This window comes from Netta rufina (assembly GCF_964035555.1).
Source record: "Netta rufina genome assembly, chromosome: 1".
NCBI classification, from domain to species: domain Eukaryota; kingdom Metazoa; phylum Chordata; class Aves; order Anseriformes; family Anatidae; genus Netta; species Netta rufina.
Window position 1 is genome coordinate 171295087 of NC_140123.1, and position 266435 is coordinate 171561521.

The following is a 266435-nucleotide window of genomic DNA, read 5'->3' on the forward strand; positions in this document are numbered from 1 at the left end:
TAAAGTCTAGAAAAATGTGCTTCTAATTACGCTAGAGTTAAGCAAGCTGTTTACTATGCAAATAAGTTCTTGAACAAAGTATTAAAACCTGTGCATAGCAAGAATCCTAACCTACCTCCCTCCGTACCTTTAAAATAGCTATGAATGATCTTATGTCATAGGAAAGAAAGAAATAAAAAAAAAAAAACAGAAATGCATAGATTGACCAACAAATTGAAAGAGAAATATCAGCACACTCTGCTAAAAACTCTGTATAGGCTCTGTATGACCCTGCTGAAGTATTTTTATGAATGCAATTCTTTCTTTCTGCCACGATCTTCCACGTCTAAGACTGCAATCCAACTTGTTATCCAAGCGTCCATCAAAATGATTGAAAGAGACTTAACATTTCATTGGATAAAATTTTTTTTATTAAAAAAAAGATAGAACCAGAGGCTACTTTTAAATGAAATCATTTATTAAACCAATCTGTTTTATAGGAGGTATATATATATATATTTTATCATTAAGACAACTTCAATGAAATGACTATCTACAAAAATGACTTTGATTGTTTTATTTTCATGTCACCATACATGAACAGATGGATTTTTATGTCTTATGAAAACATTTTACTCAGTATCAAAAATGTACACATTTTAATAACCATTTCTATGGTCTGAAGGGATTTTTACATTTAATTTCAAAAATAAGTGTCATTTTATTGCCGTACATGTTACAGCTTAAGCTTAAATCATCCTATACATAATAAAAGTGTTGTGTAGATATACGGGCAATTTTTCATGTTGTCACATACCTTCATTTTCAAGACACGGAAGTAGGGCATCTGCATTTTTCCTTTCTTTTTTAAGCAAAGGCTAAAATATGTACTGATGTGAGCACAAAGCAACAGTTTTTAAGAACAAAACCAGTTTTAATGGCACAAGAGTTAGCATTTTTATAAATTAACAGCCAGAGTTCTTGATTATGGAAACAGATACATGAGATTCCAGTCCTTTCCTCAGGGCTTTGCTCTCTGGAAGAATACCTGTCAAAATATATTAAAAAAAAAAAAAGAAGAAAAGGAATACAAATTTAAGACATGGCATGTTTGACACGTAAAATAATTAGATAGAGCTCATTTTCTACTTTAACATAGTGAACCATGAGTTACAAGGATGTGACTTGTGCTATTTGATTACATTTACACCCTCAGAAATGACACATTATCTATAATTACAGGATAACTTTTTTTTTTGTTGTTGTTATTTCAATATTGAGTAACACAAGCCACAAGAATACCAAACTATTGAGGAAATGGCAAGGTGCAAAGCATAAGTGCAATTTTACAGATGTAGTTTGTTGTTACTGCTCCTTCTTTCATGCAACTGCTTAAAGATTATACAACTGCTTCTGCTGCTCAAAGGTTCACTGTAACTAAAAGCTTATATACAATTTTAGTGTCATGTTAGGACATTCTATATTTCCATTTTACTTCAGGTCCGTGCCATGAATGAATTATGTGTCAATGTTCAAATGGAATTAAAAATGATCTAATGAAAAAAAAAACTTTTACCTTTAAGTAGTTTTTAAAAACTTTAGCATCAGGCTGCTGAAGTGCTTGACAGAATTCCTGTAAGAGAGAAGAATGAAATACTAAAGAAAAAAATGAAGCACAAGACAACCTGACATATCAGGAGCATATAAAATATCTTGTATGTATAGCCATTGATCTTAGTTTGTATTTTTCTTAATGTGTAACCAAAGAAAAGCATGTTATGGATAAAAAGAAAGTTGTAAAAGAACTGCATTCTGGGATGAGGAAAAACTGTATAGTCAAATATAGAATATGAAGTTCACTTCTAGAGGAATAGACAGAAGCAAGGACTGCAGTCAAGAAGATTCTGAACGTTTAACTTTTCTAGTAACTTTTGGTGGCTTTGAAATGAGTACTTCAGGCAAACATATGCACTTCAGTGATATTTCTCACGCACACCACGAAGTGACTCTAGATTACAGCAGAACATGTCTGCCACTTCTGAAAGTTGCAGTCTTAGACTAGAAAACAATACTGGTGCAAGCAATATGTAATACTTGATCCTTATGTATATTTAACACCATTTGAAAATTCTACAGTTTAGGAGACATTCGTACTTATTAAAAAACTTCAAGCAAGCTTGATTACTACAGCACCCAAATTAATTGCAATTTTAAATTCTTAGGCTACAGCTAACACTTTCTTCACAGCAATGCTTACCATATGGCTAACAATGCTTAATGTTGAGACAATGGACAAGTGTAAAGTCTCACTTTTGAGAATCCTCTTATACTATCTACTACTTCAAAATAAACACAAAAAATCCACACCTGCTTTGGTGTAGTATGATATTTTGGCAGTAAATCCAGTGCTGTGGCTTAGCATTGAATACAGCCTTTATTACCACACTTGGTGTACATTCAACATTCTTCGTCATTTTACTTTTGAGTTATTATAAGTTTCCTGATATTCAAGTACGAATTTATTTGTATTGAAGTAGGAAGATGACTTTTTTGCAAGGTACTCTTGCAGTAATTTCACTCCTTACACTAAATGAATCCTATTCCAATAGGCAGTATCAGAATAATTTTTACTGAGGGATAGTAGGAGGTTAGCTTTGTCAGTATACATTTTATTCCCATAAAAAATTTCTGCACGTTAACAGTTTTCCAAATGTTCTTTTGGGAATTCCTACCTGAATTATCTCGGGAGCTACTTGCAAAGAAGGCAAATACTCTTGCTGAAGATATTGAATGCATTCAGGACCCTAAAGAAAAGCAGCACACAATTTGTTCAAGTATATTTTTCTATATACTTATGGAAGGCACAGCCCTATACTGCACGGTACAGAAGAGTTTTAAAATAGATGGTCTATGTGTCTATTTTACAGAGAAGCTATGTGTATCAAACACCAAGCGTTCACAGATGTCTCAGATGTTAGGAAATAAAAAGAACTATCCTAATGTTGGCATTAAGAATTCAACTGCATTTTGGTATCTTTTGTTACACAATAGAATGCACTGAAAATTGTACTGAAATAAATTTACAATAGAGTCAATTTGCAACATGTCAATTGTAAAAGTCAGTTCAATAAGAAGGTCCTAGCTGGAGAAAAAGGAACACAGACCCTAAGTTCTTCTCAACACAATCTCCTCTCTGAAAGTTTGTTAATAACTCCTCATAATTTTAGTGTAGTAGTGATCTTAACTTACATTAGACAGAGAGAAGGTAGCCAGCAAGTTAAAGGGCGTAGCAGTAACATGGACACAGAAACTGCTTGGTTTCCCATCTCTAGTTGCTCTTTCATGTTAGCTGAAGTACTACATCGAAAAGTATAAGACCTATTGATCACCTGAACACAGCAACAATTGAGTGATTCGATTTTTCTCCCTTAATTAAGGGGTCAATATTTTGCAGTATATAATCAAGATGTAGAAGTACTGGATTCTCTATTCCTATGCAGCATTATATTCACCCTATTAATGTATATAAAAGTAGAATAGAAATTAATCTAAATAAGTATCTGATTTCTAGAAATTAATGAAAACATTCAAAAGAAACCTGCAAGAGTTACTCCTTGTAAAGTATTCTGTAGCTTACCCTTTTGAGATGAATTGTCTTTAATGTCACTGCACATTCTGATAAAGCCTGTAACGTAATGCATAACATTAGAATGTTCAATTAGTCTGTTGGGTAAGTATTTACATCCAAAGATCCTAAAATCAGTCCCAAAACAAGGGCTAGTTTATGCCATTGTTGCCTTCTTTTCCCTCACCCAAGACTAACAGCCTCAAACTTTACTTCCAGTTTTTGTTCCTCTCTAACCAAAAAGTTGTCTGTCACAGCTGAACCCTAAACAACCTAAGGAAGAGCTACCTGTTCGTTCACTTTCACTGAGTGTTAGTTTGCATGTAATACAGATCAATGTTAAATTCTCAAACCTGCAATTCTCTAGCTTGATTTTGAGCATAGGTGAACTACAGAATACAGTGCCACAACATGTAAAAAGTAACCATACGAGTACCCCATTAAGAAAAAATAAGGTATTTTCTTTGTAAGACAAGTCAACCATTAATACAACGTGGCCATTATTCTTTTTCCCTTCAGTCTGCCTCATCGCAATGAGAGTAAAAGAAAAAAACAAACTGTGATACATACCAATACTGTCTGGGCATCTGCTAAGTCAAACGTTTGCTTCAAAGGTGCTAAGAAACATGCAGGTACAATGTGCTTGTAGACAAAGTCTGCAAAACCTACTGGTCCATCTTTACCTCCTGAAAAGAGAGATAACATTTCATGTCCTACTGGTGCTTCGCAGACGGAAGCAGCTTCAAAGGAATTATGGAAAGAATCTTACCCCAAAGCTCCACCAACTTCGAAAGAATAATAAAACAAGTCTTCTGTGCAATAGGATCTGGGTAATCCACTGCTCCTTGAATGACAGTGAACAACACACGCTCCACATTCTCTGCACCTTAAACACATTAAAGGGAGCTTGTCATTTAAACCTGCAACCTAGGAGTTTCTGTACTACTGCACAATTTTTTGTTTTTATTTTTTTAAAGAATACTGACCTGGAAGATATGTTTCAACTTCAAAATAGCCTTTTTTTGCACAAATTTCAAATATTTTTGGAAAGTTTCCCCTACGATGCAAGACAACTCTTATTTAGGTTATTTACTTATTTATTTTCAAAGTTTGGAGATGCTTTTCCCCCCCTGTTCTGGCCTTTAACACACATAAAGATGAGGGGGGGGACCTTGATCTGCTTAGAAATCAGTTTTCTCCTCTTGACCCAAACATGACAGTTAATTAAAACTAGGCAGCACCCAAATAATTCACTTATCTTCCAATACAGGGAAAGGTGATTTTTTAAATCATACTTCAAACTTCTGTGATGCTTTTATGCTTATTTCTATTTGATTCCTGTAAAATATATTGGCCTATTACAACTACCAAAATGCCTCTTTCAAGAAAGCTTTTACTACTTCTTAACACCATCCTTTCCTTTTCCATTGGTATTACAAGCAGTTTAGGATGGGGGGAGGAAGTTGGAGCTCCAACTATCAGATGAGTTTCTTTAAAGCTTTTTAAATCCCTTCCCTTTTTGATGGAATCCAGACCAAGAGAATTACTTAATAAAGAATCAAGACACTGGACACTTGGCTTTGTATTCCTGTTACGAAAAAAGAATTAATTTGCATTTCAGAAAGCTCATTAAGTACGTATTTAATAAGTCACAATACATTTAACATAGTTGTTAAGATCAGGTGATAGTAATAAAAATTACAGAAGTCACTGATGTGTATTTTTGAAAATGAGCAACACAGAATTACAACTGGGAGTTGTGAATGTCCTTCCCAAGCAGCTTCAACAGTGCAATCTGTTTTTAAATTATTTTCTAGGGGAAAATATTGTTTAATCTCTGATTCACCAATCAAATACAATAATGCATGATGATGCACAAAGCATTCTTCTTATAAACACAGTCATCATACTCAAAATGAAAAAAATGAATAGGAAGAATATGCCTACTATAGCTGGATTTTACAGACCCGAATTCTTGCTAAAACAGGTAAGTGTGTAATACCATATTTGCATCAGTCCATTCTATCTAACATAGTTCATAGTACTTGGCAGGAACTAGGCTTGCGATTTTAGCAGACAAAACTTAGAGGACAACCACTGTAGTGCCATCGTCAAGAAACTGAGCTACTTACCTTGATTAGCTATGACTTCACTCATTCCACTGCCAGTTACTGTCTGCAGAAAAGCAAAGTAACTCCTCCGTAACATTTGTTTTTCTAAAGCAGCAGACTGGTCATTTTCTTCCGCTGGAAGGAGCAACACTTCAAAAATAGCATGAAGTAGTGGCATAAACATCTGTTGCAGAAAAGGTGAAACCTGTGTCTGGGGAGATTGGAAGAAAATATGAGCTCAAGCAGTTATAGAAACTGACACTTGGAAATTAAAACTTCAGGGCTTGTTACAATTCTCAGCTTTGATTCACTTTCAAAGTCAATATTTTCATGTACCAAGTACATACAGCAAAGAAAGTCACATCAGGGTCACCATGAACATTATTGCATCTTGACTTATGTGCCACCTACTTCAAGTCTTTTGTACAAAAATATCTAGTCTCAGCTAGTCTCATTCAGAGTTGGAACAGAAGCTTTTGCCACATTTCTCATCCTTCTGTTCAGGCAAACTATTTCTAAGTCCCCAAAATATAAAGGTGGGCTATTATAAAGTCACTGCAGTTACAGAAAAGTGTACCTCTAAGATGTTAAAACCAACAGCAGGTCACCTTTTTCAATACTTAAAGAAAATTCACCTGATCTGAAAAACTACTGCCATTACAGAACAAGCTTGTCATTTATGTCCTACCTGCAGTCAGAAATACACATGGGCACTACAGCAGTTGAACACTAACGACTTGAAAAACTGAAGAATTCCTTGGGGTTGCTATTAAGCCATACCTCAGAGTTCCCTAAAGGCACAACTCCAATGTTTATTTCCTAGTATTTGAATGAATTACAGTAGAGGAGGGTGAAGACCTTAAAACCAAGGTGGACCTAAGTGAAGCTAGAATCTTTATTTTAACATAATGTGATAAAAAAATGGTACAGTACCATAAAAAGTTAAGCGTTACACCTGAACTTGGTATTCATCCAGTCTTGCTCCTGCAAATTTTTTATACCTTCTTCACCATAGACTACCATTAAATATCTTGATATGATTTCAGCACAATTTGTTGAAATGACTAGAGCAATTGAAGTCTTCTTCTCTAATCTCCCAAATACTTTATTTTTCAAAAATTCCTTCTCTCTGTAGATGTATACTCCAAAGAAAGGCCCACATACCAGATTTACACAGGTGTATTATGGCTTTGTTTACTCCTCACAAAACACATTTCTTCTTCTGTTTATGAGTTTAAATTTTGCGTTCTGCTGAAAGACTTATTTAAACCTATTTAAGTAACGGGTTAGTTAGTTAATGTGTTTTATTAGCTTTGCATTTGAACTGTTGAAATTAGGACTAGGTAATCCCCAAAAGGCTGCAACCTGAACTGTTGCTAGATAAGTTGATGGTCCCAGTCTCAATGCACATCTCATGCCTCAACCTCCATATGTATTTGTTGATCAGTTTCAAATAATGCATTAAGCCTCAGTGTACATTTTGGGCAACAGCACTGCACTGAGATCTTGTAAATCATAAAAAGTTAATTATGTCTATAAAAAATTGTGCTGCAAGTAATACTTTATTTTTAAATATTAAACACAAAAGTTCAGAAACAACATAAAATATTGAGATTAATCAAAGAAAAACAATTAATTACTGTGAGTCTAGCAATGCATGCCAGTAGTTGAAGTAGTTGAAGACTGTTCACTACGAAGAGTCATAGAAATATACATTATTATTAAATGTGAGGCAAGGTTCTGACACACATCACCTCTTCGCTGGTTCCAGAAAAATACCTATTCATCAGTAATTTGACTCCAGAAAGCTTATACAACATCATACCTTAAATTTCGCTGTTATTTGGTTTATAAGAGGAATGAATTCCTGAAGATCTTTTGCTTCACAATCTTTAAGCATGTGTTCAGAGGCAGAAGGAATGAATGGAAGAACTTCTTCCTCTAGGCAAATAATCATGCGGTGGAGGAAAGTGCGGACACCGCTTCTCAGAACTTCCTTTTGTAACGGACAACTGAGAGCCGGCAAAAACGTTTGTAAGCAGTCCAGATATACCTCAGAGCAGCCACATTGTTTTACAGTTTGCTTATTGCTGAAAGCCTTGCTGGTTCGGCTGTAAAAGCAACACACCAAGTTTTATATAAGCTCATGTTCTATATAACAGAGAAGTAGTAACACTGAAAACAACGTATGCTTTAAAATCCATAGACTGGACTAAAATATTACATCTTGTGAAATGGGAGCCAAACACCAGAAGAAAAATACTTGATATGAAATGGCTATGCTTTGGAAACTTTTGGAGAATTAAATTCTAACAAGTCACAATCAACATATGATTAGAACAGCTCCAGACAATTACTTGAGGAAAGTATTTCATAAGGAAGGGAATAGATGCTGCTGGTTCATTATCAAGTTGCTCAATATTCTTGATATACATCCTTAACAGCCTTTTTTAAGGGGACTTAACTCATTTTCTGGGCTACTATAAGAAATTCTACAGCCACTAAGGATTTTCTAGATTGATACAACACAGGTAGAAACTCAGACCCTCCTTCCAATGAATTTTTTTCATTTAAATTACTTAAAAATAAATTAACTTTTACTCAAATCAGAAACACATGCGGATATTGTGCAGTACCTACCTAGCAAACCCAACAGCATGATTGAGGCAGTCAGCCAGTGCCATCTGTCTGTCCTCATCTTGTGCCATCATCAGCTTTTCTAACAATACTTTGAACTTCTCCATCAGTGGAGTCAACAAATTCCTCATTAGAGCCTGCTTTCTTTCTGCAGAGTATTCACTGTTAACTATTAATACTCCAGCTGTTTCATAAATGAAAAGTTGATCATCGCTGCTTAACAGAGCTTGGTAACCATTTTCCTAAAATGGAAGACAACAGACATAATTCACTAAGTGTCCTCTATCAAAGTCACTTTCTCTTTCATCACACTTTTCTTTAATCTCTACAGTACAGTTACAATACTTTATTTATTTCTTTTTTCTTGTTTATACAATTCAAACAACCTTCTATCTACTTTTCTTTTGCCTATACACCCAGAAATCCAAAAAAGTAAGATTCTTAAAGTTAGGTTCAAATGTAAACATGCAAGTCATCCCCCTCTCCCCCCAGCATCCAAGACAATTATTTGTGCTTAAATGTTTGTGTACTAAGTTCACAATTCAGTATGTATTTGGGCACACTGATGAATAACCACAAGCCCTATTTATTACAACAAATGCTGTAAATACTCACAGGAGGAGAAAGTTCCAGAAGGTCTTGTATTCTATTCAGAACATCTTCAATAAAGGGATTCATTTGTTTACTGAAGTAAAACAAAAGTACATGACACTATTTAGAAGTGTGTGCATTTTTACAAAATTGCTGCCATTTTCCATAAAGTGTAAAGCTTGACATTAAACTACCTTCCTAATACAGAACATCCCTTTAAGTATTAGAGCACAGTTTTAGAAAAACCTGGGTTATGGATATGGTGCTTGTGGTGGGCCAAATAATACGTGGTACAGCTGAAAAATAAGCATTCATTTATTTCCCTCATTCTTTAAAAATACGCATCACTCAGAGTAATTATTTTCATTAACAGTTAAAAAAAAAAAAAAAAAAAAAAAAAAAAAAGAATCCTTCTGAAGTCTGTTCCATCTTGGAGCTTCTCCTGCCTCTACATTCAAACACGTTTGTGAAGTAAGATCAACAGGACAGGGCTGTCTGAAGGGCTCTAATAGCCTGAGTCAACTCCAAGTATAAATTTTGTAAATATTCAAATCTTTCTCATCTGTGCTTACAGAGAGGAAAAAAAGGCAGACATCTATATCATTGATTAGTTTCAACATCTAATCAAAATCGGCTAAATATATGTATTCAAATTCTTCATTCTATGATGACAAATTTGTCCCCTGCTACGTTGGTATTACATAGTAGGACTACTCTGTTAGAGCACTGTTTTGTCATACTACTTCACAGCAGTCCATTTAAAGCCCTGCCTGTTTCCGTGACAGCTGTGATGCACCTATTTTACCACACATAAGTCTTCTGCAGGACTTGAATACATCTATAGCAGCTTTACTCACTTAAGAGACTTGACAAATCTGGAAAAAAGGTAAGCTGTTCGACTTCGTACTTTTGGACTTGTATGGCGAAGACCACGGTGATCTAAAAATGCCATCTGCAATCAAGAAAAGTACTTCAGCTTACAATCCCTGAACAAGGTGGGGAAAACTAGGCATTCAAACATTTAAGAAAGCCAGCATCTTTAGTGATGTCCAGAAAAGAAGAAAAGTTCTTAAATATAAGAAAACTTATCTACACTTACTAGTTGAATATGTAAATTAGGAGGAACTTACTAGAACAGTTGGAATGTGCTGAGGTTCAACAGCAAAGAATTTTTCATATCTAACCACAGTTTCAAAGAATTCCAGAGTCACTGATGTATGCTGATAGGCACTAACGCCAGAAGTCACTAGCTACAAATAGAAGCATTAGCAAGTTAGTACTTTACCCATTTATAGCATTAAAATAGTACAATGTAGTTGAAATGCTGGTAATTAATATAAGTCATTTGAACTGAAACGTTTCAGTCTTTATCATCGTTTTTAAATAGCTCCCACATCACACATGCTTACCGTTCTCATCATATCTTGCAAAGCCGTAGCTTTTGTAACATCACCAGAGAAGTGAGCACCATGAGATACAGGAAGAGCCTCAGCCAACATATACAACAGCCTTATCGCTACCTCTACTTCCATAAATCGCGTAGTCTGCCAATTTCTAGAGAAACAACAATAAAATCACATTAGTCAACAAAGATTATGAAATAATCACAGTTCCACCACACTAAAATATTCTTTTGAATATTCAGACACATAGCATAAAAAGAGTAGGTTTCAGCTAAGAAAATAAATACTGTACGACCTAATGCAGTATTTCAGGATGCTTCTGAAGACCTTATCCACAGATGTAACACCTCTCCATCTGGATGTTAACAGTTTTCTTTGACCAGTTTCTGCTTAAAAGCTACAGATTTTTCCAAGTGTTTCTTTAGGCACAAAAGCCTACTTTGATGTGTCAACAAGGCATTCACCTTCACTTAAAGAGAGTGCTCACTGAAAAGCAAGGCACAAGAAAGGCACTGGTGACACTACATTTTGACTTGTATACAGACAGCCATCCACCTAGCCAGGCACCTAGCTTATTTACATGCATAGGTCTCAGGATTGGTTCTGTTCTTTTTGTAAGAATTTTAAAAAAAACTTCACTGTTGTTTCTCTTCTGTATCCAACTTTATTTTTGAATACTATTGCTAGCAGAAAAACAATTTTCCATATCTCACAAGCATTTCCTGGCAGTGTAAAGTGAACACTTGTCCAAATGGATGTCGTGTGGGTCTAAATGACAAAAATGAACAGACACCCCGAGAAGAACAAAATACAGATACCATTTAAGGCTTCCAAGGAAAGCTTCTTCTTTCTAAGAAGCTGAGTAAAAGATTTTTTATCATGAAGTTACACAAAGTCACACTTAGAGAGTTGCAACTAGCTTATTCTGCCAATAGGCTTTGCCTTGCTACACCATGCTTATGTTTAGTGCAAACCCTGAGAGTAAGAAAGGCAAAAAAGCTAACAGAATTGTATTCATGTAAAGAAGTTAAAAACCAAAAATCTTACTGAAGTGTAGTGTTAAAGACTCTGCGGACAGATGCCAACAGTAACTCTGGTGAGACCTGAGCAAGTCTGTCCAGCAATAGTTTCAACTGCTTTCTGTACTCCACAAACATTGCTTCATCTTCACCCTACAAAACATTCACATCAGTTAAGTACATATTTGCACATTTAAATACATCCAGAACTGTTTTAGACAATTGCACTTAAAACAAAAATGTGTACATATATGCGAACACCACATCATGCTCTGAAAATTCAATAATGCTCTTGCAACATAACAGCTGGCTCCTTTATTGTCTGGTTGCAATATGTTGAGATCCATTGCATTCAGTCCAGAAACACGCTAAAAAGGCTTTCCAAACTGAAAACTAGCCAAAAAGTGTAAGAAAGAAAATGCTCCTGGCAAAGCATTATTGACCTGTTTCTTGAAAATTGACTCATTCCTCATGAAGATGTTCTTCCTCAGCATCTTAGTTTTAAAATGAATCTGACAGGAACAGTGAACCTGGACTACACGTAGTCCATGTTAATCTCTAAAACCATTGCTCTCAACAGCCCAGAGCAAAACGCCTAACACATTCAATCATTACTGCTGGCTGGCATGGGCAGAAAGTGAAATCAAAAGAAATTCCTCCTCTTTTAGGCTATTTTTGCAGGGGTTTGGCCTCCTCCACTCAAAGTAGGTCAAGTAGTATCTCTGAAGTGTTTCATTACACAATGCTTCTCAAATCTTTTTGCGTGACAGCAGAAACGTGCAAACTCTGAAAAACACGCCAGCAGTGAACAAGCCAGCTCAACAGCTATGTTTAGCTAACAGCACAGTCATATTTACTTAGGAATAGTTCTGTACAAATGCAGCCAGAATTACTCTGTTAACTAAACTGGCTTGGATATCCTTTTACTATGTTGTTTTATCTTATGCAGATCTCAGGTTAAAAAATAAGCTTTCTACACAGGAAAAAAAATCAGTCTACAGACCTTAGCTTTCTACTTTTATAGCCTTTAGCATACAAAAAATATGCTTTTTAAAACATGAGAAAGTTTTACTACATGTAATTTAAGTTGCATTAGCCTGTTTATTCACACAATACCTCATTTTCAAAGTTATATTCTTCATCATATGTCAACTTCTTCATAACAGCCAACATGATTGCCTAAGATAAAGAAGAAGACAGAACTAAGGGTAGAAGCAGAAAAGTGGTAAGAAGCAACAGTTAAAATCCTACAGCAAAGAAAAACATTAAGGCAAACGTTAAAATATTTGTAAGCGTTTAAACCCCATTTGAATTATTATTTTCTGAGGTTTAACAGTATTAACAGCCCATATTAGAACAGACTCTATCCAGAAAATACACAGATGCCATTCCAGATGAACGGTATGCATGACTTTGAGCTCTGTCTAACAGTATTATCTGGCTGTATTTCCTGCTTGTAATCCGTGCTGTTCAGTTCACACTGAAAACAACAATTAGAGATGAGTGAACTAGGCAGAGGAAGCTAAACAGGATGTCTGAGATCATATTTTAAAGAGGTAGGTCAGCTCAGCCATCACATCACATTCTCTAATACCTCACCACCTCCGAAAGGTGGTTGTTAATCTGGCAATAAATAATTAATTAAATAAATAAATAATCTGAATTGGTTCAGCAAAGGGTTCAAGAACAACAGCCATGACCAGCAAACAAGAATAAGAACAGCAAAACCTTCCCTTTTCCACAGCAGCAAGTTGTTAGATCTGTCCAAGCACTAATGTGTAATTTCACTTTATCAGGGACTGTCTGTAAGTCCTAAAACAGGAATAAAGACTAGATCTAGTCTCTACTGAAATCTCAAATGCTAAATGTATCACTTTGGTGTTACAAAGCATTTATCATTTTTATGTTTTAGAACTTTGATATAATGTTTAAAATTTATAGAGTACTCAACTCCATTCACATTTTCCAGGATGGAGAAAAACTGGACAACAGACCGACACAGCTAGCTAAAACAGATGTTTAAAAATCTGTTACACTTTAATTTTCACTTTAGTTTAAGAGTTTGTTCTGGGGAGCCTACAAAAATATGTACTCGATCTAAACATTCCAAACGAACAGAAAGCTATCCCAGATAACTAAAACTGAGTCAGAGGCAGCCTTTTCCTTATGTTTATTACAACAACAAAGTGTTAGAAATCTGAGAGGATATTCAGTAGCACCAGGTAACTGGGCAGGACATTTCCATGTTCCTTACACGTGGAGTGGACTCACTAAATGGTAGAGAAGACTCAGCAGAATTATAACAGCTATTTGATCGGTGTTACAGAGTACCTGATCCCTATTCCTAATAACAGATTAGAAGAACTTGCCCCACCATTTGTTAAGTTCTGTAGCTGACAGATTTTTGTTTTTATTTCAACTACAGAAAATGAGATCTGTGATCATACCTGCAACAACTTAATTAGTATTTTGCTATCCTCTTCCACTACTGGAGGTTCTAAATGTAGGTACCCATTAAAGTCAGGTAAGCAATCAAGAAGAAAAAGGGGTAAATAAAATAATAATAAACTTCTGATGAATTCATCGTGATGTTTTTCTTTTTAAGTGCAAAAACCGTATGTTCTTTAACACCAAAACAGGCTGGTAAATTAAACTTGAGTCAGTGAAATGAAATTCTTGGTGATCTTGCATAAGCAGGCATTTGCAATAGTTCGAGGAAGAACGTGGTCATATGGCAAGAATGTGGTCAGGCTTTCTATTGACACCAAGTGTCTGCATCGTATGTAAGCATTCTCTGCTTCTCTGCAGGAAGTAAAATTAAAGAATTAAAAGAATTACAAAACGTCGATGTGATATGCTTGTAGCCAGAAATGCCTAGAAACAGCTGTCATTTTAAGAATTAAAGATGTAATCCTGCAGATGAGAAAAACCTTTGCAACTTCAAAAGGCACAATAAACAGGATTCCCTTTCCTCCCATTCAAATAATGCACAAGTTAAAAGTGATAACTTCTTAGGTGCAAAATTTTAAAGGAATGTTGTTAAGCTTATGATTTAAAGCTTGGTAAGAAAGTCAGCCAAAAGACTTAGACTGTTTCAAAATTTTTCTATTATGAATTGGATGAAAGAAGAAAGATTGGTACAATTGCTTCTCAATTAAGCACAAACCCTCAAGAAACTTACGAAATAATTATAACAGGAAGTTCTTCAGTACAAAAGCAACTTCAACATAATCAGAGTTCTGGACAGCAACACCTTCAAATTTTAAGTGCCTTAACGTGTGCTGCAGTAGTAATTTGGTTTGAACAGGAGAGAGAAAGTATCAAAAATAAAAGACTCAGTAACACTATCAAACTTCGGTTACCTCATCCACTTTAAACAAACATTAAACAAAACCAGATCCACATAATCTGGACATTATCCAAACTCAAATGTTAATGTTAGAACAGCTCAGTTTTCTTTTCAGTAAAGGAAAAGGAATCACAGCAGTCAGCTACATGAGCTTGCAGAGCCTGCACCAACCAAGCCAATAATATTTAAATTGGTACATCCGCATTGGTGCAGAAATGTCATAGGGAAGAAAAAATGTAAAAACTGCTGAAAAAACAAACAGGTAAGTTTACGACTTCCAAAACTGGACACACAGTTATTTATTGATTTTAGTGACTAATGTATAAACTGAAGCTTAATGCAATGCTTAGCATGTAGCTGCTCATCATAAGGACAAGCGTTATATTCGAACAGCAGCTTTTCATAAGTTTAACATCTGATACCATCAAGGGTTGAATTTAATGACAACTCTTCCCATATTTCTTCCATTTCTTTGGGATTATGGCAGGTTTTAATAAAAAATACAAAGCTTCAGGAGAAAATGTCTTCTATCTTGGTCTTCTATCTACGCCTACCAAGATAGGCTTAAGGTACTGAGGGCCCTCGGGAAGACCAGCACTTAAATAGCTTTCATCTTTATGTACAACTCAACAGAGGCTTACTAATTAAAGAAACAACTGCAGGTATTGAGTGGAAGATGGAATATATCGTCCTTACTTTTAATTATTGTCATATGAATCACAGAATGGACAGGGTTGGAAGGTACCTCTGGAATTCATCTAGTCCAACCCCCCGACAGGCAGGAACACATTGCACAGGATGGCATCCAGGCGGGTTTTGAATATGTCCAGAGAAGGAGATTCCACAACCCCCGTGGGCAACCTGTGCCCGTGCTGTCACCCTCACACTAAAGAAGTGCCCCCTCATATTCAGCCAGAACCTGCTGTGCTTCAGTTTGTGCCCGCTGCCTCTCATTCTGTTGCTGGGCACGACTGAAGAGAGACCAGCTGCCTCCTCTTGACAGCCTCCCCTCAGATATTTATACACATTGATGAGGTCTCCCCTCAGTCTCCTCTTTTCCTGCTGGCAACACTCTTCCGAATGCAGCCCAGGATACCGTTGGCCTTCTTGGCCACAAAGGCACATTGCTGACTCACGGTCAGCCTGGACATTTTAAGGCATACAAATAATACATCATTTGTTTCAACAAAAATAAAAGTTCTGACACAAAACGTGTTTTTGCAATAAGAAGCCTTTGTAAAAAGAAAGTCAACACTTACCTCTACATTAGCTTTTTGTTGGTCTGAAAGTGCAGAAAGCTGTAAAAGAAATTTCAAGTGTTACTTTTTGTATTGTAACTCCTTTGCTACTTTCCAGTAGAAAAAAACAGGTTTGCTTTTTGCATTTTTTTAAACAGCCATATGATCTACAACCCTGCTGTCCATTATTGCAAGATTTAACACAGTTCCTACAGATTTCTAAATAAAACTGAATGTACTGAACACTAGTTACTCAAAAGGTTGTAAGTCTGCTTAAAAAAATATTAGCTTCATATATTCCCACAAAATCAAAAGTAAATAATACATCAAAAATGATGTTAAATTGAAGCCAGACATATTTACTTGTTTCAAGATGTGAAGGTAGTCGTAACAAAAGCCGATGATATTAGATGAGATGTCATCATCCTCATGAATGAGCAGCTGCAACATTAGGGACACTTTTGCTTCAATAGCTTGCAGAGTGTCTTGAGCACTCTTCATATCACCATTTTTTATCAGTTTAGTCCAACTAGCTATTAAAGCTTGCCCCATTCCATTGACCAGCTTTGAAAATCTGGCCAGAAAATCCACATCATCTTCCTGTAAGAAAAGATATCCGACTAAAAATACTGGCAGAGATCAGGTTTAAATGGCATGAGCTTACCAATGGTACTACCCACATTTAGCATGTAGTAGAAGTAAAACCAACATTTGACTCCCAGATGGAAAGTATAATTATCTGGTTTGTGTTCTCCGGAGATTAGAGAGAAAAGGAAAAGCAATGCTAGGGAGCTGCCTGCCCTCCATTATGCAAAAATAGTTTGCTCATCTCTTCAAATTAGCTTGTTTCACTTTTTGCTTTACAGCAAGAAGCTGGCTAGCAGGTTCAAAATAAAAGAGGAAGCACATAGCTACCATAAATTTTAGTCTGTATAAGAGGAAAAACTTTATGGGAAAACTTCAAAGAATCAACAGCTGTGCCTTACTTAGAAATACTGATAACAAGCAACAGACAGTACTGGCTGTAAAAGCGAGTGATTAGTTAATATTTATGGCTTTCCTTTGCAGAAATACATTAATCAGAATTGAGAAACACTGCTAGATCAGTCATCCCAAACGGATGCTTTAATCCCTGTCAGAGCCGTACAAAAGCAGAGCAATACCAAGTCTCTCTGAAAGACTGAGATCTTCAGAGGTTTTTAGAGAAATGACTCCTGAATGGATGAATGCACATTTTTTGCTTTCTAGAAGGAACACATATTGGATGCAGACTTCTCAATAAAGAGAAAACTGCCTTGCAATCCAAGAACTAAGGAGTGGTTCCTCTATCTCCATAGCACATAGCAAACAGTTATTGCTGAAGTACTACAACCTCATGGGGAATATGTGTTTGGTTGGTGGATGTATTTTTCCAGCTCCCAGATAAGAATTTCAAGCCTCATGTCTGATGGTGCAGCCATGCATAACAGCACGCATGACCTGAAAAAGTTAGACTAACGTCTCACACTAAGAACTTCTGCCTTGGCTATATTCTTAAAACACCTTGGCTAAAATATCCATTACAGAGTCAATCACAATGGAGGATACAAGGCAACAAGTCATAGAAGTGATATAAACAGTATGCACGCCACGCTTCAGGAGAGGAATAGGAGTTACAGAACACCTTCTAGAACAAAAAAAAAACAAACAAACACCTCATGCTGAAGACAAACAAAATGCAGTGACTGTACTTTAAATGAGTAAGGTACATTAATAAAGAGCTGTTAATTTAAGTATGAGAAAAGTGCAAAAAGCGTTTAACATTGACAGAGAAGCACAGCTAATTCTCTCGATATTTGTGGACTTAGTTTGACAGTTTTCTGTTAAGCTGCTTATTTAAGAACCGTCTGAAACCTCATTCCTATTGTAAAAGCAATTTACAAACCTGATCAATACTGAAGAGGCCAGCAGACTGTAATACTTGACATAAAGATTCAACCAATTTTGTTTTATCAATTGGGTCCATTCCCTTATTTACAATTTCAAACAAACAATCACAAGCTTCTTCCCGGAGAACTTCCACAGACATGTGACCTAGCAGCATATTTATAAACCTTTGGGAAAAAAAAAAAGAGTTTATATTTAAAAGTACACAGTAGCATCATATAGAAGCTTTGTATTATTTGTGTGAATATTTAAAATGTCTTATTAAAAAGAAACCATTATAAAGTCTTTTGTACTGATTAAACCCAGCACGTTACACATTTTAAGGACAACTCAGCAAACTCTACAGTGTCTATTTTTACCGTTATATCAGTTTGGCTTGCCAAGTCAATTGCTCTTCAGAAACAGAAGACCCAAACATTTATATGCAATTAAAATCTCTATTCAAAGACAAGTTTTAATGTAGTTCCATAGAAATACAGACAACATACTAGCAAGTCCTGTGCTATCTCCTCTCCCCCCAAAGATATCGCATCAAAAAATCCTTACCTTTCATTAGCTATCAGGCTCAAATCTATCCAGGATACATAAGCTCCAACTACTTCAAGGCACTGGCATGTCAACTCCGAGTTATTATACTGATAGTTTTGTAAGATTTGGTACCACGATTCCACCAAACTTGGAATGCACTGTTCCCTCATAGTATCTTTTAATAAAGTGTTCCTACGAGCCTCCTATCAACACAGGAAACAGGATAAATCAATCCTGTCACAGATCAGCAGCATTTTTTCAAACTAGTACCATTTTTGCACCCAATACCAGAAACTCCATGTCATAACTAGATAAACAACTCAAACCAAAAGCCCAAAAAGAGCATTTTTTTTTCTTGTAAGAAAAGAAAAATGCCCTAGTTTTCTCCCCCCCTCCCCCTTTTTTCCCCCCCTTTTTTTTCCTACCACAATGCCCAAACACTGAAGAAAGGCAAAGGAGAAAGAAGTCTTCCAGATGATTAAATGGACTTTTGATGTTAGGACTCCTTCAAAAACTCAGTAGTAGAAATTAACATTATAAAATGAGTCAGTCTAACATTATGTTGGCTAACTCAGCTCCTTACTTTTTGTTTGCTTGCTCTTCAAGCAAAAAATGCATTAACTGAGAAGTATGGAATCAAAAAAAGCATTAAACAACATATGGCTTTGGATCTAAACCACCTCATGTCTCCAAGGCAGAGTTGTCATAGAAAAAAAAAAAAAAAAAAAGAAAACTTCTGTCTTCTGCTGCAATTAGCGAATTTTTTTGAACTTCAAAACAAATATTAACGTGAAGTAATAACTTGCCTCTGATGTATGAACAACATCCCGGTCTACCAGCTCAGCGTCAACAGCCATCAGGATTCTGAGGTACATATCCACGCCTCGTGGATTAAGATCAACTACTGATAGAATATCAAAAAAAAACTTGGGCCATTTTGTGAGATATTCAGTAACAAAAAGCAATGCAAAGACTTGTGCAGCTTTGTTGCGAATAAAAGTCTTCTCAGGCTGGGGATTCAGCATCTGGTAGAAAAAACATACTTTATTTGTAAATTTTTACTAAATTCGAGAAAAATCAGATATGCTTGTTGATCTCTGTACAGTGATTAAGGTACTGCTTTCCTCCTTTTATCAGCTGAGATTTATAAAAAGCCTTACTTTCTAATGATTTTGAAAAAAAAAATTAGCTAAGTTATAATGAAGCAGGGAAAACATTCTTGGTGACACAGTCCTAAGGTTTTCATTCAGTACAGAAATATTAAGCATACTATTCAAAAAATAAATGTCAATTTGGAATTGGAATGATATTGGAAGGAGAGCCAGAGAATGGCAGGTGTAGGCAAAGACTTGCATCAGCTCACTGCACAGTTCTGCAGATTCCAAACTCTTGGATCCAACTGATATTATAACTTCAGCTGCAGTAACTCAGTCCATAAAAAGATTAGCCAATACACTACTACAGCAGTACCAGAGCAGGTAATGCGAGCAGTCTCATCCTTTCATTTACAAACACCTGCCAGCTTTCTAAACAGACAGGACACAGGCCAGGAGTGTTGTGAAAACACAATTACCACTCCTGTTCTAGACACTCAAGGACATCGGGAATCTAGATTATACCTCTCTAAAGGGAAACTTTAAATGCTCCTTACTTTGCACACAGTAGTTAAACCGCAATCATTATCTGACATAAGAATTTTATATTTAGTGTTAAGTTCAAGCACAGACTTCCTTACAACATATAATTAAAAAAAAAACACTAAAAAATATAAGCATCTTAATAGTTTTTTTACTGTCTCATACTGCATATCTTCAGGAATATATTTTTAAACTCAAATGACAGATTAGCCATTTAGCCTGCACTGAATGCACTATGTTAGCCTACTGTGCAAAACTGGTGTAAAGTAACACACCTACCTGGGCTTGCAGCCATGTTATAAGCGTTTCCCTAATTAGCTGCTGCTGGACTTCAGTAAGTTCAGAGTATCTGAAACAAAGCATGAGATCAAACTATGACTGCTTCATGGAAAGTGCAACATTCAGTAAAACAAAAAAAAAGTTTAGTAACTATGCTACACATTAGTGTAAATTAAAGATTCCTAGAAAAAGGAATTTACACAGCTATTAACATATTAAAATTCTGAATAAAAGATGTATTAAAATAAGGAAAAACATTTTGCCTGTATTCATGCTTGGAGATATAATTCTTTAATACCTCCTTTATCAGAGTAGGAGCTTGAAATTTTGCAGGAAGTCTGCCCTTCTACAAGGGACAGGACTTATGACCCTAACATAAACACACCTTTGACTGTAAGCCATGGGGAGAACGAATAACATTTGTATATGCCCAAATTTGATTACTACGCTATTTGAAGACTCTGACAATAGTGATCACAAGGAAGTCCTTCACTGATCTGACCCTACAAGGCATTTATTACCACATGTATGTCAAAACAAGAAAAGCAAAGCAAGCAAGGAATTCTGCTTTGCATCACGCACAAGTCTTGGCAGAATTCTATGTTATAACCAGCCCAACTCAAATACTACCCACACATACTCCTTCTGAGGACTAGGCAAGTTGAGAAGACTCTTTCTGCCATTCCTTCTCCAGTGTGCTATAGCTCTGGAACACCCCCTGACAGAAATGTCTGCTGAATGTGATCTCAGTGTTCCTGTCAAAGTATCTAGTCATTGAGGAGAAGAAAAAAGCAACCCCACTGAAAACAAGACGCAGGAAAATGAGAGAAAACACTGTAAGAAGCAGATGACAGAAGTGACACATGCAGACGAAGGCGGACAATGAGGTAAGACCAAGTTAATAAAATCTCAAAAAGATAAGGCTTTAATTCTTGCTCTGATACGTGATTGTGAGCCTCAGTTGCACTGTACATCTTATTTCTATCTGAAGCCTGGCCCACATGTTCAGTGTATTGCAACCAGCCACACTGATATCCCAGAGGCAGACACCTCTGCCGTGATGCTGAAGCCCAGACACCAAAGGAGCCCAAAGTATGAAATAAATATAGCTCCATGCAACTAAACTTTTGCTATTTCAAATTATTTTGTTCTAAAATCATGAAGCTACAGAAACACTACACAGTGAAAGCACTACTTCCTCACATCTCTGCCATGCTTACTGCATGAATAAGGCTTTGTCTGGAGTCCAGGATTCTGTACTGAGTAAGGCTGCTGTTTGCAGGACTTAAACTTTTTATTTATTTATTTTTTTGCAAAAATCAACGGGAGTGTGGAGTAAGGCTTAAAGGGCAATGCTAAGTAAGTTTCATTCCACACTTGGTGATCGGGTCGGTGTTGGGCAGTCATGAGGCAAGCATTAGACTAGCTAGGCAGAGCATGCTGCTAAGACACCAGCTACTCCTCTCCCAGGAAAAGCTGAAGGAATACAAGAAGTAGTCCTGGGCGATGAATTAAGCTCATCAACCACACTGAGGTAATGGTTTGCAGAATAAAGGTTCTGAAAGCTTTTATTCAGGAACGACATCCCATTTTAAGTCTATTTGCAAGCAGAATAAAAAGAAAATCAAAAGAGCGTTATATGGTTGCTATCAAGAAAGATTACTAACTTGAACTTAATTTGATGTTCCAGAACTTGAAAGCAAAAGAACTTGATGTGATCATCACTAGAAAAGAAGACAAAATTCTGTTAGATGTGGCAGTATGGTACACTTCTCTGTGAAGAACAAAATGCCTCATATATTACAACCAGGTGGTGCCTTTGGCAATTCAAGAACTACTGTGCACTAAAGATAAAGTCTATGCAAAACCAGCAAATATTCCAGCAATTTGTTTGATAAAAAAAATGTGCAATATTGATATTCCCTCTTATATTTTTTTTCTATATTCACCAGTTTATCATGCTATGAGTTTGGCATTGAACATCAACTACAATATGTATTGCATCCTGCCTTTAAAAAAACTAACAATTGTATGAATCACTGTATTTTGGTAAACAGAGACTACAATTTTTTTTTTTTTTTTACAAATGTTGCATGGTTTTATTAGTCACTGCATAACCTGCTGGAGTCTGAGAAGCTTTAAAGAATCTTTTGAAAAAGAAGTGTTCGCTATAAATCACTGATATTATTTGGGAGAGATACATCCCTGAGTTTCCTTCCAGCTTGCATTACTGTATGACACAGCAACACCCTATTATTTGAGATCCAAATACACAACTTTGTACAAAAATAGGGATGACGACACTTTGCATTTTGAAAAGGGCTGAGGCACTGTTCCTTAGCTTAGTGCATATAAAGCCTATATTCTCACAACAGCTTCAGTACTCCTCCCCTCCCCAGAACTGAATGGGGATGCATTCAGTGAGCTTGAATGCATTTTTTTTTGTCCTGGATTTCGTAACGCAGCAATCTTTAAGCTACCAAATTAATATTGAGTTTTATTTATACATTATTCTTCCTTGAAAGACATTATATGGAAATCACAGATTAACAGTGATACTAAGAATGGCATGAAGACCGTATTAACTTTCAGCAATTTACAGTTTGCTAATTATGCTTTAAAGATTAAAAAAAAAAAAAACACCCCAAAGACCCAAACATATTACTAGTGAAAATAAGCAACGATTCTTATCCACGTTACCTGTATATACTCTGAGCTAATGCTTCTGCGCAGACTTGCCAAGCATCCTGAGATATCTTGAGCTGCTCAAAGTAGGCTAGCGCCTGCAAATATTCAAGTAAGAACCAATGAGAAAGCCAAAAAAATACAAAAACAAACAAACAAAAAACCCACAGCAAGACATCTTATTCACACTTGGACACACATTTAAACACCTCTCCTTCAAAAAAAACACAAACGGTATTTGGAAAGAGGCTTTTATGTGGCTTCCTCATTACCACAACACAAGTGTTTCTCCAAATGTTAACCCTACAGGTACCCACCCCCACTGTACATTCAATACAAAGGTTTCTGTTACTTCTATTTAAAAAGGTCAGATTCACAGAACTGGTGAGGTTAAAGGGGATTTCTGGTGATAGTCCAGTCCAAACTGCCTGCTGAAAGCAGGGTCAGCTAGGAGAAGCTGCTCAGGGCCTTGTCCACTTGGGTTTTAAATACAACTTCCAAGGGTGGAAGTTCAAGTCCAAGTTAAAAATTCAGGTTTTTCGCTGAAAAATTTCACTGAAAAATCTCACTATTTTTGTTGCACAGTTTTGGTTGCCTTCTGCATCTCAAGCAGCATTCAAACACAGTCATTCACTGACCACCTGACAAACATCAGTGTGTGAACCTATTAAAGAGACTGGAAAGAACTGTCTACTTCAGTCAAGTTGTAGACACCCAAATTGTTAATCAGATCTTCTAAGAACCTCCTGAAAACAGTTAACTCAATCCAATTGCTTTAAGAGTTAGTGTGCCTTGCTATACAAAACAGTAAAATCATTTCTGAAACAGAGATTTGATTGACACGTTATTTTAAGCCTATGAAGGCTTGTCTTTCAAGCTTACTTTTTCACTAACATAACTGTTTACATTCAACAAAGTGATTATTCAGGGAGTTGAAGATCTTAAAACAAGAGTTCATTGTAGACAGCACTGGCAATATCCTTCTACTGAACAGTTTTAATAGCTGATGTTTGAGATGCACTTTACGTAAAGTCCCTTTTTGCATGAATAGCAAAAAAAAAAATGTCATCTTTTAGTATAAAATATTTCAGAACTATGCAGATTGCATGGTTAAAATGTCAAGGAATTTGTAAGCTTCAAATTCGATAGCGACATTCTGTTAACAAAACTTTAAAGTTTGGCTACATCCCTCTTTTCAGGAAGGACAAACACCCACAATAAACATATTTACTGAGCTGCTTAGCAATACCGGGATGCAGCAAACTATGTTTGTGACTGCCTCACACATTTTGGGATTTGTTTCATGAACACCAAAAGATATTGAGTATCCACATTTCTGAAGGATTTTACTGAATGTCATCCTGTATGCAGCAATGAGTAAGCAGAACCCTTTACTCATTAAATAGTTACAGTAATGCCTTGCCACATCAGCATCTCTCATATCACGTAACTGTTACCACTTACCATGATTATTTTCTTAAGTTACTCTAAGCTTCACCACAGTTCAAAAACTGATGTTTCATTACAAGACTCTGAAGGTAGGCAATCCATTCAAACAACAACAATAATAATAATAAAACCACACAAAAAAAACAATCCCCACCTAAGAATTAAAGGGCAATTTTAAGCAACTCTGTTTCCAGTGGCTGCTTTTCATTCTGTGGGAACCTGCATAAGGCACTGAGCAACAAGTACAGGTAATTGAAAGGACTGGAAAAGCCAGAGCCCAGAGAAATAAATTCTGTGCACGTTAACTATAACTTCACAGAGTTGGAAACAAACTCCTTCAGCTTACATGCATGCCTGCAACATGACAGTTTGCACATGCCACCACAAACCCTTTGTGCTGGTAAACCAGATAACAATCAAGAAAGTATTAGACTTTTCAGTGAAGCAACATCCCAAATTATTAGAGAGATACGCGAGTTAATTACATACTCTTTGTCTGAAGTCTGCATCAGCATTTGGGTTTAGCCCCAAAAGGGCTTGTTCATCCATCTCTACTGCTATACGATGTGTTTCCTACTCCTACTAACAGGTTTGCCCGCTTCTTCTAGAGGAGAGCCTACGATCATCTGAAAACAGAGAAAGAGATTTTATTTGCTCAGCACGGCAATAAAAATTAAACGCAGGACAGCAGCAACTGCAGACGTTTGCACACAAGTCGCAGACACCCAGCACAGACTCCCCCACAGCATGAGCATGCATTTTTCTGATACGGAAAACAAAATTCAAACTCCTTCAACCACCCTTGGATAACAGAGAAGGGCCATGAGGTGAAGCACTTAACTGAAAGGCTGGAACTTAAATTTCAAGCACGTGAAGACTCAGCATGGTATGACATAAGCATAAATCATCTACTTCAATGATACACAACAGTATTTTTTTACCCCACAAGCTTAGCAACTGCAAAACTAAGCTTCTCTACTCATCTCTAAAATATTGTTAAGATGCTTCATAAAACCATTTGTAAAGTATTTCCCCTGGGGAACAAACCCATTAGGAGGTCTTTCTTCTAAAGCAAGGGCATGCTGCAGAAGTGTCATAGATGTTAACCACAAAATACATCATTCTGAGCTGTTAACAAAGCTGCCTGCTCCTGCTAATGGGTGCTGATTTACTAGTGATGATTTTTATTTAGAAATTTTGGTGTAAAACTAACAAGCAAGCTGGACAAATATTCCAGAGATTGTGTCTCTATATAAGCTGTTCTGTAATGCTCTGGATAAAACACAGTGGATTAAAAAAAAGTCTCTGTCAAATACGCAGATGCTGTCAGTCAGCAAGAGGGGACAAAAATCCACCTAGCCATCAAAAAAAATTCCCACGTGGTAACATCATTAATCAGGCCTGAAGCAAGGCCTCGTTATGTAAGCACGTAGGAGGCAGGGGAAAGGAAGACAGACAAGAGGAAGAGAGGAAACACAAAGTAACTGTGGTCTGAAACTGCCTCCATGCCTATAGGTAGGATTTCCGATTTCTTAGCGTGACGTGCCCGGTGCGTGCTCTCTGCGCCCTCCCCCCTGAAGAAAGTGGCACGGTGACAGTGAGCTCGCCTGGGAGGGAAAGCCCAGCATTTGCTGTGACATCGGACAGACATTCCTATGAAAGCCATTGCAGAACCTATGATAAGTAAATGCATCACGAAAGGCAATTTAATACCCCAAATTAAGCGGGCGCGCACACAAAAATGCAGGTTGTGGCAGCACAGAAACCAGAAAGTCTGGAACAAAGCAGTGACTCGTGGCAAAACGAGCTCTGCACGCTGCCTTACGACACACAGCAATCCCGCGCGGGGTCAAAACCTTTAGGGATTAGCGCTGCTCTGCTGAGGCTTCTCCCTCTGCGTCCCCAGCTTGTTTTCCCCATAACCAACCACCAGAACAGCCAGACGAGGGGGGAAAAAAAAAAGTAAAACGCTGTAGGAAAAAATGCTTTTTTGGACAGCATCTTTTAGATGGGGCCTGGTCCACACACGGTTACACAAGTAGAGCTGTTTCAACTTACAGCAGCATATTTCTGGCATATTTTCCCACTGATATCACTGGATCCTTGGCCTGAAAGACAGGAATCTTCCACACACAGGTGACAGGCTCTGCTGTTACAAACAACCTGGCTCAAAACGCGTTCTCCTCACGTGTCCAGCTACCAGCGAGGCCAGGCGGTTCTGCTAGCCTCGCATATGCTCCGTGAGCACGTTTAAAATGTGATCCTGTACCAAATACCCTTTCCTGAAGGTTTTGGATGGACTAGCCCACTCCTGAGGACGATTAATGGGCCAGCTTTCTGAAAAGGCCCGGCCAGCCAGCCTAACAGCACAGCTTCTCCTGGCACCTGGGTTTAGCTCAGCGAGCCGCTTCTCCTGCACAGACGCATTTTACTGAGAAATTACGCTTGGGAAGCAGGGCCTGGCTGCAATTTTGAGATAATTTACCAACTCAATTGAAATATAAACTCTGCCGTAACACCAGGCACGCTGTTAGAGGCAGTTTTGTCTGCAAACAGCGCTCGCCGCTACCCTGGGAAGTTACCGCAGGGCTGCGCGGCAGGCGCTGCCACAACACGGCGGAGTTTCGCCTCGCTGCTGTTGGCTGACAGCGCCTCGCAGGCGGCCCCGCGGGGCCCAGCAGGCGCCGTGCCCGCTGCTTCGTGTCCCCCGGGCCCCCCCCGGTCCCCTCCGGGTCCCCCCCGACCCCGACGGCCCCTGACGGGGAGCGGCGAGGCCCCGCTCCTGCCCCTCCCCCCCCCCCCCCCCCCCCCCCCCCGCCGTTACCTTCCCGGTCACTGCGCCATGGCCGCGGCCGCTCCCGCCCCGCAGCTCCGGGGCCGCCACGAGCATAGGGAGCGGGCAGGGCCGGGCCGGGCCGCGCCGCCTCGGCTGGCGGCGGCTGCAGGAGGAGGAGGAGGAGGAGGAGGAAGACGCCCAAGGGGAGGCGCCGCGGCCCTCACGCGTCCGGGAAGAGGTGCCCCCGCCCCTCAGCGGTGCGGCGGGACTACAACTCCCAGCGTGCCCCGCGGCGCGCCGGCCGGCAGACACAGCCTGCCGCGCCGCGGGGCACGCTGGGAGCTGTAGTCCCGCTGCCAAGCACCCTGGGAGAGGTAGTCCCGCCGCGCGGTGGGGTACGTGTTACATGGCAGGTTACCGGCCGTGAGGCGGGGAGCAGGGCACGGCACGGCCGCACGGCGCCGGGCAGCCACCGGCATCAAGCCCGGACACCCGCACCCCCCCGAGGCCAAGGACGGGGCCCGCAACCCCCTCCCTCCCCCGGCGGTCAGGCGGTTGCCGCGGTTACCGCCGGCGTAACGCGTTCTGTGAATAGCGTAAGGAAGGCCCCGGGCGGCCACGCGGGCCCCCGGCGCACGGCGGTGATTGACGGCTGCCTGGGCCAATCGCGCGGCGCGGCGCGGCGGGGGGCGGGGCCGGTGGCTGAGGTGAGGAGGCGCCCCGCGCGGCCCCTTCCTTTCCGGCGGGCGGCGGCACCATGAAGGCGTCGGGCACCGTGAGTGCGGCCGCGGCGGGATTAGGATTAGGATCGGGGTCGGGATTAGGACTGGGATTGGAATTGGGATCAAGATCTGGGGTCGAGGCGGCCTTTGGCAGCGCGGTGCCGCGGGTTGGGGCGCTCCGCGCGCGGCCCTGCAGGGAGCCGAGCGGCCAAGATGGCGGCGGCGCCTGAGGAGGCCGCGGCGGGGACGGGCCCGGGGCCGGGGCGGGCGGGCAGCGGGCCGCTCACGGCTCGCCCTGCGTCTGCCCCCAGCTGCGAGAGTACAAGGTGGTCGGGCGGTGCCTGCCGACGCCGAAATGCGCCACTCCTCCGCTGTACCGCATGCGGATCTTCGCCCCCAACCACGTGGTTGCCAAGTCCCGGTTCTGGTACTTCGTGTCCCAGCTGAAGAAGATGAAGAAGTCTTCGGGAGAGATCGTGTACTGCGGACAGGTGCGCGCTGGAAGACCTGATAGTCTGGGAGGCTTCTGGGGGGTGCCAGCTGGTATACATAGAAGGAATTTATATGAAGCGCTGGGGGGGAGGGGGCAAAGTTAAAATTCATCTTCAATTTGTTGTGAAGATGAGCAACAAATTCACTTTTTCAAAGTGGTAATTCATATCCAGGGAGCTTAAAACAAAATCCCATTAGCTTAATATTTTAAACATATGATGAATTATATCATTCACTGCTGTTCCCTGGGTTTCACACTTTTTCATTGTGGCATGTGCCTCTTAAGAGTTACATGGACTTTCACAATCCTTGCAAAAATCGATATCTGGGTGTATCTATCTTGCTGTTTAAAGGGTGTTCTTTTTTACTTATTTTTGCTGCGATGTAGAGCTGAAGTCTAGTAATTTCACACTGAGTCGTTAAGGTTTGACTGCCGCCACATTGGTGTGGGAAAAGAGACCAAATGTTGTTTGACAGAAGAACTTTCTACAGTGCTCTCATAAGAGCTTTAATATAATTAAGTGGTGAAACACAAACGATGTTGTTTTTTTTTTAACTTCTTTTATGCTCTTGTCTAATTCCAGGTGTATGAGAAGTCCCCCCTGCGAGTAAAGAACTTTGGCATTTGGTTGCGCTATGACTCCCGCAGTGGAACTCACAACATGTACAGGGAGTACAGGGACCTGACCACTGCGGGTGCTGTCACTCAGTGCTGTAAGTATGTGTAGCTGCTGGAGGTACAGAATGGTAGGACCTGTACATAACACAAGCTCAGATCTTAAATTGGGTGTGAAGGCTAGGTGAGAGCGCTGTCTTCATCCACAGTAACCGAAACACTCGGAATCCAGATTGTGAAGTGGCTGGAGAAGTCTGCAGATGTTTGTGCTCCCTTACTAATGATACGTTTTCTCTAACTTGAAAATATTTCCCCTTAGTGTGACTTTCTGTAATTCCAGTAAAAAAATTTGCTGCACAGGGCAACAGTTTCATAACCTTTAAGGTGCTATATAAATTTATTTTACTATATATAGTGTTTTGAAATGGTTGAGTTTATCTTCCTAGTTCATGTGGGGAGATTATTTCTGTCAGGTTCTCCGGGTTCCTGCTATATGAAGTATTTGAGGGACAGACCATTTGTATAGCCGATGCTATTGACAGTTGAATCTGGAAGAATTCAAAATGCCACAAACTGCACACAAAAACCCAAAGAGCGTTGTTCTTGGTAATGATGTTCTTGCAATGTGTGCAGATATTAAATGTATCTTGTCGCCTTTCAAGTGCTGAGGTGCTCTTGGAAGTGAAACTTAAGGTCCTACATTACCTTGCAAGTTAACGAACATCCCAAAAGCTTGCTTAAGCAGTCTGAGAGCTTGATTTGTCATAGCACAATGATTTTGAAAGCTGCATGCTCGAGAATATTGTAGCAGATGAAGGTTTAGTAGGTTAGGTCTTCATGGGGGACACTGTGAGCACGGTACTGCAATAGGCCTGTCTTGTAAAATGAGCTATGGACATCGCGATCTTAAGGCAGTGTGACTGCCACAGGGAGGAGTTTTCAGGCAGCTTATGTACAGACCCTCCTGTTCCATAAGGTAAACTGTGGGCTAAGTAACAATCCCTGACTGTATCACTTGAGAATTTTTAGAAAAACCCATTTTCCCAATAATTGTGTTTCATTGTTGATTCTGAATTATATTTTTCTTTTGTGTGGGGGGAAGTCCCATATAGATTTTTCTGTAAGTTCGTAACTCCTTGAAATCAGGCAAGAGCAGTAAGATGGCATTCTCTTGGAGAGGTTCTGTTACGACTTCCAGGTGGAATTGGCTGCTGCACTTTGGTTCTCTGATGAACAGTTCTGCCATCGCTCTAGCTGGTGGAAATAAAGTGATGAAGCAGAGTTAACCAGGCATTTTAGAGGTTGTGGGTGACATTCATATTTCTTGGAAGGATGCTGGTAAGATTCTGAATTGAGAATGTGTGAAGATTTATTTTAAGGGGTTCTCTCGTTACAGACCGTGATATGGGAGCCCGTCACCGTGCCCGTGCTCACTCTATTCAGATCATGAAGGTGGAGGAAATCGCTGCGAGCAAGTGCCGTAGGCCGGCAGTCAAGCAGTTCCATGTGAGTGAAGTGAAACTGTGGCACCTGCTGGGTCCCAATTCAATATCGGGCTGGGGGGGGCTTTGTTGTCTGGTACGGGTTTGTTTTGTGGGGAAATGTGGGGAGGGGACCGAACTGGCAGGCATAGCTTTGCAGTTACAGTATGCTGTGATCAGGCCTTACAGAGTACTCCAAATAAATGCATATTATGTTACAGGGAATTTGCCTTAAAAGGGCTTTTTGTTCAGAAAGAACCATAAAACAGTTGCATCCATTACCTCCTATGCAGTGTATCTAACCAACGGATGCATTACATAAATGACCTGCTGAATTATAACCCAGTGATTTGTTGCAAACTGTTTTTGGTGTTCATCTAACTTCTCAACTAACGCAAATATTTCTCTTGCAGGATTCGAAGATCAAGTTCCCTCTGCCGCACAGAGTTCTGCGTCAGCAGCACAAGCCCCGTTTCACCACCAAGAGACCAAACACATTTTTCTAAATGCAAAAACGTGCTGTTGGCTCTGTGTTGTAATAAAGACAGATTTGAACCTCTGACTCCCGCTTTTCTTTGGAAAAACTCCCCAGTGTTTTTTTTTTTTTCCCCTTCCTTCCCCGGAGCCCCTTTCCTTCTGTTTCCTACAAGCTGCCAGCAGAGCACGAGGGGAAGAGGGGCTAGGGGAAAGGGAGGGCGGTGCTGTTGTGGGGGTGGCGGAGGGGTGCGGCTGGAGGTGGGGAAGAGCTGCCTGCTACCTCCACGTGGGGTTAATGCGGTGGAAGGGGGTGGGCATCAGAGAATCGTCGGGGTTGGAAGAGTCCACCCAGCGCCTGCTCGGGGAGCTGCAGTGCCCGACAGGCCGGGCGCTGGGCGGAGCGGGGGATGCGGAAGGGGCGGGCGGGAGGAAGCGGCTGGGGCCGGGGCCGGGGCCGGGAGCACCGGGCGGGGGTGCGGGTGCGGGATGGGGGAGGCGATCGCGCTGGGCGCGCCGGTGCCGGTGGAGCAGGCGGTGCTGGAGACGTTCTTCTCGCACCTCGGCATCTTCTCGTACGACAAGGCCAAGGACAACGTGGAGAAGGAGCGCGAGGGCAACAGGAGCGCGGGCGGCAGCTGGCTGGCCCTGCTGGCGGCGCTGGGGCACCTGGCGGCGGCCGAGAAGGCGTACCACAGCATGGCCTTCCTCGGGCAGAAGCTAGGTACCGCCCGCGGGGGGTGGCAGGCGGGGGGCTCCCCAGAGCTCCGGTGCTGGGGAGGGGGCTGCAAAGCTGCTGGGCGATTCGGCAGCGGACTCGGGTCTGTGCGCGGGCACTGAAAGCCGGGGGTCCCGCAGCGCTGGCCGGGGGAGGGGAGCCTGCCCGGCCATAAAGTTCAGCCTCGGTGTTGGTAGCGAAGGGGTGGCCAGCGTGAACCTGCACTAAGAGAACCTCACAGGCAAGGAAAATCCGCACAGCTGGCTTTAAAAAGCGAATTTGGTGCTAGCAGGAAGGAAAAAAAATGATAAAACGGCAAGAGCTACTCGTTTATGTTATAAATGAAGTCTCGTCGCAATCTGAATTTAGTAATATTTATAAAAGTGTTATAAAGTCTCAACTCAGTCTGAATTTTGTAATATTTATACTTATAAAAGGCATAAAAGGCAAGTAAACAGTGCTGGGTGTGTGGGGAGTCTATGCTCCACCAACAAGCACACACGAACATCAAACATCCTAAATATACAGAACATCGCTTTACATACTAAACGCAAATATGCCTATACAATCAGGAAAGGTAACAAACAATCCTTTAAGTTCCATGACTTAACAGTCTCCATTTTCCATTCCCTTTGAACAATATGTCTCGCTTTAAGTTGTCAAGCAACTGGGCCTTCAGGCCTTATGTATCCCGTTCTTCCCGGATCAAAGAAAAGCATATCCAGCTCCTTTTCAAGGCCAATAGGCCTGGGTCCAAAGGCACGTCCAGGTCAGCAGGGGGCAGAACAGCAAAGGCCTTCGATGGCTGTGGCAGCAGAGGGGCCCATGGCGTAGCAGTCGGATCAGTAAAGGAGCCCGCAGCTCCCTCACTGTCTGGCAAGCCACACGTTTGTGACTGCGGTCCCACAGGGCTCTTTAAGGCCTCAGAGACTGCTCGCCAGGTGCCGAGCAATCCCCCCGCAACCTTGTCGTTTCTAGTTGCAGAGTCCCACAACTTGACCTCAATTTGGTCCCATATTTCAGGACCATAAACTGTCCGATTGTTAATAAGGAGAATAAGCTGTAAGGTTACCAGGACAGTCTTTGTTCCTAAGGACGTATGATTCCCCATAACGCATAGCTGCTTACCATCGAGGGGCAGCTGTGTGCACGGGTCCGCTTCTCTCAGCTCGAGCTGAGATCTCAGCTCTGGTGCCGCCTGTTTCCAGCGACTTTCTGTACGAGCTTCTCTGAGCAGTTTGCTGAGTTTGGCCAAACCTATCTTCATGAGGCAATCAATGTGCCTGTTCCTGTCCTGGCCTCCATTCTGCCAGCCTGCTCCTCTTCACTCCTTTTTCCTGCTTCTTTATTGATGTAACTTCATCGTGTTGCCTTTTTTTTTATCTTGAGGGCAGGCTCCCCTCTTATACCCTTCTCCCCACAGCAGTTCTTTTCAAAACAACTTTCCATTGGTCAAACAACTTGGACTGTAACAACAACAGCAAACACCCAGAAACATCCATGCCTTAACGGCTGGAGAACAAGAAAGCTGAGACTGCATGGAGTCTCCTGAATCACCCTTCTTTGTTCCATCTAAACTCTTTTATATTCCTGATGGCCTCATTGTTAAGAGTTTGATGTTACCATCAACCCCTGGACTTTCTGACCCCCATGGCCACACTCCCAAATCTCCCCCTTCTTTATTAATATCAACCATTTTCTCGACACGAATTACCACTCCATGTATAACACTTACAAACTTCCTAGACTACAGCAATGGGTGATTGCTGCTCTGCCGATACCTGGGGGCAGTTCTTGCCTTGGAAAGCCAGCTGTTTATCCACCAGAACCAATCCTGTGCTTTTCTGCCTCAAATTGCTAAGGTTACTTTTGAATAGTATATGTGAAAAAAATTGCAGACAGTTATAAAAACCATGAGCGTGATGGCCACTTTTAATTTTTTTTTAAATTCCTCATAGCATTGAGCAGGTAGAAAGAAGCCCTGACCTTTTTTTCTCAGTTTTAGTTATGCATTAACCTGTGCTGTGGTCCTGCTGAGATAAGCTACGATTGTTTTGCCTGTGAATTCTGGCTTATATTAGATGGTGTAGGGGCTGGAAACGTCTGGTTTTGTAAGTCTGAGTGTTTGACGTTTCAAGTGGTATTGTTGGGGGAATTCTCTTCAAGAGATCTAGAGCTATTAACAGCAGTGGAGCCTATTAACATTCCTCAATGACTTGATTCTTCTGACTTGCACAGGTAACACCATTTCCAGGTTATGTAGCATAATAGCAAAATTACCGAACCCCTTGGTATCAAAAAGGTCACACCTTAGTTACGGCCAATGTGAAGGGGTTAAAGAAATCTTGCAGCAGTCGCTGGCTGCTGAAATAAGGAATAAGGACAAGCGTGACTTGCATCAAATCAGGTAGAGTGCTTCTGACTTTCTGCTACATGCAGCTCAGGCACTCACAAAACAACACGCTGAAATTTATTTCTTGATGAAAAATGGTGTGATCAAATAAGGCTTGGGAACACCTGGGGAAAAACAAGCACGGTTTTATTTTTTCCAGTACTGCTGTCTATCTCTGCTGTCCCTGGATTTTGGTAATACCTCCCTATTTATCTGAACAGGTGGTCAGTCATTCTTCAGCCGAAAGGACTCCATCCGAACCATCTACACATCCCTGCACAATGAGCTGAAGAAGGTGGTGGCGACGGGTCGCAATGCACTAGGAGGAACAGCTCCTCACTTGGAAGAGCTGCTTTCTCACCTGTCTGAACAGCTCTGTTTTTTTGTTCAGGCTCGGATGGAAATTGCTGACTTCTATGAAAAAATGTACACGCTCAGCACCCAAAAGTTCATTAACTCTGAGGAACTGGTAAACATTTTGGAATCCATCTTAAAGAAATACAGCTCAAGGTCAGTGCTTGTTTGCTGACAGTAAGTACTCAGCCATGTTTTGTAATAAATGGTGTTGAGGTTCAAAGCAAGCCTGAAGGTTTTGCTCTCCTTTGATTGCTGAGCAGTGTGGCCCCCTGCGTGAATTCACACACGATGTGAGCGTTGGGGAGCGGTGTGCAAACATGAGCTGAGGGCTTAAAATAAGACAATTAGATGCCCCAACCCCTAATCTATGCAGCATGTTATAGAAATGATCTTACCAATTCCTAATTCACGCTCAGCAGAAAGGGAGAATCATTTTCCTCATGGAAAAAGTACAAGAATTCTTTTTTTTATTAGGAGTGTGTGGAGGGGAAACAAGACTTAATTTCATATGGGCTTCAGTAAAATTAGTGTAGAAATATAACAGATATTTCTGTGCCAGTTTTAATCAAGAATACGTCTGTTTTATTCTAAAAGCCATGTATTAGACTCCATATGCCTGTCTCTAGGAAATTTTCAAATTAATTCTACAGATTGTTTTTTTTTTGGCCTAGATGGAGGGGTTTGATGGCATTGTTATCCCTTCTCTTGAGCTATTGGAGCCAGCAGAAAGACCACTTTTGAGTCTTTGGTCCCTGCATTTGTGGTTTCTTGAAGTTAAGATTTAATACTTCCTTTTACAAGAACCCCAGGATGTCTTTAAATCACTGGGATGAGTAAATGAGTAGATCTAAATGTGATCTAAACTCTGATGAGCAGATCTAAATTGTGATCCTTGCAAGTGATTCAGTGTAAAAACAAGAGAAGTCTTGAATGACCCAACAACAGACTAAGAGGCCAATTCTTGATTTTAAAAGTAAAACAAGGTGTCTGTGGTTGGAAAATAGTTTCCAAATGGAGCTGGATTGTTTTAAATCTCTGTTAGTGAAATAATATCAAAGAGGACGTTTCAGGGGAATGTTCTGAGGTTTTATTTATACAGCTAGGATTTTTAAAGTAAGTGTAAAAAAATAAAGATAACTTGGTGCTGTTTTCTGACATTCAAAATCTAAGCACTGCAGCTGGCTCCCTTAATTTTAGGAATAATTTAAGGGAATTGTAGTGTAGTTTTGCTATGTGAAAGTCAGAGCCAGTCTGTCATCTTACTAGTCCTTTTCGGTGATTCTCAGCTTGTAAGCATTCACAATATCAGAGCAGTCCGTCCAAGGAAGAATGAAACTGCTTTTTTTTTTCCTTGGTAAGACAGACAGTAGAAGAGTAAAGGAAGGTATGCTTGTTGCAAAGTTGCTTTACGATGTACGCTGGTTATTATCACTTGTTCTGAGTGTGTGCTTAGTCAACAGCACTGTTTAAAAATCTGGAAATCAAAACTGAGTCTCAGAGATGCATTTGTGCTTCTAATGCACTATTAATAATAAGAAATAAGGAAGAAATAATAGGAAATGAGAAATGTCTCCTTGGGAAAATAGTGATGATCTTGCTTGGGGATAAGGAGCAATCTTTATGATAAAGACACCCTAAGAGGCTGCTAGAGCTATTTCAGTCGTTTGGCTCTCCCCAATAATGTACAGAGTATTTCTGAAAGAAAGGGATAATTTAACTGCACTAATTAAAACAGCATCAGAAGCAGGAGCCTTTAAACACCTAGTGAGGAGTGAATAAGTAAATAGTAAACTATCTTGATGTAATTGTTCTGAAGTGTTAAACGCTCTTCATCTAGTCAGCTTTTTGCAGATCTGTATGTATCTGTGTTCTCTAGAAGGAAATGAAGAATGATGTGACTTGTTTATGGTCTGCAAAACAAATCTATCATCCCTCTGCTTTCAAGAACCATTGGGGGAAGAATCAAATTTCCAATGTGCAGTTAAGTTCTTAACACTCTGGCTTACCGAAATAGCGCAAAAGCCCATCTGTTTAAGTGATACCGAGCTCAGTCAGGTGCTTCTGTATTAGGTTATGTACTCAGACTATCTGCTGTAGTTAACTTTCCTGTTTCCTCTGCAACCATATCAGGCTTCTCAGCTGTGGCTGAGAAGCATATTTTTGGATTAAAACAGTTTAGCAACTCCTGCCGTGCAGCGAAACATGGAAATAGCAATGAGCCATGAAGGAAAGTGGAAGTGGGAAGCCGTACGTCAAAACATTAATCCAGGAGACACGGCAGCGAGTTTTTTAATTGGTTTTAAGGTTGAAAAATAAGCTTAGTCTGACTGTGGGAATATCTGGAATAAATAATGTTGCATAGTGCTTCTCCTCCCTTCTAATACATGACGACAAAACTTTTCTTTTTCTTTTCTGCTGAATACCTAAACCATTGAAAAAAATGTAGTGTTGGCTATTATGGGAATATTATTTCTAGTTGACCCTTATTTGTTTAAAGAAATTCAAACATGCTCTGGACTTTTCAACCCACCAGAGTAGTTGGTAAACACTGGATCACTGCTACAGCAGAAGGACGTGTTGGCTGCTGGCATACATTGTGTACAGAAGCTGGCAGGTCCCCCAACTGAGCCTTTTTGCAGAAAATGCTGCGTCAGTTGTTCCACCACATCCAGCATTTCACTTCCTTCCAATAAACCTGGACTTGCATCTTAAAAGCAAATCCTTTCAACATATGTGTTGTGTCTGTTGAGAAAAAAAGGGACACTTGAAAATATTTTTAAGATCACACAATTTTTGGATAAGATGTGAAGAAAACGAGGTGGGAAAGAAACCCATAGAATGGATCTATTCAAATTCCACTGAGACTTGTTTGAATGGTAGGGTCACTCCAGTGAACAAGATGTACAGTGACACTTCTACCTTGTAGATGAGATTTTTTTCTGTGAATTTCAGAGCTGATCTTGTCCTGGATTTTTAGAGAGGAAAAAAATGATTCTTAGAGCATCTTTGTTGTGATATTACGAAGTCCTGCCAAATGTTTTTTCTCCTTTATTGCTCTAAGCACACTAACATTCAAAATTTGGGACCGGGTTCATTGGTAAATACAGTCAATTGTGATTCTATTGACTAATTTCCCATCACATTTTTATTGTGAATTAAAAAGAAAAGAATAAAAGTCAGTTTGGTTTCCTCATAGCTTCTCTACATACACATTGAATTTATAACGTAAGATAGCTTTTTGTTTTAACTTAATATCTTAGCACTATTCTATGACTATCAAGACATACTGCCACTAGAAGGGATTTCAAATTGGAAGAAAAAATTAAAGAAAAAAAATCTGAATTCTTTCTTAAAAAATTCTTAGATCTGATTTTAAAGAGGAGTGGCACTATGGTAGCTTGTGGATCAAGATAACTGTTGCCTTTTCTTGGGCTGGTCAAAGAGTATTCCCTTGCGTTGATAAAGGCCTGATGGTTGCTTTTGTTAAATATGAAGTGCTGTATGTTTATTAAAATGTTTGTCCTAGTTGCGTTAAAAGAGGAGTTTTTAAACTTACCAGGTGATTTTTTTGTGTGTGTTACACTGTAGCCTCCGTTGTGTGGTGTTCTGTATGTGAATTGACAAACATTAGCTGGTAATTTCACTGCTGTGTACAGCAGTTCTCATGTCTCGAATACCGTTGTGTTTTCTAGATTTCATCATCCAATCCTCAGTCCTCTTGAAAGCAGTTTCCAGCTGGAAGTAGATGTGCTTGCACATCTCTTAAAGGCTCAGGCTCAGATCTCAGAGTGGAAGTTCCTGCCATCCCTGGTCAACTTGCACAGCGCTCACACAAAACTACAGACGTGGGGCCAAATTTTTGAGAAACAGCGAGAGACCAAGAAGCATCTGTTTGGAGGGCAGTCTCAAAAAGCAGTACAACCTCCACACCTCTTCCTCTGGCTGATGAAACTCAAAAACATTCTCCTTGCCAAGTTTAGCTTTTACTTTCACGAGGCCCTTAGTCGACAAACAACAGCATCTGAAATGAAAACGTTGACTGCAAAGACAAATCCTGATTACTTTGGGAAAATTTCCAGTTTCATTCGGAAATATGATGCTGTCAACGTTTCCTTGATTTTTGACAATCGTGGATCGGAGAGTTTTCAGGGGCACGGTTATCATCACCCCCATTCTTACAGGGAAGCCCCCAAAGGAGTGGATCAGTACCCCGCAGTGGTGTCTCTGCCCAGCGACAGGCCTGTGATGCACTGGCCCAACGTAATCATGATTATGACTGACAGAACCTCTGACCTCAACAGCTTGGAGAAGGTTGTTCACTTCTACGACGACAAAGTCCAAAGCACATACTTTCTGACTCGCCCCGAACCTCATTTTACCATCGTAGTCATTTTTGAGTCTAAGAAGTCAGAAAGGGACTCTCATTTTATTTCTTTTCTCAATGAAATTTCGCATTCCCTGAAGAACTCCAAAGCTTTTGCAAGCTTGAAGCCTGGATCCAAAGGGTAAAATACGTAATACAAGTTGTCAAGGCAGACTGCCAGCCTTGGGGAAAGCTGTAGGCTTCAAGACTTATATGAATTAATGATTTTTATTTTTTTTTCAGAGTCTAATTAAAAATGAAACATTATTTTTAAATATGAGTTTTTTTTTGTTGTTTTGTTTTGTTTTGTTTTTTTAAGATATCAGACATTTAAAAATATATATATTTCTGGTTGTACTTAGTGGGACAACTTAATTGTGGGGTGCTAAATGGCCACAGCAAGTTTTATTTTGTGTGTGTGTGTGTGGTTTTGAACTTGCAATATGACTTATTTTTTCAGTCCACAGCTTTGTTGCCTGTATCACAGAGGAATATGTGCACTTTATTGTAATCTGATCTATAGAATTTATTGAAAATGCTATGAAGGTGGAAAATACTATCTTCAGAAAACCGTGTTGCCTGACAGGAATTATTTCTGGGAACTGCGCTGATAGAAGGGAATATTAAAATGTGTGAACCTGCAAGAACACATTCTAAATAAAAATATGTGCATCATAAAAATACTCTGAATTCTGAGTTTTCAAAGGGCTTAAAATTGAGGTCTTTGACATAAACCATTAAAGAGCTGTCTGTTCTGAACGGACGTTGTTTCAGAATGCACACTTGTGCAAATAAAGCTGAAGTCTGGGTTGGAAGTAGAGTCCACTGGAGTGTTGTGACATTATGTGTACAGTATCAGTCTTAATTCAGATTTAAACTCAAGGAGATAAGCTGAGGTTGAGCAGGTATTTTAGAAGGAACCATGAAGAAGTGCCATGGGAATAGCAGTGAAGCTATTTCAAGTTGTGCTTTGGTCTGGTCTGTCTAACACAGTAGGAAATACTCTTTGTGAATGAGTTAAATTTACAATTTGCTGTTAGGGTCAACCTAGATTTATTTTTAGATTTTTGTAAGCATATTTTTCTTTCTGTTTAATTTGAAATAATTTCATAATATGGCTGAATCACTGTTAGAATTTTTATTTCAGTATACAGCTTGTGTAGCGTGTTTACCTCATTCTGAAACGTCTCTTATACCACTTCTAGCCTCCACATTTGGAAAAAAGTATGACATCTGGTTACCCTGTAAGTGCTGTGTTTATTTGGGGAATCAATAACCCTCATATTCTATTTGGAAAGAATTCGGCTGTACCTGTAGCCCTACGTTATGTGATTCTCCTGATGATGTGTGGTGATTTTACCTTGCTGTGCAGCTGAGAGCATAGCTCTCACTCTCCGTCTGAGGAAGGGAAGAAAACATCATGGAAAGGGCTCAAGGGCCGAGTTAAGGACAGGGAGACAGCTCAGTTATTGTCACAAGCAAAATAGACTCAACATAGGGAGATTAATATAATTTATTACATACGTTATAAATGAAGTCTCAATCTGAATTTTGTAATATTTATAAAACAAATATTTATAAAAGGTATAAAAGCTATAAAGGTATAAAAGGTATAAAATGTATAAAAGGCAAGTAAACAGTGCTGGGTGTGTGGGGAGTCTATGCTCCACCAACAAGCACACACGAACATCAAACATCCTAAATATACAGAACATCGCTTTACATACTAAACGCAAATATGCCTATACAATCAGGAAAGGTAACAAACAATCCTTTAAGTTCCATGACTTAACAGTCTCCATTTTCCATTCCCTTTGAACAATATGTCTCGCTTTAAGTTGTCAAGCAACTGGGCCTTCAGGCCTTATGTATCCCGTTCTTCCCGGATCAAAGAAAAGCATATCCAGCTCCTTTTCAAGGCCAATAGGCCTGGGTCCAAAGGCACGTCCAGGTCAGCAGGGGGCAGAACAGCAAAGGCCTTCGATGGCTGTGGCAGCAGAGGGGCCCATGGCGTAGCAGTCGGATCAGTAAAGGAGCCCGCAGCTCCCTCACTGTCTGGCAAGCCACACGTTTGTGACTGCGGTCCCACAGGGCTCTTTAAGGCCTCAGAGACTGCTCGCCAGGTGCCGAGCAATCCCCCCGCAACCTTGTCGTTTCTAGTTGCAGAGTCCCACAACTTGACCTCAATTTGGTCCCATATTTCAGGACCATAAACTGTCCGATTGTTAATAAGGAGAATAAGCTGTAAGGTTACCAGGACAGTCTTTGTTCCTAAGGACGTATGATTCCCCATAACGCATAGCTGCTTACCATCGAGGGGCAGCTGTGTGCACGGGTCCGCTTCTCTCAGCTCGAGCTGAGATCCCAGCTCTGGTGCCGCCTGTTTCCAGCGACTTTCTGTACGAGCTTCTCCGAGCAGTTTGCTGAGTTTGGCCAAACCTGTCTTCATGAGGCAATCAATGTGCCTGTTCCTGTCCTGGCCTCCATTCTGCCAGCCTGCTCCTCTTCACTCCTTTTTCCTGCTTCTTTATTGATGTAACTTCATCGTGTTGCCTTTTTTTTTATCTTGAGGGCAGGCTCCCCTCTTATACCCTTCTCCCCACAGCAGTTCTTTTCAAAACAACTTTCCATTGGTCAAACAACTTGGACTGTAACAACAACAGCAAACACCCAGAAACATCCATGCCTTAACGGCTGGAGAACAAGAAAGCTGAGACTGCATGGAGTCTCCTGAATCACCCTTCTTTGTTCCCTCTAAACTCTTTTATATTCCTGATGGCCTCATCTTTAAGAGTCTAACCTTATCTGTCCTGGTTCCGCTGGAGTGGGCAGTCGAGTTCCACCACAGTGGCAAGTTCAGCAGCAATGGCAAGGCTGGGGGATAAGGCAATGGCCCAGCTGAAGTGCATCTACACCAATGCACATGGGTAACAAACAGGAGGAGCTGGAAGCCATTGTGCAGCAGGCAGGCTACGAGTTGGTTGCCATCACGGAGAAGTGGTGGGACCACTCTCATGACTGCAGTACTGCAATGACTGGCTATAGGCTCTTCAGAAGGGACAGGCAGCACAGAAGGGGTGGTGGTGTGGCTCTCTATATTAGAGAATCTATCAGTGTTGTTGAACTCGAGGCTGGGAATGACAAGGTTGAGTCCCTTTGGGTTAGGATCGGCGGGAAGGTCAACAAGGGAAGCATCCTGGCTGGGGTCTGTTATAGACTGCCGAACCAGGATGAGGAGACGGATGAGGAGTTTTACAGGCAGCTGACAGAAGTTGCGAAATTGTTGGCGCTTGTTCTCGTGGGGGACTTCAACTTCCCTGACATACCCTGGAAGCACAACACAGCCCAGAGAAAGCCATCTAGGAGGTTTGTGGAGAGCATGGAAGATAGCTTCCTGGCGCAGCTGGTTAGTGAGCCTACCAGGGGAGGTGCCCCGCTAGACCTTCTCTTCACAAACAGAGAAGGACTGGTGGGAGATGTGGTGGTCAGAAGCTGTCTTGGGCAGAGTGACCACGAAATGGTGGAGTTCTCTATTCTTGGCGAGGCCAGGAAGGGGACCAGCAAAACCGCTGTATTGGACTTCTGGAGGGCTGACTTTGAGCTGCTCAGGACACTGGTTGGCAGAGTCCCCTGGGAGGTGGTTCTGAAGGGCAGAGGGGTCCAGGAAGGCTGGGCGCTCTTCAAGAGGGAAATCCTAATGGCGCAGGAGCGGTCTGTCCCCACGTGCCCAAAGACGAGCCGGCGGGGAAGAAGAGCAGCCTGGCTCAACAGAGAATTGTGGCTTGAGCTTAGGAGAAAAATGAGGGTTTATAACCTTTGGAAAAAAGGGCGGGCCACTGAGGAGGACTATAAGGATGTTACGAGGCTGTGCAGGGACAAAATTAGAAAGGCCAAAGCTCATCTGGAGCTCAACCTGGCTACTGCCGTTAAAGACAACAAAAAATCTTTTTACAAAGACATCAACGCAAAATGGAGGACTAAGGAGAATCTCCATCCTTTACTGGACGCGGGGGGAAACTTTGTTATGAAAGATGAGGAAAAGGCGGAGGTGCTTAATGCCTTCTTTGCCTCAGTCTTTAGCGGCAAAAGCGGTTGTTCTCTGGATACCCAGTACCCTGAGCTGGCGGAAGGGGATGGGGAGCAGGATGTGGCCCTCACTATCCACGAAGAAATGGTTGGCGACCTGCTACGGCACTTGGATGTGCGCAAGTCGATGGGGCCGGATGGGATCCACCCGAGGGTACTGAGAGAACTGGCCGAGGAGCTGGCCAAGCCACTTTCCATCATTTATCAGCAGTCCTGGCTATCGGGGGAGGTCCCAGCTGACTGGCGGCTGGCAAACGTGACGCCCATCTACAAGAAGGGCCGGAGGGCAGACCCGGGGAACTACAGCCCAGTCATTTGACCTCAGTGTCAGGAAAGCTCATGGAGCAGATTATCTTGAGAGTCTTCACGCGGCACTTGCAGGGCAAGCAGGCGATCAGGCCCAGTCAGCATGGGTTTATGAAAGGCAGGTCCTGCTTGACAGACCTGATCTCCCTCTATGACAATGTGAAGCGCTTGTTGGTGATTCAAAGATCGAAGCCGAAATTTCCTTAAGTGGTATATTCTTTATTGCAGCGCTGGATGCACAGGGGATCTCTCCACCTATCGTGCATGTTCAAAGTAACAAACTATCTCATATTTATACAGCAAAACAATGACTATTCTATTAATGCCTGTACGTATTCATTACCTAAACCCGCCTACTCTCGCTTCATATGCTAATTAGCTTATCAGTCCTTGCACAAAGCCTTCCAAGAATTGTGGGCCGGGGTCTTCGGGATGTGGGCAGTGGTCTTTGGGAGGAAGACCGTAGGTCTTCCTCGTGATGCACTTTTCACCTTTTGCTTAAAAATGCCAGGTTGGATGAATCAGTTGTTGAAGCTGCAGAAATGCTGAGTTGGCTTTCGGCCTAACTGAGAGTCGGCAGATAGCGGGATGTCTCAGTTAACAAGACATAACAGAAGGTTGACTCAAGTTATCTCAAGTCTCAGCCTGACTGAGGGTCGACAGATAACGGGATGTTTCAATTAACAAGATGCTTCAACATAACAGAAGGTCGACAGATAACAAGATATCTATTTTGTTCTCATTAATTTTTAACCACCAGATTTATTCTATCCTAAAGTGAGTTTATACAATGTCAGTGGATGAGGGAAAGGCTGTGGATGTGGTCTACCTTGACTTCAGCAAGGCTTTTGACACCGTTTCCCACAGCATTCTCCTCAAGAAACTGGCTGCTCTTGGCTTGGACTGGTGTACGATTCGTTGGGTTAGAAACTGGCTGGATACCGGGCCCAAAGAGTCGTGGTGAATGGAGTCAAATCCAGTTGGAGGCCGGTCACTAGTGGCATTCCCCAGGGCTCGGTGCTGGGGCCGGTCCTCTTTAATATCTGCATCGATGATCTGGATGAGGGCATTGAGTGCACCCTCAATAAGTTTGCAGATGACACCAAGTTAGGTGCGTGTGTCGATCTGCTCGAGGGTAGGAAGGTTCTGCAGGAGGATCTGGACAGGCTGGACCGATGGGCTGAGGCCAACTGCATGAAGTTTAACAAGGCCAAGTGCCGGGTCCTGCACCTGGGGCGCAATAACCCCAAGCAGAGCTACAGGCTGGGAGATGAGTGGTTGGAAAGCTGCCTGGCGGAGAAGGACCTGGGAGTATTGGTTGATAGTCGGCTGAATATGAGCCAGCAGTGTGCTCAGGTGGCTGAGAAGGCCAACGGCATCCTGGCTTGTATAAGAAGCAGTGTGGCCAGCAGGGCTAGGGAAGTGATTGTCCCCCTGTACTCGGCTCTGGTGAGGCCGCACCTCGAGTACTGTGTTCAGTTTTGGGCCCCTCGCTACAAGAAGGACATCGAGGTGCTCAAAAGAGTCCAGAGAAGGGCGACAAAGCTGGTGAGGGGCCTGGAGAACAAGTCCTACGAGGAGCGGCTGAGGGAGCTGGGCTTGTTCAGCCTGGAGAAAAGGAGGCTCAGGGGTGACCTTATTGCTCTCTACGGGTACCTTAAAGGAGGCTGTAGCGAGGTGGGGGTTGGTCTGTTCTCCCACATGCCTGGTGACAGGACGAGGGAGAAGGGGCTAAAGTTGCACCAGGGGTGGTTTAGGTTGGATGTTAGGAGGAACTTCTTTACCGAAAGGGTTGTTAGACATTGGAACGGGCTGCCCAGGGAAGTGGTGGAGTCACCATCCCTGGAGGTCTTTAAGACGTTTAGGTGTAGAGCTTAGGGATATGGTTTAGTGGAGGACTGTTAGTGTTAGGTCAGAGGTTGGACTCGATGATCCCGAGGTCTCTTCCAACCTAGAAATTCTGTGATTCTGTGATTTCCCCACGTGATAAAGTATTAGGCTCAAGAGCTCACGAAGAGGGAAGTCTATGGCTAGTTTAATGAGGAAGAGGCTCGCAGCTCTTTCTCGAGGTCCTCGATGATCATGGCTTGTTGCTGGGCCATGGCTTCCAGTCTGGCTTGTCGAGCTTCGAGCCTAAGAAAGACATACAAGCAATTATAGTCGCGTGGATACAGCAGGCCTCAAGAGTATTAAGCCGGGAAGAAGAGCATGAAGTAGCAGAGCCCCAAGCAAAAGCATCTTTCAGAAGCCTGCACGAACTTGCTGTGCGGCAAGAAGGCAACCCTCTGGCTTTCACACAGTCCCCGAAAGTGAAGCCTTGCTCCCCCTCTCGTACTCCCTTACCATTGCACGCACTCCTCCAGATGTTTCATAACCGCAGCTGCAGCAGATGCTACCTGAACGCTTTGCTGTTTCACACGAGAAGCTGTTACTTCCCTCTCCATCTTCTCTATAGCAATCTGCTGGAGGCCAACTATGTAATTCAAGCGCTGAATATACTGTTGTTGCAATCGCAGCAGCTGTCAAATCGCAACAGGGATTCACACAAGTGAGCTTAGGCTTCACAAAAAGGAGTCGACAGATTCGACTCTCCAGGCACCTCTCAAAAGCCACGTTACATGTACTTCAGCATCTTTTGTACTGGCCCCTCTCCGACGTCTACCTTCGTTCCCTACCAGCCGGGCTTACACAAAGCCCCCCGACAGGAGCAGATCCCCACTTGGGTTTGCCACGAAAAACACCTGGGCCCCTGCAGAGGCGGCAGCAGACTGCCTTGCCATACCTTGTCTTTATTCTTGTCCAACTCCGTCTGCAAACGCCTCTTCTCTTCCTTCAGGTGCACGTGGCGGTGCATCGCGTCTTCAAGAGGAGCTTGGGATTTGGGCTGCTCTTCGGGAGCACGGGGAAGCTCCTGCGGCAGCTGTCTGACCACACCCTGAAGAAACGGCATTACACGAGAATGCAGAAGTCAGTAAGGACGCGACAAGACGAGAGACGCGTTTACTCATTCGATCCTGTCAGTAGATCGGTCTGCAGCTGCAATTTGAACCTAAGAAATCGTGCCCGCCACCAGCAGGCGTCTGCACAACTGATCTGCGTCACTCTTCAGCACAGTCACCTGTGTATTGTCCCGAAAATGCGGCTGAGATTCAGCATCCTGTTTTTCTGGAAGGTTTTCTTTCTCCTTCGCAGACCCCTGAGTGAGCAAGAACACAGACAGTCAGGCAGCGTGGAAGGGTTGCCCAGAAAAAACGCACCACTGCCCTGTCTTTCAGCACTTGGGATGCAGAAGCACAACGTCTGCCACAGCTTCGTCATCCTCAGAATCATACCTCAGCATTGGAACCTCCATCTTCGCCTTCATCTCCAAATTCATCGTCCTCTATTGACAGCAGCAGCAAGGAATCTGCGAAGGAAGTCAGAAACGAGGCGCTCTGAGTGTCCGTTGCTCTCTGCTTTTCCCCATCCCTCAAGCCCTGCATCAAGTGACGCAGAGCGGTTCAACTCCGCAGTACAAATGCAGATAGGAAGTGTTTTCCCAGGGTGCCTTCGCACCCAGCCGCAGCACGGCATTCTCTTGGCTTCACCACCTCTTGCTGCCTCCTTTTCAGCAGGAGGTGCCTAAGCATGACAGCGCACGTGGCTCTAAGCAGCACCCCACAAGTGGCTGGGGGCATCCAGGAAGAGACTCTGGCGAGCAGGAGTCCTGGGGCATGGACAGTTTGGGCCATCTGGTCTCTGGACGACACCTCCAGACCCTGGTGTTTCGGGGCGCGTTGCACTGGCCAGGAGGCATTATAGAAGCACTGTGCAAAGCATCCTCGTGCTGACGGGAAGTCAACAGGAAAGAGTGCTCTTTCCGTAGCGCTAACAGAAAAGATCGCCCCATGACAACCATTTCCCTCTGAGGGGTTCAACCTTCAGATCGCTTCCTGGGCAACGGAGTGTCCATCTCCGTCTCTCCAGGCTCCTCGTCAAATTTCAGGATCTGAATCTCTCCATCTCCCACTTTCCCACTTGCAGACAAGGATTCACAAGGGTCATTATCTTGGTCTTGCTTCGCTTCTGCTGCTGCTAGGACAGCACCTGCAAAGGAGGCGAGAAACCAGTCACTGTGTTTCCTTCACTCTCTTTCTCCCCATCACTCCAGCCCTGCGTCCCAGAAGTGGGTTATTACTCTGCTACAGGCCAGAGTGGGCTTTCCGCATCATCTCGTCCACTTTTAAGGATCCCGCCTACTCCGCTCAGCGCGAGTGTGCCTAATCGGTACCCACCAGTTGTCACTGGGCAGGAGCCTTCGGGCACTGCTGTGCCTTTTGCAGCATCTGCAGGAGACTGTCCCGGGACTTCCGAGCTCGCGGCTTCCTCCAGTATCTCATTCAAACTACAGACAGAAAGAAAGGGAATCCATTTGGGGAACAGTAACCACAGCCTCGCCTACAGTCCTCGCTAGAAAAGCAGCAGCCGTTCATTGTCCAGCCCGTACAGCTTCAGAGCCAGCCGATAAAGGGTTACACACACACTGCTGCTTGCGCTCCTCTCGCAGATTTCCTATTCATTCCAGGCACCTTCAGTCAGTCCGTAGATGCCTCTTCCCCTCTACAGGGTAACTCCCCGCTGCTGGACAGCTGTCACATCCTCTGTCCAGCCTGGCAGAGGGGAACCTGGGGCTCTGGAAGAGACCACTTGCACGTTTGCTTCTTAGCTAAACCTTGGAAGATAAATAAACACAAATTTGCTGCAGACCCGGGCTACTACTGAAAAAGGATGCGGGAAGGAGATGCATCCGCAGATGCCACTGAGCCCAGCCGACACAAAGGTCTCAACGCCTCCTTAAACTCCGGTGCCTCTGCAAGCGGCCCATAAGACAGCACGGACATTTGGACAACCCCCTGCAATGAGCGACGCACAACACTTACTCTGTGTTATGGAGCGCTGCGAAGTAATTCTCGGCTGACCTGCCGGTGACGTCTTTCTTAAAAGGATCGGCACCATGCCGAAGAAGTCGTCGAATGATGTCCGTATCCCCCGCAACAGCAGCAATCACGCAAATATTCCTAGAGCATCCAAAACCAGGTGGAAAAGACATCAGCTTCGCCTTGCTGTTGTTTTAGTCCCCTCTCCGTTTGCCTCCCAGGCAACCGATTCCCCCCTTTCCTACAGGGACTGCGAAAGCAAAGGCAAAGCGCGAGCGACCTGCTGTTGGCCGGGACCTCAGGAGGTCTCCAGGCAGGTCTCCAGCTATCAGGTCAGACTGGGCTGCTCGGGGCTTCACCCATTCTGCCCTTCAAAGCCTCCTTCAGAGGCTGGAGGCTGCACAAACTTGTGTGCTGGGAGCACCGCAGACAATGCTTTCCTGCAGCCCTCAGCGTGGAAAACAGCCCCTGCAGGAAGACCGCAGCCACCGCAGATCTGCTTTCACAAGGCATGCAGAAGGAACTCCCCCTGTGTGGCTCCAGCTTCTTTTGCAAAGCTTGGTCCTGTGCCTCTGATCAATTTCACTTGAGCAATGCTAAGGAAACCCAGGCGAACTTTTGAAAAACCCTTCACCTTCCAGAGCAATCTCTCGCGTTCACGTTCGCTCCTTTTTCCAGAAGGAACTCTACCATCTCTTTGCAACTGCAGGAGACGGCGAGAGCAAGCGGCGTGCATCCCATCTGCAAGGAGAGAGAATCTGCCTTAGCATAGGAGAGAAAAGTGGCTTCACTTTTTTTTTTTGGAAGGACAGCCTTGCCCGAGCTACCAGGTTACCTTATTCTGAGCGTCAATCTGGGCATTGTGCTGGAGTAAGATCCCCGCCACAGACACGCTAGCAGTGTGGACAGCGAGGTGAAGGGCGGTGCCACCGCCACGATCTGCGACGTTTGGGTCAGCGCCGTGCTCTAGCAGAACAGCCACGCAGCCTTCTTGCTTGCACGCTACCGCCTGGAGAGCAGAGACAGGAAGGGAATGACTCGCAAGGCCTACGCTGCTCTGTGCCAGAGAGAGCTCCCCAACACGCGAGGGTCTCCAACGGGCAGGGAACACGTGCCCGTCCTGCGCTGACCGCAGCGCCCCTGTGTCTGCGTGGGCCTACGTCAAGAATGCCACCGGGAAGCCGTCGTCCCTCCGAGCGGAGCTGACAAGCCCCATCTACAGCAACGGCGTTGTGTTTTCACGTACCCTCATCAGGGGCGTGTTCTTCAGGTTGTCCCGTGGGTTCAGCTTGCACTTCTTCCTCAGCAGAAACCGAACGACATCCACGTGGCCATTGGCGCAAGCAAGATGCAGAGGAGTCCTGCAAATTCCAGATACGCCATGAAGGCAGACAGCCCCCGACGGGCCGGCCCAGGGCCCAGAGCGCTTCCGCCTGGGCTGGGCGCTTCCAGGCAGGGCCAGGGCCTGGCTGTGGGCACTGGCTGCCCCTTACCGCCCCTCCGCATCCCGCCCGTTGATGCACAGCTTCCTCAGCCACCGGCGCCGCTGCAGCAGGGCCAGGTCGCCGCGGGCAGCCGCGGCATGCAGCACAAGACCCCCTGCATGCTGCGTCGCGGACGAGGCCATGGCCCACCTCAGGGCAGTGGCACCAGGAGGCGCAGGGAGACGGGAGTCGAGACGGCTGGGAGCCCTGTGGCAGAGCAGAGGCACCACACGAGGGCAGAGCCGCAGCTACACTCCCGGCCACACACACGCTGTCGCTTCCCCAGTGGCGGCGACAGCACTGAGCTCTGCCTGCTGCAGGCAGCACAAGGCTTTGCTGCCAGGACACGGGCAGGGGGTCACAAAGGGTGTCACAAAGGGCGTCACCAGGGGCATCCAGCCTGGGGGCACCGCCCTCCGGGGGCAGGGGGCGCCTGCCCAGCACCTCCACTGCAGGGTGGCCTCACGGGCAAGAGGCACAGGGTGGGCGCAGGGTGGCCTGGGTCTTCACATGCAAGTCGGTGCCGGCCTGTGAAACTCTCTCCAGTGAGGAGGGATAGCACGTGAGGAGGTGTTGCGCCGGGGGAGGTTTGGGTTGGCCATTAGGAGCTCATGTTGCTTTTCAGTCCTTAAAAACGGCAACGGTCTGTGCATTGTGCAGACTCTGCAGCCACTTTCCTGGCAATGGGGCTCGGGGGCTCAGCTTGACCAGTGCGCTTGATGGTCTTGAAGGTCTTTTTCATCCTCAAGAATTCTGTCCTTCTACAACAGGCTAGATGCCAAGTTTATTGAATAGCAAGGTGGAGCAGCACGTGTGGAACGAAATGCAGGGGAGGAACTGCACAAGGTGGAAGCCAGAGTTTTCCAGGCTTCCCTCATGTCTTCAGATCTGCTCTTTGCTTTCTGGAATTCTGTGCTGTGCGTCCCCCTTACCAAACATGGGGCAGCTTCTAGATCCTTCTCACAGAAACTACCCCTATGGCCCCCTGCTACCAAAACCTTGCCACGTAAACCTACTACATTATCTCAACCACGGGGCTTTCCAACCCCCATGGCCACATTCCCAAATCTCCCCCTTCTTTATTAATATCAACCATTTTCTCGACACGAATTACCACTCCATATATAACACATACCATTAGCAGACTGGAGCAGTGAGACTAAAAGCAAACTAAAACCATTTCCCCCTCTTCCCACTCCTGAGCAGTTCTCTTCAAGACCTGCTCCCACACGGCTCCGTACCACAGGGTCCATCCATCCCCCAGGAGCAAACTGCTCCAGCACGGGTCCCTCACGGGTGGGCAGCAGCTCCCCCCAGACCCTCTCCCTGCTCCTGCGGGGGCTCTCCATGGGCCGCAGCCTCCTCCAGGCCACATCCACCTGCTCCACCGGGGGCTCCTCCACCCATGGGGGGGCTGCAGCGTGGAGATCTGCTCCGTGTGGGACCCATGGGCTGCAGGGGGACAGCCTGCTCCACCAGGGGCCTCTCCCTGCACAGCCCGCAGGGGAACTGCTGCTGCCTGCCTGCAGCACCTCCTGCCCTCCTGCTGCGCTGAGCCTGGGGGCTGCAGGGCTGAGTGTTTTTTTTGTGTGTTTGTTCTCCCTTTCTTCAATCTGCTCTCCCAGAGGCCCACCCAGCCTAACTGGGCAATGTAGGTGGGCAGGGCTTTTTTCCAGCATGGAGGCACCAGAGGCAGGCTGATGAGGTGTGGGCAGAGCCAGCGGAGTCCCCTCCCCTGTTGCTGCCCTCTGAGGGCGGCAGAGGCTCCGTGTGCAAGCTGTGGGCGGGTGGATGGCCTGGGCAGCCTGGTGGCGGAGCTCAAGGAGGAGGTGGAGAGGTTGAGGGCTATCAGGGAGTGTGGGAGATGGACCTGTGGGGCAACTCGCTGCCGCGCCTGAAGGAAAGGCACCGGGGTGAGACACCTGCCCTGTGGGGCAGAGGGAGGGGACCTAGGAGATGCGGAGGAATGGAAGCAGGTCCCTGCTCGGCGTTGCAGGCAACACCCCCCACCGGCCCTGCCCTCCCAGGTGCCCTTACACAACAGGTTTGAGGCCCTGGAGCTTGAGAGACCAGTGGGTGAGGTGAAAAGTCTACCCAGGAGGATGCCTAGGGCAAGGAAGTCGACTCCACGCCTCAGGATTGCCTCCACCAAGAAAGAAGGGTGATCGGTGATCATTGTAGGCGACTCCCTTCTCGGCCTGACCCTACCCGTAGGGAAGTCTGCTGCCTCCCTGGGGCCAGGGTCAGGGACATTGCCAGGAAGCTTCCCAACCTGGTTCGCCCCTCTGATTAATAATATCCTCTATTGATAGTCCGGGATGGCAGCGATGATATTGAAGAGAGAGGCCTGAAGGGTATCAAACGGGGCTTTAGGGGACTGGGACGACGAGTAGATGGATGGGGGAGTACAGGTCGTGCTTTCACAGAATCACAGAATCACAGAATTTTCTAGGTTGGAAGAGACCTCAAGGTCATCGAGTCCAACCTCCAACCTAACGCTAACAGTCCCCACTAAACCATATCCCTAAGCTCTACATCTAAACGTCTTTTGAAGACTTCCAGGGATGGTGACTCCACCACTTCCCTGGGCAGCCTGTTCCAGTGCCTCACAACCCTTTCAGTGAAGAAGTTCTTCCTAACATCTAACCTAAAACTCCCCTGGCTCAACTTAAGCCCATTCCCCCTCGTCCTGTCACCAGGCACGTGGGAGAACAGGCCAACCCCCACCTCGCTACAGCCTCCTTTGAGGTACCTAAAAAGAGCGATAAGGTCACCCCTGAGCCTCCTCTTCTCCAGGCTGAACAAGCCCAGCTCCCTCAGCCGCTCCTCGTAGGACTTGTTCTCCAGGCCCCTCACCAGCTTCGTTGCCCTTCTCTGCACCCGCTCAAGCACCTCGATGTCCTTCTTGTAGCGAGGGGCCCAAAACTGAACACAGTACTCGAGGTGCGGCCTCACCAGAGCTGAGTACAGGGGGACGATCACCTCCCTAGCCCTGCTGGTCACGCTGTTTCTGATACAAGCCAGGATGCCGTTGGCCTTCTTGGCCACCTGAGCACACTGCTGGCTCATATTCAGCTGACTATCCACCATCACTCCCAGGTCCTTCTCTGCCTGGCAGCTTTCCAACCACTCATCTCCCAGCCTGTAGCTCTGCTTGGGGTTATTGCGCCCCATTCCTCCATCCCTCCTCCTCCCGAGCAGCACAGGGGAACGGGGGAATGGGGGTTATGGTCAGTCTACAGCGCTTCTTCTCTGCCGCTCCTTCTCGGTCACTCTTGTCCCCTGTGCTGTGAGGTCCCACACACGGGATAAAGTCCTTGATGAACTGATCCGGTGTGGACTTCCCACAGGCAGCAGCTCTTCCAGAACTGCTCCAGATATGGGTCCGTACCATGGGGTCTATCCCTCAGGAGAAAACTGCTCCAACCTGGGTCCCCCACGGGCAGCAGCTCCTGCCGGGTCACCTGCTCCTGCGTGGTCTCCTCTCCATGGGCTACAGGTCCAGCCCGGAATCTGCTCCGGCAGGGGTCTTCCACAGGCAGCAGCCTCCGTCGGTGCAGGGCCACCTGCTCCACCGTGGTCTCCTCCATGGGCTGCAGCGTGGAACCCTGCTCCACCGTGGTACTCCATGGGCTGCAGGGGGACATCCTGCTTCACCATGGTCCTCACCACAGGCCACAGGGGACTTCTGCTCCGGTGCCTGGAGCACCTCTCCCCATCCTTCTGCACTGACCTTGGCACCTGCAAGGCTGTTCCTCACTCCTCTCACTCTTCCAGCTGCTGTGTGGCACAGCGTTTTTTTCTCTGTCTTAAATATACTCTCACAGAGGCGCAAAACAACATCGCTTATTGGCTCAGCTCTGGTCAGCAGTGGGGCCCTTACCAAACATGGGGCAGCTTCTAGATCCTTCTCACAGAAACCACCTCTATGGCCCCCTGCTACCAAAACCTTGACACGTAAACCCACTACAGGCTCCAGCATCATCTCATCTAACTGTCAAAGTCGGCGGTGACAGGGGAAGGACAGGAAGGGAAAATGCTGCATGTTAGTTTTGTAGAAGCCTGGGCCACAGATGACGAAGCTGTGGCAGACGTTGTGCTTCTGCATCCCAAGTGCTGAAAGACAGGGCAGTGGTGCGTTCTTTCTGGGCAACCCTTCCACGCTGCCTGACTGTCTGTGTTCTTGCTCACTCAGGGGTCTGCGAAGGAGAAAGAAAACCTTCCACAACGACAGGATGCTGAAACTCGGCCGCATTTTCGGGACAATACACAGGTGACTGTGCTGAAGAGTGACGCAGATCAGTTGTGCAGACGCCTGCTGGTGGCGGGCACGATTTCTTAGGTTCAAATTGCAGCTGCAGACCGATCTACTGACAGGATCGAATGAGTAAACGCGTCTCTCGTCTTGTCGCGTCCTTACTGACTTCTGCATTCTCGTGTAATGCCGTTTCTTCAGGGTGTGGTCAGACAGCTGCTGCAGGAGCTTCCCCGTGCTCCTGAGGAGCAGCCCAAATCCCAAGCTCCTCTTGAAGACGCGATGCACCGTCACGGGCACCTGAAGGAAGAGAAGAGGCGTTTGCAGACGGAGTTGGACAAGAATAAAGACAAGGTATGGCAAGGCAGTCTGCTGCCCCCTCTGCAGGGGCCCAGGTGTTTTTCGTGGCAAACCCAAGTGGGGATCTGCTCCTGTCGGGGGGCTTTGTGTAAGCCCGGCTGGTAGGGAACGAAGGTAGACGTCGGAGAGGGGCCAGTACAAAAGATGCTGAAGTACATGTAACGTGGCTTTTGAGAGGTGCCTGGAGAGTCGAATCTGTCGACTCCTTTTTGTCAAGCCTAAGCTCATTTGTGTGAATCCCTGTTGCGATTTGACAGCTGCTGCGATTGCAACAACACTATATTCAGCGCTTGAATTACGGAGTTGGCCTCCAGCAGATTGCTATAGAGAAGATGGAGAGGGAAGTAACAGCTTCTCGTGTGAAACAGCAAAGCGTTCAGGTAGCATCTGCTGCAGCTGCGGTTATGAAACATCTGGAGGAGTGCGTGCAATGGTAAGGGAGTACGAGAGGGGGAGCAAGGCTTCACTTTCGGGGACTGTGTGAAAGCCAGAGGGTTGCCTTCTTGCCGCACAGCAAGTTCGTGCAGGCTTCTGAAAGATGCTTTTGCTTGGGGCTCTGCTACTTCATGCTCTTCTTCCCGGCTTAATACTCTTGAGGCCTGCTGTATCCACGCGGCTATAATTGCTTGTATGTCTTTCTTAGGCTCGAAGCTCGACAAGCCAGACTGGAAGCCATGGCCCAGCAACAAGCCATGATCATCGAGGACCTCGAGAAAGAGCTGCGAGCCTCTTCCTCATTAAACTAGCCATAGACTTCCCTCTTCGTGAGCTCTTGAGCCTAATACTTTATCACCTGGGGAAATCACAGAATCACAGAATTTCTAGGTTGGAAGAGACCTCAGGATCATCGAGTCCAACCTCTGACCTAACACTAACAGTCCTCCACTAAACCATATCCCTAAGCTCTACACCTAAACATCTTTTAAAGACCTCCAGGGATGGTGACTCCACCACTTCTCTGGGCAGCCCGTTCCAATGCCTAACAACCCTTTCGGTAAAGAAGTTCCTCCTAACATCCAACCTAAAACTCCCCTGGCGCAACTTTAGCCCCTTCCCCCTCATCCTGTCACCAGGCACGTGGGAGAAGAGACCAACCCCCACCTTGCTACAGCCTCCTTTAAGGTACCCATAGAGAGCAATAAGGTCACCCCTGAGCCTCCTTTTCTCCAGGCTGAACAAGCCCAGCTCCCTCAGCCGCTCCTCGTAGGACTTGTTCTCCAGGCCCCTCACCAGCTTCGTTGCCCTTCTCTGCACCCGCTCAAGCACCTCGATGTCCTTCTTGTAGTGAGGGGCCCAAAACTGAACACAGTACTCGAGGTGCGGCCTCACCAGAGCCGAGTACAGGGGGACGATCACCTCCCTAGCCCTGCTGGCCACACTGCTTCTTATACAAGCCAGGATGCCGTTGGCCTTCTCGGCCACCTGAGCACACTGCTGGCTCATATTCAGGCAGCTTTCCAACCACTCATCTCCCAGCCTGTAGCTCTGCTTGGGGTTATTGCGCCCCAGGTGCAGGACCCGGCACTTGGCCTTGTTGAACTTCATGCAGTTGACCTCAGCCCATCGGTGCAGCCTATCCAGATCCTCCTGCAGAACCTTCCTACCCTCGAGCAGATCGACACACGCACCTAACTTGGTGTCATCTGCAAACTTACTGAGGGTGCACTCAATGCCCTCGTCCAGATCATCGATGCAGATATTAAAGAGGACCGGCCCCAGCACCGAGCCCTGGGGAATGCCACTAGAGACCGGCCTCCAACTGGATTTGACTCCATTCACCACGACTCTTTGGGCCCGGTATCCAGCCAGTTTCTAACCCAACGAATCGTACACCAGTCCAAGCCAAGAGCAGCCAGTTTCTTGAGGAGAATGCTGTGGGAAACGGTGTCAAAAGCCTTGCTGAAGTCAAGGTAGACCACATCCACAGCCTTTCCCTCATCCACTGACATTGTATAAACTCACTTTAGGATAGAATAAATCTGGTGGTTAAAAATTAATGAGAACAAAATAGATATCTTGTTATCTGTCAACCTTCTGTTATGTTGAAGCATCTTGTTAATTGAAACATCCCGTTATCTGTCGACCCTCAGTCAGGCTGAGACTTGAGATAACTTGAGTCAACCTTCTGTTATGTCTTGTTAACTGAGACATCCCGCTATCTGCCGACTCTCAGTTAGGCCGAAAGCCAACTCAGCATTTCTGCAGCTTGGAAAACAACTGATTCATCCAACCTGGCATTTTTAAGCAAAAGGTGAAAAGTGCATCACGAGGAAGACCTACGGTCTTCCTCCCAAAGACCACTGCCCACATCCCGAAGACCCCGGCCCACAATTCTTGGAAGGCTTTGCGCAAGGACTGATAAGCTAATTAGCATATGAAGCGAGAGTAGGCGGGTTTAGGTAATAAATACGTACAGGCATTAATAGAATAGTCATTGTTTTGCTGTATAAATATGAGATAGTTTGTTACTTTGAACATGCACGATAGGTGGAGAGATCCCCCGTGCATCCAGCGCTGCAATAAAGAATATACCACTTAAGGAAATTTCGGCTTCGATCTTTGAATCACCAACAAGCGCGTCACTTTGTCATAGAAGGAGATCAGGTCTGTCAAGCAGGACCTGCCTTTCATAAACCCATGCTGACTGGGCCTGATCGCCTGCTTGCCCTGCAAGTGCCGCGTGAAGACTCTCAAGATAATCTGCTCCATGAGCTTTCCTGGCACTGAGGTCAAATGACTGGGCTGTAGTTCCCCGGGTCTGCCCTCCGGCCCTTCTTGTAGATGGGCGTCACGTTTGCCAGCCGCCAGTCAGCTGGGACCTCCCCCGATAGCCAGGACTGCTGATAAGTGATGGAAAGTGGCTTGGCCAGCTCCTCGGCCAGTTCTCTCAGTACCCTCGGGTGGATCCCTCGGGTCGATCTGCTTGAGGGTAGGAAGGCTCTGCAGGAGGATCTGGACAGGCTGCACCGATGGGCTGAGGTCAACTGCAAGAAGTTCAACAAGGCCAAGTGCCGGGTCCTGCACCTGGGGCTCGATAACCCCAAGCAGAGCTACAGGCTGGGAGAGGAGTGGTTGGAGAGCTGCCAGGTGGAGAAGGACGCCGTGGTACGGACCCATATCTGGAGCAGTTCTGGAAGAGCTGCTGCCTGTGGGAAGTCCACACCGGATCAGTTCATCAAGGACTTTATCCCGTGTGTGGGACCCCACAGCACAGGGGACAAGAGTGACCGAGAAGGAGCGGCAGAGAAGAAGCGCTGTAGACTGACCATAACCCCCATTCCCCCGTTCCCCTGTGCTGCTCGGGAGGAGGAGGGATGGAGGAAAGCACGACCTGTACTCCCCCATCCATCTACTCGTCGTCCCAGTCCCCTAAAGCCCTGTTTGATACCCTTCAGGCCTCTCTCTTCAATATCATCGCTGCCATCCCGGACTATCAATAGAGGATATTATTAATCAGAGGGGCGAACCAGGTTGGGAAGCTTCCTGGCAATGTCCCTGACCCTGGCCCCAGGGAGGCAGCAGACTTCCCTACGGGTAGGGTCAGGCCGAGAAGGGAGTCGCCTACAATGATCACCGATCACCCTTCTTTCTTGGTGGAGGCAATCCTGAGGCGTGGAGTCGACTTCCTTGCCCTAGGCATCCTCCTGGGTAGACTTTTCACCTCACCCACTGGTCTCTCAAGCTCCAGGGCCTCAAACCTGTTGTGCAAGGGCACCTGGGAGGGCAGGGCCGGTGGGGGGTGTTGCCTGCAACGCCGAGCAGGGACCTGCTTCCATTCCTCCGCATCTCCTAGGTCCCCTCCCTCTGCCCCACAGGGCAGGTGTCTCACCCCGGTGCCTTTCCTTCAGGCGCGGCAGCGAGTTGCCCCACAGGTCCATCTCCCACACTCCCTGATAGCCCTCAACCTCTCCACCTCCTCCTTGAGCTCCGCCACCAGGCTGCCCAGGCCATCCACCCGCCCACAGCTTGCACACGGAGCCTCTGCCGCCCTCAGAGGGCAGCAACAGGGGAGGGGACTCCGCTGGCTCTGCCCACACCTCATCAGCCTGCCTCTGGTGCCTCCATGCTGGAAAAAAGCCCTGCCCACCTACATTGCCCAGTTAGGCTGGGTGGGCCTCTGGGAGAGCAGATTGAAGAAAGGGAGAACAAACACACAAAAAAAACACTCAGCCCTGCAGCCCCCAGGCTCAGCGCAGCAGGAGGGCAGGAGGTGCTGCAGGCAGGCAGCAGCAGTTCCCCTGCGGGCTGTGCAGGGAGAGGCCCCTGGTGGAGCAGGCTGTCCCCCTGCAGCCCATGGGTCCCACACGGAGCAGATCTCCACGCTGCAGCCCCCCCATGGGTGGAGGAGCCCCCGGTGGAGCAGGTGGATGTGGCCTGGAGGAGGCTGCGGCCCATGGAGAGCCCCCGCAGGAGCAGGGAGAGGGTCTGGGGGGAGCTGCTGCCCACCCGTGAGGGACCCGTGCTGGAGCAGTTTGCTCCTGGGGGATGGATGGACCCTGTGGTACGGAGCCGTGTGGGAGCAGGTCTTGAAGAGAACTGCTCAGGAGTGGGAAGAGGGGGAAATGGTTTTAGTTTGCTTTTAGTCTCACTGCTCCAGTCTGCTAATGGTATGTGTTATATATGGAGTGGTAATTCGTGTCGAGAAAATGGTTGATATTAATAAAGAAGGGGGAGATTTGGGAATGTGGCCATGGGGGTTGGAAAGCCCCGTGGTTGAGATAATGTAGTAGGTTTACGTGGCAAGGTTTTGGTAGCAGGGGGCCATAGGGGTAGTTTCTGTGAGAAGGATCTAGAAGCTGCCCCATGTTTGGTAAGGGGGACGCACAGCACAGAATTCCAGAAAGCAAAGAGCAGATCTGAAGACATGAGGGAAGCCTGGAAAACTCTGGCTTCCACCTTGTGCAGTTCCTCCCCTGCATTTCGTTCCACACGTGCTGCTCCACCTTGCTATTCAATAAACTTGGCATCTAGCCTGTTGTAGAAGGACAGAATTCTTGAGGATGAAAAAGACCTTCAAGACCATCAAGCGCACTGGTCAAGCTGAGCCCCCGAGCCCCATTGCCAGGAAAGTGGCTGCAGAGTCTGCACAATGCACAGACCGTTGCCGTTTTTAAGGACTGAAAAGCAACATGAGCTCCTAATGGCCAACCCAAACCTCCCCCGGCGCAACACCTCCTCACGTGCTATCCCTCCTCACTGGAGAGAGTTTCACAGGCCGGCACCGACTTGCATGTGAAGACCCAGGCCACCCTGCGCCCACCCTGTGCCTCTTGCCCGTGAGGCCACCCTGCAGTGGAGGTGCTGGGCAGGCGCCCCCTGCCCCCGGAGGGCGGTGCCCCCAGGCTGGATGCCCCTGGTGACGCCCTTTGTGACACCCTTTGTGACCCCCTGCCCGTGTCCTGGCAGCAAAGCCTTGTGCTGCCTGCAGCAGGCAGAGCTCAGTGCTGTCGCCGCCACTGGGGAAGCGACAGCGTGTGTGTGGCCGGGAGTGTAGCTGCGGCTCTGCCCTCGTGTGGTGCCTCTGCTCTGCCACAGGGCTCCCAGCCGTCTCGACTCCCGTCTCCCTGCGCCTCCTGGTGCCACTGCCCTGAGGTGGGCCATGGCCTCGTCCGCGACGCAGCATGCAGGGGGTCTTGTGCTGCATGCCGCGGCTGCCCGCGGCGACCTGGCCCTGCTGCAGCGGCGCCGGTGGCTGAGGAAGCTGTGCATCAACGGGCGGGATGCGGAGGGGCGGTAAGGGGCAGCCAGTGCCCACAGCCAGGCCCTGGCCCTGCCTGGAAGCGCCCAGCCCAGGCGGAAGCGCTCTGGGCCCTGGGCCGGCCCGTCGTGGGCTGTCTGCCTTCATGGCGTATCTGGAATTTGCAGGACTCCTCTGCATCTTGCTTGCGCCAATGGCCACGTGGATGTCGTTCGGTTTCTGCTGAGGAAGAAGTGCAAGCTGAACCCACGGGACAACCTGAAGAACACGCCCCTGATGAGGGTACGTGAAAACACGACGCCGTTGCTGTAGATGGGGCTTGTCAGCTCCGCTCGGAGGGACGACGGCTTCCCGGTGGCATTCTTGACGTAGGCCCACGCAGACACAGGGGCGCTGCGGTCAGCGCAGGACGGGCACGTGTTCCCTGCCCGTTGGAGACCCTCGCGTGTTGGGGAGCTCTCTCTGGCACAGAGCAGCGTAGGCCTTGCGAGTCATTCCCTTCCTGTCTCTGCTCTCCAGGCGGTAGCGTGCAAGCAAGAAGGCTGCGTGGCTGTTCTGCTAGAGCACGGCGCTGACCCAAACGTCGCAGATCGTGGCGGTGGCACCGCCCTTCACCTCGCTGTCCACACTGCTAGCGTGTCTGTGGCGGGGATCTTACTCCAGCACAATGCCCAGATTGACGCTCAGAATAAGGTAACCTGGTAGCTCGGGCAAGGCTGTCCTTCCAAAAAAAAAAAGTGAAGCCACTTTTCTCTCCTATGCTAAGGCAGATTCTCTCTCCTTGCAGATGGGATGCACGCCGCTTGCTCTCGCCGTCTCCTGCAGTTGCAAAGAGATGGTAGAGTTCCTTCTGGAAAAAGGAGCGAACGTGAACGCGAGAGATTGCTCTGGAAGGTGAAGGGTTTTTCAAAAGTTCGCCTGGGTTTCCTTAGCATTGCTCAAGTGAAATTGATCAGAGGCACAGGACCAAGCTTTGCAAAAGAAGCTGGAGCCACACAGGGGGAGTTCCTTCTGCATGCCTTGTGAAAGCAGATCTGCGGTGGCTGCGGTCTTCCTGCAGGGGCTGTTTTCCACGCTGAGGGCTGCAGGAAAGCATTGTCTGCGGTGCTCCCAGCACACAAGTTTGTGCAGCCTCCAGCCTCTGAAGGAGGCTTTGAAGGGCAGAATGGGTGAAGCCCCGAGCAGCCCAGTCTGACCTGATAGCTGGAGACCTGCCTGGAGACCTCCTGAGGTCCCGGCCAACAGCAGGTCGCTCGCGCTTTGCCTTTGCTTTCGCAGTCCCTGTAGGAAAGGGGGGAATCGGTTGCCTGGGAGGCAAACGGGGAGGGGACTAAAACAACAGCAAGGCGAAGCTGATGTCTTTTCCACCTGGTTTTGGATGCTCTAGGAATATTTGCGTGATTGCTGCTGTTGCGGGGGATACGGACATCATTCGACGACTTCTTCGGCATGGTGCCGATCCTTTTAAGAAAGACGTCACCGGCAGGTCAGCCGAGAATTACTTCGCAGCGCTCCATAACACAGAGTAAGTGTTGTGCGTCGCTCATTGCAGGGGGTTGTCCAAATGTCCGTGCTGTCTTACGGGCCGCTTGCAGAGGCACTGGAGTTTAAGGAGGCGTTGAGGCCTTTGTGTCGGCTGCGCTCAGTGGCATCTGCGGATGCATCTCCTTCCCGCATCCTTTTTCAGTAGTAGCCCGGGTCTGCAGCAAATTTGTGTTTATTTATCTTCCAAGGTTTAGCTAAGAAGCAAACGTGCAAGTGGTCTCTTCCAGAGCCCCAGGTTCCCCTCTGCCAGGCTGGACAGAGGATGTGACAGCTGTCCAGCAGCGGGGAGTTACCCTGTAGAGGGGAAGAGGCATCTACGGACTGACTGAAGGTGCCTGGAATGAATAGGAAATCTGCAAGAGGAGCGCAAGCAGCAGTGTGTGTGTAACCCTTTATCGGCTGGCTCTGAAGCTGTACGGGCTGGACAATGAACGGCTGCTGCTTTTCTAGCGAGGACTGTAGGCGAGGCTGTGGTTACTGTTCCCCAAATGGATTCCCTTTCTTTCTGTCTGTAGTTTGAATGAGATACTGGAGGAAGCCGCGAGCTCGGAAGTCCCGGGACAGTCTCCTGCAGATGCTGCAAAAGGCACAGCAGTGCCCGAAGGCTCCTGCCCAGTGACAACTGGTGGGTACCGATTAGGCACATTCGCGCTGAGCGGAGTAGGCGGGATCCTTAAAAGTGGACGAGATGATGCGGAAAGCCCACTCTGGCCTGTAGCAGAGTAATAACCCACTTCTGGGACGCAGGGCTGGAGTGATGGGGAGAAAGAGAGTGAAGGAAACACAGTGACTGGTTTCTCACCTCCTTTGCAGGTGCTGTCCTAGCAGCAGCAGAAGCGAAGCAAGACCAAGATAATGACCCTTGTGAATCCTTGTCTGCAAGTGGGAAAGCGGGAGATGGAGAGATTCAGATCCTGAAATTTGACGAGGAGCCTGGAGAGACGGAGATGGACACTCCGTTGCCCAGGAAGCGATCTGAAGGTTGAACCCCTCAGAGGGAAATGGTTGTCATGGGGCGATCTTTTCTGTTAGCGCTACGGAAAGAGCACTCTTTCCTGTTGACTTCCCGTCAGCACGAGGATGCTTTGCACAGTGCTTCTATAATGCCTCCTGGCCAGTGCAACGCGCCCCGAAACACCAGGGTCTGGAGGTGTCGTCCAGAGACCAGATGGCCCAAACTGTCCATGCCCCACGACTCCTGCTCGCCAGAGTCTCTTCCTGGATGCCCCCAGCCACTTGTGGGGTGCTGCTTAGAGCCACGTGCGCTGTCATGCTTAGGCACCTCCTGCTGAAAAGGAGGCAGCAAGAGGTGGTGAAGCCAAGAGAATGCCGTGCTGCGGCTGGGTGTGAAGGCACCCCGGGAAAACACTTCCTATCTGCATTTGTACTGCGGAGTTGAACCGCTCTGCGTCACTTGATGCAGGGCTTGAGGGATGGGGAAAAGCAGAGAGCAACGGACACTCAGAGTGCCTCGTTTCTGACTTCCTTCGCAGATTCCTTGCTGCTGCTGTCAATAGAGGACGATGAATTTGGAGATGAAGGCGAAGATGGAGGTTCCAATGCTGAGGTATGATTCTGAGGATGGCGAAGCTGTGGCAGACGTTGTGCTTCTGCATCCCAAGTGCTGAAAGACAGGGCAGTGGTGCGTTCTTTCGGGGCAACCCTTCCACGCTGCCTGACTGTCTGTGTTCTTGCTCACTCAGGGGTCTGCGAAGGAGAAAGAAAACCTTCCAGAACAACAGGATGCTGAAACTCGGCCGCATTTTCGGGACAATACACAGGTGACTGTGCTGAAGAGTGACGCAGATCAGTTGTGCAGACGCCTGCTGGTGGCGGGCACGATTTCTTAGGTTCAAATTGCAGCTGCAGACCGATCTACTGACAGGATCGAATGAGTAAACGCGTCTCTCGTCTTGTCGCGTCCTTACTGACTTCTGCATTCTCGTGTAATGCCGTTTCTTCAGGGTGTGGTCAGACAGCTGCTGCAGGAGCTTCCCCGTGCTCCTGAAGAGCAGCCCAAATCCAAAGCTCCTCTTGAAGACCCGATGCACCGCCACGGGCACCTGAAGGAAGAGAAGAGGCGTTTGCAGAAGGAGTTGGACAAGAATAAAGACAAGGTATGGCAAGGCAGTCTGCTGCCCCCTCTGTAGCGGCCCAGGTGTTTTTCGTGGCAAACCCAAGTGGGGATCTGCTCCTGTCGGGGGGCTTTGTGTAAGCCCGGATGGTAGGGAACGAAGGTAGACGTCGGAGAGGGGCCAGTACAAAAGATGCTGAAGTACATGTAACGTGGCTTTTGAGAGGTGCCTGGAGAGTCGAATCTGTCGACTCCTTTTTGTCAAGCCTAAGCTCACTTGTGTGAATCCCTGTTGCGATTTGACAGCTGCTGCGATTGCAACAACAGTATATCCAGCGCTTGAATTACATAGTTGGCCTCCAGCAGATTGCTGTAGAGAAGATGGAGAGGGAAGTAACAGCTTCTCGTGTGAAACAGCAAAGCGTTCAGGTAGCATCTGCTTCAGCTGCGGTTATCAAACATCTGGAGGAGCGTGTGCAATGGTAAGGGAGTACGAGAGGGGGAGCAAGGCTTCACTTTCGGGGACTGTGTGAAAGCCAGAGGGTTGCCTTCTTGCCGCACAGCAAGTTCGTGCAGGCTTCTGAAAGATGCTTTTGCTTGGGGCTCTGCTACTTCATGCTCTTCTTCCCGGCTTAATACTCTTGAGGCCTGCTGTATCCACGCGACTATAATTGCTTGTATGTCTTTCCTAGGCTCGAAGCTCGACAAGCCAGACTGGAAGCCACGGCCCAGCAGCAAGCCATGATCATCGAGGACCTCGAGAAAGAGCTGTAAGCCTCTTCCTCATTAAACTAGCCATAGACTTCCCTCTTCGTGAGCTCTTGAGCCTAATACTTTATCACCTGGGGAAATCACAGAATCACAGAATTTCTAGGTTGGAAGAGACCTCAGGATCATCGAGTCCAACCTCTGACCTAACACTAACAGTCCTCTACTAAACCATATCCCTAAGCTCTACACCTAAACATGTTTTAAAGACCTCCAGGGATGGTGACTCCACCACTTCTCTGGGCAGCCCGTTCCAATGCCTAACAACCCTTTCGGTAAAGAAGTTCCTCCTAACATCCAACCTAAACCACCCCTGGCGCAACTTTAGCCCCTTCCCCCTCATCCTGTCACCAGGCACATGGGAGAACAGACCAACCCCCACCTTGCTACAGCCTCCTTTAAGGTACCCATAGAGAGCAATAAGGTCACCCCTGAGCCTCCTTTTCTCCAGGCTGAACAAGCCCAGCTCCCTCAGCCGCTCCTCGTAGGACTTGTTCTCCAGGCCCCTCACCAGCTTCGTCGCCCTTCTCTGCACCCGCTCAAACACCTCGATGTCCTTCTTGTAGTGAGGGGCCCAAAACTGAACACAGTACTCGAGGTGCGGCCTCACCAGAGCCGAGTACAGGGGGACGATCACCTCCCTAGCCCTGCTGGCCACACTGCTTCTTATACAAGCCAGGATGCCGTTGGCCTTCTCGGCCACCTGAGCACACTGCTGGCTCATATTCAGGCAGCTTTCCAACCACTCATCTCCCAGCCTGTAGCTCTGCTTGGGGTTATTGCGCCCCAGGTGCAGGACCCGGCACTTGGCCTTGTTGAACTTCATGCAGTTGACCTCAGCCCATCGGTGCAGCCTATCCAGATCCTCCTGCAGAGCTTTCCTACCCTCGAGCAGATCGACACACGCACCTAACTTGGTGTCATCTGCAAACTTACTGAGGGTGCACTCAATGCCCTCGTCCAGATCATCGATGCAGATATTAAAGAGGACCGGCCCCAGCACCGAGCCCTGGGGAATGCCACTAGTGACCGGCCTCCAACTGGATTTGACTCCATTCACCACGACTCTTTGGGCCCGGTATCCAGCCAGTTTCTAACCCAACAAAGTGTGCGCCAGTCCAAGCCAAGAGCAGCCAGTTTCTTGAGGAGAATGCTGTGGGAAACGGTGTCAAAAGCCTTGCTGAAGTCAAGGTAGACCACATCCACAGCCTTTCCCTCATCCACTGACATTGTATAAACTCACTTTAGGATAGAATAAATCTGGTGGTTAAAAATTAATGAGAACAAAATAGATATCTTGTTATCTGTCAACCTTCTGTTATGTTGAAGCATCTTGTTAATTGAAACATCCCGTTATCTGTCGACCCTCAGTCAGGCTGAGACTTGAGATAACTTGAGTCAACCTTCTGTTATGTCTTGTTAACTGAGACATCCCGCTATCTGCCGACTCTCAGTTAGGCCGAAAGCCAACTCAGCATTTCTGCAGCTTGGAAAACAACTGATTCATCCAACCTGGCATTTTTAAGCAAAAGGTGAAAAGTGCATCACGAGGAAGACCTACGGTCTTCCTCCCAAAGACCACTGCCCACATCCCGAAGACCCCGGCCCACAATTCTTGGAAGGCTTTGCGCAAGGACTGATAAGCTAATTAGCATATGAAGCGAGAGTAGGTGGGTTTAGGTAATGAATACGTACAGGCATTAATAGAATAGTCATTGTTTTGCTGTATAAATATGAGATAGTTTGTTACTTTGAACATGCACGATAGGTGGAGAGATCCCCCGTGCATCCAGCACTGCAATAAAGAATATACCACTTAAGGAAATTTCGGCTTCGATCTTTGAATCACCAACAAGCGCGTCACTTTGTCATAGAAGGAGATCAGGTCTGTCAAGAAGGACCTGCCTTTCATAAACCCATGCTGACTGGGCCTGATCGCCTGCTTGCCCTGCAAGTGCCGCGTGAAGACTCTCAAGATAATCTGCTCCATGAGCTTTCCTGGCACTGAGGTCAAACTGACAGGCCTGTAGTTCCCCGGGTCTGCCCTCCGGCCCTTCTTGTAGATGGGCGTCACGTTTGCCAGCCGCCAGTCAGCTGGGACCTCCCCCGATAGCCAGGACTGCTGATAAGTGATGGAAAGTGGCTTGGCCAGCTCCTCTGCCAGTTCTCTCAGTACCCTCGGGTGGATCCCATCCGGCCCCATCGACTTGCGCACATCCAAGTGCCGTAGCAGGTCGCCAACCATTTCTTCGTGGATAGTGAGGGCCACATCCTGCTCCCCATCCCCTTCCGCCAGCTCAGGGTACCGGGTATCCAGAGAACAACCGCTTTTGCCGCTAAAGACTTAGGCAAAGAAGGCATTAAGCACCTCCGCCTTTTCCTCATCTTTCGTAACAAAGTTTCCCCCCGCGTCCAGTAAAGGATGGAGATTCTCCTTAGTCCTCCATTTTGCGTTGATGTCTTTGAAAAAGATTTTTTGTTGTCTTTAACGGCAGTAGCCAGGTTGAGCTCCAGATGAGCTTTGGCCTTTCTAATTTTGTCCCTGCACAGCCTCGTAACATCCTTATAGTCCTCCTCAGTGGCCCGCCCTTTTTTCCAAAGATTGTAAGCCCTCACTTTTCTCCTAAGCTCAAGCCACAATTCTCTGTTGAGCCAGGCTGCTCTTCTTCCCCGCCGGCTCGTCTTTGGGCACGTGGGGACAGACTGCTCCTGCGCCATTAGGATTTCCCTCTTGAAGAGCGCCCAGCCTTCCTGGACCCCTCTGCCCTTCAGAACCACCTCCCAAGGGACTCTGCCAACCAGTGTCCTGAGCAGCTCAAAGTCAGCCCTCCAGAAGTCCAATACAGCGGTTTTGCTGGTCCCCTTCCTGGCCTCGCCAAGAATAGAGAACTCCACCATTTCGTGGTCACTCTGCCCAAGACAGCTTCTGACCACCACATCTCCCACCAGTCCTTCTCTGTTTGTGAAGAGAAGGTCTAGCGGGGCACCTCCCCTGGTAGGCTCACTAACCAGCTGCGCCAGGAAGCTATCTGCGCCAGGAAGCTGGAAAAGACCTCCAGGACCATCTGGTCCAACCACTCCCCTACTAGCAGTACTAATAACAACCTATCCCCTGCATTCCCACATCTTCTGCCATGAAAGAGAGAAGGGTTATTGTCATATATATGTCCCTTCTGAAAGGGACAGAGGGCCCGATATGCTGACAGGACCCAACCCCCAGGGAAGTCTGCTGCCTCTCTGGGGCTCGGGTGAGAGACATTGCCAGGAAAGGCACTCACCTGGTACGGCCCACCGACTACTACCTGCTACTGGTTTTTCAGGCTGGTAATGATGAAATAGCAAGGAGAAGTCCAAGAGCAATCAAAAGGGACTTTAGGGCTTTGGGGTGACTGGTTAAAGGTTCAGGGGCACAGGCTGTGTTTGCCTCTGTCCTTCCGACAGGAGGGATCAGTGTTGACCATTAGACTCAGCTCATCAATACATGGCTTCGAGACTGGTGCAGCCAGCAGAACTTTGGGTTTGTTGATCATAGGAAGGTCTACATGACACCAGGCCTGCTGGCACCAGATGGGATGCGCCTCTCTCAGAGGGAGAAAAGGATTTTTGCCCAGGAATTAGCAGAGCTGATAGATAGGGCTTTAAACTAGAGCCAAAGTGGGAAAGGGATAAAACCAGACCCACCAGTGATAAGTTAAGGGGTGGTGTGCTAGAATCAGAGGCGTGGTGTGCTGGTGAGGTCCTTCGGTGTGCTCCATCAGGAGCAGTGTACAATGAGGCACATTTGAAGTGCTTCTATGCAAACGCACGCAGTATGAGGAATAAAATGGATGAGGTAGAAGTCTTGGCCCAGTCCCAGAGCTACGACATCATCGGCGTAAGTGAAACCCGGTGGGATGTGTCCTGTGTCTGGTGTGCTGCAATAGATGGTTACAAGCTCCTCAGGAGGGACAGGCAGGGCAGACAAGGTGGTGGGGTGGTGCTGTATATGAAGGCCTCTACCTTTTTCTCCTTATTTTTAGGCGGCCATCCACTCCCAGTATCATTTCAGTGATTTCTTTTGACATCTTGCTGTATTCATACTTGAAAAAACCTTTTTTTGTTGTCTGACACCACAGTGGCCAGTGACAACTCAAGTTGGTCTTTGGCTTTTCTTGTTTTCTCCCTGTAGATGAGAACTGCAGCTCTGTAATCTGCCTATGAAGCTAGAGCTTGCTTCCAGAGGTCTCAGATTTTCTTTTTCCATGCTAGTTCCAGAAGGACATCCCTGTTCAGCCAGGCCAGTCTTATGTCCTGTTTGCTAGACTTGCAGGATTGCCTGCTCCCAGGCTTTTAAAGGTGGTTCTTGAAAAACAACCAGCTTTCATGGACCTCTAAATGCTCTAGAGCAGATTCTTAGGGAACACTGCTAAGTAGTTCCCAGGGAAGAGAACATTTAAAACAAAGAAACAAACAAACAAAAATACACTTACCAATGATCTTACAGTATATCCAACTAGTCAAGAAAGAGGTGCAAAGTCCGAAACTGAACGGTTTCAAGTTCTTGCTGTACTTATCTTCAGAGCTGTCAGCTGAAATGTCTTCAGGGAGTTGATACAGTAATAGTATATTAAAAACATAAGCTTCATGCTTCAGAGTATAATTTGCTCACCAAGCACTAAAGAACTTATCTATCTGGAAGGTTATTCTGCAGCCATGCTTTATATAGATTTAATTATTTTGTGCTTTTCATGATAGGATTTTCTTAGACACTTCTTTTATAAGTTATATTTAGAGACAATCCAGATACAGCTTTTTTTCAAAGCTGACATTTCTTCAAGACTGCAGAGTGTAGGCGTTAAATTCAACTCAGGTAAGCAAATATCTGTTTGCAATTTTTGTACCATTTTTTGATGTGTAAGATCAATACACTGAACTATATTTTTGCTTCAGTGAAACAAAATCTGCCACTAGAGGGTAGTGTTAAGACAAAAAAAAAAAAAAAAAAAGTATTTTTGGAATAAATCTGTATCCAGGATAAAATAATTTAAACTCTCCTGCACGTTTATAAACATGCAGTAGATTTTACTGCTCTAGTCAGGTTTGTTTTAGTATTGTTGGCTTTTTTTTTCCTATCGAGTTATTTATGCAGCTCTATTTCAACTGTAAACAGCAATAACAAGTATCTAGTTTCATACCTTAATATATATATGAATGCTAAAATTATTTTGTTTCATCTCCTTTGTGAGGGACTTTTTCAATGAATTGAAAGAAAAATGTAAAAAGGCTTTTATGATTTTCTGTTGGAAACTACCCATTCACTTAAAATTGCATTGCTTTGTATAGAATATTTCTTTTCCTCGTTCTTCTTCCTACACAATAGAAGAACAAAATTATCTTTTGCCAAGACAGTGCAATATGATCTAATGACTGTTGAAGTCCATTTAGGGAGTTTGATAATGTCTCTTTGTCAGCTCTCTTGCTCCAAGCTCAGCTCCAGAACTGGTCAAGATGTGATCCTGGAGTGAGGCAAATCTATTCAAACCTACATCTTTTGACATATGCTTCTAGGAAGATTTTTTTTTTTTTTTTCCCTTGGGGGGCGGGGTGTGGGGTGGGGTGGGAGGGGGTATTATCTGTTTCTTTTCAATTTGAGTAGTTGTCTATCAAAGGTGAGCATGTGCCAGCTTTCCATGCAAAGGCTCCCAAGGAGGCTTCTCTCAATCACTTCTCATCTTTGTCAGCGTGTGCTCCCCAAGCAGGATTTGTTTTGTGAGGGAAAGGCATTCAAGGAGGCCATGCTGGGAGGCAAAGGCAGCATCAGGCTAGGGTTTAAGCCCAATGTACATTGGAGTGTTTTGGTAGTCTACCTTGCACAGAGCCGTGTCCATGGGAAGTGAAGCCGTGCCACAAATCCCTCCCAGACCTGCTACAGAAGTCTGTGCTGATGGCCAAACTCATCCATCACCCATGTTTCACCTCCCATCCCCAGTCTGAGTCAAAACCCATTAGCAGTTGTACTTATTCTTCCTTTTTTTTCCATGCTGGAAGATAGCTGGATGAAAAACACTACCCAGCAGCGAATTATTGGGCTTTGATGTCATCTGAAGAGTGTCAGTTTGTGTTTCTCCTGCTGCTGTCGTACATCACCACACACGATGACAACCCTGCCGGGGAGGCTGCGGCCCTGGCTGAACCAGCACTAGAAGATGATAATGTGGGTTTTGGTGGTGTGCAGTAAACACATTCTTTCGTCATGACTGTGTTGAAATCGCAGCTCTTCAGGGGACAGGACAGTGCCTTTGAACTGATATTGCAACTGTGTGTGTGGGACGCAAATGCAGAGTGTAAAGCTACCCCATGGTGCACTGGTTTAATAGAGCAGATTTTGAATGACTCATCATGAAGATGAAAATTTTCTAGTGGCATTTAATTTTAGCCTGATAAATCACTGGGGAGGGAAAAAAAAAAAAAAAAAAAAAAAAAAAGCACTCTAGCACTCCAGCAACAAGATGAACTTAGTTTTGAGAGCTGGAAGTGAGTGGTGGGGAGCTTGGACGGTGGCTGGGAAGTGCAGAAAGAGGTCAGGTGAAAGCATAAAGATGTGTTGGGCACGACTGGCAGAGCCAAGTGCTCGCGGTGGTGGTGGCCATGGTGGCAGTGGTGGCTGCAGTAGTGGCTCCTCCTCATTGGTGCACTGGACACCTGCTCGCCATGCGTGTGGTTAAAAACTAATGATATTCATCTGGTTACCATGGCAATGATGTAGCACGAGTTGTCATGGTGATGGAGTGGAATTTTTTGTCATCTTCCTCCAGAATGATGTGATGTACACAGTTTTGGGGGTCTCTGACCTTGACCATTCACCCCACGTCTTCTTCCTTGGTAGAAATGTTTGCACGCACTGCAGACAGTGAATATCCTTCCCATATGCTCATTTTTTCTCATCCCAATGCTATATTTTTATTTCACATTTAGAAAGCTAAGAATGCCTCTGGTAAGCCATAAGTTGCTAAACCTAACATAATGATGTGCACTACTATGGAAGGTGTGTTCATAAAATATACTTCTGCTAGTGAGGCTGTTTCCAGGCATTTCTTTAATCTTGTGCCTGCTCTTCACATCTGTATCTGCACATGATACAGTTTAATAGGACTTTAGGTGCCCATTTGAAAAAATAATTTGGAACTGAGCTGAAGTTTGCTTCAGATATTCTCTTTTAGTACAGAATAATATATGTTCTGTCTTGGAAATGCACCTGTTTGTTGCTGTTTTATTTAAATTGCCTGCGATTTCTTTTTCAGGCATTAAGAGCAATATGCAGTCTTCTTCCCTTACCCATAAGCTTTGCACCAGTTCCCCCTCGTGGCTTTGTATACATAAATATATATAGGTCATCAACAGGACAAGTACACTGTATGTAAATTATATTGTTTTCAGTGGTCCTTTCCCTAGGAGAGCTGATGCAAGTCCTATTTTACCCATATAAAAGCAGAGAGAGTACCTATCAATCAGCTGCGTTTTTTCAGTTGTGCAAGAAACTAGATTCCTAGAGTGCAGAGGATATCCAGCTGGTTTTGGAAGGATAAAATTTTCATATTCACCTTGACTCAAGACGATGCCTTTCTTTAAGAAAATAAAACATTCTGCTCATGGTCTACTTCCAAATATCCCTAAACCCGTCATTGCACTTACGTTTCTCTGCTAAGCCATACACCTCAAAGTGAAGCCTGAAGATAGTATTAGTGTTTCATGGCGAGGGGTATAGGCTTCTTTCAGAAACTGTTATTTGCAGGCACCAGGGAGTCTGGGAATTGGAAAACCTGAATTTTAGGTGTACAATTTATCAGTGATACTTCATAAATGTCTTCAATATTTTATTTTGCTCTGTGCTTTTTAGCAGATAAGTCTTGGGTGTGCCAGCAGAACGCTGTTCATTGCCAGGAAGCATAAGACAGGTATTGGCTCAGGGATGTGTTGGGGTTGGCGTTTGGACCTGAGCAGTGCTGGGTGGGAATCTTGTTATGCCTGGCACTCCTAAATCTTTGCAATCACAGTTGCATTTTTAAGTCCTTTTTGCTTTATAAACCGTTGATTACCATGTGCTTCAGCACACAGCTCAAGTGAGAAGCTCTCATTGGTGACACACACTGGAGAGCTTGTTGTAGTTCCTCGAAAATACAAATAGGTTTTTGTTTGTTTGTTTGTTTGTTTATTTGTTTTCCTCTGTTCATAGCTTTATAATTTCTCCCATAAGTGAAGTCAAACTCATTGACCTAAGAAAATAAGTTGTCAGGAGTTCATGAGACCTTATGGTACCCACGTACCAATTCAAGCACAAAAATGCAGCTTCTGGGTGAGGTAAACTCTCAGCTGAAAGCTGTGGGGAAGCAACAAGATACCACCATGTGCTGGACCTGTACATGTCCAAACGTACTGGTTATCTCCAGAGGTCCCTGCTAGGGCTGAGGTACGGAGCTACATGCACTTGTAGCTAAAGATGATGCAGCCTTTCTTGGTTGACTTCTTAACACAGGCTTCGCAGAGCCTTGATTTTTACACAAAGCTGTGTAAAATACTGGGAAAATGTTGCTCCACCTCAATAAAGATCTTGCAGATGCAACACTTCTGCCATGTCATCTCATCTTCTTATTGTTCATTTATTTTCATACAAAACATTCTGTGCTTTTACTTACTTGTGTACTTTCAAGTGCCAGCCTTACATACAGAGCCTGCTTGGGATGTCTCACCAACACAAGGTGGGACACCTCTGCAGTGCCCGCCTTGCTCTTCAGGTGTTGCATCAGCCCTGGAAGCCATTCAGAGCCTCCCCAGCTGTTCCCTGCTCAGTCTGCTTGTGTTGGGGCCACAGAGTAACCACAAACAAATGAAGTATGAAAGACTTTCCAGGACCTTTATTTAGATTTATTCAGGCATAAACCGTGATGTAAATTCAGCTGGGTTCCGGGTCAGATGATGCCGGTGAGTGAAGGTTGGTAATCTGCACTATTGTTCTTCAGGTGTGTTGTTGTCAGCAATTCTTGGCAAGTCACTTTGAGAAATCTCATAACACAGTGTTCTCTCTGACCTTATCAGTCTTTCAGATGATAAAAGAAAACTGGCTGTTGAAATCATGAATATCTCTGGAGTTACACTGGTACAGATTAGGAGATTTATGCCTGGACTTCTTGAGTGCTCTCTCCCTTCTCCAGAGACAGAATGATCTGACACAGTATCTGTCACCATACCTCGAGAGAGGTAGATTTAACTGTGTTCAGCTGCTGAAAAACTTGAAAGCTCACTGAGAGGAAGGATACTGTTCGAAGTCGTGGCAGTCACTTCTTGCTGCTGAGGTTGCACACAGGATTAGAGAACACAGAAACCTGCTAATGATTAAATTTGTGATTTACAAGCACTGAGAGCTTTTAGGGATGTCAGACTAACTCCAGTAGATACAGTAAAAAACTTGATCTTTTGGGAAAGTGTTTATTTACAGGAACAATATTTGTTCAGAAACTTGTTCTCTTGCTAGAAAGAAGTTTTAGGAGATTGCTGCAAATATTTTAAGAGCAAGCTCCGATGAGTGAATGTTCACCCTGGAGATTTTTCTAAGATGTTCAACAAACTATTACAGTTACTAGTAGAGTCAATATTAAACAGCAGCGAAGCTCCTCTGATATCTACATCACTGACTCTTTACGTGGCAAGAAGCGTAATGAGACATTGCAGTATGCTACAAAGAAGTACCGAAGCGAATTGGGATTGTGGCCCAATCTTTTTCCTTCTATGATCTCAGGTCACTTCAAGTTCAAGTCAAGCATCAGACGATGTACTCTTGCTGCTCTGCTGTGAGCACACCGCAGGGTGCTGCTTCATCAAATGATGGCAGAGCCCAGGAAGGAGGAGAACTCTGCACCCGTGTGAAGGTAACTGGGTGAGTGGTTCTGGTGGTGGGAGACATGCTCTGCATCCAAGGGGATTTCAGCTTGCAGCATTTTCACATTCAATCTTCTTAAATATGTAGATAAATGCAAATGAAACACTGAGGAAGTGTTATCCCAGCTGTGTGGGCCTGTTATTAAGGAAAGAAGTTAGGGAACTTCCCTAAAGCCTTGTGAGCAGGGAAGAGTCTGTTCTCCATGTTTGGGGTAGAGGTGTGAAACCAGTTTGTGTGCGTGCGCATCTGTATCAGAGACCTGGCACAGCTGCTGTTCTTATCCTTGCAGGGATTCGAAAGCAAGTGATTGTGCTGCAGATAGGAGAAGTGACAAATGATGTAGCGGCAATTTAATCAAGTGGCAGCTAAAATATAGGGGTTATTACTCTATAAAATGCTCTACAAGCTCACCAAAGGAAACTTGATGTTTACTGATTCATTTAAAGAAAGTGGTACTGAAACAGTAACTGTTGTGAAAATTGCTGTCTACAACTACCTGCAGGGAGGTTGCAGCAAGGAGGGTGTCAGTCTCTTTTCTCAGGTGAGAAGGGATAGGACACGAGGAAATGGTCTCAGATCACACCACGGGAGGGTTATGTTGAGCATTACGAACAATTTCTTTACGGAGAGGGTGGTCAAGTGTTGGAACAGGCTGCCCAGGGAAGTGGTGAAATCCCTTGAGCTATTTAACAGACATGTCTATGGGGTGCTAAAGGACACGGTTTAGTGCTGAGACTCTGTAGGTTGACCATTAGACTTGATGATCCTGAAGGTCTTTCCCATCCTCTGTGATTCTGAGACCCCCCAGAGCCCCTCTGCTAGAAGTGACCAGCCATCTTCCTGTGCAATGCTGTCCCACCAGGAGACACCACCTGATGAAATCCATAATGTTCCCTGAATATTTCATTCTAGGAAGAGCGGAAAAAACGTGTTCTGCTTAAGCAGCTGTACTTTAAATATGATTTTGCAATGAAATACATGTATCATATGTATGAAAGTATGAAAGAATTGTAGCAAAACAATGCAATAAGACAAAGTTCAGAAGTTTAATTCAGGGAGAGGTGGCAGAGAGTCTTTTGTCCATTTTTTAAAAATTATGGAAAACATATTTTGGTTTGTACAATTTGCTGTGAAAGGGGAAAGTCTGTTACAAGGCGGCTTTGTAACTCTCTCTGCATTTCTTAATGCTTTGTTTTAGGTCCTGTATTAACGAGGTGTTCAGCTGTGCAAGAAATATTTTTTTTTTCTCAGTTTGTGGTTGACCTTTTCATTGTTTCAACTTATTTGCGATATAACTTCACAGTCCAGCCTTCTTTCATTTAGATTTTAGATACAAAAAGCATTCATAAAGATGCAATGTAGAGTTAATATCTAATACATAGAATGAGGGATGTGATTGCAGTTTTTGAGTCTCCTGAAGGACCATGGGACCAATTGGCTGGCTTGGTGTTTGAGTCTGGAATAGAGGGAGTCACTTGTGAAATAACCAGGCAGAATTTAGCAGAATCTAGTCAGGGGTTATTGGCTGCTTTGTTGCAGGCCGTTTGGAGTGTTTCTGCTTTATCAAAAGCCAAATGGTGTATTTTAGAGCACAAGCCAACAGACAATGCCCTATATTTCCACACAGGTTAACTTGCCTGCTGCTTGGGCTGGATATGAAGTTTCCCTTCTGCTCAGGACACACAAAACCCTGTGGTGGCCAAAGGCCAGTGTTGTTGCCATGAAATGTGCAATATCCAGGTCTCTTTACCAGGTAAACCCTACAGAAAACCCACATGAACCATGGACAGCTATTAGGAACTGAATCCAGTCCTTTGCTGAGCTAGCAAGGTGTGGTCTGACTCCTACAGCATTCGGATGCTGCTGTACCTTGGACCATATCAGTTGAGATTCAGTGCACACAGAATGGTTTAGGTTGGAAGGGACCTTAAATACCATTTAGTTCCAACCCCTTTCCAGTGACACCTTTCTCTAGATGCAGTTGCCCAAAGCCACACCCAGCCTGGCCTTGAACACTTACAGGGATGGGGCTTCCACAGCTTCTTTGAGTAACATACTCAAATATGTGTCACCATGCTGATAGCGAAAAATGTCATCCTTGTATCTATTCTAAATCCACCCTCTTCCAGTTTAAAACCATTGTCCCTATTGCTACATGCCCTTGTGAAAACTCTCCCCCCCAGCTTCTTTATAAGCTTCTTCTATATACTGGAAGGCTGTGCTGAGGTTTCTCCGGAGCCTTCTCTTCTCCAGTTTGAACAACTCCAGGTGAGCACTGGATGGAGATCTTGGTGCCTGGAGCCACCCTGGCCTGAGCTGTGCCATCCCCAGCACACAGCTGCTCAGGCACGTTTGGTTCTTGGCCAGTGGCTGGGGACAGGGGACAGCTGCTGGGAGCACTGTAGGGCCTGGGATGGCCTTTTTTTTTTATTTTATTTTATTTTTTTTTAATTTCTTCACAAAAATCATGGAAATGTTGGGAAAATTGAAATTATCTGTAGGGCTTGCTTTTTTTTGCATCAATTTAATTTAACTAAGAGAAAAAGAGATTAGCAGAGTTATTCCATGGTTAGCTAGGTTTCTGGGAGAATTATGGTTAGTTCAGTGTAACAATGGATGTGTCCAATAATGGAGATAGCACCAAAACATGCACAAAAATTCTATTTGAATACTTGAGTCTGCTGGAACACCTCTAAAATAAGAAAAGGTAAAAATAGCGAAATAGCAAACACCGACACTGCTGACTTGTAAACAGAAAATCAAGTTACTTCTGTAGGGGTCAACACTGAGACCTGATATTGCAATGCAAACACAAAATACAGAAAAAAAAAAATAAGCTTAGGCTTCTGTAAAAAAGCTTGTAAAAAAGTGTCTGTGGCTTCCCTGAACATACACATTTTCATGAAGGCACTTCATGGATTTGTACAGATACGAAAGGCGTTTAGGCCTACCATATGTAAGAAATATATTTATTCCTAGACTTCTGGTTTCTGGAAAAATAAGTACTTTTTTGATGCTCAGAGCATTTTGAAGGGCCAAGGTGTAAGGGCGGAATCAAAGCAAACATTGTTCAGGCCCATTACTCATGTTGCACCGGGGCTTTTCACCTGAACTTCTGTTTGGTCTCTTCTGGAAGTTCCTCATTTTGTTGATCTACGTTAGGGGCAAGAAAATAAAGCCCTGTCAGTGGCAGGCTTTTGTTTCTCCTGGCTTCTGGGTCGCTGCCTGCAGCTTTCACAAACCCCAACCAAGCAGAGCCGGGAAGGTTTCAATGCCCAGTGTTGCTCCTTGTGCCTGACCTTGGGTTTCTTCTGGACTCCTCCAGGTACCTGGACACCAGAAGAGAAGCAAAACCCCAGTCATGCTCCTGCGCTGTCCTGATTTCCAGCGGTGTGGTGGCTGCTGTTCCAGGTCCAGCAGCAGCAGAGGAGCAGCCCTCTGGTGGCTTCAGCAGCACCCTCACTCACAGGGCTGCAGGTGGGACCATGTCTGGCTGGAGAAAGCTGGGCACGAGGGTGGGGTGGTCCTGTAGGTGGGGGACGACCCTGCACTGCTGCCCACCGACGTGCTCCTCTCACCTGGCAGGGTGTGCAGGGCAGGCAGGGCTGACCGCATCGCCCTATTTTCTCACCCCAAAATGAAACAGGGTAAAAAGTAAAAAATGAAGCAGGAATTTCAGAGTGTACCCATCTCTTTGCTGCTGAGTGATGATGTGTGCATATATGTGTTTTGGCATTGTTATTGTTGTTTCTGAAGGAGAATAAAGGAGAATTTGGAATTAACTCTGTGAATTGCCAGCCCCAGATTAGCCATGTTTCAATTCCTGATTGTAATCTTGTGTATAAACAGATTTTGTTCATGACAAATGGGATTTAACCAGAAAATTAGCATTTTGGTGTACATAACAATTTAAAAAAATAGTCTGGATGATAAGTCTGAAATTATTTTTGACACGCTCTTGGAGTAGTGCTGAAGAAAAAAACATCCAAAAAGCTGAGAGAAATGTTGCAGCGAAGTTCAGCTTCATGTGAGAGTACTGCCGGGAACGCTGTTGTGTTCACCTCACTGGTCACGGTGCCATTGGTGTATGATCATAGTGGGTATCTCTGTAGACATTGTAGTCAGGAAGAAAAAGGTGAGAACCTATCGGATGCGTTACACTGACCAGTGCAGTTGGCTCACAGCACTCAGCATTTCTTGGTCAAGGCTGTGAAGGATTTCAGACATTTTCCACCTTTGGCACACTTTAAACGAACACTTCATGACTCTGCTGACAGTCTCCTTGTTAATGTTTCAGTGATATCAATAAGCCATTGTTAGAAAAATGACTCTTTCAATGCCTATTTTGCTCCCTTGCAGAGCAGAGCAGGTCTCAGTGATTTGGCTCTCCTGGACAGTAATTCATTCAAATAAATGTAAATCACCTTTTTGCGTTGTTGGGCCAGTGCTTACAGCTTCCAGTGCAGACAATGCAGGTGGCAGGCACTGAGCAGGAGATGAGCGTGCCCCATGGCAGCACGAGCAGGCCGCACTGGGTCTGGTGGAGCCGTGCTGCCATCTTGAGCGCCGCCACTGCCGATTCCAGTCCCACAAGTCTGCAGCCTCCTCTGTGGAGCACAGATTTTCCATCTTCATGTTTTACAGCCCAGTTTGCTTCACCTTGCGCTTCCCACTGTTATTTTGCTTCTATGGGTTGTTAATTGAAAACCAGCCAGGCACGGCCCCCAGGCCAAGAAGCAGCTGCTGCTGGTCCTGCTGGGCCGCCTGGTGCTCGCCACAGCGTGGGGTGGAAACATGCCTGCCAGCTGCCCCCTGGGCGCCTGCATTCGTGCCCTGGCATTCTTAACCTAGGCAAAGTCAACGTTTCTTTGTCATTTCGTGGAAGGGGTGATGCTCCTACCAAGAAGGACGGCGCTTTCCTGCAGCATTGCTAGTTAATGCTGGGTCTGGTCTCAGCTGCTCCCCATGGAGCCCTGCCTCTGGACAAAGTGAGGGCTCGTCCCTCTGAGCAGCGGGGACTTCACCAGCCCAGCTGTGGCTCCTCCTGTGCGGGGCCACGAAGGAACAAACTCCACATCTCTGCGAGGAGAACTGGGACGGGGCGCTAGGCTTTCGAGTTATTCTGAGTTTTCCTGGGGCTGGCTGACCAGGAGTTTTGAGTCCTGGAGCTGCAAGTGGCCTGAAGCAGGCATTTTCAGGGGTGACCTGGTGAGCTCAGTGTACCACTTCTACTGCTGCTCATTTTCTGTCCCGTGAATATACTTTTCTCCAAGCAACAAACCCTCACTCCTGTTGCTTTGCAGACTGCTATTAGGGCCGGCGGCTCCTTGTCCCCCTGCCAAACCCTCTGTCCCCTGGCGGCAAGGCTTGCTTTCACTGCAAAACCTGGGAGCAAACTAGAAAATCTGAACAGCACAACAGCAGAACTCCACTACCAAGCCAAACAACAGGAGGAGGCTGCCCTTCTTGTGATTTCCCATTTGTTTTGAAATAGATTGAAAGCTGCCAGAGAAGCCTCTCTCCCCAGCAGACTGAGGGCTGACTGTGAAAATTAGGTTATGCTTCCTCTGGGCTATGCAGGACCTTGAATGAGGCCTGACCTGTGCCTCCCCTTCCTGCGGCTCTCAGCCGGCTTTTGTGTGGCAGAGGACAAGGCGAAATACCTAAAGTAGGTCACTGGACACGGGGATACGAAGGCTGGCCCCACGGGCTGGCAGACGAGCCCCCCACCAAGGACTCGTGTTCCCGTGGATTTTCCAGTGGCACCAGGAGGGAAAGCTTTGCTCCAAGCAGTGGTGTGACCCCTGCCTCTCCTCCCTTCCTGCCGGGCAGGCAGTGGTCATCCTTTTTTTTTTTTTTAATTATTATTTCTTTTAAGCAAGGTTTGGAAATACTTTTCCATCTCCTCATTTTCCCTTTGGGGAGTGGGCAAGTGGTGTCAGGGTGCGGGGTGAACCCAATGGGAGGTGGTGGGGGTCTCTGCAGGCAGGCATGGGGACAGGGCATGGCCACCCCCGATGGCTTTTTCCCCCTACTGTGCAAGGTCCGGGGCTCCTTGCAGAGGTGGGCCTCAGAAATGGAGGGGCTTGGGTGAGCTTGGGATGGTGCCCTGCGAATTCAGGAGCAAGCATTTCTTTGGGCCAGGGTGGTGCTGGGACCTGATGGGGCGGGGTGAGAGGCGCTGGTTGTTTTCTCTGTATGTGGAAGGTGAAGGCAAATCAACAATCTGCACCAGGCAGGCTGGAGGTTTACCCATGGAAACTAGACGCAGAGACAGAACTATCTTCTTTATTATAAAGATACACTATGAGGAACAAACCTGAATGTATACTGAAGCTTGTAATGGTACATGCCAAAATGTACAGTACTATACATAAAAGTGCATTGTCACAACAGATTAACAGTACATTTCTCTTCCAGAACCATGAAGTATCCATGTTTTCGTTTGTTCTTCGAGGATGGAAGGAATGCAATGGGAATGCAGCCATACACAAACAGGGAAGGATGCAATGGAAATGCAACAGTACAAGAGCAAGGCTAAAGCTCCTCTAAAATTTAAAGGCACTTTCACATGTACATACTACAGATGTACATTGACACAATTAGGTAACAGTCAACAAGCAGAAAGCTACCAGTACTGCGATTTATCAAACTTGACAGTAAAGGACAATACTGATTTGATTAGGTGTGCAGGAGTTACCCTTTAGTACGTCTGTAGTTGTATCGGTCTTTCCTGTTACATATCCACCTACTATACTTTTAAGTATCTATAATAACCATCAAACTACACATTTAACTGTGTGAATGCACTAATGTGGATGCATTCACTAAATGCACTGCTTCTAATATTTTTTTTTTTCTGCTAAACAATTTCTAATATAAGCATTATGGAGTCCAGTACAGTTACTTAAACATACAAAATTCCCTATGCAATTTAAAGATACAGGTATCCATCTCAATTATGCCAGGTAGGTTATCTTAGAACACTAGACTAAAACTGCACTTAAATGACGGCTGAAATTCCAGTTTGTTCCACTGATTTGAAGAGAGGGGGGAACTGCTCGCATGTATCTTCTGGTCCGGAAGAGGTGAGCAGACCCTACGGACCAGCACTAACTGGGCTGGAGATGCACTGCTCGAGCTGCACAGCCCACGGTGGGGGATTTTGCAGCTAACCTGGGTAGATCCCAGCCTGCAGCTGGGGGCTGACGGGTTTGCAAACGTCAGGATGGGTGGGAAGAGCCCTGACAGGTTGGCTCACCGGTGCAGTTCCTGGGATGCTTTTCACACCTGGGGCTTTGAATTGCCCATCTACAGAGAGGAAACCACAGCAGGTGTAAGTTGCTCATAAATCTCAGCACCTCAGTAATTGTCTATCAAATGTCCTCACTACTCCTCCCCTCCCAAACGGAGTTGTTTGCATGTTGTGAGGGGGACGACCTAAAGCTTTGCAATGGTGAGATCTTAAATAATGCGTGGAAAGACAGATCTTACTCAAAGCCTGTTGTGCTCCTCTAGCTGAACCACAGCAGATTTTCCTTCCCCCATCTTCTTCACCAAAACTTATTTTATGGGTTGGATGCTGGAAAATATATTCACAGAAATAACGTTATGGCTTACTGTTGCAACGTACGATTAGTTCACGTGTAACAGCCCAACAGCAGAGCACTGAGCGAGGCCGACAGCCCTCACTCACACACGGACACAAGAAAGGTATTTATTCCTGTCAGTAAAATGAGGGGGAAAGGTTATGGAAAACTGGAGTCAGCTTGAATCTAGGTGGTAGCAAATCATCTGCCCGTCCTGCGAGTGACCCCTGCCCAGCTGGCAGGAGGCCGTCTGTCCTTGGAGAGCCCCTTTTGTGCAGTCAGCACAACCCAGGCAACGTGCACGGTGCTTGCGCTGCGTAAGGCAACCTGCAGAGCTGGGTCAGCTCGAAACTCTGACTGTCACAACTCAGATCACGCTTTTAATTGGATGCTGAGCAGTAAAGTCAATGGGAAACTTTGCTGAATTACTGTGTAGTTGATCCTTTTAATCGCCCTTCAGCCTACCCGATGGACCAACAGATTCGCATACTCCCCAGAGCCTGGCTCGCTGAACTATGAGCTTTAAATGAATTTAGCTTTTGTGAGAAATGTGGTATCAGGGAATGAGGGTCTGTCTTTGTGGGAAAAGCTATTACAGTGGATGGCAAGAGGAGTTTCTGGATACTATCCTGGAGATGTGCTTTAGCTGTGACCTGAAATGATGCTTTTTGATCAGTGAGAGCAACGTGATCTCCAGATCTATTCAGCGCTCATCTCCGGTGAGACTGCCAACAAGAAAGCTAAAACTTGGTGCCAATTGTGAGAGTTGTGAGGGTTTTCTTTTTTGTGTGTGTGTCTTAAGTAAGACGCGGCCTTAGATGACTTACACATTCCACACAGACACTTAATCCTCACATGCTAGATTTCAGCTCTTACTAACCTGCTTGAGATTTGGTTTGGTGACCTAGAAATGAGAGTTTCCACTTCCCCCGGTACCCCCCTCCCCACCCCTTAGTTTTGTGCAGGATTTGGTATTACGTAATTATAGTCAGACTGTGAAATATGGTACAACGTGGCAAGCTGTTTGTGATCCGTGTTGATTTTATTACAAATGGTGCAGCATCAAGTTTTCAAGTAAGTCTACGTTGTGTTTTTTCTTTTTTTAATGATGCACAATTGTCCAGTTTTTCTTTTAATTGAAACCATACAAAATACAAATGCCCATGTTAATGTAGCTAGTTTCAGACAATACATTCAAAAACACTGAAAAACAAAGCCTCTCCAGTTATAAACATGAACCAAATGGTGTTATGGAGCCCTGACTTCTATCGTTAATCCATTCCTTTCCCTAGCATACCCCAGCCGGGCACCGTGGGTGGCTGAGCTTTCTACATTGTGCAAGATTTGTCTGCTGGACCCTGGGAAGGAGGGGAAGGCCCTATGCTAGGATTTGTTTTTGGAAGAACAATAGGTTTTGGCCTAAGAGCAGGAGGTTTCAGCTGCACTCCCATTCTAGGGGCCACCATGGGCTTGAAAGTACTCATGGTGTCACTGGAAGAACTAGTGCTACGGCGAATCTGGGGCTCAGAGCTCCGTAAAACTACACTATGGAGAGGGCTCAGCGACTCTGTGGAGGTGGCAGGGGTGGGGCTGTTCTTCATCTGCTCCAAGGTGTCCAGCACGACGTCCGGGGCGTGCTTCGCGGAGCTCTGCCGCTCCAGCTCGCGGAGCTCGTTCAGCGCCGTGTTCATCGTCTCCTCGATGTCCTGGGGCAGAGCACAGAGAGAGCAGCAAGTCACTGCTACTGAACGCACAGAGCAGGAGGGGCAGGGGAGGGGTGGAACATGCACCAGTTAATTTGCCAACCATCCTCTCTTCAACGAATACTGGAGTGCTAAAGCCAATTTGCACCATGCTTATTTGAAAGACACTGCAATTAACAAGACTGCAACTTTTGCTTAACATTACAAAGATTTAACCTGTTTATGTGGCACTAGAGAGTCAACATTCAGAGTTAAAAAATCAATTGAGCCAAAACCTGGAAGCCATTTTATTCACTGACTGTTAGGACAATGGATATTTGCTTTGCAGCATTTTTAACTGTGAAGATTTCTGTCATCTCTGGGGTAATGACAGCTGTAAAGATTTTAGTCTGTTTGTTATCTCTTAGTTGATTGCAACCCTCATCTACTTCCTCAGGTGGTCAGGATCTGTACTGCCTCATAGGGATTATGAGCCAGGTTTTGTAAGGAAGTCAGGCTTGTGTGTCTATCACCTCTTCTCTCCTCCTGTTTCTGAGCTAAATTTTAACCAGAAAAAAAATTAAGATACCATTGTTCAGTGAGCTTTGATAAGAAACTTTTTTTTTTTTTTTCTTTTTTTCCTGTCAGGATTTCCAGGACAAAGGATGAAAAAAAGCACCAAGACTAGTTTACTATTCAGTGGAGTTGAGATACGACTGAGATTGAATATCTGCTGTGCCCTGCTTGCTCACAGTAACTTGCATGTAGGTTAAACAAAGTTCAGATTCTTTCACTGCCAAATTATCACTAGTTTAGGCATGACAAAAAATAGCTTGAGCCAAACAGCACTGTGTGTGGTTCAAGAAACTAAATAAACAGCTTAGAGTAAAACAAAACAGTAACAACACTTAGATTTCCTGACTCTCTAGTACCTGGTTCAGCTTTCTGACTCAACCGTGCCCCTTATGGCCCTCATTGGAAGCAGACTTTGAAACCAAGCATTGTCAGTACATTAAATTTTAAAACACGAGTGCCAGCCTTATTGGAAAATACTTTTGCAATCATACTGTACCCTCAGGGTACCCTAGTAATCATGTTATACTACCTAGACAAAGCCTGAGTTTTGAAGACAGTGGCATCAATTTGTTCAAGAGCTCACCGTTACCAGCTTTGTACAAGACCGATTTGATGGCCGCGGTGCTCCCTACTCCGTCCTTCTCATCTCTGTGCTGCCAGGAATGAGACTGCTTTGGTGCTCACACAGGGACAGTATTGCCCATGATTTATGCTGGTGCAAATTCTTGCATTTTATGCTCTTAGGAACAACTACAAGCATCAGATCAACACACTGTATGAACTACATATGAGCTGTATGAAAACTAAATATCCACAAGACTCTGGAATGTAAATCTGTGCTCTGAATGTCAAAGGCTGTTACTAGCCAGTCAAAGCAGTCTTCTGCATACCGTAATATTCAGAAATAATTGAACACTAATTACATGCACGTTAGATTAGGCCTGCCTTCATCAGAGCACACAGATTTACATAACTGTTGTAATCATACATCATCCTAGCGGTGTGTGTGGCGGAGACAATTTCATTATGGTATAAGAGGAAATAATTTCTTTTTATTGCTTCTGCAATGTCTATTCCCCTTGTGCTTCTCTATCCAGAATCCCTTAATGCATCTTCTTTCACATGCACTCTGTTTACAAAGCTAAGTAGGACGTCCTCCTGCACACACCCCCCTACTACTGCCCGTGCTCTGTGCTGTGCTGTTCACTGCGATTTGCCCCTCAGGAAAGCAGAGAGAGCAGAAAAAAACAAAGACACAAACCTGAGCTATCGACTCTGGGTCCAGTGGCTTATGGTCATTGAAGCCAGTGTACTGACCAGACGATGTCGATCTTCTAATGGGAGGGCTATCGATCTTCTTCAGGGAGTCGTGCCTGCTGATGTTGGTGAGGCTGCCGTGCCCAGGCCTACGCCTCCTCTCGGGGCTGTCTGCATTGAGGTTGCGGTTCTGCAGGAGGGTCCTGGGGCTGCAGTGAGTCGCCAGGTTGGGGGAACCCAGCTCCACGGAGGAGTTAGAGAGGGGGTGCGGCGGGTGTACGGGGCAGTGACCGTCACTGCTTCTGCCGGGGCGTCTTAGAGGAGGCGGAGGTTCTGATCGCTTTCTTTGCCTGCACGAATGAAGAAGTGGTCATAGCACAAGTGGTGGTGACCCACCACAAGCATGTGGAGAAGTAAGTGTTGTGTTACCTGAGCTGTGAGTAGTGCTACTGAAACCCTGCCATCCTCAAGCTTACCTTCCTAAATACACATCGGAGTGGCGGTCAGTGGGAGAATTCATGTCCTTCGATGATGACTTGTCCTCAGTTATGGGTCCGCTGCTGGCCTCACTGTCTGCTTTTTGGCTCAGTGTGTCAGAGAAAGTATCATCCCTGAACAGAAGACATGGTGAGGTAAGAGGTCAGTGAGTTAGGTGTGACAGCGAGTGGCACTCCCGGATTTTAATCCCCATTAAGGAATTTCCTTAAGAAAAGCAAGCATGTTATAATGCACTGCAGCCTCTCCAGGTCTCCAAAAATCACTTACGGTCCTTCTGTTTATCGAGCTCTTTACGTTTCTGTTTACATGCAACCTTTATGTAAACAAGAACTTTGTCATCCTTGGCAAAGCACACATTTAATACAGTTTAATACTGTAAGAGTTCAGGGCTGCATTTCTCTATTCTGAAGTTAACTGTCAGCAGTTGCTGCACAGAGATAGCCCAATGAAAATAGGTGCAGCAGAAACAGCATCTCTCTTAATGTACTGGGAACACATCCATGAACAAAGCAGTTTAACCTACTAGTGACTTTTGATTAAGAGACACCAATTCAGGACAACAAAGATGAAGCCATCCTGCTTAGAAGGCAAAAATTTAACCTATCTGAGCCCTCAAAGCACTGTCCCATTTGGAAATTACTTGTTAATTCCTTCAGTATGCCTTTATACCCCCCGAGAACCTTGTTGTGCGAGACCCTGCTTACATATCCTGCACCACGATGTACTGGTGAGGGACGAGTCCGTCAATGCCGTTGTGCCTTCCTTCCCACCAGTCTTCAGAGGCTCGATGGTACAGGAGAAGGGAAGCTCCTTTTTTGAAAGAGAGCTCTCGTGCAGATCTTCCGACGTAGTCAAACTTGGCTATAGCTTCTATGGGCTCACACTCTGGGTAGGGAGGGAAAAAGAGTGGTTATCAGATCCCACACAGGCTTACCTCTACATTTTGGCCTCATAAAACCCTTTGATTGCATTTTCTCTGTGCTCACCCTTATTGAGCAGAACTGGCAGATCAGCTGAGCTAAGGCAGACTTCAAGCAGTGGTTATAATACATCCCTTGCAAAGAAACAGAAACAGTCTGTGACCCGAGTGTGAAACATCTGGGTTGCTTTGGGGTCTGCAGAACACATCACAGCAAACCCAAACGCTGCCATAGCTGCTGCTGGGAGAGAGGCCTCTGCCTCCTGTTGGAAGGGCTCTCGTGGCTGGGAGTGGGATGGGGGCGAGGTAATGAAGACCTCTGAAGATAAGACGAACAAGCTCCTATGAATAACTGGAGGTCTGAGGAAACTGTGCGATAAAAGAAAAGCAAACGGGAGTGCCTTTAACATCTGCAGCAGCAAAGGAAGGAAGACAGGATTTCCTTCTGCATGAGTAAGGATGTGCTGCTGTGTTGGACTGTGTTAAAGGCTTTAAAATCTTAAATTCATGGGATTTCTGTCTTTTATATGACAAGTGTGCGGGCCTGGTGAACACACACTGTTTTGCAAAACGCTCAGACCTAGTATTTGAACCTGTGTTAGCTGCTTTTGACACCCTGTTGAGTAAGGTGAGCAGCTCCAGACTGCCTAAGGATGCAGGGGCAGTCCTGGCGTGGCTGGAGGCTGCTCCAGGCAGTTCTGCCTGCTCCAGCATCCCAAATCCCTCTGGTGTCTGCAAGAGAGTTTGGGATTTTCTGAAGTCAAGCATGGATTACAGCAGTCCTGGCCAGTCTCCACACAGTGTGGCAAAGCCTCTCTACCAAGAAGTAAGGAAGCAGTACTTTTTCTTAAAGCCTGGTTTTAAAGGATGAAAAACAAACAAACAAACAAACAAACAAACAAAAACCAACTGACCAACCAAAAAAACCCCATATTTTCTTCCTTTGGTATTCCAGTAAATTCATCCCGATAGTGGCAATGGGCCCTATCCCGTAGCCTGTCCTTGGTTCAGACACCTGATGCCAGGGAAGTGCAGGTATATTAGGAGCTGTCCCCAGACACCAATAAAATGGCTGTAGCCCTAATGTCTATTTTTTTACACACAACACCAAACCACTTGGGCCCAAACAGGTTATGATTTGTTATCACAGTCTCAAAATACAAAGAAAAACCTGCAAAATGCTGTCCTAAAATTTGCATACACTGTTGGTTTGAATAACTCAAAGTAGAGCCCCTGAAATGACAAATTTCTTTATGTAACCAGAGCAATATTTAGGTGGAAATTAACATCTGGGCTAATGACCAGCATAGCAACTTTCTGTCTGGTGCAAATTAAAATCGCTGAGGCTGTAATTCCCCGAAGAGCCAGGCGTGTAATAAAAGCCACTGTCCCTTTATGACAACATTTCGTGCAGGAATGCCTTTTTAAAATTAACTTCATCCCGCAGTACGCAAATATAATGACAATACCTTTACTGAGGCTATAGTTTGCAGCTATTTTTAATAACTTGCCCAGCCTGCAGAAGGCTGTCTCGTGGTTTGCTGCTTGTGCAGCCGTGCTCTGAGCTCCTGTTAGTGATGAACTGCAGGGGGTTTAGGTTAGCCAGGAGCTATAAAACCAGAAACTTTCCAGAGGTGGCACACAGGGGTATGGAGAATTCACTGTCACACATGCAAATATAAAGCACACTGGAAAAATGACTTTAGTTACGTAAACACAACTATTCTAGGAAGAAACACATTAATTCTTCAAAATGCACCGCTGCTGGATGGCTTACTGATGGATATGCTCTGGGGTGGTGGTGATAGTTTTTATTTATTTATTTTATTTTTAAATGTTTTTAAGTAAAGGCAGTGTAAGGATGACACAGATGGAGACATTCTAGAAACCTTGGAAACCCTTAATTCTGGTGTATATATTAGTGATTTATTCTAATATACAGTCTTGTTTTCATTTCTAGCTGTTCTGTATCTCTCAAACAGAAAGTACAGGTATGACAAAGCAATTACAGGTATGAAAGACATCATTGCCTGGGAAGATAAAATAAACTAAGCATGCCTGTTTATCCTGCATCACGCTTTAAGAGAGAAATATTAAATCGAATCACAATAATCTAATACTGATAAAAGAAAATGCTGCTTTTACACACATCGCGCATGCTGCCTGGGGAATTCCTTACAGGAAGGTATTACTGAGGTCAGGTAGAATTAAAAGGGGCAAGACATTTGGATGAGCACGCTGTTGTCAGATGGCAGGTATGTTATGGGCTGTGGAAGAGCGGGTCACCAATTCAGAAGCGTAAGCTCCCAGCTTTCAGGGTGCCAGCCACTCACTACAGGGTAATATGATAAAATGCAAAAAAAACCCCATACACTACCAACAACCAAACACCACCAAAAAAACAAAACAACTCAACAGCAACAAGAAATCCTACTTTCCAGCAAGAAAACCCCAAGATGCCCAGAGCTATTTTCCTTTGGCATTCTCTGACGTTAACTGATGATGGCCATGAATACTGGGCTGAGCTGGCTCCTTATGGCATCTCCTGTAACTCTGCTAATTTAAACAGGCCATGCAGTGTCCCACACTTGAGCATTCAGGTCTAAATGTCTTTTTATTTACAAACTAATGGACTAAATTAGAAATAGATTTCTCTCTCGGTAGTATTACACAAATGCAGTTTGGCACAGGATGGGAATCTGTCTGCTGCACGCCCCATTGCCTGTACCTCAGTACAGCTCACGTATTTTCTCAGATGTCTGAAGGAAGTCGCCCCATTGGAAACAGCTGCATGAACTGGTTATGTATGGATAATGATGTTATTTTTGAGATGTGTTTGTTAGATTTTGGCAACAAATTCTGCTTCTTCGCAGAGGAACGCTCAGTAAATCTTGCACGGTTTTATTAATGGCACCAAAAATAAATTCAGACAGGCTTTACTATTTTGAAAGGGGCATTTTCCTTGCTTGAATGTTCCTGTTACATGGACAGAACTTTCCTGTAGCAAACAGTACTCAGATTTTACATCTTAAATAGCAATTCACCTTTTTATAGGTCAAGCCTGAATGGTTAAAACCGAAGTACCATGACAGTTACTCTCCGAAATAAATGCATTTTGAAAAGCTAAGCCATTTAGTATCAAGGTTACTGAATGACAGACGAGCATTTCTCAAAAAAAGCCAAAGTGATGAAAGCTAAATTTGGGATCTGTATCTCACATTCTGCGTGGTACTGAATTGTAATGTCTGACAGAAAAATTGACAGCTTGGAGGGAAATGTAATTGCACTGCTCTGTCCATACCTGGGGGCATTTGCCTACGACAGCGAGGAGTATTTGGTGACATGTATGATCTCACCAGCTCTCATCTCCAGTGATTCAGCCACAGGAATGGAAGTGAAAAATTAGGACAAATTGCAGAAGTGTAGGAAAAGCTTTAGGGACTCTGTTAATCAGCCAGCTTTGTTCTCACTTTTCACTGATGCCCCTGAGTTTTGTTATGATTATCACCACCACTTGATGATACATTACGTTGTAGGGGGCTTAAAAACCAAGGTCAGACTGCAAGTAGAGCTGCCCTGATCCAACAGCTCGGGAGAGCAGGAAGGACATAGGACACCCAAGTGCTAATTTTAACGTTGCAATTGGAGTGCCAGATGTAGTCTTAACCTCCCTCCAGAGGTGACAGCATTAAGGTGGCACGAGGCTGCCCTCTGCACCTCGGGCACAAGGAGCAGAGGCTGAGAGGGGAGATATCCCCCTGCGCTTTTCAGGGGGGTTGCTGTTGCTGTGCACTTCCTCAGTCACCCCAGCCGCACGCTGCCTGTTGGGAACACAGCACATCCTGAAATCCCCCAGGAAGACGCTATCTCCCCATCTGCTTAGCCTCTTCTGCACCCCATCAAAGAATGGCAGCTTTGCAATTTCCAAGTCCTGTCCCCAGGACAGCAATTCTTTGACCGGGGAACAACGAAAGCAAAGCGATGTTGCGAGGCGTTGACAGGACAGATTTGTCGATCACAGCACGCGCTGCTGAAAAGCAGTAAAAATGCTGTGTTGGAGACACGACCGTAACTTGCAGCCTCCCATGTCCCTGTAATTTTTGTTTGCAGCAGAACTACCCTCTCAGCTTTTACCCTGTGTTTATGAGCTATCTATGAACAGTCTGACAGCAACTGTATGGATGTTTTCCCAAGAGAAATGACCCATCTGTTTAACTTCCTCAGGAAATTCTCATTTACTTCCTTTGAAAACAAATCTGGTCACCCTTTCTCATATGCCTCCAATACGAATAAAAATTCTCCAGCAAATTAAAGGCAAAGGAAATATTCTAAAAACTCCTTGAGCAAAACATAAACAACATCCTTCATCTGTTGAATCTTTACTGAAGAGGCACTTTCAGGTAAATGTTCTGTAGCAAAATTACAGATATATATATATACATGTGCTTCAGCTTGAGTACAAATGTTCTGAACTTTACAAATCAAATTTCATTTCCAGATTTAGCAGAAAAAAGAAACTGAAGTGTTATTCTTAACAGGGATACTTTCTGCATGTTGAAAAAAAGCCTGAAAACACACAAAAATGTATCGCCTTCTCTTTCCCTCTTCTCTTTCCAGTGATCAACAAATCTATGAAAACAAATGGCCTTAGGAAAAAAAAAAAAGACAACTTATATGCATAAAATTAAACAGTTATGAAGTATTTATATGCTCAGTTGTAAGTTCCAGTTGTCTTTTCCCTGCTACCTCTATAGACATAATACATTTTTTAATTTTTAAAAACTCTGTTTGTTTTGTAAATTGTAATTAAACATTCCTAGCACTACTTAAACAGAAAATACGGATGGGTTTATTCTAGTAGGCACAGAGAGATTCACTTGCAGTTTAAGTTTATACAGCAAGTAAATCTTTACAATAAGTAAAGTAGAAAAATAAATCCTTTAGCTTCTGATCATAACCTCTGGATTATGTTTCAATAGCCCTCTAATTCCTACAGGGCTAGCTGTTTGATCGTGGTTATGGACAGAATGTTTTAGCATAAATCCAATCAGACTTTCAACATTAAAAGAAATTTACACAACCTGCTTCTTCCATCTCCTAACAGGGTGAAATGCATAAGGACTGTGTGTGATCAGTACAGCAACAACGCCGCAGCTCCCTTCCCTCCCTCCACATAGAACTGGCAGCAATGCATCCAGCTTGTAACCAGTGAATCTGTCACATCAAACCACCAAAATACTCCAGACCCTTCAGTGAAAGCTTTCTTTTTGCCCATCACGGGTCAGTCAGTGGCTCTCAGGAGATTCAGTATGCATGCAGACTGCACAATTCCCACCTATTCTCACTTTTGTTACCAACATTTTCTAAAAGGAATTGTCCAACAAATCGCATGAATTTATGTGCTGGAATATATGTGAGATGATGAATGCATTTAATTTAATGTCTACAGACAACATTAGAAAAGCGAACTGTTATAACAGAAAGCTCCTGTCCATGGAAAAGAATGGGTTAAAGCTTGCAGACTGAGAGCTGAAGGCCAACAGAGTTTTGTATGCAGCCCAGGCTTGCTCATCATTATCTTTGCAACAGTATTTCCCTAGATTACAAATATTTTTGTGCTCACAACTATTTTGCTGTAAACACAAATGTCTGCTTCCTTTCAGCACTGAATTGATTAAAAAGGTGTGATGGGGCAACTACAATTAACTTGCTGGGTAATCTGGTGAACAAAAAAACATGTATTGAGCAGCTCAGCCTTCTAACAGAGCACCCTTCTGTTGACTGCTCTTCTCTTCAGGGTTTATCTCCATCAAGGACACAGGTGTAAGTAATACAGGCACCACAACAGCAGTATAAAACGAGGCACAGGTGACACACACTGTGACATTTCCATAGCCAGGATGCACATACTTTTGCTCCTCTGATGTTTTAATCTTTCCTAGGCATGGTTTTGAAGCACCTTTGACTGCTGATGAAAAGCCACACTTCTCTTCCATGTCCACTCAGCACTTTCTCTCTCATTTTGGTCTCAGGTCCCCACAGTTGACCCTTATATATAGCACTGACGTGTCACTGGCATTTCACTACCTCATTTATGCTCTAAAGGATGGGCAGACAGGCTTCTTTGGCTACTACTCTGGCTTGGTACCTCCAATAGAAGAAGGACTTCCTATAAAGCATATCTATACTGTCTTGCAAAAATAAGGGGTAATTCTGAACTTCTTCACACGATTTAGTGGCACTGGAGAATGAAGGTGCAGTTAGCTCTACAGAGCTGGTCGAGACAAAAACATGTGCAGGCTGTCTTGTGAAACAATATTCCCTACAGTAAGTGCAGGCAGGGGTATAGACCCAGGCATAAAATTAACAGAGACCTCTCTCCTCCCTTATTTTTTTCTCCCTTCTGTGATGCTTGCCCACCCAAATGTGCCTCCTCTCCAGGCAGCTGCAGTGATAGACTCTGCCTGCCCCTCCTCACCCCGGGAAAGGGGAAGAGACAGGCAATCTGTCTCTGTCAGCTTGTCTACGTGACAAAGCAGACGGGTGCAGCCATGCTGGAACAATTGCTTACATTGCTTTGTGTGCATTAGGACCAAGGCAGCTAGGTTTCCTATAGGAACACCTTCCTGTTCTCTTCCTGATGGCAGCCATCCCAGCTGTTACTGGTGACATACTTTTATTTTTTTTTTAATTTTCCTTCTCTGCTGTAGCTCCCTTCCTTCCCTCTCCCCCTCTGTCTCTTCCTCTTCCTCCCTCCATGCATCCTCTGAGATGAACACGAGGCAGCTTTTGTTTCTGGCTGCTCTCTTTCAGTAGCCTGCTGACCGGACATGCAGTGAGCTCACGCTGCAGCTCTTCTCTACAGGAAGCATTATTTTCCATCTTTTTCCTCTAACTGGCTACCAATTGTCAGGGAAACGTAGTAGTTCTTTAACAGTTATTTAACAATTTTGATGCTTCCTTCCCTCTGTTATATTTGTTTAAAAGCCAGCAAAAGTTACCAGGAGGTACATCTGAAGGATGGCCTAACTGAAATACGCCACAGCCAAATAGACCTTTATGATTTAGCAAACCTAGCTGAAAAGAGCTAATATAACAGAGATGCATCAAGATTTTCATTGATATCTACAGTACCTACAATTGTCGTAGCGTCTATGATCGATATTTATAGCAAATGACTTGCTCGGAAGTATTACTGGGTGGTGTAAATGCATGTTTTTCAATAGTTAAAAACCCTTTAGATGGCTGCAGCTTTTACAATTGTATCAAAATAGAGTATGCTGAATGACAGATATCCCTTAGTTAAAATATTCAAAGACATATTTTGATAAGTTCAGCTTTTGTAGACCAAAGATAAAGAGTCGCTAAAAGTAACTTTATATCAGAAAATAGTGTGTGCTGACTCAAATAGTTTCTGTCTTGCCCTTCCTGTGCCTGGACAAACCAGGAGATGACAAGGAAACAGCTGGCCAAACACAGATGCATCAGAGTGAAAAAGAACGCAAGAGATTAAAAATGCTGGTTTTGCTACAGCGCACCGGGACTGAAATCCTTGTGCTTCAAATAAGACACAACTAGGAAAGGAAGGTCTCCTACATAAAACACCTGTAAGACTTACTCGTATGGAATACACAATAACGTAATGCACATACCATCTTCACTGGTATGGGGCTCTGTACTAGCATCCTGGTCCACTTCCTCTAATGTACCATGTTCGCTGTACGGGCTGTCACTGGAGGGAAACAAAAGGTCAAGCAGAAAGAGAAACCAGAGCATGAAAAGGATGCTTCAATGGGCATTAAACCCCAGCCCCTTTCCTTTGCAGTCCACTGGGGGTAACTGATGTTTTCCACAAATATCAAACACATGCCACTCCCATGCCGATTAAAATTATTCTTATAATATTGTAAAGATGTATACAGCATGATCTGCATGACATACGAGGGATACACAATTGCTGGGTAAGTCTACATACCTCTGCTTCAGATAACTTCTGTTGTTAAGAAGTTATCACAACCATGGAATCCCTTCATTTATGAAAAGTGTGTGTGGCTCAGAGAGGAAAGGAGCAGGGGGAAGGCATCACAAACTGAAATTTAAGTTGTGCATGTTTCTTGTGAACTGGTGGTTCTCAGTCAGCCAGCCAGTTTCCTATCTGGCTGTGGGCTTTGTGTAGTACACTGGGAATTCTGGCATCATCTGGCTGAATACAAGGGTATCTTCTTCCAGAAAATATTGTAGGGAGTCTCACCATAATTGCCTTTACTTCATGTGTTTTACAGCTAACACTTTCCTATGTGAACATAAATGCTCTTCTCATTTATTTCTCATTTATTTCCATACTTCTATTGTGTGTGACAGCTATTCTATATCACAGGAGTTTTCCAGGCAATCAGTCTAATGATTTCATTAAGGAGAAAGAAGGATAATATTCTGACTTACCAGTAGTCATCTCCAGCCATGCATTTTTCGTACACTGGGCCATCAAGTTCCTTAGCATCTGGAAAAATAGCCTCATGATGGATGATGATAGTTTTGATTATCTCATTCACGTGTGCCTGACAAGACACCTGGTCTTGTATGTCTGGAACAGGCATCAGGGTTGGCCCAAAACAAATGGCCAGGTTGTATGGATCCATCATGTTTTCATCACTGTACTGCGAAAGGCTGTTAAAAAAGAAAAATCAAGAAAAATTGACTTTTCCACTGTAACTAACCTTATCTGGAAAACTGGAGAAACTTCATTTTCCATCCCCATTCAGAGATTTCCTGTTCTCTTTGACACAACCCTACATAACAAAACATAAAAGGGGATTTCTTCAGTAGGTTATATACATTATACCACATATCTGTATGTACATGTATATGTATGTGTTCCTTCACTAGCGTATTTAGCATACACTGACCTAATGGGCTAATATAAAATGCACCAACTGCTGCTGCTTCTATCTCATCAGTGCTTATCCTTGGAGGCCCAAGGGGACTGCATCCTAAGTGGGTACTACATGCTCATCATTTCTCATCTGGCCTTGATGAAAGTCTTACACCAACTCGGTATATCACTTAGGAAGACTGAATTGTCTTCTGGAGGTAACTAAGTTCCTGGATCTTGCAAAGTCTCCTGTGACTTCTAGTTTCCATTTTTACTATAGAACCTAAAAGCCCTGAGCATCTTGCCTTTTGCTCAGAAACTCCCACAGGAGTTTCATTTTGGAAGCAACAAAACAAAAACCTTTGATTGTTCTTATTAATCAACTTTTGCCAGCTTTCCTTTCCTACAGAAAATTCAACATGACTAGTTTTCAATTTTGATTTTGAATGACAAGTTTGACAAGTTGATCTTTATTCCTCCATTTTAGAACACTGAAATTTTCAGTGGAAATGCTGGCTTTTGTGTGGCTCTGTGCAGGACCAGTTTAACAGACCCTGAATTGCTGGGACACCCTTTACTTTAGTGCCATTCTGCACTCTGAAGCAGCATATGCATTGGTATGTCTGGTTGCATTTAAATGCAGCAGTATATTTCCCTTTAGAAAGGGAATTTTAGAGAGTGTCTTGTAACAAACAATACAAACTAAAGAGGCCAACCTTTAAATGACTCGTTTTATAACTATCTTGTAAAATTAACCACGGTCTGACTTTTTTATGCCATGATGTTATCATGTCCTGTGCGTTGATTGGAGACGTTGCTCTACTGATATGTAAGGTTGTTCAGCCTTTATACGTGTACAAGGCGATTGTGTAAAAACATGGCAACCATCATCGTCAAACATGGGAAGTGCTGCTGGTGACTGCTGACACGCAATACTCTTCTGGGGTCACTGGTGAGGCTGATGATGGTTCAGTATCTTTATGAATGACCTTGGCAGTGATACGGGGTGCACATTTGGCCAACTTGCAGATGATGCCACACTGTGCGGAGCAGCAGATACACTAAAGGGCAGGGTTGTCATTTGGAAGGACCTTGACAAAATGGAGGGCTGGATTAACAGGGACTTCATCAAGTTCAGCAAGGATGAATACAAAGGAGTGAAAGGTACTTTACTGCAGTCTGGAGCTGACTGCTGCATAGCAGCTCCCAGTGAAAAACACTGGAGGCTTGTACAAGAAGTTACTTGTGATTCAGAAGTGTGTCCTCTGGTGATGAAGGCTAGTTGCACACATGGCTGCATTAGGAAAAGCAAAACCAGCAGGTCAAGGGAACTGACTCCGCTCCACTTGGGACTCACAATGCTGTACATGAGGTGCCGGGTCTAGTTTTGAGAAACTGACACACTGGTGCAAGTCCAGAAAAGGTCCACTGGGGTGGTTAGGGAGCTGGAGCATCTGGTGTACAAAGTGAGGTCAACAGCACTGGGTTTGTTCAGCTTAAGAAGAGAAGGGGAATCTAGCTGCAATCTTCGACCACCAAAATTACAAGCACGAGAGAGACAGACTCTTCTCGGAGGTACACAGCAAAGGGATGAGAGGCAACAGCTGCCAGTCACAGCAAGGGATATTCCAACTGAAAGCGGGAAGAAAATTTTTCAGTGTGACCAAGCACTGGCTCAGACTACCCAGAGAAGCTGTGTGTTGTTTGCCCTTTGAGATAGTTGGCTGGATAAGGCCTTGAGCAACTTGATCTAACTTTGGAAGCTTTGAGCAGGGGGCTAGACCAGATGACTTCAAGCCATGGGGCGTGATGACTTTATGTGGCCAAACAGGTCACATGAACATATGCAAAAAGCAGAAATGGATTTGCAGGAAGTCAGACTATGGGAATGTTTTTTTCTGTGGTTGCACCAGAGGCAGCCTGGGTGTAGAAAGAGATTTAACCTTCTTTCTGAATTGCATTCCTGGGTAGAAAGCATAGACGTAGCTAATGTGACCATGTACTAAGTACAACCTCTTGTAACTGATATGTCTAAGTGGAGAAGAAGCTGCAATGTAAGCATTTGAGCTATTTACGTGGTGTCACTACTGAGGGATGAATTCATGTTTTCAGTGAATAGTTACTTTCACAAAACTTTGGATCTCTGCCTCTCTTTTAAATATTGACTGAAAGTGGTTCATGAATTACTAGAAGAAAGGAAATAGGAATAGCTGTGAATGCAGGCACACACACATAACCTGGCTGAAAAGACCCTGTTTCTATAGGAACAGACAGAAATGATGAAATGGGGAAGGTAGCAGAGACAGAATGAATCAGCAGGGGGAAAAATTAGAGAAAAAAAAAAAAAAAGAGGAAAAAGGCAATACAAAAACAGATAAAAGGGGAAACAGACAACATGACAGCAGAAAGAAAAGAGCCAGAATCAGGGCAAAGTGCACAGGAAGAAAAGTTTGCAGTGAAAATACCGGTCTCAGCAAAACCAGAGAGGGCTATGAAGGGTTGGAAAGAGAAACACAGAGTAGTCACCCAAACAGTCTTCTATTTTCCCTCTGAGAATAAAATAGTTTTTTTGGTGTCATAAAGACATGAACACCTCTCTCCCCTTCTTACACACCCCTCCTTCCAGCAGCTGCCTGTGTTTTGCAGTGCCAGGATCCATCCAGCATACACAGGGATACATGTTCTCTGTGCTGGTAGCCCCACTACCAGGGAATAGACAAAGAAATACATATCTCACCCTGGCAGTGCCTAGCATCAAATGGCTAGATTGTAGTGCCTGTTTTGCCTGAATATACTGTTTCATTTCCCATCAGGAAATTACAACCATCTTTAGATGAGGAAAAAAATAAATAAATGATATAAATTATTTTAAATTTAACTACAACTCATATTTGTTGTTTTTCTTGCTTTATCGCTGTAGCCTGCACTCCCCATTTCAGATATCACTTTAATCTGTCTTATTACAACCTTGCTCATTGTTGGACAAATGAATTTTTAATTTGAATGAAAACTGGCATTTTCCACATATTTTCATTGCCAATTAGAAGATCATCTTTTCTGTTAAATGGAGCTTCAATGTAAACAATACATAGAATATGAGTAAATGCAAAGAATGTCGATACCAGCAGAGGAAGGCAGATAAAGGTACAGTACCTCCAGGAATTATAAAGCACTTACTGGTTGAGGAAGGCAAAGAGGTATCTCATCACTATAAGGACCGACCTGGGCAAAGTGAGGAGGAGTTTGCGGATGTGAAGAGCCCTCTCATAGAGATTGTCTATTCCTGTAAACAGAAGAGAGTATTTTAAATTCCCTTTCATATTATGGTCTAAAATAACATTTAGTCATTTTACTTAATTTGACTCTTGACTCAACATGTCCCTGGACAATATCTTCTCATTTTGTATTATTAAAAAATAATACCTGAAAGTCTTCCCTCCTCTTATTCAAATCACATAATATCCAAGTAGTGTCTTTAATTATAAGAAGTGGCAAATCTCCCAAACCCTGTGCCATTTGCTGAGCTAGACAGCTCATGAAACCAAAATATCGGAACATAAATAACCTGAGGGAACATGCTTGCCATCAGTTTTGAATACAGGTTCATTCTCATTGAATTCATTCATTTGAATATGGATATCCGATACAATATTCTTATCTGTGAGCTTGTCTAATTAGTTTTCTTAATGAACTGTCTGGCTATAATTCTATTAATTTTAACAGACAAAGTAGGAGAAAGGTCTTAAGTTGTCTGGGGTGTAGACAACAAACACAAAGATCCCCTGTACCTTCCTGATTGATTTTATAGCAATCCACCAAAATTCTTCTGAAGTAGGCAAAACAAAGTCAGCTTAATAAAAGCATCAGTTCTCAGTATTTTGTAACAAGGATGCACTATTTCCTATGCTGGTCAGAAAGATTATGTGACTGCAAGTGGGGTACTGATGGGATAAAAGAAATTATATTTCAAAACAAGTAATCGGTAAAGTTTTTGCTCAATGTGTCTTCTACATAAATGCCATTGTCAGAAACAACCTAAAATTTCAGTTATGCTCTTTCTGTTAACCAAGAAAGAATGCTACAGTTAATAACGTCTAGGGAAAATCGTGGTAGACTAGATGAGAAATACTGTCCACTGCCATTGACAAGGATATTCAAAAATCTGGAAATGAGAAACAGGAGCTGATGCCAATAGCTAAAAAAACATTTGAATCAAAAAAGTTATATTTAACAGTAGACATTTAAAATAAATATATTAAAATGTGCTAACTGTACTCAGAGATCTTGGTGTTTATTCCTGCTCTCTGGTATGGCTATTGCTCCCAATCAGCATTTATTTGTAGATGCAAAGTGTGTGTTGACTTAGTTTCTTAGAAGACCTACTGGTGTCTAGTAATTAGTATTTTGGTACCAAGAATGAAGCATAAGAAGAGTATCAGCTGAGAGACTTCTGTCTACCACATAGCAGTGCTGCACTTCATTAGGAAATGACAGTGTAGTAAACTAAGGGGCAAAAGCTGTTCCTACATCTGCGCTTATGGGAGATCCCCTGGCTCAGCACCACTAATGTGCTGGGGAACAGAAGATTTGGGGATGGGGTGTAACAGCTTCTTGGGAGTCTCTGCAGAAACAGACCTGTCCACCATTGCTGGTATAAAGGAAATCCATTTGGATTGTGGCATTCAGCACAGAAATAGCAAAGAGAAGCACTTGCAGGAGGAAAAATCCTAAAGGTGAACACTGGAATCCTGGCCCTGGTGAGCTACCACTGACTGCATCAAAACTCATGGGGAAAAAGGCTGCTGTCACGTTGTGTAATTTATAACCTAATGAGTCACACTGAACCAAAGCTCTAGCTGAAAATCACTTCAAGCCATTACATTTCCTCAAATGGAATACGGGACTTGAAATTTATTTTTATGTTTCTGTTAAGCTTGAACTATATAAATCAAAAAGAAATATTTCTGGTTACTGGTTAGGGACAGGAGTCCTTGGCAGGGGCCTGCTATGCCTAGGAGCTGTTTGCACATTTAGGATCCGCAGAGCAATTGAAATTCTCCTCTCTCTCTTCTCAGGGCATGTCACATCTCAGACATGCTAATGCTACGCAGCTTCACTTCTGCTCTGGAATGCCACGTTACTCTTCTGCACCGCTCATGGTCACTGTTTTTAGCACGAGGCCTTTCTCCACCTGCCTAAACCCAGCAGCTCTCAGTGGAAGGAGCCTGACCGTATCTTCAGTTCCCGTTCCTCCAGCAGAAGCAGCAGTCGTTACTGCTAGTGGTGCCTTGTGGTCTCCAACTCACCCAACCTTCCCCCTGCCAAGCCTGTCTGTGAATCTTTGTAGGTTTTGGTGGTTCTGAGTGTGTGTGTATGTGGATTTTCCATGGAACGGGGTTCAGGTAGCAAGGTGCATTAGTTATTTCTTTCAACACTCCTGCCTCAGCAGCACGTCTGCACAGTGACATGGTTCATCTTCTCCTGAGCCTTTCCACCCTGTGTGCTGGACATGGGAAGCTGGAGAGAAGTTGTGACACAGATCTGCTTTCTGCATTAAAACTCTTCAGGCTGATTCCTCGTGCTGCAGCCCTGCCTCTTCCAACCACTTCTGGAGACCTGCCCTGACCCAGGTTCAGTCACCACTGAACTCACACCAGCACTGGCCTGAGAAGTGCACTGGCCTGACTCCCAGGTGGGTCTGGTGGCTCGTTCCAGCAGTGTGCTGCCCACCCGGGTGTGATGGCTTTGTCAGAACTAATAAACAAAAACCAGCACGGGACACAGTCTCAGCACTGGCAGGCAGGTACCACACAGAAGCCGTCACACTCTCTAAAGGACAGTCTCTGCTTTGTGCCAAATGCAGCTCTTCAGGCAGCTCCCAGACATGGCTGACAGGATGTGTGAGTCAGGAACCGGTCCCTGTAGGCACCACGGACCAGCAGAGGAGGCACAGGGAATTTGGATGTGCGTCCATGTGTTGAGCTCTCCCAGTTGCCCTAGTAGGGGCATTACTGCTGCTGGCAGGTCACCTCCACGCCGAAGCTGTTACAAGCTGCAGATGCAAGGACGAGGCGTGTGCGTTGCTGATACCTTCCTGGTAACCCAGTCCCAATTTCTGTGAAAGCCCCTTTATTGAAAACCCAAACCTCTGCCAAGGGGTAAGTTTGTGTGCTTTCCGCACTATTTCAAAAGGCTTGTTTATCTTTCTTAGCACTGACTCTGTTTAAAGGAGATACGAAATAATGTATTTGCATGCTGCTTTTAAATGAGGAGCCAAATTTAATAGTTGCTTGTGTGCATGCAGTGCATGGGTATTTGGCTATGTGGGAAAGAAGGAATGAATACAGAGAGCTCTTTCTGCATCCAGACAGAAAGAATTTGCAGCTCTGCTGTTTCCCATGCAGAGGAAAGAGAAAGCAATGCTTTGCTTTGCCTGCACAGCCTGCATGGCCAAAGGGGACCCCAAGACCAAATGGCCATCCAGGATACAAACTGGCTGCTGCAAGGAGCCACTGGCAGTCCCAGTACTAAAGTGTATTGCCACCGTGTCCTCCTAGTACCAAAGTGTATATAACAGTGTCTTCCCTCTCCCAGTGCTCCTGTTGGAGGCTGAGGCCCTCTGTATTACTCTGATTTTCAAGAACTGCAGTTATTCCCACCTCAGCACACAGAAAGGAATCTCCCACTTTTCAGCTAAGAAAACTGAAGTACTAATATTACAGAACTTGTCCAAATAATGCAATAGTTGCCAAACAAAAATAGAAATCAGGAAACTTGAAAACTGATTAATTACTCCAATTATATGATTTGATTCCCATTCTCAAGCACAAGCAATGGGATAAACCTCCGGCAAGGCCAAACCCAGAACTATTGTGTTTTCTCTAACTATGGCAGGGAAGGGAGATCTGTGTGAAGGACACACGAATACCAACCTCAAATCAAGACTACCACTGGTTAAAAATAAATATTAGAGACAATTATTTATTCTCTAGTTCCCATGTCTCAGAGCAGAGCAAATTTTTTGGAGCTCCTGTCTGACACACCTACATCCAGACCTGTCTCAGCCATGAGGGTCAAATCCACAACCAGGAGAATGAATCCAGCTTACTCCTGTCACTGCATAAATGAAAAAAGTATCAGCTAGCTGCCTCTTTATCAGCCACAGGCTAAGGTCCACTTCCCAGCAGCAGGAGATGGGCATAAATCCTAGCTACTCAGCCCTCCTGTAAAGATGTGATTTTCAACCTCCAGGAAAGACGAAACACTGGAACCCGTTTTGGAGAGGAGGTGCCACCTTTGCTTACTGCAGAATTACACTGAGTCAATGAGCACACGCTTTTCTCTTGCTTGAGAAATAACGTATCTTAACCACCTGACTGATGATGAGTTGACCCATGACGAGGTTTTTGCCAGGGTAGACTCTAATGTGAAACAGATTAGAAGTGAACAATCTGCCTCTGAAGAGGAAAGGAAGCTTAAGAGGGAAGAAAACATAATTACTAACAGAAGTCCCCAAATGCAAATAAAACAAGACCGAGTTATAAATGAAGGCAGGGATACATGCATCCTAAATAACATTAAGAAAACGTAAGTCAAATTGAAGTTTAATTAAGCAATAATCATGAAGTAGTGGAGCATGTAAAAGGCAATAAATATTCAAACATATATTAATTCAGTGCTTTGGTGATGGAGAACAAAAGACTTCTGCAAGACAGCAATTGCAGTTGTTCCCAAATACTCTGGGCCAACTGGACAGTTACAAGCCTTTATCATCCAGTTTAGTTGAAGATACTACAAGTGCACTGGCCATGGTCTGATCCTACAAACGGCCCCTCCTGCAGTGGTGGTGAAGCAGTTATTCAGCAAAGAGAAGATCCAGTCTGGGAGCAGTCAGAGCTCAGAAAGCAGAAACGCGGGTTCTGATTTGTGCCTGTTTAACCATCCTCTGTTGGTATCCTTCCTGGGCCAATCTCAGTAGTTACAAAAGAAACGCAAACATTTTGCAAAGGGAAGATACTATTGATCACAACATGTGGAAGGAGAAAACTGCTCTCAGCAAGGAACGAATCGTGCTAACCTCATAGCCAGCACTGTGCAAGCTAAGCATATTTCACAGGCAAGGGTGGTGTAAAGGAGGAAGAAGAAAGCAAATAATGGTAATGTAAGATCTCTCCTTTAGGATAACTGATTTGAAGGATAAAATCCAATGTGGTGCTGCTGTGTGGGGGTGACAGACTCCTTCGACTTGGAGTGACACCTCCTAGTAACAGAATGAGTGCCTAATGCTTCCTTTACACACACGTTAAACATCAAATGGGAATGAGTTACACTTGCAGATGCAATTTTTATGGTCAATTTGCAGCTGACAGGTAATCTACGAGAATCTGAATTAGTGGTGAATTTAGCAATTTGTGCCTCTTTCCACTTTGGTAGATGAGTCCAATACAACTCAAAGATACGTATATATTAACTCAGCAATGCCATTTACAGCTGCTTCGTATCTATTTATGAAGGCATTGCAGGAGGACAAACACAATGGTATCCACCGTCACTTGGGGAAAGAAACAATTGTCATGTTGTAGAAACTTTTTCAGGAAGAGCTGACAACTCCTAATACAGTTTTCAACTTTTAAAGTAATAGTCTGGAAGAGCAGTAAAATCAATTTTTTACGTAATATTTATGTCTGGAAGAAAATGCACACTGCTGGCTGCAAGGGATCAAAATGATGAACATTAGAAGGAAGAAACATGTAAATTTTCATCCACCCTGGCATCTTAGTATATCAAATTTAAGGCAAGGGAGATGAAACCAAGAATTTTAATGACTCCGGCAGAAGCTAAACAGTCTGGGCAGCTGAGGTGAGTCCACGGCCACAATTGCACAGGTATGGATATGGAAATCAACTATTATGAACATGTACAAGAACTCACACCAGGAGAGGAACTGCAGTCCTCAAGCAGTGAAGGTGAACTATGGCAAGCATTCAGCACAGCTTCAGTACCCTCTGCCTACCTGCAACTCCTGTTACAAATATTCTGCGTATGTTTTGCCCAACCTGTTTCTACAACGGGGCAGAAAAGAAGCACAGCACAACTCTCCTCCCTTCCTTACCACCCCATTTTACCTGCTGGATTGAGGAGTGCTGCTCTGAGCAACCGTGGCCACTAACTTTGCTGGGAATGTAGACTCATGACCCATAATGAAATGCATTCTTTATGTTCTGCCCTACCTTTCATGCTTGCTCTGGAGAAGTCAGAATTTGGACCCAATTTTAGCTAAAATAGTTTGTAAGCCCCAACAGAGTAACACTGTTCTCATGAGTCTAATTAAAACAAATTGTCCTAAAAGTCAGTCGTTTTGCACTGCTTCCAATGTATTTCCAAAAGGGAAAGCATTAAATCACAATGGTCTACTTCATTGAAAATATATGCATAAATGTAAAGGAATTCCTCAGTGGCTGTGCTGAGGAAAGGTTCATTTTGCAGCTGTAACCTCAATTATGCTTGACATCCATAACTAAGTATTTAAGTTTCAAGAGGTTTTTCACTGGCAACATTTCATTTCCATATAAAATGCGTGACATTCTGCCCTCACAAAGTTTTACATGAAGATTAACTTTATTTATATTTTTTTTCCTGTCCCTCTTTTTATAGCAATTTCTGCCACCAATTAACAAAAACACACTGGTATTTATCTAAAAAAACCCCACATTTGAAAACAACTTAATGTTTACTCTTTTTCTCACTGTTCATCAGAAAGCGAATGCAATAAGCATTAAGAGTACTTAAATCCTTTTAAATAAAAATGTGAATGCTTTCTGGTCTTAACACACTTGGTTGTGACCTACAGAAGTTGTGGTAACCTCTGTTCTCACAAGGGCAATGGAGCCTCTCCCTGCTCCCACAAAAATGAAGACCAAGACACTTGGTAGGTGAGGAAACTGTTTGGTGTACGAAGGCCGTGTGGGCACAGAAAAATAAACTAACACAGCTATGACAGGTTCAAAGTCTGTAGTGGTAGAAAAAATCTTGCCTCGACTGTCTTCCTTTTTGCAAGATATATGAAGTGTTAGGGTTGAAAGAGAGCAATGGATAGCAATGGAAAGCCTTTGAGACAGACAGTTTCTAATGTTATCTGCCACATAGGTTCTATTTAAATTGAATGGTGACAGGTAGTATATTCTGAAATGCTTGCTGTTTTTTTTCTAAATTAGAAGCATCTTATTCCCTGGAAGTAGTGGACCAGTTAACGAAGCACACAGACTAGGTACACAGCTGTAAAAACAGTCCACCCCAGGCTTCTCTCAGATAATCAGAAGATGCAGACACACAGCTCACTATTCGCAGTGTGTGATTCTGGGGCTGGCTGTGGATACAAGGTACAAGAGCTGTTTCTTTCTCTGATCACACCACATTCAAAACTCCCACTGTGACAACACAAAGTAAAACCACCCCAACATGTTCAAAACAAAAATCCCTTTTGTCCAGCTGAAATCCAGATTTATGTCTTCTCCCTCCACTGAAGGGGGGCATTGACGTGTTGTTTCAGAGTGCCCCTGAAGATAACCTCGTGGAAACCAAACCAAACAACAGAGTCCTGCTCTCTCTTGTGTAAATATCTGTCTTCCTCCAAAACCTGTCAGAAATATATCTGGGACTCATAGCAAACATTATCATGAACAAAATTTCTTTTTTCTGCAATCGCAACAGTACAAGTCAAATCCAGCAAAACTACTCAGTCACTACACCTTGTTTTGACAAGCTGTTACAGAGCTGATAATCCAGGCTTAGGAGAGCCTCAGAGAACAGGCAGTCTAAACCAGAATCAGATGGCAACATCTCTTCCCCTGTAATGCTCCAGAGGAGGGCCACGAGGATCCTCAGAGGGCTGGAGCATTTCTCCTATGGAGACAGGCTGAGGGAGTTGGGGGTGTTCATCCTGGAGACCTTACAGCGGCCTTCCTGTACCTAAACGGGACCTGCAGGAAAGCTGGGGAGGGACTCTTTGTCAGGGGGTGCAGTGATAGGACAAAGGTGAATGGTTTTAAACTAAAAGAGGGCAGATTTAGATTAGATATAAGGAGGACATCCTTCCCTCAGAGGGTGGTGAGGCCCTGGCACAGGCTTTCCAGAGCAGCTGTGGATGTCCCATCCCTGGAGGTGCTCAAGGCCAGGCTGGATGGGGCTTTGGGCAACCTGGTGTGGTGGGAGGTGTCCCTGCCATGGCAGGGGGATGGAGCTGGGTGGGCTTTGAGGTCCCTTCCAACCCAACCTGTTCTATGATGATTCTATGAACACAGTGGAGTGCAACTCCACTGACTATATGGCCTATAATAACACATATACTATCTCCACATAAAAGAATCACCATCTCAATTTTCCTATTGCTTAGTCAAAATAATGGAGTCATAAAGAGATCCAAAGGGTAGAGTCTGATAGCAGAAATTTTGAAAAGAAAATCTTGTACAAATGTTAATGATGAAAGTGATTAATCTTTTGAACAGCTTATCTAAGAATGCGGTAGATTTTCTGTCAACTGAAGCCATTAAATCAATACATTTTACCAGCAGACATGCTTTAATTCATCCACAAGTTATGGAAATCAGCACAGAATTATTAGGTAAAGTTCCATCACCCCTGTCATGCTGAAAATCACTCAGTCAAAACGATCCCACTTTAGATTTCAATTTCTATGACTCACAGACATTTTCTGGGCTGTGACATTACGGTTAGCTAAAGCTGAGCTCAGGCAGTACCAAGATTATGCTTTCCAAAATGAGGGTGCCTGTCTCAGCATCCTCCTTAGTGTGGTATCAGACTGTTCAACTGCAGTGTTAAGGTCCTTCAGGACTCTTCAGAACCACTGAGGCTGTGAATAGCAACAGCCGCAGAAAATCACGCAGGTCTGTTGGACAAAAACTGTAACATTGCACACAGAACTGATCCCACACACTCGTAACCTCCAGGCTGAATTACTGCAATCCTCCCTGTCTGGGAAGGAAACCACACGTGTGGGGTTCCCCCTGGCATGGAGCAGAAAAGCCCACCTGCTCGCCAGCCCGGGACACTGGGAACACACCAGTCTGCTGTCCTGACTGCGGGGCTGTCTCCTTTGCCAAAATGGCACAGTTCAGAGAGCCTGCCCTGATTAGTATTCCAAAAGGACTGGCCCTTGTTACCTGTGAAACTGTCCACTGGCTCCATTTGGCTGAAATAAGCAGTTTACAAAGGAAGGGTTCAGAGGAGGAAATTCTTCCACAAAGCTAGGACCTCTGACTACTTCTGATGGACCCGCAGGGAACAGAAAGCCTACTGACGGTTGGTTTGGCCTCACACCTCCTGAACATCTGCAGGGATCTGTGAACTGGAAAAGGTTTTGTGCATGCCACAGCAATTCAGCCATCCACTGAGAACTTCCTAAATTACTACAACCTTTCAGCGTCCAGCTATGAACACCAGCAGCACACAGACCCATACGCTGCTCCTCTTGGGCAATCCATTACAACTTGGCAATTCTTGTGTGCTGGAAGGCAGACTGGGCTCTTCTGCAGACAATATTCAGCTGCTTCCTTCTGTTCTTGCACTGAATAGTTTTCCTGTCGGTTGGACCTGGGTTTTTAAGCTAAGCACAACAAAGGAACCATGCAATGCCAAGCGACTAGTTACTTATTCACCAGCACTGACTCCAAGCTGTAGGGCATGAAAACCTTTGTGAAATGTAACATACACTGTTTGCATGGTCATGACTTCATCCCCTTCCGTCTGCCTCAGTGCACAGAAGAAAATAATAATGCGTATAAATTTAACTATCTCCTGTATACCAAAAGGTTTTCTTCCTGCTCTATTAAACAAAGAGTTGCACTGTACATTAATCCCACTGGAAAAAGGGAACAACCACAGCTGCAAGTATGACTAATAACTGACCCAGACTGTTACAGATGGCAAACAAATTGTGTCAGAAAAATCTGTGAAGATAGCTCCCTTTTCAGGCTGCTATTGTATATATGAAAGTAAAATTACATCGAGAAATAAATAGAGGTTTCTACTTACTGATACAAGAAATAAGATCATTAAATCTTTCCTTAGGAAAGACAGGATTTTCCAGCCCTCGGAAATAGAGCTTCAGTACTCCAGCAACTGAGTTAATGTCGTGGTTACTTTGGTCATCTGCCAAAGGATTTTCACCTTAAAAAGTAAATAAAGTGAATCAAACACATGCAGGAGCATTCTTGCATGCAACATTTTTATAAATGAATGACTTTGTTTGTTTGTTTTGTTTTTTTGTTTTTACTATGTGGGAGGTGACAAGACAAGCATTCAAGTAAGATAATAAACATTGCTTTAGAAATCCCAGGCCTTTCACTGCAGAAATTACACTGAAAACAGTAGCCTAAATAAAGCTTCCTTTACGTTACATAACGTAGTGATCTCTTAAGTCCTGAACTTCCAACCAGGTATTTATGAACATGCTATGATTTACTAGTAGTAAAATAAAAAAGCTGTATGTTCTTAACTGAATAGAGTTTCTCAGACTATTCTTTGGGAGCTTACATAAAACAAATGGATTATCTAACTCTTTGAATTGCAAATTTGTCTTCATTATTTAAAACTAAAGCATTCAGGAATATTTACAACCATTTAGTGAAAAGACTTTATGGAAAGTGAAAACCTAAGGCCCTTGACTGACCTATTTTAAAGACTTAATCTTTATTTTGAAACATTTTAAAATGTATGCACTTTCCAGACTAACACTACCTAGAAGCAGTGAACAACAAGGCAGATGCAGAAGTTGTAATGCAGGAGAACACGCCCTCACTTAGCATGTAAAAACAGCTTCTTCATCTATCTTGTTAAGGACCAGATCAAGTTGAACAAGATATGCAACTAATATTAGGGAGAAAAATACTGGGCATCTTTTTTCATGCTTTTAGTTATAAGGTTTATTCCTTGAAGAGTTTTCTCATTAGCAGATGATCTGCAAAAGTTTCTTCTGGAAACTAATAAGAAAAAAAAAAAAGGTTCCAAAACCCATGAAAAGAGAATGTAAGATGAAACAAACAAACAAACAAAACTAAGTAACTAGTGTTGCTTTAATGTAAGTAGGGGATTGGATTGGAAATGCCCTGGATCCTGTCTCCCCTAGCAGAGGAATCCTAGGTTTGCTGTTGCATTTTACATTCATGTGTAAAAAATCATTTTCAATTCCTGGTATCTTTCCCATAATTCCTCCTCTGGGGCTGAAGTTTCCTTGAGGAACGAAAACCGTGGTTAAAAATGGAACAGCTCTTTCACAGCCTGTATTTGCATTGATCCTGTATTTGCACTGATCATGATGTCACTTTGGCAGAGGGACTAGGAACTCGAGCACTCATATTCCAGAAGATCAAGTAACAGCATTCTCAAATTGCATTAAGTAGTCTCTTGAATGTAATTAAAAACATAATCTTTCCTTTTTGAGGATCTTTACAATAAAATAAAGACTAACTTTTCCTTGCAGTTTACCATAACAAAAGACTAATCCAAGAGACACATGAACGTCTACACAAAAACAACTCCAAGCTCCTGGGACATAGTATGAGAAAAACATGTACGTGTCATCACTATACTTCACCTTTAAGCGTATGACAGTGCAAAGTTTAAGGTGTAATACAAAAAGTGAAAAAAATTCTTAAACAGACAAGAAAGTAATTAGAATTAAAAACATTTTAAGTGTCAGATATTAAGGAGCTTGAATAAGCGAAAATGCAATTACCTCTCTCAAATGAATTTTTAATATCATTGACTTCCACCTGGGAACCAGACACTCTAAAAATTCCCTGATGCTGAAGACCTGCAGCAAAGATGGGAGACAATGGTGGGAAATTAATCTATTTTATAAATACTTTTCACCTCTAGTTTAAAAAAAAAGCTGTAGCTGTAAATGCATCATGCAAAACATGCACGGCTAACTTCAGTAATGATATGTCATAACACATTCCATTGCTTACCATATAAATTGATAAATCTGATACAGCTTTCCACAATGAGAGGAATGACTTGTCCTGAATCCTGGAAAAGCAAGAGAAGAAAGAGTGTACTGCAGATGTGAAAAAGGAAACCTCCCTACTCTGGAATGAATGTGAAAATGGGTTTTCTTGGTCAATCCAGATGGACATACAGTGCTGCCAAAAAAACACATAAGAAAATATATAATTTCTAACAGAATTCTCATCCAATTTAGGGACGGAGGGAAAGGAACAGGTGAAGAGAAAGGATTAAGGTTCTTAATGAAAATAATTGAATCAGGAAATTCACAAACTTTGTTCTCTAACTCTGCCACTGTATCTGGCTAACACTGTATGTGACATCTAAGCTCATGCATTTATTTTAGATTTTTGAAGCAAAATGAGTTAAAGCAGTGAATTTGCCTTTAGTTTATTATTGACAATAATACTCCATGAAGAAGATGATCCTTCTGCATTTATTTAACTTACCCCATTTTTCCCCAGAGGAAAAAATCTTACGTGGGCCTAATTACATAGGGTCTAATTCCTGGAGGTGCTCTTTTTGTTTGCTAAAAGTTATTGTCAATAAGCAGTTGACAAAGCCTTCTCTGGATCTGCTGGACTATCAGAAAAGTTCTTGGAGATGAGCTACCCAATGACATTGCGTGGGGTACTTACTAGCTGTCTCCCTCCTGACCTCCCTCCTGATTTCTGTATCCTAAAATACAGCAGACAATGTCTTGGCACATTATTTCAGGCTGCACTAACTCTGGTAATACACTGAATGGTGAACTGCAGCCACTTTGAGTTAGGAACATTGGTTAGCTGCCCCTTCAGCACAAAGGCATTGGGAAAGGGACGTCACAGCCTGCTCCTCCCCACCTTCAACTGGCAGAATCACTGAATCTTCTAGGTTGGAAGAGACCTCCAAGATCACTGAGTCCAACCTCTGACCTACTAACTAGTCCTCCACTAAACCATATCACTGAGCTCTACATCTAAACGTCTTTTAAAGACCTCCAGGGATGGTGACTCCACCACTTCTCTGGGCAGCCCGTTCCAATGTCTGACAACCCTTCCAGTAAAGAAGTTCTTCCTAATACCCAACCTAAACCTTCCCTGGTGCAACTTTAGCCCATTCCTCCTTGTCCTGTCACCAGGCACGTGGGAGAATAGACCAATAATGAATCAAAGCTCTGGATCTCAGCCATGGTCCAGCAGCCAGCTTATAGGTACATCTTTAGTTAAATAGAGGTGTTTTAATAGAGGAGAAAAAATGCTGGTGGTGGTAGGGGGAGAGGATGACTACACACTAATTTTCAGTGAGCTGTCTTTTTCCTTCAAACTGCTGATTTTCCAAAAGAACCATCACGGTCCTTCAGTTGTTTTGGCACTTTAAAAAATGGATGTTTTACCCCATGCACATTAATGACTACAAGTTATCAAATATCTATTAGAGATACAAATCATATGATTAAAATTATGCTTGTGTTGGAAAAAATTACTGTTTCATAAATAATAGGTACCTTCAAACTTCTCATCTTAGAAGCTATAATTTTTCTTTCCAAATGAATTTCAAATATGTAAGCGCTCAGAGAATTGACTAATTCATTTGAAAGTTTAATATAAAACCAGTCTGTATTATAAAATCATGAATTCAAAGGCACCCTATAACTCAGCATACACATTTTTTCTTACTAGTCCTTCTCATTTTCATGCTAAATTACACTAACAGGAAGTTTATGAATTAAGCCCAAGTAGATGAAAAGCCAACTGCTAAAAAACAGCGTTTGAAAAATAACACACATTGAAGCAATGAAACAATGCAATTCCTGAGGCAACCTAACTCCTGTTTTTCTGTGTACTGCATATTGTTTTAGTGGGGTTTACAAAAGACTGTAACAGTAATGATGCTATTTAAGTTGTGGCTTGTTTATCTTTTAGATCAAAACCTAGCAAACACTGGTTAGCCAAGAACCACTAATATCTTTCTGAGTAGTGTCATGATTCAGCAACAGATGAACAAAAAAACCCAAACAAACATGGAACAGGTCAGTTGCTAAATGAGGAATACACAGTCATCTTCACAGACATTGAGCACGCTGGCCCTCCACAAAAGCAGAGTATTAGAAACATGCCCAACATGCACCCGTATCTCCTGTTAGTACACTGGTCCATGCAATAAATGTAAAGCCTCTGAAGAGACGGTGTTTGCAGTAAGAAATTACAAATATATTACTTTCTTACTTGTTTCTTGGGGGAGTCTGCTCAGAACCACATACAACTTCATAGTTAAGAGATTCTTTTAAATAACATAAACCAAAATCTTTGGATTTGGGATCTAATGACAAGAAAAAGTCTGAAGTAACAATTTGTGTTGGTGAAATTCAAGAACAGTGACCCTATTGCTACTGTGAATTTAATTTGATGTGTGTAGTCAGTGACTGTATGTTTGGGACTAATTGTTGTATCTGATGATGCAAAAATGGAACAAAAAGCAATTTGTATTTCACTAGCTGTAACCCCGCATGTGTGTCAGAATGACACCTCCCTATGAGGAAGGACCCGTTCTTTGTGCAGGGACGACTTCCTAGGTTAGCTCCCACACTGCCAGATCTGTCATAAGGCTACCTACTTTTTCCTTTTGAAAGACTATGTAGAAATCTCTCCACTTACAAGTAAGCTCTGTCACCCACATTGCCATGTGGTACAACCCTCTTCAGCATGAGAGAAAACGACAGGGCAGCATTTCTCCAAATTTCCTCTGTTCTTCCCTAATACAGGGCCTTTTTGCTGTGGAATTGTTTTTTTCTCCTTACTTTCTCCCTTGAGCAAGAAACCATTCATGATATTAATCTCTGGCACCATGTGATGATTTCCTGGAAGTCTTTGCACAACACAGCACCACCAGCATAATAATAATAATAATTTTTCCACATAGTTGTACTGAGGCTGGCTGAAAGCTCAGTTCAAAGATAGCTAAACTATTTTGGTGCCACTGAGCACAGAATTTGTTTTGCAAAATATTTGCTGCTAACTATGCTGCACAGAAAGAAAAAAAAAGGACACATATAACATTCAAATTCAGTTTGCAGAGCTTGCAGTCAGGAATTCCATTCACTGCATTTCTAAATGTATTGCTACATATTTTTTGAAGCTTGCTTTCCTTTATCTTTGTCAGCTGGTGTCCAAAACCACTAACTGACTGTGATGGGGAGGTGTTTGTTAATGAATAAGGGAATATCCATCATTTAAGACTACAATCACTCCGCAGTTATGCCAAGTTCAGTTTTGCCTGCTGTACTCGTAATATCATTTCTTAATGCAAACTTCCCCCTTCAGCTTAGTGAAAGAACTAATTTTGAGCCAGGCGTGAATGAAACCCGAGAGTGAGGCAGAGATGGTTCTCTTTTCACCAGAACTATACCTGATGTCTTGTGTGAGAGTTCCTTCGGCCTCGGCTAGAAGCATTATTAGAAATAAAAGTATGAGAAAGAAGAAGATAGTAAATACAGCAAAGATATAAGATCCGTAATAGTGGTGATCACAATTTCACGCAATATAATAAATTCCTAAAGTCAAAGGAAATCAAAAGCTGGATATCAAACCCAGGATGATACTGCTTCTTCATAGACTTCGAATATTGAATGTAACTAAAATGGCAAGCCAGAAACTGTGCCAAGTCGTGGGTTACACCGCTATATCCCCTATTTTCTATATGATGCTGTTTCCTAATAACACCAGGCTGCCAATCCTATCCCTACTTGATTACCAAAACTGTAGGGAGACTATTGTGAGAAATGAATCCTCCTCTTTCCCTCTGACTTCAGGAAGTATTATATTGATCAACTGGGAAAGAAAAGAGCCCCAGGACAGACTTAAACATAATGATCTGCCTCAGCTCACGTGAGGCCGTGACCATTATAGTAGGAAGTGTTGAGATCAGCCACTCCAGTGGCTGGTGCCAGTACCTTGATGAATGACTCCAAATCACCATTAAACAACTTAGCACTATACTGTGATCGGGGTCTGGGCTTCCTGTGTTTCTGGGGCTTAGGGGGAAGATTTGGAGGCCTAAGGGAAGGGAATATGATTACTGAGCAAGTAGAATTAAGTCATACAATAAAACGAAATGTCTGTAAAGTCATGGCAAAACAACAGCGCATTGCAAAGGGAGAAATAAACACATTACTTATCAAGCAGAGACTTTCCATCAAATTTAACTGTAACACAATGATTAAAGAGTGAAGAACTCCCCCATTAAAAATGCATTACTTATGGATAAATACTGACATTCTTCATGAATACCCGTTTTACAGTTTTACCATACACATTTATTCCAAACAAGGCACAACTGCAATGGCCATTCCTTGTCACTGTCATGCACAAAATGTGCAGCCAACACTGGAATTGGTGCTGCCAACTGCGGCAGGACATGGGGCACTCGAAGCACCTCAAGCAGAAAAGTTACTACCTGCCAGAGCAGCTTCAAATTCAAATTGAAACCACTCAGCACACTCCCAAGATGCTTCAAAACCAAACTCTGCATTTTCAACTTGAGCCAGCAACAGTACGCAGCTTTAACCTTCCACATACAACCATCAGCATCTTTACACGGGGAAAGAAACACTTTGCAAATTAGCTAAAAGGAATTAAAAGGATGTTATCAATGTAGAACAAATAAACAAAAGCAGCCTGGCAGAAAAAAAAAAAGAAAAGAAACAACACACAAAACTTTGGTCTGCAAAACATTCACCTTGCATGTTAGATGTTACGCATGTGATGACTACGACTGAAAGCGATTACAGGAAATAAATATTTTTCTTATTTTGTGAGTGTCATGGCACTCCCCATGCCAACAGCTTCTCTAGTGCCCCTGCATCAGCAGCGCAATGTTTCTATGGCTTCCTCAGGAATCAGTAAAAAATTACAAGGTTTTGGGGAAACAGTAAGGAGCACTACTTCAAATCATAAAACATGAAGTGGTGGGACTCTGGTCCATTCTTGTACTACCTGCTATTTATTTAAAATTCATCTTTAAGAATACCCTCTTCCCTTCTACATTTTAACTTTGATCTTGAAGAACATTATCATTTGCATGTCTTACAGACTGGAAACTTAACCAAACCCTGGGGTAATGGATAGGTGCTACCCAGAGTGGGGAAACTTGTCCCAAGGATCATATGGGGAGGACCTTCTCCCTCAGAGCTTCTTTTTCTTAGTGAACGGGTGTGAGAAGACAGGAGTTAACAGGGCTTCCTCCACTTCACCAAGGTAAAATCATTGCCTAGATCCATTGTTTTCTTTCTGCTTACAGAACAATGAATTTAGGATGAGGTGAGCCTGATGAGTCACCTAAGCTGGAGTCAGGGAAGAACATTTTTCTCATTATGCATAACCTTGCTGACTTCCAGGTACTGCTGGTAGCATCTGGGGTCAGAGTTTAAGCCTCAAAATCAATGTCAGCAATTGGGAAGAATGCTCCGATTTGTCACCACTTTTCAACTGGGGTCACGTAAGGAAGGAAGGTGAGTAAGTCCAGCTGATGGAGCTGAAATGGACAATGAATCAGTGGGAAGAGGAAGAAAGGAGCTCTTAAGTCTGTAGAGATGTTCCCAGGAACATGGGGGCCACACAGAAGAAATTATACAAAACCAAGTGGTCTAGCAAATGCAGAGCCAAAGCTTGATCCAAATTTTTAGCTGGAAGGGCAAAACTTCTGTTCATTTTGTTGTTATAGTTGTTTTGTTTTGCTTTGCTTTGTTTTTAATTCAAGATATGGCGTGGCAGCAAAGTCGTTCCTATCCAGGAAACAAAAAGTAGCAAGAGAAGGCACTGAGCAAGGATGTATTGACTGGATAGGGCAGGGAAGAAAGAGACCAGGAAGGTTAGTCTGGATGTTCCTGCTGCCAGCAGTACGGGAAAGGTGGTGCCCAGAAGCAGCAATATAGGAAAGTGGCAGCTGCAAACTCACAGTCTGATGCCCTCGGGGTTGCAGCATGCCTGTCTGTGTTTATGTCTGGAAGCAGCCTCACAGGTGTGGCATTACACAACCAAAATGTATGTGCTGCACAAAGCGGGGAGACCTAACACAGTCTCCCTTCTCTTCTGTGAAGGTGTAGACACATTTAAGTATCAAATGCATGGATACTGAGGGAAACAGGTATTTTCTTCTGAACTGTGCATTCTGCTCAATAAAGATTTTTTTTTTTTCTAGCACCAAAAATCCACCTGCAATGTCCAAATTCACAAATATTTTCAACGATTTCTCTGCCTCTCCTATCACTGACACTGGCCCAAGCAGCTCACAAGAATGCTGAAATATTAAAATGCTGAATGTTAAAACACACAGTGCCTGCACACAATTTAAGTAACAACAACAATAATGTTACACATCATTAGGAACTTGCTTTATACTGTATGATTTCTATTTTATTTTCCATTTGTAGCTCTCTAAACCAAGTTAAATAAAAATGTCTTACCTTGTTGTCATGTATTCAGCCCTGTGACCTAGAAAAGTTGAATAAACAGGAAACAAAAATGTGCATGTTTTAGGTAGATTTTCAGTTGTTTGCAACTAAATTATGCTTGGTAAATTGCTGTTAACCCTGACGCTCACATTACCAGCAAAAGATAGAAAATTATACAACTAATAAGGCAATGCGGTTATCTACCATCTCCACAGCTGCATTTAAAATCCAAACATAATCCATGTTATGGAATAACTTCTAAGAACCCTGCGCACTATAAAGGATCATTTGATACTGTAAATAATTTGAAGCAAAACTCCAAACAATACCTATTGGTTTTTCGAATGTATTTTCTTTGGCTAAATCAGTACAGAGGTAGAGCTGTGCCAGTATTAGATTACATTTCCCCTGGTGCCTTGTGCCTAAACCTGTTCAGTGCAGAAAATACAAAGCTCTGGTGGGTTGCTGCTCAAAGACTCCTTTTCATTTGTGTAACTGCAGGAAAAAAATACAACACTATCACTGGGAAATTATGCAACACAGACATAAGAGTGACAACTGCATGGAACTGTGCAGAAGCAAATACTGTACTCCAGAAAGGTTCATGGATAACATTTGCAGAACAACAGACCAGTCAGTCAGGCATGTGCCCCATGGAAATGCATGATAATGAGAAGCAAAATAATCAAACAGTAGGATGGTCCTGGTATGGTAAGTTCCCACCAGTCTTATTTTCCCAAAGGGAGATTGCACCCTGTAAATTTACTAGAATTCTTTGAATGTGTCAGTAAAATACTGGGTAAAGGAGAATCAGTGGAATTAACTTCTTCAGAAATGCAAGGTCCTCTGATAAATGTCTTCACAAGAGGCTAACACGTAACTAAACAGCTATGAATTGAATAGCAAAATATTATCACTGATCAAAAATAAGTGAAGAAAAGGAAAACTGAATGGAATTAAATAGTCTATTTTCATCATGACAAAAGTGTAATGGTCATTTACTCAAGCCTTCCCATCCGAACCACTTATGTAATACATTTACTGAAGTTTTAGGGATATCACAGCAGCTAAGGATGTAGAAAATTGTGCAAATAGCTAAAATACTTTTTTATTGAGTCATGAAAAAAACTGTGAATCCCTTCAGATGTGTTTACCAATGTCAGGGAAGAAGACACACAATGGCAAATTGAAGTCAGTATTGACAGTTTCAAATAACAGATATTAGGGAAGGAAGAATTAAATACCTATGCAGCTAGTAGAACTACAGATAACTATGCTGACTCTGAAAATCACTCTGAGCATCACTTGGACTAGCTCTATGATCCCTGTTGAATTTGAAAGTGACACCAAAAAAAAACCCCAAACTTTTAATACAGCAAAAAGAACAAAAATCAGTGAGATGCAAAAGTAATATTATCTGGCAATCTCCTGGTGCACATGAAATACTGCACAGTACTGAATGCCCTCCTCTGAAAATATATTAAGCTCTTGGAAAAAAAATTAATCTCTGGCATTGATAAGATGTGCAAAGTTTGTTGGCACCTATTTTAAAGAGGTGAAAAAGAGCGATGATGAGTATGTTAAATAATTAGTGACATGGAAAGGGAAAATCAGGAACTTCTCCCTGCTCATATAATCAAGGGAAATTCACTGAGACTAAGAATTCCAATAATAAGTGCTAGTTAAACAAGAGATGTTACAAATCCCAAGTCTGGAGGTTTTAAACACATCTCTGATATTTAATAAATGAGGGTAAAAACTATCTGGGACATAGAGTCAATTTCTTTTACAACTGCTTATTCTCTTTTTGCATTTCTCTTTGCTTGGTTCAATAGATGTGCCTTGGGTCTGAATTAACATGGATGTAAGTGTGCTTCCTATGTATAGTATCAATTTTGTTTGAGTATTCCTCATTTACTGTTCCAAATTTGCACATGCATACTCAGCACAGAGCATTTTATCTATCTTCCTTATGCAGATCATGAAAATGCATCTGCAGTGTCCATGAAGAGCAATGGTGTAGTAGCTAGATGATCAGCGGGTACAAAATCCAAATGCTGTCAGTGCTGTGGACACCACGTGTTTTTGAATAAAAGCAAGAGAGAGTGTGCCAAAGAAAATTACTGTTTAGACCATCCTCTCCCTCTCCTCTTTTATTCTTCTTCTCTTCTCTTTCTCCCCTCTCCTCCATCTCCCCCCATTTGTCAGCTGTCTTGCTGAGATGAAAGTTTCCAGAAGAGGCAGTTTGAGTGGAGGAGGGGAGCAGTTAGTTCACTTCCTAAAAAGAAATATTTTCTATACTAGCTAATACTACTAATATTTGTAATTTTACTACCCTTTCAATTCTCTATCCTTTCAATTATCCCTGTTCAAGGCATGCACAGATCCCAGGTCTTCCTTCCCAGGCATGTGTGTTGTCATGCAAGACATACCTCAATAAAGTGGGGTACCCAAAATTTTTAACTCTACAGGAATGGTGGCTTTTGCTCCAAATATTGGCTTTGAGTGTGCATGTATACATTTGCGATACTATTTCTATGGCATGGTGATAGAATAACAACTATGTGCAAAAACAGTGTGGGCAACAGAAATAAATGACTTGGGGTTACAGCTGCTTGGGTCAAAGGGAATGCTTCAAACAGAACAGCCCGAGCACGCCCGAGCACGGCAGAACTGCCCAGAGTCTGACAGCAATTTATCACTTAAGACATCCCGCTGAGCAGTTTTTCTTTGGATTTCCTTTGATATAGCTCTTCCCTTACTTCTTTCCCACATGCATTACGCAAAGGATTCTACTGCCTTTTATTCTTCTCCCTTCAGTAAATGATCGTGTGTTTTACTGGGCTTCCAAATTAAAAATATTTATTTTTCCAAATACATTTTTGTGAGCATTTGGAGGAAAAAATTCCTCATTTTTGACCAACATAGCCGCATGTTTTTTTGTGGGAATAAACTTCTCAGCACTTGGAACCAAATCCTACTAAATGAAAACTTCTATGAGAAAGAATATAATATAATTAGCTGTCTGAAAACAGTTACTACCTTCTACAGTCCAGCCCTGCAAGAAAACACTGCTTATTTCATGCTTAGTTACTCCCTGGACAAGGGCTTTGTTTGGGTCTCAGCCACAGAAATGTTAACAGTTCTTTAGGCACCTTCACAACTGGATTTTTGGATCTGGTGTTTTATATTAAAAGCAAGAAAATTGTCTGATTAACAACACATTTTTTTGGCAGTAAAAAGAAAATAAATTGACATATCCTGTTACTCTTCAGAGAAAAAGTTTCCTTTCTCGTGTCTGAACTTTGAATTACAGTCTTTAACCTTCAGGAGAGGATTTTTATTCTTTGTGGTGTAATACACTTCCTCTCAAGTCTGTAGCACTCTGTGTGGCATGTGGTATGATTTTCCTTTTCCCTTTGGTCCATAAGGAAGTGCCTGCTGGGAGGGCTGCTAAGAGGTGGGCTAGAACTATGCATAGTGCCTGATTCATTGCTGTCCCAATTCATTTTTACTTCCTTTTAATTATGGCAACCTGCTCATTTGGTTTGCATTTTAAGATGTATTTTTTAAAAATTATGGAGTGTGTTCAGGACAATGGATAATTCTCTGTCATCATAATTTGTAAAGATTCAAATAATTGTACATGCAATAATGATAATCAGCAGGTATAGAGCTACGCATTTAGTTTTCATTCATTCCAATTCACAATGAGAAAATACTTTGTAGAATCTCACATTAATTAAGTCTGTAAGAGTCTCGGTACTGGAAGTAGGTGAAGAACAACAGTGAGGTCAGGATTTAACCTATTACCTTTCATAAATGCTTCACTGAGCTGTAACACTGCAAGAAGGACTTTCATGTCCATGTTTCAGAAATGTTGCACTAGTGGGTCCATTTTAAGATTTGTATACTGGATAATTTTGCATGCTTGAAAAATATCACTTTCCCTTAACTCTTAAAAAAAAACAAGTCATCAGGAATCCTGGGGAAGTAGTAATAGTGCATTTATCACAGCTCTCAAATCACCCTGCATTGATCGTGTTAGCTTTCCTTTCAGACATGAGGTTTTTCATTCAATAGTTCCATCTCCAAATATAGTCACTTGTCTAAACATATGCACAGTGGAAATAAGTATCTGTTGAAGAAATAGATTTGATTTAGGGTGTGCAGTCTTACCACTTCATCAAAAGTATGACTGGTTAAAAATCAAATCTATGCTGAGTGGACAATTGAGCTTTAAGCTCTGTCACTTCCTCCAGCATACATCCTGAATTTCAGTGGGTTCACTGTATACTTTGGGATCACTTTTAGGTTTGTTGTGTGATATTTACCTTCTCCAAGTGTCCTCTGCAGCAAGTCATGCTTTGCTTGAAGCTTTGTGATGAGATTACTACCTTCCAAATATTCTCTGAATTTCTGTAGAGATGAAGATCAATCTATTATTATGTATGTGACTTAAATCCCAGGAATTTCTGCACAATGTTTACTTCAGGTGTTTGATCTGTTATCACATGAATGAGGAAGCAACCAACATACCATGAAATAGAATTGCTCGGTTTCCTGCTGGTTAGCTCTTCTTTTTGCAATGCTAGGCTTACTCAGATATGTCTCAGAGACTGTGGACTTCACAGACTCTGTTGAGCGACTGTGCTGGAAACATTCTGACACGTCGTAGTCTTCAATGGTGACCATATCTTGTATTGTCTGCAAAGTAGCCTCTGTTGTTTTCTTAACCTGGTATTAAAAAGCACAACTTAACAAATGGAAAGATAAATACGTACCAGAACAGCCTAGAATGGAAGCTCTTTACTTAAACGAATGGTCTGGCATACTTGCCCAAACGGTGTTGTGTGGACATGAAAAATTAAATGTACTAAACCAGATATCTATGTAACACAAAAATAACATCATTAGGCTTCACATCTAGTTCTCTGCTTTACCATGGTACAATCCATAAATGTTGATGTACTCTTGTGTTGACTGTATGTGAGAGAAATGTGATGTGATTTGATTATGGTCCCTAATTTGGGGCAACGGGAAATAGAGATGACAGGCTGTGCTGAAGGGTTAACTCTTCAGCATATGCCTGAATCTGCTAGTTTCAACTTGTATATTAAAGCATCTGGCTAGCAGAGCATATTCTTCCATGTTAAAAATCCATGGCACTGCACTGTGGTATGAAGGGCAATGATGTCTGGACACAGCTGGAGGAGAGGGCTGGAGAAAGAATATTTTACACCAGTCTCACAGCACTTCCTATGGAGCACAGCCATGATGGAAACCCGGGGATGAATGCCTTGGAACAGAGGATGCAGTGTTTCCACTAGCACTGGAATAAAAGTAACTGGCAAGACTGACAAGGATGTAATTTACCTCCCAGTTCTGCTTTTCTAGACTTTTTAGTAGAGTCAACTGACTCATGCACACTTCTACACATACTTCCAGTGCAGGAAAATAACCTTCTTATGCCTGCCAACATGATTTCTCCCTCTATATCCTTACACTCACTGGTGAAAAATACCTCTCTTGTTCCTTTTGTCTTTGCTACCTTGAGACACTTTCTGAATTCAAGTGTTGTTTTTTTTTTAAAGACTACCATACAAATCTAACAGGCATTACTATTTTGTTCTAGGCATTCAAGACACGACACAGAATGAGAAAAACTCAAATCCCAAAAGCTTATCAAAAAAGCACACACGAACACAAAAACATCCCTGTACTTTAATTGAAGATACCCATTTAAACTGAGGGTCTTTAACACTGCCTTAAATTGGATAAAAGTTCAATTTATAGCCACGATGGGGCCTCTCTCTACTGCTGGAGCAGAAGAAAGAGAACAGCATTGTATTTCTGTAGTTTACAAAAAATGCATTTTGCTAGGTGAGCTATTCCCACGGCAGGCACTCAGTACTCCTGTTTATAAATAGCTGCAGCTGAAAGCATAACAGATTTTGACTCAGCTACCACAAAAGACAGTCCAAATTCCTCTGACCTTCAGAAGTAGTAATTTGGGGACTGGACAGAGCGTGGTCACAGAAGACAGTAACTGTGCTCAGTGGCTTTCTGCCACAGAACTATATGCTATAACATGCCAAAAAAATACATGCCCTGCAAGTTTTCACTGAAGCACTCGCAAAATATAGAACTTAGTACTATAACCACATGGAAAGGTAAAAGATGAAGTTTCCAAACATCTATAAAGCAGACAAGGATCTACATGCGCTTAAAAGAAGCCAAAGAAAATTCTGACAAGTGAAGCATTCATACACATATCAGTATCTCTAGGTAGTTAAACATACAACATCTGAACCAGCTGAACAAGTAGGACTTCAGAAACATAGACCTTTGAGACACTTGATATTAATTCCTGAATTGTACTTCTTTTAACATCTCTGGAACTGCCTCCAAATTCAACCTATTTGACCATTTTGTAACAGGCATGAAAAGTGGTAGTTTTATATCTGATGCATGTTTAATCTCCTAAGAAAAGACTAAGTGCAAATTCTGTGGTTTTCCATGTTTATCACATCCACAAAGCTGGCTACTAAAGGAGCCTCTACATAGCACTTTGCCAGTGATCTTCCAAATTAAGTTCTACATCAGGCTAAATGGGTCTCAGGAAGTAGTGTGAAGTGATGGGCATATGAACATGGGAAAAAAATCAGCCTGTTTCAACTCTTTTAACTCTTTTCAGCTCAATGGTTCTCCAAAATTGAACAGTTATAGAAGAACCGAGTTATTTCAATAATTCAAAAGAGCACTAGCATTTGAGTGTCTGGAAGCAAACATTTGGTTAAAAGAAAAAAAGAAGAAAAAAGCACCCTCTAAAATACAAGAGATCCTTTAAAAATCAAAACTACTGGATGAAATATGTGGGTAAATAAATAAAATGGTTAGGAAAAAAACATCAGGTGTTTTTTTCTCTGTTGAAAGTTATTTACACAGTAAATTTATTTTCATATTTTCATATAATTATTCACGATTGATAAATAAAAGTGTGAAAACAGACTAAAATAATTTTGGAGACAGATGTATAGAAGCATATGAATATACATATGTTTTAGCTGAAACTGAATTACCTCAAACCTCTCCTGAAAAGGACAATGAACAATACATATGCAGTCAACACATGTTGCTGTTTCGTTCTGGTTTGTTAGTATACTTGGCTCAGGCAAACAGCCATGCTTACTGCAAGCCAAATCCTGCATTCTTTTACATCCCCTGAAATGTCTCCAACAGAAAAAAAAAAAAAAAGAGGTATATAAGAAGCTTTTTCTATCATGGTTCTAACTTAGCATATTTGCCAGTATTTGTTTTTAAAATTACGACAGCTCATATAGATTGGAGCCATTTTAGTGTTGTTTACATGCTTCTGACAAGGTAGAGAACAATGCATCTTCCTGAAAATAGTGTCTGATGCATAGGCCATGCATACACAGACCTTACCTCCTCATTTTCAATTTTGAGAGTGGCCAGCCGTGACTGTAGCTGCTGATACCTAAGCATAAGCTCTGCTTGCACAGGTTGCTGGGCAGTGACTTGACAAACCTAATAAAGAATCAGAAAGAGCTGTGAGATACAAAGAAGAAAAAAATTCAAGTCTTTGGTTGCTCTCCTTAACATGAGGTGAATTCCTATCAATGCCACTAAAATGCAATAAAGCAGACAATAAAACGTAATCATCTACATTTAAAGCGTTTATATGCTATGAGGTGTGGAAGTACACACCCCATTTTAGGACTACAGAGCACAGCCCTGTTTGTATGGCTGCTTTGTGTTGCTTCTCTGTCATACAGCAATGCAAACCCTGGAGTTCCCTTCCTGTGAAGATGTACACAGGTGATTCTGCATTCTGCTTTGCTACTGGCCTTTGGAATGCAAGAACAGGGCACAGCTGGGAAACCCCGTACTCTTGAAATCTCCAGATGATAAAATAGAGAACAAAGGGAAAGGGCTGCATTTCAGTGGGCACGGCTTGGAGATCTCCAGCTGCTCTCAAATAACAATCACAAGTTCTGTTACAGGAGAGAGGGGTAGTGAAAACATAAAGTCACTACTTACCTTGGTGCCGGACTGAGCACAGGCTCACCAGCAAATCTTCTGGATATGTCATAACGTGTGATACAGAATATAATAACACACAACACCTTTTATTTGGGAACTCTGAAGAAGCTCAGAACAGTGCTGCAAGTTTTGCAAAAGGTTATTGCTGATCTACTTGATTTTGGGTAGCAATAGCAGCTGTTACCATTCTGTGTCTTTGTCAAAGGGGATAACATTTCTATCCTGGTGTATAGGAAGAGAAATAACCACTGTGGGGATATTTGTCACTATACAGACCTCATCACCCATATGAGACTGGAACTCAAATTTCATTGGTGGACAAAAAGCAGTGGGGTACATTTCCATGAATCTCTGCTTGTCACTTCGTGGCTCCAAGCTGTCAACCGCATTTTCAATGATGTCTAGTCCCTCATGCCTGGAAGTTTCAAGGTTATACTCTGCAGAAAGATATGTTCTTAGGGCTCTGTTCAGACTTGCGTGGTATCCAAGATCACAACACTAATAACAGAAAAAAGGGAGAAGAAAACCAGTTAAAAGGCAAGAACACCATTCCAATACACAAAACCATAAATTATCACTAAAATTTTATGTCCAGAAATTTTTCTGTCTTCAAAGTATTCTACAAAATATCTTGTACATCAAAACATGGTATTAGGGTCAAAACAGTAAGCATTTAGTATCCTAATTTTATTGCAAAAATTAAAGGACAGTTTTGGAAAAGAGATCAAGTGTACAAGTACAGCAATACATGTATGTTTGGATTTGTTTATCTGATACAGATGTGCAATGACTGCATTTACATAGAAAAGTTCTGGGACTCCAGCAAGAAGTGGGCTGGACTTTTACAATACTGTAAAGTATTATTGACATGTAAAGTATTATTGTCATGTAAGCCTCAGATAATCTATTTAAATATATCTTGATATACCTACGCATCTAAATCAATGCTAGCACCTAACTGAAAATGAATCAGTTCTTGCTAACCATGTATGTGCCATGACAGAAAAACAAAAACAAAAACAAAACCACAACTGCTTCCCCCATTAGTGACTTAAAGCCCACCCAGCTCCAACCCCCTACCATGGCAGGGACACCTCCCACCACACCAGGTTGCCCAAAGCCCCATCCAGCCTGGCCTTGAGCACCTCCAGGGATGGGGCATCCACAGCTGCTCTGGGCAGCCTGTGCCAGGGCCTCACAACCCTCATAGTAAAGAATTTCTTCCAAATATCTAATTTAAATCTCCCCTCTTTTAGTTTGAAGCCATTACTCCTTGTAGCTAACACACTCCCTGACAGAGTCCCTCCCCAGCTCTCCTGCAGGCCCCCGTTAGGTACAGGAAGGCCGCTGTAAGGTCTCCTTGGAGCCTTCTCTTCTCCAGGCTGAACAACCCCAGCTCCCTCAGCCTGTCTCCGCAGGAGAGGTGCTCCAACCCTCTGATCACCTTTGTGGCCCTCCCTTGGACTTGTTCTAATACTTCCATGTCCTCTGGTGCTGAGTGCTCCAGGGCTGAACACAGCACACCGGGTGAAATCATCGCCATCGATGCAGTGCCAACAGTTGCACATCCTTTCCCCTGACAGTACAAGCGTACTTACTGTAAACACCTTATTTCCCATGCTCAGACAGAACCAGCAATACACATCATTACTAAATGCAGAGTCATAATTTATCTCTTTTATTTCTAGGGATGAGAATAACCCTGGAATATAATTGAAACCTAATTGGTAAAATGTAAATTGTGTTTGTTCCTGAATTTTAAACACCCTACATTTGCATTATTTATTACCAGTTAATATTTTAACGGAATGGCTGAATATATTTTTAAAGCGTTGCAGCAGAAGTGTATCAAGTGATTGTTTTCTTAATCCCCTCTTCCCCCCATTTAATAGTATCTTAATAGCAGAGATACTATTAGAGATAATAGTATCTGTAGCTTGTGCTCGGTGAGCTTCCAGGTAATGGCAGGAGCACTGCAAACCTCTCTGGCACCCCCATACTGGAGCATCAGTCTGCTAACAGCTGCGTACAAAGAAGTGTTCTTTATTTGAAAAAGTGTGCTTAGGCTTGACTCGGTCCAGGGTCAAACTGACCAGAAATCTGTTGGCAAGCATTCTGCAGCAGAGGAAAGTAGCCAAAATTTCTCATCTCATAGGGTGTCTGCTGGAAATTGCTGCAGTTTTAGGAGAGATTTGTCCCTGGCAGAGGACAATGTATGTCTAGGGCAGTCAGGGAGCACACCGCCTCTGCCTACCTCCATCCCTCCTGGATGCCCAGCCACAACTTAAAATCCTTCCCTGCAGAACTCAAGAGCCAAGTGATGCATTTGGGTAAAGAAGCAGTTTGAATTCAGTTGTCTGTATACCATGTTTATACACATCCCTCCTGCACAGCTATTACAAACCCTTACAACTCATTAGGAATCATGTTCCCTTCCCTTTCCTCCTTATTTAATAAAAGAGAAAAAGACAGAGAGACAGAAAGACAGACACATGCACAAGGGTAGGAAAGAGAGTTTTCAACCTATTTACCATACTTAAATCTGTGTGTTCAAGAGAAACAAACCACTACCTAAAAACTAGCTCTTGAACTATTTAAAGAAAAAGGAAAAAAGCTGCCATGTTCATTCAAACACACATGGCTTAGCCTCTTTCTTTTGCATTTATACAATGGAAGTGTGTTTCATGTACCATAACAGCCACTCAATTTTTATATTAAAGCCCATCCATATTTCAAAGATACCCAGTCCCAAAAATATTGTTTCTAAAAGGAAAAATCTCACGGTGTTTTTCTCTTGTTCTGCGTCAAATCAGATCTCATATTTAATTCACTATCGTGGATGAAAAAGACAGACTAAAAGTGATGATAAGAAAGTGGTTCAGGGAAGCTGTTTTATTTCGCGTGCATTAGTTTGAGAGAGACCTCAAGGAAGACTAAATTGAGAGGAAGTAAGAAATGGAGGGCAATGCTTCATTTAGCATGGCCAACTATCCATGTGTTATAAAACTACAGGCATTTAGAGCCTGTATTTTGGAGGATTAATAGAAATCACACTGAATTACTACTATAGATGTAGGGGGGGTTGATACAGCTGTTTTACAAGTTGGAGTATAACACTGCAGCCTTGCAGCTTGATGCAAGACCTTCACTGTTTAACCCCTAATCTACTCAGTAACTACCATCTGATCAGGAATGAAAGCCTCGGTTATTATCTGCAGATGATAACAGCTGTACAGGGTAACAAATACTGTTTCCCAGCCAAGAAAAAGGATTCCTCCAGTGAAGCAGAATATCCTGCCAGACTAAGGCTTTATTTTTTTCTTTATATTTTTTTTCAGTGTTAATGCCAGCAGAGCAAACAGGAACAAAATCCAGAACCTGAACGAATGCCTTGTGAGTGGAATTTAAAATGCCTGGATTTAGAATTTTACTTCAAAAAAATACGTAAAAGTAGAATTTGTATAAGTAGTACTATATTTTTAAAACCAAAATGAAAAATTATAAGACATTGCAACTCTTACTTCTGCCAGGCTGGCAGAAAACTGAGAGACAAAGATATTCTTAACCTGGAAACAGCTCTGCCACCATACCAACTCACAGCTATTCAGAGAGAAGAGCATTATTTTCATCTGTTAGCACTAGTGATGGTTTAGAGATGCCTACAATGGAGACAACACTTGGTGCATTTGCTCATTATTAACACTAATAATGTAAAGTACTGCTACTAAACTGCTGCTGCCCAACCCTGGAAGAAAACAAACAAACAAACAAACAACAAACCACACACCACTTCTGAGGTATTACAAAAAGGTAGATATGTATGCACTTACACATACATGCATGCATACATGATTCTCATGAAAAAAAAAAAAAAGTAGACCTAAAAGACTTGTAAAGCTCAAATGAGCAACCACACTTAGCCAAAAGAAATATGAATCCTTGAGATTCGCTCATCAGGACACTAAGGTGACAGCCTGGAGTCAGTAAGACCTGCTATCAATCTATGGGCTAGAGAGATGAGATGTCAGTTGGTGCAGTAAGACACGAAGATGAGGAATGAGAGAATGAAGTCACAGACTATGAGTTTTATTGCATTTCAGGATTTGTAAAGACTTTTGGTTGGGTAAAGTAGAGGGAGATGAGTGATGCATTTGGGATATGTGTGAAAAATTAATTTTGTAATTTGCATTTTATTCTTATTTGGAATTTAATCTGAAGCAGTCTCAAGAGCATTTACTTTCTTTATTGCACCCCAGAGTATATTTAGGCTTGAACAAAACAAACTGCAGTGCTTAGCACAGAGCTGCAACCAAACAACCAAGCTGATCTTCATTTCATTTCAGGAACAATAATAAAATTATAATGCCAATAGAGACAGAAATTCATAAAAATGCCTTAACCTCTAAATAAGTCATGTTCTAATCATCCCTGGTACACAAACATCAACATTCAAATCAAAGGGATCTGACTGTACACATCATATTTATGAGAACTTACAATAAAGACTGTGAGCTGCATACGCTCTAGCCTAATTTTAAACTTGCTTCTGTGAATGATTAACAAAGAACCTTTACTGAATAAATTAAGTTTGTAACAGCTTAATGCTCTCTAACTTCCTAACCATCCAAAGCATGTAGACTGCAATTAGATATTTGGAAACTCCACTTTAAGGAAGATCAACACATAAACATTGTATTTATGCCAGTAGCAGAACTACAGTGAAATTAGTTTTGATCACTATTTCCTAGCACTTACCTTCAGATCACAAGAATGCATGCTAACTCTGATAGAAGTTCCTTACCTTCCTCTTATACTCAGATAAAACTCACAAACACAAACACATGGAACTCTTTAAATAAATGAGTCATAATTTGTGCCACATGGACAGATGCTGGTACTAATAGTCTGCTTAGCAGGGGTGTGTATGCTACTATTCCTCAGAAATCCACAATCTTAAAAAAAAATCTATGTATCAGACAAAGCTTATTTAATTTAGCTAAAAAGCACTCTGCTACTTCCTACATGATACACATAAGGAGAAAAACTAATCCTGTCCTTCACTTGAAAAAGATCCTACTACATATTCAAAAGAGAAGAAATATTCATCAGAAAAATCAAATTTCTCTAGAACAATATGGTGAGAGCAGAAATACACTGTACGTATCAAATCCTGCTTATCCCCCCACTTCTCTGCAAATGTTGGTCCCAGCCTTCAGCTCACGAAATGCATTAAAGCATCTAGCTAAGACTCCAGTAATATTTTATCTTGCTTTTATCACAAGGGCTTAAGATGAACACCACATCATCATTTTAAGTCAGAAGCCCTGAGCTTTGTTAATGAAATGAACGAGTTGAACAGTTCAGACTGAGTTCATCTAAGGAACTGCAACTTAGGATTTTCCATATGAGCCTCACAAATCAAGTTGCAGTGGAAAAAAATCTTTAATATATAAGTAAATCCCACAACCATCCCCAATTTTGTTACAAACAGTTCACTGTGCTCCTCCATATATTTATCCCATTTTCATCAGACATATTTATCAGTAATGTAGGAAAACATTCACTTTCATTTACAATCAACATCAACAGCTCAGGGAGATCTAAATCCCCTCCATGTTAACTGAAATTCAGACACAAAGGAGAAGTAATCTCCTTCTGCAAAGAGAGAGAGAGTTCAGGGAAGCACAGAAAGAAAAGCAGTCAAATAAGGACAAAGTAGAGGGGGTAAAGAGTGAAATAACCACCCCTGCTCTGAAAACTCAAAATCGTCCCATTACATTAGTAGATTTACAGAATGAGGTAGTCTGGATTGTTGTAACATATGGTCAGTGGGAAGTATGTCTCACATTCTGATGATATAACCCGAAAATCTTGCCAAGACTCTTGCATTTACAGAAAGTGTTTCCTCTGTCAAGTAGTAAACACTCCGTCTAGATAGCAGTGCTTTCACAGAATATTCTGATTAAATACAAATGTCTGCAAGACACTTCCTTTAAAGAAGCTCAGTCAGATTGAGTTGGCTCTGAAGCAAATTCTGGTCACACGTTTATAGCCAACTCTTACAGAACAGTGATGAAAAGGACATTTAAATTTTCCATTTAAATTCTTTAGAGAAGTGTAATTTCTAAAGCCATTTCACCAAAATAATGTTATTCATGGCTTGGAAAAAGCCACTCAAAGTAGGTATTGTTTTCCAGCATTAAGAAATATTGCAAAATGTAAATTTCTGTTGAAGAGTAGAGCTGCTAGAAAGCTCTAGACTTCATGGTTGTGTAAGTATCTCTTCAAACACGAACTCCAAAGAGTGTTATCTTTGTATATATGTACAGAGAGCTTCAGCTCGCTTCTCCTCACAATTCTTTGTGAAGCTCCAGGGCTGTGGTTTCTACAGCATTCACTGCTATGGCAAACTCTGTGAACATCGGTAAGAACCAGAAGCATTTTCCACTCTGAAAAAGTTTTGACACAGTAGGAACATACCCTGGAGACATTTCCTGGGAAATGTGAGCTCTAAAAGAGAAGGCAGGAGAGAAGACTAAATCAGCATCTTTCCAGCCTCTGAAGGGGTACAGGTCCCACAGGAGTCTGTACTGGGCCCAGTACTGTTTACTCTCTTTATTAATGACATAGACAGTGGGGTCAAGTGCACCCTCAGCAAGTTTGCAGATGACATCAAGCTAAGTAGGGCAGTTGATACAAGACAGGGAAAGGATGCCGTCCAGAAGGACTTGGACATAATCAAAAAGTGATCCCAGATAAACCTCATGAAGCTCAAGAAGTCTAAGGTGCTGCAACTGGGTTGGGGCAATCCCAAACATCACTACAGACTGGATGATGAATGGATGGAGAGTAGCCATGAGGAGAAAGACTTGGGGATATTGGTGGATGAAAAATTGGACGTGAGCTGGCAGCATGCACTTGCATTTAAGATGTTTATGTTCTAAGAAATATATGTAGTCAATAAATAGTTTAATAGCACAAAATGGAATATTCTACTTTTTATGTTATTTCTGTCATATTTGCTTTTGCCACATAGGGAAGAAAGGTACCATTCTAACTTTAAAAGACAGGGTTCAGCATCTTATTTGCACTTTATTTTGTGAAATATAAAGCTGAAAGGAGTATCTGCTAATTATTCCACACAAATTATGAATGATGAATGTATTGTCATATGGGCAACCCATATGACTAATGTATTCCCTTTGAAAATGAAAAACATTATACGTATTATTTGTGAACGAAATAAAGATAAAAATAAATGTGCAAATACTTACGTCAATTAAATCTGAAAGGTCATGAATATAATACTTGAAAACAGAAGCATTGGTTGCTTCAAGGGTGAGCAGGTATTCATTACGGGCCTTAATAGATTTCAGCTTGTTTTCAGAATATTTTGCTTGACGCTAGGAAAGAGATTGAATATGAATGTATTTGAATCACTTAATTGATGATATGTAGCAAAAATGGAAACAATTCAAGCAAACATTCCCATTAACAAGAAAGAACCTTAACTGGCAGCCTATTATTCATATAAAAATGTAATACAAAGTGATAACTTAGTATTTCGTTCCAAATATAACAAACCTTGTAGTAAGAATTATAAAGTATTCCCTTCTCTGATCTGCAATTAAATCAAGTTGTCTATAACCCACTGCTAGTTTATTATGTGTACCTTGTTTAATTTTATTTCCCAGCTGGACTTCTCTGTCTAATATCATGCTAAAGAATGTCAGAAATGCATTGAAATTACTTCATATGAAGCAAAATAAAAGGACTATTTACTTTTTCCTTCATTTTTTCAATCTTTTTCACAGAGCTCCGTCTCTGGTGCCTTTCTTCTAGTCGAATATGAAAAACAGGGTCTCCCGACCTCCCAATCTGTTTTTCTTCTTGCTTCTCTGCCTCCTTCAGTTTGCTTTCTGCACTGATGCTCTCTGCATGATACATGTGGTATGTTTTCATGACCTGCAAAAGACAGAATCAAAAAGGAATTAGGAGAAAATGAAAACAAAAAGGTACATACAGAAAAAGAATGGGGTCATTGAATAAAATGTTCTCTTATAAAGATGGAATTTGGATAAGTTTCCTTGCCAACACAGGCTGAGGACTTCCAGTTGCATTTTTATTTTCTGATTTATTCAACACTATCCCATTATAGCTTATATAGAGCTTATAGGCTTTATTAATGACTGACTTTCAGTGAGGCCTTTGGATGATGCTAGAATTGTCACTATTCACTTTAAATAAATGGGTGTTTATATATCTAAAATTCTAAAAGTTCAGAGTGCTTTACCAAGCACTGTGAATAAAGAGGAAGATGATGGAGAACCAGCCATCATGTAAGGGTATGAGACTGTCTCTCATTCTGCCTCACTTCTGCCCAGAAGACCTCGTATCTCAGAAACATTTGGTAAGTGATTGGGCAGCAGGCTATCAAATATTTAAGCCAACAGTTGTGCAGAAAATATTTTCTAGGATTTTTTTTTTTCATTGCTCTGACAGGAAAGAACCAAATCCTTGTTATTAAACTTCAGGACTCTGTATGAAAGCCTGAAATGATGAGCAATAAAACTAAATCAATATCAGGGCCATATCTCTCTTACTTCCTCAGTACTAAGGTAATGGCTCTGCTGGAGGCACTGAGTGTTTGAAAACAGGCGGATATGCTTCGCTGTGAGGACAGGGGAAGGAAGCAGGGACAACAGGAAGCTTCAGTCTGGGGACAGGTCCCTGGTCAGCCGAATCGCTGTCAAAGGCCTGGAGAGAAGCTGCGTCTAACCACGCAGCCAGCAGATCAGCCGTGATGTAGAACTGGCCAGCTCTCCAAACATGAGCTGGAGAAGGAGCAGTCTGATAGAGGAGACATGAAGACTTCTCCTCCTTCCCCCATAACACCACGATTGTTCCTGCACACACACTTGCTGTGTGGCCAGGAGAGCATGGACCCCCGGACTGCAAACACAGCGGGCTTCATGCAAGGAACAAGGTGGGGAGGCAACCTCAGGCATCCTCAGGCCTCCTCTCTTCTTCACGGGGTGCTGGAGCACTCTCTCCAGCAGATGTCATCTTTGAGCCCAGACTACCCAAGCCACATTCATTTCCAAAGGATACAGCCAGGGAGGAGTCAAAGGGTCCCCCATTCCTCCTTCAGCGGGGCTTGGTGTGGCCTGCTGAAGGGAGAGCCTCGTCTGGGGAACTGCCCAACGCTGCAGTGCTGATGCTACTGATACAACTGGAATAGGTTTGGTACTAAAAATTAAACAGGTGACTTTTCACCAGCTTTTCGTAGTAAGGTAAAAAATGTCAGAGATGTGCATCAAAAGCTGTGGTCTTATTTTTAAAAACACGTGTTCACAGCTCTCTGTGGAAACACTGGATGCACAAAGGCAACAGCTGGCGCCCACAGTCTGAATGGATGGGGCAAAACTGTGAAAACAAAACAAAACAAAAAAAAAGAGCTGAAAAGAGGATGCAAGCCTGCAGAGCTGAGATCCTCACTGTTTCCAGTTTAACCTAACAGCATGTTTAGCTTCCTATATCCTGCACTGTTACCAAAAGCATTTTTAAAGCTGTCAATATCCTCTGCCCAGGGTATCTAACTCATATAGCCACATGGAAATACCTAGTGAAAAGAAAGAAATACACTTCTTAAAGAAGTTTTTTTATGAAATAAACCTGAAAAAGCACAGAAAGTTATATATCTCTCTTGAAAATGATGGGAAAAGGAAATTAAAGACAATAATTGTATACCCTTCTCTGTTGGTCTTACGCAATTTGTTTGTGCTTCCTTGCAGAAGTCTACAGGTGTTTGTTTCTTTTTATTTATTTTTTTCATTCAGTGTCAGCTCTGGAGACTTTGTAGTTGGTGGGAGAAGGCTAAATTATTTATCTTACCATCTAGGAAAGTTATTTTGTTTTGTACTCTTTCTGTTCTTGCCTGCAAAGAGGGAACAATAATAACCTCGCTGAGTTTCCTAACAGCACGTCTCAAAGCATCTGACGCAAGGCAAAATCCTTGCTTTGACACTTCTTGACAAAGGCAGTAAACATAAGTTTCAGAAGCAGTTTTTCCGAGTGCTGTATAGCACAGTGTACTAGGCATAAATATCTTTCCGCAGTGGCTATGACATTTCAGCCTGCCTCGCTGTCGAGCGAAGGAGTATAAGTGCATTGCTGCCGGCTCACCAAGAGGCTCAGAAGCCTCCACGCTGACTTCGCTAAGCTCGCATCACTGAAGAGCACTTCTTCCTCTCGCTGCCTGCTTACAGCACATGCTGCCAAATCCAGAGTACCCTGACTGAAAGTCAAGTTTGTGCGAGAATGACACGGTTCTTAGTACAAATGACTGCAGCACAACTAAAATGGAAAAAGAAGCCCTCCCTCTGGCAGTATACTCAGGGCTGGACAACAGTCAGCATGTCCTACCTGAGCCATGCTGGTTTGGAAATCAGTATACACCATGTACAGAGCAGTGATCAGTCTGTGCATTTTTCTCCTGTCTAGTTTGATATATTGATAGCACTGTTTAGCTCATGCACTGGTGACATCATTATTTTGCAAGCCTCTAGGGCAAGCTGAGAGCTCCAGTCTTTCTCATGATTTGCCAAAGTTTTTTAAGAGCTGATAGTGCAGCAGCTAAACAAAAACTTGAAAAAGAATTAGACAGACACAAACAGAAAATAAATAGGAATAAACAAGGCTTCCAAGTATTTCAGTGCATACTTCATCAACAAATTAGCACATAATTTGCATGCTAAATTGCATATATATTAATCTTTCCCTTAACATTATGCCCTCTTTTCTCCCAAGAATATTTAAAAGACTGCTAGATACTGTAAAAGACAGTAACAGGCTCACCTAATTCTTGAAAATAGTCTTACGGTATTAGGAGTTCAGAGAACCACAGACCTCAGATTTGTAGCCATGTAACAGATCCAAAGATCTGTTACTCAAATGACAAATTCTCTGATGAAGTAAGCAATGTAGACTCTCAGATGCCCACCAAACTGTTGAACTGATAGACTATCCTGTGAGAGCATCCATCAATGAACTGACTTTAATTAGTCCCCCAAAGTGCTTATTGATCAGCTATCAAGTATACACTGAAAAGACAGCAAGGTTGTAATGTTGCAGATGCTGAACTGCCGTCATGATGGATATGCTGCACTTTTCTGCTGTACTGAACACGCATTGTTAAATACATACAAGTCCCTTTCTAAAATCAAAACGGGAGTTCATCTCCTGCTAATTTAGCAGGTCTGTTATTGCAGATGCAATGATGTAAAATATGGATTTCTGACAGATAACTAAGTCATACCATAAGCAGTTGGAAAAGATCATGCTGTACAAACTATGCTCCCTCTTGTAGGTGACAGACTGCACTTAGTGGTAGCAACTTTCATCATCTGTAAGAGCTCAGTAAGTGGGCTCAGGGTAGGACACAGCACTTATCACAGTGAAGGGAACATTGGAGTCATCACTTAGATAATTATTTTATTTAAACCCACAATCATTATTGGGGTAAATCCATCAACAAGACAGCAATTAATGCTGAACTTCTGTGGGCTACAAGAGAGGAACATTCCTGTAGCAAGGCTCTAGCTTCCATTTTCTAAAAGCAGACTACTTTTCTAGAAAAAATCTTAACCTAAAGTATTAAGAGAATGCTACAAAGAGAAAATATATTGCAGTTATCTAGTGTTTGTCAAAGGAACATGCTTTATTTGTATAATAAAACTGCATAATTAATAGCTTTTTCACAGTGCTTTTTCAGGAAATAATCATTTAATGGAGCAGAAGTTCATTCGAGTTGGAATTAGTGAGTGTAAATTGTTTTGGAATAGTCTCTGGTAAGTAGTGAGTTCCTATCAGAAACTGGAGTTGCAAGGGATTAATTACATTAGGTTAGCTAGTGCTTTCCCCAATAAATAAGTAATATCTTATACCAACTCCACTACATCATTGGACTTTAGCAGTTAAGCAGGTTTAGTATTAGCTGTTTTTGTCATCTTTTTCACTTCCAAGCCAGCCTCTGATGTGTTTCCAGGAGTAGACTCTGATATACGATTACCAATACAGAATTACTGAATCAGATTTCACCAGCTCTCGGATCTCTGATATACTACAGTAAATTGGACCTAAGTTTTCTACAGAGAATCCAGATTCTATGTTATTTCAGTAAAGAAAAATAAGAAAATCTGACTGTAACTACCCTTAGAAATTAGACAACTAAAATTTTAAAGAGTGAGATAAAGCAACTGAAAAATGCAAGTGGCCCAGCAGACCTAGTCTTATTTAATATTAAACTGTTTGCTTTAGACTGTCCTTATTTTCACCTTTCTGCAAGCCTTACAATTGTATTGCTTGGGAAAAGCAAGATGGCAGAGGGTGAAATTTGGAAAACTAAGTAGTAGACATGAGGATGTATTTTTATGATGTTTGAAAAAAATCCTGCTCCTTGCTATACTCAATGGATTTTATCATGGTCAACTTCTGCAAAATGGAGCACACACACACACACAAAGATATTACAAATGCAGGTTAACAGACTGACTAGACTGTCACTTATCAATTCTTCAGTTGCTTTAGATCTGCTTTGATGGTGGAAAGTATCTACAGTTCTGCTTGCTTACACTCAGAGCATGCTTTGAAGCTCCTATTCCAAAAAGTAAGAGGCAGAGATTTTGCATGAGATATATACAAGGCAGCTAAATACTTTTCACATTTCTAAATGTCACTGAATATTGGAGATGATTCACGTTAGTGCTCCTACCTAATGAACTCTTTTATAGGCTTTTCTGACTCTTGAGCAAAACAGCTCAGAAAAACAAAAAAACAGAATGGTACAGGGCCAAAGGAAAGAGGAGAGCACTGTTCTCAGTCAGTGAACCTCTAAGATCTTATCTTCCTTGACTGACTTCAGTCTGATGTGTAATAAATCCAGTCAGGTAAGTATAAGTGTATAATTCATACACTGAAGTTGTACCAGTCCAGGCATACCACCCCCCAGGTTTAGTAGCCTGTCTTCAAAAGTATCTCTAAAGCAGTTGGCACTGACATGGTTGCTTTGCTCAGTGTTCACTTCAGTTCCTAACACTTTCCTGTTTTTATTCTTGTGGCTCTCAACTCCTTTCTTTTGAACTTTTCATTTATAGTTCCCTATTTGATCATTCTCTGTTTTACTTAGCCCCTCTTCTGAAGGAGGAGTGGACATTAGTAATTTCTCCCTAAAAGGAAGAAATGTCATGAACAGTAGATGTAGGACTCATAAGAAAACCCTCAATGGATCTTTCTTCCAAGTACTTTTTTCCAAGTGAGGTCAGAGCCATAGACAGTACTGAAAGATATGAGTATACATGGGCCAGAATTATAAATGCATCTGATTATGTTTTCTGTCTTGCTCTCTTTTCTTTTCCTAATTGCTTCTAACAGCTGATCCCCCCACTCTTTAAAGTTGCATGGTATATTTTCCTAGAATTGTCTACTACTGACTGTTACCAGTCAGTTTAAAGTTCAACATGTTGTATTTATGTGAAATGCCTTTTTCCCTCCAATGTGCACTACTTTTCTCTACCATCTGTCCTCATCCTGATTGCTGGAACAGTTCTGTATTTTCAGCAAACTTGTCCACTCATTACTCCCCACCACCACACACACACTTGGAGGTCATTTAGGAATATGCCCCGACTCCTAAAGAACCTCAGTGGAGACTTCCCTGCACTGCAAGAAAAGACTACGCCTACCCACTGTTTCCTATCATGCCCCATTACTGAGATGTTATCGCTATTTTGTAGTACTTGATCTGATATTACAAGATACGGTAGCTTTCAAGAGAAATGGAAGAAGAGTTTGGGGAGCTTTCTCTGTAGCAAGGAGGATCAATGGTAAAATCAATAATTTATTTGCTCATTCAATCAACATGTAAAAAGATCTCTAAATCTCTCAGTTTGCAAAAAACATCGACACAAACCTCTACAGTTTTCAGTTTGATCAACATTTTTTCTGGAATTGTCAGGAAAAACCCTTCAACTTGTGACCTCACACAACTAAATGGGCTTTTATTTCTTCATCTCTACTTACTCAAAAGGAACACCTTGCTCTAGTTTCAACAGCTTATATCCTTATGTAAAACATGGGACTAATTTCTAGCCTACACTGGCTGAAAGAGTAATAGGGAGAGGATAGGAGTAAGATGAATGCACAGTAGCTGGGATGTTGCAGACCTGAAAATACTGATTGTCTGGCACAGCCAAGGAGAAACCATGCATAATTAAAAGTACTTGCCACTTATAATTTACTGAACTTGCAAAGATACAGACTGAAACTTATCTATTTGATTATTTTTAGCATGATGTTTTGAGTCATAATATAAGAACAAGAGCATAAAATACTGAGAATTGAAAATAGTCTTAAAATGTATTTCTACTAGCCATGTGAGTAACATGCAGAAAACATAGAAATATTTATTGTAACATTCAAGAAAACCTTCGCTATGGAAAAGAGATGAAAACCAAAAAGGAAAGTTCGCCTTACAAAATTTTGATTACTCCAATCAATAAGCCCAATTCGCTCACAGGTTCTTAGAACGTCTCCTGGAGCCTTACTTCACCTGCTTCCCTTTTTATTTTCTCATTAATCCTGTACGTGATGCATAATTGTAATTAGGATGGCATAAGACAAAGTGAATACAAGCTGAACTACTCTCAGGGAATAAACAGAAGACCTAGTATATACATCTCCTATTTTCAGGATAATTCCTAGTGATGCAAATGGGTAAAAGAAGGAGTTACATAAAGTGTAAGCAAGGCAAAAGATCTCTTAATGGAGTGATTTTTTAAAGAACGGGCATTTAATATTCTAAAATGTCTGACTTTATTTTTTTGGACATTTCACTGCAGTTCTGAGCTTCTCCACATTCAATATGCAGCCAAATAGCTTTGCTGTCTCTCAAAAAGCAGAGATTCAGACTTCCATGGTCTTAAAAATATATCTGCGCAGAAAGAGGTTTTTTAATTGGAAACCTTCAGACTGCATTCTTAGTGAAAGGTGGCAAGTCTCTTCAACTCCTCAGGGCTTTATTTTTTTCTTCTCTTGGAACAGTTTCTCCTTTGCAAAATCTATAGCACTACTTATTGATTTGAAGAATTTGATTTAAAAACCATCAACACCAACGGACAAAAGTCCCTAACTAGAGCAGTAGTTAGATCTGATCCTATGAACAGGTTAAAAAGGATTTTCTGAGGCAGAAGTGAAGCTTGAATTTTCAGAGAAGGGTCCTGAAATTACCTTTTATTTCTGACACCGGCTGTGATACAGATGACTAGGACACTTGATGCAGCATTATCACCAGAACAAAGTCAGTTATTATTCTGATACTTAGTAGGTTGTGTCTGAATTCATCCATTAAAAATATCTGGATCAAATCAGTAGCAATTAATTTAAACATCCTATTTACTCTGTATCATTCTAATTGGGTTTGAGGTACCTTGTGCTTGAGAAGTCTGAATGCAGATTGGGTAAGGCCTGATGTCTCGCTAGAGATGGGTGGTAAAACCTCTCATCATATGGGTTTGGAACAATTACTTAATCCAGCCCTTCATCCCAAAACATTAGGGAAATCTAGGCACATAATGTCTTACATCTTGTCGGTGGAGCGTACAACATGATGCTTGCATGAAAGAGGTATTGTGGAGCTGCAAAAATACTTGTGTGCCTGCATGCATCTGCCTAAGGGACCCAATCCTTATCTGAGAAGTTCAAGGAGTAACAAATAAAACATTCAATTTCTTTATAATGACTATACCCGTGCCTCAAAACAAGTCCTTCTCCCTATTTTAGCTTTTAATGATTTAAATACTCTCATTCTTTTCACTGCACTTTTGTAACTTTTTTTTTTTTTTTTTTTTTTTTAAATTCTGGAAGGTGACCTTATTTTACAGATCTTTCTTGTAAAATAAAGGATGATGCCATAAGCAGTAAGCAGATTATTAAACCCAAATTCATGCACATACTCAGTGTGTTTAGAAACTGATATTTGGCCCCTCACATGGAGGCTTTAGGGGTATTTAAACTCCAGTAAGGCTTTACATTTTAAGAGTTACATTTCATGAAAGTACCATTCTTTCAAAAAACAGAGTAGATTAACAGGGAGAGACTTCAGTTTTTTACTGACTTGAAATTCATTTGATTTCTTTTAGACACAAAGATTTACTTCACAACAGTAAGACTGAAATTAATCTTACTGTTTTGTTGTTGTTGTTTGTTTGCTTTTGTTTGTTTTTTTCCCATAAATCACGGGAAAAGCAGAAAGATGACTTTTCCCTTTTGTAAATGACTGAGAAACATGCCTCCCAGAGTTAAAAAATGTAGATACTTGTTTATGTGAAGCCACTATGATATGATCTCTTTACTGTAAACAGTAAATGTTACACAGAATTAAAAACCTATGTATGAGGTGTTCATCTGTCTAGGTATCTTTCTACCTTTACATACACCAGGATATATGTTACACAGATAAGCTGATGATCATTCTAATGCTGCAAGTAGTGGAGCAGGTGCTATTCTGCACCATATTGTCACTTTACTAAGTGTGGCTTGTTTCTGGGTAAATATGGGCACCTACAGCTGATGAAGTCCTTTGCAATCAATGAAAAGCTGAACAGCAGAGTTATTGGTGTACTTAATTTCATCTGAAGCACATGATCAGGTGAAGGGTTCTGATCTCCCCATATTAGATTTCCAGCACCTGTAACTGGAACACAGACAGCAGGCTAGGATATTTGTACCTACATTGCAGATGCCTAAAAATTAGGTGGTTTATTTCATCCCCCCAAAAGTACTGTACAGCAGTAATTTAATTTAAATGGTGCATATATTCTGTATTCCATCAGCTTAAAAAACCTTCCTAGTTATCAAAAATTTTAAATTCTGAGAAATGAAGGGGCACTCACTGGAGGGCATAACATAGAAGTTCGTATCTGAATAAACTTCTGCAGCTCTCAGTGGGAAGACATAAGCACTAATGTGATGAAAAAGAATGAAAATACTAAAGCCCAGTCCTGCGGATTTTCACTGGTGATTCAGCCAAGTATTTCAGCACAGGCTTCAGTGTTTTCCTATCCTGGGAGCACAGGCACTAATCCTGCACCTCACTGGGCTCTTGAGTTACATAACTGTTTAATTGGAACAAGGCTGTATCTTCAGGGCTTACTCATCACTGAAGTCCTGCTTGTGCAATTGCTCCTACAGTCGCTGATTCCCTGCAGCTGTGTGAATTGTCTGAGGCTATCACTACTTTAGAGAAGCCGATCCCAGCATATTTAAGAGACTACAGGCCTGAGGCAACAAGCTTTTGCAGTATCATGTTCTACAAAATCAGCGGTGATTTCAGGAAAAAAAATAAGAAAAGCCCTCAAATAAAAAAGGAAAAAAAGCTTTAGGCAGGTTTTAGGAACTTGCATCCTTAACTACAATCCAAAAGAATCTAGGGCAGTGATACAGGTCTACATTTATTTGGAATTCTTTTTCGCCACCCAAGTTGTTCTTGAGTTCAAATGCTCTTCAACCCATCTGCAGATGGTGCAGAATTTTCCTAGGTCAAAATAAAAACAGATGAGACACAAGTAATGCTTGACTGATCTCAGCGTGAGGAGAGCTGGTCTCTGACGTCTTCCTAAACTTCCTTAAAATCACAAATTGTTTCTCGACATAAATATTGTGTTGTTTTTTTACTGTTGTTGTTGGGTTTTGTTTTGTTTTTCTGGTCCCCCAAATATTGAGGATAGGGAAGGGAGAAGTCTAGGGACTGTTATGTAAGGTATCTGGGTGTAGAACTTTCATCTCTTTCAGATACAAGATAAAATTTAGACGTACTACTTGCTCAACCAGAAGGAATCAGAAGACTTGTAGGAGGTGGATCTCACCAGTTCCTTTTAATTGCAGAGCTATGTTTAAACAAAACAAAACAAAAAGTAATTCTCACTTGGTTCTTTCTTAGAAAATATTGTTGGTACCTGTCCCCAGAACATTTTGAGAGATGGCTTTCAGGCAGACAGGATCTCATCCTGCAGTAATGAGATAAGTAGATGAGTTTCGAAGAGGAAAAGAAGTTCAGACTTCTCCTCTTTCAGAATTTCCAAACAGTTAGCAGAAGCTTGCCAGAATGCTCTATGTTTTGTTTTTTCTCTTTCTGACCTTTCAGAATGGTATGGAAAGCCTATACGACCTTCCATTTTTCTTTTCATTATTTACTTTTCAAGGATACGGCAGTGCACATAGGAAATGTTTAGACACCACTGCACTGGATCTGCAAGCAACTATGACTTTTACTGAGTCTAGTCAATGATTCAAACGAAGTAGATGGCAACACTGGCAAAAGATAAAAAAAGACAGAAAAACATTGCTCTGGTAAGGTCTGAGTAGAAATGCCTTATTAATAACCAACAAAAATGATAAGAAACTGGTTTAGCATAGTCTGGGGGGAGAAAGGGTTGAAAGTAGAGAGTAATCCTGAAAGTATTAGTGTACGTATTCTAAACAAGTGAGTGGAGTGGTCTTTCCAAAGAGATAATTTGGCCTCGTGTAAAGAGACAAAAATAAGAACCTCCACTGGGGGTAACTTGCTAGATAAAAGGATACTTAAAGCTTATAGAGAAGTCTGATATGGAATTTGTATAAGATAAGCTAAGTAAGCAACTGTACTTACCGTGTAAAGCTCATTAAGAACTTTCATTAAGTCTTCATGAAGCTGAAATGCAATCTCTTTGCTCTGTAATTAAAAAGAAATCATTAGAAAAAGGCACGCAAAAACTCTAACATACTATTTGTATTAATTGCTCGTCCTAGATAGTGAATGCAATGCAGCTTGCAAAGACAACATTCTGTCAGAATTACAGTGCACTAAAAATAATCATTTGGGAAGGCAGAGGTAGACAGACAACATCTGGACAGAACACTTACAAAAGGAAACTCAGAAGTAGTTTAAGAGGGAGATTCTCATGAAGCATCGGGAAATTAGGTGCCAACAGAAAAGGCGAAGGGCAGGATTAATGTTACAAGCCTTTTTAATGGAACAAACTGTGTACTGTCTTGCAACTGCTACGGTATATACATAAACTAAACCACGTGGAATGTAAAATTCTAGATGGACGTCCCTCACAATTTCAGATCTAGAATAGTCTTTGTTTCTCAGCACATGCAACTATATAAATATTTATGCAAGAAATAATTGTGGCTCCTCTTTGAAACAGATACTCAACTACATAATACTCCACAGAGTGGGCTGCTGAAACAGCTTTGTTTAGCTTTTCTGGACTCTGGCTTTACTTTCATTCTGACCCAGAAAAAAAGAAATACTTGGCAGTGGTTATTACAGAAATCAAGTATGTCAAAATAAGAGTATTTAACTGGAGTCTCATTCAAATATATTCCTTTGTGAGTTGACCATAGCAGTTTAATCAGATGAAAATTGTGGCAACTGTGCAAGAGTTGAAGGCATTTGTACCACAGCCTTTGGAAAACAACTATAGAATAGAACTACAGGATTTGGCAAAAAGCCTGGCTACATTTCTTCTGCAATGTGTATGATCATAACATACATTCTGGAGATGTCAGCTTTTTTTTGCTTTTTCTGTGAATATATTGATAATTAGCCCAGCGTCTAAAAACGCCAACTTCATAATAGATAATGGCCTTAGCTATGAGAAGTACTTTGTATTTGTACAGAAGCCAAAGGAAAGTCTTTTGGGGCAATTTATCTCCAAGGCTGCTAACACATACTTGGCCATCTCTAAAACACCTGCAGGAATAATGGTTTCTGAATGAGAATTTCCAGTGCAACACCCACATACGAGAAGGAACCACAGCACACATCCCACCCACTATGTCTCTTAGAAGGATGAAACCAACACATCAGTAGCTGGAACAGAACACTTTGCATATTTTCTTCCTATCCCTACTATCATACCCCTAACTCTGGGCAGTATTTAAGGAACGTGCCCTACCACTTATCAGCATTCATTCCAATCCTTACACGCAAGAAGATTTGTAACTGACAGGAAACTAGAAATATAATCACAGAATGGCATGGGTTGGAAGGGACCTTAAAACCCACCCAGCTCCACCCCCCTGCCATGGCAGGGACACCTCCCACCAGCCCAGGTTGCCCAAAGCCCCATCCAGCCTGGCCTTGAGCACCTCCAGGGATGGGGCACCCACAGCTGCTCTGGGCAGCCTGTGCCAGGGCCTCACCACCCTCTGAGGGAAGGATGTCCTCCTTATATCTAATCTAAACCTGCCCTCTTTTAGTTTAAGGCCATTACCTCTTGTCCTATCACTGCACCCCCTGACAAGGAGTCCCTCCCCAACTTTCCTGCAGGCCCCCTGTAGGTACAGGAAGGCCGCTGTAAGGTCTCCCTGGAGCCTTCTCTTCTCCAGGCTGAACACCCCCAGCTCCCTCAGCCTGTCTCCACAGGAGAGGTGCTCCAGCCCTCTGATCACCTCTGTGGCCCTCCTCTGGGGCCTAATATTTCCACCCCACGTCTGACGTTCTAATATTTCCATGTCCTTCGTGTTATGGAGGCCCCAGAGCTGAACACAGGGCTCCAGGTGATGTCTCACAAGGGCAGAGCAGAGGGGGAGAATCACCTCCCTCACCCTGCTGGCCACGCTGCTTTTGGTGCAGCCCAGGATATGGATTGCTTTCAGGGCTGCAAACAAACTTATAAAAGTCTGGTATTTTTTCAAGAGCTATGCTCTGCCACTTCAGTAGCTAGAAAACAATTCTTATCACTTCAATTTCTTTACAAATATCACATTATTTTTATCTAATGCTAAGGACAAAAAAAATCAAATGCATAGCAGTGCATAGACTGCATGTGAAGACTTGCAAAGGACTGGAGAAGGATTGAAGATTTGCAAACTGCTGTAGGGAAACCCAGTAAAAGCTTTAACCAAAACTCTGAATTGCTTTTCATTGCTTTTCATTGCTTTACATTGGCACCCTGCCTTCAAAAGTCAGCAGTGCAGCTCTGACACAGCTTACACATCTCCTAAAAGATCCAAGAACTGGAGGCCACCTGTTTTCTCTTGGAAAGCTGCTTCCATACTGTTGAATACGAGCAGTCTACTTTTTAAATCATTTTAGCAGAAAGAAGGACAAAACACACAAATGAGATGGTAGACATTACAACTGTTAGATGACAACATACACACATGGGAAAAAACTGTAGAGATGAAGTCCAGCTCCGAGCAATTTATCCCTTTCAACTGTTGGTCGTTGCCATCTCAAAGCTGATGACAGCACAAGCCCTGAATACACCAAGGCTGGTTTTAAGGCAGCACGACTTAACTAGGTAGCACAAAAGTTGCCTTTTTTTTTTCAGAGAGACCAAAAAGTCAATTTTCTTTATACCCTTCACAGATTCTTTTGTGTAAGAAAACCAGACCAAAACAAAACAAAGCAAGTGTAAAAGGGTTTTATGTTCAAGAACCAACACATTTTACATTAGCATTTAGAATCAAGAAATACTGACTTCGAGTGGCTAGCGATATGGCTTTTAGTGTGCAATGTATAGTGCGGTAGAGCAGCAGATAAGGAGTGCATTTATTTTCAGTGGCTAATGGCTCTCCTATTTCTCTTTGATGCTACCTATTCTCTGCAGTAGTTCAACATGTCTGAGCAGTGTGCTCCTCTAGGAGCCTCTCTGCAGGGGAGCCAAACAGCAGAATGTTTTGAACACACATTTTCCTGGAGCTAAGCTGATAGCTCTAGTCAGGCCATTAAAACCTGAGAAACAATCAGCGAGATACTTCCCTATTCCCTATGTCCTAGAGAAATGTATTAGCATCTATTAACGAAAAGAACATAGACCGTACTAAAAATGTTAGAGTACATGTAAACTCTTCCTAAAAATAATGCATTTTTAACTAATCTGGTTCAAAGCATGAAGAGCCAATTTGAAGAAACTGTCACTGGAATTTAAGAGTTCTTTTTGTTTTGTTTTTTAACCTAAATTAATGGTAGGATAGATCATGGCTGCGTACTTAAACACTCCTTTTGGTATATCATGGAATAGCCTGGGTTGGAAAGGACCTTAAAGACCACCTAGTCCCAACCCTATGCCATGGGCAGGGACACCTCCCACTAAACCAAAGCCCCATCCAGCCTTGAACACCTCCAGGGATGGGGCATCCACAACTGCTGTGGGCAATCTGTACTACTGCCTCGTCACCCTCCGAGTAAATAATATCGTTCTAACATCTAACCTAAAGCTACCCCCTTTTAGTTTAAAACCATTCTCCCTTGTCCTATCACTATCTGCCTGAGTAAAAAGTCACCCTCTGTATTTTTAAGAGCCCCTTTTAAGAACTGAAATGCCGCAATGAGGTCTTCCCAGAGCCTTCTCTTCTCTGGGCTGAACATCCCAAGTTCATCCATCTGTAGTTCCCCAGGTCCCCCTTTCTCATCTTTTTAAAAATGGGAGTGATGTTTCCCTTTTTCCTGTCACCAGGGACTTTGCCTCACTTCCATGACTTTTCTAATATGATGGCGAGAGGCTTGGCAATTGGATCAGCCAATTCCTTCAGGATACTGGGATGCATGTCATTGGTCCCCATAGACTTGTACTTGTTCAGTTTCACCAGAAAGCTCTAAGAAAAGCGTTATTAAAAAGTTACCAGCTCTGACCAGTTGTTCTGTCCCTAAGAGGGACAATGGGCTTTGCCAAGCCCATTGTTGCATGAGAGGGGACTTACCAGGGGCCAGCGTTTGCCTTGCTAAGAGCTCTCACAGAGTTTCACAGAGTTGAAAGCATTTGCAGTCCAACGTTTGCCTGTTTCAGAGCCCTGCCAAGGACTTTCACTGGGAGCTTCACAAAGTTGAACGTATTTAATGAGATGATAGATACAACAAATTTGGAATTGCCATTGATAAATACACTGTCATAGTGATAACACAGGATAACAGTGTTAGCAAAATGCTATCCCAGGTATTTCTCACCAAAGAGGGAAGGCACCCAAGGTTTCCCTGTCTTGGTGGAGGAGAAAAGGGCACAGGCTCTTCTAGGTTTTCACTTTCTTCTTTCCACCCCCCAGATCTTCTTTTTTCCTCACTCTAACTTCATCTTCTCTCTCTTTTTTTTTTTTTTTTCTTTTTTATTCTCCTGTATGTTTACACCAACTCCTTTTTTTTTTTTTTTTTAATATCCTATCCTTATCCATTCCCTCCCTAGGGTGATGTTTACCATGATTTGAGTGAGGAGTTATAGTCATACATGTTTAGCACGTACTTCATTAAGCTCATTATCATATTCAGGGTTGTGGACTTTAATATTCATTTTACAGAAGAAAAAGGTTTCATTCAGGCACTGTGGCCCTCAAGTTTCTGTTCTGCTGTAAGAACAGGGTCATCCTGCCAACACAAAAGTCCCTCCTTCAGCAACCTCTCATACAAAGCTCGTGGATCTCCATCCACAAAGTTTGTAAGCGAGATAAACAAGAACAAGCTGCTCAATTCCCCTTTGCCCAAGGCTGGTGCTTATCAGTGATGCTAACAAGTTGGGCCATTCTCCAAACCCATACTCCTCCAGATCGTGAACTCAACCAAGGCATGGTTGCTGCAGCCCAGACTGCCTCCAGTCTGAACCTCGTTAACGTGTTCCTCCTCACTGGTGAGCACCAGGTCCAGTAACACCTCTCCTCTGGTCAGTTTTTCCAGCAAGTTATCCTCAATGATCTCCAGGAGTCTCCTGGATCACTTACAGCCTGCTGTTCTGCTTTCCCAACAGACATCTGGAGCAGAAATGCTCAACTCTAAACACATCAGTGGCCCTCCTGATGTTATCAAGGCTTGTGTTTATGGGTTAATGCTTGATACACTTAAAATTTTACTCCACGTCAATCCCCTTTCAGTGAAGTCTATAAGAATTTTCCATCCATTTTAGAAAGAGTGTAATTTGGCACCCAAAGTTTACTCATCTGTTTTTTTTTTTATTGAAATTTTAGGCAGTCAAGTTGTTCCTGGAACTCTTTGGTGTCTGTATTTAGCACACACAATGCTACTATCAGTTGCATCATTTAGGGAAAATATTCTGTGACTGCTTCTTTTAAATGAGCCTGCTGCTGGTCCCCGGGGGAAGTGATATGCAAACCGTTGCTTAGAAGAAGCTTCCATGAGCTGCTGTGACACTGACATAGCCAGTGTGTGACAGTAACATTCTGTCCCAGATTTGCCAGTTTATAGCAACAAATTGCTTTGCTATCCTTTTAAACCTCTAAACATTTAAGAAAATGATGTGAAAAGTCGCTCTCTATGCCACAATTTTTATAACTTCCAAAGAGATTTGGCAAGTAGTCACAGTCCCTGTTAATAGCCAGATTATGGAACTAAAATATTTATTGTGCTTGGCTTCTCCAGCATCTTTTACTGTAAACACTGGAAGATATGTTCATCTTGCCTCGTTATGGTTTCTGTCCAAAGAAAATACATTTTTATAAATTATAAATATACAAATCTGCTTAAGGATTTTGTGGTTATGTGTTTATACAGTTGATTATTAATGCTGGGGTAACCAGAATCACTGCATGAAATGTTCTGCATAATACTTTTTCCTTCTGCTTGACATTTTTCCTTATTGCTTTATTCTTTAATTGTCCCCATGAGGCCATCTACCCCATCTGCCTGAAGAGACGTGCAAGCATGCAAGGTTTGAACTCTGCTACTTTCTGTTTGTAATTTTATGTGCAACAATAAGGCCAGGCATGAACAGCAATCTGTACTGCTTTTATATGCCAGCAACTGAGAAAAAGAAGAGCTTAAGTGCCTCCCTGATAGTATGAGGCCTGGCATAATGCAATCAGGTAAATGCCTTAAAATCTCTGAACTAGATCGTACCCTTGTCCTGTGTTTAGTACATTTAAACAGAAACTGGATCCTGACCCCTATAAAAAAGAATGACAAATTGCTCCCAGGAGAACAAAAATAACGAGTATCCAAATATTAAGTGGATCAGCCCAGACAAGCAAACCATGAACAGGTGTGTGAATACAATTTGTTTTGGCCCATTAGAACACGTAAACTGGAACCTATAAAAAAAATTCACCAGAATAACCCAAATGTTAGGACAGATGTAAATAAGCACAGAAAGGAAGAACCAGAATGAGAAAGAATACTGCACGGGTCAGGAGTAACAGAGAGCGAGCCAAGGGAAGGCACAAAGACCAAGGGGCAGAGACATCCCTGATCACTACATTTCATACAGACCAACATTGGGTATCACACGCATCTTTTTCAGAAGGCCTAGAGAAAGGGGTTGCTACACGTAGCAGGCATGAGCAGGAAAGGGAATAAAACAATACTGCAAAGCATGGCCAGGAAATGAAGATATTGTTTGATATTTTCATTACCAGAAGTCCAGCTGGAGCCAGTCTTGGGATAGGATATAAAGAGTATATGTCCAGAAAATGTTCTTACTTCACGGAAAAGTTTCATTTGAGGACCAATGTGGCCACCAGCCAGCTGAATAAAGCCAGTAAAGGCTACCATCGAGAAGTAGAATGGGCAGTGTTGTCCTTGGGGGGCAGGAGGGAAGGGTGTGTGTGTGTGTGTGTGCAGAATGAGCCAAGAAACTCAGTGACTTTGCTGTTGTCAATCTGCAACTTGACTGTGAGCAATAAAGAGGGCAATCCACCCTGAGGCACCTTCCCTTTCTGCAGCAGGCAGCTTGGGGGTTTAGAGCAAAATGATGAAGACCTTATTGCTCTCTACAACTACATGAAAGGAAGGTGTTGGGGGCTGGGGGTTGGCCTCTTTTCACAGGACTAGAGGGAATGGCCTCAAGTTGTGCCAGGGGAGGTTCAGGTTGGAAATGAGGAGACATTTCTTCTCAGAAAGAGCAGTCAGGCACTGGAATTTGTTGCCCAGGGAGGTGGTGGAGTCACCATTCCTGGGAGTGTTTAAGGAAAGTTTGGACCTGGTGCTTAGGGACATGGTTCAGTGGGTGACAGTGGTGGTAGGGGGATGGTTGGACCAGATGATCTTGGAGGGCTTTTCCAACCTTAATGATTCTGTGATTCTGTGAGATCACCTCTGAGCCAGATTTGGTGTAGTCACTCTCCCGACCTGGAAAGGGGACCTAAAGCACCTCCAAAGATGCAGAAGCTGCCAGTGTTGCAGGACCAGGGAAGAACTAAAACAAGGTGGTAACAGGGATGCATAACACTATTAGATTAATAAAGTGGTAGACATATAATTTGTTAACTTAATTATTGAATACAGAAAAGCTTTATTAGCTGGTATTTGAAAATTACTTAGAAAGACATTAAGTGCTCCTATGTGCAGTGCTATGAGAACAAATGTTACATGGGTGTATTTCTGTTTTTGACCACAGACTGCCGTAAGGTATTGAGCACACACTTGTCAGTCTTTATTTTTTAAAACTTCATATTTAAGATTTATCTTCTTATTCTCTACATTTATTACTTAGAGAGAGAGTACATCTTTCAGAGAACACTATGATGAGATTCCAATGTATGAGTATCTGCAGGATATTGTTTGTGTCTTATTTAATCTAAAATCTCTGAACAGTGAACAAATCCCATATGCTTTCAGAGGGACAAAACCCACAGAGATTGATTAAAATTTTCTCTGACAGGATTTTATTACAAACCCAGTCTTTTTAAAATATAACCTACAGACAGTGACAGAAATTGGTTAAATATTCTACTCGACATTTACAGTTCTCCAACAACTTTATCATTTTCTCTAGGGAGAACACAATTTTGATGGAGGGGAGTGTTGGATGTCTTCTTTCTCATTCTAAGCCCATCTCCTATTTGCTCCTCTGACCTCTGCCTGCAAGGTGGACTGCAGTACAGGACATGTGCATTTTGCACCCCATCTCTCTCTGTTCCCCAGTGGATGCCCATTAAGCAGTCCTGAGATGTGAGGCATCTTGAGTTAGATTGCTCATTCATATCTGACAGAAATTATGGTTGAAGCTGCCCATTTGGGCTAAACATAAATGTAGACAGCTTATGTTCTTCATGAATAAAACAAGACAATTTGCTAACAGCTTTACTTCCCGCACTGGTCTTGGTTTTCTCTCTGTCCAACGTGCCTCACCTCATTTTATATCTCCCTTCCCTTTTACCCAGAGCTGGAGCTTCATCCTCATTCAGTTCTGCACCTGGGGACTAACAGCAAATACCTCACCTCACAAGCACTCTGCAGCAAGCACTACAGGAAGAGTTGTGTACACCATGAGTCAGTGGAAATACCGTCGTGCTCCAACAACTGTTAATTCCTGACAGAATGATGTCCCAAAAATAAATGCTCAAAATTAATACTGGTGAACGACCACTGCAACATTGATGCTACAAGCTCATAAAGCTCATTTACACTACTCCAAGGTGCCATGTGTCTCCTTGTTACCGTCCCCTTCACATCATGGGGTCTTGGCTCAGGTCCTTTCATGCATCCTTTAGGGAGCAAACTCTGCCTGTGCTCCAAGCTAACTAATAGCTGCTTGATGTGACAGTATCACACTGAGTGTTAACCAGAAAACCCTGCCAAAAGGTAGTAATATGATTGTTTAGGATCTGCTTTCCACAAATGTGACCTTTGGGTTATGCATACATAATTTCCTTTCTCTTATTTTACCTGTAGAAAATCCAAATTAGGAATAAAATAATAAGAAAAGCTGTTTAGTCTTCTTCGATAAGCTTTGCAAGAATGAGAAATTCTGAAACATTATAATTTCCTGGGCATGATATGGAGGAAACAGTAAAGTCTGTCAGGAAGATGTGACAATGTGCCTCCTGTTAATGCTCTGAAAAGGTCCATATGTTTTCTTCCTAAAAAGTAGGCTGCAGCAATTCCCATTCATAAATTATAGGTGAATAAAGAAGGAGATATACTTCTCCATGGAAAACTTTAGATATTTTTGTACAGTGCCTCTGGAAAGAAGGGAAGCAAAAGCAAAAATTTCCAGTGGTAAAGATCTGAACTATGGGCCAGCCCAATAATGCACATACAGCAAAAAAGAGATTTCTGAGCAACTAACATAAGCAACTGAGGAACTATTCCAGATTCATTAATGAAAAATTTCTGTTGTTCCAAGCAGGTCTGAGACACCTCCACATAGACTCTACTTGAGCATTTTCAAATTGCTTTCCCCTTCATCTTCCCAACTTCCACAGTGATCTTCCTTATTAGCCAGTTTAGTGGTTGGTGAACTACAGTTTTATGCATCAAACACATCTTACACACAAATGACTCACTACTGATTGAAGAACTATAAATTTTGATCCTAATACTGTCACGGGTTTTAATGCACACCAATAAAACTGATTCATGTTTTTACTTCTTTTCCTTCAACTACAACCAATGCACAACAATGAGGATTCTTCTTCCTACCCCATTGCTATCTGTCTAGGATTGTGGTCAGGTATACATGAAATCAGTTCCTTATTTTGAAGTATTAACCTGCTACCCCTGCAGGAAATGCCATCACATTTAGTCACATACTTTAGATTCTGTAACCTTTTGGAACTCTTTTTCTGTACTGAGTGTGACGTTTGCCAACCAGCATCCCGCTGTGACTGACGGATATGCATTTATATTCTATTTTTGTTTCAGAAGTTTATAACAACAATGACTGCAAACACATTACATAGATCTCAAATTAAGACTGCCTCAGAGTGCATGCTTAGTCAAAGGGGGATTTATAAATTGTATGGGTTATGAAAACATGCAACAGACATGCACAAGCACAAACATGTACAGAGATAATGCTTAATGATCTAACAGACGTAGTTATGATATCGAAAGTGTACATTTATATTTAATATTGGGAAAGAAAAGAAACTCCTTCAGGAGAATCACAGCATATGCTAGAATCTTTATGCTATGGCACTGCTGCAAGGTATGCCCTTAATTTGGCTTGAATCACAGTTTTTCTCATGACAGAGTTATAATGAAATACTGCTTTTACAGATACTTCATTAATTCAATGTGACTATTTTGGGATTCCTAAGAGAAAACTGTTTTCTTTCTGCATGGGTAGACAAATGTGTTTTTGAGAGAAGAAGAGGCTTTTTTCTTTGCCACTTAGATATTTGCGATTCATTTCTTAAGGTCACCAGCATACACAGCAAGTTCCCAAACATTTCAGCGCTAAGGATTTGCTCTGTGAGAACAGTCATGAAGAATTTATAAGTGTGCTAAAACAGATTTTATGCTACGTGTGCTGAATCTTCTCCTCAAATGCTATTAAGACACATTCGCCTCCCTCACGCATCTGAGAGGCACTCCCCGCTGGAGGAGGACTGACTGCAGGAGAGACATTACCTTCTTGAACATTCTGGTGGAGTCTTCGCTTATCTGCATGAAGCGCATGATCACATTGTTCAGGTAGATATCGCTCAACGTTGCGTGGTCTTTGCTTTCCCTTCTCACTTGGTTCAGGAGTAAGTACCAGCAATTGACTGGTGATAAGAGGTTCTGGTCTTTCCTGAGGAGGAGGGAGACATACATATCACATATAGAAATGGAAAAGTTACATAATTAACACAAACATCTCCCTGACATTTACACTTAGAGCTTTTTATGTAAAAATGACTGCTTCTGAGCACTCAGTCTATCCATTCTTGGAATAACTCAGGTTAGGCAAGCTTCAGATGATTCGTTTAAGAAACATTTTACAAATCCCATGAGGCATAGATACAAAAATACAGAAAAAGCATAAGAATTTAGGACACTAACTGCAAGCCAGCCGAGAGCTTAAAAATCTTGCCACAAAGCTTGCAGCTGCTTGCAGATTCAAAAGGCCATGGATACAATATTAATATAGTAATGATGTTTAATTTTTTGACATTAGAAATAAATAAGAACAGCAAGCGCATTTGAAATCCTTCATAAGCAAACTTGTAGGTGTGGCTGTTTCACAGTAATGGATTTGTGTAACTGCTATAAAATTATAGGAAACACAAGCGTACTTATGTCACAAGCATACATATTCTGTGATCAGCATTCATAAATTCACAGCATTCATAAATACTCTGCTCCTGCCAGTCACAGGTAGTTCAGTTACAAGACAAAGAGCAGGAAGGACATTTTCTATGATGGTACGGTTCTGAATTTCCTTTACAGAATTTTGTGCTGTAGACACAAGTGTTTAATGTTGAGAAAAGTGAAGTCACAAACAACTTCTGATTTCTTTTACAAAAGCCAAACAAAAATACATGTAGCTGAACAGCTGTTTCACAGGCAACAAAAACCTATTATAAAATATGCCTTTTGATTTTACTGAAAGTTTAATTTCAAGTTTGTCTTGAAACTTCACAGTCTAGAAACTTGCTACTGTTTCTTTTTTCCTGTGCAGGATTCTCATACAGTCAGAAAGATCAAGCATGTGGAGATAAAACAGCCAGAGCTGGCAGTGAATTGAGGGAGAAACTCCTTCAGCTCTTGGTAAATTGTTCTAATAATTAACTATTCTCACTGTTAACAATATGCTCTTTAATTCATCACCTGATTGTCTGGCTTTAGCTTCTACCCCCAGAATCAAAGCAGCAATGAATGATTGACAGACAAAAGCCTTTTCTTGATCATTCTGTGGTGCAATGCTTTGCTATGAATCAGTAGTGCATAAAGGAAACTTCCCCATTTGGTCTGAGAGGGACATCTTGACAGAGTTACTCATACTGACGAGCTTCAGGGTCTTCTCGCACAGCTCAAATAGTGGAAGAATCCCTGCAGAGCCATGCCAGTATGAGTTGGTCCTCACTGCATGTCTCAAAGCCAATCCTACAGAGGCATTTACCAGGCCATCTTGCCTGTTCTGGGCGGAATGATAGGAACAGCAAGAGGACCACCTGTTTAAGTGACTTTTGCTATGATCTCCTCTCAAAACAATTGGACAGTTGCACAACAAAATTGAAGACAGGACTTCATTCATGACCTCTTGCACAATCAGTCTTCACCAGTCTGTATTTAACATGTGTTTAAGAATGAGAAAAGATGGTTGTTGGAAAAGGCAGAAGAATTCTGACACAAGCTGAATGAAAGCTTGGGCTCCCAAGCTTTCATACTGAAGTTCATATGCAATAACAAATCAAAATAGCTTTCTTTCTCAATGCCTTTTTTTGCCAATACTTCTGTCCTTTTTGTTTTTGTAATGGTGATTGTAATGGTGTCTATTTAGACACTTCCAAACCTGTCAGCCCGACTGCAATGGATCAGCCCACACCTTTCAAGCAATTCTGGGGCTCTGCTTCACTTCTAGATACTGTGTGAATTTTGGATGTTTAAAGTCAATAGCGGTAGGTGAGGGATCATATTTCTGCAACTTACCTCTTAAGAAACTGAAATAATTTCTAAGAAGTTTACATAAATAACTGCAGTGGTCCAAATCTACAAAACAGTACCTAGGCACCCAGCTACCTTCAGCTGCAATGAGAACAGCCATGTTGCTAAGCAGGAGTGAGAATTTTAAATATGCCTTTGACCTGGATCCAACCTAACAATACTCAAAAACAGCAGAAGCAACAAGTGGGGCAGCACTCCAGTTACACAGGAATGGCAGACATGAGGATGAGAGGCAGGGAAGTATCTCTTACTTGTACTGCTGATGGTCTTTTGTACTTCTTGTTTTTGCCATGAACCTTTCTGCCAATTTTTCCAGGTTTCGGGAATACTCCATCTCTATTTCCGACTTCTTGCGGAAGAAATCCTGCAGATCCTGAAGGAGCTGCACTCTCATTTCAGTCTGCTGCTCCAGGCATTTCTGCTGCTCTACGAGTTGAGCTCGGATCTCTAAAAAAAGAAGAACATGCCATACGAGTCAGTGAAAACAAACAAGAATTGAGCATTATCAATTAAAATCAAATGTTCCAGTGGGATGCAGCAGTGGTAGCCCTCACTTGTGCCATGGCACACATCTGCATCGGCGTGCAGTGTCCTCCCGCCCGCTGCCTTTCTCTCACAAATGGCTATGGCAAGGCAAGGGCTCAGGACTCTGCTGGGCTCATGTAAGCAGATCTGCCTCTCCTGTCCTCTCCCATCCTCTTCCCTGCCTCTGGCACTAGCAAGGCATCTGGCTCGGAGCAGTCTGCTTGTGGGGGGTGGTGTTCAACTGTTTGAGCAGCAGCTCCTTCTGCTACCCTGAAAAACACCAGGCTAAGCGTGCACCCTTTGGGCTGGGATCAGCTCACTGCCAGGTGGACCATGCCAGCTCGTATCATCACGTACACCACAGAAACTACCTTGCAATAAATTCCGGAGGCGTTATCCAACATAACTGTGCAGAGATGAGCTTTCACATCTGCCCCATCTACACCAGAGGGAGAACTGGTATATTATACATGAATTCACCAATACTCAGCAGTGAACTCAGAGGAAGCAGTGTACGTGTATTTAGAAGCTGCTGTCTGAAAATGCATCCAAGGTTCCAGAGATTGTGGTATATTTATTAATGTAAAACCAAATTAGTCAATTTAGAAGAGGATGTATGTTCGCAATGATAGTCTGGAGTAACAGGGAAAAGCCTCCTGATTTCTTACCACTGCTGTTTGCCATATGCACAATTACTGTGTGGCAGGGCTTCTTTTCAAGGTCTGTTTTTTAGCACTTTTATTTCTTTAGTGCTAAAGAGATAATCACATTCTGCAAACGCTTAGTCTAAAAACATCCCTCTGGTTCTTTTGAGAGACAGGTTCATTAGAGCTTTTTCAGCTGCCCATGCACATTGTAATCCAATATTGTGGAGTAAACATAGGAGTAAACATTTTGCAACCATAATATATATAATTACATATATAATATATATATTTAAAACGGTTTAAAACTGCAACGGGGACTTACTGATAACAAAATAATATGCCAGAAGTGAAGTAATGTAAAAGCAAAATGGTTGTGGATGTTTACTTGATCACAGAATCAGAGCGATTAGAAAAGACCCTTAACAGCATCAGGTCCTACCATCACCTGACACTACCAAATCCCATCAGTAAAACATGTCCCTGAATGCCACATCCACACATCTCCTAAATACTCCCACGAATGGAGACTCTGCCACTTCCCCGGGCAGCTCATTCCGATGCCGAACCACCCCGTCTGTGAAGGCTTCCAGACATCTAACCTAAACCTGTCCTGGCACAACCTGAGGCTGCTTCCTCATGTCCTAAGGCCATTTCCTCCTGTCCTAATGATGTAACCGTGCCGCGGGTAAAGAGACATTGGAAATCTTAAGATGCCTCACTGGGCCGAAGTGGAAAATCTCTCTAAAAACCACTGCTAACATCACAGGGAACTGCAAACCAGCAAGTGGTAACGTTGCAAGACCTTATCCGAGGCAGCTAGGAACTGATGCATCCTCACTTATCTTAGAGCAGGTATGAAGGCAGAGATCCACCCTGCTGGGACTCAGCCGTGTCTGTTGAAATAAAGTAGGATGAGCACAGAAAGCTGTTAAGTCAATATATTTACTGGAGGAGGGAGATACTGCAGTGTTTTCCTCCAAATCTCCTTTGAGCTACCATCTGCTGTGTTAATCATTAATGAGACCATCCATTTTTATACTCCGGGAGGTGAACCAAGGAATTCACGGCTTGGTTTTCATTTCATTTCAAATCAGCTCGCTGGAATAGCACCGTGCCTCCAGCAAGGCTGAGCCACTGTAACACAACACTGTATCAATGACATTTGTCTATGTAGAGGAGAAATTTACATTGGAGCTGGAAGGTTATTAACAGGGGAAAAAAAAAAAAGGAAAAAAAAGACTTTTTTTGGGCATCCACTACTTTTAGTATTATAATCACAGAAAAATCTTGCTTATAGGAAATCAGTTGTACAGATTCACTGATGAGAAGCAGGACTTTTGACTAAAACCATACCCACAGATGTTGTCCCTGTACTCTGGTCGTCCCCCATTCCCACTACAGATTTCCCACCGGTGACCTCAAAGGCAGAGCTCTGCACAGAGCAGCTATGCTCTCATTTTGTTGTAGGTCAGTGGATGTTGCTGCTGCAATTCTTCCTTTTAGGCAAGCTTTTACCATAGCAACAGCAAAGGGAAAGATTTTAGAAAAAGGAAGATATGAACAGAGATGCAAAAAACAATGACCAAGGGATGACAGACACAGTGAGGACCTACATCAGCTGTCTGACACTGCGTTTCCAGTAGATAGTGGTGGCTTCCTTCAAGCTTACATGTTCAAAACCAAAACTGGAGCATGACTTTCGGGAGCTGACAGTGGCTGGTGGTCTCCAAGCTGTGGGTAAGGTGGGTTGTTAGTGAGACTGCAGCTTCATGAAGGAAGTCTCCAGCTGGAGGAGAGAAAGGGGAGATGCATGTCCTGCTCATGCCAGCAGACCAGTCTGTTTGGAAGAGGCTCTGGCACAGCAGTTCTCCTAGCCCTTCGCGTCCCGATCCTGCTTTTCAATTCTACTTTTACTAATAATGTGTGCGGCGGTGCCACATTGGCAGGCTGGGGAGATGGCAATGAACGAGACAACAGATTAGCAAATGTTGTGATTTTTACTTGCTGGTAAGAGACAACTGTGGATTAAAAAAAAAAAAAAGAAGAAAAGAAAGAAAAAAAACAACAAACATTGGCATTACAGCCAGCCAGTGTGAGTGGCTGCGCATCATGAGATCCCAAGCAACTGGCCAAGCACTGCTGAGGAGCACAGGGCTGTCCACTGCCTCCTGTTAGGGAAAAATTCACCAAGGCAATGCTCCTATCATCTTTAACCAACCCACACGTGTGTCCCTAGAGCTGGGAAGGTCTGCAGGGAATATCACGGCACCGTGTTCAAAGAAATAAACACCCAACTCACTGAGAGGGCGCCAAGTTGAAAGGAGCAGATCCCAGCCTCTCCAGAGACACGGGCAGGTGCCTGCCCCTTCCCTGTTTTGCTGGCACACTCAAATTCAACACCGAACCGGCACCGGCTGGAAGGGACGATGACATTGTCCTGCTCGGCTCTGCAGGGTGGCTGACGTGATGTGATTGACAGGGTGCTTTGTGCCAGGAGCGGACATGTTTAAATGGTGGACAGCTTAACACCTTCTCCTCTCCACACTGTGACTTTGAGCCACAATCACCGCTGTTCTGCCCAAGCTCTGGTTCAAAGGGAATCCCATCCCTTTACACTGCGGCTAAAACAGACTGAGTTCACATCAAGCAAAAGCCCCCAGCCTTTCTCCAAGATTTGCACACACAACCAAATCGAGGAAGCAGTCAATGCAACCATAATTAAACCAATAACCTCTGAGGAAAGTTTTATTCTAAAGATTTCCATCTTGAAACTCATTTCAGAATTATTCCCTGATCTACACCGTTCCCCAGAATTAAAGCATTAAGAAGAAATACAGCTTTGTTTGTGGCAGCCTTCAAGATATAACTTTAACCTTTCAACACATTTTTATTTTCTTCTGAGCTGAGGTTGAGGCGGTGCACTACAGAAAGCAAAAGGAGACAAGATTATAGCTGCTTCTGAGAGAGGTAACGAGCAGATGAAACTGAACTACAAACAGCACCCTAATCTTAAGCAGAAATACACTCACCAAGGTTACCTCTTTGTACATGGCACAGTATTACAAGCAATGCCTTACACAGCACTGCAGCAATACACCAAATTACCCTGTGGCTAACCAGTAAGATGCCAGCGCCCCATCTGAAGGCACCTGCCATGAAATACACCGCGGTGCAGTGCATGGTGATCATGCTGGCCACATGTCAGCAAGGCACTGTACTCGCCACCTTCCCCTCCATCCATGCCCAAGTACCAGGCTCAAGCATCCTGGAAAGCCATGGGCAAGCCTCTCCTGACCTCGGAAGGCGAGCAGCTGGACACCTTGCAGATATGTAGTGTTTTCTACTTAACTCTAAATTAAACTTGAAATTATTTTCTAATTAACCCTAAGCTAACTTTTTCCCCACCCAGCTGCCAGACCGTCACTTTGTGTGAAGACACTGGCATCCCTCGCCAGGCAATACTGCAGAGCCCATGAGGTCAGGCAGGCTCCAGACATGCTGTGCTGGACTGTGCCCAGTCTCATCAGCCCTTGGACACCTTCCAGACCACTATGAACCCTCATCAGCAAACTTTCAACCAAAACAGTGCTAATGAATGATGTGTAGCTCTGTTACGCAGCTGCTGGGGTTTGCTTTCCACCAGAACCACCCTAAGAGCTGTTCCAGGCTGCCATCTCAGTGGAGGCAACTTTTGTGCCTGCAGAACAGCCCCGGCACAGATTTTGCTGTTTGCTCCAAAGCCTGGGAAGTGCTGCAGAACCAGACCCTGCTCACCCCGGGGCTGCAGCCGGCAGGCAGTGGCACTGCACGTCCCCCACCTGCTGCCTCAGCCGGCCCGGCGAGGAGCTGTACGTACCTCCTGGCTACAACACGCAGACACAGCCACCAGCAGTGTTACTGGAGAATGCTGCAGACAGCCCCAGGGCCCCATCCTGCTGACAATTAGAAAAGCAAGCAGCTCGTCAAAATTATTTAAGAGTACAAATCTCACAAGGTTATATTTATGTTTGCAGGTCTTCATCTGCTTGGTTACTTCAGCCAAAGTCGTATCACCTACCCATCTTTCTTTAAATATCCTACTCACACACAAAAAATATAGTTTTAATACACACAGAAATGTCTTATCTAAAGCACAAAGGATGGTATATGGTGTTTTACGCTTCGTATTTACAAACCATCACACCTTAGTCACTTTTTTACACCAGTGAGCTATTGCTACACATATTCCTCATTCTTACATTTATGATATCCAGACTGTGTTTCAGAGGAAAAGTTTCAGAGCTTAAATTCAGTCTAGATATCATCTGGTGACTGGCGTGTGTTTGTAATTAAGTAGATATTGGAGCCTTATCATCTTGCGGTTCCTCCTTAAAGACACAATCTTACGTGATTCCCACAGTGTCTCTGCTTTTTCATGTGAGAATGGCACATGTCTGAGTTTGATGTAGCCGGGATGCTACATCAAGGGACCGATCTTTCCAGTTCATTCTCATCTTCTGCTTTCGTGAGGACCTGCCTTTGGCTTCTCTATCAAGATGAGCAGAGCTTTGGTCTAGCTGAACACAGCTGGCCAACAGCTGCATCAGTGCAGACATTCCTTATTCCTGTGAAAGCACAATCAGACAACTTGGTTTACAGAGCCAGTTTTTCCCATGTTTAGATATTCTCAGGAAAACACTTAGCTGCAGCTGGCCAGGTACACTGTCAGCAGAGAAACAGCAGCAGCAGCCACCGAAAGGCCCTGGAAGCTCCCCAGTGCACAGTTAGGTTCGAGTCACCCCTAGGATCAGCACTCCCAAGCCTGCCTGGGATGTCATCCTGCCTCACAACAGACAAGAAGATAAAGATTATGAGAGGTATCAGCCCTGGGGTGGATCCTTCGGCGCAGGAGCTGGTTCTCCTCCAGGAGACAGGGATCCTAAAGGTACTCACGCTGGACAAGTTTTTATTTCTCAGAGCTGTGACTAGAAAGCTGTCATAGTGGTTCTGTGACAAATCATGAGGAAAGCTGTGTGGTCGGCAGGAAGCCTGGCTCCTGCCCTGCTCCAGGTCCTTACTGCCGTCTTCCAGGGCCACAAGCACTTCCAAAGCCAGAAAATCCCAAGTGCCTGAGAGCCAGAGAGGTGCTGGGGTGAGGATCTCACAGGCTGCTGCAGAAATCCATTTAAATAGATCATGAGCCTGTTCCACAACATTAACTTTCTATGACAGACAAGTGAAAATCACTTCCTTATCTTCAACATGTACGCAATAAATGTGGCTGCATAGCTGGTGATGCCCTGGAGCTTCTGAAGGCAGGATTTTTGGGGACTTTCTTCTACTCCCTAGCTGACTTCACTTAGGACACTCAGTATATGACTTATGCATGCTTCCACTTAAAATGAAATCTCTCCAACACACACCCCAGCTGTCAATTTATTGTTTGGCTACATGCCATTTCCCAGAGAATCCATTTCAGGCTTTTTGTGTGCTTGGGGGTTTTTAGGGATGTGTCTGAGGTTGCCTTCTACTGAACCAGCTCCAGGCTGTAGGAGCCTGCGGACGTGGAACGGAGTGAGGCCACGCCTGGCATCTGAAGGGCTGCACAAAGGGTCAGGACTGAAGTCCCTGTTGACATCTGTGATCCCGTCCCCTGTAAAACTAATTCATCCAAGCACTTCAGTATGCTTTCAGATAAGAACAGTCCTTGTGTGGCCATTAGCAGGATCACTGCTGTAGAAACCATTTTCACAATGCACACAATTGCTTACAGATCCTTTTGGATATCATGCTGAAACAAAGAGCAGAGGAAGAAAGGATTTTCTCCTTGCTGCAACTGCAAACTTTAGGCAACGTATTCAAGCAAATACTGCCCTGGTCCTGCTTACTGTGGCCGCAGATGGAGCAGCAACATGCCCTCAACGAGATTCCCACAACAGGGGGATCCCAGTGGATGGGATCCAAAAGGGGTGGCTGCATCTGGGCACCTTCCCTGTTCCAGTTCCCCTTGGAATGAGAAGACACATCTGGAAGAGCCACGAAAGCCCCCAGACGTAGCTGAAGAAACTTCTCTTCTTGTTGTTCTTGGAATGACGCCCTCCTGCTATTCACAGCCACAGCTGCTGGTCACTTGGCTGCCTACAGCCGGAGCCTGAATGGAGGGCAGCCCGCCAGCTCACGGCTTGGCTGGGTGCTTCTGCCCCGGCGCTGCTGCCAAATGGCCGTGGGTTGAGGCAGGCAGGCTGCCTGCACCACCTCTCCAGTGCCACTGCTCCGGCAGCAGCTGCTCCTTTGCGCCCGTAGCAAGGCTCTGGCACCGCAGCCTACCCAAAGCTGCGCGCTGCCTACGTCAGCCTTCTCATTGCTGTCTGGCCATAGCTGGGACTCCAAGAACAAAAGCTTTCACCCCTCTTTTGCTCGACGGTGAAAGCCCAGCTCATCCCAAAACACTGCCATTTAGAAAAGAGAGCAAAGCACAAGACACCTCACTGGCCTCTGAGGCCTGGTGCTGGGCCTTCCAGCAGCACCACGCAGCCCGGGCCTCCCCGCTGTCCAGCCTTCCACCACCAGCTGAATAAATCAGCCCCACAAACCATAAGCACGCAGGAGAGAGAAGGATCCATGTCAAACAAGCCCCAAAACACAGTTCGGAAGACCAGAACAAATCAGAAGCTACCCCAACAACGGCATTCACAGCAAAGGCCTGCAACATTAGAAAGGAAAGGAAAAAAAAGTGAGAGACAGACAAGGAGTCTGCGGGCATCTTTGTCTGCCAAGCAGACAGGCTATCAGGCAGTAGGTGTCTAAAAACTCATTTAGGCCATCTAAACTGTCAAGATCTGTGTGACAACTCATTTTGACGATTTCAAAGGGTTTCAACCATCCAGGTTCTTCTCCTTTTTCTTTCTTTTTTTTTTTTTTTTTTTTAAGGCTTGTTAAAGTTACCACGAGCCTTTCCCTGCAGACTTAAATTTTGGGCACATGAGAATATTAAAGGCAAGCTCAATCTGCCCAAATCTTTCTCCTTTCCTTACAGTGAGGTTTCTGCCATCAGAATAAAAAAATGATTCATGACTTTCGATAATTCTTTGCAGCAATGTCTGGAATGCTGGATTGACAAGGGCACTCTACAAGGAAAAAAAAACACAAAACACACTATACCCCTTCCTGGCCACAGATTTCTATAGGTCTATTATTTAATTTGGTTATTATAGGCTGCTGTGACTGCTCTAATCAGTAGATGAAATGTATCCTTCCTTCTGCTTATTTTCTCTGTACAGAAAGTTCTCTCTTTACAGAACACAGCCTCTCTCTCAACTATTCAAACAGAATTCATTCATTATACTATATTCTTGTTACATACTTGCTCTTCTGTGTTTAGATTGCAAATTCTACATTTTAACTAGCATCCAGGGAATGTTATTTCAGCTATGCCACTTCATAAAGCGGACAAAAGAACCCCTTTATTCCTAGAGCTTTAAAAGCTGTTTTAGTGTCAACTGGTGGTCAACTCACGTCTCCCTGAAAATTAATGTCAGCAAAAGAGCACGGCTTCTAAGCTAAATTCTGACCTCCCTGAAATCAATAGAGATTTCCTGCTAACTTTTTTCATGCCGAGATTACTATCTACCCCTTTGCTTGAATTTACAAGAAGCTCACACTCACCTAACAGCCATACTGCTGTCAAAGAAGGCAGTCTTTTTCCTCTTTTTCATCCTGGCTACAGAAACCTTCCTGATCATCGTGCCTCAGTACTGGCACTTCTGCAGACACAACAACTACCCCATGGGGAGAAAAGAACTGTCTTCTGCTAGCTATAAAATACTAATACTCCAGAGATATTGTCAGACCAAGGAAGAGAAAGGAAGGCATAGCTGAGACCACTCATGTCAGTGCCACTACTGATCAGCCTCACTGTCTTTCAAACCCTTGCCAAAAGTTGGTAGCTGCAGGAAAGTTTAGTTCCCAGCAGTTTACATTGAGGAATGAAATATTGAGCTCCCCACCAGGCTTGTCAGGAGCAGGCAGGAACTCTGGAGAGGCTGATCTGAATCTTGCAGGAATGAACCAATTCCCACATTAAACTTGTCACAGACAATTGGAAACTCTGTCTGTAGTAATTAACAATTCCTAACAACCACTGCGACGTGGTCTTGGCACACTGACACCAGCGCCACGGGACTGGGACTGCAAGATAAACTCAGCCTTACAAGTGGGATGATCCTGCTACAGGGATCGGCAGAGAAGCTCTTCTGAATGAGTATACCATTGTTGTACAGGCTTGGTGATTTTACCGCTCCTAAAGCACCATATGTGGTTTACAAATTAAATCAGACTTCGAGGTATCATTTTTCTGGATGACAGTCAATTCTCCTGCTCTTTACAGATTAATGATGGCAGGTTTTATCTTTCTGTACAAATACCATGTATCTGTATGCACTTATTCCAGTTCACCTGGAACTTTCAGAAGGGATCTCCTTATTGTTGTGGAGATTCTCTGCTTCTGGAACCATTATCTGACTACTTTAATGAAGAATGCAGAATAGTTGCTTTTTAACAATTACTGTAAGAATTTCTTGGTGATTGTATTTTCTTTCTTTTAAAGCCAGAAGAGACTTGAGGACACAGGTGGCCAAATGGCCATAGAGGCTCTTCACATTGTTCTGGGGGCTGCTGCTATCCACAGGCACTGCTGAGATAAGTGATGCACTGGTCTGGCAACAGCCATGAATGGAAAGAAAGGGAGAAGAAACGGGGCAGCAGCTGGTAGTCTTAAAACTGATAGTACAACTTAAAAATGAATGCTGGATGTATGTGGGTTTACACACTTTGGGATCACCATTATTGACTTGGTAATAAAATGAAGGTAAGCACTTTTGTTAAACAATCTCATTCTTGCCATGGAAGATTTCTGTATAATCTTTTCTTTCCCACACACAGTCACGTCTGGTCATGGTTATATTGGTTTTAGTAATTTCCCCTGTAGGAAGGAGCAAGGAGGAGGAAATTGTAAGGCAGACAGAAGACACTGAAGCCCCTTTCTCTCTCTCTCTCTCTCTCTCTCTCTCTCTCTTTCTTTCTTTCTTTCTTTCTTTTCTTCTCTTTCTCTCTTTCTCTCTCTCTCTCTCTCTCTTTCTCTTTCTCTCTCTCTTTCTTTCTTTCTCTCTTCTTTCTCTCTCCCTCTCTTTCTCCCTTTTTCTCTTTCTCTCTTTCTTTCTCTCTTTCTCTCTCTCTTTCTTTCTTTCTCTCTTTCTTAATTTGCAATTCAGAGACAGCGCTGAGTAGGCAGAAGCCAATGAAGCACTGGGGAACCCTTGCATCCTGCCTGACGCTGGTTTATTTTCTCAACGCGACAGATTTAGGTCTGTTTTTTCCACCCCTCTCCAGAGCTCAGAAATTATTTTAGTGCTTCTGTTAACTAATTCCTCCTCTAATTAAATTTAGATGGAAGAAAAATCCAATATTGATTTCAGACTTTTATAACTGCTATGACTTTTCGCAATAATATCCAATTGCAGGTGAAAAAATAAGACTTGTAGTGAAAGCATGTTCTCAGTTACCCTGGAAATAATTCAAGGCAACTCTGCTCCTTCAGTGCCTTAATTTTAGAGGTCCCTCCTGCTCCCTGTTTACCCAACTTGCAAAATTTTGTTTTCTTGAGAGATGTAATGTGACAATTTAAAGAACATTTTCTGTCATTCTGCCTTTCAAGCAGAAAGAAGTAGTCATCTACCAGGTGCTGAGCAAGTACGTCAACATGCAATGTATATATGTCCTTGCTGTTGAGTCTATGCAATAAACACAGGATATTTGGTAGCTGCAGTAGCTGCTTTCCAAAGGTTCTTCTAACTTTTCTTCAGAGAGCAGAACAGAGTATGCAGGCAAGTATGCAGCAGAAAAAAAATACCTATAGTGGTTTGTCAAGATCAGAACAGTAATGAAAACCTGACTTTAATCAGCTGCCTTATTTCCAGGTGGGGTGAAGCCTGGTGAAAGCTCTGCCCTGGCTACTGCAAGGCTGAGGATGGAGCCAACCCCAGGCAGCGCAGCAGTGTCCACACCGCCACAGGCACTGCGCCATCCATCCGCTGACACTGCCTGCAGTGCCACCAGGCTTGGTGCTGACACACGGCCTTCACCTGGGGCGAAGCAGAAACCACCCCACTGCACAGATGTGACCACCGTGTTATTTTGTTGAACTGTACAACAATAAAAATCTTTCTTAGTATCTCAGGTGGACAGCTTGTAAGCAAAATTTCTGATGGCTTTTTCTATAAATTAAATGTTGAGAGATGTCTTTTCTTGACAAAGAACAAATTATCCTGAGCCTCTGGCAGGTGACATGGTTGTTAAAATGACAATCATGATGGCAGCAGTGCAGGGCAGGAATTCCTGAGCAGCAAGCGACCAGGAAGGCCATGAAATCCAAAGTCACTATCTGCTTATCCATCAGTGTGCTGTGCACGGCCTCTCCTGTACTTTGATTACTATCACTGTGATAAGGCTCGGGAATTAATAACTACAGAAAATGCCCTCTCTGCACCCTCTGAAAATGATTCTTCATGTATGGCACATCTTCCAGAGGTCAGTAAAACATTTTTAGTATGACACGTGCTGCACTGCATGCCATAAATCAGACCACGCATTTGACCCAGCCATGACTCTCAGTGACAGCTTTTTAAGTCCCAAGGTGAAGTCACCATCCAGTTAAGGACAAAAGGGAAACCGCAATTCGTGCTCTGTGTGCCAAGATGTTACCCACATCCATTTTCAGCCCAACCTGCCTGGCACACAGCAAAATACTTTCACTGATGTTCCTTTATCTTCATCAGCATGGACCGGGGGCTGTCCTCGCCGCCCTGCACCGGTGAGGTGTCCCCATGGCAGCCGGGGACCGGAGCTCCAGCCTCAGCCATGCAGTGCTGTGAGGAGGGTGGTGTCTCCCACCCAAGGAACCTTTGAACCAAACCATATCGCCAAGCTTCACACTCTTTATAGGGATTTATCTGTACAAACGCAAGCCCTGCCGGGTGATAGGCCTGTCAGACCTGTGGCAGGCCTCGATCTACATCCTTTCATAGTGGAGACATGGCCTGAGTGTCTGTGAGAGACAAACCCCAGTCTGTGACTACTGGCCCTCTGAGTCCCACTGTGATATTACCTAAAAACATGTCCCAGTGTCTTGGCTCAATTTCACGTAGCAAATAATACTGAATTTGAATCAACAGATGATTAAAGAAACTGAACAACTTCACATTCTAGTAATTAAAAGAAAGTGTCGTGCCAAACTTTGAGCAGAAAAAGTTAGTATTTTTACAAATTAAACAAAGCAATAACCCCTATCATGACAGAAGAATATTCTGTCTGTGGGAATCCTACAAAACCGTAAAATGATAATTACAGTGCTGGTTGACTATAACTATCAAACAAACAGCATTAACAGTCAGGTATTTTCATATGTCACTGAACTAATAAGATGACAGGAATTCTACCAAGCTTCAAATGCATTTGTCTACGTACTGCTCAGATCCCATAAAAGATGTAATTTCTATGTGAGAAAAATAAACTGTCTACCTCAAAGGAAGGCTTTCTGACAAGTTTGAACGCAATTACTCAGAGCCCCGACTTCTACTAACAGCAGCTGGGTAAAAACAAATCCTTTAGTGTCACAGAGCAGATTCTTTGTTCCATCTTCCTGCTAAGGGGAAGTATAAATTGGATTGTGGACCACATTTAATTAAATTTAGCTTCAGTTGTTACAGTACGAGGAGAAGAAAGCCCCCCTGAGGTTCATGCTAATGGGAATAGAAAAAAGTATATCTGCTGCTGAGGCTGTTTGTAGGTAATGGTTGCTCACCCACTCAACATCAAGATGAGGAATAGCATCTGCTAATAAGTGATCTTTGGGCTAAAACCATTTGCATATTACCAGCTCCTCTGGAAATAATCTTCAAGCTGTTAGAAACTTAAAAAAAACACTTTTTAATATTTTTTTATGAGTTGAAATATCAGAACCAGCAAAATTTAAAGCTGATGACTTGCAGAACTCGTTATCTGCCTCGTCTTCCTGCAATAATTCACTAATCTGTATCTGTTGTGAAAATTGTCTCACTCCAAGAGACATATGGATGGTTATGGCTTCCAGCGGGGCTCTGATGACTCCTCTATGGAAACAACGGCACCAAGAGCAGCTGGAGGAAACAGATGTGCCGCCATGGGCACTTTCAGTGGAAGGCCAAGGGATGAATCCTTCACGTGCTACTTAGTTCAGGATCCTGTCATAAAAAACACCATTACAAAACAATTACTGCCTATGTTTTTAGCCTGGCTCTACTTGGAAGCAGACATTTTGGCAGTAAAATCCCCACTGGAGTGAATACAGGAGAAGGGTTGCAATGGGCAGGGCAGGAGGCCCTTCCAGGCCCTGCCTTTGGCTAAACTGAAATTGAACCCCAGCCACTGAATTTTCATATGGATAAAGTGCCAGTTCTGAGAAGCACATCAGCAGTCATAGCAGCTGGATGGTGAAGTGGTAACCTGAGGAAATAGTTGTTTGTTATTCTGGGGAAAAAAATGTAGTTTGGTAATTCAGAGAAAGCAGTTAGTGAAGAAATCAAAGATGTGACACCTACAATACAGAAACTGTCCTGTAGAAACCTGTCCTCCAGACATGAGCAAAAAAACTGGGGAACTTTTTTGAAGAAGAAATGCAGTAAACATGGATACCAACTGGGTGAGATAGCAAAGGTACTCAAAAGGACAAACGAGATACACCAACAAGGAAAGAGAGTCTCACAGGCTTCTGATGATTTGCCAAGGAGCCTTTATCCTCAGCTACGGAGGAGGGGAATACTTGAAATACTCATGGCACTGTTTTTTACAACAGTGACACGTTTCCAAATGTTTACCTTTGGTCTGCCTTTTTTTTTTTTTTTTTTTTTTTTTTTTGAAACAAGTATGAGCTAGAATCAGTCACAAGTATTGGGAAAAGAGAAAGAATAAACTGAGGAGCAAGGAGCAAAAAGTCATGAGGTCTGGACAGTGCACGTCCCCCTCAGCGTGGACGAACCCAAGAGTGCAGTGGCGGCACTGCTAGCAAAAAAGTGACCTCACTCCCTGATACTGCCTCCCGTGACCAAAGGACTGGAGAGCATTTTGGGGATAAGGGCACGGGGAGTGGAGAGATGTCAGCATGCTCTTGGCAAGCACAGGCAAGCAAATCGCTACTTGTGCATCAAGTTACTGAAGCTCTAATCAAAGATACTTAAAAAGCAAAAGTGGATGGAGAGATGAGGAGAAAACAGTACTGTCTGAAAAAAAGAAAGGAAAGGAAAGGAAAGGAAAGGAAAGGAAAGGAAAGGAAAGGAAAGGAAAGGAAAGGAAAGGAAAGGAAAGGAAAGGAAAGGAAAGGAAAGGAAAGGAAAGGAAAGGAAAGGAAAGGAAAGGAAAGGAAAGGAAAGGAAAGGAAAGGAAAGGAAAGGAAAGGAAAAGAAAAGAAAAGAAAAGAAAAGAAAAGAAAAGAAAAGAAAAGAAAAGAAAAGAAAAGAAAAGAAAAGAAAAGAAAAGAAAAGAAAAGAAAAGAAAAGAAAAGAAAAGAAAAGAAAAGAAAAGAAAAGAAAAGAAAAGAAAAAGCTATATGGTGCCTACCTTAAGGATTACTGGAGTTTATCAACAGATAGTGGCAAACTGAAACCCAGGTGACCTTCAGTTTCAAGTCAGTCCTTAGCCTCAAATTATTCCATTCCCATTCTATTTACAATCTATCAACAAACCCTTAAAGGGCATGAAATATATATATACATATAAATAAATAATAATTAAAAAAATGCTTAAAAGGATTTAACCTCCCCAGTTACAGCAAAACCTGCATTTTGACCAGTTTTCTTTCAGTACCTAATCTGTTAAAGTAGAGAGAGCGTTTACTGAAGCCCTGTCCTTTCTACCTGGATACATGTTTCTACCTTAGCACTAATCTACTGTTTTACCGCTTTGGGATCCTCACCAAATTTCAGGCTGGCATAATCCAGCCACCTAAAAACCCCAAACAAGTGAAGACTGCATCTGAATGAAGAACAAGTCAACCCCACTGACTCCATGCATGCAACACAGACATTTGACCGGTCTAAAACTGTACATTAGTCATGTCCAAACTGGGCATATCTGAAAGACCTCCTCTGCAGGCTCTCTATCCAAAAACCCATACAACAGCCCTTTCACTGCTGGCTGCACCCTTTTCAGGACAGTCATCGATAACTCAGTTCCTACTGCCAGTTCACTATGCGCCCCTGCAGGGCTGAGCAAAACGCCAAGCCTGGATGTGACTGCGGATGGTACCACAACACCCACCAAATACTAGTGGTGGTTGTTGGTAGACACACCACTTGTAGGTAGGAGCATGGGCACAAGCACTGTTCAGAAAGGTACAAGACTATTTATTACTGTAAATTTTGTTCCACCTTCATGCAGGCCTGAAAACTGTATAGCCCTAGTCTTTCACACTGTCATTTCTAAGTACAATGGTATTACAAAGAACAAGGTCCAAATGTCTGAAGTCCAAATGATGTAGCGAATTTCAAACCATAAAATTGTGGAGAAAGTAGTCTCATCAAAAAGGTTTTACATTTTTTCTTGCTTTTCACACAGACTTTCAGGTTATGAGTAATGAGACTAAGACAGCCTGTAGATGCTGAGAAGGGCTTTGAAAATAATTTGCTTTTATCTACTTTGAAGGAACAAACTACTGATAACAGGAAAAAAAATATATTTTTTCTACAATGGAAAGCAAAGACAGTAAGTGCTCAGATGATATTTGAGAGTCCTGCAAGTTAAGCCCTTCTGACATGCTGTTCCAGGTAACAATCCTTTCCTTATCTGTAAAACACAGTTTCATCCCAGATTAGCACTAGTTTTGACCTGTTAGAAAACAAATGAGCTTGGCATGTGAAGAAAGGCTGCTCAGAAAACTCGACAGAACCATAATAACCAGACACTGCTGCAGAGGGGCCCAGCTTCCCTCACCACAAAGGTCCTCTCCCCACCTCCAAATGGCAGCAAATTTGCTCAGAGAACAAACCACCCCCTAGACTGTGTCAGTCACACTGAAACTATTTGCAAATATAACTGAAATTTATGGAGAAGATGCAACTAGATTATTTTTTAAGGCCAGATTTACAAAATTGCTTAAGAGACAGGAGCTGGCAAAAGCCCCGTGTGGTGTGAGATGACTGCGTGTGGCACCAGCCATGCTCAGCTTTCTCCTCTGCTAAAGCCATGCTTTCCATAGTGAGACCTCTAACCATGCAGGTGTACAGCACTCCTTGAGAAACATGGGATTTCTCAGCCTCTCCTGTTGAAGCCTTTCTTCTTTCTTTTTGTATAAATCATTAAGCGCTCATTATTGCGGGAAGGAAAACCTGTGAGCTGCCTCTTCCCAAAGAAGTGTTCCAGCCACCGAGCTGGAAAGCTGAACATTGTCACTGGTCCAATTGGTTTTAGAAACAGTGAGTGCTTTAACACTGCTCATGTCTGTATTCAAGGCACGCTGCCCTACAGCGAGCTCGGTGCCCAGATACGCCTGCTTTGGGAACCCCTTTGGAACTCCATTCTTAAAAATTCCCTTTACGCCTTACTCCCTTTCCAACCTCTTCACGTACTGAAGATAAGCAAATTTCAGATCAGAAAAGCCAGTAGCTCAAGTACTACAAGCTGGCCGTAAGCCAGCTTGCTAGGAAAAAGTTTTCCAGCAGACCTACAAGCACTTCGCACTCGAGCCAAACAAGCTGCATGAGCTCCTCAGAGTGGGTGTTAAAGCCACCCAGAATTAGCACAGTCTCTGACTGGAGCATAGCGAGGGAACGACTGGAGGCAAATCTCTTGTCCTTTGAGAGCTCAGCACATCTGCAACAGTTTAATTCTTTTGCATCGCTGTTTCTTGCATCGTGGTGAAGGCTAGACATCTAAAATGGGTTTTGACAGAAACGCAACAGATTTCATTTTTAGGGTTGGGCATTTACAATTTTGAAAAGTGAATCCTTCCTCTTAAAAACAAATCTCCTAATCGCCCCCCTGCTCACCCTGTCCCACTGCTGGGACCTTGTTGGGACCACGAATCACACAGCTGCCCCCAGCCCAGCTCTGCAGTGCCTGGAGGCTGGAGGCTGGCTTCCCCCAGGCACTACCAGCCCTGGGGACAAGTCCACGCTCCTGACCTCCACCAGGATCATCCCAGCAGCTCTGCAGCATGGCCAGGTTTGCAAAAGAAAAGGAAAGATGCATTCAAAGCCTATCACTACCAATGGACAGGGTAGGTAGAGCTCATCTAAAAAAAAATCCAAAACACAAAACACCCCAAACTCAACAAATCACACAAGCCCTTAAGCATTTCCATTCAACAAAAGACAACAAATACGTGCCATTTCTAAGGCACCTCATTACTTTAATTAAAACTTCCCTCCTCTGCAAAGCTTCAGTCTTTTGATTTATTAAAAGCTTCTAATTAAGGCGTAAACAAAGCTTCAAACATTCCCACTTCCTCCAGGAGGGAAATTCTGATATTTTTTTTTCAAAATGTCATTTGTCAGTATGATTTAGGTAGAATTTTTATAATTTAAGTCTCCAAATTAAAAGAATGAAACAACTGCTGCCAAAGACAATTTAAAGACAATTTAAGGCAAGAAATAAAACTACCAGCACTCCAGGAGAAGCAGCAACCTCGCAGAGGCTGTACTGGCGGTGGGATACCTGGCCAACCAGGTGTTTGCTCTCTCACAAGTCCCAGACTGTTCCCACTTCACACTTTCAGTCATAAGTGTTTGTTCCCCAAAATATGACTCGTAACAAAAAGTGCAGTCCTTGTTCCTGGCACTGTCAGTCAGCATACAGTCATCAGCTCAGCACTGTGGCATGTCTCAGATGCTCAGCCTTGCTAGAAACCTGCACTCATCCACTTCTTAGCTATGCATGAGGATGCACTGGCTGGCCGGCTGCTGCTTGTGTGATGCCAAATGCATCTGCCTCTGCTGCAGGCTGGATTCACCCCCACTTATGCCCTCCCTTTAGGCTCCTCTGTGCACACGTAAAATTAGCTTGGTGCTCCCAAGCAAGTGAATTCAAAACTACCTCGGTATCAACTTTGGTTTCCTTTTGGAAAGGGGTTTCGGGATGCTTTATCTATACTCCCCCTGCTCTAGCAGGACATCCCAACACCTACCTCCATCACTCAAGAGCTTTCTTCCATGCTCTCAATGCAGGGAAAGAAACATAGCGAGAACATTGAGTGCTTGTAAGCAAAAAGAAATCCTTTCACTAACTTTCTACACAGGCACTAGACAGACATGTAAAATACTGATTTGCAGGATGCTGCTCTCTATTTACCAATATGGTCTACTCAGCACACATATGTTCTTTCTGTATTCCCATATGTTTTTTTTCTTGGTTTTGTTTTTTGTTTTTAATTTGAATACATTTGGAGTACTGGAATCATTTGCTCTGTTGCAGGCAGATTATATGAGAAGCATTTGGAAAATGAAGAGGATAGAAAAAACTACCTGATGAATTCATGAGAAGATTTTAAACCTATTAATTCAAAAATTCTTCAGCAAAAATACAAAAGGAGGTTCTGCAGCGTTAAGGGCATTCCTTATTAAAGCCCATAGGCATAAACATCTGAAGATGGGTGTGCTTCTTGAGCAAAACTATGGTAAAGGCCAGGTCGCCTGATGAAGCTGTACCTTTCTCACATAAAAAGAGTATCACACCCTCTTCAACAGGAGAGATCTTTTATTAAGATTTGGTCACGGAAGCCATTTCCAGCTCACAGCAGCAGCTGCATCGATCAAATACACTAACACCCGGTCGTGCTTACTCCTGTCTGTTACGTGCTGGTGACCTTTCCATCAGCCGTGTACACCGAAATCTCAAACCACCATCTGAGAAATGCTGCACATGCAGGAACAATGTGGTTCTCATGCCGCGTTATGTGTCCCAGGCCTCAACACATGCAGGCTAGACAGAAGCTGACGGGCTGGGGGTGAAGACAGAGTACAGACACAACACCTGGGAAATGGGGATATTAGTCTCAGCTTTCATAAAATCCTTGTGTGATCTAGGGCCAAGTAGTTTTACTTTCTTCTGAGGCTGAATTCACAGTGGTTCTGCAACTTATTCACCTTTTGGAAGAACTTTTTTTTTTGTATCTGCAGTTTTTAAGGTTCTTTTTATTAAAAGACGAAAGAAAAAAGAGACAGAGGTGGATTGTTTGGTGTGGGGCTTTTTGTTTGTTTTGTTTTTGTTTGTTTAACAAGGGAACAGGCATTTCAGTACAAAATTGGGTTGTTACAAAGAACCTAAACAAGGCAATCCTCTGCTTTCATTATATATATATATATATTTTTTTTTTGAAAACAAGCATTTTAAAATGAAAGAACACTCTCTCATGATGAAGCAGGAGTGGTCACTGTGAATAAAAGCAGAAAACTTCAGTTTGATAGGACTGTACTTGGCCATGCTTTCTTCACCATGGGCCACATATGATTGCTTAGAATCTATTTGAACTCAAAACAACAGCAGGGAGGCAAAACTAAGTTCTGGCATTCACAGAAAACAATGAAAGGGGAAGACGAGTCCACCTTTGCTCTCTGAAATCAAGGCCTGAGCAAGTCTTTGAGGAAAATGATAATCCAGCAGTACAAAACCCCAGCAGCCATCCTGTCTACCACAGGTACTATCAAAAGCAGAATTGTTACCAATATGCTATAAAATTGGGTGTTATGAGATAGGTGAAACTTCACAGCCCGTCTTTATACTTGCTGTAAAATGATGATCTCCATCTGACTTTTTCCTCTGCACACTGCAGTGAGGTGCAGCCGAAGCTGACCTAAGCTGGATCTGCAATAGTACATGTGCATGAAGTCTCTGCCTGCTCAGGGCTTTGATCTAGGTAAAAATTAATCAGGCAACAGAGACTGTCCTTCATATCAGCTCTCAATGCAACCACACCACTGCCAGTGTGCGAGGAAGGAGAAGGCAGGAAGGTGAGGGGGCTAAGAGGGCTACTGCAGAGCAGACTGACCAAGGGGCCTGAAGTGCAGGCTGACTGAAGCTTCAGCTGATCTCTTATGACCGACTGCGGGCTGCAGAGGAAACATGAGGTCCCACCTTCCCTCCTCTCCCTGGTTGGTCACATCCACCTTCCCTCCAGAGATAAGGTGTATGTGGTCACAGTCAGTCAGAGAAAGGTCACAAAACAACCCCCCAAAAAAATAATCAGGTGAGGGAACTGAGGGCAAGGTTAGTTTTCCATCCATGTCAGTAGACAGCAGAGCTGCCTTATCACCTTGGCCTAGGAAAGCTCATCCTGCATGCTGCTTCTCCATTTTAGGCAGGGGCTCAGGGCAGGAGCTGGGCTCTGTGGGCTCTCTCTCATCTGCTGCCTCAGGGAGCTGCTCCTCTGGTGGAAGGACCTCTGCAAGTGCCATCAGATGAAGATTTGAGGTTTTAAGTGCTCTGAAGTCTCACAGCACATCTGCAGCTTTTCTGAAAGAGCAAGGCTTAAGACAAAGCAGGCAAAGTACTCTGCCATTTCCCTGTGGCCCCATTTCTGCGTCCAACTGGGATGACAGTGAATATACTCCAGGTGAACCAGTCACACAAATGAGCCCTTTCCAAAAAGACTCCCTGACTATAAACCACCAGTCCCTACATAATCTGCTTCTGTGCTGGTGAACGGAGCTGCAGGGCCTGAAGGTGCAGGCAGAGAGCCGCAAGGAGGCCCGGCAGGGCCTCAAGCACCCCACCAGGACGAGAGGAGGGAGGTGAGAGGAGCAACTGCACGCTGGGGCAGCAGCACAAGGACAAAAATTCACTTCAGATGTGTGGTTACGTGTGTTAGGAGACAGAAGGGGCGAGGAAAGCTCCCCGTGCCCTGCATGATATGTTGTCGCCTGATCGTGTGCTCCATTATTCCCTGCAGTGCCTGGCAAAGGCGCTGTCTTGTCTGTCGGTTCTGCATCAGGCACCCCGGTGAAGTACTTGCAAGGATACGTTTCCTGAAAAATGATGCTCTGACGCCTTGGCAAGAGTAATGGCACTACTGCTGAGGGCTCACTGTCTTCCAGCCCAAATCCTACAGCACAGGGGCGATTTCTATTACTGTCAGCCATAAAGTACAATGGGTATTGTCAAGCACTTGAGTAAAAATGCATGTGTAAAGCATTAACAAGAAGGATGATATAGCTTCCTCCCTGATAAACGACGCCGTTGCCTAAAGCCTACAGCACACACAAGCACATATTTCACCTCGTTTCCTGTGGAGGATTTTCCTCTCGGATTTGCGGCCCAGCCTGTTGTTTAACATGCCCACCCCACTAATGGATTTTCAGTGGTATGGAGCAGCTATCCGTAGGAAGTCATGTCTCAGGATCAGGCACCTATGTTAGATACATATCGCAGTATCTATGTTCAGGAACCTAACTCCTCATTCAGTGGACTATGAAATGTCCTATTGCGGGGACTTCAGGGCAGGTACAGTGCCCAAAGGCAATAAACACACCCTCCTCCACCACCCCTGTGCAGGTTACCTGTCCTGGGAGGCTGGGCACCCGTGCTGGGGACAGATCCATCAGGGCAGTGAGGACACGGGAACGTGGAGAAATTGGATCAAGGAGGAAGACAGGGAGGAAACAGTACATTTCATGTAATTGCTTCTTCATGTGTGCATTAAGCCTGAGGCATGGAGGTGTCAGGATGTTACTCACTCGTGAGGAAAAGGAAATATCTTATCCTGTAAGTCTGGCTATTTTTACTGGGGAGGGAAAAACGACTCCTATGACAGACAGGAGTTGGCTCTCCAAAAACTGTCAGTCCCAGAGACAGGACACCAAACTACGGCACTGCTCTCTTTTGCAGAGGGCTGGATACAACACCAGCCTGTGCATCGGTGCATGAAATGGACAGATTTGCTAAGCAGGAGCTTGGCCAGGTCACCAGCTGGCTAATATGCACATACCAGGCAGGGACACATACTGCTCTTTTCTAAGGAGTAGTAACAGGCCTTCTCGCTCTCTGCCACAGCAAGCTGACTTGAGCCAACCTCTCCTGCACCAGGGGATGCCTTTTGTAAATATGGGAGCACTTCCCTTCTTGCTACCGCTCCTTCCCACTCCATATTTTCTGCATTAGGAAGACAGAACACAGTATATTTCATGTCCCAAAGCAGCTGCTGACACAAAAGCACCATGGAAGAAGATATCAAGTGCTTATTATGGATCAGAGGCTGTTAGTAAGGACCTCTGAGTCCAGATGTCGGAACGCTAACACAAAAGAAGTTACAAACTCCTATAAACATACTAGTCAGGAAAGAGCGTGGTTATGGTAATTAAATATGAAACAAAACCAAACATCTTGTTCAAAGGGACTCAAAACTATAAAGAAAGTACATCAGAAAGGAAATGCTACAGCAAAAGCCATTCACAAGAGAAGAATGAGGATTTGTCTCAGGAGGAAGGAATTATACCTATTATAAATGTCACATTGAGTGCAACAGATAACTTCCACAAACAAATACATTCAAGGGAATTCTACAAGGAACTGAATCCTGGGCTAATGCTTTCCAGGTGTAAGATGATGGCCTGAAAACCACAGTAATAGCAAGCCCACACCTATGGCAGGATGAGAAGCTCTAACCTTCCCAAAAACTCTCTGCAGAGCTTAGCTGGCCGCTCTGGCTTTCCCGTATCATTTTCAATTTTAAAGGCATGCCACCAGCTTCCACTGAGTCAGCCTCCAAGCCATTGGTAGGAGTCATCCAGGCTATGTCACTTTAACCTCATGGTTGTAGAAGGAGTGGGAGAAGGCTTACATGCCTTCTCTGCCTGTCTTTGCATAGCCAGGGAGTCAAGAAAGAGATGGCAGGGGCTCTCTCCTCCTGCTGCCATCATATGCTGAGGAGAGGAAAGAGTTTTCACCACTGTGCATACAGTGCAATAGGGGAGGAAAGGTGTTGACATATCAGGCTATCTTCATTCCTTCTCCTGACCTTAACAAAGTCGGACACAGGGGACCCAAGAGCTACAGCGATTCCTGTACGTCTCATTCTCAGAGCTGGCAATCAGTTCTCCTTCCTCAGCTTCTCTCACCTAGCACGGCTCTATTCTAGTCTCCTGCAGTTAATGTGAGCTCCCAGGTTACAGGTGCTGGTCTGTTACAACTCACAGAGGCAGCCCTTTTTAAAACAACACACAGTTTGTACCCCATTATAAGTCACTGCATAAATTGCGGCAGCTATTGCTACGTCTGTGTGGTAGCTGGGGAACTAAACAGATATGGATAGAAGGACCTGTCTGATGTCCTGCAACAGGACACGAAAATACAGCATTTGGGAAATGGCCGAGCAGCAGGGAAGGGGTGGCAGCAGATTCCCACCTCCTGCAGCTGTAGGTTTGACCCCATGCATGCACACTGGTAAGCACAAATGTGTCATCGACGGTAAAGGAAATCCAGGAGGAGTGACAATTCTGGTACAGAGCGTGTATGCGACACATTTACCCACATACTAGTACTTTTCAGATAGCTCATTTGAGAGCTCTGTTGTGGGTTTGCATACTAATAACTTCCTCCCGCTTCCTAAGGAAAACATTTTGTTCTAGGTGTCAAGAAACCCTTTTCGAGAATTCAAATGTGCAGACATCTGTAGCTAGGATGAAGAGAGGAAATTGTGTGCAGTGCTGCCTTCAGCGTGCAAAACAAACATCTGCGTGGTCACAAGCAGTTAATTGTCCAACTTCAAAAGCAGGAGAGCTCTACAGCTGTCTCCATCTACTCCCAGCAGCTGGGAAAAGAAGAGGAAATAAGTGTTACCGTTGAGAAGTAGGCGTGCGAGAGGTTCCATTATAGAAGGCATAATGCTTAAAAACATTTTATTATTTTTTTAAAGGAATGATACAACTAGACTGTAGTCATGCAAAAATATCTTGAGTATGAAAAGCTGCTGTAAATTGTCTGGCAACATTTCAAGCCATTTACATTTGCGGTAGGATTTGTTCATAATTTGTAAGTTTACTCATCGTTGAAAGCTCCAAAATGAAGTTTTAGCTACTTTGTATAGCCTTAGTTCCAAGTCTAAGATTCCAATCCAAGAAATTTAAAGGGTGCGTTTGAATAGCAAGAAGCTGTTATATCAGTTTTCACTTCCTTATCTGTACGTTTTCAATTAGCAGGCTATCTAATACGATATATTGCCATGCAAACACAACCCCATTTTAGAAACCATTATTTTTCACACATATTCACCACAACCTGAGGCTACTCAGAGCTCAGCGGGAACAGTTGAGCAACAGACAGAAGCCAAGACGCTTGAAAAGACCTTGGACTACATCTCCTCTTAGAAAATCTTGCCCTTGCTAAACAAAACACCGGAACAGACCAATTCAGTCAGAGCTTTTTAAAAGACATTTTCAAAGTACTGTGTTCCGATTTTAAGTCTTATATATTTTATACTGAATTTTGACCAACTGTGCAAGGATCTTGTTCGATACACCACAGAGCAGAACTGCCCGATCTTGCTGCCATGTGGATAATCCTTCTGACAGACGTTGACATGACGGACATGAATGAGAAAACATCCAGGATTCTGGACTCTTTTGCAATAAAACTAGGATCTGGCTTTGATCTCAATTTTTAGAAGCATAAAGCTGAACAAGTTCAGTACTTTTTAGTGTTACATTTACAGCTGCATATGTGACTTCCAAATCTATCAGGCTTGTACTTCTTTATGGGCATCCTTGCCTTAACCTGTACCTATGCAGAGCAAGGCGGCACTGCCCTAAATCTTGGCAGTTTCAAAAGAAGAGTCACGTTCACTCCAAATTCTCTTAAGGGAAGATGTCCTGGATTTCCAGAAAGAGAATTAATCACATAAATAACTTTTACCATTTACAGCCTAGACACAAGGACAAGGAGGTTTACCTATACGTTTAATCTCCCGAAAGTAATATTGTTGTTCATCATTCCACTGAGACACTTTTCCCTTCTCCCTCCACAGAAAAGGTAGAAGCTATTCCATAATTTTGCTTTATCCATAAGTGCTGTGAAACATCTGTAAATTCTCTATGATGAAGGCTATTATATGGTGTACTGGCAGACATCTTCATGAAAGGGAAAGACGGAGATCATTTTCAACAGCTCAGAAGCATCGTGGTTTTATGGACTTGCAGCGTGTACAAGCGAGATACTTTAGCATCTTCTAGCCAACAGACTTTTACACACCTAATCCATTGTGTGCTGAACGTGGCAGTGGCAGAAGTGAGACTGATAATGTGGAGCAAGTATTATGGTTTACCTAATTACCGTCACACAGCACTTTCTAGAAAGCTGGCTAGGAGAAAGTGTTGGAGAAACATATCTAATGAAGAGGCTGGAGAACACGTACTTAACCATCAGTCAGCTGGGAGGAGCTTAACAGCTAACCCTAACAGAAAAGGGGAGATAACAGACTGTACAAGTGCTTTGCTGATATGCTTGAGAGCAGCTTAAGCTTCTATGGGTTTCCACGTGGATGGTGGGTTGGACTATAAACCCTAAGACAAAAATAAAGTTATTCCTTTCCATGACATCTTTGTCTTTGCTTTTGCAGTACTCAGTTCACACTGATGAAATTCCAGGAGCTTTTCACTTCCGCAGCACTAATGTGAGCTTTTTCAACTTAAAATGTCATGCCCTGATTTCTTGTTTAACCACAGCAGAAGTTTTGGGAGCAGGGAGGCCACCCAGCACTGACTGGTACAGTAAGCAAAAATGTCCTGCACGCCCAGTGACCCACAAGCAATTATATGGTTGCAAGGAAACGCTGTGGGCTAGGCTCCAGTGGAACATGCCCGTTTTAGACCTTTTTCCAGGAAGTAAACACTATGGAAGACATCTGACAACACTGAGAAGCAGAGCCAGGATTTTAATTAAAAGCCTTTGGGCCTTTCACCCCAGAAGAGGCCCAACTCTGCATTATCAGCATGTTGCTAATGGCATTTCCACCGAAGGGTGAGCTGATCCTGTTGGTGGAACAGTGAGATTAATCTGCATGTATAAACGTAACATTTACTTTTCAGAGCAAGAAAAGCAGGAAACGGCACAAGCTGAAAGTTGTGCATCAGGAGCGTGGTACCTACTGGTGTGTAAATTGTGTCTTACAATAATAGACTTATCAAAATTGAAATCTATTTTTATGCTGCTACTCTTGCGGAGAGACTCTAACAGCTACTTAGGAAAGGCAGGGCTCAGCACAGGGCAGAACCAGGTTTTTAATGAACTGATGGGGCAGCCAGCCCCCCAACGCCACATTTCCTAGCAACCATTAAATATTCATACGGATTGTTAATATACGGCACCTGGAAGCAGCAATCGCAGCCCCAATCTCGAGCAAAATTGCCTTTTTTCCAGTCAAGTGATAATAACGTACAGTCACGGCAACGATAACAGGCCTAATAATTTCCTCAGGCTGCCTCCACTCCCCGTATGCCGGCTGTGCATAATTCATGGGCTGTGCCATATGCTGTCTGCAGCAAGTGTCCCTGCAAGTCTCCCTGCTTCTGCTCAGAGGCACGTCTTGCTAAATTACATTGTGATATATCTGACATTTAAAAAAAAAAAACACAAAACAACCAGGGGAAACAGCTCAGGGAAACGTAACCTGCTCAGAGCTTGCCGCTAAGGCATTTGTCGAGCACCCGAGCGATGAACTCACGGGAGCACACCGGGCTGTCGGCGCGCGCGAGCTGCTGCTGCTGGCGTCTGTTCCGAAGGCAAGAAAGAGTTCAGCTGGCTCTCAACACCAGGACTCGCTCCAGCAGCTCCTTACGCACACGGGTGGACGCTGCTGACGTCCTGGAGCCCGAGCACATCAGCTAGGATCACTCACGTGAGCAGAGGATGGCCGGAGCAGGCTTTGCGGTGGTAGCAGCCCCCCTACGAGCCCCTCAAAGTTTCCCGTTTCCTGGCAGAGCTCTCAGCCCTGATGCCTTTTGTTCTGCGCCTCCCAGCTGGCCTCCCTACAGCATCTCTACCAGTTTTCAGGCGAGCGGGGTTAAAAAGATAAGCAGCTGCGGGGCGAATCCTGGAGGATGGGTCAGAATAACAGGATGACGAACAACAGGCTCTCCCCAGAGAGCGGCATTGTTCGGAGAGGGGAAGCAAACGGGGAAGAGCAGAGGCAAGGACAGAGGAAAGGAAAAAATACAGGCGGAAGTGATGAAACCTGTTTGCCTCTGCCTCCTGCCTTCGGAGACTTCTGACGGCTGATAAACCGTGAGCTGACCAGCACAGCCCTCGGCTGGGAGCGTAATCAAACCTCCAGACTGCTGCCCCTCTGACCAACCCGGCTGAAACCTGCCCGCAGGTTCAGGAGGTGCCGGAGGGAGGGAGGAGGGTGGGCAGCCAGGTGGACAGCCAGCGGGGGCTCGTGGTGCTTGCGTCCCTGGGAAAACAGGTTGGGAATCTGAAGGATGGAGCAATACAAAGAAGCACGTTCCTCTTACACCGAGAGAAAAATTACCTTCTGAGGCTTTGAAGGGGGAAGTGGGCGCTGGCTGGAAAAGAGATGCAAATGGGAATGGAAACAGCCGTGTAGCTTTGTCTATTTAAGAGTTCTCGATTCTAAGACGGCTTCTCAAAGTATCAACTGTGCTAGTAAAATCCCAATATGCTGAGGAAGTCAGAAAAGCAAACATGAAATTAAACTCTGAAGCAATGCACATCTTCTAAAACGTAATTTATTTCTGATACTCATTAGCAGCAGCGTCACCAAAACCTCCTGGCAGTCACCACAACAAGAAGTTTCATGCATAACATAAAAACGTCTTCCACAGCCATGACCCTGTGAAGAGTCACACGTTTCCAGCACGAATAACACAAGCAGTCATATCAGAAGCTGTGGGATGATTGCCACTTACAGCCTAACACACGCTTGCTCTTCAGAAAGCCAATGACTCATAAAAAACTCCCCCAAAACGCAGGAGCCTGCCCTCCCAAAAATCTGGTGTGAGGAGGGGGTGCTCAGGCTGCACCCAGAGACAGTTTTCTAACAGAAATACGTGTTTGATGCAACAAGACATCCAAGTGTCTTGGGTAACACAATGCTTATATTTTTATATAAAATATGGCAGAGACAAAACAAGACTAAATAAAGCAATAATGCATTCTTTCCCCCAAAAAATACCTTTAGGAACAGGAAGTGTTTCCGTGTGTTGGGATTCAATTAAGCTTAGAAGTCTCTCAGTTTTCCTGTATGCACAAACACGTGTGAGAGCCAAGGTAAGCGGATCGGCAACACAAGACTCACACAAGGCACCCCTGACGGGTCAGTACAAACCCAGTGCACAATTTCTTCAATTTTTCAATTCACTCATTGCAAGGATGGCTACAGCTCTTGCCTTTCTGTGTGGTTTTGAGGCTTTTTTTTTTTTTAAACAAAGCTATGAATTATTCATTAGATTAGAAGTTTTTAAGTTAAGAAAGCAGAGAAAACTAAAGTCAAGGCAAACATATGGGAATGCAGAGGTCACTTCACCTAAGATCCAGTTTTACATGAATGAAACCGATGCCAGGTCTTCTGCTGGCTGCTGAACAGGGAGGCATGAGCTCCTCACTTGAGGTTCTTCACCTTCAAGCCTTGTAGAGACAAAAGTTTAATTTGATAAGGACTAACAGCACCCAGAACTAGGTCCTGCCTCTGGCCATCAGCACTACATTTGTCCATACCTTTCTTTTCCTAGATGAAAACCAACAAGAAATGAGATTCAGGAGCAGAGATGTGAATGTGACAGCTATTTTCAACCAAAAGCATGCTCTCTTTGAAACTTGCTAGAGAACAGAATACCCTTATGCTTGAGCACTCACTCCATAATAAATACAAGTTAAACTGTTAAAATCTGTCATCGCTCATCAGCAACTGGAAAAAAAATCATTGTCTGTATGATCTGTATGACAGCCCTATTCCTGTGGTTACCATCTCAAGAATGAGGAAGTGGCAGAGCCACAGACACCTCTGGGACAACTGCTGAATAAAATTAGAGAGATTAAAACCAGAAAAGGAAACAGACTCAAATGGCTTCTAGACGTCACTGTGATTTTCACCAGGTAGGAGCTGATACTGCACAGCAAATGCCTAAAACAGTTCGAAGGCTTCGGATATAACTGGAGAATCACAAAGCCCATAATTTAGCTTTGTTAAAGCATGGTGTTAGGTAGCAGCACTGGAGTTCCAAATCCTCCTGTTGTGGTGGACCACACAGATTTTAACAGGGGAAGGGGCTCATTTGTGTAGGTCCCTCCCAGCTGCTGTTGTTCCCGAGTGTGCTGCAGTTCCAGGCTGGGTGTACGTTTGGATGGAAACATGCTCCTCGTCCCCATCTTTCCCAAGAAAGGTTCCCTTCCCTTCTTTACCATCAGGACTAATAAATGGCAATCAAGCACAAAAGGGCTGCTTCCATTTCTGTTACACAACGACGGAAGAGCTGCTTGCTTTCTTCATAAACTAATCCGACCTGCACTATGCTCCTGGCTTCACTCAGATAAAGTGGATAAATGAGGATACACCACGGCAAACCGATGAAGTTGATGTGGGATGTCTGTTAGGCAGTGCCACGCTCCATCTTGATATCTCATTTATTAAATGAGAGGCAAGGAGAAATGGGGCTTCTCGGTGCAAATCAGCCAGAGGCTTTTCTAGAGGATGCTAACCAAGAAGCTTGATGTCAAGGGCATCCCCTGGAGGATTACTGTTTTGGCATTGCACAGAAGGTCTTGGCTGGGTCTGTCAACTGGAAAAAAACTGATGGCTCACCTGAATTATCAGTGCCCCCTCTACAGAATGTCTTCAGTGGGACTACACTGATACCTACGGTATCCCACTGCTGGTTTTTTCAAATGAGATTCCTGAATTAAACTCTTTAACTCTTGCCACACTGAAGAACTACAAACTCTTTTCTTTCAAAGCAGGTTTGGAGTGTAAAGACTTTGATGGGATATTTCTGTTCAAGGTTAATGTTCTTCAGTATCAAATATGTATTTAAATGGGTAAGAAAGCTAAGTGTATTAAGTTTATTTCCACAGGAAAAAAAAGTTTCCTGTCATCTTTGCTTTTTCGAAGACATGCATGGCATAGTAATTGAGGTAGATAAAATTGGTCGATTCCTCAAGCATAAAAGCTGCTAGAAAACCTAGCTGAGAAGGAACCCCACTGTGCCGAATGCAGTTTAAATACAGAATAAGAAACTACACTCTCCCAGAGTTTATCCTCAGGAGGACGAAAAGTACCAGCCCCGCTTTATGCTGTGGAAGGAGACCTAAAGGAAACGGAGACTTGTTTGAGCCACGCAGGGAAGCTGGGAAAGCAACCAGATCTGCAGAGACCTGAAACAACAGACTTAGCCACAACGCCATGTCTGCCTCCAGCTGTGGTCAGGATCGCGTTGAGGTCTACCCTCAGTGCTCAGTAATGCTCACAAAGTATGATCCTCTTTGTCCTTTTTGCCCCGTATTGCTACCCCTCCTTTCTTTTTTTGTCTTTGTTGTCCACCCAGTATTTGTCATTTTGGAGTCACCAGTGGCATGACTCAAAGTGTCTGAATGCCTCATTAAATTCTTCCCTACTTAGCACTGACATTATCAGACATTTCACTGGGATTTTGTCATGCTCTGCTCCAGCTGCAAGTGCTCAAGTGTCTGTTCCGTGGCTCATTTTAATGGTTACTGGTGTCCTGCTCATTGGAGCTGATGGAAGCACTCTGCCCTTAGAGGTAGGTCTTTAGGAAATGCCAGTAGGTGCCCAGAGATTGCTTTTTCCTTTTCTGAAGATGTAAGAACCACATATTTTGCAAAGTAAAACCACATTGTGTTATTTGATTGTTTCTATCAACATTTATTAGCAAGTCCATGATAGGGTAATGTTCTGCCCATATTCTGTCCCTGGAGTAATGCATCTATATATCAGCCATGATTCAAAACATGGATGGTATAAACTCTGGCAGAAATAGATGTGATAAACAATAAGACTAAATCCAACGAAAGCTGCTAGACACTGCAAGCACTAGCAAGTTGTTGGTGCTCCGTAACTTGGCACTAACACAACAGTTAGTGAACGTCTTAATGACAAAACTCAAGAGGGCTGTGGGAAGAGCACAAGTGGAAGCAACACAAGGGGTACCCAGATAAAAACATTAAAGTGTACTCCTGAAGTACAGTGGGACAAGCTATTGTCTTCAAGGAATTTATTTCTTGTTTCCAACGAGACACAAACCTTGCTTTGCAGGAGCCAGCACGACGTGACCACAGACTTACCTCCCAGGCAGGATGAATTTTGCTACCAAGGCAGGGTGAGCTGCCAGGGCTTCCCCAGAGAGTTGGCGCTCACAGGAACAAGGCAGCAAGGGGGGAAGCTCCAAAGAAGCATCTGAGCTCATTCAGCGTTGGCTGAGCATTTTGTAAGCATACACTGCATTCAAAACATCCTACTGCTTTTATAAGCTAAGACTTATTTTTGCATGGGTTTTGTTCTAAATCCAGTGAGCCCTTGCTCCAAAAAGAACAAAATCACACAGCCTAGGGAATAAATTAGGCCTGGCGAGTAAACCACGATCTATATTTGGAGGACTGAGACTCAGGGCACCGCCTAGGAGTGGGGGAGGCACAGCAAGGCTTTTAGGGACAGTCATTCCGTGGCAGTCGCCACACTCTAAAATATCATCTGAGGCAAGAAAAATCAGCACAAAACCTGAAGTCTGCTATAAATATGCGTGGATGTAAGCTGACTACCAAGCTAGTAGGCCCACATAAAGAAAAGCACCTGAGATACAGCTTGTAAATCCCAGCAGAAGCAATTTTCCCAATCCGGCACCATCCCTACTGTCATCAGAATTTGGAACATATAAATCATCTATGTAATTAATCAATTTATAATGTTTATAAATGACTCAGTAAGGTGACACTGCCAGTCCACTCCTTTTTCAATTCAGAATTACTTTGTTTTCCCTTGTAAGAATCAAGGCAGTAAAGAATCAAATACCTAAAAGGCAAAGTGAACGAACCAAACCAGCGCTTGCCATCTTGAAACTCACTAAATCTTATAACCCTGGCAAAAAAAAAAAACTGATGGCTTACAAGCACATTGCTGAAATGAAAGATTTATTTTCCTATGTTCTGTGAGAAGTCTGTCATCTCACAGGACAAGTTCCACCACCACAATTAGAAAAATAAAAAAAGTCTCTTAAGTCACAGGTATTTCCTCCTATTCTTATGTGCAAACACTATATTCTTTTGCAACTCAGCATGTTTTCTGCAAGCATTTTGTTATGAAGCTAAAACATGAAATGGTACAGGATGTATTTCTCAGCATACACAATATGCCTAAAATGAGCGGGGATACCACTAATTAAAGACACAGGTATTTACAGATGTTGAATAAAATGATATTTCCTACTCTTGTGTTTTGCAATTGTGCTATGAATATCCAAGTCAAATGAAGCAAACAATCCTCTCATCCAAACCCCAAAGCCCTGCCAAATCATTTAAAAGATATTGAAAATGTAGGTGTTTTTTTTTTTCTTCTGTTTTGCATAAATCAAAATTTAAGGGCAAATCAATCAATTAAACTTGAATTTAGGTCGTGTGTATGCAAGAGCATCATTAACTTCAGTGAAAAGTTTCAGTATAACAGCCTTGTTCTAACCTGAAACTAAGATTAGCACACATGCAGCTGGGGGTGTCATGTAACCCACCAAGGATAGCTCCAGTAGCACCTGAAAGCCAATAAATTATGGGTTTTAAGGCAAAAATTAAAACATTAGAGATAGTTTGCCAAGTCAGAAGTAAGACAAGCCCTGTAAACAATGACATCTCTGAACTATCCTGAATTTTTTGTATACTGTCACAGATGAAAGCTGCATCACCACAAGCATGCAGTGCAGCAGAAAATGCCATACATACACCATCCCTTGGCATTTTCTTTGCAACTGTAGACACTGCTGGGTGTATTTCTTAAACATGTATTTCCTTCTCTTTAGCATTACATGTAATCCTGACATTGGGCAAATGATAAAACTGATCAGGTCCATTTTATAAGAAGGCATTCTGCTTTCCTTTGTGGTTTTATTTTCATCACAATGGTCATCCCAGGCAAGGCAAATCCCTTCCAGCCTTCCAGGAGCAGAGTGGGGGCAGCCACCTTCTCCTGCACAGACTTTCCCCTGGGAAACACCTGCCAGCTCTTCTGGGCATACACGCGGGGACCAGGAAGGCAGCAGCAGACATCAAGCAACAGACATCATTAAAGGCTGGACTAGATGACAGAGGCTGCTTCCAACCTGAGTGACTCTGTGTGAATCAACATTCAAACAACATGGCCTACAGCTTGTTAACAGGTGAACAGAATCACAGAACTACGGAATGGTTTGGGCTGGAAGGGACCTTAAAGCCCACCCAGCTCCACCCCCCTGCCATGGCAGGGACACCTCCCACCACACCAGGTTGCCCAAAGCCCCATCCAGCCTGGCCTTGAGCACCTCCAGGGATGGGGCACCCACAGCTGCTCTGGGCAGCCTGTGCCAGGGCCTCACCACCCTCACAGTAAAGAATTTCCTCCTTATATCTAATCTAAATCTCCTCTCTTTCAGTTTAAGGCCATTCCCCCTTGTCCTATCGCTGCACCCCCTGACAAGGAGTCCCTTCCCAGCTCTCCTGCAGGCCCCCTTTAGGTACAGGAAGGCCACTGTAAGGTCTCCCCAGAGCCTTCTCTTCCCCAGGCTGTACAACCCCAACTCCCTCAGCTTGTCCTCATAGGAGAGGTGCTCCAGCCCTCTGAGCCCTCCTTGTGGCCTTCCTCTGGACTCAATCTACCAGGTCCATGTGGTCTTTGTGGTGGGGGTCCCAGAGCTGAACACAGCCCCCCAGGTGGGGTGCTCCATGAGAGCAGAGTAGAGGGGGACAATCCCCTCCCTCACACTGCTGGCCACGCTGCTTTTGGTGCAGCCCAGGACACGGCTGGCCTTCTGGGCTGCAGGAGCACATTGCCGGCTCGTGCTGAGCTTTTCATCAACCAACACCCCCGGGTCCTTCTCCTCAAGGCTGCTCTCATTGAATAGGTCACCTTGAAGAAACTCAAAACCAGCTGTCACTACGCAAGAGCTGATTTATTGCAGTATTCAAAGACCTCCCTGCCCCAGAGCAAACCCCGGTGACCTCTGCCCGCTTGCGTTACGCGGAGCTCGGCAGCAGGGCAGCAAAGCCAGCTCCAACAGGCAGCCACTGTCCTTCCACGATGGGTGGTTTCATCAATACCAGCCAGCGAGGCCACAGCCCAAAGAGCATCCTCTGCAAACGTTACGTAAGAACGAGCTGCTGGCTGTGCCGCTGCCCTTCTGTTTGTCCACGCACATTGAAAAGTGTTGTCATGCGTGAGGTAGTCGATAGCAGAAAACAGCCATCTCCTCTTCTTATCCCACGTGGCCTATTTACCATTCTCCGTTTAAAAAGCAATGCCACAAACCAGAAGATATGTCAGAAAATGTGAAAGAAAGGAGGCAACTAAGAGGTATGAGGAGCAGATGCAAAGGTTTTCCCTTTCAATAAGAGAGTAAAAAGTAAAAGCAACAGGAAAATCCCTGACTGCCACTAGAGATGTCATACCCCCTATTTAAGTGTTTGTAGAGAAACGGGGCATTTGTATCCAGCAGTCACCCTTTGACAAGTCAGGAAAAAGTTGTCCCAGAATTTGCCAACTATACCTACTGAATTTCCCATACGCTTTTTCACTAAATTGCAGCAGGAGCGTTGTGCAATACTTCCTCCCAATTTACAAGCTAAGAATAAAACAAACACAAACAACACATCCTTTGGAGTATCACCAAGCTTTGCGTCTACCAGCTATGCTTCGTGGTGCCCAAAGCAGAAATTTGTCAAGACGCAGATGTCACCTTAAAGTTCCATATTAAATTCCAAACAACAACAACAAAAAAGAGGCAGCACCTGCACGAGGTGGCCATTAATGCATCAAGAAAGTGAAGAAGCTGCGAGCTGTTAAGACCATGGACTCGTGCCTACTATGCAGTGCGTGCGTCTACCACAACTATTTTTCACAGCCAGTGAGTATCCTGGCAGCTTACTCTGAGGTTTGATATCATTAGGATGCCAGCCTCATTCTAGCCTTACATAATACAGTGTCTGTTTAACTTTTTTTTTGTGCAATAAGGAATTAACTTATTCTAAAGCAATTTCATCTTCCTCACCTTCCCCGCAGCCCTTCAAAGCTGCAGTGTAGTTCAGCCATTAAAAAAAACACACTGAAATGTGGGGGGAAAGTGGCTGCGAGGTCCCCAAACCTGTTAATCGAGACGGAATGTCTCTTGGTGCTCTCGTCTGACCTCGGGATTTTTCAGGATTGCACTGGTCTCCCTGGTGATAGTTGCTACAAGCACTTTCAGCGTATGTCATGAGAAACACTGACAAAGACATTTTCAGTCTTCACACAGCCCTTCTAATCTTAGCCGTATTAACTTTTATCAGTGCTGTTACCTCTATAAAACAAGCTGTAAAATTCTTCTCACTCGTTTTTATTCCCTCGGGAATCTAAGTCTGAGCCATGGGCAGGGTTTGCCTTTGCCTGCCACAAGGAACCATTGTACGGCCTTCCGAGACAAGAAGAGATGTCCAAAACTTGCCCTCCAAGGAATGAGCTTGGGAAGCAAAAACTGGGGCTTCACCCAGCTGCAGGTGAAGGCTCTTGCCTTTTTAAAAGGCTCAGACACATCAAGATGTGATGCAAACTGAACTAAAGCCATGGGCTACGCTCGTCAACTTCAAATATCAGGCCCTAAGACTTTTATTGTCATGTGCATCTGAACATGTTGAGTTCAACTGTTTGAAAGGCAACAATAAGTCTTCATCTCTCACTCTTCTCTTTCTACTAATTTGAAAACACTAATACTTTGTATATTTTAAACCATATAAACCTCCAGCCAACAAATGTTTCTTCATAAACCGTGACAGGTAAAACAACCATCTCATTTACCGTGTGCTCCGTATCACCAGTGCTGTAGGTCCTGGTGTCGATGCAGCACCCACCAAAATGCATTAGGCCCTGCAGTGTGTCTGCTTACGCACGCTGTGTTTTGAGCAGTTAAAACTATTTGAATAGATGTTGGAACCAAACATCATAGTAAAATATAGCAACTCCTCCTGCCTTTTTGTTCTGTTTTTTTGGCTAATCCAAGGGAAGTTCAAATTTAATATCTGAAAAGTTCACAAAGGAAAATCAGCATTTACCTGTGCACTAATGTTCTGCTTCTTGGTCTGGTGGGAAAGTAAAATTGGTTATTACAATGAGGCAACAATTCCAACCTAATCAAAATGGGGGCTTATCCTGTATTTTATTTTCCTGAGCAACTTTGCAAGTCCTACCAGAAGCACACGTAATTTAAATAAATTTAATTTAAATAAATGAAACAATCAGCTCTTCCTGAAGACACAATAAACACAGAGCTCTGAAAATGTGAGAAGATTGTATACATCATATTATCACCATTTCTTAAGATGCAATGAGGAGTAACCATCTAGTGTTAAGTTTTAAATCTTTACTATATCCTACAACACCAGAAACAGATGCAATTTTGAATACACTAAAAAGGGACTTTCACAGGGCTTGGAAAACATGGTTGAGGACATCATTTTCAGAAAACACTAGGGTACAATTCCTCTGGTAGCAGCAGAAATACATCCAGATGTGTTAAACATCTGCTTAAAAGCTTTCTGGCAAAACCAAATTTTATATCAAATGGCAAAGCTCTCGATTTTCCTCCAAAAGATTGTTTTACACACACACGATTTTGATATTTTGTTGGAAGAAAGCCCAAAAGAACAAAACACTTTAAGCTGGATCTGGATTCAAAATGGAACTGTAATTCTAAGAGAGATGTAATTCAAGCGTTTTATACTTTCCACTACCATTTAATTGCCAAGTTCAGCTGGACTACACTCCCTTAAAAAGGAAGGGAAGAAATCCTATAATTAGAAAACTCCACTGATAGAGGACTTTTGAGGCAAAAGACATCCATATTACAATTCCCACATGAAAACAAAACAGCAACTTGATTTTTTTTCCCCACTTTTAATGACTGTCCAAAATACAAAGGGAGATACCAATGTTGTCCTCAACTCCTTAGCAGGAAGGCACAGAGAAGAGAGACCACACGGTTCCCAGAAGCGCTCAGTGACAGGATGAGAGGCAGTAGAGACACAAATGGTGAGATGGGAAGTCCTGATTAGCTGTACAGAAAAAGTTTTCTCCACAATCAAACGTGGAAATAGGTTTCCTTGAGAGGCTGTGAAATCGCCAGCCTTAGAAAGATGCAAAAGTCAAGTGGAAATAGCCCTGGGCATCAAATGGGCTGCTTTGAGCAGGTTAGACTAGATGTCCTCCTGAGGTGCCTCCCAACTTGAATTGCACCGTGATCCAATAGAGGCACTGGAAAGATAACCCGCGTGTTCACCAGCAACGTGAAGTTACATATTCTTATTCACGTGTACCTGATTTTCAATAAATACTTTCACTACAATGTCATGGTTAAAGAAAAGTTAACTGGACTGAATTCTTCCTTTGTTCCTTCGAGACAGTCCCCTAGACGATTAAGAATTGTTCAAATTAACAAAACTCATACACTAAACTCACTTTGACACAAGAATGATCATTCTCAAAAACACCTGATATTGTTGTGCCCACAATTTACTTGGATCAGGAAGACATCGAGACCTCCCTTAGAGAATATCGTGAGTTCAATAAAAGTGGTGATCGTTAACTATGACTATTTGGCATCCACCACGCTTGATTAAAAGCTCTGTCAAACATTTTTAATAAGACAAGGTCAATGGTCACTGAATCATACTGTTGCATTCATTGTATCTCTCCCAAGCTAGAGATCATCATGTTTCATGCAGAACACTTCCAGCAAAGGATAACAGTTGGTCTAATCCCTTCCTAATCGTATGCATACTTTGTCCTCACAATTTCCAGGAAAAACACGCTCCAGTGCTTCACCACTTCAGTCATTTCTAGTCATCTGCTCCATGACATTCATTATTTTGCCAACTTCAGCTGCACACAACTTCCCCTTCACCTCCCCAGTCATTTCTTTCCAGGCTATTTGCAATGATCTTCACACCAAAGAGCTTGCATGCTTCTGCTTGTCTTCTTTTAGTTACACTACCCTGAGACAGAGCGACCACAGCGGTTTACAGCATTCAAGATGTTCTGCACCATGGATTTATATAGCAGCCTCTACTCGATACGTAGCACACTTTGAACACTTAAAGCCACCACATTAAACCACAGCCATGATTTAGTAGTTTGATCCGTGGTTTAATTCAGAGTCTATTATGTATTTTACCCGTTCAGCTGCTCCTTTTAATATGCCTTTGATTGTTTCCTCATTTTTATCTACTTCCGTTCTGAAGCATTATAGTGGGAAGTATAGGGTGTTTTTTTTTGGAGGCTTTTTCATTTTTAATGAGAAAACTGAATTCAATGTATAAACATTGCATTGACTATTACAATTCTTCAGCAGAGAGATTGTGAATGAAGCCCCAGGGTAGTGTCAGAATTTTTCCTGTGCGTTCTCCCAGAATGACTGTTTGTACTTGACCACTATTTCTACACCATACCTTTTGTGACTTCTCCTTTGTGTGTACAGAAGAAACTGGAGTCTCTGGTCATTATTATTCTCCACCATGGCAGCAATCCTCATTTCTTTTTATGCCCAACATCATTAACACCACCCTGTGAAACTGATGGTTCCCAGGATCATTTCTATGCATATACTGAATTTTTATCGATACGGGCTGAGTCACTTGTTGATACCTCTGCCTTATTAATGCTATCCGGTTTCACTTTCTTCAAGCACAAAGCCATTATCTTAATTGCATAGCCTACTCTTATTTTGACATTAAGACCAATATTTCACAAGGAAATATTCTAACTAATTAAAAGTATGCTAATTAATATCCGGACACTCCAATACATCAGTATTAGCTTGCATGGATTTGACATTTGTAAAGAAACACTTATAAATTTGGTCTTGGTTTTATTATCTGTTTTTACGTGCTCTGTGTAAATGAGGCTCTTAGTTGGAAGCAACCTTTGCAGTTTGTCCCTTGATACAAACTAATAACACTTCTATCTTTACTTCCCAGATTTTTTTAAATACTTTTTACCCCAGAAGAGACATATCCTAAAGTGCACCTTCACCTGCACTCATCTAATTTTTCCAAGTCTTTAGGCTGGGAGAGAACTGAGTAGAGAAGCAAGAGCTATTTGCTCCAACATAGTATCATGCAAATGCAGCTCTACTGCTTCCAAACTCCAGGATGAAGACTTCCAGTTATTCAGAAGACTGCTGGCAGGAGTGGTCACCAAGTATGACAGAGTCTAGGGTGAGCTTCTGTCTGAAAGAAACGAGACACAAGGTGTCCAAAGACCAAGGCATGGACTATCCTGAGAAACCTCACTTGATGCTGCATGAGTTCAGAAATTCATTGACTCAAGAGATCAAGGGGAAACAAAACAAAACAAAACAAAACAAAAAACAACCAATGGCCATAGTCTAGTGGTCACTCCTAGTCTTCAGCAAATGCAAACAGGTAAGGTCCCTTTTTATCAGTACGACTTTTGTAAGAAAATTCCCACCAAGAAGTGACAGTTTCATTCTTCCTTCATCTTGTTTATGCACTCTGCCTTCTAATGATTAACACAGGTCTTCATGGAAAGGCAAAGGCTGCCAGACAGAAGGCAGGAGGAAGCTCTCATCTCAAAACATTTTTATTTATTTTTTTGGTGAAGAGGGCATTCTCATCAGGGAAGGTAACTATGAAACTGAATCTGTTCAGATGGACGCAACATTAACCATGCCCAGCTCTGCTGCATCTTAGATTAGGCACTAATTGTGCTTTTGAACTGAAAACACACAGAAAACTTGGAGAACTTTCATGAACTATTGTAATGTGCAGAATAAATAGTTTACCAGAGACCAGATGCTTCTCAAGTGCCAAGAACACAATATTTATCTCCTATGATTAGATTCACAAAGCAAAGCCAAAAGCAAAGAGTGTTGTTATTGTTTCATAGTCCTCTGCAGAAGCAGAGAATACACTTTCCACCCCATCTTTAACATATGAAAAATAATAATATGCAATATGTTAGTATCCAGGGCTTAGGTAAAATTCAAAGTTTAGGAAGTCCTCTTCATCCCTCTGATCTATTCAAGTTTCTACCACAATGTCGTTTCTCTTTTGTTTAGGATTCTCTCTCTTTCCTTAATCCTGATTTTCTTTCTCCCACAGAGACTGTGATAGGTGTCTTTCATCATTTTAACAATGAGAAAATAAACAAGAGTTTGAAGGGCGGGTAAAAAGTATTCAAGACAACAAAACATTAAAAGCTTGCTATGAGTCAATAAAAGAAAAGTAGTTCAGTGTGATATTGAAATAGCTTCTGTGACTTCAGTTTGACAGTTTCCTAAAAATTCCTGCGGCTTTGTAATTGATGTAGCAACAAATAATGGGTTAGGAATTAAAATAAACCCTGGGTAACAATAGTTTACTTTTTTTCCAGGATACCTCCAATTTTCTGCCCTGAGTAGCATCAGCTTTAGATATTCTTTCACTATGGAAGGTCTTCTGGAGAAACAAGTGCTAAGCTCTACAGCATGCTGGCATTCCTGCATCCAGACACAAGTCATGGCAGTAAGTGCAATTGGTCATACAACTGGAAGTTACTTGTTACCGTATGCCCAAATGAGGGTCTCTTTCACACATACCATGCCCTGAACGTATATGACAACTTTCTTTCCTCTAGGGAGCCCATGTGTACTTTGTGACTCCAGCCTGCCAAAGAAGTTTTGGCATCTGATAGGCATCAGCTCTCTGAAGAGGCACAGGGAACACTTCTTGTCACGGTTGAGGAATACCATAATCAGTCTGACCAGGCTGCCAAATCTGGAAGCATCTGTGACCAGCCGCACCTGCTGCTTATCAAATTCTGTGTAGCAGGAAGGCCTTGCACTCTGAAAGACAGAATTTGATGGGACATCCAATGGCAAAATTGGAAATTGGTAAAAGGAAATGATCCTGGTCTACTTAAACCAAACAGAGTGGCTGTCTAGGCAGATTAGCGTTTTTTTCTTCATTGACATTAGCAATAAAAATTCAGTGGAGATAGAGAGAGAACACAAAAAATTCACCCAATGTCATCCTAAAATCCCTACCAGGTGCTTCTACATCAAAAACGTTCCGTTTGGCAGTATAATTTTTCCAATCTGGATACGTTTGACACACAGATTATGGTGTATGCAGAAAAACATTCCCTTTCCCACACCTCATATATTAATTCTACCATATATTATCCAGTTTTAATCCTGGCAATAGGCCCTTACTAATCTTCTTAAGACAGTTACGGGCTATACTCTTATCTTCTGTTTATCATACAAAAGTACCCCCAACAAGACACAAATGCAGTTGCTAGTAGACCACTTGATGTTTGTCAATGACTCTTTCTGTTTACAGAAAAAACAACTATTGCCACTATAAAGTAAAAGTAATGATTTTATATTTTCAAACTAAAAGGCCTTAAAATGAATTTTAAAATATCTATGTTCTATTTCCCACCGTGTCTATAGTATTGATAAATAATCTTTCGCTGGCAGACAACTGTGTTAGTGTACCTTTCCCCGATGGACAAGAGTGATAAAATGCTTAACAAGCAAGCAGACAAGTCACTGTCAGGTTGACTTCCTGGGCTTCCACTAAAAGCTTTCCTTCCAACGAGAGGGGGAAAAATACACAGAAAGGTGAGCTGGAAATTCCTTCTCTATCTGCCCTTCAGCGTCTTCACAGCAGGCATTAAGTATTATCGCCCAGCCCTCTGACACCCCAAAAGGTCAGCAGACGTCCCACCTTCCCCTTCACAGCCTACAGGCATGCAGCCTTCAGCACGCACTCAGGAAGGTGCTGATACAGCAAGGTTAGAGTACAGTCCTCAAGTACACTACACTTTTTTTACCTGGTTTTCTGGCTTACCACAAACATAGCAGAAGACAATCACATGCATTTAAAATACCATTCTCATCCTATATGTGTAAGTATGCGTGCATTCAAATGAGATATCAAAAGGAAGCATGGTTGGTGTCTCTGAGCAATCAAAATGCCACGCAGGAAGGCCATCATGTTAACAGGCAATCTAATATTTCATTCATAACCCGCAGATGCAAAGCTCTTCTTTGCAATTCATTCATTAAGCAGCACTGAAAGAAAGGCCTACAACCTGAGTAATGAGCATTGATGACTTACACAAATTTAGTGCATGCAGTAAGAAATATATTAGAAGAATTTACCTCTAAGCCGAGAGACAAATACATGCTTGTGCGCTCAGTGTAGTTTCAGATACCTTCATTTTGTTTTTTAGCAAATCTGGTACCTTATCTGATTGTTGCTAATAGCAAATTGTGACTTTAAATCTATTTTGTCCTTAAAGATATGTACAGAGCACAATTACCACGCTAACCTGGTACATAGCTTCAAGACTTCACTAAAGCCAAATTATAATTAATGTAAGAAAATGCCACGCAATGCCTCTCATTGCTTGCAGAATTTCATAAGAATTGTCAAGCAGAAGACCAGGAGCTCTACATTTAAAAGTGGGCTGTATTTGCCCTCTTAGCACAGCTAAGCTTCAGTTAAATGTAGTACAAAAAATGTAGCATAAATGCACTAGGCACTTTCCTATAGACCAGGCAAAACCTGTTACTAGAATTCAGCTGTGTTATAACAAGTAACTGGAAAGTAAAGTGAATTATAAAGTGAGATAAACAGTAAACAGCAGACCCATATACACTGGATTTTTAGTTTTGTATCTGCTGTGCAAATTCATAAATATTGTTCAGAAGAGGAAACTAATTTGATAAATATTAATGTGGCACCTTAGGCGACCAAAGAAACAGGGAGACTGGAAACAATGCCAAAGCTAGTAAGGCCCTTGGAAGATCTGAGAAAACTTCTCACTGAAGTACTTGTAGGATTTACCATGAGTTGCCAAACTATTTCTTCTAGGCCAACGGCACCGACAGCCTTGCTCAATCTTAGCAGCATATGCTACTACCACTGCCTAGAGTGCAACATGCAGTAGGATAGTGAAACCAACAGTGAACAGTACGTCCTTTTAGGTAAAAATATGAGATATCATTACCTCATTTTCAAACATGCTGCATGATATATAATATATTCAAATTGTCACTTTAAAAAACTGTGATACCTTGAGTTCTGAGTAATGTGTATTTTTTTAAAGCTATACAACTCATAATGTGTTATAGTGAACTCAAGATGAAATTTTAAAAAGGAACAAATTCCCTCTTTAACTATCCAATTCCAGCAGTAAGTACAATGTTTGTTCAAACAATTATCCAGGGAGGAGCTGGGGGAAGAGAGGAAGATAGAAAGAGAGAAAGAAAGAAACCCTCCATTTAGTTTGGAAGTGCCTTTAAATTTTCCATCATTTAACAGATTGTCCAATTGAGTGGAAATGTTCTGATCTACGAGTTCTATTTACTTCTGCAAACTGTTTACATACCCATCTGTCTGTAGTGGCTCCAGGGTACTGTTCAGTTCTTTCAAGATAAATACACAACCAAAATATATGTAAAGTGGCACAGAAGGAAGTCCTCATGTAATACATACACAAGAATTCCTTAATAGCTTGCCTCTTACGATTTTGCTTTGAGATTAAATTATTTAAATGATTAAATGAGACATACAAGATGCAAGTCTCCCTTCAGTAACTTACAAACAAGTCCTGACTTCAATAAAGATTGAACTGCAGAGACATCGTATAGGAACAACTGATGCGCTAGGTTGGCATGCATAACATGAAAACATGTCAAGTGGGATTGTGCTAAAAAGCAGGTCGAGTCCATGCACATAGGCCTTTTGAGTATACCATTTATCGGCTTTCATGACACTGAAGGACTGCAGGACCAAGCTATGAATACTTTGGAAGAAAATGAAGAAGTACAGAGACTCTACCAAGCAGAAGTACTGTAGGTGTGCCATAAGATGACTTATTCCCCTTTGAGTAACAGCCCTTAAAGATAGACGTCTCAGAGTTACTACAAAAAAGTAGAACCACTCTAGGTGTCACAAAATTTTCACTTCTTAAGACCCCTGAAAAATTCACCAGCCCAATCAAATCCAGATGGCATGAAAGTAATAAAAAAATCACATAACTTGAATAAAAGTGAAAACTATACATGAACCAATCCCTTTCTATGTGAATGCCGTATCTGGGGAGAAGACTTGCACAGTGCACACGCAACCGACTACAGTCAATAAGCACAGTCTTACCCTTGTCCCAGGATAACACCAGACCATAAATTGGACTAAGGAAGAATATGAATCTGTTACTGAATTAAAAGCACTGAAACCAAGTCAAGTACTAGGAAAACTCTAGAATTTTTACATCTGCTTGACCGTCCTAACAAGATAGCCAGGATGCTGTTTCATCAGCTCTGGGGCAAAGTGAGCTTGCATGTTCCCACTACATAGCATAGCAAATGTCGGTCATTTGCCACCAGTCTGGGGGACAAGAGGCTGGAGGGCAGCCCCACAGAAAGGGGTCTGGGGGTTCTGGTTGGCAGCAAGCTGAAGACGAGCCAGCAGCGTGCCCTGGCAGCCAGGAAGGCAACCACACCCTGGGGTGCATCAGGCCAAGCACTGCCAGCCGGGCGAGGGAAGGGATTGTCCCGCTCTGCTCTGGTGTGGCCTCACTTCAAGTATTGTGTGAAGTTTGAGTGCCACAATATAAGAACATAAAATTATTAGAAAGCATCCAAAGGAGTGCTATAAAGAAGGTCTAGAGGGCAAGGCATATGAGGGGCAGCTGAGGTCCCTTGGTTTGCTCAGCCCCGAGCAGAGCAGGCTGAGGGAAGGCCTCATGGCGGCCTGCAGCTCCCTCACGAGGGGAACAGGAGTGGAGGGGCAGGCGCTGAGCTCTGCTCTCTGGGGACAGCAACAGGACCCAAGGGAACAGCATGGAGCTGTGAAAGGGGAGATTCAAAGTCCCGAGAGAGTGGCCAGGCACTGGAACAGGCTCCACAAGGGAATGGTCATGGCATCAAGCCTGTCAGAGTTCAAGAAGCATTTGGGCAATGATCTCAGACAGATTTAATTCAGGTGGTCCTGTGTGGAGCCAGGAGTTGGACTCAATGATCCTTGTGGGTCCCTTTCAACTTGGGATATTCAATTCTATTTTATTCCTACAGGTAGGACTTGCATAAAAAGCACCGGCTGTTAGCCCACTCTCTGAAGATTTACTGCAACAAGGAGATCATCTTTTAAATGAGATTAAAAAGATATGCACTCCATTTTATCAAAATCAGCTGCGTAACCCCAGACTGCATAGCGGTTATGGCAGGAAGCTCTGGTTTTACTGGTCAAACCCAGAAACACTACCAGGAAGATCACATTGTAAATCAGCACAGACCATGTGTGCGTCAGTGGGGGGAGGAATCCGAGATTTTATTTAATTGAAGTATTATGAAGTTTAAATTAAGGAAAAATAAATATTTTTAATCCTCTACAGCTTTAACAATATTTTCAGAGTCAAAATTCAAGGGTTCTTCTGTGTCTTTCATATAATTCATCAATAGCTTAATTCATTCAGATTAGAGAGAAAAGTGTAATACCAAAAGACGCTGAAGTCTAATGCAACGTATGTATTACTTTTCTCAACTTCAGTGAGGTAGAACTTTTAATTCCTGTAACATATTAACCCTTAATCTTTGGGAGTTCACTCTACAACTATTCTCTCGTAAGAGTTTAAAAATGTAATCTGGGGCGTACAATCTTATTGTATTAAAGGGAAACAATTTTGTCTTGCAGTGCTTTTGGCATCACAATACATCCATTAGCAATTGCTGATTTAAGCTTTTAACAGTGACTACAGCCGTATCAATTTGTGACGCTGACCTCTATTTTTCTGAATGAATTAAGAGGAAGAGAAAAACGTGGCTTCCACTGAGCTCCCATTCCAGCACAGGAAATCCTGTGTGGTTAGATACAGTATGTGTCGTGCTCAGAGATTTCATTCTGCTCCCCTTTAAAAGCCAACATTAGCAGCATGTCACAGGAAATTCTTCCTTATTTTCAGTAGTTCATAGGACAAGGCTTCTTTGGAAGCAAGGTCAGCATGAATAGAGCATTGCTTCCTTATCGCTGCTAAGCAGCTGTGTTGAGGATGCAAGACACAACACTGCACCCTGTCCCTGAATACCTCTTTTCATAAACTTCAAGCATATTCAGCTCCAGCAGTTAGAAGTTCCTTTGTGCTTTTTTATTTTGAGAGCTTTATAACACACGCTTTCCAAAAATATTTCTTTAAAAATGCACTCGGTTAGCTTTAAGGTTAATCTCCACCAAACAAACAAAAAAATCAACATTAAGCTACTTTCAAACAGCCAGTACCACACAGCAAGGTGGAGGAAGAAATGAGGTCTTTCTTGAGACAAGGCGATGAAAGATGAAGTTACAAGCACAGAGGTTTGGCCACCAATTCAGGAAGTATGAGGCCCAATTCTAGCCCCTGCTGCAACACACCCCTTTCGAGGTATTATTGGAAGTCTCTTGCTCTTTGCCGCTCCTCAGAGTTCTGGCTGTAAATAGTCTTGAACTTAGTAAGCAACTTATGAAGGAATCATATGCTTAAAGACTGAAAGCAAATTCCAGTTTGTCCTGATACAAAACAGTTGCTTAGAAATCACGCAACCAATTTTCTGCATTCTTTGTACCACTGTGCAAAGCAACCGAATGACAACAATCCAACCCAGTGAGAATATTGTCAAGTACTCCGATGAATAAGGTATTGCTAATTTGCCACTGGAGAATGCTTTAAAAGGTTTGCCTTGATAATAACTGCAGTACCTGAAATACTTGTATTTACTTTTTCCCTATTTCTGAAAGGAAGTCAAGGGATGGAGGGAAATGAGCTTAAAAGCAGAAGCAGTTTGTCAGTCAGATCTATCTAACTGGTAACACACACCAAACACCCCCAAAACACAGGCAGACCTTTAAAACTTAAATGCATAACACGCCCCCTGCACTGCCACCAGACAGACAGCAGGCAAAGCTCAGCCCCTGCAGAAAGACAAACAAATCCATTCACTGTTCTTGGCAGGGAGAGACGTAGAGGCAGCACGCTTGGTCTCACAGTGCAGACTATTTGATGAAGAATTTAGGTGGAAGAGCTCTGAGGTGAAGCTCTGCCAGCATTCCTCAGGCAAGAAGATAGCAACAGCTATCTTTGAGACACAGGATGCACACTGAATGAACACAAAAGAAGGGAAGCATCACAGAGCAGTGAAAAATGGTCCCAGGAGTTAAAATAAATTGGAGGTTGAGACATACAGCAACAGGCAGCACCCCGACTGCACTGCATTTCAATCCCGTTTGAGTTGAACAACCATACAAACATTTCCAGAAGAGATACATATAGATATATATGTCTCTCTCTCTATATATACACACACACATACATATATAGACATATTTATTACAAATTAAAGCTTATTGTCAACAGTTTTGTCTTCCTGCTTTTCTGGCTGTGGACTTTCTTAGTGGTTGTTCAAAACTCCCAGGAGTCCTCAGACACTGAAAGCTCTCTTCTAGTGACAGCCCCAGGCTGATGAATTCAAGGATCTTGTGTTCCCCCTGCCAAGCTGGAATGCCAAAGCATCTCTCAGGCTCCAAGATAGTATAGAAACGGTCTGGGCAAACACAATTACCCTGGGTAAAATCTCTCCCTTTTCTTCCAAAGAAAAGAAGTAATGTAAGAAAGGTCACTGGAAAAAGGTGTCTTGAAGGTAATTATGACGGCAATAATCAGCATAACTGAAGACTGATATATGTTTTAACTCAGTCATAGAATGGCTTGGGTTGGAAGGGACCTTAAAGCCCACCCAGCTCCATCCCCCTGTCATGGGCAGGGACACCTCCCACCAGACCAGGCTGCCCAAAGCCCCATCCAGCCTGGCCTTGAGCACCTCCAGGGATGGGGCATCCACAGCTGCTCTGGGCAGCCTGTGCCAGGGCCTCACCACCCTCACAGTAAAGAATTTCCTCCTAACATCTTATCTAAATCTCCTCCCTTTTACTTTAAAACCATTCTGCCTTGTCCTATCGCTATCTGCCTATGTAAAAAGTTGCTCTCCATCTTTTTTATAAGCTTCTTTTAAGTACTGAAAAGGTACAATGAAGACTCACTGGAGCCTTGTCTTCTTCAGGCTGAATATCCCCAGCTCTCTTAGTCTTTCTTCATAGGAGAGGTGCTCCAGTCCTCTGAGCATCTTCATGGCCCTCCTCAGGACCTGCCCTAACAGATCCTCAACCTTCTTATGCTGGGAGCCCCAAACCTGGATACAGTACTCCAGGTGGGGCCTCACAAGCATGCTGTCTGTCTCAGACCAGTTCTTTGCCTTGCATGTGCCTTAACACTACTTCAAAGAGGATCTATTCCATGATCTTCCCAGATATAGAGAGAAAAGGAATAAAAATACTGTACTGTTCTGGGTTTGGTAAACATTCAGAAGCCATTTTACAAGCTACAAAAAAAAAAAAAAAAAAAAAGTTACCATGAAGTCTGCTGTATATCAAATTGCAAACTCAATTTTGAAAGCATATTCTAAACTAGGAATTGCAAAGGATAAATGAGTAACATTTCAAAGCACTAAAATAGTAAGGAAGTGCACACAGAATCACTTCAGACATCTAAGTGGGTAATCATTCCTATGACACCAGGGCAAAGCAGATGAGGTTCATTCTGCAGTGCGAATAACAACAAATTGGCTTTGCCCTAATGTGCAGAGTAGTCTTCAACTTTCCAGCTGATGTCCTTCCTTACAAAGAAGGAAGACTGCTCTTCAGGCCTCCAAAGCTTCAGCCAGCCTATTTTTTTCAGGAGGTTGATGTTACCTTGAACCTCAATATAATTTACAAAGCCAGCACTTTTAATTTAATGCCTTATTTCCTGTGGGATAACTATTCAGATAGATTTTCCTTTAATAGTAATATAATGCTAAAAAAGAGGAAAACAACAACACATAAACACACTCAACCCCTCAGATCTTTTAACAGTGTTTTTGAATTTGTTGTTACATCCAGCTGTAGCCATATCTGAAACTAGACAACAAAAAGGTCTGTATGGTCAAACTGGTCTGTGTGTCCTACAGATGTAAGTGTATCAGGAGCTACTCCCTCAACACTGCATACTGTACTCCAGGATGATTTCCTTTAGATTTTACTTAACATTAGAAACTTGAGATGTGCAAAGCCAGCCACAAAACAGCACATTAAAATGAGGCTCAACAAGTACTTGTGCTGGTTACACTCATGGACACGTCCATAGGATCCTCCCTCTCACTCCAATGCATTTGACAGGGACAGACTTTGATTCCTTTCCTTCTGTGAGGTTAAACTGCAGCTGAAAAGGGGGCTGAGGTGGTACTTCAGTTCCATCAGTGCCTATGGAAAACCCAAGGCCATTCTCTTCTCACACCCAGAGAGCTCTGCAGTCCACAGCCCGCTGAGGCTGATGACTTCTGTGCAAGGTTTTGAATTGTGAAGTCTGTCTTGCTTGGCTCAAGTACATCCATTGCTTAGTCTACCAGCACCTGTTACGTTAGAAACAAGAGGAAAAAGCTTCTGCCTGAGTCATACGCAGCATAAGCTGCACTGACATCATGATAAATGCAGGCTAGCTGTGAGAAAGGAAACTACCAGTCTAGAAACTGCCCCCACTGCCCAAACAGGACGCAGCTACCAGGAAGTCGCTACTGACAAATTTTAATGATTTACATTACGTTTGTCGAGGGATTATTTGCATGCAGTACACTGTAAGACAGGAAGGGAAAAAATAAAACTCACTCGAGCACAGCCCAAGCAAGGCAGCAGAAAGCATGACTGCTGAAGCAAGGGGACATTGACTGGAGTCATTAAGAATGACTAGTTGCTCGAGTGACCCGGCTTTAGGTCAGTGTCAAATTCCTCTGGGTTCTTTCAGCATCATGGAGATCATCAATATTCATCTCTTTTCTGGCAAGGAGTCTCATTCTTTAGATTCCCCCATTAACTGAATAATGCAGGCAGAAGAAAGTTGATTTTTTTTTTTTGGAACAGTCGGACCCATCCCTCTGCAAATAATTTTCATTTTATGGGAAAATCATCCCTCCTTTTCAGTTCCATCTTTGGCACAGAAATATTTAATTCTAGTGATTGCAAGCCAAAGTACATGACCAGGCTCATTACCTCTCGCATGTAGAGATATCCTCTTTTTAACTTAAACCTGCCTGGCTGACACACTTCATGTAGCAACAGGCTCTGGGGCCAGATGAAGGGACAAAATGGACAAACAAACATTTTTGTACTCAGAGAGCTATGAATTTGTGGTGCAATAGGCCACTCAGAAGTCACGGAGGGCCCCGAGGGAGCGAGGGGGGCAGAAAAATCCCACTGGAGCATGAGGCCAAGCAACGGACAGCTTTCAGTTGGATAAGGAGGACCAAAAAAAAACCACCCAAAAAACAACACACACACACACCACCCTCACATCCTAATATTAAAGTACAAATTCTAAATGTTGTGGGGTGAATCATTCAGCAAGTCTCCACTGAGGCCTGGTATTTCCTGCCCAGGAACAAGCATCCATTTCTTCACCGTGGTCACTTGAATTTTAAGGGTTCCCTTGCCAGCGGTAAACTGATCTGTCACAGGCCACAAAGGATCCTATACAACAGAAATCAGCTTTATTGCTCTTCATTGTTCTTTCAAGCAAGAACTATGTTAATCTTAGCAGAACCTTCACCAGGCTGCCAACAAACACGCAGGCCATTTGTATGGAGGCTTTCACCTCACTACCCCAAAAAGGGAGGAGAACCGTAGTTAATACTTTGAAGAAGCCATTCTGTTTAAAGACGAAACAAAACGCACATTCACATTGCCAAGAAGAAGGATTTGGAAGATTTACTCACTAGCTCTAAAACCTTGTATTTTTATAGCACGCAGAGGAAGGCATGGGGTACCTGATAACCAAGCTACAGTGAGACAACTTGGCTGAACTCTGTCAATCCACGTAAGGACACCTTAACATTTGAGAATTAAACTTAGAAACTGAGCAAATAATGCCCCTGATGCTTTTAACAGTGTACAGTCAAAGAGATTTTCCTCTAATGGAATTACAGAACAGAAGCATGCCTTGTTTAGCACGTTAACAAGCTTGCATTTACTGCTGTCAGCATTAGACCTCCCAGTACAGCCGTCATCCACATAATCAATGAAAATAGTTTACAAAATGCCACTCTGGTATTAGTCAGACACTGTTATTCACCCAAGGCAAGATCGCTAAGTTTAGGAATAAGAGTAGCATTTTTCAGCATGGAAACTGGTTTGTCGACAGCCATTCTTCTCCTGCACAAAACCTTCAACAATGCCAGCTCCGAGCAACAGTAGGCTCATTTACTGGCGGGAGAAAAGGCGCCCCTTTGTACCAGCAGTTTTGTGCCCTTTCAATAGCAGCTCCGGTGGTAGACTGGTGTGGACAATTGCAGTGACCATCTGTGACCACCAGACAGTTCGATAGCTGCAGGACTAACTTAGGTTCAACATCGCCACGTCTTGCCCTGCTGAGTCTTTCATGCCGCTTTGAAAAACTTAATGAAAATGGATACATTCAGAGCTGAATAAAAAGAGGTCTCGGCAGGCTTGACCCTAAATCTAAACAATGGAACTGTAATGCCAGCACCATTGTAACAGCACGACAGATGTAGGTCGTGCTAGCTTTCATCTGTGGCTGTGACTGATAGCTTGCAATTTGCTGACAAGTTGTATACAGTTTCCATTTTCATTTGGCTTGTAGGCATGAATTTCTAGGGTTCAATTAAGATGGAAGATGCACGGATTTTTATTTTTTATTATTATTTTGTTGTTTTTATTCCCAGAGAAAATTCTTGCGAAGACAATAGTCAGTGTGTACGACTGACCTAGGGACACTCTTGTCCTAAATCTACCCTGTAAAACTTGTTCCAGAATTATTCAGTGGAAGATTGGTTTCAAAAGTTTACCGAGGAATATCACCAAATTAACCAAAGAAGTTAATTCACAAAATCTTTAGTATCAGGTCCAGATTTCAATAGCTATGTACTAGTACTTACTTGTCTGCTTTAATTATGTAATCTAAGTTGCATTATATTTAGTTAATTAGCTCTATAAATCCATCCGTCCTAAGCACATGTTCTCTGATGGTACATCTGCACCACATACTCTGTCCTATTTGGATCAACATGAGGAATTGATTTTAAATTGGAGAGCCAGGGAAAAACAAACAGACAGAATCTCCTAATCCACACAGATGAGCTGAAGAGCAGTTACAGGGAGTTTTACATTAATTCTTCTCAGGTCTCTCTGGAAAGATGCAGAGCAGTTTCAGGGGCTATCCAACAGCAGCACAGCTAGTTTGTGTTAGGGCTGCCCTTGTCAGGCAAAATGTCTCCAGAAGAGCCTTAGAGAGACATCAAGACATAACAGCAATTGGTTCTTAAGTTCCCCTGAATTTGTAGGCCACCCCCTTTCTCTGTATCCCCTTGTGTGTTTGGATGGGTGAGCAATGAAAAGTTGACGGACCTTGAATAAAGAGGTTCAAGGTCTTTCCCTTTTCTCTTCCTTGAATGAATGCAAAAGGACATCAGGAAAGCTTCCTGGGTCTTCCTCGTTCTCCAGTAGGAATAGTAAGTGGTACCATTTTGCACAGAAACGTTTCCCAGGCTGAAGGCAAGCTTTAAGACAGCAGTTAAAAGACTCGGGCAATCTTTAGCTGTTTTGGGTCATGGAAACAAATTTGCATTTCATTTCAAAACTAAAGAATAAAAAGTTATTTCTTAAAAACACTTTACTGTGTGGATGACTGAGCAATGGAACAGGTTGCCCAGACAGGTTGTAGAGTCTCCCTCCTCAGAGATACTCTAAGCCACCTGGACATGATCCTGGGCAACCTGATCTAGGTTGCTATGCTTGAGCAGGGGTGGGGTTGGACCAGATGAAGTCCAGAGATGCCTTCCGAACTATATATTCCAAGCATATATTTAAGCAAAATTAGGCCCCATTTTTTCCCTCCATCTCTTGTCCAAAGGAGAGAGGGGACAGAGGAATAAGAAACTTACATGAGATGGCTAGGAAAATTTTCGTAACTAAGTTAGAAGAATTTTCCAGCTCAGCAGAGTCCTTGAATGTGCTCATGCAATGTATTTTCACTTCGTTAAGCACATAATACCATCATTATATAAGAAGAATTCCCATATCCCAATCTCATTTAAACTGGTGGCAGGAGCATTTTGGGGCAAAAGCATCTCTAGCCAACCTGGTGAGGAGAGCTTTCAATCTGGAACAACAAGGGAGGGAGACAACCCATAATCTAATGAGGAATTAGCAGACCAGGACAACAAGCAAAGCAGCTGATGTGATATGGATGAGACCTTGTAATCAACTAAACGGGATTGAAGGGGGTCTACCTCAAGCATGAGCACAGAAATAAGAGAGCACCTACAGAACAGTATTGTGGGGGAAGCCCTCACACCTATTCTGTGAAATCAGCACGACTGTGAGGCCTCTGTGAAGTGCCTGCACAGTAACATATGCAGCACAGGCAACAAGGAGTAGGAGTTAGAGGTCTGATGTAGTTGTGGGGTGATAATCTTATCAGCATGACAGATATGCAGTAGGATGGCTCACACAAGCAGAGTACCACAATGGGTAAGTGAAAAATATCTTGTGAAGGATAGGTAGGATAGCAATGAGAGGGAGATGCCCCGTATATGAGCAAACAGTGGAATGCATTGGGACAGATGCTGAGACAAGCTGGGACCTTATGAGTGAGTATTAGTGGGCAAACCAACACAGGCAACCTTGTGGTTGGTGTCTGCCACAGACTGCCTGATAAAGAAGTAGAAGATGAGGCCTTCTTCAGGTTTACCTGCTCTAGTCTTCATGGGGTACTTCATAGGATAAACATCCTATGAGTGGAGCAGGGAACATGGTGATGAAAAGCAGAGACAATGCTGAGGTACTCAGTGTCATCTTCTCCTTAGTCTTTACTGGTAAGACTGGCCTTCAGCAACCTCAGCTGCCAGAGACCACTGGGAAAGTCATAAGTAAGACTTACCCTTGGTACGAGAGGACCAGGCTAGAAAACATTCAAGCAAACTGGATTTATGTAAGTCCACTGGTCCTGATGGGATGCATTCATGAGTGCATGAGCTGGCCAATGTGATCACAAGGACATTCCTGATTATCTCTGAAAGGTCATAGCTAGTGTGAGAAATTCCTGAGGAAAAAAAAATGCAAATGTGATTCCTATCTTCAAAGAGAAAAAGGAAAATGATCCAGGGAACTACAGCTCAGCCAATTTCACCTTGATCGTGGGGAAGGTTAAGGAGCAATTAATTCTGAAAATCACTTCTAAACATACTAAGGACAAGAAGGTGATTGTGAGTAGTCAGTATACATTTACAAAAGAAAAACCAGGCCTGACCAACTTGATAGTCTTCTAAAATGAGATGACTGACTTGGCAGATGAGAGAAGAACAGTGGATGTTAACTTGACTTCAGTAATGCTTTCAGTATTGTCCTCTACAATATCCTCATGGAATAAAAGTAGAGACTAGATGAACGGACAGTGAAGTGGACTGAAAACTGGTTGAACTATCAATCTCAAAAGCCTGTGATTACCAATATGAAGTCCATCTGGAGGCCAGTCACTAGTGGTGTACCCCAGGGAGTGATATTGTGGCCAGTACTGTTCAACATCTTCATTAATAGCCTGGGCAATTAGCAGAATTCACACTCAGCAAGTCTGCAGATGAGACAAAATTGCAAAGAGCAATTCCACCATGTGGTTGTGCTGCCATTTGGGAGGATTTCAACAGTCTGTAGAAATGGACAAACGGGAACCTAATGAAGTACAAAAAAGGGAAATACAAAACCCCATACCTGGGAAGGAATAATCCCAGGCATCAGTACACACTGGGGGACAACTAGCTGGATAACTGCTTATAAAAACAATAAAAACAAGTCTTAAGGGTCCTGGCGAACACCAAGCTGACTGCGAGCCTGCAATGTGATCTTACGGCAAAAAAAGGGCAACAGTCTCGCAGACTGTGCCAGGAAGACAAGGAAAGGAAGTGCAAGGAAGACAGGGAAAGGACAAGAGGCAGTGGGCATTCACTCATATTTAGGGGAAAAAAAGGAAAAAAAAGACCTTTTAATTTTTCACTCTTGAGTTAGTAGTATCTCCTTTACGTGAGGTTTACCTTACTGATTCCTGTGACAAACCAGGACCAGTCGTGGTCAAGGAGGAGCCATTTAGAAGCACATTCTATAAATGCAAAGACCTGTTTCTGCCTCTCCTTCATGATAAAGGCTCCCACGTGCCAGCTGAGGTTGTTCCAAGGGGAGTGTGGACAATAGCTTTATCCTGCAAATTAATTACCTGCATGGGATGCAGCAGAGGGGATGCAAGATAGCAGGAGATTTAAGCAAGTTTGCAGTACAGTGCTATTGTGATACACCTTTTGCACCTCCACAAGTAAGATGCACTGTGTTCTGCACTGAAAATGGAGTTTACCATTCACCCAATAGATCTGGAATGTTAATACTTGTAAAAGAAAGTTTTAAGTGATGAAGTTTGTGTGAGTTACTGAATAGAAAGGGCTATGCCTTTCCTTTCCAGAAACCCAACCACAAGTCCTTTGAAGTCAACAGCAGCCTTCCCCTCAGTTTAGCAAGTTTTGATTAGATCCTTTTAAAGAGACATTATGGATTTTGCTCTGGAAAGCACTCTCTTGATAGGAAGAAACAAGCAGGAGGTTGCAAAGCACCCGAAGAGAGGGGTAATTAGGGAAATGGAGCATCTCAAGCCATGTCGGTGAGCTTTTCTACCCAAACAAGAGGCAGAACCAATGACTTCAAAAAACAGCTGCCTTTTGTCATTGTTGGATTTGGCATCTGAACTGCATAGGACAGGCATAGGACAGATGGCCAAAGCTTCATCATGACCGTCTTTAAGGTGTTCCTTTAAAAAAAAATTAACTTAAGAAGGAGATTATTCCATGTCTAATTGCATACAATAAGCCAGTAAACATTAGATAAGCACGTGCAAAATAAAAACTATTTCACATCTGCGAGGCTTCCTCTTACCAATGTCTGATGGGAAGAGGAGACTGCAGTTGGTACTTTTGCCAAAGGTCATTTCAGATATAAGTTAAGAAAACTTTAAATCTACTAAATATTATTCCTTAAGGCTACCAGTTTTAAAATTTGCTGAGGCTGAGCAAAAGATCTTCAAAACCTCTGCAACGCAGTGCAACAACATATACCCCTCAGAAAATACCAGAAAAGATTTGTCATTGTTCATGTTTAAAGGAAATACATTGTACTTAGCTCATACAAACTCAGTACAAAGATGAGTAAAAGAAGAATGTAATTTCAAAGCATGCACGGACCAAAAACAAAACAAAACAAAACAAAACAAAAAACAATGCAAACAAAACAGCAAAAGCAGACTGCTATTAATTTTACATTGCCATATAAGTATTTACTGTATGAAAAATTAAAGTAAGAAAAACCCCAGACCAAACCACTGAAAGGTAATTTCCTTTAAATATCTTGACTTAGATACTCAGGGACGTGGAGAAGGGGAATCTTATTTTAAGAGTTCCCAAACTAAAAATGACTGGTTTATAGTAAACTCAGCACTTAACTTTGTAAACAGATGTGCTTTTTCCAAACTTCCTCCACCCCATCCATTCTTTTATTTATCTGAGTTAATGCAAGTTTCTCTTGCACGAAGCAAAGAAGAATGCAACTGGAACTCCTATCCCAATTACAGGTTTCTTTGTTCTATTAAGAGCTTTACTTGACTGCTCAACACTATTGCCCAGAAGAACAATCCATATTTAAATCTCAATTTCCCTCACAGGAAGAGAGTCCATTTGGAGCCTTACAGTAGATACAACTGGCTTGGGGACAAAATACTGTTAAAAAAATGCGTTAATCTAAACTTTCTTCCTGAACCATCGAATGGTTTGGGTTGGAAGGGACCTCAAAGCCCACCCAACTCCAACCCCTGCCATGGGCAGGGACACCTCCCAACAGGCCATGCTGCCCAAAGCCCCATCCAGCCTGGCCTTGAGCACCTCCAGGGATGGGGCAGCCACAGCTGCTCTGGGCAGCCTGTGCCAGGGCCTCACCACCCTCACAGTAAAGAATTTGTTATGAATATCTAATCTAAATCTCCTCTCTTTTAATTTAAAGCTTTTGCCCCTTGCCCTATCGCTACACCCCCTGATAAAGAGTCCCTCCCCAGCTTTCCTGCAGGCCCCCTTTAGGTACTGGAAGGCCACTATAAGGTCTCCACAGAGCCTTCCCTTATGGGTCTCAAATCTACACTCTTTACCCACTTACCTTTACCCTTCTAACATTTTGAACATTTACATGTGTGTGCAGCTGCCTCCTGTACCAGCTCATGAGGTTGTGGAGAGGATGAAACTAGAGACTGTAAGAGATGGAGCTACTCAGATATAGGCATAGTGTAAAAACACACCGCAGAACTGGTGCTACCACCTACGAGACTGCTGCAAACAAGGAGGACTTCCACCGACAGCTGTATTCCTCAGAAACTTACCGCTGGTACTCAGTGGCAAGAGGACAAGATGCATAGGACAGCAGCTTTTTGACAGGCTTCAGATTTGCATGCAAAATAAAAGTGACCAGCAACCCCAGCCTATTAAAAATAAAACCAGAAGTTCCTTCTCCAGCTCAGCTTTCCACAGACAAGCTGCTCACCTGAGCCTGCAGCTAACTGAGTTATTTATCTTGCAGAATGGTAAGCAAGTGTGAGACCGGTGGCATTTGTAAATGCCGTATGTGTGAGCCACTGAGCACAGCAGTGTCAGGCCTCTAAATGTTGTCAGAAATGTGCAGCTGTCTGTTGAAATAGTGGGGTTTGGCTCTGTCTGGGGGGTACTACAATCTAAGAGGTTCCCAAGGGAAACACCTTGCAGCTCCTTGTGCATCTCTTGATGAAGCATATTACTTCCCCATGTATTCTAAGTACGATCACGTAAAGGCCAGGTGTGCAGTCAGTAACGGGACAGCACGTGCACGCAGAATCCAGCCGTATAACACGGTGCACATGTGCCCTAATGGTGTGCATTTGAGGTCACACGACAACACTACCTGGTCATGGCAAAAGAAGTTGTTTTAGAACCAAGACAAAGTGGGGCACAAGGCAGAAAGGAAGATCTTTGTCACCAAATACACAAAATCAAATTGTGATAGTAACTGGCCCACGTCCTGCTCCAAAATCTTACCTGGAGCAGCTCTCCAGATAGAGGTGATTCTGACGAACGGGGTCTGGCCTAAGGTCCACAGGTTGCTCGAGGCTCCACAGTATCATGATTACAGATTCAGGGAGTTGCATTTGAAATAAACAAACACAAATCTCCACTTCCTGGTTAGTGCTCTCTGTTTCACGCAGACACGCACAATATTCATCAACGCTATCCCATCACCAAAGCGAAAATGTTTAGGGAAACAGCATGCCACATCTGCACAGTAATTCAGCAAACTTCTTTCAAATACAAGCACCAAGCTTTTTAATATTTACCCAACTTTTGTTCCTGATGCAAATACTCTGCTCATTCACTCTTCCATGCTATGTTCATTCCATCAATATTGCAATTTCACAGCTAAACACATTAATAGGGTCATAAATATTCAGATTATGTAATAAAGGCAGAGAAAGCAGCCGATAAAATGCTGTTAACATTCATTTACAGCAGCTGGGAAGGCCCTGCCAAATGCTGCTTTACATAACAGGTCGTGACGCTCTGACTGCATTAAGCTTTCTGATCACTCTTCCTTTATCTGCTATGATTTTGAACACAATATGAGACAGTGCAGGCTATCCGATGGATTTAGAAGTCCTTTCAAGCACACCAACATTTCAAAGGTTTAAAAGATTACAGTATCAAAAAGAACCTTGTGCTTACTGTGTTTGTGCTTTTGCATTCTATAGCACAGGCAGGAAAGCGAGATTCGCATCGCTTAGCTCCCCAATTCACTGCCTGCAATAAGTTCTAAAAGTGAGTTCGTTTATTGTACCATACCTTAGTTGAGCTAGATGCTCAAAAAGAACAACATTCAGTGAATTTCAAACACCTCCGTTACAGTTTTCAAAAGGCATCTTGAACACTATTGAGACATGCTGTAGTGTGTGCATAATCCCGCCAGTAATCTAAATTAATTTTATCTTGAGAGTTGCATCTGAATCAGGTGACAGTTCTTGCTTTGCTTCAGTATCTCCCGTTATGCCTCCCTATGTTTCAGTACGTTCTCTGTTAGACTTACGAAACCAGGATTCCCAAATCGTGGGTCGGGCCCCACCAGCTCCCGAGCAAGCTTCAGCCTGACATGAGGCTGCAGGACGAGGTCAGGACGTTTGACTGCCTGCAGTGATGACTCACGCTTTGATTCATTCCATTTGCATATTTCCATGCCAAAATTAAGCCCAATCCTGCAGACGTTTATGGAGATTAGTAGCCCTAGGAAGGTTAAGAGCCCTGGTGAGGTCAACAAATTCATGTGTATAAAGTAAACAAGGCTGAGCATAACAGGACACACGCGGCAGCTACTATGCTGCTTAGAGAAGCAGTACTGCTTCATTCATCCCTCCAGCCCTGCATTCGTTAGCAACTATTCACAGCACTGAATGCCATACAAAGCCTCATGCTTTAACTGACTGAAATTTTACAGCAGTAGGTCTCAAGCTTTCCTGCAGCCAAGGCATGTTAGAGAGAAATGACTCGTCTATACCCCACGGAGGAGTTTGAGCAGCGCATACAAGCTCAGCCTACACCCCATCGGTGTGGGGAAAGCTTCTGTGACGCCCACGCCACCAGCTGGGAAACCACAAGGCTAAGGTAAACAGGGCCTGACCAGTTACCAGATGGTGAAAAAATCTTAACCATTACCAGAAAAATAAGACTTGCAAAGGAAAACCTCCTAAACTCCTGCAGACCTAGCAACTCATCGGTGCATTCAGTCCCCTGAAACAAAGACCTCTCTTCCCTTCACATTAAATGCACTAGCCAAAGTTAGAGTGTAGTTTTGTCCCAGCCTTGGAGAAAGAGAGGCTCAATATATATATATATATATAAATATATATATATTTTTTTCCTCCACAAGAATGCGTCTGCTTGCACAAGAATTACAGAAGAGGTGTCTTCCCAAAATCGCAGACACCTGAGATGAGATTCAAAGGGTAATTCCAACGTTATAAACACACTGTATGAATAATGACCCTTATGATCCCAATCAGGGACCCGAATTCTTGCTGCCCTACGTAAGGTGTGAGTCGTAACTTAAAAATATCTCTTTCAAAGCATTTTGCAAATAGGCATAGAAGCAAGGCAGAAGTTCCCCAAATGGAAGTAACTATCATAGTAAATCCCATGGTCTCACATACTACTGATATCTTATAAACTGTGAAAAAAATATGATTTCAGAGATGGCATAAAAAAACAACACACAGTATCTGGAGTTAAATTTACTTTCAAATGCCCTAACACAAGCAATGAAGAAAGCCACACAACGTGAAACACACGTGTGCTGCAAGTCTGATGTTAAAACTCAGAAAATAGCACATTACACATGAAGTTAGGGCACTGAACTTTCTAGTAAGCCTTCACACACATTCCATCTCCTTGCTTACAGTATTTGTAACGCATTAGCTATTCATTTGATTCATCATTCCATTGCAATTAAAAAAAGGTAATCAAATGAATAGCTAGATAAATTACCTGGCAGCTTGGTGGAGTGCAGAAGAGAACGAGACACAAACTGTTCTTTCAAACACTAAATACTCCAGTGTACAAATTCAGAAACATACCCAAATGGTCTTCTTAAATCCCCGTTTTAAATCAAGTAGGAGAGAATTTGGACATTTCCATCTTCCTGCCTGATTCTTAGCAGCAGTACTTTGCACACAGCTGTTCAAACGCCCTGACTTGGAGCAGTACAAGGGAAGAGCAGGCACGTTAATACACCTGGGTAAAGCCCAACACCTGTAAGCACCCTGTCTGCCTGAGGTGCTGCCTGCTGTCCTGCGGAACAGCTCTGCAACAGACATAACCTGATCAGCTGTCATAACCAATACAGAGTTCTTCAGGTTTTTTCTTCTTCCAGCTGCACCAGCTCGCCCCTAAACCTCAACACGTGTTTATTTTTGATTAACAACTGCAGATTTGTCTCAGTAACATCTGCAAACCCATTCCCCTTCTTTCCTCCTTGAACATTAGTTAGGACAATTCTTCCACCCTCAAAAAAAACCCCACTCCGCAGATATGAAATAAGTCAGGAATATTTCCAGAATAAGATTGTGGTGACTGCTGTGAAAGCTGGTTGTGAATTGGCAACTCGGGCAACAGGAAAGCAGAATCACCATGTGGCAGATGTCTGAATACGCTGTACGAGTCGAGTGCTTCAGAAAGAATAATCAGAGCAAAGGTTCGTGCAAACACACATTCGTTTACAAACCTTTCAGATAACTCTGAGCAAACATTTTTTTTCATCGAGGCAATCTTCCAAAAATTGCCTTAACTCTAGCAGGGCATTCAAATTAAAAATCAATACAAAGGAAAGGGTCAGGGTGTTTTTGCATACTAAGTGACCGCATGTAATGAATGAATAAGGCATCCTCTGAATACTTCCCCCCTCCAGACTGATAAAATCAGTATTCTCGCTTTAGAGTGGTGACACAAATACCCCAGTCTTACAGCCCTCCCTCCCTCTCCACCTTTTCCATTTGTTTAGAAAAGCAGAAGAGCAGGAATACACACTTGCTGGAATACACAGTGAAACCTGTATCTCTTCGGTGACTGCTCTAACCACCAGGCAATGGATTCATATTCACTCTGTAAATAATTAAATATTCATTAAGTCTGGGGAAAGGCAGAACAGCTTCAACAGACAAGAAAACAGGGGGAGACTTGTCCCCACATATTCCATTACCTCATTCTTAGAGCAATCACTTGCAAGATGGGAGATCTGGGATTCAAAGCTCAGTTTTGGGTAAGCTCAGGGCAGCAAGATGTGAGAGCAGACTCCTCGTGTAAACGCTCTGATCTCTAGGAAGGCTGCACTGATCAGACTCCTGACACCGGAGCATCACATGGATTTCTACCTGTTTCATCAAAAGAAACTTGAACATTTCAGGTCTTCCCTAGCGGCCACTCAGATTACATCAGAGTGGATGGGGCCAGCATTATCTCTTCCCTCTGCCAGCTGAAGGCAAAGCAGCTTCTGATCTATAAATAAGGGGAGCTCTGCTAGCGAGATGCTGTGCTTTAAATTATAGCTCCTGCTAACAGTGTGCAGAGTAAACATGTAGGCCAGTATGTGCAGTCACATAAACATACCCATGGACACCTTTGAAGTGAGACAGCAGCTAAAAGGAGAACTAAACATGGCATCTGAAACAGCAAACACATAGATTTAATCCCACGGGGCATTTTTCACCCTAAGTCTCTTGGATCCCATACGGAAGAGCGCGAAAACTGCTGTGGTAGCCTGGAAGTCTGCTTGTCCAGGCCTGAGCCAAGACCTCCCTCACTCCACAGAGGCCATCCTGCAGCCACCAGGAAGCGACACGGAGCCAGCGCAGAGCTGAGCTGTGTTAAAATAAATAAATAAATAAATTTTACTATATATTTTTTTTACATATAAAAGTGGAAAACATGCTCCACTTGTTTGTGTCTGGGTACAGCCAGCCAGAGCCACACACAACTCAGTATTCAATTCCCGGTGCCCCGCTAAGTTTGCGGGTAGAGGTTCGGGAGCTCTGCTCAAATACAGACTTTTTCATTGACCACAATTCAGCCATTAACTTTTTCATACTTTTCTTTACTCGTAGTACCAGAGACATCTCCACAGAAGCAGGTATTGTGCCTCCCCGAGGTGCCTTCCTTCAGAACGGTTATGATAATGCATTAAAGCCTTGGCAGAAGCCACCAAAAGCAGCAAATCTCAAAGCAGAAATGGTACAAAAATAATGAACCCCTCAACTCTCACACCCCCTAACCTCTCAGGCTCAAGAGAAACCTAAAAAAGTAACATTTTACTTCACATTCACAGTTTATTAGTTCCAGGGAGACCTTATTGCAGCCTTACAATATTTCAAGAGGGCTTAAATGAAAGATAGAGGCTTTGTCAGGGATTGTAGTGATAGGACAGGAGTAGTGCCTTTAAACTAGAAGAGGGAGATTTAGATTAGATATAAGGAGAAAATTCTTTGAAGGTGGTGAGGCCCTGGCACAGGCTGCCCAGAGCAGCTGTGGCTGCCCCATCCCTGGAGGTGCTCAAGGCCAGGCTGGATGGGGCTTTGGGCAACCTGGTGTGGTGGGAGGTGTCCCTGCCATGGCAGGGGGATGGAGCTGGGTGGGCTTTAAGGTCCCTTCCTACCCAAACCATTCTGTGTGTCTATGATTTATAAGCTCTGTTTTTAGCAGCAGTCTGTTGATAGACAGCTGACCATCTAGACTTCAGTCAAGAAACCGCTCAGCAAATTCAGTCAGGTCCCAGGAACAGGGCAGTTCAAGGTGCTCCTGGCTGCTCGTTTCTCAACAAAGCCATACAGTCACGTTTGTGCGGGGTAGCGCATTGCACCCTCCTCGAGATAAAGCTCAAGGCAGTGACAGGAGTACTGCTTAGGCAGCACAGGGCTCGACCCATAGCCACAACATCATGGCACCAGAAGTGGCTGGCAATTAAAGGATTACAGCTGAGATGCCTGTAATCCGATGAGCTCAGCCAGGGACACGCGGGGCCGCTCGCAGCGGGGGAAGAACCAAGGCAGGGCTCGTGTGACATCGGTGGCAGCCGAGGGGCCTCCCCCAGCAGGAGGGACCCACAACCCGCACCGTGCTCCCCATCGTCCTGGCACAGTGGATCTGCTCCTGCTCCATGCTTCACTGCAGTTCTGGGGGAGACTGACGCTTCCCTTCGGCTTTCTGTCACGACGTGATGCGTCTCACGAGTTGTATGCACTGCTGCTGGGAAATTCGGAGGGCACCAATGCATGAAGGCAGCCTTAAGAAGGTGCATAATGCAAACAATCCTATTACACTGGTTCTTAACCTCGAGTAGTCTACTGGGCAGCAACGCCAGCATATGTTAAAAAAAAATCAACTTCTTAAACATATCTCTGTCTGCTTGCAACACAGAACAAGGTAGCTTTCCATTACATAGCTGGTTCTTCATGGATCTGATATTATTTACGCCAGACACGCAGAGACACCAATTTGCCACATGCACAAGGCACCTATGGCAAGAGTTTATGTGCTTTCATTCCTACTAACCAGCAAATTAGGGATTTGCAAGAGGAAAAGCACGCTGTGCCATCTAAACACTAACACTTAAAACAACCTTGGTGTGTCAAGTGTCCTGTAACTAAGAGTAAAAACCTTTTTCTTTTTAGTATTCATTCCAAATGCCTCCATAAACACTGTCAAAGGAGTAAGAGTAACTATCAGCCCTTCAGCTTGGCCTCAGGCTGTTTTGGTACAGAGGCTTGCATTGAAGTGCATCTGGCAAGCAAGGGCACCCATGGATGGATGCGCTAGAGAGCTCTCTAACACAGCGCCCCAAATTACTAGGAATATAAAACCTTAAGGAAAGGACTGCGTGTGGATCACCAGGACTAGTCCGCTGTTACCACAGGCAATTCTATCATACAATCTTTCCTGACACATTATTTCCTGGACAAAAGTCACTTTCTTTTTTTTTTCTTTTTTTTTTTTTTTTAAAAAAAAAAAAAGTTAACAATGGAAGTCTAAAGGTGGTTGGAAGCAGAAAAAAAAAAAAAAAAAAAAAAAGTTAGGTCTTCCTGTTCTATAATTAAAAAAAAAAAAGCACAATGTAACTGAATTGTAATATTTTCATTCTTACTACCTCCCAAACAGTAATTTAATTGCTGAGTTAGAAAGTTTCAGTTCTGATGCCTGCTCATCGTGGTACTGAATGAATGCATTTTTTTTTCATCTTGTCTCTGACCTAACACTTAAGATTGTTTATCCTCTCTTCACTTAAAAAGAGGCAGAGGGGAAAAGCTGAGAGCAGCAAGGCTTGAAAGAAGACAGGTTGTTGAAAGAACAGAGCCATACAAGAGCTATCACTGAATCTTATTAGACTTCTGCTGTACTCTAAACACGAGCAGACTCCTCTGATTTTCAGGAAGCAGATACTTTGGAATTGGCTAGCACAGCAGCGACTGATGCCTTTTACCATACGAAAGCATGTACGCTGGAAAGTGAAAGGGGATCAGCACATCTCCTTATTTAGTTCAACGCAAGGACAGAGCAAAGCAAGAAGTATGCACTACTCCACTTGTGGCTTCTTGGAAGAAACGAGTCAAAGCGGCATCCTGAAGAGTCCTGAGCCAACACAGCACCGGCTGGTAGTTCCTACACGTGGAGTAATTCAGATGAGTAAGCACTGAGTCAGTTAAGTGGTCTGGACAGTCCATTTACACGAATGTGCAGGAGTCATTTCTGGTTCCCAGAGCAGCTCATTAGGTGCAGGGTTGCAATCATGACTTTCTGGAAGCCACCATCCGCTAAATTAGCTGCATTTGCTTATTTCCAATATGGTTAACAAGAAATAATACGCTGTAAGTGTAGTATTTTTGTATAATTTCTGTAATTTCTCTTTTATTTCACAATCTTTAAAAAAAAAAAAAAAAGTCTAGTATATTTTGAGAATGTTTTGGTTAATATGCTAGTACAGCTCTCTTGCCTGCTTGTCAGCACTTTACACCTGTAATAAGAAGTCTCAGGAGGTTCCAAGGGGAATTCAAAGAGGTTTTATCAGTCAATAATAGACAACATATCAAAGTTTAAAGGGATATTTTAACTGATCATACTTCTAAGCAAGTTCTACTGAAACTTTTCCTAGAAGAATAATAGCCACAAACAGCATTCTTGCCTCTCTAACTTAAAAGCAACCTTCAGCCCCACCCAACCCCAAACACTACGATCAAGGTAAATGCAGATCCAAGTACTCACACACCTTCATGGGAACCTTATTAAAATCAGGTCAGCTGTGCTGTCCTGTGTTGGACAGTCAGGTGTTAGTGACACAGGTCATCCCGAGCTCATCTCACAGACACACTATTGCAGAGTCGAGTCATAAGGCATGCACTTTCTGCACTGCACCTTCTGAGAGCACTCAGCAGCCTTGCTGGTGCTTATTTCCTAGAGATTTCTTTGTGGGGCAGAAGGCTGGGTCCTCTTGCCCAAACGTTTTAAGTGAAAGGCTACAAAGGGCACTGTTCTTACCTGCAACACCTGTATCATTGATGTGCACCTAGAGCTGGGATGATTTGGTTACACTGACCATGAACTAAAACAAGTGGCTTTTTCTTCCATGGAAGATGAACTGTTCATGACAATGTGTGTACTCACTGACAAAAGGGAACAATACCAAGCCATGGCCATGCCCATATGCAAACCAGTTCTTGGAAACAGAGCATGAGGTGTGCTTGGGGTTATTTGTGAAACAGTCTCATTGTGTTTTCCACAAAGAGAATCCACTGCAATCTCAGCATTTATCAATCATCTCATTCTTCTCCTAAGGTGAGATCCAGGTTTCCAGCTTGTATGATGCAAGACTGAACACTGCACCTTGAAACTGATACAGGTGTATGCTTGAGAAATAATCGCAAGCGCAGTGGAGAGAGAAGGGACTACTGAAGAAATTTTCCTTCTCTGGTTATTAAACACCAGCTCATGGAGAATGGCTCTGGAGTACAAGCATTTTGCCCTGGACATAATGAATTACCAGGCAGAGCACAGGTACGATGTGACACATCACGTGTAGCCATCAGGTGGCCATAACCAACTGGTGACACGCCTGCGTGTCCACCAGGAGATAACCCCACGGGCAGCAGCACACAGCAGATTCCTGAGGAAGCTCTGCCTCAGGATCACCGCTCCCGTTACAACAGATCAAAGTGCATTGTTTGCCTCGAAGCACTCCCGCAGGACCAAGCCATCACACAAACTGCCAGGACAGCCTACGGTTGTTTAAATCTTGGAAACAAAGGAAAAAGAGCGGCGATAACCAACTCCTTTGGTTCTGGTGCCAGACATAGTCTCGGTAGCATAAAAGCCGTGCAGCGAGCAGGCTTCCTGCGCAGACAGCTCTGCCTCTTGCCCAGAACACAGCCCCACGCTCTCAGCATCTCCCTCACTGCTTCACCCCAAAAACCCAATGCTCGCCGGCCTCATCCCGCTGGTGGCACGCGAGCAACCGTGCCAGCCATGGACCACCAAGCGCCGTCCAGGCCTGACAGCCATGCAGCCGCCAACCACCACCAGGCCTGACATTTCTCCTCCTCCACACACATACGCAGCCCCAGCACCTCTCGCCCTCAGAGAGGTGAGAAGTGGGGTGGCAAAAGGCACGGAGGAACCCCAGGAGGAAGGGGTGCTCAGGGACTGACCAGCAGTGGGGCCAGGAGGCCCGGCCTGGGCCATAGGTGGTTAGTCCAGACAGCTCGCAGCGGAGCAGAGAAGGGTCCCTGAAGGTTGGCTCAATAGCTGGCACGGTGGGAGATGCTGGCCATGGAGGAAACACTGCTGTGAGAATAAAACCTCCAGAAAGCAGAGGAGGCAGCACACGGGGTGCAAGGAGCCCCACTCTGTGTTTATATTAATCACTCATGAATGAAAGCAAGCCCCCCCTCCCCAGCTCCAAAGCCTATTTTGCTCCACAAAAGCCAAGCAGTAAGAGTAGATTAGACTCTAATAGGGATTAATACAAGTTAAGGTAGCACTAATTTCCCTTACGGAGACCAGAGAGGTTAGATGTGGGATAGTGTATCCACCACATGTAGCAGCAGCTTGAAAAAAAGCCGAAAGGCAGAAGAACCACCAGAGGAGCACGAGCTTGCTTTGACACCTGCCCGGCGCTGTTCGTGGTGTCCCCCACATCCAGCCCTGTCCAAAGCAGAGCTCAGACATGCTGAGCACCATCAAGGCACGGTCAGAGATTTCTAATCAGCTATGTAATAGTCAGCAGGAGACTTCTTATCCAGCCTCAGCAGCTCTGACCTGCTTCCTTCCAACGCTACCATCCATCACCACTGACCGGCAGGGAAACCCGGCTGCACAGAAGGCAGAAGCTAACCCAAGCAAAGTTTGAGGCAGAAAATGAGATGAAATTCAGATCCCATTGTGTCTCACCACAGCCATTTCAAAGCTATAAGTTTAATTTTATTAGCAACCAGTACTTCAGTTCATAAAAAAGTGACCAATAAAAGATAATGGCAGGAAATTAAATGAACCTTACCATGATTTAGAACCTTATTCTGCAACACTAAAACTGCACAGAAAGTATAATTGTAAAAGGGAAAAGCCCCAAAGAAGTAACCGTAAAAGCATCCAAACTGCTATAGATGCGGAGACACATTAAACCTTTCTTAGAGAGTAATGGGAAGAAAAAAAAGTGCAGGAATAGACAAAATTTAAATATTAAGTATGCATTATGATTGCCATATTGCCAGAAATACTGGTCAGACAATCCATTCTTTGCTTGCCCTTTCATGTGTGCTACGGCACTTAGAACTTCATCCACCTTTAAATTCAAACAAAATAATAAATAGTTTCACTGCAGGAACTGGAGACACCAGCTACACTCTGTGGTTAAACCAGGAAAAAAATAAAAATAAAAATCTATTTCCTGACTGTTGGCTATATTTTCAAAACAGGTACCACAAAAAGTATTTTTTCCTTAATTACTAGAAAGACTAAGAGGCCCAAACCTCTGAAGTTCTTCAATCACAACCTTTGGGAAGTAGGCTGTGGTGTCTGTCTACCACTGAAAAAAAAATTAAAAAATGAAATAAAATACAGAATGCTCAGTTTATGACTGAACTACTTAAACCTGCAGATACTGCTACCAGCTGCAAAACCATCTACAAACTCATTGATATTTACCCAGACAACTGAAGATTTGTACTCTGAAGAGAAGGATCAGAGAGCAGAAAGAAAGCAGAAAAGAAAAAAAAAAAAAAAGTAAGGAACTGCCCTCCCATAGCCTCTCTTGAACATTTAACTGAAATTCAAAAGCAACATGGAAAGCGATATCTTTTCTGAACAAGACAACAGTTATTGTGGCCAGGTTTTTTGATCAGAAAAAAAAATCTACCAAACCACACTTGATAAGCTTGAACTTTGGAAATTGACCGGAATTTTCAAATTTTCATTAATTTTCTAAAATACAACATGAGAATTATGACATCATCCAAGGCATTCTCAATTCCAAATTTTTCATCAGAAAGTTTTTTTTTCCAATTAGTCATTAGGTACCTTTACCAAAACCTCAACCCAATTTCTATTTTACAACGCAGCCCTTCCTCCAAGAGATTTCTGTTCCTGTTTCGGTTCTAGATTGTTTTAATATGGAACAAGTTGAAATTCAGTTTCACAAACTAGAATTTTTATTTTCCACAAAAATGAATTATTCTATATTTCTAACATATTTCTAACAGAGTTCTAACAAATTGATTCTGGTGGAAAATAGGAGTATTTCATTCTGAAGATTTCCACGTAAGTATTGATCCTATAGAAGCGTTTCCCTTCACAAAGTTGCTTTTGGATTTGCATTTTAAAAGCAACATATTTCTTCTCAGTCACTTTCAACTGAAAAATGAGGGTTGGATAAAGGAAACATCTTGGTAGGTCTTCTCTTATTCCTTTTCAGTTGAAGATTCAGTTGGGTAGGAAGCACAAAAGATAAACTCCAAAGGTCCTCAGCAGTTCAAAAGATACCGAGGGCCTCATCGAACAGACAGGTACAGATAACCAGTGAGCACAGTGCTTACCTAGGAAAAGCACATTTCTCCTGTGCGCTGAAGGCCAGCTACAAGTCTTCAGAAGTCTGCCAGGTATGCCGGTTTAACATTTGGATCATTTGAAAGCTACAGCGCAGCATCCCCAGTCCTCAGCCATATCAGGCCGGTCCACAGAATACAAAAGGTGTGATAATAATAGGCTACTATGGTCAACTGAGTGAACAGATTGCTTTGAACCAAGGTGTGCTCTGTGTAAATCTAAGTAGGATCACATACGAGAAGGGTAATGCTCAACTCCCAACTATGCCACCCCTCTGTTGCTCATATGAACAGGACGTTCCCCTGTCTAGCTCTAGTCGCATCACCACTCCCTTCCACCACTCAGCTACAGGGTTGGAAGGAAATCTACCTCTAATGACTTCAGAGGCCCTGTAAAATTACTGCTTTCCTCAGAAAAATCCACATGCAATTGACAGCGTGGATGATCAGAGATATTACCTGAAGCTATCTTACTCAGTAATCCAATATAGCCTGCACATTGCCCGAGCAATTTTAAAAATAATTAAAATTGTTCCTCTGAACTGTCAAAACGTTCTTCAATAAACAAGCTCTTGATGCCTTTCCTAAAGCTTTTGAATTAAAAAGTGAAACACTACTGAGAAGCAGGTGCTCGTTGATTACGAAGCAACAAGGTCATACTGGAACAGAAGCGCATCGAGATAGCTCACTTCCAACTAGTACGAGTTACAGAGCCAAGCAGTACTTCCCACCCGCCTTTATGTCTTTACAAATTAAGGTACTTGTGTTGTCATAATATCCTTACAACCTCCAAAACAATGGCTACAGATATCCATCTAGACAGATCTAACTCGAGTATCAAGGCACCCTTAAGAAACACCCTTCTGCCTTCTATATGATGTTGGAGGAAGTGAACACAATTCCCTTATTTCTCCAGTTGGGGTAGTTCTTGACAGAAATTAGCCTTAAGAAGATGGATATTACAGAAAAATGATGTGCAGTAAGATGTTCTGCCCACAAGTCAGAAGTACCGTGCCCACTTCAGCTTGACAAACAGGTAACATCTGCAGGCTCTTGCTGTTCCTGGATGACCCCCACTACAGCAACAGCCAACATGCTGGCATTACTAGAGGAGTATCCAAGCAGTCCATGGAGTAGAGGTCAGCTTAAGCCATCCAGGGACTAGGCAGAACAATTAACATCTGTCACTGCTTCCTATTTGAGGAGTTAAGAGCAGAAAAGCTATGTGAAGAATGACACTCTTAAATCCTCATTTCCAAAAATGGCACCATATGCATACTCCCCTAGCCATATACATCAGAGGCCCCTTTTCCTTCAGTACGGATATTCAGACATCTCCCAATGGGATTTACAAGCACACATGTCGGCTCCAAAATCACGCTGCATGCCAAGCTCGATGCCACCTGACAACGAGGTATGGGATAGACACGGTGCTACAACCCGGCACGGTGCAGGAGCCGGTCCCAAGGACCTCACAGGGACAGTCTGCTGCCTGGTCACCCCCATCCTTCACTGACACTAAATGTGTCAGCAGCAAGCAATCTGGTAGCGGCTGCAACCCCAGAAATCCAGGCAGAAAAAGCATTTTGGCCACACCCTTTCTTCTATCCAAGCGCGTGAAACACCAGGCAGTATGTAGGGACCCGAGTTCCTGCATTTACAGCCCCTTAAAGTTACCTTTCTGGCTAATTAGGACTGGTTCCTTAGCCCTTGACTGCCCAGTATCAAAAAGCTTTTGAAGGTATCACACAATGGTTATCACAACTTCGATACGCTATCACTGAGCTAGCATGGAGCAGAACTACGCCTTAATACAAAGAGTTCTTGTCACCTGAGATACAATTGCAGTGATACGGGTTGAAGAAAAAGCAGCCCTGGCTACAATTTCTCGCCCAGCATACTTTCCCCAACAGCTGCTCATCCACAATTCAAGCGAGGCCGTCAGGACCAGACCGTGCACGACACAGCCCCCCACAAAGGAGCAAAGCAAGTCAGAATCCTGCCAAGCTGTGGATACAAACGCCACTTCCCCCTGCAAATTATGCTGGGGGACCATGACACCAAAGGAGAGGCTGGTTATCAGGGATGCTCGCTACCTAAATCTTTGTCGTTTAGGAAATGAGCCAATACATGTAGCTGAAGGACACATTTTTTTTTATTATTTATTTATTCACAAGAAAAGAATGGCTTATGCAGCCACTAGCTATAATTAATCGGCACCGAGCCTGTGACAGTCGCGTCAGAAGTCGGCAAAGGACAGACTGCACACCCTGCAAAGGGATTAAGATTATGGATGTTTCTCCTGCTCGGCGATTAAGACAAATCTGAGAGGCAGAAGCAGCGATGCTCCGGTGGCGTGACGGCTCCGAACCCAGCGGCAGCCTGCGAGCTCTGCCCGTCTCAGGCGGGCACCCGAACCTCGGCCTGCCAGCTCCGACACGAGCCCTCAGTCCCTGCTGCCCATCCGTCTGACAGGTCTCCGGTTTGTTTTAAACCCATATCCCACCCCGGACCCACAACGCCTTTCATCAGTGACAGGTATTTTTCACAGGAAAAAAAAAAAAAAAAAAAAGTTGAGCTTAGGAAGAAAGGAAGAAGAAACCCAAAAAACTACCTCCTTCCTTTTAAGTGCAACAACAAAACCACAAGCATCACTCGATCCCGCAAGATCAAGCTGTCAAGATAAGAGGAAAAATGCCTGTGAATTACGGAAAGTCAGCAGATCTCGGGGCAGCGGAGGTCCCCGGCCGCCACCCCCCGGGGCAGGGGCTGCCGAAACCCCCGGGCTGCGTGGGGACCCTGCAGGGCGGCCGCAGGGAGGGTCCCCCGCTAGGTGCATGAAGCGCACACCCACCCACGCCTTTTCTTTTTTTTTTTTTTTTTTTTTTTAATAACCGGAGTTGAGGTGTGGCACGGCTCCCTGGGGGCTGCATTTCAGGCTCGCACCCACCCCGGGCTCCGCCAGCCACCAGCCCGGCGCGGCGGCAGCAGCGAGCCGAGGGCTGGGCGGGGGCCACGGTGCCTGTGGCCGCGGGCGGGGCAGGGCAGGGCAGGGCAGGGGCACGGCCGCCACTGCCGGGGGGCGAGGGGCAGGGGCAGGGGGCGCCGAGCCGGGCCCGCAGCCCCGGGGAGCCGCCGCCCCGCGCTTACCTTTCACTTGGCTCTCATACTCCGCTATGATCTCTTTGTCCTTTTTGAATCTGCTCGGGGTTGACATTATCCGCTCGCTTCCTCCCCCTCCTCCTCCTCCTCCTCCTCCTCGGCTCGCCTCCTGCCCAAGACGAGGGCTGGCGGCGTTTCGGGACGGGCTCGCAACTCGCCTGGGCGGCGGGCGGCTGGCCCCGGGCGGGGCGGGAGGCGGCGCTCAGACCAAGCCCGGCGCCGGCACCATCGCCCCGGGCAGGGCAGGGCACGGCCGGGCCGGCGGCAGCCGCGGGGCTGGGGGCGGCCGGGGCCGGGGCAGGGCTGGGGGCTGCGGGGCGAGGCGCGGGGGGGGGGGCGGTAGGCGAGAGCCCCGCGGCTGCGCCCCAGCAGCGCCGTCTGCCCGGGGAAGGGGAGGAAGAAGAGAGGAGAGAGCGGGCGGTGGGAGGGGAGGAGGAGGGAAGAAGAGGAGGAGGAGGAGGAGGAGGAGGAGGAGGAGGAGGGCGGCTGCCGGGCTGCCCGCCCGCCGCGCTCGCTCCGCACGCCGGAGGCGCCGCTTCCCCCTGCCCTGCCCTGCCTGGCCGGGGCGGGGAGCGCAGGCAGAGGCCTAGCAGGCCCCGGGGGGGAAAGGAGGGAAGGGGCCGAGCCCCAGGGGTGTCCCCGAGGGGTCCCCGGTTCCCCCGAGGGCAGGGCACGGCTTCAGCGGGCCCCTCTGAGCGCCCTGCCTTGAGCAGGTCCAGCAGGGGATGGGGGCACAGTGGCACCGGGGGGCAGATGCAGCCCCCCTCGGGGCACGGCTGGCTGTGGAGGGCAGGGGTGTCTGCACCCCTCTGTGGGGCCATTCGTGGGGGAAGGAGACAAAACGGGGCAGGAGGCCACCCGGAATCTTGCTGCCTCAAAGTGCTGCGCATGGGGACTATCACTGTGGTGGGCATCAGTGTGAGAAGGATGGAGTCAGCGAGCAAGCCATCAGGCATAGCTGTCCTTGTGAAAATCTTGAGAGACAAGCGCTGTGATAAGCTGAAGATGGTCTAGAAGGGCAGGAAGAGCTGCAGGCAGGGGCACGGGGCGAGTCACCCTGGGGGGACACAGCCCAGGCAATGCCACCAGCGAGGGGGCAGAGACGAGGATGTGCCAGCTCTACGGGCTGAGGCGATGCCGTGTGTGCCAGGAGCTGAGCGCAGCAGCTAGCCGAACCCATAGCCACACTTCTCATAGATCCTATGCTCCGAGCTTGGGCCTCACCTGAAAAATGAGTCAGACAGGGTTCAGGTTGTGCAGCCCCTTTCCCTGTCCCCTGATGGCCCTGAAACTCCACCCTTCTCCGAGAAGGGTTTGGACAAGAAAACAACAAATAAAAACAAGGGAAAAGCAAAGGGTGATGGAGGTTGCTTCTTACGACAGGCAAAGAATGTGGCTGTCATTCTCGGAGTCAAGACCAAAAGTCAAACTGAGGCTGCAGATGCAGACTTTGAGCTGCAGGGAGGTCAGCTCTGACTGGCAGGTAGGGGACTTCTGGAGACACAGAGGGCTCTGCTGGCTTCAGTTATGTCCAGGAGTGATTAAGCAAAATTGCAGAGCATTCACAAAGAGTTTCCAAATGTGTCAAGAGAAATAAAACACCTGGAGATCTTGTCCTGGACAGCTAGTCCTGACACAGCCAGGACCTGATCCTTTGGGACAAATGAGTGAGCACTGGGATCATCTGCTGCTGGGAGGTTTAAGCCAGCTACCCAGTAACTTGGCTGGATTTGAGATTTAGTGCTACGGGAATCTGGCCCTTGGGGGGAAATGGCACAGTTATTGTGCTAATGCTGACTTTCTTGCCTGTGTTTATATTTAATTCTTACAAACCTGTTGCCATAGCGTGGCAGCTACTTGCTTCCACACCTCTACCACACCTTTCTCGCAGTTAAGCATATCCATACCCTTTGCAACACATCTTTCAGCTTTGTTAGGTACCATGCTCCCCCACGCTACAGGATTCCTTTCTCCTTACCCCCTCTTCATGTGCCATACTCTATAATTTTATTATCTCTTCCTCTTGCCCTCCCAGCACAGCTCCTCAGTGCTGATCCCAATTCAGATCACCTAAAACAACCTTAGCACAAGGCGTTATTGTCTGAAGCCAATTTACCTCCAAGCTGCGTGGTCAGATTACATCCCTTGAATAAGAAGCCCTGACTCAAAAGAGCAATCATCTTCATAATCCCACCAAACTCTGATTTTCATCTCAGCCTTTGATGCTTGCTTCTTTCCTCCTGGCTGTTCCAGTCCATCTGTTAGCCTGGGGACAGGCTGATTTACAATACAGTAGGCCACTTTCCCAGGGGACACAGGGTGCTAACCAGAGATTAGCTGTGAATCTTGCCTAGTCTTGCAGAGCAGAGCGTTTTCACAGCTGATGAGGACGAAGAACAGCGGTCAAGTCCCCTCGTGCCCCTGGGCTCGGGGCTGCCTGTCTGTGGCAGGACCACTATTGTGGATCCCTGGGTTAGGGCTGGCCTCCGGGACAACCGGGACTGAGCTGGCTGAGAAATCTGATTTCCATCCCCCCCTACCACTCCCTGCCCTTCTTTAGGGATTGCCAAAGGATTGTGCATTATTACATGGGTGTAATCTTCTTTGAAGATGTTCGTGGCAGCTCAAGGCTCCGGACTCAATTCCGCACTGATTTACACAGCCTGCAATCCCAGCGTGGGGATGGCGATTGCACAGCAACAGCCCCTGCCTGGCTCTGCAGTGTCAGGCTTGAGGTGACTTACAGGGCAGAAGGGATTACTACAGAAATTCCTGTCTTTTGAGACCCGTTCCCGGAAAGGTCCCAGCAGACTTCCCATCAATTTTAAGAGCAGCAAGTGCCAGGGCTCTGTAACAGTCTTGTTACACGAAGCTCTGTGCATCCATGAATGGTGTTGGAAAACGCTGGCTTATCTACAAGGTTGTTCTGCGAACTCTGAATTATGGCACGTAGAGCATAGCCAGCTCTGGTCAGGGAGGGTGCTGCAGACGTTTAAAAAGTATTAGGATAAAGCTGATGGAGAGCACATATGTTGTTGCAAAGAGTTGTATCAATAATGCAGGGCAGTCGGGTACTGCAGCTGTGCGGCACTGGAGCAGGGTTTGGACTGTACCTCAGCGTGCAGTTAGATAATCTACTCCGTCGGGGAATTGGAAATCCTGAATTATGTATGATAAAACAGCAACGTGTTTGTACAGAGAGCAGTTCCTGCAATACTTCATGCACTCGGTGCAAAAATGGAACAACACGGGCATGCTGGATTGTGCTTGCTTGAGAACTTCATTATTGTGTTTCATTTACACAGACGGATGAGCTGCACAGTATTTGCTTTCTTGTGCTGATAATAAAAATAGACCATATAACTGATTGCTGGAGTATCACCGACCTCTCCGTGAGCACACAATGAAATGCATCAGCCCCCTTAAACAACAAAACCCTACACTAATTTTCTTTAGGCTGAAAAGGAGACAGAAATAATTCATCATGCTTTATAATTGCAGTCAATCAGTCATTTTACAGTTGGATAGGAAGTCTATAAATGAACGACCAAGCTTTAACTGAAAGAATGAAACATTTGATTGTTACTGAGAAAAAAAACCACCACAACAAACAGTAAGAGGCACCATTCAACGAGCTTGTTCAAACGTTTGTCACTGATAAGATGTACATTTCTATAGAATCAAATCTATTTGCTTGGGAATTAGATTATTGTAGTAAAATCAGTCGCTTATCTAAGATATAAAACCAGCAAGGCTTTTTCCTCCCTTGCAATCAGTGCAACGCTTAATGCCGCTCCGTGCTCATAAACTCCTGAGACAAGGAGACAAAATCTGGGATAATGGGGTTTGTCACTGCCTGCAGAAGAGCTGGGGCTTCACCCTGGCTGACCTGAAAGTGAGTGGCTCTGAAGGATTCGCCTGGACCCCCACAGCACTGAAATGAGGCTCGCGAGCTGCCTGAACTTCACCAGTCCAGAAAAGGTGTTTCCCTCATCCATGAGAGGCTAAGCTGTCTCTAATCTTTCATTTCCAGGAACAGTACTCTGATCACTGGCATAGGCATATTGCTTGCAAGGGCCTGTGTACACAGCATCTTCTGGAAGCAGAGCAAAGGAAGAAGAGGCACTCTTACTTCACATGGGAGTGCCTATAGGCGGAGTACATAGAATTGGTAATGTGCTTTAAATTAACGCTATACCAGGATCTGTAATCATTTTAATGTGTAGACAAACCCTCGGGGCTTAATATGCACTTCTTAGGATTACTGTTTTTGTTTGTTGAGCAATTGCTGGGTTACTTTTGGACATAGTGATCCGAGTGGCCACTTTGTGAGCTTCACACACCTAAATTTAGGCAACTAGAGTCATATGCCTAATCTAAACGTGTCATTTAACCTTCTCCAGAGTCAATGGAGTTGCGGGCATGTCCTTGGTGATGATCAACACACTTCACTTGTTTTAGACGTTTCCTTTAGGATGAATTTTGTTCCAGTTTTCCTTACTGTCCTAACACAGGGTCGTATCAGACAGGAGCGACATTCTCTTTGTAAAACCCAAAAGCAATACGCTGAATGTGAACAATGGTTCATTAGAAATATGGTTATTAGTTTTAATACCTTGCTCCTGATCAAAATGCGCAGATAAGCATCTGCAGACTGTTTGTTCATTTACTATTCGTAGTCACGTTGGGAAGGAATCCCGTTGGCCTGCTGTCTGAAGGAGTGTTCAGGAAAAATACCCTTGGGTAACCTTCTATATGTACATGTATATGCGTATACATCTCTGTGTGATTGCGTGTGCAGCCAAACCTGCCATGTTCAGGTGCACGTGGTAGCTCTGTCAGTACAAAATGCATACAACTTCTGGATCCACTGGGGAATTGTTCACATCACAGAAAAAAAAAATCTTGCAGGTAGAGTCACCGGCTGGAAATGAAAGAGAGCCTTCTGTCTGAGTAAGGTTGGATTTCAGCCCTGGAGGACTGGTACTGTCTGGTACGTGAAAAATCATTGTATTTCTTGTAAAGCAAGAAGAAAAGCACCAAACCCAAACCTTCTCACCATTAGTTCAGTTGCTGTTTTGTTTGAAGAAATTAATGAGACTTAAAACAGTAATTGGTATGTCAATATTTAGTCCTTTGGCTTTACTGTCATGAAGGGCAGTTTAATGTTTCCTTGTTAACTTGCTCGTTTTGAGTGGCACTAACAGGACTAATGACATAACTAATACATGGGAAGTGATGAGGCTTCTTTATGCCTTTTGTTATGCCTGTTATTAAGAATATTATCCTTTCTCATATGGCATTGCTATTCTCTTCCCAGTTAGTAATTATGAGGAATGAATTCCAGGTAATAACTTTCTCACTTAATGAGAAGAGACTGAGGCAGTCTTGCCATTTTGAAAGAAGACACATCCAGGTAATTGCATCCTCGGTGCAGGGTTTTCATTCTCTGTAGGGCTACTTCCATCCTGTTGGGAACCTGTAAGGCTCCGCTACTCCAGTTCTTCTCAGCCTAATGATCTGAATACCCAATCTGTAAGCTTCACGCACCTAAATTTAGGCAGCTGCATGTGCCTTACACCTGCCAGCTCACATGCACCAGCATTCTTCTGGATCTTTATCTTCCTAAGTTTAACAGCTGTATTGTGCAGAGAAGTCCTAGGATCTCTTTTGGTTTAGCTTTCCTTTCCAAACCCAGTGGGAAAACACCGGTGCATTTGAGAGAGGTCTTCCAAAGGAGCCTGAGGGGCCATGTTAGTGGTAATTTAAGTCTCTGATGAGCAGATAATTGCAACGCTGATAATTAGCTTTTGGCTTAAAATCTTCTGTTTGCATTGTTTATGTTTGTTCTATCAGTTCTCAGCTAAAAATGAAGTACTTCTGCTACTTCATTACTCCTGACCTTCTCATCCTAATGGCTTCGACTGGAGAACATTACGAGTTGGATTAAATTTAAAAGGAGAAGAGGCTGTACTCGAAGCAACATCAGAGAATTGAGAACATTATATTTTTAAAAATCAGGCCTGTGTACTTCATCATGATGTTGCTGCCTGACGTTAACTAGAATGCTTACATGAACAAATCTGCTGGATTGCACCCCCAGCGCTTAGAGAGGGGGACGTAACTCCTAGTCTTGCTGTCCTTAGATGACCTACACAGAACATCCAGATTTTGCAGAATCTCAGCTTTTGGGGCTGCTTCAGTCCATGCCAGTAGTTTAAAGGTTATGAACCGCCTTCATTTATCTCAAAAGGGCATTAATTTTGAAGCCCAGCAATGACACTTCAAATGTCAGCCTTGTTCATTTTAGCAGAAACATCTAGCTACTGTGCTTATTCATTAGTGTGGGCTAGAAGGGTGGGAACAGCTGCAGCCTAGCAGAGTAAAAAAGTGCATTGCTATTAATGGTCTACCCAGCACGCTGCCATTTCTCTGATTCAGCCCCTTGGCCCACCCTCTGGCTGAGCCCTTCCCCAAGAGCGAGGCATATGTGGAGAGGAATGAGAGTGGAAAAGGAAAGGCAATTTCAGTAGAATTTTCTCTTTTCATTATGGAGAGCAGCAATGTGCTGATTTCCTGAGTTCTTTTTTTTCCTCCAGCTACTTTTGGCTTTGCTGTTGCGAAAAGATGAACCAGAATTGTGTGGAAAGGGTGCTGCAAATGGAGATAGGAGAGGATATGGGCACCAACCTGCTCTTGAGGAGACCTATTTTTTTCTATATTTTGGTTAATGACAGTTTAGCTCAAAAACTCAGCTGCCTGCATGGTCTGAGAGCACTCCAGGGTGAGCTGGGTGGTGGCAGCTGGAATGGTTTCAGGCTGCAGAAGGAATTGAATTCAGACCTCCCACTTCATGAGTTGGTGCTCCCTGAATTAAAAGCAGCACAATGTCCTTCTCCAGGCATCAGGTTTTAAGAGATGACGGTAACCCAAACACTGCTCTTTCAAGCCCTTGATACTTGCGTGATCACCTAAAGGGAAAGTGGTCCTTGGTTGCAGTCTCCATCTCCAAATTAGAAATACCTAGCCCTGGGCTGGGAGGAGACTTCAGACATTTCTTTGTCCTTGGCTTTTCTTATTGCCAGGCTGGAAGATGCTCTTAGCATAATGTGCAGGGCTGAGGAGTGGATTTGGAGGCGGTTTCCTAAGGCAATGCCCACATCACTGCTGCAGAAGTATGGCTCTGCGGGGGCTGGGGAGGCAGGAGGTGCTGCGGGTACCTGCATCCGCTATCGGATGTAATTTTCTGTCATATCCTCAGGTTGCAGCTGACCCTCTTGAGCTGCTGGTTCTCATCAACAGCAGACACATAGTAGTTTGAAGGTAAAATGCAGTGATCTTAGCTTCCCAACTAGAGCTTCAAAGTAAAGCTTTCAAGTTTTCCTTCCATTGTCCAAGAAGCGTCTTACATTAAAGAAAATCTGCAAGGAGTATAAGAGCCATTTTCCCATCCTTTCTTTCTTTGTATGTGTGTTTCTTTGCACTTTTCTTAGTGTTAGCTTCTTTTTGTTATTTGTGTTCAGTTGACCAATGCCATAACAATTGGGTGTGCAAAGTACACACGTGTTTTTTCTAAATGAGTAATGTATTTTCAGAGTCATGGCTCTGTTTCTCACATGTACACATATAACTGAAAGCTTTATGTTAACAACTGCTTCAAAAATTATATTTTTACCAAAGATTTAGTGTAACTGACAATATCTGTTTAACATAAGCCATAGTTTTCACAAATACTGCGTAGTTTTCACAAATGCTGAAGACAAAAGATATGTAAAAAATCTTTCTTGAGGGGCTCCAGTGCAGTTTCCAATTTAGGCTATTAAAATATTTCAAATGCCAGAGCTCCCTCAAGTGGAAAAATGAGGAAGGCGGATTAATGCCAGGAGGAGGTTCCCAACCAAAGCTTCCAAATCTCAAAGAGAAAATATTTATAACAGACATTATTATTATTTTTTTTGTCTGAATACAGTAGCAGATTCTCTCTTCTTTTCTTGCAATATAGCATTATTTGAATCAGATATTTGTATACAATCTGAGAAAATTAGCCTACGTGGACCAGATTTTCATGTAGCCTTAGTAGTTACTTATTGTTGACAACCATGTTCATGTTGAGCTGGGTGGCATGAATTGCGAAACCACGATGTCAGAGATGTGCTAGGGTAATGAAGGTTTGTTATATTAACATCCTACCAGTGTGAATCTCTAAGATTCAATAACTGCAGCAAATATAGCACAAAATACATGGCATTCATTTAAAATATGTGAACTGGTGTGGGTTTGCTTTCGTAACATGGATTAGCAGTATTTTGAACCTCTACAGGAGCTGCTGCCTCCTTTTATGGGCTTCAGGAGTGACAGTGGGTGAGGCCAAGCCCATGTGAATAACAAAGTCTGACCCAGGCTAAGTAACACATTCACAACAAAAATGGATTATTTCTTTCCAAAAGGCTGAGAAGACAATTATTTCAGGAGATCTTCAGTATTTCTAATTCTGGGTGTAATCCTCCCAGTGGCTTTCATACTCCAGAAATCTTTGTTATTTTGGGGGAAATGATACCTTGAGACATATGCATTTTATAAATAAGTTAATTTTCCCAAATACAGTAAAAAAATGTAATGTATATTAACAATTATTAGATTGATAATATAATATTATTAGAGAATTTTATATTAGAAGAAAATTAATTAACTTAGCTTAACGTTCCTTTCCAACCAACTTATGCTTATATTGCTGACAATATTAAGTAGTGATTCAAGCTGTAGATTTAAAAATGAGTTGGCAGCAGATGGATGGTGCTGGTAAACCAAGGAGAAGATGGAGCATGATGCTTATAATTTGGTGGTGGCTCAGCCTATGCAAATCTGCATTAGGTACACTGGTATCAGTAGCTGGGGATGGAAGGACAGCACTACATAAATCATGTGCATTGTTATATATTCTCGAGGTACATAAGATGTTGCCTGGCAACTGCATGTCTCCTCGCTCAGCAAAGTAAGTGTTTTTAATTATGTCTCTGTGATACTGCATGATCATAGAATTAAGAAAACTGACTCTGCCTGAGCACTTTAAAAATGGCATTTATTAAAAATTATACCAACCAGCATCCCAATCATCAATATGCCTTGTCTCAATCAAGCATCCTGTGCTTCTGGTGTTCCTAAGCACATGTTACAGTATTGCAGTTCAAGGATAATTATGCAGAAACAGTTTTCTTTTCCTTAAATATTTCAGTATTTACAGGATTTATAAAATATCCTTCACATAGTCAGAAGATGCTGCTCCTTTTTTTCTTCTTCTTTTTTTTCTTTCTTTCTTTTTTTTTTTTTTTTCCTTTTTTCTTTTTTCCCCTACCAGTTTGTGCTTTCTTCTTTGTACCTACAGAGACAAGAAACTGGGGTATTTTCTTCTCCTGTCACTTGCACTTCTACTCTGTGTAAGGGAAGCCACTAATACGTAGACCATCTTGTCACATGTCAGTCATTTATAACATACTTCATCTGGATTTAGGAAATCTAAGCATACCCGTAAAATTAGACACAAGACATACTATATTGCCAGGTTTCTTTAAACTGTGTCTACTGTACTATATCTTAAAAGGCCAAGAATGGAACATGTTAGCAAAACACTTTTTAAAATCACAACCCTGATGCACACTCCATTCCACAGTCTTCAGGGTGCTAGCATTTGTGAAGATCACATACAGGGAAGGAATGGTAAATCTTATGAATATTTACGGCCCCAGCTACAGCAGGAAGGGGAAACCCTGCAATGTCAACAATTCCCTATAGCATACTGGCAGGTCTCCCAGCAGCATGGCAGCTACCCCTCATCAGTTAACAGACTGCCCTATTTCTGGAGTGAATTCTCTAACCAGAAGGTGGGTGATAGACTCTCTTGATTTCACTACATTTCTGTTTTGTGGATTCCTGACTGTTTAAGCATCTTGAACTTTGAGACCACCTCTTGGACTGGACCTCTTAAGGAACTTGGGAATTCCATTCTCTTCTAAAACTGATGTATTTGAGGCAAAAAGAGCTCACAAGTAAGAAATCCTAGGTAGATGCGGAAATTCAGCTACACCTAATAAAAATTTTCAAGTCATATAGACAAGGGTCTAGTGAAGCAGTGTGCCACCAGCATTACTAGCCAGCTGGTGCAGAGTTCTCTCATTGGAAACCTTGGACGTAGGTATTAATTCTGCCTTATTTCTATACTTTATCAAAACATTACTTTTTTTTTTTTTTTTTTTTTTTTTTTTTTTTTTTGAGGGTGTGAGGGGAGGCAAAGAGGGGTAGTAGGGTAGTAATGGGCCCAAGTTCCTACTGCAGTAGTGTTCTTTTGGTGTCTTTGCACATAATTGCCTATTAAGGAAGCTTCAGGAAGTAACTGAGTGCTAGATCACTCCTTCTAAGAAAACAGCCTCTGGGAGATGATCTAAGAGATGATGGCATTAGTAGTACTCCTTCATATCATACTCGTCTCTCTACAGCTTTTTCTCCATATGGTTACATGAGAACAAATGCCAAAGCCTCTGGGGCATTGTTCCTTCATACCCAGAATTTCTATCACTAAATTCATATTACACATTTTTTTCTGCTGTCTGTATAGACTTATCACCTAATTTTATAAAGGGAAAGAAATGTGTTAAACGTAGCATGAATATGAGCATATGGTATTAAAAATACAATGAAGGGAATTGAATTAGAAGACTCAGTTATGTCTGTCCCTCCTCCCTTCCCTGAAACCTTCTCACCTAACTTGAAAGTACCCCTAAAAAAAAAAAAAAGACTCCAAACCCAAACCCATGGCAATAGGACATGACTCAGAAGTTGGTAAGCAGTCAGGGGAGACCAGTCAGGGCAGAGCAGGACAGAGCCACCTGGCACACGATATTTTTTTGGAGGCTTTCTTGCTTTGGTCCAAAATTGTGTTAAACTAGGATGATTTTACATCTCTTTGCATAAAGAGAGCTGTGAAGGATTGTTGCAGGGTTATTGAAAAGGTTAGTGAAAAGTGCACTTCAGAGGATATTTTTTAGATACATCATCTTGGCCCAGTGTGAGATTTTAGTCCCTACAAATCAAGCACTGCAATACCTAATGCCAAATGCAATCTTAGCTGTTTTGTTCCTTTGTATGGAGTATGGGGAGAAGCAATTGGCTGGAAAATCCTGCATGCTGTGAGGAACTTGCCTTGTGCAGGCCAGGAGACATGGGCATGGGAGTAAGTCTGGGATCCCTCCTCAGCTTCCTGGCATGGGACCATGTTTTCTTGGCCACAGGAGGCAGATGACAGCTCCTGATACCTACACTTATCTTTTTAAATCATGGAGCATAGCTGAACCTTTTCCCTTGTGTAGCAGCCTACCGGTTAGAGAACATTCCCACAAATCACACCTGCTGTAGCCGGATGGATTCACCTCCACATCTCAGTGCCCAAGAAAATGCCCAGCCCACAGACCGTAGGCAGTGCTGGCTGGGGAAGCAGTCTCTGCTCCACCACCTAAACCACGTGGCTGGGCAGGGACGATGATGAGATTAGCTGGAGGATGAACAGATAGGACCACAAGAGAAAAAAGATGAGAGCAGGCCTTACTCTGCAGTCTGATGAGGAAGCGAGGTTCCGTCTGCTCTGTGTAGATGTAGGATAATGTGGAAATTAAATGGAGAAGAGAATCTTTGATTAAAAATGACTTCAGTGTTGACGACTGCCTGTTTAATGTTGAAACCACCTGTTCTATAACTACAACATTTTTGCAGTAGCTAGAGGGAAAAAATGAAGTTACAGACCAGCTTTTTGTCATTTTGCAAAAGCAAAAGTGCAGGCTCCTATTAGCCAGTCCTGGCTGCGCTGCTCAGCTCCTGAAATAGGTCATGGAGAGAATCTATGCTAATTAGGAAAAGTTAGTAAAGACAATCATTGCCAGTTAAAAATGAGTGCCAGGTCCATTCTACGTGCATAGCTGATCTGAGGCGATGTAATGAAAGGGTTTTGTACCTGAACTGGACACGCTGAGCAGTATGACTCAGTCCTGGGAGCCGCTGGGAGCAAGTCGGATCAGGCTCACTCTGCTGAGCTGCAGCTTTGGCTGCCTCGTCAAGAACAGCAGCAGCTGCACCTTCCCCAAACACCCCACAGCGTATTGACAATTACCCCTGCAGTTAAGCTTTTCCTTTTCTTCTCATATCCACTTTTCTTTAATGGATTTATATTGCTCCTTCCTTTGGCTAAGTTCAACAGAGGACGTGGGTGCCTGCAGCCAGATGAGGTAATGGCCCTGAGGGACTTGGCGTGCAGAGCAGGGTCCTGAGGCTTGCGTCAGGCCTCTCCCAGGTTCATGCAAAGTCAGGTATGAGGCTACGCAGTGCCTGGGGAGAAGGAATCATATCAGGACGGAGAGCTACAAAGCTGATATGTGTGCAAACCAACATAACAGGAGCTAGCAGGAGATGAGAAGGGCGGGTGCGCTGCTACCACCAGAATTTTGGTGCTGGTGTCAGTTGGCTCAGGATGCAAGATGAAATCCCCTCTTCTTCCTACATCCCTTCCTCCCAAAGGCTGGTCATGGATTATCACTAAGCTTTACTTACATTAAAATCCACAAGCAGCAATGGAAACTGAACCCACAGCCACCCTTTTGCTGAGGGCAACTGTAAGATCCTGGCTGAGCCCCCAGGAGCTGCGGGGTCCTGCCTGGAAGGTGGTACCATGGTGCCAAGAGGAGCAGCTTCTCACAGTGTTCCTGTGTTCAGCTTCTCCTGCTGACTCACAGTGAGAGACAGACAAGACACCCGACCACCTCCGTGCATTCAGCGTGAAGCCCTTGCACAGGCTGCTGATGCCATTTTGGCACCCAGGCATCCAACACTAAGCCATGTGGAGCCTAAGTTTGAGCTTATTGGATAAATCGTAGACATTGAACCTTTTGTTTCCTTTTCTTCTCTCTCTGGCTAAGTAGCCTCTGTTTAGTTACAGAACAGCTGTTCTGTTGCTCTGATGAGCCTGATCCTCTGCATGCCCAAAAGTGGGAGCTGAGGGTACTGCTAGGCCAAGCAGACAAGAGTGCACAGAGCAAGATAGGTGTCTGGCCAACCACTTAGTGATGTCTGTATCACACTTACAGAGACAGGCACCTGAGGTCTGCTTGAACCCTCTTCTAGGATAGGATTGTGCCCAGATTGTTATTTAGAGCAAGATAGTCTCTTTTCCCCGATTTCCATTACCTTGCTAATGAACCACAGGAGTGTTTCTGACGTTTGCGTTAAGTAAGTATTTTGCCTACCTTCTGCTAGAACAATGCCCTGGATAAATCACCACTCAAGGCAGGTACCAACGTGGAAGGAAAAATTGAATTGATCTTTACGTGTATATTCCAAAGCTTCTGAAGTCATTTGGCACCGTTTCACCAGCTTGAGGAAGCTGTAGGATTCTGTATCTTTGAGAGTATCTAGATGATGTGAGAAGCTGCATTTCTTTTATTAACTTCCAGCATTATTTCATTATATGAATCATTCCAGTATGCAAAGCTGTCATGAAAATTTACAAGTCTAGGCACACAGTCCTACTTGTCCCATGTTTTCTATGATTAAAAAACCCACTAACAATACCTTACTCAGGCATCAAAAAATTGTTTGCCTTGGGTAAGCAGAATTTCAATTGGTTTGTCTTCCATTAGCTCTTCAAAAAAGCTGGAGATAGGGAAGAACACCTCTGTCACTTTTCTTTTTAGCAGTTTGCATGTTACCTTTGGATGAGTCAACCCAGAAACACCCTGAAAGAGTGAAACACCCTACCTTGAACTGGGAAGACAGAACAGGTACTCTGACTTGACATCCCTTTCTAGAAAGGAATTTAATACCCCTATATGCAATGTTTATAAAGCATTTTACCTGAGATATTCCTTTCACTGCCAGAAATCTCATTCCAGCAAGCTCCAGTTCATACTTACCCAAGACCTTATCTCATTCTCCATTCCTGGGCCCTGCCACAATGGTAAAATTTTCACATTGCTCTTTGGAATTGTTCAGAAGTCCTCCAAGTCTGTGGACCAAAAAGTATCTTTTTCTTAATCTTTTATCATACTAAGGTGTTTGCCTTTTTGATTCTTGTTTTTCAAGACAGGTACTGGTGGGTGTGATGAGAGCAAACGAAAAGTGGGACACAGGTCTTCTTTGCCCAGCACTGCACTTCCTTGCTGCTGTACAGAGGTAAAGCTGTGTAGCTCCCTTGGCAACCAGAAGGAGAAGGCATAAGGTAGCTCTCATAGCTCTAATCCATCTCTCTTCTTTCCTCCTGACACCAACCAGTTGAGAAGCAGAGCCCATGAGTGGGATTTCCACCACTGTCTCCATAGGCACAGAGAGTTCAGTCCCCACTTCGCTGCACCTCTACAGCTCTTGCAACATCCCTCATCCTCTTAGACCTTCCTGTCTTCCCCAGAAAATCACCCCTGCGACTGAGCCAGAGCAGATCTAACTATCCCCCTGGATTCCTGCCTTCTGAACCTGCCTTTCTGTATCTGCAGCCCCCTGCTCCCCCCAGCTCTGGCGGCTTGGGGCAGTGCTCATGGTGCCCTGTGGCCAACAGCCAGGGACGGGGCTCCTCTGTGCTTGGGAGCCAGTGGGATGGAGGGCTGGATGCAAACAACTGGATTGCAGCTGGGGACATCAGGAGGCTCCATCCATTTCATATGCAGCCACTTCATGGATAAGAGGAGGGTGATGGTGATGGGGGTAGGCCCAGATCAAAATACCATTCTGCCTGATATTTTTTTTTGCAAGCAAGAAAAGCAGCTTAGATAATGAAAACTGGAAGCCTGTTATTACTGAAAGTAATAAGAAAAAGCTAAGAATACCAGAAGCTATAATTTCATTAATTTTTTTTATCGCTCAGAAAGAGGAAACCAGAAATGACATTGAGAAAAAGGCAAAGAATAAGTAGATGGTTGTACTGCTCCAGCATGTTGTCTGAACCCAGAGAGGTAAGGCATCCTAAGTGAGGCAAGGTCACATTTTTTAAAATCCATTTTGCATAATATATGATTAGAAAAGAAATGTGATTCAGCATGGTTGCAAACTTTAATGAAGAAGACAACACATATGCTTTAAAGAAGGAACTCCTCAAGGTATAAAAACAATTTAAAAGAGGCAGCTCTACCCTTAGTTCCATGACAAAGCTGGTAAGGATTATTGCTTGTCATATTTAGTCCACCATACCCTGTAATTTTCTGAAGATGGAGGGTTATTTAAAGCTGTCTGATGATAAAATGATGAAGTACAGGAGGAATACACTCGTGTGGTACAGTGTAGAGAAAGAGACGGACGTGACTGTTCCTGAGTGGGTGATGTTTTAGGATTTATGTACAGATGCACAGCAAAGTCTCAAGGGTGTTTTTGCGTAAACCCAATGAAAGTCTTGTTGCACAAGTGTTAACCTTTTGAAATGAATATTTAATATTTTCCTTGCATCTCTATGGTCCTTGGGGAACTTGTAATGAAGGATCATGGAGGGGAGAAAGGTGACTTTATTCTCCGTCGCTGCAAGACCCTCATAAACAGCTTCAAAGCAATACAAAAAGGCTTTGTGCTAAGCCTCCGATAACTTTAGTGCCACTGTGTTCAAAAAGATCCTTCTGCACGTTAAGCTTTTGCTCACAGAAGGGGCAAAAGTCTTGTTTTATGTGGGTGTCATTAATTATTGCAAGCACATGCAATAAGCTCCTTTTTATTTTGTCTATAGATGACTCACACTGTGGGGACAAATAAGATAATTTTCCTGAGAGTACCAGGTAAGAAAAAGAGACTGCTGTGTCTTAGCTAAAAGTTCATTACGATATTAGTGTGGATTTCCCAACTGAGCACACAGCGACGTTCTTTATCCCAGCATCTTTTTATATTTTAATAACTTCCCTTTGTAGTGGGCTGAGTTAAAGAAAAAAAACCCTTTGAGGAGAGTTTCATGAGTGAGATGAAGAACAGCCCCCCTTTCTCCCAAGAGCAGGTTTATTTTCTCCTGTGTTTCCGTACCCACTGTGTGTTTTCCCTTTTGATGGGTGCCTGCACCTCCACGGACACACACCTCTCCAGATCTGTGATAAGCCCAAGTCTCTACATGTTCACTCCAAGTCCGGAAACTCACTTCGGTTCCTCTGACCCTTCCTGGCCCACTACACCTCTACCTCACTGCTGGGCATCAGAAAGGACTGTCGTGCTCTGAGCTAACATGAAAATGCAGGCCATTAAGGTGTAGCTCATGATGAGCACCCTGCACTGAGCTGTACGGGTGTGAATGCAAGTGCTGAGCAGCAGCATCTCCTAGTCCATGTAAAAGTCAGTGCTGGGAGCCAGGATTTGGTAAACAAACCGTTCCACCAGTTCTCCCATACCAATCTGTAAATGACCCAGACTCTCGGCCTTGTTTCCAGTGAGGTCATTTTCCAGAGCTCTGCTGCTTCAGCCTACATCAGTTGCCACCTACTGTCTTGTGGTTTCTGTTCTCCAGAAGGGAACATGACCATGTAAAGGTTATTGTCTTCCAAAATCTTTTTTTCCATGGCTGAATTTGTAAATTCTCTGATGATAAACAACAGCTCAGCATTCATTTTCACTACACTAGAATGTAAATGTATTGAGGGAGAGCAGGGAACATCAGAGAGGCTGGCAGCCCTTCTAAATCTCCCCAAGCAGCATGCTCTCCGATGGTCTCACCTTGCCCATGATCTTGCACAGGGCAATATAAACACAATCTAACAAGCATAAAAGGAACAGGAAGAAAGGGTTTACTTTGAAGAGTCTTCTGAAGTAATTGTTTGAAACGGTTAAGAAAGCTAGCCCAGTATGAAAGCTGTGGGTGATTTTTTCCTTTCTTCTTGGCAGGGCTTGTTTTGATCACCTAGCCTTAGCAAAGAGCTGCGTGCGTTAATTAGGAACAAAATGTCATCTCACTAGAACAAAATGTCATCTCACTAGAAAACCACCTGCCATGTGGAAAGTTGTGCCGCGAAACAACATCTATAGTGTGAATGCAAATGTAGCTGTCTTGAAAATAGAAGTAGAGAGAGCTGGCACTGCTGAATCACTACAGCAAGTAAGCCCAGGCCCGGATTGGCAGCGCCACCATACTCAGTACATCCAAGTCACGGAAAGTCTGTGGCAGAACCTCAAACTGTCCTCAGATCCCTCAATTTTTAGGCTGGGCTCTCTTCTGTAGCCCAGCCTTCCTCACCTTAACGAACAGCGACTGGACTTGTGTTTAATCGAGCCCTGTGCTTGTGAAATGAGGTGTGAAACCATCTCTCCAGCTACAAGGCTTCCTCTGCAAACACCATTAACACTGCAGCTTTGCCTTCCACACCAGTGGGTGCAGGTTCAGGCCAGCCTTTTCCTCCACAGAGACATAACAGCAGAGGACCATGGTGGTTCCTCCACAGCCCAAAGCACCAGCAGTCTCCTGCGAGCACCGTGTCCAGGCCAGAGGCAGACCTGCTCTGCCCCAGCCTCTTGCTTTCTGCACACAGCCTGCTGTCACCCAGTGCTTCCAGCCATGGGAGGCCTTTTTTTTCATCTCTGCAGCCCAAGCGGCAAGCCTTTCTTGGGGGAATATGGTAAATTTTGCTTATGGAAATGAAATGTTTGATTTGGACACTAAGCGGCAATTTTGGTGCGTACAGGAAGGCCCAGGCTTATCAGCTGAGGCCTGTAGTAACCAATTGCAAAATTGGTTACTTTTTAATTGGATTAAAAAATGATAATAATTGATGCATTGTTAAATATACTATCATTAGGAGTCAAGAAATGCTTGTGAACAGCATTTCTACCAGAAAGGGCATAATCCTTTTTCTTCCACTTCAGGGTGAGCTTACTTTTCCTCCCACAAACGTCATTTAGGAGGCCCTGCTGCGCAAAGATTGGGTCTGAATGTACTTCACTGCTGTCTTAAATCTCAATTCCTTTATACTCTTATCAGCATACTCCTGGTTATTTCAAACTGGCTCAACCTGGGTGTTTTGCAGAAATCCTTTTTTTTTTTTTTTTTTTTTTTCCCTGAGACTATATTAAAGTAAAAATGCCTCAGGATGTACAGATGATGAGAAATCTAGGGTATGGTATTTTTAGAATACTAAGGGCACAATTTCTCATAGCAAATAGACCGAGGGATACACAGAGCAGTGTAACTACATTTTTTCAAAGAAAGGTTCAAAAGTTACAGACAAATGAAGGACCATTTGACATTTGACTACCTGATCTAGTTGGTTGATAGATACAGGAAACATGTTTTGTCAGCAAAATAAAAACAACAACCCTGCTAACCTTTCAAGCTCCTCTCAATATTACATGTATAGCAGGAAAACTCACATGCTGTTGATTTGATCATGTTCTATAAAACCTGGGCATCCCAGGGACAAACCAGAATGATAACTAGTTCATCTTCACAGGGCTCAACTTACAATGTCAGACTATAGTAAATTTTTTTCTAAGGAAAAAAAAAAAAAAAGATGTAATTTCCAATATCTTATTTTAGCACAGTTAATGTTATTAGTGTCATAATCATTATTATTAATAATAATTCCACGTTATTATTAAGCGATGATAACAGAGTGCATAGTGTCCAAGTATTCAGTTATAGCTCAGGAGGCCTGACATTCTGTCTTGACCAGGAACAGAAAAATAAAGCTGGTGCATGAAGACAATGAAAAGCAAGTAAGAAATGAGTGTGGGTGCTAGAGCTGCTCGACACCACGCCAGCTCCTCCTTTGTTTTCATAAACTCCCTGGCTCCTGGTCCCTGTGAGATATTTGTTGATAGACCATTGGCTTTCTGGATAATAACTCCCTTCTTCTGGCTTTGTTACATGAAAAGAGTTCTTGTATTTGCCATGATATTCCACGTTATCTGCATGTTAGAAAATACTGCTGATATCTGTCTAAGTATATAGCATATATAGGGAAAAGTAAACTGAGTGCCTCCTACTGGAGATAAAATTGTAAAATAAATAAATAAACAAAATTAAACCTTGCAATATATTAATTTTTAAAGTTTAGCTTATAGTGTTTACACTGAGAACACCAAGTGCCTGGGCATCTGGCATCCAGTAAGTTATGACTCTAACCTATATTAGTGCTCACTGTTAGTAAGGACAGAAAAAGCCTAGATTGATCTCCTGCATTATACAAAGCATAAATTTGGAGAATTAATGTCTGCTTTGGGTGCAATAGTTCAGACTGAAACAGAACATTTTATTTCAGAACTAGGCCCAGTGTTGATTTAGGTATTTCCAGTACTGGAAAATATTTCTCTCTGCCCCCACCCTCAAAAAATACCAAAACCAAAAGCAAAAACCTGGCCTGAGTTGTTTCTGTGGCTAATTACCCAATCTGCAGCGCTGGCTGAGGTTCTGCTCTGTAGCAAACAGGCTGTGACTGAAACATGACCAGCGTAACCTAACCAACTACTGCTTTGTTGTGGTAGTGTCCCTTCTCCTCTCCTTTTCAATAAGTTCTTGCAAGAGTGAAATCCCCTGGCATTGGATGTGGTGTTTTTCTGGTTAGCACGTCATCATCTGTAATACTGAAGAGTTTCAAAGACATTTCATTCTGGTTTTATGAGTCTTGTTTTTAAATCACTTGTATTGAAATCCATTACAGTGTTTTATTATTATTATTATTTTTATCCCTACATATTACAGACAGCTGTTTATGTGCTGGTTGTTGTGTTTACTGAAGTGATATGATGGTCTGTGGCAAATACCAACATGTGAGTCCATTTCTGCCTCCACAGAGCACTCATCCAGATGTAACCATGGCAATTTATTTTCAAGTTGCTAGTGACTCAGAGAGACAGTGACACGTTTGACACAGAGACCTACTCCATTCTCCTTTTTGCCCTCTCTGTATTTGTTAAGCATGCTGTAAGCCATGGTTTTAATAGCCTAATTGTCTGAATCATCACACAGGTCTGAAAAAACTCCAGGCAGGCAGCATTTAAAGGAACAGTTGTAGCTCCTCTTGCTGGTCACCCATCATCCCAGCACCAGTGCACAGACAATTAACTCCTTTCTTTCCTTTATATTCCTTGGCATCTGGATCAGAGCTGGGGGCTTCAAACGGGGTTGGTCCATACACAGCCCTGGACAGGGTGAGCAGTGGACCAGATGCTCATGAGCTCACTGGGTGAGCGCTACAGCCAGTGCTCGGCTTCAGTGTTGCTTAGTGTAATCTAACCTCCTTAATTTTCAGATGTAAAGATTGATATTGGGCCTTACTGGGTCACCCAACGGATCTGCTCCGTTTGGTCTGATCAGGTCTTGTTGTTCCACTGTGTGGATGAGTAGTTATCTGTGAGAGCTTTTAGCAATAAACAGCTTGAATTAATTACGTAAATGCTTTAGATAAACAAGGGTTACATCAAAATATGTGTCGAAAGAGGATTTCCAGAGAAAGACATGTAAATTATCAATTGAAAAGCACCATATTATAAAGTGTTTTTTCTCTGGCAAAAAAAAAGTGCCACATAAATATCAGCCTGGCTACGCTCCATTTTTGTAAATAGTCATCACGTAAAAGCTCTATTTGCAGGTTTTGAGGTAAAAAGAAACCCATACCAACTGCACTTCAATGTTCCTAATTGATAACAGCCAGTAACCACTGAAAAATGTGTCTTTTTTTCTATTCATACCAGTTGGAAAAACCTGTAGTCCAATATCCTAGCAGTTGTTGAGATCCCCCAAAATAAAAGGACAGTACAACGCTATGACACCTTCCATTAAAACAAACAAACAAACAAACAAACAAACAAACAAAAACTTTCCTGATTTCATTATCATTATAAATCTTACTCATAAAAGAGTTCTGAAGATAGACTTCACATGCTAACATAGCTCCAGGAGCAAGTCCCTTATCTGAACCAAGCACTGTCAGGGCCAGTTTGCATTTGCCCTCTATAGAAACATGGAGGAAGAGAACATCTCTCCCAGTATTTTTCAGAGTGCTCTTGATATCATGGGCCTGTCTCCTTAGCTTCTCAGGAGTTAAACGTCGGTAAAGGCAATCATCAGAGGAAAAATACTAGAACAAACATGACTAAATGGTTCGAACCACCTGCTGCTTTGAGGAAGGCATCGTGCTCATAAAAAGTAAAGCGCAAATTCAATCCTTTTGTAAAGTTGTGGGCAAAGCAACCTTTATGAACACAAGGTGTTGCTGCTATCTGGATGATCTTAACAGAGCGTAATGCTGTGCATAGCTGCTGAAAGCAGTCTAGGGAAGATCTCAGGACAAAGTAGGATTCAAGTGCTTTTGTACATGTTCCTTCCCATTGCCATTTACAGGCAAGTCCCTGTCAGTGAAAGATTCCAGATCAGAGACAGAGAATTTATTATCCCTGTGGCACAGAGGATATCTTGCTAGGTAGAAGCTCATACATCTGTGACCTGGGGCATTAGGATCTGCAGAGAGCTGAGCAAAGGAAGGTTTGAGGAATAACTCTTTGGATGAGTCCAAGACTGCCAGGTACTATTTGCAATACTCTTCTACAGTGCTGCAATCCATTACCTGGCATAGCTAAAATACTGGGTTGAGGTGAGGAATGCGAGTAAATGCCCCAGAATGGGTGATGCTAGCTCTAGGTCTTTGGACCTTCTTGTATAAACAACCCCCCATAGTGAGAAGCTATCTCAAAACATGCATCCTAAAGCAGAGAACCTTTGGTATTTCAGGAGGTGAGACTGGTTCTGCTGTGAGATAATTCAGATACATTTCCCTAATTGTTCCATTCTTGCCAAACATAGCACTTCGAAGACAAAAGCCTCTACCATATCATTAAAACCCACATTGCCTCAAATTTCCTTTATTTAAGAATTGCAGTATTGCTTACTGATTGCTTAAATAAAAATGAGCTCCAGCTCTGCTCTCTGCAGTCTATGTTTCTTCAGTTTCTCCAGCAAACCAGTACTTTCTGTGAAAATCAGGAAAAATAAAACCAAATAACCAAAAACACTGAGCAAGAGCTCATCTACCCCCAGTGAAAGGAAAGAAATGTGACTTTGAAGTAGTAGTCTCCAAGGATTTTTTCCTTATTCCTGATTCAGCTTTCAGTAGGAGAAACATGAACCAGAATTGCCAGTCAGAAGTGCAACAGGAAGAGCAAGCTGAGATGACAAACAGTGAATGGATGCAGGCGCACAGCTGGTGTCTTGTTTGAGTCCATATTGCTTCCCCAGCTCCTTGCAGTGAAGGACATACAAGCATGTGGTGCCTACAGCGCTGTCCAGGTGACAAACTGTCCATCTGCTCAGTGTACCTACTGATAATCTGGACTGATTAGTCTGAACTGGAGTCCACAGAAGCCTCATGCTGTGTAACATCTGATATAACTCTCCCTTTGTTGTTCCAAGTGTTGCTTGTCCTTCCTGTGGCTGTCAGGGTTGTAGGGGCTGTAGCAGACTCCCTGCTGGACCGGTGCTGCAGAGGCATTTCATTGTGAGTTGAGCCAAAGGCACTTGTGTGTGCAGTGTAACAGGACAAGCTATCATCACCTTGTCGGGATCACCGGCCTTATCTGAGTGGCTTTTTGTGCCCTATGGCCTTGATGAACTCGGTTCTCAGTGAACAGCAAGGCATGAAAATGACACGGGTAAAACTAGGCTTATGTTATTATAATCACCAGACAGAACTTTTAGAACGATTTAAGTATGGCTTCTCACCAGCCTCTTGGAAGCCATACCTCACAGAGATGAAACACGTGTGATAGCTGTGTTGAAATAAAAGCTATTCAACTTTGTCTAGCAAAAATAACCTGAATGGCAGTCTGCCATGAAAAGACTTCAGTGACCATTCAGGTGAAGGATACTCGGGGAAGGCTGACAGTATGAACTGTTGTACTGGGTCTGGCTGGGATGGAGTTAACTTTCCTCAAAGAACCCAGGCCAAACGTACCCTGTTCATCAGTGGTCCATCTCGTACCACAGTCTACTGCTCATGCTCCCTTCACAGCCTGTAACCAGAGATCAGGCTCACTGCTTGAATAAATAGCTCCCTTGTGGACCATTACTTGGAGCTGTTTCTTGACAGCCTTCACCAAGGGAAATTGAACTACAGGGTGCTGTGGACATAAAAGGTGACCCAGAGATTTGCCCTGATTTGGTGTGTGAACCAGGCCTCATTCATCACTTCCACTGCAGCTCCACGGGGATCATATTAGATCTTTGACCACACACGTAGCATTACAGCTGCTTGTCCAACATCCTGATGATCTGCAGGGGCGTGCTCAAGTTGGACAGAGCATAAAACAGAAACCAAAATAGATTCAAGCAACATCTTCACCACAACTTCTGTCCCTCTGTCAGTAATGAGGGAGAGTGAAGTGTCTCAGTGTCCAAGGACCAATGACTCGGCTCAGGTCTATCTGCCAGAACTAGTTGGAGGAAGTCTGGACTGTGAAATTGGCCTTCCTTGGTGACACTGCTTCACTTCTGTGACTTTTGCTCCATGGGGCATTCTTAGAAGGCATTCATCAAAGGGATGTCTAATGGCATATCAGGATGTCTGTGTTATTATCAGAAAGATGTTTGTCGTTTCTTAAATGATCAGCACTGGGTGGTAACATGAATTTTGCCTATGGAATTACTAGGACCCCACAGTGTATCTTGTTACATCTTCACATTCTTCACTTGTATAGCTATAGCAATTACCATCTTAAGTGTCAAATCAGTAGCAAGCTGTAGCTTTTCTAACATGCATCATTTCTGTATGCCAGTAATGTTGCAATACTGTGTTAAAGAGAGCTGTGCTGAAATTTTTCACAGAATCCTCGTGAAGTTAAAGTAGAACATGCTTCAGAGGAACCAAAAAAAATTTATTCAAACTTTCTAATGAAAATAACAAAAATTTTGCTTCTACAGTCACCAAAATCAAAGACAGCATTACAGGTTAGCCTGTAATCTTATCAGACGTACTGCTCCTCTTCTGTTTCGCTCTTTAGGGGCTTGTCCTCTTCTTAAATGCTCCTACTTTGTTTTCCACTTCATCCAGTCATCAACAGCCTTGAAAATGATGGATAACAAGTCTTCCATCTATGCAGGAGTATCTGAACTTGTGACTGCTGCCAATACCCGTATGCCTTTGCGGTTGTCTTAAGTGCTTCTGGTTTCACTCCACTTCTACTACCATGTAATGGATTTATTGTTTAAATAAAGCCCACTTGCTCAGAGATCTCAGCTCTCTTCAAAGCCTATGTATTTAGCTTACAGCAAGCCAAACATAGAAGTACATCTGGGATAAACCCAGGGAAAATCTACCCAAATCCTTAGTGCCTCAGCTGCTGGCAGTCTTTTGTCTCTGGCAAGAGTGTATTTACACTGTGTTACTGCATAATAGTCACTTCACGGGTGACTATTGAAACAGTGGCCTCCAGAACATACTAATAACATGGTAGTAGAAGCATCACATGGCTGACTTAGAGAGGAAAGTGAAGCTGCTGTCTTGGGCAATACTTCAAGCTTTCTAAAGTGAACCTTGCTGGGTGACCCCAGACCTCATTTCTCTCATGCTGTTGAAACATCAGGTTTCTGTCCTTCTGCCCCTCTTTCAGCCTCATGCCTCGTTTCCATCCATGTCAAATGCAAGTTAAAAAACACAGAATAACTTATTGCCTTTGCTGACTGCTATTTTACATTGCCTTGAATGCTGGCATGCTGTACTGAGCAGAAATTGCTGGTCATCAGGGTAGGATGATGGATGAAACATAAGGTGCTGGGAAGAAACAAACAACTGCAATATTTATGAGATAGATGTATATGCTTGGTATCTCAAGATGCATGTTTTATAAGGAATTATAAATGATTGTATTGGGTTTACGTGGCAAGGGCTTGGTAGTGGAGGGCTGCAGGGGTGGCCTATATGAGAAGATTCCAGAAACTACCTCATGTTAGATAAGGACCAGCTCCAGACGGCTCCAAAAGGGACCTACCACTGCCCAGAGCCAAGACAATAAGTGATGTTGTTTGTGCTTCTGTGAGAGCAGATATAAGACAGGGGAAAAAAAAAATCAAAAAAATCCTGTGTCACAGCAGCTGGGAGAGAGGAGTGAGAAGCAGCCCTGCAGCCCCCAGGCTCAGCGCAGCAGGAGGGCAGGAGGTGCTGCAGGCAGGCAGCAGCAGTTCCCCTGCGGGCTGTGCAGGGAGAGGCCCCTGGTGGAGCAGGCTGTCCCCCTGCAGCCCATGGGTCCCACACGGAGCAGATCTCCACGCTGCAGCCCCCCCATGGGTGGAGGAGCCCCCGGTGGAGCAGGTGGATGTGGCCTGGAGGAGGCTGCGGCCCATGGAGAGCCCCCGCAGGAGCAGACCCTGGGCCGGAGCTGCAGCCCGTGGAGAGGAGCCCACGCAGGAGCAGGGGGTCTGGGGGGAGCTGCCGCCTACCTGTGGGGGACCCGTGCTGGAGCAGTTTGCTCCTGGGGGATGGACCCAGGAGCAGTAACAGGTAATAAATTACATTAGCCTCCTTGTGCTGAGTCTGTTTTGCCTGTGACAGTAATTGTTGAGTGATCTCCCCATCCTTATTTCAACCCTTGAGCCCTTTTCATCCTATTTTCTCCCCTTTTCCCTTTGAGTAGAGGGAGTGAGAGCATGGTTGTGTTTTACCCAGCAGGGTAAAACCACCACACTGATGATGTTATTTGAGCCAGAAAGCCCAGGCAAGCTCTGTGTATCCACCTGAAGAATTGGTCTGGGAGCAGAAAGGACTCCCTAGGGCCAGGAAGGGAAAGAGCAGCCAGGCTGGTGGTGGGGGTGGGCAGGGGATTTTATCTTTTGGTGTCAGTGCTGGTTTATGCTCCAAGTGGTTTTACAGTGTTACCTTTATATAAACATCAAGACTGTGAGACTGGCTGGGAACGCTTTTTCTTCAATGGAGTGAGATGAGGAGAAGGGCTTCCTCAGGAAGATCCTTCAATACCGCGTTTACAATGAAAGAAAATCCTAATTACTCCATGTTTGGAGGAGGGGAACAAGAGGTTGCTTCTTTTCTTAGGCAACACTGTGAGGAGGCTGCTGTGTGAATACGGCAGTCTCTGCAGAAACTTTACACTAGGCATGTCCGTGGAGCCACACTCTGAGAGGGAAGGTATTTGGGGGTTCTGTCTTTAGCTTCTACAAGAAAGCCGAGGAGAGGCTCTTGCTGGGCCTCTAGGAAGCTTCTGCAAATGCATTTTGTTGTTCTACCTTTTCACAGTTTTGTTCCCAGTTCTGCAATCAGCTGATCCATCCTTAAGGCAGATAAATGAAACGATCCTGCTGTACTCTCATCACTGATGCTTCATAGTCACCTGTGATCTCAAACTGACCTGGCAGGCCTTCTCAGAGCCATTTTGCAGTCCTGGCATGACCTTAGGGCACTTACCAGCTTGGCCTTCCCAGGACCGGGAGCAGGTGCTTTCTGCTCAGCTCTACAGCTCAGTTTGGGCACTTCGATGGAAGAGGGAGGGATGGTTTTTTTGGCAGGTATGAACCAGCACCTGCCTGCAAGCAGGAGGAGGCAGAAGAAGAAGTACAGCAACAAGCACATAATTCTTGTGGTCACACTTACTTTCAAATACATCCCCGCAGTTCAGATTATCAAACAGGAGCATTCATACCAGGAATAATGTCACCAAAACTCAGACTGCTACTTGGTCGTGGGTGACAGATGAGAAAATGTGAAGGTGAAAACTTCGTATTTATTTTAGCGCAGTTGTATTTATTTCTTAGCAACTTGAATATTTCTTAGTCAAGCATTGCTGCAAGTTCATAACATATACAGTGAGTGTATTTGTCTTTCTCTTTTCTGCCTAGTGAACTGTCGTTACCAGTTGGCCGTTTCCATTTTGCCATCTAACACACCCTTCACATGAACGTTATGTTATGCTTGCTACATTAAGCAGCTGAGAAATTGTTAACAAACCATTTGAAAGATTTACACTTGTCGTACTGAGATTAGGTCGATCAAAGTGATGGATATTCATTCTGAAGCTCTGAATCAAAATAATGGCTTCCTTCGGCATCATCTGTTACCTCTTTTTGTAGCAGAAGGAAGCAGAAGGACAGCCATGAGTATAAGTGGTTTGGGGGCGGGGGGAGAGAGATACGACTTTGCAGCCAGAGGAACCAAAATTAACTGAGGCCCTGAAGGAGAAAAGCCGCCTCTAATGAAAGATCAGGGCAATCAAGACAACAGAGAGTGGGGTGTTACTGGTTGGTTGTGAATTCAGCAGGGAAAGGCAATGATCCTTTGATAAAACAATCCAATGTTGCGTGAAGGAGGTTCAATCAATAGCTGAAACACTCTAATTAAAGGGAACAGAGGAAAAGGGGGAGAGCGGTAGTTCAGCAGAAATGTCTTGGTGATTATAGGCACAGAAGCAAGTTAAGTGCTTGATTTAAGTATTAAACAGAATAGCACTGATAGATTTAAAAATTAATTTTTAATGCATTTGTAAACCATACATGAAATCTCAATCAGAAAATATAAATTGAGAGCAGAAGTTTATAAGACATTGATAGCAAGGTACACTCAAATTCCCAAAGTTTAAAAATGTGTACTTGTCCAACGTAAGGATTGTCTGTAAAGATCTGTACAACAGTCTGATCCAGCAGCGTACTGAACCAACACCAGCAGATAAGTGCAGCTTCACAACAGTTGCTTCCATGGGCAGTGAGAGAAGTATTGCAGCTCTACATCCAGGAAAACTGGCAGAGAGAGGGCTGTGGAGCCAGAGCTAAAACTCAGGAATACACGTGTTCAGGCACAGTACTCCTGTAGCTCCATTTCTATCCATAATATTTATAAACAAATGTTTTTTACCCTCGCCTAATGGTTCCTTATTTACATTGCCACTGGGGTGTGCAGCAGGAACAGGAGCCAGTGGCACCCATGCTCGCTGGGGAACAGCTGCGCACGCTGTGCTGCTGCTTTCCTTGAACCCTCTGAGAAGCCTGCAAACACAGCACTGCATTTAGATGTATGAGGGACATAACATTACAGCTCTGCAGTATTTTACGCTATATAAATATAGCGGCTCTCATCCTCTCATCATGATTATTCTGTGTGAAATGCACAAACACACAGAACAGAGACAGGAACCCTGGATGCCTGTCCTCAAGGGGAATGCTGTGACCAACAACACATACTGGAATCATACTCATGCATATTTGCTATCCCTGCGAATACTGAAAGGTTTCATGGTGAGTGGGATGACTTAAAATAGAGACAGGCCAGCTCTATGCTGACGCTACAGGCATTTGTTAATCCGGGAGCTGGAACATGTGGGTTCAAGTTTTCACAAGTGGAGAAGGGAGCCAAGCCCAAGTCACAAGCCGGGGGAGTGCTCTCACCCCAGATGATGGATGGCATGAAAGAACAAGTACAATCCCCTCCTTCATAGGTGCTGCTTTCAGAGCAAAACCATTCACCTTTTCTTTTTGAAGAATCCAGAGCAAAAGGTGTGCATTAGGCATGCTGCAGACATGTAATGAACCCTGAGGGAAATATACAGGAGAAGGCAGAGTTGGAGGAGAGGCATTTGGCTGGAGAAACGCATGAAGTCACTCATCTCTGACCTGAGTGGGGGGCTCTGGCAGAGCTGGAGGAGCAGAACTGGAAGGGTTTCCACTGGTGGAAGTGTGGGAGCTTTGGAATGAAAAAAAAAAAAATAAAATAAAATAAATTGAAAGCGGGCTTTCAATCAAGGGGAATCACAGCTGCTGGGAACAGAGGAGAGTGGGACTGTCCTCCACCTTACCTCATGGTACTTTGATAATGGAGAAAAGAGTACTTAAATACTCACCACCTAGATAATTTTTATATATATATATATATTTATACACACACACATATATAAACAACTGTGTTTTATGCTTGCAAATGCTTTGCTGATAGAAAACTGTTACGTTTTCCACCACAAATACTGGAAGCAGTGGGAACTTCTTTATTTATGCATGTGGGCAATGTGCATTGCAGTTGAGGAACAAAAGAAGTAACCATTTCATGGGCCGCTTTGTGGTGTTTCACAGCTCACCAGGCAGCCAAGCACCACAGGCTGTCTCACAGGAGTTCAAAGGATGAATCCTTTGGACAGTTTAGTCTAGGCAGCATTGAGCTGCCTGAAGTCTTAGACTGGATGTGAAAATCCTCTGGTGGATTTGGCCCCAGGCAACATACCTTGTGGGAAACTGAAGTCAGACTTTGAAATTCCTGAGCCAATGTCAAAGACACTGGTGTCAAACACCACAATCTGTGCAGGTATCTATAGTTGGAGGTGAAGTCTTATTCAGGGAGCAAAGAGCATTCCTTGCTTTAAAATGGATAGCACAGAGACGCTTGAAGTTAGCTCTCTTCTGCTCCTGGAAACATGATCCTTTTCACTGAAATTTTAATAGACTGACAGTCCAAAATCTTAAACATTGGACTATAAATGTTTAAGATCAAGCTCTCAGCTGACGTAATATCCTACAGAGAGATATTTGGACAGCACACTGTGTAACAGTAAGAGCTTTTGCTAAGGCAGAAATTCAGCAAGATCCTAATTACGTCTGTGCTGAGATTGGGTACCTGCTAGAGCTTCTCCATGGGGACAAAGAAATATTATTTCTACTAAATAGAAGGCAATTTGCTATAATCTGAAAATAACAGCATGAAAAGAGGGTCAGCTGGGTAAAATCAGTTCAGCTCATTTTATAGGGCACAGGGAAAAAAAAAAAAAAGAATAAGAGAGACATACAAGAAGAAACAATCAGTCTGATTAGACAGGGGAAGGAAGGAAAATTGGTACAACATGGCATAACTTGCAAATTCCTGCATGTATACTCACCAGCTGGTATATTGTCTGCAGTTTTAGGCTGAGTAAGACTACTTATTTTTCATGGTAAAGCAATCATGATGCCCTGTAAAATCATCAGCAAGGGGCTGCATTGATAGAGATTGATAAATTGCTATTAAATGAATAAAGTGAACCCTCCAGCAACAGGAATATGAAATTAAAGGCTGCATACCAGAGAGTGCATGTCACTGACTGTATTAAATTTCTGCTAGCACTTGAAGGAAGTGTGAAGCACAATTTAAATCCCTACAGCAATTAAGCAGTACGTTCCCACCTCTCTTAGGTGAAACACATCTGTCCTTGATTTTCTGTTTCCCCCAGGAGATTCAAAAAGAGAATCCACGACCTGAAGATGACTGGGCTGTGTTTGAGGAAATTAAAAGTTTGTTGAAATCAAACTACCTGCTTTTCCATGTACCCAGTGGTGGCAGACAACAGACTACTGCTAAAAAATGCTTACTTTTTGATACAATTCTTTTTATCTAAGGATATAAAGAAATCTCTTCCTGCTACACCTGAAGTAACAATTGCTTAATTTAACTTATAAGCAAATAAAGTAATAAGGCTATCAAAAATGACTATGCATTTTATCTTGAAGTTTAGTTCAGTTAATAATTTTGCTTACCTCTATGGTAAGAGTCCAAATTTCAATGAAATGGTACCTTTTGTAACATATGGATGGTTTAATGCATTTTGATGAATAAAAGGCTGTTAAACAGAGAAATAATCCTGTCTTGAATATGGGACATTCATATAGAGTGCTGCTTCGCCTGTAAAACCCCTCACCATCAACCAAGGTCCCAACAGGGCTGCTATGTTCCACCACCACTATCAGCTTCCACTTTTATACTGCAGGTCTTAGTGGCTGCTTCCAGCATCATGTTATTTAGATGAGATGCCATTCAACAGAAAACACGGTCAGTATGAGAAAGAGAAAACAAAAACTAAAGAGGAGAAAATCAACCTGTTTTGGTGCTAAAGCCCCACACAGACTGTCTCATGGAGCCTTCTTTGGGTCTTTTGAGTCTCTTTAGGCAGAAATGGTTTACTCTGTCTTTTACAACATAGGACTATTTTCACATCTCATACAAAATTTCAAGATTTATTTATGATTCCCACCTTTTCACACAGAAAAAAACCTGCACTGTCCCTGCTCTGCTAAGCCCTGCCCTAAGGCTTGAACCTCGAGAGCCCCACCTCCGAGAGTATTTTGTGTGTTAGCATCTAGCACTGCGGTATCCTGCCTGCTGATGAGGGTTGTCAGGTGCCACGATCATACAAATACTAAAATGTACTAAATGTAGGTCAGGACTTCATGATCCTAAAGGTCTTTTCCAGCCTGGATGATTCTATGTTTTTAAATAAGCAGCCACAGAGGAAAACATTGCATCGCCCATCATAAATATTACTTGAGATGATCTCCTCTCGTGGCCAGGGACTACTGTTATTCTTCAGGAAAGAACTCAAGTTGCAGAAAGAAAAAAGAAGAAAAGAAATCACTTATGTGGAAATCGTGCATTTTGGGCCCTGAACAAAACTCTTTAGATACAGCAAACTTCATATATGGCATTTAACAGATTTATGCCGTTTGAATAACTTCATTTGGAAGAATTGGGCTAATTTCAGTCATTCAGAGACTCATTTTCCTTTATTTGTGGCCACCTGCACAACTTGCATTATTTCAATGAGCCATGTCCTCATCTGGATCTTAGTGAATGACTCATTTCTGTTTGATGCATTTATTTTGCATATCATGTTTTGAAAACACACATTTCATGGGAACTGTGTTCAATGCCTCAGTTCTGTTCTGTTTGTTTTAAGAATGCAGCCCAAGCTAAAAATGGCATATTCTATATTCCTGAAGGTTTAAAATAATGAAGATCATGGAATGTCACCTGAAAATCACAGAGTGTGGATTGCCAGGTTGGGCTGTGCAGAATATCAAATAGGAAGCAATTTGAAGATACTTACTTAAAACTATCCTTCTGTGATGAGGCTGGTGAGAAGAGTGACTGAGAGAGTGAGTCATGAGCTAGGACAGCTTGCCTCTCTGAGCACATCTGTGCTGTAGGACAACAGATCAGAAATATCACAGAATCACAGAATTGTAGGGGTTGGAAGAGACCTCAAGAGATCATCAGGTGCAACCCCCCCTGCCAAAGCAGGTTCCCTAAAGCAGGTTGCCCAGGTAGGCGTCCAGATGGGCCTTGAGTATCTCCGGAGAAGGAGACTCCACAACCTCCCTGGGCAGCCTGTGCCAGTGCTCCCTCACCCTCACCGTGAAGAAATTCTTTCGCATGTTCCACACAGGTGCAGAACTTGCTGTGCTCCATCTTGTGGCCATTGCCCCTTGTCCTGTCCCCACAAACCACTGAAAAAAGGTTAGCCAAATCCCACTGTATCCCACACTAAAGATATTTGTAAACATTGATGAGATCCCCTCCTAGTCTTCTCTTCTCCAGGTGAAACAAGCCCAGGTCTCTCAGCCGTTCCTCACAGGGAAGATGCTCCAGGCCCCGTATCATCTTTGTGGCTCTCTGCTGGACTCTTTCCAGGAGATCCCTGTCTTTTTTGTACCAGGGAGCCCAGAACTGGACACACTACTCCAGGTAAATATCTTGTGTGCTGGCAAGGCAGCACTCGCTGAACTGCACTCAGGTCCCCAGAGAGCTCAGAGAAGCGCACAGCCAGGCGCATGACGCCAGAGCTATCAGCCCGTCGGGAGGCAAGGTGTGTTACCACACAAATGCCTGGCAGTGTGACAGGCCCTTCAAAACTGGAGAGTGGCTTTTGGGTACTGATCTAGAGAAATCTGAAAGGATTCTTGATTTTCAAAATGTGTAGCAGTTTCCCCTGAAGGCCGAGGCCTCTTTATGGGATCGTGTATCAGAGACACTTAAAATACGGGCCGCGCTGAAGCACCAGACCCCAGGAGACTAACACTGTGTAGCCTATTTTGAAAAACCTTGCTCTTACCCTTTTAGTGCCATGTAGTTTCAGTGCTCAGATGCATTTTCTGACAAATTTTGAATGAAGTACATCAGAAATGCACACAGGTATTCACCTATTGTTGATGAGCATTTCTTTTAGCCCTTGAGTTTCACCCCTAGTGCCTTTTCAGCTTTTAAGTTCTTTAAAACTGGAGTCACCATTTTAACATTCAAGCAGTCCCCTGTTCTCAGATTTGTAGTTATGATGAGAAGAGTATTTATATAGGCAAGATAAAAATACCTGCCCATGTACTGGTTTTTATTGTCTGGGAAACACCGAAGAAATCCTGAAATTTGACCCACCCAGAGAATTACGGCGTCGAAGATAATCAGTAGCATGACCTTTTGCAAGCTGTTTCCTTATCAGGAGGATTAGCAGTGGTGATTTATGGGCTGGTGATTAACACTAAATCTATGCGATTCTCTGACTGCATCAGCTTCTGGGAGGAGAAGAAAGAACAAGAGCGCAGAACTCCTGTTGGTTTTGCAGCACAGCATGGCTTTTACAGCACCACTTTTGGACCGATCCCAGGAGGGCTCATTGTACAGCCTGTTTAACTTATCTTTGTGGACTCAGAAAGCAACAAAATCAACACAAAGTCCTGGGACCCATTGTAAACTGTATGTCATCCTTTCAGGCACATTTCCATGAGGTCAGCTTTACTTTTTTGGCTGATTCATCAAACCCTTTGTATTGGGCTCGGAGCACTACGCAAACATTAGATTCTTTCTTAGCTCTTGGAAAATGGCAGTCCCAACATGCCTTACGGCAGCAATTTCCCTGGAAGCAAATTGCATTTGGATTTGAAATACTTTTGCTTCTCCCATCATCAGCCTTCAAGGACATGCCAAAATAAACACAATCTTGTTCCACCGTCTTTCATTTCTCCCGTCTCAGTAGGAAGAATGCCTGGAAGTATTTTAGGGCTCTGTCGAATGGAAGCTGCTGCTGAGTCTGCCCAGCTTGGAGGTTAGTACTAACATGGAAGGTTTGCCAAGATGTAACAGGATTTTATCTTTGTAGTTTTGCAAGTGTTTTGGTAAGGCCAGTAGGCCAAGAGAGACTCTGCTGATACCAGCATATAGCGGCCCTAGTTCATACTGAACAATTGCTGTGAGAAAGGCTTCTTCAAAGCTTCCATTTGCAATGTTGGTTTCAGTCACTGAAGGATAATATCTGACAACACTGAAATATATAGATACTGGAATATACACCAGCTTTAGTGTCCAAGAGTGATAAAACAATCAAGAGCCTGACCTTGCAAGGTACTGCCTTGTCTACAGGACTACCGACAGTGATAAAGGCCGGCAATGTTTCTTTGGAAATACGTTGCTCTAGAGCTGGCCTTGTAACCTGCGCACACCATGGCGTTCGCTGCCATTCCTAGCAGGTTCAGAATCATGTAAGGGAGACAAAAGTAGAGCAAATTGTGAGACACTAGATCTGGTTCCTCTTATAGCAAGGCAATCAGACAACATGTGATGTTACAGTCAGCATTCCTGGTTCAAGAAAGGCTCAGTTCTCCTCAGTGCTGCCTCTCTGACAGGTGGGATGTGTGGTCACACTCTGTAAAGCCTTACTTCACCATCCCACCCTTGAACCAGAGGGCTAATCGCAAAAACAAAGCATGAATTTTCCTCTCAGTATTAAACTACATTGATTCTTTAACTTCTCATTACCAGCAGATATCACATACTCCCACTGGGACACACATTGTAGCTGATAAACTGTTTCTCCAATGGCTTAACTGCTTCCCTTCTTTTAAACCAGTTTCCTCTACCACTGAAGAGACTTCATCTCCAATTTCTTGCACCCCTCCCTCTCTTCCTACCCCCAGTTTCAAAACATTGTTTGCTAAGGTCCCTTATGCCTTACTTCTCTCTCATTCTTGTTTTTTATCATCCCACCCTAGTGGAGACTTCACTTTCTTTTGCAATTTGTGGCACGTTGCATATTACACCAGAGCTACCAAAAATAGCTTCTCCTCTTTCTTCTTCAAATATCCCCTCATCTAAGGAAAACCATGCTTTGGAGTGGGATCTTGGTCCTTATAATCACAGTCAGGTGAGCTCTCTCTCTTCCCACTTCGAGATCTGTAATGCTCCCACTTGCACAACACACAACGTCCTGCACAGACAGCACTGGATGTGATGAGCACAGGCACGCAGAACCCAGGGGTATTGCTCACCTGCCAGCTCCCTGGGCAGTGCCCCAAAACAGGCAGAAGATCCCAGGGCTGCTATAATGGAGCAAAGTGCTTGGAGCTGGTGGAGATGAGGCAACTGAGGCTATGGGGTAAGGAGAGAGAGAAGTAAGAAAAATCCAAACAGAGTGCAAATTTGACAATTTTTCTAAGAAAAGATTAGAAAGTAAAAACAGAACTACAATCTCCCTCACAAATCAGACAGTGGAATAAGGGAAAAATAAATACCAGCACCTGTTTGATGTGTTAAGAACCTTCCCCTGTCTTGCAGAAGGTTTGCTCTCTTTGCTGCCTTGGCATTACAAATAGAACACAAGGAAAATCTAGCACTAATTCCTGTTGGACTGAAGCAGGTGAATTTGAAGTGTCAAGATTTTGGCTAAACATAGATAAAATGTGAATCACTCCTCTTTCAACTTCAAGAACAGGCAAGTAGCTGTGGTGTGAAATTCTGATAAAACTCTGATGCACCTATTGTGCTCCCTTAAGATACAATAGCTGCACAAGTTCAGAAATAATCTCACACGTTTACTTATAAATGAACACATGAATAGCACTACTGGTGACTAAAACACTGAGCTGCTTTTCAAACTTTACCTTGCACACCACCAAATTTATAGGAATTACCAACCCTAGATGAAAATCTAGGCTGACTAGGTAAGAGACTCTCAGCTGTTATTTATTTATTTTGTTTTTTTTTTGAAGTCCACTTAAATCCTTCAGGAATGCCTGTTACGTATTGAAAAACACTGCTTTAGATCACTGCTCAACATTCTGTAGCTTATGGAGAAAGATTCTAGTAGAGGGAAATTACAGCAATGACACTTCGCTACTGCAGAGCACCGGGCTTTCTCTAGCCCTCTTAATGCCATGTGCAACTGTGCAGATGGCGACTTTAGATCCTCAGTATGGAAATTTCTTCTAAATTTGATCCAGCAAGCTCCTCCTCCAAGCAAGGTTCATCAGCTGAGTGCTGAATTGTAATAGCTGTGCTTCCAGCTTCAGCAGAATGGAATACATTTGCATTGTATTGCAATTGCATGATGCTTCAGATAGAATGGGTGGGGGATAGTCACGGGAAATCTATCTTAGACATGCAGCTTAGCTTATTTGAATTTAACTTATTTGTCTTCTGAGAACATCTCTTTGTCTACTAACTGCATTGGGAATGCAAGATCCTAAAAATCTATGTGCTCTGAGCCATACCTTATTGCAGATCTGGAACAGCCAGTGTGTGTATCATTTGCTGTTAGTGAACTAAAACCCAGTGCTTTTATATGTTTTAACAGAAAAGATGCAAGAAAATTGAAAAAAAAAATACTAATGAAGTGCTCTTGTATGATACATATTCCAGAACTAGATAGGATTTTTACACTAATTAATATCACTTAGCAGAACACTCACACTGGCTTTTAGATTCCTACATGAGAATGAACCCATATGGCATACTGACTTTCAAAGACAGAACTGGCTGCTACACCACTTTTGGCGTGCCAA

The 266435-nt window shown here is 43.4% G+C and overlaps 4 protein-coding genes across 7 annotated transcripts; 2 read left to right on the plus strand and 2 right to left on the minus strand.

Annotated features, from left to right (window-relative positions):
- Window positions 1-445: 445 nt before the first annotated feature.
- XPOT (exportin for tRNA) lies at window positions 446-27431 on the minus strand. Of its 2 annotated transcripts, XM_084306354.1 has the most exons (26): window positions 27281-27377; window positions 26515-26602; window positions 24946-25082; window positions 23023-23105; window positions 21990-22046; window positions 20323-20392; window positions 19213-19431; window positions 18425-18609; window positions 17877-18045; window positions 16316-16552; window positions 15974-16012; window positions 12482-12544; window positions 11394-11518; window positions 10353-10497; window positions 10074-10193; window positions 9801-9895; window positions 8968-9037; window positions 8356-8594; window positions 7541-7826; window positions 5737-5926; window positions 4374-4490; window positions 4175-4290; window positions 3617-3664; window positions 2712-2783; window positions 1556-1612; window positions 446-1027 (listed from the first exon to the last, which is right to left on the minus strand). In XM_084306354.1, the coding sequence occupies exons 3-26, from the start codon at window positions 25003-25005 to the stop codon at window positions 1001-1003; spliced, it is 2889 nt and encodes a 962-aa protein (XP_084162480.1). In that variant the 5' UTR covers window positions 25006-25082; window positions 26515-26602; window positions 27281-27377; the 3' UTR covers window positions 446-1000. The 2 variants fall into 2 exon arrangements, with proteins under 2 accessions (XP_084162480.1, XP_084162479.1); XM_084306353.1 differs by lacking the exon at window positions 26515-26602 and having other exon boundaries at window positions 27281-27431.
- A 479-nt stretch (window positions 27432-27910) lies between these two features.
- Window positions 27911-31105, plus strand: RPL18A (ribosomal protein L18a). Its single transcript, XM_084306003.1, has 5 exons — window positions 27911-28007; window positions 28266-28445; window positions 29031-29160; window positions 30459-30568; window positions 30957-31105. Exons 1-5 carry the CDS (start codon window positions 27990-27992, stop codon window positions 31047-31049), a joined length of 531 nt encoding a protein of 176 aa, XP_084162129.1. The 5' UTR covers window positions 27911-27989; the 3' UTR covers window positions 31050-31105.
- A 401-nt stretch (window positions 31106-31506) lies between these two features.
- Window positions 31507-39496, plus strand: KICS2 (KICSTOR subunit 2; the record flags this gene model as incomplete). 2 transcript variants are annotated; one of them, XM_084306016.1, is made up of 4 exons in its annotated part: window positions 31507-31741; window positions 34349-34422; window positions 34501-34637; window positions 38177-39496. In XM_084306016.1, the coding sequence occupies 4 exons, from the start codon at window positions 31507-31509 to the stop codon at window positions 38991-38993; spliced, it is 1263 nt and encodes a 420-aa protein (XP_084162142.1). In that variant the 3' UTR covers window positions 38994-39496. The 2 variants fall into 2 exon arrangements, with proteins under 2 accessions (XP_084162142.1, XP_084162141.1); XM_084306015.1 differs by having other exon boundaries at window positions 34349-34637.
- A 43673-nt stretch (window positions 39497-83169) lies between these two features.
- Window positions 83170-229955, minus strand: SRGAP1 (SLIT-ROBO Rho GTPase activating protein 1; the record flags this gene model as incomplete). 2 transcript variants are annotated; one of them, XM_084289400.1, is made up of 22 exons in its annotated part: window positions 83170-83547; window positions 85361-85706; window positions 85833-85967; window positions 86559-86739; window positions 94426-94505; window positions 95216-95440; window positions 98823-98928; window positions 108696-108830; window positions 110398-110475; window positions 110633-110693; window positions 114057-114090; window positions 117112-117139; window positions 121434-121518; window positions 121639-121836; window positions 124549-124650; window positions 125443-125664; window positions 132441-132569; window positions 132949-133131; window positions 143870-143932; window positions 154511-154673; window positions 156781-156976; window positions 229889-229955. In XM_084289400.1, the coding sequence occupies 22 exons, from the start codon at window positions 229953-229955 to the stop codon at window positions 83170-83172; spliced, it is 3195 nt and encodes a 1064-aa protein (XP_084145526.1). The 2 variants fall into 2 exon arrangements, with proteins under 2 accessions (XP_084145526.1, XP_084145525.1); XM_084289399.1 differs by lacking the exon at window positions 114057-114090 and adding an exon at window positions 114601-114703.
- Between the last annotated feature and the right edge of the window lie 36480 nt (window positions 229956-266435).

What these genes read in the sequence shown, in the direction of transcription:
- XPOT (XM_084306353.1), bottom strand. Translation starts at nt 25,005, where the DNA reads ATGGATGAACAAGCCCTTTTGGGGCTAAACCCAAATGCTGATGCAGAC. An exon ending in GAAGTTGGTGGAGCTTTGGG is followed by an intron (nt 4,291 to 4,373) that starts GTAAGATTCTTT and finishes CTCTCTTTTCAG; the next exon opens with GAGGTAAAGATGGACCAGTA. An exon ending in TAGCTCCCGAGATAATTCAG is followed by an intron (nt 1,613 to 2,711) that starts GTAGGAATTCCC and finishes TCTCTCTTACAG; the next exon opens with GAATTCTGTCAAGCACTTCA.
- RPL18A (XM_084306003.1), top strand. An exon ending in AGATCGTGTACTGCGGACAG is followed by an intron (nt 28,446 to 29,030) that starts GTGCGCGCTGGA and finishes GTCTAATTCCAG; the next exon opens with GTGTATGAGAAGTCCCCCCT. An exon ending in CGGCAGTCAAGCAGTTCCAT is followed by an intron (nt 30,569 to 30,956) that starts GTGAGTGAAGTG and finishes TTTCTCTTGCAG; the next exon opens with GATTCGAAGATCAAGTTCCC.